This window comes from Manis pentadactyla, chromosome 7, assembly GCF_030020395.1.
Source record: "Manis pentadactyla isolate mManPen7 chromosome 7, mManPen7.hap1, whole genome shotgun sequence".
In the NCBI taxonomy this organism is placed as follows: domain Eukaryota; kingdom Metazoa; phylum Chordata; class Mammalia; order Pholidota; family Manidae; genus Manis; species Manis pentadactyla.
In genome coordinates, this window is record NC_080025.1 from 121,957,347 (window position 1) to 122,245,704 (window position 288,358).

Consider the following 288,358-nt stretch of genomic DNA (forward strand, 5'->3'; position numbering starts at 1 on the left):
TGATCACTGCACAAATATTATAAATATAGGTGAGCCAAAGTAAAAAAAAAAGGAAATGGTTATTACATGAATTCCTACCACACTGGTATATATAACCAAAAATCATATCTGTTTATATTTATGTATGCATACTTTTTATTCTTTACAAAAATGGGTTTTCTCATTAGTAATAATTTTGAATAACTTCACAGATCAACAAATATGTTTTAAGAACATTGTTTTTAAGAATATCCAAAAAATGAAACACAGTTACTAACTCTACCCAAATTACTGGACATTTATAGCCTTTAATGATTTTGGAAGATACCATTAATTATTTCCTCAGAGCAACACTTTAAAAGAGGTATTTCTAAGTTGATAAACATATCTTTAAAGATACTTGGTGTATATTTTTTAATTACCAGAAAGTTTGTCTACATGTTGTCCAATTACCAGAAAGGATATATCAATAATATTGCTTCCATCAATAGAAAGGATTACCTGTGTTTTTCTTTTTGTACTCTCAACGCAATTGTTGTTATCAATTTTTAAAATATGACAATTTGGAAAGTTAAAAACCCCTTGAATTGCTTCCTTTCTGTAGAGTTGTTCCTTACCTGAATAATTTATAACAGTTGAAAAGTTTATTAAATTTTCACTTTAGGTTTTAATGTTAATCCTTGAATCCATCAACTTTTTAGGTCATATTACACTTTGTAAGTATCATTGAGGTTTAAGCTAATTTCTCTGCTCCCGCATCTCAATATCCTATTTTATTTTTAAAACCTTTGTATAACTGAAATAAGTGTTCATTAACTTATGAGGAATTGTATATTAATCTGTTTTGACTTGGTCAAAAGCTAAAAGATAGTTCTCTTAATAAATGGCACTCAAAAAATAATAAATCCATGAACAGAGGAATTGAATTAGTTATAAAGCTTATCTACTTAAGACTTAATGAACCATGTATATTAACTAATTTGATTACAAGACATGTTAGTTAGCGATAATGACTTAAAATAATATTTAATCCAAGCATCGCATTTGAATTCTAATAGGAGATTTATGGAGTCTAAATATTTTAAAAGAGTGAAAAGGTTATGCAAATAAAGAACATTTTGAGAACCTGTATGTTCTCCACAGGTCCAATGTCATCAGCAGTCATTCACGGAGCTTACCTGGAGATGACAATTCAGTAAGGAATTGCCTGCACTTCAAATAGAGAGGATGAAAACAAACATGAGTGAAAGCGATGTAAAGTCCTATAGATCATGAAATATAAAAATAAGCTGATATTTCAAAGAATTCAAAATGCAAGGGAGTCACCTTAAGCTCTTGCAATTCCTGAAAGCTTATTGCAAAGCTATGATTCAAATAGTTCGTAGGAATTGGATCCTAAGTTTTAGCTTCACAATACACAATCTTGAGTAATTTAAAGCTCTTTGCCCATTTGCCAAGTACATATAGAAGAGATGATATAAGCGATAAACAACATTGGAAAATACTCTAGACTTCTTAAGAAAAAAATCACTCTGAAACATTCTGATTTTCTTTTGCTATTTATCTTACAGTTCTGTCTTGTTGGAAACAGAAGAATTACACATACTAATGTTGAATATATAAAACATATCCTGATACTAGTTGAAAGAGAGAACTCTGTCTGTAGTGTCAAGAGCTCTGATTTATTTCTTAGAGGGATTAGAGTTGTCTAATGAAGCAACCTCAGAACTTAATAAAAGTGGCAAGAAGCCAGGGATGGTCTGAGAGTGACATGGGTTCACTGGAGACAGGTGTCCATGCAACACAGGGAATGAAACCCATTTCTCAATTAGGGAAGAATCTGTAGGAGCTAAGTACATGTTCAAGAGGGAAGTCAGCAGCTTACCTGAATAGGTCCTTCATCATATATCCCCCTCAACAACAGCAATTTGGCATCAATCCACAGACAAAGTACCTTTGTGGGAGCTACCGGATCCAGCTCAATATGCCAAAGAACATGGGACGAGACTCGCCCACTGCGTGTTGGGCGATAGGCATGCTGACCTCGGTCCTATCTGGGCATGCAAAGTACCCAGCTCCAGCCCGTCTTGGCTGTGGTCTGGGAACCTCTAGAGAACATGGTCTTAGACAATCATCCAAGGATAGGAGAGCCTTTGTGGAAGTTCAAGTTTCCAGTGGAGAAGTTCCAGCACAGCACTGCAGCAAAAGAAGAAAAAAGAAAAAAAAAATGAGTTTGGATGCAATAGAGATAGTAAATGAACAGTTGGACTTTACCTGTGTCCCTGTTCCCCAAAAGTAGCACAGCTCAGTGTCAAGTGAAAACCTATTGGCTTGTGATTTCCCCCATGTGGGAAGTGAGCACGTGAGTGAGGACCAAGCTCCCCACTGTGCAGGAAGTTGCCAAGGAAGCCCATTTCTCTCTCCCACTGTACAGAGTACTGAGTTGCAAGCTGCATGACTAGAGAAAAGAGGTTGAAAGAAGGACAGACGTGACTCTCTGAGTGCATTAAAGGGATGGATGCAAAACCTACTAACACTGCATCACAGGCTCCATCAAGAACCCTACCCGGGAGACAGAGTGAGCACCTCACCCATGGATCCCCCAACTGGCTCATAAGCACCCTTGGTGCTCATTAAAGAAATTGAGGTTTACACTATATTTACTATTTGTCTGCATTGTTTGAAGAAACATATTTATAGGACACATATCACTGTGATATTTGCTGGTTGCCATTATTCCCAGTAAACAGAGCTCAGAAACTAAGTTAGTTCCTAAATTTCTAATTTGACCACTATGGACTCATTGAGCACTAATGCTTAATGAACACTTGTAATAGGTAAACCATTTGCCAGGTTTTATGGGAATCTAAATCCTCTGCCTTCAAATTGTTACTTAAATTAGGAAACTAAAACTAAGTTGAAGATAAACCAAAATCATGTATTATTAAACCCAATGTTCAAAATAAATCCTCTGATAGGCTATGTGAAAACACACCCTAAATTATTCTTATTTAACAGATTAGACCTTTCTTTAACCTTTCATTTTAGCTTCAAAATATACTAAGAAATACACATGCAAGAAACCCCTTTCTTACACTTTTTTGACATCAGAGATTCTCTCTCCATGCTTTACTGGCCTAAAGATGGATTAAAAGATTTCCTCTAAAGTGCTTTGATTTGGAGTAACTCATCGATTGTTTCCTTCCTGACATTATGTTGTGAAATTAGATTGGGACACGTTTTTCCCTGAAGGGCTCTACATCCACAAATGTTTCCGATTCCATGAAATCATTCAGTGTCTGAAGGGCCATTGTGTGGAGAAGAGTGTCTGACTATTCCCTATCGCCATGAATAGCAGAATGAGAGAACATGAGCTTAAATTGAAAGAGAAGAAGGGATTCGGCGTGCCTATGGGGAAGGTGTCATCATTTAAACCTTTCTGCCTTAGAGCAGGACGGGCTCCCTGGAGTCAAGACGAGCCAGGGCAGTGTTCGAAGGCCTTCGACTGACCTATGTCATCTCATTGGCTCTTTGCACCAGTCTTGTGAAACCGAACTGCTATTATTCCTGCTTTACAGACAGGGAAAAGTTAGGATACAAACTCAGGCAAAAAAAAAAAAAAAAGAGAGAGATTGAGAGAGAGAGAGAGAGAGAGAGAGAGAAATCCACGCTCTCAACCATTCCCTTAGTTGCCCCTTATTTAAGTTAACCTACCCCTTTTTCTGTCATGTTTAGCTTTTCTAGTCTTTCCTCCAGAGCCCATCTTCCCATTCTTGCTGATTGACACTGCCTCTCCAAAGCCTATATACTGAATCATATAGCTTTAATTATATCTCTCATCATATTTTAGAAGTATTACCCATTTCATCTTTTCAGGAGAGATACATGTACGGAGAGTTTATCTGTACTGTTTCCTAACAAAGTAGAAAACTTTTACATTGCTACCCAGCAGCAAACTTTCCTAGTGATGTTTTACATGACATTCTAAGCTTACTCATGAACATTTATGTGTCTGTTAAACATAAGTAATCAATTACAAAGTGTTTCAAAGAAATCTTGGTAATAAAATCATCTGTTAGTACAAGATAAATGATCATGTTTAAATTCTCTGTAAAAGAAATGGTCCATTCTCGTTTTGCAAAAATTTTTTGAAAACTCTCACACCACATAAAACTAAGGCTTAGATGAACTTAGTTAGCTGAACTTAATTTCTCATTAGGAAAAGACCATGGTGTGCTTTCTCCCAATATGCACCCTCGTCTCCTGCTATCATTTAGTTGTGCTCTGCATTATTTTCCCTGCTACCTACCATCTGCCATCGGGCTATGATCTCATCAAGTATCCAAACTCAGCTGGGTGGAGTCATCTAATGGCCTCCATCCTAACAGCATCTAACAGTGCAGAAGTGATGGTGGTGGTGAATTATAGCTACTTTGCACAGAATCATTTCTGCTAAGGCATTTTTTGTTATCTTGATATGATAGGTAACATCTAAAACGGCTTTTCTGTCTAATAAGTTCTCTTATTATTCTATGGGTATCTTGGTCTGATTCTGAAACATTTAGGCTTTAAAGAAACTTTGTGCAAGATTATGTGGCCAGGTAAAACTCTGAATAGCTTCAAGTGACTCTGGACAAAGCAGAGCATGCTGAGAAAACATCAATTCCCAGGTGTTCTCTATACATTTTATATATTTGTTACAATGTAATCATCCACTACCTTCATCCGAAACACTAAAACTGCTTCAAAAAAATGGAGGTATTGGTCCTCTTCTAGATCTATTTAATCAAAATAATCCTAGGCACTATGGATGGAAATCTACATTTTAAATAAGCACTACAGGTTAATGTTATATACTTGTGTTTGAGAACCAATGTTTATTATTTGGACAGTAGCTACTACCTACAGAAGCAATGATACCAGAGGGGAATTGTGGGCAAGGATGCTCTTCAGACCCTTTCTAAGTAAATGAGTTTCTGTCTTAAGTTACTGTGGTTTATGCCAGGCACAGAAAATGAAATAGATACAGCTCCAGGGATGCAGTCACGGATCGGCTCCCTGCATAAAGTAAATTTACGTGGCATTAGTGTAAGGTATGCCATCTGCTATTGGTGCAAAATTCAGCCAAATTGGGATGTTCCATATTGGATAGTCTCATTAGTGTGAGCTACCCCAGTAGGAAGTGGGGTCCTAGACCTTAGTCTAAAAAATCTTGGGTGAAGATGGCTCCTTGTTCTGGATCTTCATGTAGCTTGATGCAACCCAGCCCTGGAGGTGATGCACCTCTGAACAGAGCAGGAATATAGCTGCTGAGATGGGTCCCCATAGTTCTTTACTTTCTAGGGCAACCTTACAGTAACTCAATATCATCTAATTTGGCTTGTCTTTTCCTTGCAACCTCAGAAAGCTTAGCAAAGAATTAGTACAAAAAAATCATTTAAAAATTGCTATTCAGTACCAGCAAAAGGAGAGAGATTATCAGTAATAGAAACAAAGCAATTTTCATTTTATTAAAAACACCCAAGCTTCTAATGACTAGTTGTGCTTATGGCTTCACTTTCCTTATAGTAAAAGAGGAAAACTGAAAAACTGGTAGCCTGATTTGTATGTAGAAATAGTCTTGAAAATCAGCACTTGGACATCTTTCACTGAACATGCTTACTGAACAGTTTTTTTAAATTTTAATTTTTTTTTCCTGGAGGCTGCACATAGGTCTGGGGCTTAGGTGCCAATTAGTTGATTGTGATTCAGTGAAAGCGTAAGTTTGAAGGGATGAGGAAAGTAAGTGAAATTAATAAACAAATAAACTCAAACTATGTTTTCAGATTGAAAATAGGAATAACAATGTAGAAGGAAAAAGTCCAATAAATATAAGCTTCACTTCAATTAGAAGTCTCTAAGACTTTGTTTAATCACACAGTCCTCAAAGGGTAAGAGACAAAGCACTGCTTCAAATTTTCTCTCTCCCAAAGCTAAGATTGCATGATATATGTGATTTTCACATTTAATTTGGGGATTTATATGTATAGGCTTTTTAAGACTCTGTTAATGTGAATGCACCTTGCTATTGAATTAGAATCTGGAAAATTATGTTTCATAATTGAGGTTACTGAGTACATAGCATAATTTAGCACCAAAGCCATGATAAAATTTATTGTTAAATATTCACTAATCCAAAATACATGATCAAGTGCAGTACTGCACACTTGGAATACAGTTAGAATGAAAGCTTGTGAGACTGACAATGCAAATCACAGTGAAGCAACGCACTGTTTTTCTCAGTCTTCAGTTCTCTTTCTATTCCTCCTTTCTTTATCACTAATGAGCACTTGTGGTTTTGAAACTATTATTGCCCCATCGATCATTTCTTCCCAGGCCCTGTGAGGTGGTCTTGTGGGGAAATGTCACTGATTGTGGTACCTGATCTTTTTCACTTGCCCATCTCCCAATATCATAATCCTAAACCAGCTATTGTTCTCCAAGGGCATACCATGCTTCACCCATGCCCATGCCCATGCCCTGGCCCCACACCCATGTTTCTCTTTCCCTCTCATTGTGCCACCTTTCCCATTACCTCCAGTCCCACTATATTCAGATGTGTGGAGGTATGTCCTGTGCTCAGTGCGTACCCACTCTGAATGCTTTCATTTTCTGTTTGTTTCCTCTAGATGAACTAGAATATCCCTGCAGCCTTTCTCTACTGTTTCCAAATTTTGTGGTTCTCTATTGTGGCTTCCATTATTTCCATTTTACTGAATTAGTTCAAATTAAAAATCAACCAGAGATATCCAAATCAAAGAGCCTGTTGTCACCCCTCTTTTCTCCATATTTGATAGTACTATAGACCTGCCCACTGTGACACATTATTCTTGCGTCTCCATTTCTCTATTTATTTGCTCCTAAGGCTTCTTCTTTGATGGCTACTTTTCCATGACCCCCTTTAGTCTGATTATGACACTTTCTGGAGAACCTACAATTTCTTTGGGATACTAATTGCCTATAAGAGCTCCTTACATCTTATATTTACAGACACCAAACCTCATTACATATCTGGTATCTCTATTCATTTCTGAAATTGTCATTTATACCCTCCAGTAAAATTTCACTTCTCCACCCTAAATTAGGTTGGAAAAGCCATTTTCTCACTCTCATTGTCTATGCTTCCCATGCTTCCTGCTTGTTCTCCGATTGTAAAGCTCCTGGATTTTATTCAGCCCTTTGCCTCTTTCACAACTCTTTTCTGCTAATTTAACTTAATCCATCAATTCCTTTGTGCTCGATTCCCACATTCCTTGCCTAGGCCCTAGTTATTTATTGCTTGGATTCATTCAATAAAAACCTATGCATATTTGTTAGGAACTGTTCTAAGCATTAAAAATAAAGAGATGAACATGCTGTAGTCTCTACTACCAAGGAGTTGTCAACATAGTGGGGAAAGATAGTAGAATTTTAAACATTTTTTTGTGAAAACCATTCTATTTAAAATAGTCAGCAACATCTCTAGGTGGAGATTGTAAGTCTAATTGGGACAGCTTTTACTTTTTCTGGAAAGAATAATTCCAGGAGTCTGTCTCGACTGTACTGATATAAGTCGTCACTCATTGCTCCAGGGATAAGCGACAATGGCAGTTTAAAGAAGTCACCCTTCATACTCTCCTGATTTCAGAGACCAGGTCATTAGAGAGGAGGCAGGGAAATGTGATTAGGAACCAGTATGTCTTCTGGGAATAAGAATATCAAGATACCAATCCTGTATTTTGGTTGTTCAACATTATTAGAACTTCTCTGATTGATTGTATGATTCTAATTGAGGTTTTCTCACAAGAAAGGTCATAGAGAGCCCTGCCATCTTGGTTTACCTGGGACTGAATAGTTTCTCAGGATGCAGGATGTTCAGTGCTAAAACTGAGAAAGTTTAGGGCAAACTGGAATGACCTGGTACCTCTCTCATGGGATGCTCACCTGAGGGAAGGGCAAGTCCTGGACTACAGATCCAAGTTCTTGCTGAGAACCTACAGACTCAACTCTTTTCAGGGGTCCAAGGCAGATAACACAAATATGTACAGCTGCTGGTTATAAGATGCAAGGCATATTTGCTGTGTTAGTTTCTTAGGGCTGCCTCAACAAAGTACCACAGGCTAGGTGGCTTACACAGCATACATTTATTGTATCACAGTTTTGGAGGCTAGAAGTCCAAAATCAAGGTGTCAGCAGTGCTGGCCTCTTCTGTGGGCTGAAGGAATGACCTGTTCCAAACCTGTCTCCCTTGTTGGCAGATGGCTACCTTCTCCCTAGGCTTCTTCACATTGTCTTCCTTGTATGCATAACTCTGTGTCCAAATTTCCCCTCTTACGAGAATGCCACTCATATTGCATGGGGGCCCAACCTATTGACCTTGACTTAACCTTGGTTGCTTCTATAAATACACTATCTCCAAGTAAGATCACATTCTGAGGTACGGGGAGTTAAGATTTCACCATATGAATTGATGGGGGAGGAGGAGAAATAATATTAAAGAGTGATGGCAAATCAAAACCATTCTGCATGTGGTGTGACCAACAGTGTTTTACTACTGGCCTAAACTGCTACTGAGGAAGGCTGATTCTAGCCCAGTAGTGGCTGAAGCCAGAAGTACTCCTGGACCAAGTTACCTTGGTGCAGTGGTATACTTTGAAAATAATGATTGAGTCAGTAAGCACAGTCTTTAGTTGTAGTTTGGGAGCCCAAGCCTCCCTGCAGAATAATAATAACACTACTCTGGGTGTTGGACGCATATGCTTCACTACACTGGTGGGCCAGGATGTGTAAACCATGCAAGATGAGTTGATTGTTTTCAATTTTCTAAATGTTCCTTCCAAAATTTTGATATCCAGCTGACCATTTTCATTGCCCATGAAACAGTGCAGATCCACACTTTGGGACATCTTTTTTCCAGGCAAATTGAAAAATTAGGAGTGCTGTCCTAGATTCTGCCTACTGGGAGAATTCCTTTTGCCCTTGTCCTTCAGAGTTACCCATGAGGTGGGGCTGTAGTGTTGCAACTCTTCACTTTTGGGTGGTGCCAGAATACTGTACAAAATCATCTGAATATTTTCTTCATCATTTAACTGGTCATCCCAAATTTCCCATGAAATAAATGGTGTGGGCTGAGAGAAAGGAGAAGATGTAGCTCTAGTGGGAGCAAAGGGAATCTGAGCCCTTATGCTGTTATTTGTGCCTTGGACCTGCCCCTTTCTGATCTCATTAATGCTTCCTTTTCCTTATGAGGGAAAGTTGCTGTAACCATTCAACTCTATGGCTTGGGAGTCAGACAACTCCCATCTCAGAAAATACGGCACTTGAGGGCCAGAGTTTGAGCTCTGTCTCTGTTTACCCTCACTGGAAGGGCATAAGCTCTTTTTCAAAAGGGAAATAGTTATCTGCAGATGACAGCACAGCTTTGCCCTAAAATCTGAAAGGTCTGTGATATATTTTCCCTATAGAGTCTAGCCAGAGACTCCATACAGCATCCCTATCCACCCAGGCATTTCAAACATTGCTGAATCGGTCAAGTGACTTCAGTGCAGACCAACGTGCACAGCAGCCTGGAACACTGCAGAGCTCTTCCACACCAGGCCCACTCAAAACTAGCAGCCTGTTAGGTTTTTCAGTAAGTAGTTTGGGTCAGTACACCCAAATCGAGTACATGATGTCTCTAAATGCAAAGAGGCCACTAAGCCTCTTTCTTAGTAGCTGGAGAGGCCTTAAACCATGGAAGGTCTATTTCAACATGCTCCAGACCCACGGGACTCCTAGAAATTTCACTGAGGGGTCAGACCCCCAAACTTTCATGGTGTTTATTTCTACCCTCTGACCCACGAGTGGATACCGAGGTTTCTACTTCCTGTTTACCAGGAAGGTCCAACCACTGTGATAACTGCTGTATTAGCCCAGTATGCGGAGAAACTAACTATGACAGAAGAATGGAGAGTTGAAAGCAAACTACTCTTGGTGGTTTCTAGCAAGTATAGAGAAAGAGATATTCAGCAGTTCAATAGCTGCACAGTGGGTACCAGGGATTATGTTGATTTATTCTAGTCAAGAAACCATTTTTAGAAAAGCCACTGCAACCAGAGTTACTATCTGATTAATTTTATGATAATTCAGTGCAGTTCCAGAAGCTACCATTTCGTGCTTCTTAGCTATACTTCCTGCCTCATTCCATGGGTTAGAGAACTACTTTCTGGCAAACGTTAACTATGTCTATTCTAACTCTGCTTTGTAGATTGGAAAAATTACTAGTGTGGATAGGAGACTTACAGGAGTCACTCTGAGACAGACATGAGCCAAAACTTTATTAATTACCTGACTTCTGTAAGTGTCTACCCTGGCTGGTAGACAAGAGGTGGGGTTTTGTCTCCAAAATTAGTTTTACTTTATAGTCAGCGTCCAATGATTCTCTCCAATCTGGCTATTTCTCTTTCCGCAGTGCACAGTCACTTTGGTAAATATCCATAGCCCCTTTGGAGAAGGCTTGACGTTTTGCCCCTTTGGAGAAGGAAGACGTTTTGCAAGGTAAATTTTTGGCAACATAAGAGAGTCTCTTCTCAAGGAAATCCAACATATCTTCATTAAAATGCTGTGTATCTGAAAAATGGCTCAATTTTAGGGATTGACTGAGGGACCAAGACTCTCTGTTGAGGTGATCTGAGTTAGATTTCATTCACCATTATTCCATTTTTAGAGCTCTTCCAATTATTCAAATATAGTACAACTTTTGTAGGCTGCCCTAATACTTCAAGCCTAGGTCATCATAATCAATTAGCAAGTGCCAAAGATCATTGCTGGTTAAATCAGTCTATTTCCAATTACGGTGACTATACCTTTTCTAACTCGGACAGTTAAGACATGGAACTTGGCTCTTAGTACACCAAAATTACATCATCCACATTGAATTCAGAGAATCTGTTTTGATAGCAGCAGCTCCCCCTGTTACTCTTGGCCTTTAGAGAACAACTATGACAGAGGCCTTCAAGGATGCTGGCGCTCCTCTCCCTACTTCTCAAAGCCTTTCTGAAGGTTGTGTCCTTCTGGCCTTCCTTGGGGACACAATTAGAAGATGGCAGACGAGGTTACACATTATAAAGACACAGCAGCATTTCAATATCCTTAAATATTTGATACATTTCTCTATAAAATACCAGGGTAATTCTTGCTTTTCAACACCAGTCAGCATAAATGACTTGATTCCAGATTTCATTTAAGCAGTCAAACCCATAGAGCCAATCCAAGCCACTTTAGTTAACAAGTAAATTCAAAATTTCTCATGAATCCATAAAATTTGGATCAGTCAATAAATTGGCCTCAGCCAATATTGCGTTCCTTCTACCTGATTCCAAAAACTTAGAATCTATTATGATAAATATCCCTCAGGTTTTAGTTAATGTACATTGGCTGAATCTTGCAATATTGGACATGCTACTTCCTTCCAGGTCATATTTTGTGCTCAGCACCTTGGGTTTTAATATAATTATAGGTCAGGAATAATGAGAAAAAGGAAGATTAAGATTTGCTGTAAGACAGTTCTCTTGGAAAGATCATTTCAGGTTCTTTAGGCAAGAGGAGTCTAACTTCCTTAGATGGCAAGAATAAGCTGCTTTTACTGACAAAGGAGGCACAGCAGAATTTGGAGGGGCAAGGGCCTCAGCTTCTCTGGAACTTACCCAGATGTTCTCATTAAATTTTTCAGAGTTTTCACTCTTTTCCACTCAATTGTATAACCTTAACAGAAGACAATCTGTGGCTGTGAATTCCATGTACCCTGTAGGTTAGCCACCTGCAGGATGGAACTTGGGGTTTGTTTTTACAAATCTTAACCATTTAGCTATAATACCTAAAAAAGCTTTCTGGTTCATTCCCTAGACCTTGAGCTGTGAATTTAAAGCTCTGAACTCATCATTTTCTTTTCCCAATTTTTTTTAGAAATAACCAACCAACCCCACAGTCCTTATACTTTTTATTCTCACTAAAAACCTGGTTTTCTATAGGCGCTTGACTCCAGATAACAAAAGGTGATTTTATGGCTCACCCCCATGGTTGGGAATCCAGCACAAACTACATGGCCAAGAATGAGTGGGGAATGAATTCTCTCACGGCAACCAGGACACTGTTGGTAGGAGAGGGTAGGAATGAGAACATGATCTCCAGCCACTGTTGAAGAGAATAGTTGATTGTGTGTCTCTTTAAGGTTGAATATAAAATGTAATGTAATATTGCCATTATTTGTAAGATACTTCTCTGAGAGCAAGAGTAGAATGCAGCAGGTCAGAGGCTAGGACCTGAGAAAGAGTAGAAGAGAATATTAGGAGAACATGTGCATGAGACGTGGAAGAGACCACCAAGGAGAGGAAACTGCAGCAGAACTAGGCTGCCAATGAAGACGGAGCTCAGCTTGCTCTGCAGTTTTGTGTAGAGTTACACCTAATAACAGGTAAGCTAATTTCCTCATGTCCAGGGTAGCACTCATTTTTAAGTATGGATAGATACAGTTCTTTACATTTTTAATCTAAGATTTGAAAGAAACGTGGTGTTAGGTCACAGATGTTTGAACGAGAACATGTTCTGTCCTGATGTATAAGTGAATTTCTATGTTCAGATACCATTTGAGTAATAAGTCATAATATTACTGTTATATTAACCATTGAACCTATTTTCATTGTCATATTGGAATGGCATCTGTTGGGGAGGAGAATCTCACTCGACTTTCTGCTTATCACACATCATAATCATTTTCAAGATTTTGGAAGTTTAAAATATATTTTCCCAGTGGTGGTATCATGATGATATGATTTAAGATCCTTATATCTAGGGCAGATTTCATGGATTTCCCATAAGTCAGCTTAAATGAGTTGGGGGGCTTTATACAAAATGTCCTAACCAAGCTTCCTGCCACTCCCCAAACCTTGCACATTTGCTATGAAGTCTCAGAATAGAGCTTTTTCTTGATTCTTGTATAGACTTAAATTGGATGAGCTGGATAGCTGAAGCATCTGGCTTTAACTTCTGTTTTTCTGAAGTTTTACCAGAGGGATTTTTATAATGATTCTGTTTAACCTCATTTTCATTTGTCAGTGTCAGCCTCTTCTGTGGGAGTATTAAGTTTACCTTCTGTGACCTGCTGGTTGTTTAGAGGAGCTAAAAATATAAAAATATCTCCTAGGCTTTGGTGTCAATTGACAGCTTCAAGAAATCAACCCTATACATATGCTCTTAAATGTGTAAAATCCCATCCTGCTTAACTACCAGATTCATCCAGAAAAATTCGGTTACATTGTACAGTTTTGAAAAGCAGCAGCTCTAATATATTGCCATTTCAAACTGCCTTTGCAGTTTGATGCTGTATTTTTATATTGTAGACAACTTTGAAGGTACTTGAACTCTAGGTCAAAGGGTTCATTTTAATTTACTATGGAATGGAACAGTAAGATACTATAAAATGCTGTAATGATAAAACAACACTTAATGTCATTTAATCTTTTCTGTATTGAGAAACCCCTTGGATCTTTAAGTAGACTGCTGTGTGTCCTTTAGTATCCATCTTCATAGGTAGTAATGGAATTTTCAGTGGATCATATGACCCACCAACCAGCTTCCTTTATATTTAAATGCAGCCATATGAATTAATCTTTACCAAGATACAGCACGTGAAGCATAAGAATTAATCTTTACCAAGATACACCATGTAAAGGCAAGGAGCTTTCCCTCTTTCAGCGTCTTGCTTTGTTCTGCTACACAGATGTAGGCAGGGTGGTGAGGTGTCTTTGAACTTGTAGTTGCTCCAGCGATGCAAAAAGAGCAACAAGAAAAATGGTTATTTCCTGGGCTGCTAGCAGTGTAATGATTACAGGAGAAAGAAAGAAACTTCTATCTGAGCCATTTTAAATTTGAGTACTAGTAATAGCAGCTGAACCTATATCGTAACTAACTCAGTATTGTTTTACATGTGTAAATAACTATTCTTTAACAGAGAATGTCCCCTGTGAAGAACAATATAAAGTAGAATACAATACCTTTAGTATAAAGAAGATAACCTCTGATGATATTACCTCTTTCTGCATGTTATTTGTGGCAGTGATAACCACAGTAATGCTGAATTTATGTTGGATAATTTCCCCATATGCTGTTTCTCAAAATTCATTCATTTTTGTACTACTTTCATAATATTTGCTATGTCCATGTCCTCTTTTAATATTGTTTAACATTTTCTTTAAGTCGACTTTTATAACTAATGTTAATAGAAATTAACATGATTTAGAGTAACTAGAAAGCATTTATAAAAGTAAATACATTGAAAGGAACAAAATAGCAGCAGACTCAGACTCCCAGAAGGGACCAGTGGTTACCAAAGGGGAATGGTGGGGGAGGGCGGGTGGGGAGGGAGGGAGAAGGGGATTGTGGGGTATCATGATTAGTGCACATGGTGTGTGTGGGGTCACGGGGAAGACAGTGTAGCTCAGAGAAGACAAATAGGGACTCTGTGGCATCTTACTACACTGATGGACAGTGACTGCAATGGGGTATGGGGGGGGACTTAATAATAAGGGAGAATGTAATAACCACATTGTTTTCCTTGTGAAACCTTCATAAAAGTGTATATCAATGATACCTTAATAAAAAAAATAGTAATACATTGAAAACAGTAAAAAATTAAAGTATAGCAAAAATACTATTGCCTGCCAAATGTGCTGGACCTGAGACCTGATCTCTATTGATTTAAAGAGATCAGTTGGATTTAGAGGTATGTTTAAGACACACTAGCCAGACATCGAGACTTTTCTTTGGTGTAATCAATGGAAAGATAATTGGAAAAAGAAAATCTTTATCCCTGTGTGATTCAATTTTATATAATGCTACATGAAACTTAAAAATCATTCAAGAGCACCCATCTTCCACTTCAGAAAATGCTGCTTTTTGATTCTGTTTTTCATAAATAAATAAGAGAGAGTGAGGTAGGGCAGGGCCATGGGACAAGCATCATGATTAACTTTTCCTGACTGATTAGAAAAATGCCAAGATATAAACAGTATCATAAGAACAGGAGGGATTACATCTTAATGTTAAGATTCCATTTTAAAAAGCAGGGATTTAGGAGGTAAGATTCCTAACATATTCTTTGGTAATCAGACAACAACCTATTGTAAGGCAGGACAAGAAGTCCTAACTGATATATTCCCAGTGTTTGAGAGTAACCACCATGCTGGAGAAGAACAGGATCAATAAATTCCTTGTGTTAAGTTTGTCTTACAGAATATCTAGAGGACTGACTGTGGATGGTGACATAAGGTCTCTCACTGGAGTGAGACAGCATGAGACCCCACGTCCAGCCTATGAACCGACCCCCACAACCTTCACCCATTCTTGAAAGCCTCAAAAGACAGAATCCTAAGCCCTTGAGTGTGTCTCCTCTCTGAGGTTGCCATACTCCCTTTGAGTGCATACTTTTTGTCTTAAATAAAGACTTCTCTCTGCTAAAATTATTGCATTTTGTCTCTGCCTTCTTCCAGTGGTGAGCGTGTTTGTTACTTTCCAACTTGATTCTGTTTTCTAGACTAAAGCTCAAGTCTTCACTCTCTCTGTCCTACTTCAGACAAGTAGGGAGGGGCTGCTGTGATCTCTGATTTAGGCTTGCAATTTCCTGTCACGTGGGTGACCCAGACAGAACTGCAGCTCATGGTCATGCAGTTTAGTAGCCTGCCTGAAAATCTCCTTTCTTTGCCTTTGGGAAGTTCTTAGAACATAATCTCCTTCTATCCAGTGCTCTGCGGCTCCCCCAGATCCTGAGGTGGTTGGGGCTTCATTCCTATACTTTGCAGATATAGACACTGGATGCCAGGTGACTCAGGCTTCAGGAGTTGGCAAGGGATCTGCCCTATGCCAAGCAGGAGTCCACTGAGCTTCCCTTTCCTCCCTCTGTCCTTCCCTGCTCTCTGCTGCTTGCAAAGTAGCTGCCATTCCCTGCTTCTCTCGCTGTAATGAACTCCTCCTTACCCACATTTGTAGGACCTGCTCGAGAATTCTTTCTCTTTCAGCATCAAGAACCATCCTCCATCCAGGTTAAGGTTTCACCTAGTGCACAGGGAGAAACCTCCCCAGACACAGCTGCCTGGCAACAATAGTAATGATCAGAAAAAATGCTGGGTGTTGGAGAGTCATGTGTATTTCAATACATGGTATAGTTTCACTCTGTCCCTATATAATTCCTCAGTCTGAAAATGGATGGGAAGAAAGTCAACTAACTACCTAAACACTAGCAGCCCTGGCTACTTGTTACAGTGTCTCATGATTTTGCTTTTCAAATCGACATGAATCAATTTTTTTTAAAGAAATAACTTCATTTTACCAATATGTGATCCCAAAAGTAAAATCACGATTTTGTTGTGGTATAAGCCCGAATGAACACTAGGAGGAAATTGCTTAAGCTGGAATGTACATTTAACCTGGGACATGATGATAATAAGCATCATTAAAGAACAAGATGAAAAGAGAGTGAGTCATTCTATAAGCAAATAAAGATTTGTTTAATCTGAATGGTTTTTGATTACAGAACAATTATTCCAAACCTTTGAAGTTCTTTCCAAACCTCAGGCTGCTAATATGTTGGTTTACCATCCCTATGAACTGGGTTATGTTGGAATTACATTTCTCAGAATCTCCTCTCCTTTAAGGTTTTAGGTTAGAGTTGGATAAAAAAGGACCTTTCATCGGGTTTGCAAGGCAAAAATGAAGCAGCAGTCATTTCCTTCTGTGTTAGTGTCCTGAGGCTGCTCTAACAAATTACCAAACTTAGTGGCTTAAAACAGCAGGAATTTATTCTTGCACAGTTCTAGAGGCCAGAAGTCTGAAATCAGTTTTATGGAGCTGAAATCAAGGTGTCAGCAGGACTGTACTCTTCTCTGGAGGCTCTAGGGAAAAGCTGTTCCTTGCTTCTCCCAGCTCCTGGTGGCTGCTGGCATTCATTCACCTGTGGCACTGTCACTCCAGCCTCTGCCCACGTGGTTACATTGTCTCGTCTTCTCTGTGTGTCAGATCTCCTTAGCCTCTCTCTTATACCGACATTTGTGACTAGATTTAGAGCCCATGTGGATTACTCAAGATGATCTCCCCATGTCAGATCCTTAATGTGACCACATCTGAAAAGACCCTGTTTCCTTATCAGATAATATTTGCAGGTTCCAGGGATTAAGCCCCAATATGCTTGGATGGCCTTTATTCAGCTTACTGTACTCTCTCACTGTAATTCAATCTTTCTTCTCTGTAATTAACAGATTTTCAGCCATGTGAATTCTGCTCCTTGTTGATTCTAAGTTATTGATTTGTTCTGAAATGATGTGTTTTTTTCTCAGTTTACTACTTTAGCCATTTGTATAGTTGCTTTATCATGTTCTCCTTAAATTTATGTTTTATTAAGTTGCTATTCACATTTTATTTTTCTACGGCTCAAAGCACTTTTGGGGGATTTTCTGTGCCTTGAACAATGTTCTCTTCTCTATAGCGTTCTTTATCTGTCTTTGCATACTGTGTTCTCATCCCTCACCTCCTCTTCTTCTCTAATATGTCTGCTTGTTTTTTCTTTGTTGTTGTTGTTTTTTGCCTTTTTTCCTCAGTTTACTCATGTTTAGTGTGGCAGTTTTATTGAGACATTCTCACTGTTTGATGTAAAGTGACCGGATTCTTTTTGGCAGCCCTAACACTTTACGTAAGGCTGGTTTACCTTCTGTGAGAAGACTGGGGACCGCATTTTATCCACCTTTCTGAAATGCAAAGTATGTATAAGAACAGGAACTTGGGCAGCCCTCTTCATACGACTTGTATGCTGAGGTGTTGTTTAATATTTTGTTAATGGCCCACTCCAATCTTCCTAGGGTCTACATTATTTAGTTAAAGGCATGTTGTATTTCTAAGAGACAATGATTTCAGACTCTGCATTGTTCCCCTCTTCTGGAATTAACCCCTGGATGATGGCAATCCTTAACATATTCTGCCTCTACTGAGCTTCTAAGAACCCGAGGTAAATTATACTGGTTTCTACTCTCAAGGCTTTTCTCCTGCAGCCTTTCTCTCCACACTCACAGTATTAGTGAGAATTTTTAGGATTTTGATTCACTTTTTCTCTGAGTAATAGTTCTTGGGAGTTAGGAGCCATAGACAAAAGCCCCAGAATTTTCTTTCTCTCTTTGATTGCAATAGATTTGTCATTTTTGATTGTTGACATAATTTGCATTTGAGGATAGGAGATTTTGCAATCCAGTTTTGCTTTGCACTATTAAAAAGACTTGACAACACATTTGAAATAGTATGATCAATCTGGAACTGATTTAGAAGGAAACAATGGAGATAATAAAGTAATTCAAAACTTTGGCAGTTAAGAAACACTTAGAAATTTGTCATTTAAAATGGAACAGAAGATATTTACTTACAGAAGGCTCAGACACAATCAGCAATTATTAAAAGCCTTCTTGTAAAGGAATGAATGGTTTTAGTGTGTGTGATCCCAGAGACAGGAGAAATATCAGTGGGTTGAAATCACAGAGGAACTGATTTTAGTTTGATAACAGCAAAGAAACTTCAGAGATAAAAGCATGCTTACCTCTGGGTCTTAGCTCTTATTTTTCACCTTCTTCAAACTTCTTTCCCCTGTGATGTCTTTGGAAGGCACTGCATTATTCTTACCCATCCATAGGGATTTCCCAGATCTTCCTATTACTATTTTCATCTTTCCAACATCTGTTTTCCTACTGTACTGTGCGTTTGTGACTATTTGTTTTTGTTTCTCGCTTAAAATATTAGATATAGATTTAGGGTTTTGAACAAAAAGTAGATTATCAGTAAGTTTGACTGAATTAGAGACTATATTTTTAAAATAAATTTACTCTTTATGAATCAATGAATGAGTGCTCTAACACTGTGGTCCTAATAGAAATTAAATTTACTGATAGGCTTTTCTTTGTATCCTGGTATATTTTATTTTATGTATTTTTTACATGATTATATTCCCACTTATTAAAAATTTATTCTTTAGAAATTTCACAAGATAATTGGACATACAGCAGTCATGCATTCTGTAGGATATGATCATCAAATTAAAAAAATAGTAAAGCCTTATAGCTTGTATAACACTGAGTACAAATAACTGTTTGGCAGTATAGTAGCCCTTAGTTTTTGGTTTTTCCAATAGATTGCAAATATCTTTCCTTAAACTTAGAGGATTTTACCATTTACTGTAAGAGAATATCACAGAATGAAACCAATTTAAATGCTTTTCTGTCCCACTACCAACCTTCATAATTAATGAAGTCGTTCATTATTTATATAAATATGCTGAAACTATTTGTCTGAACTAGCAGCTACATATTAAATTAAATTATTAATAGTTTTGAGCAGGCAGTATTTAAGAATTTATATATTCAATATAAGTGTTACTAATATATTTTTTTAAACTATGTACTTAGCCACGATTCTAATTTAGGTATGCCATTTGATAATATCAGATCAAAAGTCTTTATAATGGATTGTTGTACTTTTGCTTTAACCACTGAAAGCATGGAATATGTATTTTAACAATCCAACATACACTTTCCTGTTTTGTTTTATATTCATCACTAATCCTGTTCCCTGCCCTCCTCATGAGCACCTCTCTTATTTTTCTCTGTTGATCCCCCCATGTTTGGGCTTGGTCACTCTTTAGTGCTAAAGCTTGGGCCCAACTGCTCCCTAAGATAACTGGATATTATTTGTGGAAATCCCTTCCACCTCTTCTTTCTTTTTCATCTGCTTTTGCAGAAAAGAGACACAGAATCGAAATGATCCCCAAATGTTCTGCTATGTTTCTGTGAAATCTCTTTCATCTTATTTAAAAACAATATTCCATCTTGTTCTTTACTTTGCAGATCTCTTGCTATTAGGTAAAGAAAAATAGGAAATAGAGGAGGGAAGATAAAGAAGAAAAGAAAAGAAGTAGATGGAATTTTAAAAAGTGGAGGAATCAATATGGACATTTGGAAGGAAGAGAAGAAAAATTTGGAATGGGGTTATAAGGAAAAGACAAAAGTTGTGTTTAAAGTGAGATCCAAGAGCTCTGACAAAACACAGGTGGGAGAATCAGAATGTCAGCTGGTAATGAACTTCCCCATCACATCCCCATTCTTTGCAGATTTTCTTTTAGTATCTTAATCTCTATCACATTTAGTTTTCCATTTCTCTGACTTCCTTTAATTTATTTTATAAAACTAAAACATTTTAGACAGCTGGGAGCCAAGATGGCGGCGTGAGTAGAGCAGCGGAAATCTCCCAAAACAACATATATCTATGAAAATATAACAAAGACAACCATTCCTAGAATAAAGACCAGAGGACACAGGACAATATCCAGACCACATCCGCACCTGAGAGAACCCAGCGCCTCGCGAAGGGGGTAAGATACAAGCCCCGGCCCCGCGGGAGCCGAGCGCCCCTCCCCCCAGCTCCCGGCGGGAGAAGAGCAGGCAGAGCGGGAGGGAGACGGAGCCCAGGACTGCTGAACACCCAGCCCCCGCCATCCGGGCCAGAGCGCAGGGCCCTCGATACTGGGAAAACAGGGCAGCAAGAACAGTGAGCAGGCACTGGAGGCTGGGCGACAGAGGACATAAGAAAAGCGCGCGACCATTTTTTTTTTTTTTTTCTGTTTTGTTTTGGCGAGCGCTTTTGGGAAGTCTTAAAGGGATAGGGACCCCAATACTAGGGAAACAGGGCAGCAAGACTGGTGAGCAGATGGGTGAGGCTGGCGCCGGAGAATAAAGAAAAACGAGCGGCCATTTATTATTATTATATTTTATTTTTTTAATTTTACAAATTTTTTTTTTTTTTTGCTGTTTTGTTTTGGCAAGTGCTTTCTGGAAGTCTTAAAGGGATAGGGACCCCAATACTAGGGAAACAGGGCAGCAAGACTGGTGAGCAGATGGGTGAGGCTGGCGCCGGAGAATAAAGAAAAACGAGCGGCCATTTATTATTATTATATTTTATTTTTTTAATTTTACAAATTTTTTTTTTTTTTTGCTGTTTTGTTTTGGCAAGTGCTTTCTGGAAGTCTTAAAGGGATAGGGACCCCAATACTAGGGAAACAGGGCAGCAAGACTGGTGATCAGATGCCTGAGGCTGGCGCTGGAGAGTAAAGAAAAACGAGCGCCCATTTTTTATTTATTTTTTTAATTTTTTTAATTTTACAAATTTTTTTTTTTTTTGTGGTCGTTGTTTTGTTTTGGCGGCTGCTTTTTGGAAGTCTTAAAGGGGCAGGGTGGGACACTTAATCTAGAGGTAGGGAATCCGGGGATCTCTGGGCACCCTAACCCCTGGGCTGCAGGGAGCTCAGAGGCCCCTTATGGAGATAAATAGCCTCCAGGCCGTTCCCCCTCCAACGGGAATCCACCATTTTGGAGCAGCAGCCCGAGCCAGGCCAAGCCCACAGCAACAGCAGAGATAAACACCATAGCAGCTGGGCAGGAAGCAGAAGCCCTATCTGCGTGCAGCTGCCCAGCACAAGCCACTAGAGGTCGCTGTTCTCCCAGGAGAGGAGGGCCACAAACCAACAAGAAGGGAAGTTCTTCCAGCCATCACTCGTGCCAGCTCTGCAAACTATTCCTATCACCATGAAAAGGCAAAGCTACAGGCAGACAAAGCTCACAGAGACAACACCAGAGAAGGAGACAGATCTAACCAGTCTTCCTGACAAAGAATTCAAAATAAGAATCATAAACATGCTGACAGAGATGCAGAGAAATACGCAAGAGATATGGGATGAAGTCCGGAGGGAGATCACAGATGCCAGAAAGGAGATCGCAGAAATGAAACAAACTCTGGAAGGGTTTATAAGCAGAATGGATAGGATGCAAGAGGCCACTGATGGAATTGAAACCAGAGAACAGGAACGCATAGAAGCTGACATAGAGAGAGATAAAAGGATCTCCAGGAATGAAACAATGTTAAGAGAACTGTGTGACCAATCCAAAAGGAACAATATCCATATTATAGGGGTACTAGAAGAAGAAGAGAGAGGAAAAGGGATGGAAAGTATCTTGGAAGAAATAATTGCTGAAAACTTCCCCACACTGGGGGAGGAAATAATCGAACAGACTATGGAAATACACAGAACCCCCAACAGAAAGGATCCAAGGAGGACAACACCAAGACATATAATAATTAAAATGGCAAAGATCAAGGACAAGCAAAGAGTTTTAAAGTCAGCTAGAGAGAAAAAGGTCACCTATAAAGGAAAACCCATCAGGCTAACATCAGACTTCTCGACAGACACCTTACAGGCCAGAAGAGAATGGCATGATATATTAAATGCAATGAAACAGAAGGGCCTTGAACCAGCACGACTATCATTCAAATATGATGGTGGGATTAAACAATTCCCAGACAAACAAAAGCTGAGGGAATTTGCTTCCCACAAACCACCTCTACAGGACATCTTACAGGGACTGCTCTAGATGGGAGCACTCCTAGAAAGAGCACAGAACAAAACACCCAACATATGAAGAATTGAGGAGGAGGAATAAGAAGGGAGAGAAGAAAAGAATCTCCAGACAGTGTATATAACAGCTCAATAAGTGAGCTAAGTTAGGCAGTAAGATACTAAAGAGGCTAACCTTGAACCTTTGGTAACCACGAATTTAAAGCATGCAATGGCAATAAGTATATATCTTTCAATAGTCACCCTAAATGTTAATGGACTGAATGCAACAATCAAAAGACACAGAGTAATAGAATAGATTAAAAAGCAAGACCCATCTATATGCTGCTTACAAGAAACTCACCTCAAACCCAAAGACATGTACAGACTTAAAGTCAAGGGATGGAAAAACATATTTCAGGCAAACAACAGCGAGAAGAAAGCAGGGGTTGCAGTACTAATATCAGACAAAATAGACTTCAAAACAAAGAAAGTAACAAGAGATAAAGAAGGACACTACATAATGATAAAGGGCTCAGTCCAACAAGAGGATATAACCATTCTAAATATACATGCACTCAACACAGGACCCCCAGCATATGTGAAACAAATACTAACAGAACTAAAGGGGGAAATAGACTGCAATGCATTCATTCTAGGAGACTTCAACACACCACTCACCCCAAAGGATAGATCCAACGGGCAGAAAATAAGTAAGGACATGGAAGCACTGAACAACACAGTAGAGCAGATGGACCTAATAGACATCTATAGAATTCTACATCCAAAAGCAACAGAGTATACATTCTTCTCAAGTGCACATGGAACATTCTCCAGAATAGACCACATACTAGGCCACAAAAAGAGCCTCAGTAAATTCCAAAAGATTGAAATCCTACCAACCAACTTTTCAGACCACAAAGGCATAAAACTAGAAATAAACTGTACAAAGAAAGCAAAAAGGCTCACAAACACATGGAGGCTTAACAACACGCTCCTAAATAATCAATGGATCAATGACCAAATCAAAATGGAGATCCAGCAATATATGGAAACAAACGACAAGAACACTAAGCCCCAACTTCTGTGGGACACAGCAAAAGCAGTCTTAAGAGGAAAGTATATAGCAATCCAAGCATATTTAAAAAAGGAAGAACAATCCCAAATGAATGGTCTAATGTCACAACTATCGAAATTGGAAAAAGAAGAACAAATGAGGCCTAAGGTCAGCAGAAGGAGGGACATAATAAAGATCAGAGAAGAAATAAATAAAATTGAGAAGAATAAAACAATAGCAAAAATCAATGAAACCAAGAGCTGGTTCTTCCAGAAAATAAACAAAATAGATAAGCCTCTAGCCAGACTTATTAAGAGGAAAAGAGAGTCAACACAAATCAACAGTATCAGAAACGAGAAAGGAAAAATCACGACGGACCCCACGGAAATGCAAAGAATTATTGGAGAATACTATGAAAACCTATATGCTAACAAGCTGGGAAACCTAGGAGAAATGGACAACTTCCTAGAAAAATATAACCTTCCAAGATTGACCCAGGAAGAAACAGATAATCTAAACAGACCAATTACCAGCAACAAAATTGAAACGGTAATCAAAAATATACCAAAGAACAAAACCCCCGGGCCAGATGGATTTACCTCGGAATTCTATCAGACATACAGGAAGACATAATACCCATTCTCCTTAGAGTTTTCCAAAAAATAGAGGAGGAGGGGATACTCCCAAACTCATTCTATGAAGCTAACATCACCCAAATACCAAAACCAGGCAAAGACCCCACCAAAAAAGAAAACTATAGACGAATATCTCTGATGAACATAGATGCAAAAATACTCAACAAAATATTAGCAAACAGAATTCAAAAATACATCAAAAGGATCATACACCATGACCAAGTGGGATTCATCCCAGGGATGCAAGGACGGTACAACATTTGAAAGTCCAACAACATCATCCACCACATCAACAAAAAGAAAGACAAAAACCACATGATCATCTCCATAGATGCTGAAAAAGCATTTGACAAAGTTCAACATCCATTCATGATAAAATCTCTCAGCAAAATGGGAATAGAGGGCAAGTACGTCAACATAATAAAGGCCATCTATGAAAAACCCAGAGCCAACATCATATTGAACAGTGAGAAGCTGAAAGCTTTTCCTCTGAGATCAGGAACTAGACAGGGATGCCCACTCTCCCTACTGTTATTTAACATAGTACTGGAGGTCCTAGCCACGGCAATCAGACAAAACAAAAAAATAAAAGGAATCCAGATTGGTAAAGAAGAAGTTAAACTGTCACTATTTGCAGATGACATGATACTGTACATAAAAAACCCTAAAGATTCCACCCCAAAACTACTAGAACTGATACGGGAATACAGCAAAGTTGCAGGATACAAAATCAACACACGGAAATCTGTGGCTTTCCTATACACCAACAATGAACCAACAGAAAGAGAAATCAGGAAAACAACTCCATTCACATTGCATCAAAAAAAATAAAATACCTAGGAATAAACCTAACCAAAGAAGTGAAAGACTTATACTCTGAAAACTACAAGTCACTCTTAAGAGAAATTAAAGGGGACACTAACAGATGGAAACTCATCCCATGCTCGTGGCTAGGAAGAATTAATATCGTCAAAATGGCCATCCTGCCCAAAGCAATATACAGATTTGATGCAGTCCCTATGAAACTACCAGCAACATTCTTCAATGAACTGGAACAAATAATTCAAAAATTCATATGGAAACACCAAAGACCCCGAATAGCCAAAGCAATCCTGAGAAAGAAGAATAAAGTAGGGGGGATCTCACTCCCCAACTTCAAGCTCTACTATAAAGTCATAGTAATCAAGACAATTTGGTACTGGCACAAGAACAGAGCCACAGACCAATGGAACAGACTAGACAATCCAGACATTAACCCAGACATATATGGTCAATTAATATTTGATAAAGGAGCCATGGACATACAATGGTGAAATGACAGTCTTTTCAACAGATGGTGCTGGCAAAACTGGACAGCTACATGTAGAAGAATGAAACTGGACCATTGTCTAACCCCATATGCAAAAGTAAACTCAAAATGGATCAAAGACCTGAATGTAAGTCATGAAACCATTAAACTCTTGGAAGAAAACATAGGCAAAAACCTCTTAGACATAAACATGAGTGACCTCTTCTTGAACATATCTCCCCGGGCAAGGAAAACAACAGCAAAAATGAACAAGTGGAACTATATTAAGCTGAAAAGCTTCTGTACAGCAAAAGACACCATCAATAGAACAAAAAGGAACCCTATAGTATAGGAGAATATATTTGTAAATGACAGATCCGATAAAGGCTTGACATCCAAAATATATAAAGAGCTCACACGCCTCAACAAACAAAAAACAAATAACCCAATTAAAAAATGGGCAGAGGAACTGAACAGACAGTTCTCCAAAAAAGAAATACAGATGGCCAACAGACACATGAAAAGATGATCCACATTGCAAATTAAAACTACAATGAGGTATCACCTCACACCAGTAAGGATGGCTGCCATCCAAAAGACAAACAATAACAAATGTTGGCGACGCTGTGGAGAAAGGGGAACCCTCCTACACTGCTGGTGGGAATGTAAACTAGTTCAACCATTGTGGAAAGCAGTATGGAGGTACATCAAAATGCTCAAAACAGACTTACCATTTGACCCAGGAATTGTACTCCTAGGAATTTACCCTAAGAATGCAGCAATCAAGTTTGAGAAAGACCAATGCACCCCTATGTTTATTGCAGCACTATTTACAATAGCCAAGAATTGGAAGCAACCTAAATGTCCATCAATAGATGAATGGATAAAGAAGAGGTGGTACATATACACAATGGAATACTACTCAGCCATAAGAAAAGGGCAAATCCTACCATTTGCAGCAACATGGATGGAACTGGAGGGTATTATGCTCAGCGAAACAAGCCAAGTGGAAAAAGAGAAATACCAAATGATTTCACTCATCTGTGGAATATAAGAACAAAGGAAAAACTGAAGGAACAAAACAGCAGCAGAATCACAGAACTCAAGAATGGACTAACAGGTACCAAAGGGAAAGGGACTGGGGAGGATGGGTGGGTAGGGAGGGATAAGAGGTGGGAGAAGAAGTGGGGTATTAAGATTAGCATGCATGGGGGGGTTGGAAAAAGGGGAGGGCTGTACAACACAGAGAAGGCAAGTAGTGATTCTACAACATTTTGCTATGCTGATGGATAGTGACTGTAAAGGGGTTTATAGGGGGGACCTGGTATAGGGGAGAGCCTAGTAAACATAATATTCATCATGTAAGTGTAGATTAATGACACCAAAAAAAAAAAAAAAGGCAGTTCCTGTGTGGAGACCTCCAATGAGTTCTACACAAGGGTATAAAGGGCATATAAAAGTGCAGGCAAAGGGTCTGTTTGTGTTTATAGAGAGGATCAAAGCCTAATTTGGCTACCCCGAAAATGAACTAAGATACGATATGAAAAAGAACTTCCAACATCAGCACTCTCTGGAAGACTCATGCCAGAAGATGATCGTTAAAAAACCCCAACAAAGATCCATGCACTGCTACAGCTGTAGATGCACTAATCCCACCAGTTCCTGGACTTGCCATGGGAATGAAGAAGGAGATATCTAAGCTGGCCTGTGCATACAGTAAAACAACAAATTTGACTGGATCTATACTGTTGGAACTCAACCAAGAATTAGGAGAAGTGCAAATTGTAGCGCTCCAAAATGTTACAACTACAGACTATTTACTGTTAAAAGAACATATGGGATGTGAACAGTCCCCAGGAATGGGTTGTTTTAGTTTGTCTGATTTCTCTTAGACTGTTGAAGTTCAGTTGGACAATATCCACCATATCATAGATAAGTTTTCACAAATGCCTAAGGTGCCTAACTGGTTTTCTTGGTTTCACTGGAGATGGCTGGTAATTACAGGTATGCTTTGGTTATGTAACTATACTCCTATTATGTTAATGTGTGTGTGCAATTTAATTAGTAGTTTAAAACCTATACATGCTGAAGTTACTCTACAAGAAGATATGTCAAAGAAATAATCAATCTTCCCATGTTTTCTTCCACCTGCTGCTTCTATAGCTTTTCTTCTTCCTACCTAATTACAACCCTTAAATAGAATTCGTGCCTCATATCAAACTTACCGAGTATCATAATTCTTCCAAGTGTTAAAGACTCCTCAAGACAAATGCTGGGCATAGAAGCCACAGGGCATAAATATGCAAGGAAGTAAAAAGCTAACCTTTTCAAACAATAAGGCTTCTCTCTCACTTACCAACTTTACATTTCCCTGTATGGCCCCGGAAGAAGACTGGTTAGCCAGAGACGGGTAAGATTCCTCAAGGGAGGAACAACCTAAGACAGGCACAGTCGCAGGGGGGCCATCAGGTGAGAAATTGGGGATTAGCAGAGGTGAGGCTTAGAACCTCACCCCCCCTGTTCTGAGAGAAATCTTCTGCATATGTGGATGTTTTATTGCCCTGGTCTAGCTTGGATTAACACATAGTCTACAGGCACACACCTGATCATCTACATTTGCTCTCTTACAACACTAAACTATGTTTTCTACCTTTATCTTGTATCTACCTACCACTTCAGCATTTTATTAAAAATAATAATAATAAAGAGAGAAATGTGGTATCCACATATAAATCAAGTATAAAAATCAAATGAGTATTCATATTTGAACTGACTGTTTATAGTTCATAATGCATCAGCAAAACCGAATGTTTCTGTGATGACTGCCCTTGTACTGCTCACCATGTAACTTATTCAATATGTAAGAATTTGTTCTCCATGTAAGAACTTGTTCGTTATGCTTCAGAAGATTGGAGACTGATGAAAATTAGTCTTGGGGTGGATTAATGATTGTGCATTGAGCATTGACTCCCCTATACAGAATTTTATTGTTGTTAACAACCATTTGATCAATAAATATGAGAGATGCCCTCACAACAACAAAAAAAAGTACACACTTCCAATTGTAAAATAAATAAGTAACCGGGATGTAATGTATAGCATAAGGAATATAGTCAAAATATGGTAACAACTTGGTATGGTGATAGCTGGTACCTAGAATTATCATGTATAGAAATGTTGAATCACTGTGTTGTATACCTGAAACTAATGTAATGTAATACTGTGTGTCAACTACCCTTCAATAAAAAATAATTATCTACAAAAAAATAAATAAATAAAAAATAAACTAAAACATTTTAATACCTTTTGACAAACAAAAAATCAAAAGAAAAACAACCCAGATTGTCATCCTCCAAAAGTTCTCTAAATGCAAGAATGTGTCCCAAGTCTCCCTTGCTGGCCCTGTGCCCATACCATATACTACACCATGCACATGCACTGTGTCCACAAACTCAGGGAGATAGAATATAAACTTAATTTTCTTTTCAGTCTTTTTATTTTCTTTGCTACCTTCAAAGACTCAACTACAGATAATTATTGCTCACAGCTTTATAAAACAGAATTTAATATTCTCTGTTTGATGTAAGCAGACATCAGTTTTCCTCCCTCTTAATAGTAAATTAAACATGTTTTGCTTAATATGTCAGTATTTCTCAAAATTTCTTTGTGGATCAGAGTTGGTTAATCCAGTTTAAATCTTTCCTCTCCTTCCTTCCTTTTTTCCCTTGGACCATTTTTCCCTGGCACAGTAGAGAGCTTCCTAGTCCCTTAGCACAAAGGAAGCAGCTTTTATTTCCTGAGGGAGAGGCTGCAGCAACTTCTAGTGTTTGTACACCTTACACTGTATAATACAAGCTGTGCTCCATGCAAATACAAGGACCTTTCCAGGCTCTTGTGTTGTTTATTCAAACAATTGACTGGAATAGATTTTCAGATGGGAGTGAGTACTGGATTCATGGCCTTCCCTTAGCTAATAATCATTTTTTCTCTCCTACTCCCATCGCTCCCCCCTTGTATTTGGGAAAAGAGGACTAGGGAGACTCTTTTCCACTAAGAATGCAAATATTGGAAATAATGAATAAAGTGTCTATGTGACATGTTAATAATTACTTACATGTGTAGGTCTGAGGCAAAATTTTGGGGGGATGAATCCCAACAGTGGAGTGTGGCACACTGGCAATGTTAGGAAATGCTACTGTGTTATAATATTACTGCTACAATGTGAAAAAAGCAAATTCTAGCTAGAATAATTTCAGAGCAGAAGCTAATCCCAGTTTTTGAAAATAAAATATTTGTTTTAATGAAAGGCAAATCCTTATCTGCCCTTCCCTCCCTTCCTTCCCTGTCTCTACTATGTTTTATTTGTAAATTAGCCTTCCTTCAAAAGAGCTAACACTCGACAAAATCTTTCTCATATGGTTTGTCTCCTTAAATGATCAATTCTGTAGGACCCTTAGTTTCCTGGAGCTTTTATGTATTTCACGCAAATTGACGTGTAACCTGGGCAACGGTGTAGACAGCCCTGGCTGTGTGTGCTATTATATGGTGAATGGCACCACTCAATGTCACAGCTTCCCATAAAAAGAGCTTACAGGGAATGGGACCAGAGACCAATCAACATTTCTGTGCCCAACATCAACCCCCAGACTGTGAGGACAATAGCCTGGGAAAGTAGATTGTGAGTGAACACAACTATGTGAATGACTATTTAACCTGCTAGTCAAGTCATGAACATTGGGGTTCTGAGTTTGTATCTCCTGATGGGAGAGGGAGAAGACATTAGTAGGCAGAACCAGTAGCCTTGGTGTGAGCATAAGATAGGAACAAAAAGTTAGGGAGAAACACAGAGACTTTTTAGCAATCAAAGAACGCTGAAACATACAGGTCAATTTATATTTCAGAGAAACTTTGTGTTCAGGAAGAACCAAGAACCTAAAGTGAATTGACAATTGTAGAGAAACTGATTGTGTTTTCACATTATGTGTGGAAGCAGGAAAGAGATAAAAATATTCACAGACCTGAAAGAGAATGAGAAAGAGCTAGGGGCCTGGGAGAGGCTGGGAATTCACCATGTTCACAGGAACTTTCCTTTTCTTCTGTTTTTTCTCTATCTCTCCAAGTTCTCTTTTTTTCCTTTCTGGCTATGTAAGCAATATATACTCATTGTTGAAAATTTGGAAAATGGAGATATGTAGAGTAAGGAAAATAAAAATCACCTGCAATTACCATTCAGATATCCAATAATGTGAACATACTGGTGCATTTTCTTATTAATCTTTTTTCTTTGGCTTGTATATTTTGAGAGGAAGTTTTAGTTTTTCTCTCAGTTATACATGGATAAAGCTTTAAGGAACAAGTGTTCTTTAGCGTTTGTTAGGAAAAATGACACTTTCACATTTTAATGGATTCTTTTCATATTACTCCCATTACTCTGAGTAACATGCTTATTTTGCCTTCTGCTTTTCTTCCAGTTTTTGGCATTACTTCTTGACTTGAGAGAGATGAAGATCTGGCTATTGCTAAAGTATAGTAATATCATGACTTCTGCGCAATCTTAAAATGAACGTCAGACTTAGTGGTTTAAAACAACAACTCAGTTTGGGTTTGGCGGTTCCTGCAGGAGCAGAGACTTCCAGGCTTCCTGGACACAGTCTCATCCCACTGTTGGTCTAACAGTCAGTGTAGGTCCCAGGCTGGCCCAGATTCAAAGGGGTGCAGAAATGGACTGTTATTGGGAGGAGCAGCAATGTGGCCAAGGGCATGGCCACAGAGCTGTGATTTATTAGGGGGAGTTTTCACCACAAGGCCCTATTTAATTTTGTTCCCACCAAGTTATATTTCCTGTGTTCTTGTTTCTCTGTCTTTCCTATTAAAACTTTCCTCAAATATCTGAAGATCCTTCAAATATCTGGAGATGCTGTTCCTTAATATTAAAGGATATGGTACTAAAAGGCTGATGGGAAGCTCTGAGGACAGGGTGGGGTGTGTGTGTGGAATGTGGGGCCCACTGCTGGGGGATCTGGGTCGATGTTTGACTGGGGAACCCTAATAGTCAGATTCCCCAGGGAAGCGTTCCTAATCTCCTGCCTGGAAGGCATGAACCTGGCTGCTGGGGTTCTGCCTCCCGGGTCCTGACAGAAGGCTCTTTTCAGTGTGGTGCCCCTTCTCAGTGGGCAGGGCCCCTGGGTCCAGGTACTGTCCGTTCAACCCTCTCTAGAGAATTAATCATCCAGTTTTGTCAGGGCAGACAGAAGAACTGTGGATTCCTTTGCTGTTTTCAGCAAACTTCAGCAAAATCTCTTGTTCTTATTTTACTTCCACCCCAAGTTCTGGAGGTGCCTGGTGCCTTCGTTTCTTTTATGGGTTGCATGGTGTACATGGGTTTGCCTCTTGGCTTCCTAGTTTGGGAGTTCACTTTCCCAGTGACACTGAACCTGGTTACCAAACATCTGCTTTCCAGCTTAGAAAATCTTGTTTTTGCTGTTTCCTCTCCCTTCCTCTTTGTCTGTACAGGATGACACCCCACACCTTCACACCTCCTTTATCATCATTTAGTGACTCTGTGTCCATTCAGTTGCAACCAGAAATCTCTCTGCCTCATGCATACCACACACATATATTATACATTCATTCATTATGTATGTTTACTTTTTTCAATGTGTTCCTTCACGGACCAGGCCACATGAAGTGCTGGCAGTTATAAGGACCATGTTAGAAACTGTAGTGCTGCTATGCCTGTGACTTCCACTGAGGAAGTGTTAGGTAATCTGACAACACATTTGTGCCACCACCCTGGCCATACCTGTTTGAAGTGGGAGTAAGCATGTGACCCAAAGGGTGACTGCCATTTTTCTAAGAGAGTTGGCATTAGTTACATACACAGAAAGGGAAAGAAGCCTATTAGTAAAAACAAGAGCATTAAATTTAGAGATTAGCTGAATAAAGATCACATCAGAACACTGGAGCAGGGAACAGAAATGTCTGCTGCTGAGTAGAAAAAAAAACTGGGTCACTAGAATTGCCTTGTACTAACATCCCAGTGCTCTGTGAGGCCTGTTTATGGGATAGTTAATACTGCTTACTATTTAATTTACTTCCTTATACATTCATCCAATAAATCCAGGTTGATTAGCATAAGCTGATCATAGTTCTTTCCCTTGTGCAATCTGAATAGAGCTGGGTCCCTATAACCCTGGCAATGTCAAAGACACTGCCCTGATCAGTGCAATGATAATGATAATAATCCTGGAAGAGGGTCTGGAAAGATCAGTCTTGTCCTACATGGGTTAGGATGAGGGCCCCCTGTTAAGGATATAAAATAGAAAAAATAGCATCTTGATTGAAAACTGGAAGATATTGTTTCTAATTCTAGTTTCCTCACCAATGACTTAAATTCCTGAAACAAGTCACCTACTTTCTATTCCTATTTTTTTTCTTCATCTGCTAATTAAGGAATTCATACCAAAGGACTCAAAGATCTCTCCTGGCTCTCAAATTCTGTATCAACATACCCATGTCGTCAGATTCTTTCAAGATCATGACAGCAGAGACTTATATACAGCTTCCTTTCTCTTGCAATTACTTCAGTCCATTGCAAAAGTCCAAAACCACACTTTCTTCATTCCTTTAAATATTTTCCCTATTTCTCTGTTACCATCATTCACACTTCTTCGTGTGCAAACATTTGAATAGTGAGTAGGAAAAGTCCAGGCAACATTGTGTCTGTGGAAAAAGAGAGGATGTGTAGTGTGAGGTGTAGCATGTGTCAGTGTGAATGCGTGGGGTGTGTGTGTGCACATATGTTGGATACAGAGATTAGGGGACAGGAATAGTGAAGACAGGAAGTGAAGGTATGATGTTCGGGTGTTATTTAGGAATGTCTTTGGTTTTTACCTTCAAAAAGAACTTTATTCCTCTGGGACTTAGTAATTTTTCAGTATGAAATAAAAATGAAGCTGATGCTAAGGTTCTGATATTGGGTCTAGAAAGTTATAGAAATTTGGTATAAAGTAAATTTTGTAAACATAAAAGTACATTTATCTGTCTCTTACTTAATAATGTTAAAAGAATAAGGTCAAAAGACATTAAGCCAAAAGGCTACTGGTAGAGATTTCAATGGGGAATATTTTAATTTGTTCCCAGAACTTCAAAAGTCATAGTCATTCTCTAAATAAGCTAAAAGTAAAAGAAACACTTAATTATGAGTAGAGTTTCTGAAAAATGCAATTAGAGTTAAGTTTTTTAAAGATAATACAAAACATTCTGAATAAAAGTAGAGTTTTGTTTATCCCTCTAGCTACATGCATTTTAAAACTACATCATCTCCTCAAAAAACAATTAAAAAATAGAACTACCATATGACCCAGCAATTCCATTTCTGGGTATATAACCAAAGGAAATGCACTCAGAATCTCAAAGAAATATCAACACTCCTCTGTTCATTATAGCATTATTCAAAATAGCGAAGACATAGAAACAACCTAAGTGTTCATCAACAGATGAATGGATAAGGAAAATGTGGCATATACATACAATGGAATATTACTCAGCCTTAAAAAGGAAGGAATTCTGCCATTTGTGACAACACAGATGGACCTGGAGGGCATTATGCTAAGTGAAATAAGCCAGACACAGAAAGACAAATATCGTATGATCTTATTCATATTTGGAACATAAAATAACTAAATTCACAGAAGAAGAGACCAGAAAAATGTTTGCCAGGACTTGGGGGGAGAGGGACATGGAGAAGGTGATGGTCAAAGGGTACAAAGTTTCAGTTATGCAAGATAAAGAAGTTCTGGTAATCTACTACACAGCAGTGCCTAAAGCTATAAATAATGTACTGTATACTTAAAATTTGCTCAGAGGATAGATCTTATGTGTCCTTATCACACAGAAACAATGACTGTAATGACAAAGGCAGCTGGAGGAAACTTTGACAGGTCATAGACAGGCTTATGGCCTTGCTGATGGTGGTTTCATGGGTGTATACTTACCTTAAAACTCATCCTATTGTTTACATTAAATATGTATAGGTTTTTACTTGCCAATCATACCTCAAAAAAGTGGCTTAAAAATAAAATAAAATATTTAGTATTTGGCTTTTTCCAGAAAAGATTTGCTGACACCTGCTTTAGGGCATTCACTTTTCAACTTCAGTGTTTGTCTAAATGATTTGGAATACTCTAAAAATGTAGCTTCCTGGGTTCCACCCCTTGAAACATGAATTCAGTAAGTCTGTGGAGGCCTACGAATGATCATTTTAAACTTTTACTTCAAATAATTCTGACCCAGATAACCTTGTGCCAGACATTAAGAAATACTGCCTAAGGGTCAACAATAAAAGCTCAAGAGGTAGTTTGTAGGCAGATTCAAAGATCTCTCTGCAGTATTATGTCCCTTTCCCCCCAAATTAAAACCAACTCAATGCCTCTTGTATTTCCTACAAAACACAAAGTTCTCCTCATTAGAAACTCTCCCTTTTGTGTAAAAGTAATACATTTCAGTTGAAGTATAGCACCCTGGACAGTTCACAAAGAGGCTCTCTCAAATAGGTTCAGTTTGAGATATATTCTTAAGAGGTTTGAAGTAATGATTTTAGTTTATGTTGGTTATGTGTTTATGAATAAATTTTTATTTGTTCCTGCTCATATAATTTTATATGCGTTAGAATAATTCATTTAAAAAGGTTACCTCTTGTCCTTGAATATTTCTAAAGGAAATTATTCATGCAAAAATAAGTAAAATATTTTGCTTAGTTTGCTACCAGCTTCTCACTAAAATTTAATATAAAGTGAATTCAATATTGAGTTTCTTCCATTTATACCTTCAGAAAGGAAATTATAGTTTAACAAGCACACAGCAGCTCCTTGTATTTAATACTTTAGTGTTAAGGATCAGGCTTATCATACCTTGATCTTCAGAAATGATTAGCTAGGAATACAGAAATGCTGTTCAGGGCAAGAAATTGTGAAGAGAACATGTTCTAAGGCTGTGTTTCCCCAATAATTCTGATCCAACGCTTCCCATAGGCTTGATATAAAAGTGAACATTCTGAAGACACTCTCCTGGAGATTTGTTAATCTGAAATGGTTCCCAGGAAAGTGTATTTTTAATAAGAAGACAGATGATTCTTACGATAAGAAAAGTTTACAGAACACTGTTACGAGGTTACAAATTACTAGCCAGTGGTAATTATTATAGGCTTCAGCACTCAAGCTCCGATTACAGAAAAAGAAGATAGGCTGTGTTCTTCAGGCATCACACTTAGATGCTCCTGATTTCTTCTTCACATGGATGTCTGTTTCTGGTAAGAAACTAGAGATGCCTGATCAGAATCTGTCACATCACTTCAGCTCTTTAGCTCTTTGGTGCTTATCACCTTTGGCTTAGATGTATTGAGTTGTTAGGTGGGGCATTTCTGTTTTATAACTATCCATCTTTTAACCTCCGTGCAAAAAAAGGATAGGTCCGACCTCCCCAACTCTGCCCATTTTATATATCCTCATCCTGTGACTACTAAATTTGTGTGGTGTTGGAGTAAAGAATCTCTTGTATAATATACTTCTCTCTATAGGCACATATAAAGAAAAAATTACTTGTTTGGTGGTTGGTTGGAACAGTGAATGATTTTCTAACTGAGGATGGGGAAGACTACCTATGGTGTTTTTAATCAGAATCAGGAAAGGGATATACAGTTTGAAAACATTCTTAATATTATAATTTTTTATTTGTATACTTGTGGAGAAAATGGAAATTTCTGACCAGGATTTCTGCCTGGTCTCAGTATCTCCCATTGTATATATAGAAGAGCCTGTTAGCACATATATGGGATGTTTACTGGGGACAGAGTGGCTGGTCAGTCATGGGGGCACCGGCCTAGGGGAGGGGTGGAGAGGAAACACCGTCTGTCCTCCCCTCAGTTCCTGGGACATAATTGGTTGGGGTATCCCTCAGTTACCACAGAGGCCTGCCCACGGAATTCCTCTCAATGCTAGGGGTGGGAAGTCGAGAGCTGGGAGAGCAGGCAGAGAGCAGTGAAAGCGTGGGTGCAGACAGCTTGGAGAGTGGACAGGAAAGCCTGGAGGGAGAACTAGGAGATAACGGTGGCTAGCAGACGGAAGCTCTGGAGCCCTGGTGCTAGCAGACGATTAAGCCCATGGGGAATGCGATGGAGCAGCGCTGGACCCACCTGCTTGTACACGGCTGGGTATTGCAGTGAGAATAAACGTGTTACAAAGCCTTTTTAAGCCCCCAACTTGTCCTTGTCTTTATTTTGTCTCATCAAATTCATAGAGAAGTTGCCTGGAGTGGGGAGCCCCTTTCTCCTGGAGCAACAATAATGAAAGAAAAACAATTATTTCTATGCTTTTCATTTCAGCTGAAATAAAAGTGCAATTGTTATTTTTTCATTGGTGGGGATATGCAGAAGACATAACAGTTTTTAACTAGACAGTCTCCTCTGGAAGGAATATAAAGAGTGAAATTTTAATTTTAACAACACAGGACATGGGGTAAAGATTTTATCTACGATATATGGCTTCTAATATACTCCCTCCAATGTTCAGATTCTGCGATTTTTCAAACATTCAGAATGTCTTGTTTTGAAATATTATTATTCTAATCACTTTTCTCCATTTCATTCCTCCCACATACATGTCTGATTATAGTATATATAGAGTTAAGGAGAAAAAAACCCCTGGAGTTATGTTCACTCCTAGGATGAAGGAATCTGGAAAGAACAAGCTTCCTTCTATTAATAAGAGCTAGATAAATGACAAATCATGACTTTTCTTGGGCCCATTAGAGACCTCAGGACACAAGACAACTGAACAATCTGACACTCACGGAGGGACAACCTCATCCAAGGGGAGAAGGGGTGTGTGGAATGAATCACCTAAGGTAGAACAAGGTAGGAAGAGATGTCAGCCCCCATACCTACAGCCTGACAGAAGATGGCATCCTGATTCTAGATACAAACATTATTTACCTCAACCTTTACTATTCTACATGAGATATCTGTCATTCAACCAAAAATTATGAAACATATAAGAAAAATAAAATCACTCTCAAGAGACAAATGACCCAAATGTGGGAAGTATTAGACAGCGAAGGTAATTGTTCTTTAAAAATAAACTGATTTTAAAATAGTTTTAGATTTACACAAGAGTTACGAAGATAGAATGAGGGGTGCTAATACCCATTTTCCCTGATTGTTAATTAGGATCCGTAGGATTTGTATATATAGTACATTGGTCACAACTAAGGATCTAACAATACATTGCTAATAACTAACCTCTGATGTTTATTCAGATCTTATTAGTTTTCCCTTTGGTCCCTTTTCTGTTCCAGGATCTTACCCAAGATATACTGCATTTAGTTACCATGCTGTCTTAGCCTCCAGTGGTTTGGTAAACTGGACACTTTTGAGGAGTATTGGCCAGATATATTGTTGAACGTTCCCCAATTTAGGTTTACCTGGTGTTTTTCTTCTGGTTAGACTGGGTTTTTAGGAAGAAGACCACTGAGGCACAGTGTCATTCTCATTACATCATACCAAGGGCGCATGTTATTAACATGATATAACACCGATGAGGTTAACTTTTATCATCTGGCCTAGGGAATATTTGCTAGGGTTCAATCTGTTCAGCCTTTCACTTGTTGTTAGGATGCAGTGGTGACTTTCATGCTCCTTAAATATAGAACAGAAAACTGGAAGTCCCTCTTGTGTTATTCTAAAAAAAAAATTGATTTCCTCTGTATTTAAAATTGATTTGCTTAGGGTTTTGTAAAGTAGTCTCATAATTTTTTTTAAAAAGTTTTGTTTTAATTGTTATATCTCTTTTGTCATTTAGAATTTTGCATAACTTTGCTTTTCCCCTGCTTCTGGACTAATTAGCTAGTGACCTGCCTATTGTGTTAAATTTTCACTATCACTTTTGGATTTTATTAGTTTAACTCTTTCTGTTTTCAAATTGATTAATTTTTGCTTTTATCTTTAGTAATTCCCTCTTTTCTTCTTTGTATAGCTTTTTGAATAGGTTGCTTAATTAGTTAATTTTAATTTTGTATTTGTATTTCTACAGGTGTTTAACACTGAAACTGGAGACGATTAAGCCCATGCTGGGGAACAGGAGCGAGCAGCGCTGGACCTTTAGTTATATTTTACAGATGTTTAGTTATATTTTATAGATATTGTATGTCATATTTTCATACTTGCTATTGTCAATAAAATTTGAAATCTTGACTTGTGTTTTTTCTAGATCCAAGAATTGTGTTTTATTAACATGTTTTTTAAATTTTTATGTGAAAGGGCTCTTTTAAAAGTTTTTTATTATTAAGGTCTAGGTTTATTGCATTGTGTCAAATAGTACTGTTAGTATTATTTCCACTTTCCATTAATATTGGAGTTAGGATTAAACTCCAATTTATGGAGTTTCCTAGCCCTCCTCAAAACTGTATGCTGCCCCAAAACTCATAGTCTCTGTCCTCAAAGCATCTAGAATAATTTTCATTGTCTGCAGCTAAGAACAGTGACATAGACAATGAGAGTAATAATCCTAACTACTGGCAGGACTGTTTTCATATAACATCTCCATGAGGTTTCCACATCATAGGTTCTGGTTCTGTTCCTTAGCTCTGTGGGCCCAGAGACCCATTCCTGTCAGTTGTCTAGGGTGGTCAGGTTGAGAAACTGACTCACGCTGCTGAGACTGACACTGAGACAAGCAGGACTGAGCTGGGTATAAATGCTAATTAATTGATCAAGATGTCATTTAATTTCTTCCTATATTCAAGCTACCTGATCTTAAGCCTGGGTGACGAAAACTGGGACTGAGTATGAATATGCCAGAAATGAACCCTGCAGATGCCAATATATACCAAGTGACAAAAACATGGCGATAACATCAGAGCCTCCAAGTGAATGGGTCTTTGCAGTCTCCCTTCTGCTTCCCAGGGGATGCTCTGAGGATGGTGGCAACGGGGACAGGTAATGCCAAATCCTAATGATGAGTGACTGAGCAAAGCAGAGCAAAAACTGGAGGGATTTCTAAGACCTTGAGACAAATCTCTCAGATAACAGCCTGAAGGACTTACCAACAGGAGTGACTGACCAAATACAACCCTACCAGGAGCAGACCTGGACAAACATAATGAAGTTCAAATTTGCTGATGTTTATTTTGAGACCTGTTTTACTTCTCTCCCCATGTAATACGTTACAATCTGGATTCTGTCTAGACCTAAATCCTGAGGTTCCATTAGAGGATGTTTTACCCAACCATTTTGTAGTTAATTCTTAGGTTATTACATTTAGAGCAGAAGTAAGGAGGAGAGTTGATTTCTTGTATTACCCTTCAGAAGACAATCTTATAAGTTCTTGAAGTGGGCCCCATTCAAACCATCAGGCACTGACAACACTAATCTGTCAATATTCTCTAGAAATATCTACCTACACACTCTATCTTTAGACTTTAAGAATGAAGACTTGTGAAACTTATCTTTCTTCTAATTTAAAACTTAAATTTTGAGATCTCTTTCCCTCTGCAAACACAAGTGATTATTTTTAGTTATTTTCACTGTATCTTGACTGTGTTTCATTTACTTACTTAGGGAATATTTTAAGAAAAATATCTTTAAAAATATATCATTTAGGTTCAAATTTAAAGAAAAAATTACGGTAAAGAATTGATCTCTTATTGAACCAATGTAACCTGCCATGTTTCATATATCTTATCTAAAAAATTTAGTTATATAATTACATATTAGTTGTATATTAGTTATATATATATATAGTTGAAGAAACTTGGTGCTGCTTTATAGGTTACATAACTCTATCCTTGCCACTAAACTGGCAAAAAATCTATTGACACCTAAGATCAATTTTGTAAGTTTTGCTAAAAATAGAACAAATAATACTAAAGAAATGTTGTTTTGGGACATGGCTAATAGGTAGTGAATGAGTCTCAAGGATTCTGTTTAAAGCTCTTTTAGACAGTCCAAAGAAGATGCATTTTTTTCCCTTCCTATTAGGAAGCATTTTGAAATTATAAGTAGTTATGGGAATAAGTTATTTTGTACTGGTTATAAGTAGATACTCCTGTAGGCTTATACAAAATAGTTCCTGAAACTCTTTTCTTTAATATGTGTTTCTGGAATAAAAGTAAATCTGGATAATTTTAAAAAATTGGTTTATAATTGCAGTTATATCATGATTGCTTTCTTGCTACACTACCCATGCCATTATCCTTGGAATCCTTCTTTATATTTTCTTGCTCTTTATCTTTAGCAATACCAATTTTGGAAAGAACTTGCCATAATTTACAACAGAAATATAAGAACAATAAGGACCATTAATACAAGAATAATAACACCATTAACAAAATATAAACACAATACCAGAATGGGAAGGAAAGCAGAACTCAATGTCATGAGTTCCTAGATATAGAAAGTTACTGTGACTAAGCTGCAAATCTAAGGTTACTCCATCTGGATTCAGGTAGAGGGACTTGTGATGATTGTGGTGGCAAGAAAACCAAGGATCATCAGTGGTAGAGCAGAGCCTGACCTTTGCTTTAGCTCCTTCTGAGAAAGGAATTTATCTTAGGGTTTTTTGTTTTGTTTTGTTTTTGTTTTTTAATAAGGGGAATGTAATACATCATACCTGACAAGCAACCTCAGAGAAAATGTAGAGAGATTCCCCAGCTTACTGACTTGTATGTCCCATGTAACAAATTTATTTGAATAGGCCAAGCTCAGAAGAAACAAGTTTTTCTCTAACCTCTGCCTTCAGACGTATTTCAGAAATCATCCTTTCTCACCTCTTGGTGGCATTAGAGAGCCTACAGGCTTCTAAGGCTCATCTAATTTTCAGGTTTTGAGGAAGATAAATTAAAACACCAGTCTCACATCTAATTATAATCTTCATCTCCTCCCCATCTCAGGGCTGATGTAGAGGTTGGAGGCCAGCAGGGAAGAAAGTGGGGATTCAGTGATTTACTCCCTCTACTACCTCCTTTCCCTTCCTCTTGCTCTTATAAGACCATAGAGTTGTGGGCCTGGGAGAAATAAATTAAAGTCCACTTGCCTGGCTCTATGGTGATCTGGCCTCCACTGGGGAAGGAGACCAAATTCAGGCTGCTTTCTGCTCTTCAAGAACTTGAATGATTCCTCCTTCATCACTTCTTGGAAAGGGAGAGACACTTACCTGCTCAACTCTTCTCAGGCCTTGCCTCATTGAGGAACACGCCTAGCCTGTCTCTACCTAGTTCTCTTAAAACAGAAATGATCAAGGCTGATGTAAGAAGTCTCACCGTGGGTAACAGAACTCATATGCAAAAATCTCTTGGAGAAGAGCCCTCATTTCCCAGGAGGAACACAGGTGGCTAAGGCTGCCATTCCATCTATGTTATTATGAATAGTGTATAGTAGGTTGACAGTAAATAGTTATGGAGTAAATGAGATCTGCAGCAATTCCAAATTCCAGAATTCAGTGTTGTTACTTATCATCTATCCCACAGTCATCATCACCATTTAACAGTAACTGAATTTCTTGGGTGTAGAAAACTGTCCTGTAAAGAATGACATCAGCATCATGGAGACATAACATGTCCTTCCTTTTTGTCCCTTTAGCAACTCAGATTTGATATTCATAAACAAGTATCTCTCTGGTAGTAGTGAAAACAAGCACAATATGCCAAGGGACTTGGGGGGTATCTTGCCCACCTGTGCATCAGGTAACAGGCAAATAAACATCCTAATGGCTGTGACACCAGCAAGAGCCTCTTAACTGGTGTCAGCCCCTCTTGCTGTGGTCTAGGAACACCAGGAGAACACCAGCTGGGGTAGACATTTGCTAATGAGAGAGCCTTTCTGGAAGTCCAGGTTCTTGAGGAGAAGCTCCAGCACTCCATTGGAAGAGAACAAAATGGGTGTGGATGCATCGCAGTGGAACTCTACCAGCAGCAGTCTGTACCCAAAGAAGGCATAGCTGAGAGCTGGAGGAGGCTGGCAACCTCTCCCCAGGGAGGAGAGGGACCATGGTGAGTGAGTGCTGCTTTCCCCAATTGTGTGGGATGCTGTTGAAAAAAACCAAACAAACATTTCTCTTACATGGCATCCAGAATATTAATGTGAGACCTTCATGACCAGGGGCCAGGGTAGGAGTGGTAGATTGAGAAAGAGGCAGATAAAAGGACAGTAGAGGGATGTGGTTACTATCAGGAAGCCTGCTGGGAAAATCTCACCTGATGATCCCCAGAACTGGCCCACAGGTACACCCGATACTCAATGTACCAAACCCACACACCCCCTAACTCCATGGCTGGCTCTTTGTGCTTGGTTCCAAGAGTGCTGGTGCACCCAACAGGGAGCACACACAGATACTGGACCAGGGAGGAACCACAATCTTGAGCTGTAGCACTGCCCTCTAGGAAACAAAATGGAAGTTTCCAGTAGCTGGCCTGATGCATTTTAAAAGCAAGAGAAGACATACAAGCTTCAGAATTCTTCGATGAGAAAGAGCAAAAAGTATAAAGCAGGTGTATCCTTATAAAGCCCGAGAAAGCATCAGAATATACATGAGGACTAAGGAAAGTATTGATCACTTATAGGCAGCTAGTAAAGACTGAAGGAGGTGACAGCAGCTTCAGATGTGAAAACAGCAACGCGAACTTCCAAAGAACATGAGGAGTCAGGGAAACATAACATCACCAAAAGATGACAATGATCCTTCAATAACAAAATCCAATTACAAGATTGTGATTCATCCAATAAGGAATTCAAAATAGCTATTTTGAGGAAACTTAGTGAGATATAAATAACCCACAAAAGATAATTCAGTGAAATCAGGAAGTGATACAAAACCAAGATGAGAAAATTAACAGAGATGGAGAACCAAACAAAAATTCTGGAGCTAAAGAATTCAATGAATGAAATGAGAAAGTGCAATAGAGAGCATCAACAAAAGATAAGAAGACAGAACCCGTGAGTTTGAGGACAGGAACATTGAAGTAACCCGGGAAGGGGTTGGGGGGGGCGGATAAAAGGAAAAAAATAATGAAAGAGTGAAGAAATTCTAAGTGATTTTTGAGATATCATCAAAAGAACAAATATCATTTGAATCGTAGAAGGAGAAGAAAGGGAGAATTAGGCAGAGAACTTATTTGAAGAAATAATGGCCAAGAACTTCCCAAATCTGGAGAGAGATTTTTATATTCAGTTCCTAAAACTCATGGATCACTCCATTATTTCAATTCAAAATTATCTTTTCCATATATATTACAATGAAACTGTCAAAAATCAATGAGCAAATCTTGAAAGCAGGAATAGAGTAATGATTGTTACCTGCAAAGGATCCCCCACTAGGCTATCAGCAGATATCTCAGCAGAGATGTTGCAGGCCACAGAGAGTGAGAAGATACATTCAAGTGCTGGAGAAAAAAGGTTGCTAGCCAAGTATACTCTATCCAGAAGGTTATTCTTCAGAAATGAAGGTCATAAAGACTTCCCCAAACAAAAGCTGAGAGAGTTCATTGCCACTAGACTTGCCTACAGGAAATGATAAAAGGAGTTCTTCAAGCAAAAAAGAAAGGATGTTAATTAGCACCATGAAAACATATGAAAATATGTAATACACTGGTAAAGGTAAATATATAGTAAGTTGCAGAAAAGTCTAATTCTGCAATTGATGGTGTGTTAACCACATAAAAGGTTAAAATATAAGAGTATTAAAAACAACTATAGCTCCTATCATTTGTTAATGAATACAAATGAATGATAAAAAATATCATTTGTTAATGAATAATGAAAAAGGGGCAAATCATGATATTAAAAACATAAAAGGGAAGAAGAATAATAAGAGACAAATAGTAAGAAGAGACAATGAAGTTTATAATATGATGATAAAGGCATTGACTCAACAAGAAGATATAACATATGCATACCCAACTTTGGAGCACTTAAATATAGTAAGCAAATACATTATATCTGAAGGGAGAAATAGACAAAACAATAATAGAAGGCAGCTTCAACACTTCACTTTTAACAATGGACAGAAAATTTTCAGAGAAAATTCATAAGGAAATGTTGGGCTTGAACCATAATTTTGATCAAATGAACCTAACATGTAGAACATTCCATTCAACAGCAGCAGAATATACAATCTTCTCAAGTGTACAGAGAACATCCTCCAGGATAGATCATATGATACACCACAGAACAAGTGTTAGCAAATTGAATAAGGTTGAAATCATACCAGGTATCTTTTCTTATCACAATGCTATGAAATTAGAAATCTACTACAACAGGACACTTGGAAAACTTACAAGCATGTGAACACTAAACAGCACAAGCCTGACCAACCAATGGGTCAAAGACAAAATCAAAAGAGAAATAAAAAAATCTCAAAACAAATGAAAATGAAAACAATATACCAAAACCTATGGGATACTGTAATAACAGTCCACAGAGGAAAGTTTGTAGTAATAAATTAATATGTTAAGATATACAAAAGATGTCAAAAAAACAGCCTACTTTTATACCTCAAGGAACTAGGAAAAGAATAATATGCTAAGACCAAAGGAAGCAGAAGAAAGAAAATAAGTAATATCAGAGTGGAAAGAAATGAAACAGAGATCAGGAAAACAATAGAAAAGATAGGTGAAATTAATATTTTTTTAATTTGATATTTGAAATCAATGTTTTTTTGGAAATACAAACTTGGCAAACTATCACACAGGGTACTGTGCAGAGTACTGCTGCTTACTGGTATTAGTTGTGTCACTGCAAACTCCCAGGTGCCCAGGGGTCTTGCCCCTGTGCTCAGTCAGCCTCTAGGCCCAGCACCTTACCTTTAAAGCCTTAATCAATGTAGGGCCACTCAACATTAGTGAAGTGGAACAATATAGACTCTAGCACAGACGACAGCTTCCCAGGCACAGAACCAGGACTTCTCATCAAATGGGATGCTTATAACAGAGATGAGGAGGGTCAGGAAGCAAGAGGGGAAGAAGTTGAGGAAGATGGTGTGAGACATCAGGGCAGGGGACTGAGCTCTCATGCTGGAGGTGCAGTGGCCAGCACTGTGGGGTAGCATTTACCGCAAGTGCTGGGACAGTGAGGCCAACTGCGAGACAGTGAAGGCCAGCAATGGGAGGAAAGGAGTGGCCACTGCAGTCATTTGCTGATACATAGCAAAACCGGCTGGAATATCTTCAGTCGTTCAATCACAGTCCTGTTTGTAGAGAAATACCCCGTAATGATGAACTGAACTACGATGTGATTCCTAATAGCTGAAGGGATGATTCACACACAAGAAATCAACAGAAAAGTCAGCAATGGCCAGGGAGTCAACCTCAAAATTCTTTACCTGAGCCAGAAAAGAGAAGGTGGGTGAAAGAAGAGACTGACACAGTAGGAGGCAGTAAACTAGCTGGTTAACCAGCAAGTAAGAGTTTTAGTAAGTTCCCACATCATTGATAAGCACCAAATACATAGTTAGGGTTGAAATAGGAGCAAAAATTGTACAGCATCAATGCCCACCAAAGGCAGAAGTCCAGGCTGGTGAGAATCACACCCACAGGTGACAGCCATTTGACCTGCACCCACTCTCTGCCCAGCACTGCGGCAATTAACCTGCTCTGCACAATTGTTCCCAAGGACTCAAGCTCATGGGTGATAATGAAGAGGCCATGTGAGTTGGATAGGCATCACCCTTCTTCTCCAAAGTATCTTGGGCTCAGCATCTCTGCAACAATTCCCAGGCAGAGAACAGTCTGCAGGTCCTACCACTGTCTCACACAAGAAAATACCCTGGATGAACGTTTGCCCTGGTTCATTGTTGACTGCCGTTTTCCCATCTGCAGGATTTCTTTATGCTTTGCTAGCTGGTTTGTTATCAGGCCTGGATGCAGGGAGATGTTTGAATGTGACTTCCTGCTCCTGAGGTGATTTGATTATTTCCATAAAAGGCATACCTATTTCATAACCATGATATTTATTTCCTCTTTATCTGACTGAGGTATCTAGTTTATTTCTCCATCTACTTCAAATGATACCTTCACTCTTTTAACCAAACATCTGAACTGCAGGAAGGATTAATTCTTTCCTGTCCATTCATGTCTAGGGTAATATTTCTATTTTGCTAATTGAATGCCGTAACAATGTGAACATCAGAAACCCTGTTTCCTCACCTTTCATAGCTGCTGGGGGAAGATGCTACAACCGAAGTGTGGGTGCAATTATTTAAAATAATACAGAAAAGTCTTTACTCTGAGATACCACCTACAAAATTGCTGAAACTCTAGACCTTCAAGTATCCTCATTTAATGCAGGCCACTTTCATAACTGTCTGTTGAATTCCTGGACTCAGGGAAATCACTGCATGCTCTCCATTGTGCCCTACAACCAAGGTGTAGCATTCTTAGCTGCTGTTATACCAGTTCCAATGCCCTGAGCATAGCCTTTATGTATCTTTGGAAATTGTTCACCTTCCACTAACATCACTGTTGTTTTTTTTCTCTCCTTTCATGATTAGGCTTTTTTTGGTCACTGCTCATATTGCTCAAGATGAATTAGAAGAGGGTCCTCTTCAAATAATTTTTAAAAATTAGGCCTACCAAATAGGGACACCTAGAAGCTTGCTCTCTTCATTTATTTATTTACTGTCATTAAGCTTCACCTTCTTTGACCAGCTGGTGGAGACCAATGGAGTCACTGATGGTGGTAACTTTAAATGCCTCCAACCCTGATGTAATCTGGTTTTGTAAAATTACAACCCATTAGTTGTTTCTGGAAGTATCTCCTGTGAGTTCATAAGCAAGTCTGATCCTAGTGGATGCTGGATGGTCTGACCTGTCAGGCACCTGCTGAGGATCCTGTACTTTCTAGCTGCTTCCCTCTCCAGCAGCACACTGTGGCCTCTGCCACACCGTTTCCCATGCTATGTGCCTGCTGCTTTAAGCCCCATACCTGCGTGTTGTGAGCTTGAGCTGAGCAGCCAGCAGTCTGTGGTGAAGCAGAGCTGTATTCACACTCTGAGCTGTTCAAGGGGAATGGAACATTGACTCCTTGCTCTTCTATCCTTTGTAATTTCACCACAGGCATATTTGATTTGCTGTTGCCCAAACAACTACAATAGTACCCTTATGAAGCAGAGCCTTTTTCTATCTTAATTCTAGGACCACAATTCTGCATATCTAATGTCGCTGGCATGGCAGTCAACGTGGTGGTGTGTAGTGCCTTGGAACATAAGGTTGGTAATTGAAAGGCTCAGAGCAAAATGACCACTGTATGCATGAAACTTGTAAATTTGTAGATGGTGGGCACTGTTTTGGACAAGGGACAAACTACACATTATTTCTAAGTATCTAGGAATTAATTCATAGCTATATAGGCAGACTAGAGAATGAATTCAGGAAATGTGTTCAGGAAAACAGTATCAGATAGACACCAAATATTTAATTAATGGCTTAAAAAATGAGAGGAGAGTTCCAACAATTACTAATTGATGAAAGAGACAAAGTGAAAGTTATTGAAGCTATCTGTGATAAGCACCAAGTATGTATGGACTTTAATCATTCAAAGAAGAGAAAACAAAAGTAATCAGACACGAAGCTTAGAATTCTGTAAGCAGGAAACCACTGAATTCAGGATGCTAATGTAAACCATAGTTTAAAAATATTACACTATGAAACAATATTAGAATACATCTTCTTTGCATTCTCAATGAAATGTAAAACCCAGGAAATTAAAAAGTGATACAACAAAACAGTAGCTTGCAATTAAAAGGTGAATTGGTTGAGATGTATCCAGACATAAGAATTTATTCATTCTTTTGCATGTGTATATACAGTTTTCCTAATACCATTTGTTGAAGAGACTATGTCTCCCTCTTCTTTGTCAAAAATCAGTTAACTGTGCATACTTGGGTTTATTCCCTGGCTCTCTATTCTCTTCCACTGGCCTGTGTTTATCTTTATGTCAATACCATACCGTTTTAATTACTGCAGCTTTGTAATATATTTTGGAACCAGAGTATGTGATTCCTTCCATTTTAATTTTTTCTCAAGATTGTTTTGGCCCTTCTGATTATTTCATGGTTCCAAATGAATTTTAGGATTGTTTTTCTATTTTTGTAAAAAAATTATTTCTAAGTATTTTATCCTTCTTGATGCTACTGCAAATGGGATTGTTTTCTTAATTTCCTTTTAGATGCTAGGATGACTATTTAAAAAAAAAACTAAAGGTAACAAGTTTTGGAAAGGCTGTAGAGAAATTAGAATACTGTTGGTGGGAATGTAAAATGACATAGCAACTATTAAAAATAGAACGAAGATTCCTCCAAAGAATAAAAATAGAACTGCCATATGATCCAGCAATCGCAATATATACTTTTGGGTATATTCCCCCCAAAATTGAAATCAGGATCTCAAAGAGAAATCTGCACTCTCATGTTCATTGCCAAGAACTGAAAACAACCCAAATGTCCATCAGATGAATGGCTAAAGAAAATATGGTATATTATATACATATAATTATTCAGCCTTAAAAAAGAAGAAAATCCTGTTACTTGTGACAACCTGAATTAACCTGAAGCATGTTATCCTAAGTTTATTTTACTATTTAGTCACAGTAGGATGAATACTGCCTGATTTCAATTAAGAGATATTCAAAACAGTCAAACTCACTGAAGCAAAGACTATAACAGTGGTTGCAGAGGCTGGATAGTGGGGCAAATAGGGTGATGTTATTCTATGTGCATAAAGTTTCAGTTATACTGGAAGAGTAAGTTCTTATGATATTGTGCATTCAAAATTTGTTAAAAGGACACATCCCATGTTAAGTGTTCTTATCACAAAAACAAAACAAAACAAACAACCAAAGGGACACAAGGAAACTCTGGGAGGTGGTGCATATGGCTATTACCTCGATTGTGGTGATGGTATTCCAGAATTTGCATGTGTCTAAACTCATCAAATTGTACATATGAAATATGTATAGTTCTTTGTATATCAATTATACCTCTATAAAGCTGTAAAAATTTTAAAGATATAAATAAAATCAGTAACTGAGCCCAAAGTCTCATCCTTAATACTCTGATTGAATTGTCTGGGATGTAGCCTGGGTATCAGGATTTAAAAAAAATCACCTCACCTATTTCTAAAGGACAACTCAATTTTAGACCCATTGCTTTAGAGCAACCTCTGTGGAGGAGATATGTGCATGTGTGGTAAGAATAACAAAACTGCCATATGGATTTTTACTTTGAAAACCATCTGTAGGGCAGAGTGAACTGTTAATTGCACAAGACTTTAGGAGTTGAAAAAATGACAGAAGTGTCCCATTCTCCAGGAAATATTTCTGGTCAGTTCATCCTATGAAGATAGCCCTCCTTAAATAAATTTTTTCCCTCAGTGCATTCACACAATATGAGTTTTGCTGGAGCTTTCTTAGTTTCCAAATTTGTAAATATGCATAAGGTTCCTCTTTCACCCAAAATTCTGGTGTATTGGTTATGTCAGAAAAGCCACAGCTTCTCTGTGACTATAAATGAAATGTTTAATGCTACATACATCAATATTTTCAAAGCATTCACCAATTTTAGTATTTTAGTAATCTAATAGCATTAGAGCCTATACATTATACAAAATGTAGGACTATGGCTTCTAAACAAAGCACTTTCTGAAAATCCTATGAAGATTCATATCCTATATACCTCTTTTAGCTGCCCTGTGCCATATAAATCCAGAGATAATTCAGCTTTGGAGGGACCTCAAACCTCTTGCTCCTGCACTTAGTAGGGAAAACTTGTTTTCAGCCTGTGACTCAGTCTCATTTTTCCGGGTATGTATCTGTGCTGTGGAGGAAAACTGTATCCATCTTTAAAGACAGTGGGAAAAATGATTTCATCCTCACTGCAAAATTAAGAGCTGCCTTTGTTTATCTCCCTTCTCCTTCACAACTCCCTTTCCTAAAAAATGGAATTCCTTCCCCCACAGGCTTGTTGTGGAGTTTTGTGCCTTTAACTGTTTTTAAAGTAACTCCAGGTTTGTCAAAACACAGTGGATTAAGATATTTCACAATTAGCCAAACACATTGTCTTCCTTGTGTTACTAGAATTCAGTAACAATCAGAACTGATCTTCATGTGGCAACACTTCCAAATGGACAGCATTTTAAAAGACTATCTAATAATAACTAATGTGGTCCATGCAAAGGGTTAGGGAGCATTCTCTCTCTTCTTCTTAATTCTGCCACCAACCTGTGTGTGGCTTGAAGCAAGTTATTTCTTTTTGTTTGCTATCTCATTCTTTAAATAAAAATCATAGCATTAATTTTGTGTAGTGTAGTTAAACTATAATTTAATACTAAAATGATGTCAGCCAAAAGCCTCAGGCAAAATTCTGATCAAAAGGAGTTAAACACCACCACACCATCATCAACAAAATTACTGTGATTCAGGTGACGTATGTATCTCCACTGGGCACTGCCTCTGTTTCATCATTCTCACCAGGCGCTTTCCCTAGTGCCGCAGGGCTTTGAACACTCAAGGTGCAGAGCTTCTGATTGTCAGTGGTAATGTGGAGGACAGTAACTCCCCCCCCCCCACTCCTGTTACATTCAATTAGAGGGGTTCCAAAGCCAAACCCATGCTCCAGAGCCTCAGAGATGTCTCATTCACTTAGAGTCTCTCCCTGGGGCCCAGTGGAAGTCCTTGAGGCCGGAAGGGCTGAGGGCAGGACGATAAACACTCCCTTCAGACACTCCTCTCTTGCAGTGCATAAAGCCATAGTTCCCATGGATTAACGGCATCATTATTGCCTGGAAAATAGTTAAATATACAAATTATTGGAATCCAGACCTACTGAATCAGACCTATTGAATCAGAAATTCTGGGAATGGGACCTGACAATCTCAATTTTAACAAACCTTCTAGGTGATCGCGATGTTTGATGAGGTTTGAGGTCATTGGTTTAAACACATTACGTGTGGTTCCTTCTAGCCCTGCGATGACTCAGGTCCTTGTACACACAGACTACCCGGGGGCCACTCCTCAAGATGCTCCTGTTATAAATAATTTGTCTGATTCCAATGGAAGACACAACTTTGGCCCAATCTGAGACTCTGTCAACATATAGAAGATGTGAGGTTTTTGTTTTTGTGTTCTATGATGTTCCACTGTGAAATTTTCCTTGTTCTAATTTTGGGGTACTATAATATTTCTCAGAAGTCCAGTACCTTAGAGAGAGGTTTTGGAATAAACATTTACTTAATGATACATGGTAGAGGAGAATGAGAGATAGATGGGCTACTGAAGATCAGGAGAAAGCTTCACTTGGTTTCCTTCTGAATCTTTCACACCTCCTGGTCTTTTTCCCATTTCTGAATTCAGAGTTTTTCATAGGCTGCCTGAACCTTCTTTGCCTCTGCAAAGAAGTGTTTGCCAGGACTATGTCCCGGAACTTTAGAAGCAATCATTTCTCAAGGGTAAAGATGTAAAACCCATGCCATTATCCTGCTAGGACTACCTTCCACCCCCCAAACCTTCATACCCAAACACACAAAGAACAGAAGACTAAAAGCTATTGAATTCCCTAGGTTCAAAGACAAAAAGGGCATTGATAGTATAAACTGCTTTTAATCAAGTCATACCTGATAATGTTTGTCACATATTTTCCCAAAATTTCTAATGCTGGAAATATCAGGTGAATGTCCCTGTGTCTGACCCAGTGTCTTTAAATCAAGTCGCTCCATCCATTACAGGACTTAAAGTCAATAAAAAGCTTAACTCCAACAATTTGACAGGGAAATGTGCATGAAGCAGAAGTTTATTGATAGGTTTAGAACTCCCTATATGAACATATCCAGGCAAACAATAATGAGAAAACTATAAAACACATATACAGGAGACCCAATTTTCAAAAAAATTGTTTTTATATAAGGTTTAAATTCTAAGATTAACCATAGGTTTCATATAAAGCAATGTTGTTAGAAGCAAAGAGGATCCTGTTCCTATTAATTCAATTTCACAAACTACCAAAGGAAACAAACACAATTTAGCAGATTGTAGTCTAATTCATAAGTGAGAAAATTTCTGGTAGAAAGATAAAACTTTCCTCCAAAATATAACTGTGTTCATTCATTCAGAAGATATTTATTAAGCATCTATTATAAGACAACCTCTCTTCTGGACTCTAGGGAGGGGAAAGAGAAGGAGTTTGGATATATGAAATTTGAAATGCTAATTTTAGACATTGTTTTAAGATAATGAGTGGGCAATTGAGTATAAAAATCTAGAGTTCAAAGATAAAGTTTGGGGTAAAAATATAAATGTGGGAGTCCTTGGCAAATAAAAATGTTATTTAAAAAATATGGGACTGCATCACTGTTTGCAAATGACATAATAGTATATATAGAAAACCCTAAAGACTCCACAGAAAAATTACTAGAATTAATAAATGAATTCAGTAAAGTCACAGGATACAAAATAATATACAGAAATCCTTACCATTTCTATGCAAAATTAATGAACTGACAGAAAGAGAAATTAAAAAATCAATCCCATTTACAATTACATCAAAAAGAATAAAATACCTAGGAATAAATTTAACCAAGGAGGTAAAGGACTTGTACTCTGAAAACTATAAAACATTGATGAAAGAAATTGAAGAGGACACAAATAAATGGAAAGCTTTTCCATGCTTGTGGATAGGAAGAATTAATAATGCTAAAATAGCCATCATGCCCAAAGCAATAACAAGTTCAATGCAATCCCTATTAAAATATCAATGGCATTTTTCAATGAACTAAAGTAAATAATCCTAAAATTTGTATGGAGCCACACACATACACAAAAACAAATGGTCCAAGAAATCTTGAGAAAGAACAAATCAGGAGGTCACAATTCCTGATTTTAAGCTATACTACAAAACTAAAGTAATCAAAAAAGTATGGTACCTGACACAAGAATAGACACATAAATCAATGGAACAGAACAGACAGCCCAGAAATAAACCCACACCTATATGGTCAGTTAATATATGACAACAGAGGCAAGAATACACAATGGGAAAAAGTCTCTTCAATAGATGATGTTGGGAAAACTGGACAGCTACATGTAAAAGAATGAAACTGGATTGCTGTCTGATGCCATACATAAAAGTAAACTAAAAATGGATTAAATAACCTAAATATAATACCTGAAAACATAAAACTCCTAGAAGAAGACATAGGCAGTAAACTCTTGAAGATTAGCATTAGTAACTTTTTTCTAGATATGTCTCTGTAGGCAAGAGAAACAAAAGCAAAAATAAATGTGGTATACATCAAACTAAAAAGCTTCTGCACAGCAAAGGAAACCATCAACAAAATGAAAGGCAACCTATTGAATGGGAGAATATACTTGCAAATGATGTATCTGATGAGGGCCCAATATGTAAAATATATAAGAACTCATACAACTCAACACTAAAAAGTCCCAAATAATCTTACTTAAAAATGAGCACAGGACTTGGATGGCCATATTTCCAAAGAGGACATACAGATGGCCAAAGAGACAGTTGAAAAGATGCTCAGCATCACTACTCATCAGGGAAATGCAAATCAAAGCCACAATATCTCCTCATGCTAGTCAGAATGGCTAATATCAACAAGACAAGAAATAACAATTGTTGGTGAGGACATAAGGAAAAGGGAGCCCTCATACACTGCTGGTGGGATTGTAAATTGGTGCAGCCATTATACAAAGCAGTATGGAGGTTTCTCAGAAAACTAAAAATAGAGATACCATACAACCCAGCAATCCCACTTCTAGGAATTTACCTGAAGAAAAAAAAATCACTAATCTGAAAAGACATATGTATTCCTGTGTTTATTGTAGCATTATTTACAATAGCCAAAATATGGAAACAACATAAATGTCCACTGATAAACAGATAAAAAAGATGTGGTACATATATACAATAGAATATTAATATTTTCAGCCAGAAAAAAAAAGAAATCTTGCCATTTGAGCCAAAATGGATGGACCTAGAAGGTACTCTGCTAAGTGAAACAAGTCAAACAGAGAAACACTATTACCATATGATTTCACTATATGTGAAATCTAAAAAACAAAACAAAACTGAAATAGGCTCACAAAGACAGAGAAGAGACTGGTGGTTGCCACAGGGGAAGCGAGAAAGGGATGGTGAAATAGGTGAAGGGAAGAAATTAGTGAGAATGTTGACATCTTGATTTGGATGATGGTTACATGAGTGCCCGCATATGCCAAAAGCCATCAGGCTGTGCACTCAGATTTGAGCATTTTACGGTATGTACCTAAATATAAAAAAATAGGACCACATGATACCACCTGGTGAATACGTGTAGGTAAGGAAGAGCTCCAAGGACTGGGCTCTGGAGCATTCTGGTCTTTAAGGATCATGCTGATAAGGAATTGCCCAAGAAGAACAAGAAGGCAGAATGAGTGAGGTGGGAGATGAGAGTGTTTCAGAGAGGGTTGTTACAAATTGTGTGAAATCTAGTGCATTGCTGAAGTAAGGTGACCACTGACAATTGACCACTGGATTTTAGCAACATGAAGGTTGTTGGTAACCATGTGTTATAGGCTAAACTGTGGCTCCCTAAAATTCATGATGAAGTTCGAAGCCCAGCACCTCAGAATGTAACTGTATTTGGAGATAAAGTCTTTAAAGAGATAATGAGATAAAAATGAGGCCATTGTAGTGGGTCCTAATCCCACATGACTGGTGTTTTTATAAACAGAGGAATTTGTGATACAGATGTGTCATGCACAGAGGGAACCCACCAAAGGATGGCCATCTACAAGCCTGGGAGAGAGGCCCTAGAAGAATCCATCCCTGCACACACCTTGATCTCAGACCTGTAGCCTCTCGAGCCGTGAGAAAATAAATTCCTGTTGTTTAGGTCACCTCATCTGTAGCGCTCTATTATGGCAGCTCTAGCAGACTAACACACCAGGTTAAGGGCTGTTTTGATAGAATTGTGGGGAAAAATTGTCTGATTGGTGCTAGAGAGAATCTAAGGAGAGGATCTAGAAACAAGTATTAATGCACAGGGAATCAGATACATTGACTAGCACCTAGAAGGGGATGAGGGTCATAATATCTTTATAGATAAGTAACAGCATGTTTATATATATGGGAATGACCTGGCAAAGGAGGGGAAATCGTTGATGCAGAAAGTGAGAGAGAACAAGACGAGCAGGAGCTTCATCTTTGGGAGGTAAGAGGTGGTGGCACCTTAGTCAGGTGCAGGAGGGGGCCTTTGCTGGACGCTGGATGTTTTCTCCACAGTGGCAGGAGGGAAGAAACACATGCATTGTGACAACATGTGTAAGTTCCTTCATATTGTGCCTATTTTTTTTTCAGTGAAATAGGAAGCAAGGTCTCATGAGTGAAAATGAGGAAGGGATGGAGTTGTTTACTTTTGAAGACAGAGGTGAGTTTGTACCCTGGGTATTTATGAGTCAGAGACACCTAGGGGTTGTGCCTCGCTGAACTCTAGAGGGCAGCATGTACATAGATTAGTCAGCAGGTTGCTCTGGCGACCAGGGCTGTGAAAATGTGCAGCTCAGCTTCCTGGCTGCTGGGAGCAGAATTGACTGACGGCCCCAGCATCTAGCCTTCTAGATCCACCACCTCATTTGCAGTAACAGCCATGTTTCCCCTGGGCTGCTCTCACTTAGTGACTGCAAACGGCGGGGTTAGGAGGAGGAGGAAGGCAGACCCATTCCTGGGAGCCTGCCGGACTCCTCAGCTGTAGGACTGGCTTGAGGACACTCTTCATCCTGGCCAGAACCTTCTTAAAACTGCACTGCAGTCTAAGAATCTTCCTACCTCATCCTCTTTCCTCACTCCACCTCTTTCTAGAGGTCTAGTCTTATCTCATCTGGATTCTATCTCTGTCTTCTCCAGCTTCACCCTCTGGCTGCTTCACAGGCATTTCTGCAATAAATCTCTGGCACAGTGACTGCTATTTTGGTGTCTGCTTCTTGGAAGTCTGAACTAATATAAGTGGTGCCAGGAGTAGTCTGAGGAACAGGTGATATAGGTAGGGTTTGGGGACCAGCTCATTCTTATCTAAGAAGGCAAAAAGAACTAGATGAGTGTTACTTGGGGGACACAAATGTCCCTTGTACAATATGGTACCCAGTTTCTAAAGATTTCACCAGTGGTGACTTGGGAAAACATCTCAGTGGAGTGAACTGTCCTTGCTGTTGTGATGATTTAGTTATTTGAAATATAGGAAGGGAACAATACCTCAAAGACAGTGGAGTTGGCTGGTTATTGCTCGCTATGACTAAGCTGCCCTGACACCCTGCATAGGGATAAGAAGAATCCTACGGTCACTGACAAGCAGTTACAGGCTATGCATGAAAGCCAGAGGCATCTTTGGTAGATTAGCATGAGACCTTTATCTCTTACAGTGGAAGAGCAAAGAGTAGATAACAGAGCAGTAAATTGAAGATTTGATAATGTTGCAGAGACCCTTAGCCATTTAAATGTTCAGCCAAGGCAGATCTACTAGTTGGGAAAATGAGCTACTTAAATGTGAGGTGGAGGATATCTGAACGCTCCTGGGGATTTTGGCTGTATGGACACTACGGAACACTCAGACCTTTCAGAGGTATCCTGCCATTCCCTGTAAGCGTTAGTACGTACCCCGTTTTGGGAACATTTCCAGCTTGGGAGATTTTTTTTTAATAGAATATAGGTTGTTTGCCTTGGAAAGGGGGAATAGGAAATAGGAGAAGTTAAAGATATTTTGGTCAGACAGTATATGTAATAAAGAAAAGTAGATAGACCTTTTACACAGCAGCAAATACTTTATTTTAGAATCACTTAACTTTGCTTCATTAAGTTATTCAGTTAATCCAATAGGAAGTTTTCCATAATTGCATTATATTTTTATATTTTTCTCGGGAACCAATAAGCAAATTAGAAGTGAGCCCCTGTTACTGATGGAACAACCTTGGATGGGGGGTGATGGTGGGTGGGACCAACACGGTGCAGGTCCTTACTCTGATGCTGAAACAGGAGAAGGAACAAGATTATAAAAACCTTGAGTTCTACTCAAAGACCTGTATATTATCCCTGTTTCAACAAAAATCTGAGGGCAACTCCAATTTTTGGTTATCACTGCCCACCCTTTGTTGCTATGAAAATGTTACTGGCTCTCACCATTAATGATACCCCACTGCAAGAGGAGCAATTAGCCTTATGCCCTCCTGTCCCCAAGCCTGCAGGAGGAACCCCTGGCTGAGAAAGGAATCTCCCATAAGACCACAAGTGACAGATAAGAGGATATGGGGGCTAGGGCCTGTCCCTCCTACGTTGTTTTTAGCAAAAGGAGTTGGCCTTGGTTGCAGGAGTCTGGGTCTGATGAGCATTCAGTTTAACTGGACTGGGATAAATGCCTCAATGCCCTATTCCTTTAGCTAATTTGAGCCTCCTGGAAGAACTTTATGGTGTACGTTACATTCCAATTTATCATCTTTGAATCTTCTACATCAACAACACAACAAACCTGCTCTTCCTGCAGTCATCTCGATTGCACCAAACAGCAGCTCCGACTTTGCAGTAGCTCATGAGGACAGTAAGAAGTCACTGCTGACTTCTTTCTTTCATATCCCACATCCCATCCACTAACAAATATGGATATCCAAAATTCACCCAGAAACCTATCTCTTCTGCTGCTGCTGTTCTGGAGAAAGCTTCCACAGTCTCTAACTCAAGAACACTGCACCTAGCCCTTCCACCATCCATCTGACTTCATTGTTGCCATTCACTGTTCTCAACACAGTGTCCAGAGTGATTCTTTTAAAATGGGAGTCCAATCATGCCATTCCTCTGCACAGAACCTTCCAGTGGCCTTCCCTATTCTAATGGTGTACAGGGCCCTGCAAGAGCTTCCTTCTCCAATCCCATGATTTCTCAGACCATACAGACTCCAACTTCAAGATCTCTTAGGATCTTTTGTTATTTCCGGTCCCACTTCACTGCATCTCACAGATACTTAGTTTATTGTCTCAACTCTTGATCTTTGCTCAACTATCACCTTCATAAGGAAGCCTTCTATTGTCCCTTCTTTAAGAATAACTTTTCTCCCTCCCTACTCTTACCTCACCTGTCCTATTCTTTCCTCCTTCCATTTTTCTTATGGCACTTACTCTCAACTAATATACCATATATTACATCATACTGAGTTATTTACTTGGTGCCTGCTCTCTGTAGCGGCATATAAGCATCATGATGGCAGAAACTTTGTTTTGTGCACCACTATATTCCCAGCACCCACAACACTGTCAGGATCATAATAAGATCTCAGTAAATATTTTCTTGAATGATGTATTGAATTTTGTTGATGCTACTTTAAGGTCTTCTAAAGCTATTCCCAACTTCTTGAAAATATTTGCTCATTACCACAAAGGAGACCAGATGAATGGCTGCTGTTAAATGACTGGAAATTCACCCATGTTGGGAAAATAATTCAACATGAGTGCTATAATGGTACTGAAACCACTGGGGTCTCTTGATGGAGAAATCCAGCATCTGCATTACCACAGTGAAAAGTCACCATTTGCGGCACTTTGACCTTGTGTCTGCGGTTGATGCTGATTCATTCATGATTTCATGGAGCAGTAGTTCAAGATTCCATTTAACCAAAGGGATGCATGTATAAACAGTATCATGGAAGTAAAATATAGTTGTGGTGAGAAAAATGAAAGGAGTACTTGATAAAAATGTCAGTTGGGTATAATGACTCTGTGATTATGAAATATGATAATAAACAATATGCTGCTTTGAATATTCTCAAAGACTTATTTGTACAGGATGTCCTCCCTTTCTTCTTCAGATGCCAAAATAGCACATGTTTTCAAATGACCTTCTCATGCAATGGCCTGACTACAGAACGTTAATCGGAGGAAAGGGCTCCTCACCTCTCATCTCCCCCACACACCCTGACCCTGTTTCCAGGACCCTGTGTCTTCACCCGTCTTGTTCCTTTTATGTTAGCTGCTTCCCTTCCCCTTGTGACTTCACCAGTAGCTCTTTTCTAAGACTCTTGCTCCCACCCTCACTTGCCCCTCTGTAGCGATGTTCTTCGATGACTTCTCTGTGCCTAACCTCCTAACCTAACTAGACTAATGTCTAGTTCCTGAGCCACTTCTTGGATGGGCTCCAGCATTTTTCCTGTCCTTCCTTTTCCTTTATATAACTTCACTCCTCAATTCCTCAAATAACAATGGTGCCTAACCAGGTCTTTGTAGAGGAGATCAGTTATTGTTTCTCTATCTTTCCATATAGCTCAGGAAAATGGATTTTTCTCTCTTAGCTAAGGTTCTGCTCTTCTTCTGTCTCCTCATCTGACCTTGACCCCCTTCCCTTGGGGTGACTTTCACATTTTGTCCTCTCTCTTACAAATGTTATCTTTTACCCATCACCGCAGGTTTTTTATACCCTCAAACACTCTCAATATTCTCATTTGATAAGGTCAAAGCAAACAAAAACCGAACAATCAAAACCAAAATTGCACTAAAATCCTGCTAATCCTTTATTCGACCTCTGGTCTTTTAATGTAGAACTCAAGGGTGTTTGAGTGACCCAACATTTCTGTTTTCAATTTCTGCTCACACTTTATTTCTTCCTCCACCATTTGCCTGAAACCACTCTCCAGTACATCACCCGTGACTTTCTTCTAGCCTTTTTTTATTCTGCTCCTAATTATTGAGCGAGCAACTACTTCATGCGAGGAGCTATATTAGTTAGTGGAGAGGGAGGGTAAGACAGTGATCACACTCACCCAAGGTTGTTTCGAAGTAGAAAGGTCAGGTTATTTACTGAATGCTGGCTAGAAAATGAGTAGACAAGGGTGACTGAGTGTAAGAAGCAGAGGGTGAAGGAAACAAGAATTGTATATTAAAGTAGCACAAGAGGCCAATGCTAATTACAGTAAGTGAAGAGTGCTGGAGCACAGTGAGGACAGAATTCCCTGGTCGGATCGACTGCATTTGTCTTGGTTTCATCACTTAATATTTCTGTGCCCTTGGTCAAATTACTTATGTCCTTATATTTTTTTTTCTAGAAAATGGGAATAGAATTATAACCACCTGAAAAGGTTGGCTGGAGGGTTTAAAAAAATCCATTAAAGAATTTAGCTCATTGCCTAACACTTAGTATGTTCAATAAATGTCAGTTATCTTATCAAATTAGCTTCTGACAATACAGATGATGTTATGAGAGATGAGAAGGAGAAGAGATTAAATTTAATTTGGCAAACATTCCTTAAAGATGAAGGAATATTTGAAATAGTTTTTTTTTTGGTGCTGCAGCACTTATTTTAATATGATTTAGTCTGTAGTATCCATTGTTCACTGCATTTCTTATATTCTTTGTGCTATAATTTTTTACAAGTTTGATAGAGACTGCTAGTTGCTCTTAATATCCATTCCCCTCTTCTTCTGTAGTAACAGAATCTTGATTTTTAGCTGGTCACCTTGCAGCCATTTAAGAGACTACTTTCCCAGACTCCTTTGCGATTACAGGTGACCGTATAACTAAATTTGACCAAAGGGATGTAAGTGCAGTGCATATGATGAGTGTAGTTTCAAGGAGTCTCCCCTTCCTCTATTCTGTTGCCTAGAATGTGGATATGGGAGCTGGAACTCTAGCAACCATCATAAATCAACCTGCTAAAGATTCTGAGGCAGCAAGGAACAAGAAGCCTGGGTCCCTAATGACCATGGTGCTGCCATCCCTCCAGGAACTGCCTGTTCTTAGAGTCTTTTTATGAGAGAAATAAATTTCTATTTTATTTAAAACATTGTTACTTTTCTTGCTACTGTTACATGCAGCTGTGCAGAATCCCAACAGGCTGCTTTTCAATTAATTAACTTCTTTTGATTATTTGCTTCATTTTTCTCTATTTTACTTCTATTATTTAAATTTTTCCAAAATTTACTCACAAAGAGCAGCAGGCACTCCAAATGACTTGAATTATGTTTCTTTTAAAGTTTCAGATGGACATATGTACATATAATTCAACATTTGTCTACACTACAAAGTGATCACTAGCCCTAATCTAGTTCACCTTCATCACCATATATTTGACCCCCTTCACCCATTCCACTCACCCCAAACCCCCTTCAAACACTAGTTTGGTAACCACTAGTCTATTTTGAAATATATTTTTATTTTTAAAATGTGTTCTCTTTGTGTTGTAATATTCTATTAATTTGGTGGCATGGCATCATTGTTTTCTATTTTTACATTAATCTGTTCATTACACAGGTAATAAAACAAACAATCAGGTAAATAAGCCAACAAATAATAGTCCAGGATAATTAATCATAGATTGAAGAGAACTATGAAGGAATAATGCCATCAAAAGAGGTTAAGAAATGTTGCTTTCCTCCAACAGTAACTTGAGAAGTGCCAGTTATTTTGGCATGGTCTTTGTCATGAGAGGCGAGAAATATTGAAAAAGTAGTGTTTGTGTTCAGATGCTTCAATCACAATGTAGGAAGTCTGCCTCAGTTAGCAGCAATTGTAGTGTGTAAGTAAGAGGCCAAGACAGATGGAACATAGTAATCAAGATTTAATAAGTATGGGTCACAAAGGCAACGCATGTCATTGAGGCTGAATTCAGAAGATGAACAACACAGACCTGTAACCATGGAAACACAATGGGCCAAGGATAATTCTAAACCCCTGATCAGTTTTTTTTAGTATTAAATGCTACTTGGAAGAGAAGGAAAATGAAGTGCTGAGAATACCCAGATGTACACTTCACAAACCTTTTTAAAGCCAAATAAGTAGAGAGATATTGATGCTTTCATGACTAAAACTTAGGCTCATATGCCAATACTTGTCTCATCAGACCCAGGAACGTGTCCTTACAGGGGAAATCACAGGATTAGCAAAGTTTTCTTTCTTCTGTTGGGATGAAAGAAAGAAAATCAAAATTTCTAAAGACACATGATCAGGTATGTGAAGTAATTGATAGAAACAAAATAATGTGGACATTTATAGACCATTTAGTCTCTAACACTATTCCACTGCAAAGAGAAGGGTCTTCATGTTACTAAATTTCAACTTCTTTCCATTTCATTCTGTCAACAACCATTTACTGGTGTCTTTTATGTGCACAGGACTGCAGGTAGCAATTACAACTTGCCTGGGACTTGGTTCTGATGGGAAATATTTTGCAGAGTGAGGTAGCACATGAAGATAGCTTTTGTAGAGTAAAATGCATCTCATAGAAGTCTTGGTTCCCAAACTTAACACTCTGCATAAGGAAAATCTCTCAGATCCTCATTCACAATATATTTATTCTTATTTTACACTCCACAGTTATATTTGAATCTCTGGCTACCAAGCACCTAAGTATATTAAAGCAAAATCTAAGAAAGTCACAAAGTCACTACAATGGACACTTTTGACTCTGGCAAGAAGATGTTCTCAATAATCGTGTACTACTGAGTACATGAATGATGAATAGCAACAAGAAAAGAAATTTAAAACCATTTTTAAGAAGGATGATGAAAATAAGAATTTGTAGTTTAGCTTTAGAAATTGCCCTGTTCAACTCATCAACCATGAAAGTTTCATACTATATAGGAGTGAACTATAATTTAACAGAAATACCATTTATTGAATTTTTACTATGTGCTAGTTAGGGTAGGTATTTTGAATACATCTATTATCTCATTTAATCTTTGAAACAACCATGTGCTACAGATATTATTATTGCCTGTATTTTATAGATGAGGAAAGTCTCAGATATTTTTCTTAATTTTCAATTCATCAGCAGGCTTTGGGGGACTGAATTGTGATTCAAACTCTGGCCTCTGGGACTGCAGAGCCCATGACTTTTAAATATTGTTATAAAGATATTTAATCATTTCACTGTCCTATGCTGCATCTCAAAAGAGAAATAATATTTTAAACTACATTTCTTTTTATCTAGAAGGGAAGTGAGCTAATCAAGTTATATTTGCAATAGCTAGATTTATTGAAAGTTTAGCAAGAACTGAACTGGAATTATATGCATTATTTCATTTACTAGCTCAGCTAGAGCAGGGAACACTATTAGAATTCCCATTCAACTACCAAAGAAACTAAGTTTCAGTTACGTTTCCTTTGTCCACAGTCACTCAACTTTTAAATAGCAGAGTAGAATTGGAATTCAGAACCAGGTATCCCGATTTCCAGAGCATGGTGTCTCTGGCTGGCTGGAGAAAGTTGGGCGCTCTGCTTCCTGTCATCAGACTGTCATCAGACTGTCATCTTGGTCTCTCCCAGACTTCTCCAGTTCCCTCTTAATTCTTTCTCACGGATATTTCATGTAAGCCTTGTGCATTTAATTCCATCTTGAAGTCTGCTTTTCAGAAAACCTGGACTAACATATTGATCTGCTATCTGCTCAAAAATTTGAGAAAGGATAACTCACTGGTAATGGGTGGAATGTCATTTGGAATGGCCTGAGTAGGTATTGAAAGGCATAATTGACAAGCCCTTTAACAGAACTCCAGAAGCTTCCATCTCATTGTTTATTTTAAAAATCAATTAAATTCTATTCAGAATAGAGTGTCACTCCTCTTTTTGACAAAGTCCTAAAAGAAGTCGGCGTGGGGCACTGCAGGGTACCGACTTCTTCCAAAGCAGAATCTGCTCTGCAGAGAGGTTGGTGCAGGTGTCTGGGTGCTACACTCATTGCCTGTGAAATTGAGGCTGGACACTGAAGCAGGTACAGTCCCCACATCCTTCTGTGTCCTGGGGAGAGCCTGGGAAGTACTGTTGGTGTTTCCCCACTCAGTTATTTGGTGTGACCTTTACAAATACTTTTCATACTTCTGTTATTTCTCAGAAACACCTCAGGCTTCTTATTTTTCTGATTGCTTAATTTTGATATTATTATTATTATTATTATTAATTCCTTAAGATTTCTACTTATGTAAAATTTAGACTATTTTTCCTGTGTGCCTACTTTATTAAACTTTTAAAATATATTAATATTGTTATTGGTTATCTTGCTGTCAAATCTCAGTTTGTAGAACCGCTGTATTTCTAAAAGCACATTGTTTAAAAATAAAGTCATACAATTTACACACACATAAAAGAATTCTGTGGCATATCTTTGCAATACCCCAGAAATTTTATTACATAAGGAGATGAGTGCTCAATTAGCCAGAAAGCTTGAGAAGTAATCAAAACAACCTATTCCTCAATTATACCTGTTAATAAATATTTGTGTATTTAATCCTTCTTTGTACCAAGATCTTAGAAATACACTGCAAACATACAATACTCTTTTTTACAGTACCTCAGAGAACCTGATTTTAGTTAAGTGGGAGACATTCAAGATTTTTCCTTAAGTCATTTAATAGGTCAGCACCAGAGATTCAGCAATAAATTTGCAAGTTAATTTTCCTGGAAGTAGAATGCATGATATCATTTGACCTATAATCTAGATCCACAGGTGTTATAGCTGTAACGATCTTGGAGGTCATTTGCCATGGAGTGAAAGGATTGCTTCTGTGGTAACCCTCACACTTTTCAGGGTTCAACCACAAGAAATAGTACATTAAAGACTACTTTAAAGCAGAATTAACTGAGAACACTCTTTCATTGATTGTTTTAACACTCTAGTCACTTTTTAGCATTTCATATTTTCATATTTGCAGGTCTAAGAAGGGAGAATCACTAGTATCATGATAATAATAGAATAATATTTACTGGGGGTCATCCCAAAGTCCTGTGCCATGACTTTTGAGTCCTTACACAAGTCATTTAGACCTCTGGGCTTCAGTTTTCTCAGTCCCCGATGGAGGGCAGGAGAGGGCGGTTGGTAGGCTTCAAATGTCTAAGTGACTCCTCCAATGTCTTAGAGAGAAGACAGCTGGGATTTCAACCAGCTATTTTTTGATATAGGAAATTTCCAAAAAATAGATGCCAAGATTAGAGAGGAAGGAGGTCAATCTCTCACATGAGGACTTGGGAAAATTTATTTGAGAGAAGAATGAAAGGTGAGCAACCTATTTTAAAATATGGACAGAGCCATCATGGAGCTATTACCCAGTCAGCTAGGGTGAAAGGATCTGGAGAACATAACCAAACGCCAGACAGAGTTCCCTACGCAGACAGGGCAAACAGTGTAGGTGCTCTGACGCTGAAGGGAAGAAAGTATTGGTTCCACAGAGGATGGGACAACCCAAACTAACAGTGGAATGGGCTGCCCTGTACAAGGTAGAAGGCCCCTGGCAGTGGTATTTAAGAGGAACCCACACGATCTGATATGTTGTAGAAAGATTTATGGATGGAGTGACAGACTAGGCTATAATACTTTTCTAATCTTAGAGCCTATTTTTCAATGATCAGAACAACAGAATTTTATGAATGAAGATAAACAGACTTAGTTAAAATTTATTTTGTTTTATTTTTATCTTGAGTGCATAGAAAGACAATTTGGGGAGTAGAATCAGATGGCCTTGTTTTAGCTAGTTTCAAATCCTCCTAAATGTGTGACTTTGATCAAGTCTCCTGAAGTCTCTAAATTTCCTCCTCTGTAATATCTTCAAACTATGCAATTCTTAAGTGTGTTGTGAAGTCAAATTAGAAAATATACAATACGGGGGGGCACGGGGAAGGCAGTATAGCACAGAGTAAACAAGTAGTGACTCTATAGCAGCTTACTACGCTGATGGACAGTGACTGTAATGGGGTATGTGGTGGGGACCTGATAATGGGGGGAATCTAGTAACCACAATGTTGCTCATGTAATTGTATATTAATGATACCAAAATAAAAAAAGATTAAAATTTTTTTAGAAAATATTCCCCCAGTATTTAAAACATATCATCTGGTTCAGCAAAGAAGTCTCTCACTTCATTGGCAAATGATTAAATTCTGATAAATGTCTTTGTTGTTTTGTTTTATTAGTATAAATGAAAATATTCAATGAACATTCATTTCAGAACTGCACTCATTTGTCAGCAAAGTGAGGAACTTATTTTCTGAACCAGAAAGCAATCAAGCATTTATTCCTTGTCTGATTTTGTCAAATCATGGTTGAAATGTAACCACAGGTTGGCAATAAACACAAAAGTTCAGCAAAAATCAGTGAAAGCATTCTATGAGAATCAATTGGCTATATGGAATTTCCAATAAAAAGTATTATATATTGCATTATTATTTGTAAATTGTGTGTTACATATCATATCAGTAAAATTTATAACAACAAAAAAGAAAATATACAATAAGAAACCTACATGTGAAACCCCTTTGCATTGCTGAAAGTGCTAGATAATCTTTTGCTTCATGTTATCATTCTTATTATAACTTATTCTACTGATCATATAAGAAGACTTTTCTCCATTGTCATCATCACAACAAAAGGATTATTCATTCCTATTTTACAGTTTAAACATGAGGTTAACTGCATATTAAATTATTAGTCATTGCTAAACCCAGAATAGGACACAAATTTTCTTCTCAGCGTAGAAATTAAGATGCTCTTTTCAGGTAAAGGAGACATCGCTCTAAGCTTCTGCATTGCAACTCACCGTGCTTGAAATTGGTGTTCAAGGTTCCTGATGACTGATGTGTAATTTGATCAGCAAATGGGTGAAGTTGAAGGATAACAGAGAGAAGTAATGGGGCTGAAACTAAGGGGTAATTCACAGGGAAAAAGGGAGAGAGTGTTTGCAAATTGCACAAGATAGGCTGGCTCCTGAGTAATCCTCATGAGTTCAACCACTTGATGAGCAATTATGGGATTGGAGATCATTTAATTTGACAGATTCTATCAGACTTTCAGCTGTCTTTCTATACATCTCTTGGAAAGGTCATATTTTCAATTTCCTCAGTGGGCGAAGGAAAAATTGCCTTTCATTAACTTCAGACATTTCTCTCTTTTTGTGAAGGACTTGAAGTTCAAGAAACAAAGTAAAAGACACATCCTGCATTTCTAGGCTGTTGGAAGTAACAGAAAATAAAAGGCAGGAGGAACAGATAAATCCAGAAAAGATGATACAAGCCCTACCAGAAGCAGAAAAAAAAAATCTGAAAAGTTACCTGAACTGCCTAGAGTATTTACCACTTGGAAAATGCAATCGTCATTATTAAGAAACTAAAGAAAGCCATAGGGTGTGAAGCACCCAGTTGACCCCTGAGATGTGGTCAGCTCAGAGAAGTCTGTGGTGTATTCACTCTAAGCAGGCAGAAAAAGCACAAATACAGGGAAAGGCTCTATTTCCTAAACAATTGTGATTCTTGGTTGATGAATTTGCCTTTGTAAGTAATGAGAACAACACAAGAAATGAGAACAACTCTCACAATGGAAGCTAATGAAAATAAAATTCTTAAAGGTATCATGTGGGATTATTTTCATAACATTGTCATAGCACATTTTTCACTCAGCATTAATTTAAAAGGTAAATGGGATAGTATTTGAAAAGGAAATGCATGAATCACGAAAGGAGGAATGTTGGAAGAAGTAGGATGATTGGTGTGTATGTTTTTAAAACAGGGATGTCAAAAGTTGAGCTATATATGTAATAATCAAGATCATAATAAATGATTTAATATTTAATGGGCAGTTGCTTAGACAAAAGGAATATCAATTGGCTTTTGGGGAAGAAATGCATTATTTAGCAAATTTTGTCATGGTACGAACACTTGGCAGAATGCCAGGGTAAAAACCAAGAAAACTAACTTACAAGGCATGTTTACCAGCAATCAAACACCACCAGCGGACAAAAGGAAAGAATGGATCACCGGGAAAAGACTGTGTCTGTATGAAGTCATCTTTTTCCCCCCTAGAATTAAAAGGCACCTCTTGAGCAACACTTCTTTATTCTAGATCTTTTAACTTTGTCTGGCCTTTTTGCACTGATGCTGGCAAACTGTTTAAGTAAATTATCAGCTGGAAAGGTATTCTAATTTTGGGGTAGCACAGCAATTTGGCTGTAACCATAGACATGGAGGTTAACACGGCTGACGTGACAAACTGAAAAGAACCCACTTCCGGGCTGTGAGGACGGTAACGCATTCCAACTCTCTTTCCTTTTCCCTCCTTCAACTGAAATTTGTACTTGTAAAAACTCGATATGTTTATATACATTGGTTAATCAATGATTCTACTTTCTTTTGTCATGCAGAGCTATATAATAAGGAGACCACAACTAGTGCAAATTTTGTGATTCAAATAATATTTGGAAACTATTTTCAATGGCTTATTATTTTGCTCAATGGACGTATTCATGCTCACAAAATCTAGAAATGAATTTGGGTACAGTCCAGGAAGAGAACAAACGCGTGACTAGCTGATTCAGATGTAAATGAAGGCCCACTTTTTACATCAAGGTGCCTTCCTGCACACACAAAGCACAGCTCCTCTGCGGGTCCCTTTCTCTAGTCCCCTGCTCTCTCTTCCTCCAGGCTCTCCTCCAAGACTTCTGTCACCCCTATGGGGTCCAGCTTCACTCTGGAGGCAAGTTTCAGTATCTCTGAGGATGTCTCTGGCTGCCAGTCTTTGTGGCGAGACAGTGAGAGGTTCTCAACTATCCCTCAAAGCAAGAGGTTTCTTTCTCCCAGTCCTTTCAGAATGGCCCATCCACAATATACACATTCAATTGTGTCTTCTGGTAACATGTTATTAAACAAAGTCTCTGCTTTACCAAAAGTCCCTCCCATCACAGTAAGTGGCTTTATGGGAATAAAGGAGTTAGAAGCAGCAGACCGAGGACCCACCCCTGACACCCCTTGCCCCAAAGCATATTTGATTAGCATCCGTTTGAAGTACCTCTGTGATGTCACCCTAATATTGCATCTTGAATTGTTGAGGCAAATTGTAGATTTTTTTTTCAAGTTGCTATCAACTTGGAAATAAACTGCTGTAATTTCCTGTACCTTCTAAAGGATGAAGAAAACTGGGCCTACATAATATAAAGAACATCCTGTCAATTCAGTTAAAAACCAGACAGTCTTGTTCTTTATTATCATGGCAAAACCTCTAATCTTATGAAAGTTGGCTTCTAGTTTTATTTTCCCTGCTTACTCTCTCTGTTTTTCCGCTGCTTTTTAAAAGTAACTGAGAAAGCATTACTTCCCTACTATTTCATTGGGTTGCTCTGAGGAGCAAATGAGATAATGTATGTGAAAGTCTTCGAAAAGTGCAAAAAATGGTATAATTTTGGAGCAGCATGTTCACAAAATAAATGTTCAAGTGATTAACCCCCTTTTTAATCTATGCAGTTTGAATGCCAGGAATGGTTAGTAATGAAGCTAATATTTAATCTCCCCTTTTTCCGTTCTAGCAGAACTTTGATTTTGTTGAAATAGTTGAGACTGGGAAAAGACAGAGGCAGCCCCTGTCTAGTCAGAACAGGATAAGGGGCCTCCGGAAAGAACAAAAGCAGGAAACTTACTGAGGGCCTCAGGAATATACAGGAACAGGATGCCTACAGGGGGGGTGCCTTTGTGGTTTTTTTTGTTTTATTTCTTTTGCTAGCAGTAAGGGTCGCATGAGCATGCCAAATTTGGAAATACAGACAATTTTCAATTAAGATTGGTCAAAACAAGAAACAGCATTCCAGGGGGTAACAATAGAAATTAGACAATTCAGTTAAGTCTGAGATATATACCCGAAAAACAGCCCAGACACAGGCACTCCTGCCACCTCCAAGCATGTGCTGGGAGTTCTGTACTATCGCTTTCTCTCAATAAAAAGCCTTTTTTTCCTGCTGGCCTACTGTGAGCGTTGGTGAAGTTCACTCTATGAACAAGAACCCTGGTGTCACAGTCACATGCCCAGCTGAAAAATCCCATTCCAGGCTCCTTTGCAGATTAAGGCAGCCATATGTCAGTTTTGATCACCCAGGTATGGATAGAAGTTTTTGGATAAGATCTCTGAGAAATTCAACAGAACGACTAAACTCAACTGGCATGTGTACTTTGTCTTCTTCTCTTGCTCCTTCTTCCTTCATGGAGTGTGGATGTTATGGCAAGAACTACAGCAGCCATTCTACGACCTTGTGACGACTTTAACACTGGAGAACACCAGAAAGCACAGTACGGTGGAAAAGCCTAAGGTACCTGGGTCATTGGTCAGATTCTATAACTGACACATCAACTCCTGGACTATCCAGCTCCAGACTGGTTATGCCACGTGGTGAAAAATCTCTATCTTGTTTAATTGACTTTTTCACATATTTGTTATTCATAATCAGGGAAGTTCCTAATGGGAACAGGATAATCATAGTATCTATTGTTTCTACAACTTAATTTCAAGTACACATATCTCCAACATTAATATTTGATATTCCCACTGACATCTCATATGTATCTTATATGTCCTGCTGGCATTTGACATGCAAGGACTCTAATGTTTAACTCATCCTTCTCATGAAAGTTCTTTATCATTTATTCTTAAACTCAGTGAAAGACATCATTATTCTCTTTGTCAATGAAGCCCAATGTGGTTGCTATCCTTTTACCCCCTTGGAGATAATAATTGTCCTTTCTTTTTATCAATTCTCTTGGCCTTTAAAATTTCTTCATCTTTTATAAAGTTCCTAGTGATCCTTCTAAGCTGCATATAATTCACTAGCTTAAAAGTCTTAAATAGCTCCTTACTACCTACTGGAGTGTGTTTCTACTTTTTGCCTTATAATGGTACACATAGAAAATTATATATATCTTGGAGTAAATGAATAAGATTCCTTATCCAGAGGGCCCCATCTGGGAGCTTTTATTATGCTCTCAGATACCCCAGAGCTAAACTGTTTATAGAATGTGTACCTGGAACAGATTTAACCTATCAGTTGGACATGTTGCACTGTCTGGGAAACTTTGGCTTAGAAGATACAAAGTCAAAATACCTTCCCATGTCATACAAAGCTCTCCTAGGATAGTCTTTGCCTTCCATTCCAACCTGACCTCAAGCTGCATTCCTTTTCTGTGCCTTTACCTACCCTCTCCAATCCATGGTTTTGTATATATAAATATATGTGATGTTTGATATATATCATATATATGTGATGTATTATGTATATGTGTACATATATACATCCATATGTATATGTACATATATATGTGTATGTGTATCTATATTTATGTCTATATGTATGTTTATCTCTATCTCTCTGCCTATTCTGAATTTTTTTTCATGTAATGTGTCAAACATTTTGTCCTTCTGGCCTCTGCTTCCTCATATCCACCCCACCTCCAATGCACGTTGGACATCAACTCCTCTTTTCAAACTCAATTTAAGTGTTGTCTACATTATGATGTCTTTCTTTCTCCCTCAGATATAATTGATCTTCTCCTTTGTATATCCATTGGTTCTTTTAACATTTCTGTAACACTTCACTGCCTTTTTTATTAACATATTGTTCTCCTTGTATGAGGCTATAGAGTAATAGAAATCATGGTCATGTAACATTCATTGTTGTGCCCAGTATCTATGTGCAACAGTGTCTGACTCATGAAAGGTATTCAATAAGTGTTTGTCATATTTGTTGTTTGTTGACTTAAAAAATAAAATATTTTGGACAACTCTCCAGAAAAATTATTAGACCATATTTATAGATATTCTGCCAGAAAATTTCCAAATTTATCCTGCTGAAGAACTTAGTGCTAGTTAGTAATACAAGCCCAAGAACTTGTCCCCCAAATTCTTCCTCTGACAATTGTACTCTATGGACTGTGGCTAATTTTAAAGGCAAATGCTACATTTGAAATAGTTTTTGAATAATTTTGGCTTTACCACTCTGGTTATAGATATAGCCTTAAAATATAAGGATTTAAACCACTTGGCTCTTGCATAAGAAAACAGATGTTCAGCTTGCTTGAAGATATATATGTCCCTGGTATTTGGTACTTGTTGAACATCATGAACTTTACTATTGAAACTTTGTAAAAATAATTTATCAATGCTTTAAAGTGTTCAGCCCATCCCAAGACCAACAACTCTGGAATAAGTGTAAAAGCAAGAAAAATTTCTTAAGCCACAGAAACACACCTGCACAAGTTAGTTAATTATCATAGACTAGGTGGGAGTAAGTAACTTTCTTTTCCCACTCCCTGCTTCCATATTTAAAAAGAATTTCCAATGAACTGCCTATATTCTAGGCGCTACTTCTCATTAACACAAGGATGTTTACCTCCCTAAAGGACATGCAGGTTTACCATATCAAGGTACAAATATCTTCCATAGATCTGCTATTCTCATAACTGACTTGCCACTAATGCAATTTATTGCTGGAGAGAAATTGACTGTAACCATAAAAATCTAAGGTGCACCTTCCTTTAATCCTGCTATTCCACTTGATGTGTGAAATACTGTATGAACAAGGATAGTACTAAAGCATGGCTTGTACAAGCAAGTCAGAAAATAACTACATGTCCTTCAATGGAGAACTGATTAAATTCATTATGGCATATCCATTTTTACATGGACTGATGTGGAAATAAAAAAAATAAGACAGGTACAAAAGAATTTGCATAGTATGCTGCCATTTATATAAAAAGCAGGATATATATGTACAGTTTATATAATATTTCTCTAGAAAGATATACAAGAAATGGCTAAAAGTAATTAGCCTAGTAACTAGGGAAGACAAAAGAGATAGAGATTTACCTTGCACTGTTTATATATTTTACCATTTGAATATCATACTGAGTGCATTCATTACATATCAAACAAACAAACAAACAAACAGGAATGTATTTCAAAAAAACATATTCTTATTTCAAAAAGAATGAAATTCATTTTTCAATGATAAGGTATCAACTGGTTAGTTCTGCTAAACTATATAGAGATTTTATGGTAAGAGGTTAAGACCACAAAATTTACTTTGAATAGTAACTAATCAGGGGTCTGTACTCTTCTATAAGCAGGATATACATATTTTTTAAAAACTCAAAATTTTTATAGTTTTATCAATTCTATAAACTTGGAATATAGTAGACAGCCTTACATATTTATTTGTATGTATATATAGGTTTCCGTCCCACACTAGATGGTAAGTATCTTCAGATCAGTGAGTTTATTTTTATTTTTTTAATACATCAAAACACGGTTCCTTAATGTATGGTGAGAGGTCAAAAATGTATTTATTGATTGTACAAGAAAGAGATTAGTAATGGGGCTTAGCATCTTTATAATCTCTTCCTCTAGCTGTGGGGGATCAAAATGTAGCAATTTATTGAAGTGCCTGCAAATAAAATTTAGCATGTGCCACCTTCTTCAGCAATCGGGTGATTTGAGAGAGTTATTAGCTATTAACTGGATTTATTGAGTGTACTCCTCAAACAGGCCTCTAGATATATTCATTAAACTATGAAATAAAGATGGAATTGTGGCTGTTAACATTTATAATGAAAATCATCTAGAGGTAATTCATAAAAGCAGGGGGCAGATATCATCACAACCCTAGTGCTGCTCATCTAGTTTAGGAAGAGGAATGGGCTTAATGGTCCTCTTACGTCAGTGTGCTTATCTTTCCTAACATCCTGTCATTGCTCTTCATCCTGAATAGCTTTTTTTTTCATGATTCACTGGAAATTTTGAAAGGTCTCAATAAATGCTTTTTGAAGGAATGAAAGTGTAGGGGCTACCCTTCTTTGTGACTTCAAGTTCAAACAAGCCCTTTGGGGCAGACCCTAAAAGGACTGATCTGCATGAGTTGTTTTGCATGAGACCTTTCGTTTGTGACAATAGAAGGGGAAGGCTTCAGGGCCACATGGGCTCAGGTAGGAAGGAAAAGAAGAGGAGGAAGTGGAGGGGACAGTGGGCAGTGAGTCTCCAGCCAAAAGGCCTATGGCAGAAAGGATGCCTGCAAAAGAAGAATGAAAGAGCAGCTCGCAGCACTGCGAGCATGTTATCATCCGGTGGTACTGCTGGTCCTTCCTCGGGAAGACTTCAAGGGGAAGAAACATGCTGGGGCAGCAGTGATGTACAGACTTAGAATTGTTTGAGAACATATGTGATCCATGGGGATCCCAGCACTAACTGATGGGAATCTATGTGGCAGGAGTTTTAGTTGATGGGAGGACAAAATTGAAATGAGCTATTATCATTACTCTATCAAGAATAGGCTAGGCATTTATAAATAAATATAGACAAGGCATATGCAAACATATGCATGAATTTGGAAAAGAAACACCACTATGGGCATATATTCATAACATGCCAATTAACTTTCCTGAATTAAAATATATGAGACTGCTATTTTGGCATGAAATTAGGATAGGCATACTGTTGTTCAAACAAGTATTGTAGCTCATGATGAATAAATAACATCTTCGTAACTAAACTTCATGGTGTTTTCCTGTTCAGAGTGTTTTTGTGTCCACGGGAACAGATGTAGGATGAGATCCTCAGTTTTTCTGAGTTCCTCTATTAAAAAATGCTAACCCTAGAACAGACACACACACACACACACACATGCATATATGTGTGTGTATTCCTTCACTTACAAAATGGGAACAGGTAACATTTCTGATCTATGCTGAGTTAAGTAAAATCCTTTTCACAATGTGAAAGAAGTTGCTTTCAAAGGGATGCTGTCTTTTTTATATTTTTCTTACTTAAGGATCAGGCATTCAATGTTTGCTTGAATCATCAAAAAATTTATTTCAGATGGTAACTGACATTTTCTGATATTAAAAAAAATAAATCCTTGAGTTGACAGACATCCAACAGTATGGGGAAAGGCATGAGCTGACAGTTTCTTCCTCGCTCAGGCTTTTAATTACAGAATCAGCATGCAAGCTTCAGCAGTCCCCAGGAGTCAGTAGCTAACATTGACTGGCAGGCAATCCTTTGCCAGACAGGTAACAGGAAGAAGTATGGCTATTACTGGGTTTCCAAGGGAGCGTGGAGAGTATATGTCTGTTCTAAAACCAGAAGTCTTGATTTCATATAGAAAAAAAAAAAAAAGACTACTGTTTCCTCTATGTAGCTTTATCAGAAAATGAATTTTTCCCATAATTAAAATTTTATGATAATCAAGGCTTAGGATTTATTCACTGCTATATTTAAGCTACATCTTTTAATGTATATTATTCTCCTGTCCTATTAAGTATAGATTTCTGAACAAAATATAAACTTCTCTTATGTAACCAAGTGATAAATTTCAATTGTTTCAGTTTTACTGTGAACACAGTGAGACCCTATTTTTCTAGCTCTGGGTCTTTTATCAGCTGTTCTTTCTCAGCATTAGCTTCTAGCACAACAGTTCCATTGATCTTTCTAGAAGTTGTTTTCTGTAATCTAGGGACAAAGACGAACGAGTTTATTAAATTAAAATAATTCCCCATCATTGTAAATCAGTGGGCTTTTATGTGGGGCTCAGAAGAAGAGTTCTTTTCCTGTAGACTCAAGCATTTTATTATTGCCATTTTTCTAATCAACTCCCAACATATTTACAGAGTATCTATTATTGTGCCAGGCATGGGCAGGGGTGCCAGAAGTGTGTCCTTTGGATGAACAAAATGCTACTGAACTCAGTTTCTTTGGGAAACAGGGAGGGGTTTCAGTATTTCTGCCCTGGCCTTTTTGCATCTCCAAGCAGTTAGTAACTCCTGCTTTTTAAGATATTCTATCTTCTGCATGTAGATGATCAGACATAACCTCTCCAGACTTTCGACTGTAGAATCAGAAGCACAGCGCTCTGTGGCATGTCACCTTTTAGAGCCCTCAGACTCTCCTGGGTAAAGTCCTGTGTCGACAGAACACAGAGCTCTGGTCCAGGTCTGCACAGAAGGAAGTTTACCTCAGTGTCACATCTAAAGTGAGATGGCTCATTCTTGGTTTTTCTGTTAAATTTGTTTCCCCCATATGTTTGCTCAAAAGTAAAAGCCCACATGAATTTGGGTAAACCAAATTTAAGAAAGTACATAGAAATAGCAAATATATGAAAGGAGATAAGGGAGCTTTTTACCACTGGCTAGCCTTAAATCCTGCATAGAATAAAAAGATATAAACTAAGGTGCAAACAGACTCCTGGTCCTATAGCTTCCTTGATGCTTAAATTTTCCCTTTTAGAGAAAATCAGTGGTTCAAATCTTGGCTATTTTTAGAAGTCCCACTCTAGTCTAATTAAATTCAAATCTCTAGCCTCCTCCACTATTAGTTCAAAAAAATAATTAAACCTTCCCAAATGACTCTAATGTGTGGCACATGTTTTGGTTGATGGTTGATTTGAAGGACACAGTGAGTAGACACTGCTTTTACAAAGTTCCATTCCAAACAAGCATCTGATATTACAGCTAAATCTCATTTCTGAGACAATTTCGCTTACACAGAAAGTTGGGACAAATATGATTAAAACAACCTTTGGAAAATTTGTAAATCAAGGGCAATATGCTTTCCTCCAAGTTGGCTAATCACCACAGACTATAAGATATAAAATGTGTCATGTTTTGAGATTTCAATAATGGCTATCAATCACAGCCTTATATTTTACTATGGAAATATTACCACTTAAATGCCATTTGTGAATGATAATATTTTGGAAGTCCATCCATATCTAATCTAAGAGTAGAAATAGTTCATAATCTAATGAGTTATATATCAAACTGAAAAAGCTTTTGCTAAAAATAATTTGGAACAGAAAAGAAAAGATACTGTGCAAGATGTGTGCTCTGGAAAGAAAAGTAGGTGAGCTAGTTTCCACCTTTTTTGATTTTTTCTTTACAAAGTCTTCATTTAATAAAAAGGGTAATTTGTAAAAAAAAAAAAAAACTCAGGAAATAAGAAAGTTACATTAGTTTCTTTTGACTAATATGAAAACTTCAAGTGAAGTGTGAGAACTTTCCCCTCCAGGATGCCTGGAGCCCCTTAAAAAATAAAATTTCAAAACTACTGGAACTGAGAGAAAAAACATCACTTTCTAGGTTCTTTAGAGAAATCTATAGTGGATCTTTAAATTGAAAGCAAAATCATGTATGAAGCATCAGAATTCTTTTCAGGGTAACTCATTCACTTTCTGTTCAAGCTTTTGAAACTGTTCTGGGTAAAATTAAAGTAGCTTCATACATTAACAATGGCAACAAACTACTGAGCTCATCCCAGATTTTGCATGTGAATGTCTTAGAATCGCTCAGATTTCAAGGAAGAGATGTGCCAGGTTAGCTCAGCAATGAGGCCTTATCTACAGGCACGTGGGGAGGACTAGGATCTCAGGATACCATCACAGCCAGCTGAGTGGCTCCCCGGATGCCAGTGCTTCAACTGGTCATCATCTGTCAGACAGAAAAGGGGCACAGTGAAGCCCTTCACTTGCCTGTGGGCGTGGAGCTGGGAGTCTCAGAGCCTGTCCTCACAGCCACTGCACTACGCTGCCTGTTTGCAAGACTCAGAGGACCAGAATAAGGCAATACCAGGGCCTACAGAAGCCTGGAAAGCCCAAGTCATGATCTGAACTTTGTGATCTATTTAGGAGCTGGGGACAACTATAAAACTTTAGAATTTAATTTTGTATCTTTGGACTTAACTTTTTATTTGCTGTATTCAATTTCCTGAAATTATTAACTGCAAAAATAAAAAAAGAAGAGAAAACAGTTACTTTGTAAACATGCTGTTATAACACACAGTTGAATGAGGAGAAATATTACAAATCAGGCCCATCTGGGGTGGTCTTGAGGAAGAGGGAGCAATTGGCTTTTCCATTTTGCCCCAAAGCTAAGTCTGAAGAGCCTTTCACCTGACTCAAGATGGCCAAAATCTAAACTTTGCTTCACACTTTCAAGTTGAGGGATTCCAAGCACACTGCCTTTTTCTTTTTCATCTTTTTTAAAAGAAAACCAGTACAAGTAGGAGGTTGTTTCTCCTCCCAATGCAAGAACTTGTTGCAAAAGGATAACTTACAGATTTGTCTGAAGAGCTCTCCTGCAAAGGAAGTAAGTAAATGGGAGAGGCAGATCAGGCCTTACATGGAGTTCTGTGGATGGAGGGAAAAGGATCAATTTTTGATCAGCTGTGTCCAAGAGCAGAAATTTAAAGAGAAAGAGACATAGCTGTGTATGTGTAGTTTTCTCATGTATCACATTGTTGAGTCCCCGACGACCCAGTTGTATTATGATCATATTAAGATTTAAGACCTATTACTTGGCTTGCCTACCTGAAACTGCATTGGTACCCTCTATCATCACATTTTCTGGGATGCTTGACTTATGGTTTTAAAAGGATGGAAGGCAAACTCTAGAATAATCTTAGAGTAAGAGAGATTATAGAAGCTAGTCTGAAATAGTAATTACAACTACTTTGAGAATGCAGTATCTGGAATTTGATATATTAGACAGAGAACTGACATGGAAATCCACCCTCTTGTAATCATCGGAAGTTTGTCGCACTTTCTAAAAGTTAAAAACTCATTTACAAAATATCGTGAATGGTTTATTCCCTTGAATAATCATCAAAACCTCTTCTTAGAACTTCACTGTCAGTCTCATATTTGTTCTGATTATCATTGCTCCTCTTCTTTTCAAATGAATACTTGAATCTCTTTTGAAATGTAATAGTCTCTTCTGGTTAAAGGCTCACCTTCTACTGTGGATCCTAAAGTGATTCCTGTATGTAGTGGGGTACATATAGGAGAATCTTGTTGAGCTGTAAACTGATATGTCCACAAATGAGAGCTGGCAGTCCTTGGTCTCTGGAGCTGGCGATCTCATTTCTTCCTGAGTATACAAGTAAGCCATATTTCAAATTTTCTAGTCTATTTCCCCTACCAGCTGAATTAGATTAGGCAGTGGTGTGTGAGATACCAAGAATGGAAGAGCCTTAAAAAACTCTACCTCAAACCTGCAGGCTGGAAATGAGTTTCATCTTTCCTCCTCAGACACACAATTTATTTAGGAATTAGAGCCCTTCCTGAAAGGGGAGCAGAGGTCTCTGACACTCATAATCAGACTGGAACCTCATAGTAGCTGAGAACAGGTCCCATGGCTGCCAAGATCAAGGCGGTTTGGATAACACTGCTATAAACTGTTAGTCACCCAGAATGTCACAATTATCACTGAGTTGGGTATGAGGCAGGAGGACATTGTTTCATAGTTAGAAAATGCACTGAATTCTAACAAGGCTTGCAGACCTGGGGAACTAAGAAGAGGCTTAGGTTAATGGGATAATCAGCAGTATCCAGCAATAGGAAACTTTATGTCCACTTCAATTTTGGGGAGAATGCTCATCAGTCATAGAGGATAGAGTAATGAGTATATTTACCGGGTTTACATGTTGAAATCATACCTGCATGTAGATAGAAAGGTCTGAATATGCCCTACCTCTGTGTTTAGGCTTAGGAGAAATCGACAGGTGTCCAATCAGCCAGGTGTTGTGAAGGGCAGTTTAGTGAAACTGAAACATCTGCGTTAAGCCAATGCAGATCTAAAAGACAACCAGGAGTTCTTACCAAACTTAGGTATTCCTCAGAACCCTGAATTCTTGCTACTAGTGAAGCTATTAATGAAGTATAAAAATGAAACTGTGATGCTTCAGACAAAACAGACATTATGACCAGAGCTTCAGCGTAAACTTGGGGGCCCCGAAGTGAAGTAGGCCTGAGCCAGGCTGCCGAAGACAGACCTCAGTCAGCAAGTGCTGGGTGAGCAGAGAGGTAGATCCTTATTCTGAGTCAGCAACCCCTAACTATCCAGGCATCGGAGTCATACCGTGCACCCAACTGATAGTAGCGTGCAGTCATGAGGTTAAAAAGGTAAATATGCTATAAATCACTCTTGGAAGGAAGTAAGACTCATGGAGCAGTGGAAAAAGAGAATTCAATTCTGATGGTGTTGTGTTGGGCTTTTGGATAGTTACCAGTTTTCTAGTTTCAATGTTTGCTCATTTTCATGCCAGTTCTAAATTCTTACATGTATATATACATTCAAATATAGACTATATATGCATATATTCACACCAGTGTGTGTTGTGAATCTGAACTGTAATAAACTGTATATCTAAAGTACAGGTAGTTCTCAAGGTAATAGAGGATAATTTACTTATTCATTTTTTTCAACAAATATCCACTGAGCACTTACAGTGATTCAGATATGGTCCTGGGTGCCAGGAATATAAGTCAGACAAAGTTCTTCCCTGCATGGACTCTATATTCAAGTTTGGGGAGACACAAAATAAGCAAAGAAATGATAAAGGAAATAATTCCAGGTAATAACTGCTATGACAAAATTAAAACATTGCAATACAGTGAATTGTGAGCTGGAAATATTTAGATATATATTATGCAACCCAATATATATAACAAAGTATACAAACATTTATTACAGTGTAGATTTACAACACACATAAGTGTGAATATATGTATATACAGTCTGTATGTGAATGTGTATGTACATGCGAGTATTGCAATATAATGAAAATAAGCTGGAAGGTTAGGCAACACCTAAAAGAGCATGATTTCAGTTGAAATCTATGAAATGTCCAACCATACAACTCTCTGGAGAAGACAGATGCACAAAATGTCTGAGGCAGCAACGAGCTTGGCCCTTTTAGTGAACTGAGGGAAGGCTCTGCAGAGAAGGAAATGAATGAGAAAGTTGAGTAGCTGAAAAGTCAAATCCCTCAAATTTTGTAAACCATTATAAGGAGGAAGGATTCTATTCTCACAACCATTAGAACTACTGGAGAGTTTTAAGCAGGAGAGGGATATCATTTATGTTTTAACAAGTAAGTTCTTCTAGTTTTTGCACAGAAATATTCCTCAGGGTAGAAACAGTCGAATCAGGCTGAGAGCCTTTGAAGTCTCAGACCCACCACATTAGAGGGTCTTGGGAAACACTTGGGGTATTCTACACATATGCCAAACAGAAGGTGAGAGCAAGTCTATTCCAATTCAAGGTGATCAGGCTATAACCGAGCTGTCTATTCACAAGAAGATAACAGAATCTACAATGTAACATCTCTGAAGCCCAGTATACGATAAAAAATTATTAGGCATGCATAAACAAACAGGAAAACATGACTCATATTAGAGAAAAAAAAGTTCGACACAACCAACCCACTCCAAGAGAGCCCGTATGCTGGATTTCACAGAGAGATTTTAAAGTGAGATTACAAAAGACTTATGGAAAACATGTTCAAATAACTAAAGAAAAATATTTTCTTTATAAAGGAATAAGAAATCTCAACAGGGAAATGGAATCTTAAGAAACTTAGCAAATTCTAGAACTGATAAGTAAGCCATTGAAATGAAAAATCTACTGAGGACTTAACAGACATCTGAGAGTGGAAGAATGAGTTGTTGATCTTAGATATATCAGCAGATATTTTCCAGTGAGGGGAATATCAGAAAAAGAGTAGAGAAGAATGAACTTGCAGAAACATGTGGGACAATATCAAAGAGTCAATCATACATGTTACTGAAATCCCAGGATAGGAAAATAATGAGAATGGGTAGATGAAATTATGTGAAGACAATGACTGAAAGTCTTCAAACTTGATGAAAACCTAAAGTTCCAAGAAACCCAGTGACCTCAAGTAGGATATTAGTCTGGCTACTGATTCAGCAGTTAATATTCTGAGTGCTTATTCATTTTATATTTATTGAATACTTGCTGTGTTGGGCAGCAGGGAGTATACATCTGAATATGGCACAGTCTCTGCCATATTTAAAATCCACTATGTTAACCACTAGCCACGTGCTACTGACACTTGGGCTGTGGATAGTATAATGTGATGAAATGATGATATTTTGGATGAAATAAAAATACATGTTTGAAATTAACTTCACCTGTATCTTTTTCTTTAAAGTGTGTTAATAGAAAATTAAAAATTATACATGTAGCTCATCCTGTATTTGTATTAAGACAACCCTGATACAGATCACAGTCTAGTTGGCAAAATAGAGCCCGTGATAGCAGTGATGAAGGAGCTAGGTCTCAGATCAGATATGCTGGGACTAGACACTTTTTATTAGTATCACCTTCACTTGGTATAGTTTTGCTTGGTTCTTTTGAACTTGTTTTAATTTGTGTTTCCAGAGAGGATCCAGAAACACACTGGATATCAGAAAATATCTGTCATTAATAATTAACAACAGATAATTCTGAACTCAACATAAAACACTTGGGATTTTAAAATGATCGGATTGGACTACTTCGATGCTCTGATCTCATGATCCACAAGGTGAAAGGCGGTATGACTTGGTCTGTTTATTTCACATGGTTTTTTTGAATATATAATGAGGAACATTAAAAATGCTTTGAACACTTAAGTGTTGTGTACAATGGAACCTACTTAACATACCATTTGAAATAGAGTAGACTTTAAAAATTTTTGTGCTTTACTCTTTGAACACCTTTTGAAAATTTATATGATAGACATTAAAGGAAAACATTTTTACCTGTATTCATTAAAAACTCTGTCCAATAAGACACTTTTAAAATGGAGTTAGGGCTCATAGGTATTACTTATTAAACTATTAAATGAAAGAGAAACTATTAAAGAGAAAATACAGAAGTGATTTGTTCATTCATTTGAGCATATGTTATATGCCAAACAGCACATTAGACACTGGAACACAACAGATTACACAATCTGTGCGATTCTTGCCCTCAAGGAATTAATTGTCTTGTGCATGGTTATTTCCTTTGAGTTGGGTTTTTCCCTCCAAATGCTCTTCTAAAATTTGGTCTTTGATTTTATAGGTTTTAATTTTAAAAAGTGAATAGCATTAAGTTCTCTTTTCAGGAACTTCCTCTTTAGTCACTATAACTCTCCTTCCTCAGATGCAGCTGTGCGTTTACAAGTCAGAAGGCCTGAAGGGCAGTGGGACTTGAGAAGCTAGCAGGTGGTGAGATCATGCACTGGAATAGGGTTCCTAAAATCTATTAGAAATGATGGGGGCTACAAGTTTCATACTGACCATTTGCATAATGACTAAGATTTCCTGGAGCTAGTAGTTTGCCAAACTGTAAGATACTCAGGAAATCACCACTGCAGGTCTTGCTGTCCCTGGCAAGATCAACAAGGTCATACTTTCACTGACAAACTTGATATGAATAATTTTGCTGGGAATATTTTGTTCAAACAGATTTTCTGCTTCTATTTCCACAGCATGCCTTGGCCTGAACACTGTCTATTTCTGCAATATACATATTTATAAAGGACATTGTAAATCTGTGCTGTAATACCTAGAACTATAAAGGGCATCTTAGCAGGTACACAAAGGTGGGAAAAGTCTATAATGAAAGTGCCTAAATATGATTACAGTCTGAGTTGCTCTAGGAATCAAAGTGTTATATACAAGACTTATATGTAAAGTTGTGGGGAGAAGTGAGCAAAGGCATCTTTCTCTTATGTTTCTCGATTTCCACCAAAATGACCAAGGGAATATAAAATAGTGTTAAAACCTATTACTAGATGTTAGAAACTAGGATAAGGTGTCACAATATGGCAGAAACACCAAAGAAAGTCTGTTTATAAATACTAAATCTTTTTGGTTAGTCTGAGAAATAGCGGCATCAATGGAAAGAAAATAAAGGAGACTTTGTAAGAATCTACCCACACTTACTGAGAAATAAACCCTATTCAGACTCTAATCAACGAGTATTCAACAATAATATTTGAAAACAAAAGTATCAATGGCCGAAGTTTAATTATATCAAGCAAGAAGCTTGAGTATTGGTAATACCAAACAGAAAGTTAACATTGTCTAAGGAATAGATCAACAAATGAAGAAAAATTCTGTCGTATAGCTGCACAATGGAATATTATTCAATAATAAAAAGGGACATACTACTGATACATGCTGCTACATGGACGAAAAAGCAAAAACATTATGTGAAGTAAAAGAAGCCAGATGCAAATGACTACATATTGCATGATTCCATTTACATGAAAGATTAAAAAAAGCAAATTTAGAGAGACAAAGAGCGAATTAGGGTTTCTGAGGAATGGCATTAGAAATGAAGATTGACGGACTTGTCAAAGTGATCTTTCTGGGGTGGTAGAAATACTTTAAAACTGGATAATTTTATAAATGAACTAAAACTCATTTAATTTCACAGTTAAAACAGGTGAACTTAGGACGGAACGAATATGGCGGCATGAGTTGAGCAGCGGAAATCTCCCAAAACCACATATATTTTTGAAAATACAACAAAGAAAACTCTTCCTAAAAGAGAGACCAGAAGACAGACAACAGCCAGACCACATCCACAGCTGTGAGAACCCAGCGCCTTGCGAAGGGGGTAAGATACAAGCCCCGGCCCAGCGGGGCCTGAGTGCCCCACAACCCAGCTCCTGGCGGGAGGAGAGGAGTCGGAGTGGGGAGAGAGAGGGATCCCAGGACTGCTAAATACCCAGCCCCAGCCACCCGCACCAGAGCGCAGACAAAGTGCGTGCGTGGGGTGTTGGAGACTAGGGAAAAAGGACAGTAAGACCTGTGAGTGGGTCCTGGCAGATGTTGCACCCAGGACAAAGAAAAGCGAGTGCTTTTTGGAAGTCTTAAAGGGACAGGGACCCCAAAACCGGATGGAAGCATCCTGGGACACTTAGTTCAGCAGCAGGGAATCTGGGGATCCCTGGGAACTCTAACCCCCTGGGCAGCAGGGACCACGGAGGCCCCTCATGGAGATAAATAGCCTCCCAGCTGTTCCCCCTCCAACACGGTTCCACCATATCGGAACAGCTGCCCGAGCCAGGCCACGCCCACAGCAACAGAGGAGATAAGCTCCATAGCAGCCGGGCAAGAATCAGAGGCCCTGTCTGCGCGCAGCTGTCCAGCACAAGCCACTAGAGGTCGCTGTTCTCCCAGGAAAGGAGGGCCACAAACCAACAAGAAGGGAAGTTCTTCCAGCCATCACTCGTGCCAGCTCTGCAAACTATTCCTATCACCATGAAAAGGAAAAGCTACAGGCAGACAAAGATCACAGAGACAACACCAGAGAAGGAGACAGACCTAACCAGTCTTCCTGACAAAGAATTCAAAATGAGAATCATAAACATGCTGACAGAGATGCAGAGAAATAAGCAAGAGAAATGGGATGAAGTCCGGAGGGAGATCACAGATGCCAGAAAGGAGATCACAGAAATGAAACAAACTCTGGAAGGGTTTATAAGCAGAATGGATAGAATGCAAGAGGCCATTGATGGAATTGAAACCAGAGAACAGGAACGCATAGAAGCTGACATAGAGAGAGATAAAAGGATCTCCAGGAATGAAACAATGTTAAGAGAACTGTGTGACCAATCCAAAAGGAACAATATCCATATTATAGGGGTACTAGAAGAAGAAGAGAGAGGAAAAGGGATGGAAAGTATCTTGGAAGAAATAATTGCTGAAAACTTCCCCAAACTGGGGGAAGAAATAATCGAACAGACCACGGAAATACACAGAACCCCCAACAGAAAGGATCCAAGAAGGACAACACCAAGACACATAATAATTAAAATGGCAAAGATCAAGGACAAGGAAAGAGTGTTAAAGGCAGCTAGAGAGAAAAAGGTCACCTATAAAGGAAAACCCATCAGGCTAACATCAGACTTCTTGAGAGACACCTTACAGGCCAGAAGAGAATGGCATGATATATTAAATGCAATGAAATAGAAGGGCCTTGAACCAAGGATACTGTATCCAGCACGACTATCATTCAAATATGATGGTGGGATTAAACAATTCCCAGACAAACAAAAGCTGAGGGAATTTGCTTCCCACAAACCACCTCTACAGGACATCTTACAGGGAGGGACTGCTCTAGATGGGAGCACTCCTAAGACTAAACAGATGTCACCAGAGAACATAAAATCACAGCAAAGAAAGCAGACCAACCAAATACTAACTAAAGGCAAAAAATAAAATCAACTACCCACTAAAAGCACTTAAAGGAAACACGAAAGAGAACAGAATAAAACAACCAACATATAAAGAATGGAGGAGGAGGAATAAGAAGGGAGAGAAGAAAAGAATCTCCAGACAGTGTATATAGCAGCTCAATAAGTGAGCTAAGTTAGGCAGTAAGGTACTAAAGAAGCTAACCTTGAACCTTTGGTAACCACGAATCTAAAGCCTGCAATAGCAATAAGTACATATCTTTCAATAGTCACCCTAAATGTAAATGGACTGAATGCACCAATCAAAAGACACAGAGTAATAGAATGGATAAAAAAGCAAGACCCATCTATATGCTGCTTACAAGAGACTCACCTCAAACCCAAAGACATGCACAGACTAAAAGTCAAGGGATGGAAAAACATATTTCAGGCAAACAACAGAGAGAAGAAAGCAGGGTTTGCAGTACTAGTATCAGACAAAATAGACTTCAAAACAAAGAAAGTAACAAAAGATAAAGAAGGACATTACATAATGATGAAGGGCTCAGTCCAACAAGAGGATATAACCATTCTAAATATATATGCACCCAACACAGGAGCACAAGCACATGTGAAACAAATACTAACAGAACTAAAAGAGAAAATAGAATGCAATGCAATCATTTTAGGAGACTTCAACACACCACTTACCCCAAAGGATAGATCCACTGGGCAGAAAATAAGTAAGGACACGGAGGCACCGAACAAAACAGTAGAACAGATGGACCTAATAGACATCTATAGAACTCTACATCCAAAATAAACAGGATACACATTCTTCTTAAGTGCACATGGAACATGCTCCAGAATAGACCACATACTAGCTCACAAAAAGAGCCCCAGTAAATTCCAAAAGATTGAAATTCTACGAAGCAACTTTTCAGACCACAAAGGTATAAAACTAGAAATAAATTCTACAAAGAAAACAAAAAGGCTCACAAACACATGGAGGCTTAACAACATGCTCCTAAATAATCAATGGATCAATGAACAAATTAAAATAGAGATCAAGGAATATATGGAAATAAATGACAACAACAACACAAAGCCCCAACTTCTGTGGGACACATCAAAAGCAGTCGTAATAGGAAAGTATATAGCAATCCAGGCACACTTAAAGAAGCAAGAACAATCCCAAATGAATAGTCTAACATCACAATTATCGAAACTGGAAAAAGAAGAACAAATCAGGCCTAAAGTCAGCAGAAGGAGGGACATAATAAAGATCAGAGAAGAAATAAACAAAATTGAGAAGAATAAAGTAATAGAAAAAATCAATGAAACCAAGAGCTGGTTCTTTGAGAAAATAAACAAAATAGATAAGCCTCTAGCCAAACTTATTAAGAGAAAAAGAGACTCAACACACATCAACAGAATCAGAAATGAGAATGGAAAAATAACGACAGACTCCACAGAAATACAAAGAATTATTAAAGACTACTATGAAAATCTATATGCCAACAAGCTGGAAAACCTAGAAAAAATGGACAACTTCCTAGAAAAATATAACCTTCCAAGACTGACCAAGGAAGAAACACAAAAGTTAAACAAACCAATTAAGAGCAAAGATATTAAAACGGTAATCAAAAAACTACCCAAGAAAAAAAACCCCGGGCCAGACAGATTTACCTCAGAATTTTATCAGACACACTGAGAAGACATAATACCCATTCTCCTTAAAGTTTTCCAAAAAATAGAAGAGGAGGGAATACTCCCAAACTCATTCTATGAAGTCAACATCACCCTAATACCAAAACCAGGCAAAGACCCCACCAAAAAAGAAAACTACAGACCAATATCCCTGATGAACGTAGATGCAAAAATACTCAATAAAATATTAGCAAACCGAATTCAAAAATATATCAAAAGGATCATACACCATGACCAAGTGGGATTCATCCCAGGGATGCAAGGATGGTACAACATTCAAAAGTCCATCAACATGATCCACCACATCAACAAAAAGAAAGACAAAAACCACATGATCATCTCCATAGATGCTGAAAAAGCATTTGACAAAGTTCAACATCCATTCATGATAAAAACTCTCAGCAAAATGGGAATAGAGGGCAAGTACCTCAACATAATAAAGGCCACATATGACATACCCACAGCTGACATCATACTGAACAGCGAGAAGCTGAAAGCTTTTCCTCTGAGATTGGGAACTAGACAGGGATGCCCACTCTCCCCACTGTTATTTAACATAGTACTGGAGGTCCTAGCCATGGCAATTAGACAAAACAAGGAAATACAAGGAATCCAGATTGGTAAAGAAGAAGTTAACTGTCACTATTTGCAGATGACATGATACTGTACATAAAAAACCCTAAAGACTTCACTCCAAAACTACCAGAACTGGTATTGGAATACAGCAAAGTTGCAGGATACAAAATTAACACACAGAAATCTGTGGCTTTCCTATACACTAACAATGAACCAATAGAAAGAGAAATCAGGAAAACAACTCCATTCACAATTGCATCAAAAAGAATAAAATACCTAGGAATAAACCTAACCAAAGAAGTGAAAGACCTATACCCTGAAAACTACAAGACACTCTTAAGAGAAATTAAAGGAGACACTAACAAATGGAAACTCATCCCACGCTCTCGGCTAGGAAGAATTAATATCATCAAAATGGCCATCCTGTCCAAAGCAATATACAGATTTGATGCAATCCCTATCAAATCACCAGCAGCATTCTTCAACGAACTGGAACAAATAGTTCAAATATTCATATGGAAACACCAAAGACCCCGAATAGCCAAAGCAATCCTGAGAAGAAAGAATAAAGTGGGGGGGATCTCACTCCCCAACTTCAAGCTCTACTATAAAGCCATAGTAATCAAGACAATTTGGTACTGGCACAAGAACAGAGCCACAGACAAGTGGAACAGATTAGAGACTCCAGACATTAACCCAAACATATATGGTCAATTAATATTTGATAATGGAGCCATGGACATACAATGGGAAAATGACAGTCTATTCAACAGATGGTGCTGGCAAAACTGGACAGGTACATGTAAGAGAATGAAACTGGACCACTGTCTAACCCCATTCACAAAAGTAAACTCAAAATGGATCAAAGACCTGAATGTAAGTCATGAAAACATTAAACTCTTGGAAAAAAAACATAGGCAAAAACCTCTTAGACATAAGCATGAGTGACCTCTTCTTGAACATATCTCCCTGGGCAAGGAAAACAAAAGCAAAAATCAACAAGTGGGACTATATTAAGCTGAAAAGCTTCTGTACAGCAAAAGACACCATCAATAAAACAAAAAGGTACCCTACAGTATGGGAGAATATATTTGTAAATGACAGATCCGATAAAGGCTTGCCATCCAAAATATATAAAGAGCTCACCCACCTCAACAAACAAAAAACAAATAATCCAATTAAAAAATGGGCAGAGGAACTGAACAGACAGTTCTCCAAAAAAGAAATTCAAATGGCCAACAGACACATGAAAAGATGCTCCATATTGCTAGTCATTAGAGAAATGCCAATTAAAACCACAATGAGATATCATCTCACACCAGTAAGGATGGCTACCAACCAAAAGACAAACAACAACAAATGTTGGCAAGGTTGTGGAGAAAGGGGAACCCTCCTACACTGCTGGTGGGAATGCGAATTAGTTCAACCATTGTGGCAAGCAGTATGGAGGTTCCTCAAAATCCTCAAAATAGTCTTACATTTGACCCAGGAATTCCACTCATAGGAATTTACCCTAAGAATGCAGCACTCCAGTTTGAAAAAGACAGATGCACCCCTATGTTTATCGCAGCACTATTTACAATAGCCAAGAATTGGAAGCAACCTAAGTGTCCATCAGTAGATGAATGGATAAAGAAGATGTGGCACATATACACAATGGAACATTATTCAGCCATAAGAAGAAAACAAATCCTACCATTTGCAGCAACATGGATGGAGCTAGAGGGTATTAGGCTCAGTGAAATAAAGCAAGCGGAGAAAGAGAAATATCAAATGATTTCACTCATATGTGGAGTATAAGAACAAAAGAAAACTGAAGGAACAAAACAGCAGCAGAATCACAGAACTCAAGAATGGACTAACAGGTACCAAAGGGAAAGGGACTGGGGAGGATGAGTGGGTAGGGAGGGATAAAGTGGGGGAGAAGAAAGGGGGTATTATGATTAGCATGCATAATGTGGGGGATGGGAGAAAGGGGAGGGCTGTGCAACACAGAGAAGACAAGTAGTGATTCTATAACATTTTGCTATGCTGATGGACAGTGACTGCAGTGGGGTTTGTGGGGGGGACTTGGTAAAGGGGAGAGCCTAGTAAACATAATATTCATCACGTAATTGTAGATTAATGATAACAAAAAAAAAAGAGAAAGAAAAGGGGGATTACTCCCTGACAGGATAAAACTAACTGCAAATCAATGATTAATGCATGCTTTACATATCCTTAATTTTGATCTTTCAAAGGGTGTCAGATGATCAGCTATAGAAGTATATTTTTCTGATAATATTCCTTTCTCTTAGAAAAAAAATCAGTTCCTGTGTGCTGATCTCCAATAAGTTCTTCACTATGGTATAAAGGTGGTATCAAAGTGTGGGCAAAGGGTTTGTTTGTGTTTATACAGAGGATCAAAGCCTAATTTGGCTACACAGAAAACGAAAATAAGATACAATATGAAGAAGAACTTCCAACATCAACATCCTGTGGAAGAGTCATTCCAGAAGATGAACATCAAAAAATTTCAGCAAAGATCCTGGCGCTGTTGCAGTTGTAGCTGCACTCATCCCACCGGTTCCTGGACTTGCCATTGGAATGAAGAAGGAGATATCTAAGCTGGCCTGTGCATACTGTAAAACAACAAGTTTGACTGGATCTATACTGTTGAAACTCAACCAAGAATTAGAAGTGCAAGTTGCAGCGTTCCAAAATCGTGTGACTATAGACTATCTACTGTTAAAAGAACACATGGGATGTGAACAGTTCCCAGAAATGTGTTGTTTTAATCTGTCTGATTTTTTTCAAACTATTCAAATTCAGTTAGACAATATCCATCATATCATAAGTTTTCACAAATGCCTAGGGTACCTAACTGGTTTTCTTGGTTTCACTGGAGATGGCTGGTAATTGTAGGTCTGCTTTTGTTATGTAGCTGTATTCCTATTATGTTAATGTATGTGTGCAATTTAATTAGTAGTTTAAAACCTATACATGCTTATGTTACTCTACAAGAAGATATGTCAAAGAAATAATTAATCTTCCCACGTTTTCTTCCGTCTGCTACTTCTATAGCTTTTCTTCTTCCTTCATAATTACAACCCTTTAGTAGAATTAGTGCCTCATATCGAAAATTACCAAGTATCATAATTCTAACAAGTGGTAAAGATACCTCAAGACAAATGCTGGGCATAGAAGCCACAGGGCATAAATATGCAAAGAAGTAAAAAGCTAACCTTTTCAAACAATATGGCTTCTCTCTCACTTACCAACTTTACATTTCCCTGTATGGCCCCGGAAGATGACTGGTTAGCCAGAGACGGGTAAGATTCCTCAAGGGAGGAACAACCTAAGACAGGCACAGTCGCAGGGGGGCCATCAGAAGAGAAATTGGGGACCAACAGAGGGGAGACTTAGAACCTCTCCCCCACTGTTTTGAGAGAAATCTTCTGCATCCGTGGATGTTTTGTTGCCCTTGTCTAGCTTGGATTAATACTTAGTCTATAGGCACAGACCTGATCATCTACATTTGCCCTCTCACAGCACTAAATTATGTTTTCTACCTTTATCTTGCATCTACCTACCACTTCAGCATTTTATTAATAATAATAATAATAATAAGGGAGAAATGTGGGATTCACATATAAATCAAGTATAAAAATCAAACGAATAATCATATCTGACTTGATTGTTTATAGTTCATGAAGCGTGATCAAAACCGAAAGTTTCTGTGATATGACTGCCCTTGCACTGTTCACCAAGTAAGAACTTATTCACTATGTAAGACTTTGTTCACCATGTAAGAACTTGTTTGTTATGCTTCAGAAGATTGGAGACTGAGATATAGGCTTGGGGTTGATTAATGACTGTGCATTGAGTCCCCTATACAGAATTTTATTGTTGTTAACCATTTGATCAATAAATATGAGAGATGCCCTCTCAAAAAAAAAAAGTACTTAATAAAATGCTATATACATATTTAAAAAAAAAGGAGACAACATAGTGCAGGAGTCAAGGGCTTAGACCCTGGAACAGACACCTGGGCTTCAGTGGGGCTTTTTCACATACTAACTGTGAGATTTGGGGCAAGTTAATGTGACCTCTCTGTGCTTCTGTGCCCCATGTTGTAAAGGAAGATGATGATAACAACATCAATCTCACTGAAGTTTTTATGGGATTAAATAATATATGCTAAAGTGAAAAAAAAAACAGGTGAACTTTATGGTCTATATAGCTCTATAAAGTTTTTAACTAAATAAGAATGCTAATATAAAAAACAATTCCTAATAAGAAGCATAGCTTAAAAACTCAAACAAATATCAGTTGGGTCTTAATTAACAGAGTTCAGATGGATAACAGAGGATAAGAGATGCTAGCAAGCATACATATTTTATACTGAAGGATAGAGCTAAGTTCTGTTCTTATGATTAGCTTTTTTAAAAAAATAGGTAACAGCTGTTGACATTTAAACAGTGTTTTAAGTATATAAGTAATGTTTGACAGTCTGTTAGTGTATGTAATTTAATTATACCTTACACATGAGGCTGTACCCACTGCCCCAATTTCAGTCACCTTTGCTATTGTCCCCACTTTGGTGTATATCTTTCTAAGTCTATTTTTTTTGGACATTTACATATGTAGCCATACAATATATGATCGGTCTGGTTATTTTGTTATTATAAAATTTGTATATCAAGATAATGTGTGATTCATTAAATGAGTTTAGAAACCTTCCTTTTTTATCAAGTCTGTGCAAGGATTTATAAAAGAAGGAAAATAAGTATTCCTTAAAAGCACAAAGTCACCCAAAACATTCTTCTAGTCCAAAGACTTAAAAATTTCCCCCATCCATCATTTTTCCCAAATTCTTTCCTTTATTTGGGTTTTCCCCTTCATCTTCCATCAACCATGAATGCCGAGAGGGTAGACTAGGGCAGGAAGCCAGAGTTTTGCCCTGTCATACTGCTGGGACCACACTGCTTGGGCCTAAGGGAAGGGTGTAGATGAGGGCTTCCCAGTTATGGTCAGTTAAACTTCACAGGACTTTGGTCTGGACCTGCTTTACCTTTGAGCACTAGGTATGATGGGCAACAGGGAACTGCGCACCTACCACTGATTACCCGTCTTGGCTAGTTTCCTCCAATAAATGCTATGCTGGGTCTTGTATGTATACTGCAGGGTCATAGTACTCCTTTGCTATTTAGATGCATATTAAGATATATTTATCAATTTTTTTTGTAGAAGGCTTTATAATAATGAATAATTATTGGTATTATAAATGTCCAACAATTAATTATTGATTAAATGAGTTACATAAGATAAAATATGACAAAATAATTAAGAACCATGTTCTGGAAAAAAAGCTGTATTTTACTAATTCTATAATCCATATCCCTTTTGACAAATCCTCCCTCCCTCCCTCCCTTCATTCCTTCCTTCCTTCTGCCTAATTTTGTTGTTAATAAGTCATTTTTTTCCACATGAAGTAGGGGTTATGTTATTTCAAAGAACTGATAACAATATCTCATCTCTATTTCATGATTTTATCTGGTATCTAAAATTTTCAGTGGTTTCTCCCATTTAAGATTTTGGTCACACAGACTGAATAAGACTGCAAATGATTAAATGCTAACCAAAAGACCCCCAAATACATGCCCTGCAGAGGTGAAGTTGAAGACCATTTAAGATGGCCATTATCTTAATTATTATGACAATATTAAGACTTGAATTAAGCATATATGAGGAAAATCAGTTTTTAAAATAGTGCAGTCTGTGTCCATCTAATTCAATTGAGTAGCCAAACATGCATTAAAGGAAGAGAATTTCTTTCAAGAAAATACATGGGATGTGGGAGAAATGGGAAGATATCAGTCAAAGGGTACAAATTTTCAGTTATGTGATAAATAAGTTCTGGTGATCAAAGGTGCAACATGATGACTATGGTTAGCAATACCATTTCATATATTCAAAAGTTGCTAAGAGAGATCATAAATGTTCACACACAAATAAGATAGCTATGTGAGGTGATGGAAGTATTATTAATATTATTGCAGTAATCATTTCACAATATATGCATACATCAAATCATCACATTGTATACTTTAAAGTATAAGTGGAAAAAGAAAAAAGAAAACAAACAGGAATGTTAAGAAACCACATCCCTTTTAAACAATAGCAGTTCTATGAGTGGTTGGCTCTCAGCAACTCATAGAAAAGTAGCAATTAGGGCAATATTCTAGTCCAGAAGTTGGGCGATTTTTGATGGCTGCTGGTAGAGGCAAAAATGCTATTGGGAATAATTTGTGCCAATTTAAGTGATGAACCCTAGCAGAGGCCTTGTGGGTGAGTGTTAGGAAATGTAGATCCAATTTTTGGGAAGTGAGATTCTTTCTAACTTATACTTGCTCGCAGTAAGATAATTAAGTATCCACCTCCTCTCAAATACAGACTGTATCTACATCTACACACAGAACAATTCATCCTGAAGAAAACCTGAGATCTGAGTAGATATCTTCTGCATAAGGGATAACAAGACCACATGAAAGACAGCAGGAGAGATGGAGACATAACAGAGAGAGCCCCACTCTCAGGGCAGCCCAGCCTTGGTGCCAGAAAAAAAGTTAGGAGGTAGAGGGTTTAAAACTTATACCACAGCTATAATAGAAGGATGTTGATTTTCAGAACTCAAGCACCAACCAAAAAGCAGGAACTACCTACTGGAACTCTCTTCAGAACCAGAGGTGCTGGTGAGCTCCATTTTTTCAACTCCCATGCACACTGATAGCACAGATGGGTGCAGGATGAATGCCATTGTTTTAAGTCTCCTCCGCATATTGTTAGTGTGAATGGGAATAGCATAAGTTGCATTGTTTACTTTACCCCTGCATATTGCTAGCAGAGATAGGAGCAAGATCAGGGTGAATACTCCAATTCCAGATGTAACAGAGGTGCCTCCCAGTCCCTACACACATCCAAACATACCAGTCATAGGTCCAGACGGCACTAGTGCAATGCTCACATGGATACACTCTGCCTGCTCTCCTTCTGTCAGCTGCCCCATTTGTAAGGCCTTGGCCCAGTGCCAACCTGGGAGAACTCTGGACTGCACCTACTCACTTCCAGATACCCCATTAGCATGGCCTTGGCTGACACCCACCTGGAAGACCCTTGGACCATGCCCCTCCACCCCCAGTCACCTAGATAGCAAGGCCCTGGCTTGTTGCCTACTGGGGATCTCTGTGGACTGCACCCCTTTGGCACTGGCTATCCTGCCAGTGTGGTCCTGGTTGGCAACCACAAAGGAGACCCCCCTGCCCATACCCTGCACCAGAATACCCCAGCTCATGTCCACCCAGCCTCCAGCTAGCCAGCCAAGACCAGCAGACACATACAGTCTACCAAGGGGATTTTTCTTAAGAGGCCACACCTTCAAAACTGGGGGAGGCAGCCTTTTTACCTAACCTACAGAAACAACCACAGAAAGTCAAACAAAATAAGAAGGCAGAGCTAAAAAGAACATAAAAAACTTCAGAAAAAGAACTGAATGAAAGAGTTAAGCAATCTACCTAATGAAGAGTTTAAAGTAATGGTTATAAAGAATAACCATTTTGAGAGAAGAATGGATGAACTTAGTGAGAACCTCAAAAAAGAGAAAATATAAAAAAGAACCAAACAGAGATGAATAATACAATAAATGAAATGAAAAATACACTAAAGGGAATCAATAGCAGATTAGAGGATGCAGAAAAATGGATCCACAATTTGGAAGACAAAATAATGGAAAGTACTCAAGATGAAGAGCAGAAAGAAAAAGAATGAAAATAAATGAGGATAGGTTAAGAGAATTTTAGGACAACATCAAATGTCCTAATATCACATTATAGGAGTCCCAAAGTGAGCAGAGAGAAAGGGGTAAAAACTTATTTGAAAAAGTAATAGCTGAAAACTTCCCTAACCTACGGAAGGAAAGAGACATGCAGGTCCAGGAAGCACAGAGAGATACAAATAAGATGAACCCAAGGAGGTCCATACTAAAACACATAATAATAAAATGTCAAAAGATCAAAGAAAAACAAAGAAACTTAAAAGCAGCAAGAGAAAAACAAAGAGTTACCTATAAAGGAAACCTCATTAGGTTATTAGCTGATTTTTCAGCAGAAACTCTACAGGTCAGAAGGGAATGGCATTATATATTCAAAGTGTGAAAAGAGAAAGACCTACAACTAATACCTAGCAAGATTATCATTCAGAATTGAAGGAGTGATAGAGATTCTCAGACAAACACAAGTTAAAGGAATTTACCACTATTAAATCCTCCTTACAAGAAATATTAAAGAGACTTCTTTAAGAGGAAAAGAAAAGGCTGTAACTAGAAGCAAGAAAAAGGCTGTAACTAGAAGCAAGAAAAGTTTCACTGGTAAAAGCAAACAGATAGCAAAAACAATAGACTAATAACTTAAAAGCTAGTATGAAAGTTAAAAGACAAAAGTGGCAAAATCAACTACTTCCAAAAATTGGTTAAGGGAATCATTAAATAAAAGTGTTTAAGAAGACATCATATATACAAAAAATGGAGGAAGGGGAGTTAAAAATGTAGTGCTGTTAGAATGCATTAAAAAATAAGTAACTGACAACTTAATAAAGATGGCTATATGTGTAAGACAACATATATAAACATGGTAACAACACACCAAAAACCTATAATAGCTAAACAAAAAATAAAGAAAAAGGAATCCAACTATACACTAAAGAAAGTCATTATACACAAAGGAAGAGAGCAAGAGAAGAAGAATCAGAGAACTAAGAAAACAACTAGAAAATGTTTAACAAAGTAGCAATAAGTACATACCTATCAATAATTACTTTAAATGTAAATGGACTAAATGCTTCAATCAAAAGACATAGGGTGACCAAATGGATAATAAAACAAGACCCATCTATATGCTGCCAACAAAAGACTCACTTCAGACCTAAAGACATACACAAACTGAAACAGAATGGATGGAAAAAGATATCCATACAAATGATTTGAAAAAAAAAAAGCTGGAGTAGCAGTACTTATATCAGATAAATAGACTTTAAATCAAAGACTGTAACAAGAGACAAAGAAGGATATTATATAATGATTAAGGCCTCAATCCAACAAGAAGATTTTAGAATTGCAGATATTTACACACCCAACAGAGGAGTACCTAAATACACAGAGCAAATATTAGAAGACATGAAGGAAGAAATGGATAGTAATCTAATAACAATAGGGAACTTTTAACACCACATTTGTTTCACTTATCATACAGACATAAAATCAATAAGGAAACAGTGGCTTTGAATGCCACATGGACCAAATGGACCTAATAGATATATGCAGAATATTATATCCAAAACACCAGAATACTTAGTCTTTTCAAGTGCACACATAAAATTCTCAGGATAGATCATGTTAGGATACAAAACAAGTCAATAAATTTAGGAAGACTGATCATACTGAGCCTTTTTTCCAAACACAACAGTATGAAAATGGAAATCAGTTATGGGGAAGAAAACTGGACAAAACACAAACATGTGGAGGCTAAACAACATGCTATGAAACAACTAATGGGTCAAGAAAGAAATTAAAGAGTAAGCCAAAAAATAAAAATAAAAATAAAAAAAAGACTTTGAGAATGACAAAAATAGAAACACAACAATATGAAAGCTTTGGGATGCAGCAAAAGAAGTTCCAATAGAGAAGTTTATAGCATTGAAGTCCTATCTCAAGAATAAGAAAAATCTCAAAAAAGCAATCTAACCCTACACTTAAAGGAGCTAGAAAATGAAGAATAAAGCCTAAAGTCAGTAGAAGGAAGGAAATAATAAATATCACACCAGAAATAAATGAAGTGAGAGATTTAAAAAAACACTACAAATTATCAATAAAACTAAGAGCTGTGTTTTTGAAAAGGTAAACAAAATTGATAAACCTTTAGCTAGACTTATTAAGGAAAAAAGAGCAAGGACTCAAATAAATAGAGTCAGAAATGAAAGAGGAGAAGTTACAACTGATATCACAGAAATACACAATTATAAGAGATCACTACAAAAAATTATATGCCAACAAATTGGACCACCTACGAGAAATGGAAAAATTCCTAGAAACATATACTTTTCCAATGAACCAGAAAGAAATATAAGACATTAATAGACTTGATTACTAGTAACAAAATTAAAGTGGTAATTTATAAACTCTCTACAAACAAATTTCCAGTACCAGACTGGCTTCACGGGAAAATTCTACCAAACATTTAAAGAGTTAACACCTATCCTTCTCAAACTATTCCAAACAAATAAAAAGGAAGTAAGTTACCAAATTCATTCTAAAAGGCCAGCATCACCTTGATACCAAAACCAATGACACTACAAGAAAAGAAAATTATAGGACAATATCTTTGATGAATATAGATGCAAAAATCCTCAACAAAATATTAGCTAACCTAAATAAAAAATACACTAAAAGAATCATCACAACCAAGTGGGATTTATTTCAGGGATGCAAGGATGGCTCACTATCCATAAGTCAATCAGTATGATGCATCACATTTAGACACACGCACAAAAGGATAAAACCATATGGTCATTTCAATGGATGCTGAAAAGGACTTTGACAAAATTCAGCATCCCTTCATGATAAAATGTCTAAACAAAATGGGTACAGAGGGAACACGCCTTAACATAATAAAGGCCATTATGACAAACCCACATACACTCAATGGTGAAAAGCTAAAAGCTTTCCCTCTAAGATAAGGAACAAGACAAGAAGGCTCACTCTCACTATTTTATTCAAAATAGCACTAGAACTCCTAGCCATAGCAATAAGACAAGAAAAATAAATAAAAACCATCCAAATTGATAAGTTAGAAGTAAAACTGTTGCTATTTAAAGAGAATGTAATACTACATATAAAATCTTAAAAGACTCCATCAAATAACTACTAGAATTAAAAAATTCAGTAGAGTCACATGATACAAAATCAATATACAGAAATCTGTTGAGTTTCTGTATACAAACAATAAACTAATTGAAAGAGAAATTAATAAATCCATCCCATTTACAATTGCATCAAGAAGAATAAAATACCTAGAAATAAACTTAACCAAGGAAGTAAAAGACCTGTACTCTGAAAACTATACATATTGATGAAGAAAATTGAAGACACAAATAAATGTAAAGTTATTCTATGTTCACGGATAAGAAGAATTAATACTGTTAAAACGGTCATCCTGCCCAAAGCAATCTACAGATTCAATGCAGTCCCTATCAAAAATACCAAAGGCATTTTTCACTACTAGAGTAAATAATCCTAAAATTTGTATGGAACCACATATACCTGACTAATCCAAGCAATCTTGAGAAGGAAGAACAAATCTGGGGGTATCAAGCTCCCTGATTTCAAACTATACAACAAAGCTACAGAAATCAAAACAGTATGGTACTGGCATAAGAACAGATACACAGACCAATAGAAAGGACAGAGAACCCAGAAATAAGCCCACACCTATATGGTCAATTAATACATGACAAAGGAGGCAAGAATATGCAATGAGGAAAAGACAGACTCTTCAATATATGGTGCTGGGAAAACTGGACAGCTACATTGGAAGGAATGAAACTGAATCCCCGTCTTATGACATACACAAAAATAAATTAAAAATGGATTAAAGACCTAAATATAAGAACTGAATCCATAAAACTTCTAAAAGAAACATAGGAAATATACTCTTATCATTAGCATAGTAATTTTTTCTGGGTATGTCTCCCCAGGCAAAGGAACAAAAGTAAAAATAAACAGTGGGACTACATCAAATTGAAAAGCTTCTCAGAGCAAAGGAAACCATCAACAAAATGAGATGGTAACCTACTAAATGGGAGAATATACTTGCAAATGATATATCTCAGGGGCTAATATCCAAAATATATAAGAACTCATACAACTTAACACCAAAATAGTAATAATAATAATAATCTGATTAAAAAATGGGAAAAGGACCTGAAAAGACATTTTTCCAAAGAAGACATACAGACGGTCAACAGACACACATGGAAAGATGCTCAATATCATTAAATATCAGAAAAATGCAAAGTAAAACCACAGTTATACATCATCTCACACCAGTCAGAATGGCTAATATCAATAAAACAAGAAATAACAATTGTTGATAAGGACATGGAGTAAAGGGAATTCTTCTACACTGTTGGTGGGATTGCAAATTGGTGTAGCCACTACAGAAAGCAGTATGGAGGTTTCTCAGAGAACTAAACATAGAAATACCATATGATCTAACAATTCCACACTTCTGAGAATCTACCTGAAAAAAAAAAACAAAAGCACTAATCTGAAAAGATACATGTGCTCCTGTTTATCATGGCATAATTTACAATAACCAAAATATATGTAAATGACCTAAATGCCCATCAATAAGTGAATAGATAAAAACAGGTGGTACATGTATACAAGGGAATATTACTCAGTCAGGAAAAAAATGAAATCTTGTTATTTGCAACAACATGGATGGAGGGTATTATGCTACCTGAAATAAGTCAGACAGAGAAAAAAATACTGTATCATTTCACATATATGTAGAATCTAAAAAACCAAACAAATAAACAAAAAAAAACCACCCTGAAATAAACTCAGAAACATAAAGAACAGACTGGTGGTTGCCATAGAGGAGGGGCTGGGAGGATGGTTGAAATAGGTGTAGGGGGAAATATTGTGATAATGTTTGGTATTTTGATACACATGTCAAAAATCTTCAAGCTGTACACTAAGATTTTATTGCATGTATCTCTCTAAAAAATTTGAAAACAAAACAGACAAAAAAAGGAACTAGAAAAGAAGAAAAAATAAATGCACAGATTTACACATAGAAAATTGTTCTTTAAGTAGCAAGTTCTTTTATTAGTTGGGACAGGTGTTTCAATTGTAGGGATGAGAGTTGATTTCCATTCAGAAGCAATTCACCTCAGTTTCCATTAACTAACTTAGAGCCTTGTCCATAATGCAGTTAATTTTACTTATGTGATGCCTTCTGGCTTCTGGTTGACTTAAAAAACACAAGTCAAACTCATGTTTTAAGAACCAGATATTAAAGAAGCTTCTCAACTTCCAAAAAAGAAAACGTGCCAGGTGTGTACTGGTGGTGGTGAGTGTGAGTTGGAAATGAAAAACAAAGGTCTTGAGTTTTCATAATAAATCCATTCTGTGACGTATTGCAAGGGTGAGAAAGTAGCAATTCCATCACTGCATACCATTAAAAAGAATAAAAATTTCTAAGGAGTTCTCCTCTATGGGCATAAGGCAAGTGGTCAGAAACTAACTATGCTTTCCTCGGGTCATTTGAACCACATGGTGATGGCCAGAAACTAACTATGCTTTCCTTGGGTCATTTGAACCACATGGTAACTTGATTCCATTTTAAGATGAATTTTGTGCTTTAATCACAATATTAAGACTGTGGAAAACCATACTGATATCATGGAGTTTTCAACACATTCTTGGGTGGAGATGTGACTTAGAGGAAAAACTTCTCCCAGGGAGGTCATTCTGTGGCTAAACATTGGATGGTGTTAAAATAGGTTCATTTTCAATCTGATTTTGTTTTGTAGAACAAATGAACCCATGCCCAAGACGACTTTAACATTTCCCTCAGGCTTTCTGACCTCAGAAAGGCTTCCTCCTGACTCCCCTTTCCTCAGAGCACTTGCTTTAAAAAACATGTAAATGCTTTCTCTGCCCCTTTGAGAGATAAAAATTTTAGAAGTCTCCTATCAGTTTACAACCCAGGGAAGTCTTTCTCCAGGACTTGGGAGTCATCCCTTTGAAATGTAATCATTGAGATAAGGACCCTCTGTCCCTGTTCTAAGTCCTCTGGGTACCTTTTAGCAAACACAGATGGCAGGATTATAGAGGAAAACATTTTCAAACTCAGGTATAACTCAATGGTGTTGATAATTTGTTCGGTTTTGTTTTGTTGTTTTCTTTCAGAGACTGCTGACAGGAGTAGGGAAGAGTATTTATATCCCACATATCCTACTGATTGTTGGAGAGAAGGCGAAAGAGAGAGAAAGCTAATTTGTGACACCCTCATTCTTGCATACTTTGAATAATTCAGTCCAGACCCATTGGGATTTCTGAAAGCAAAAATCAGGGACCACAGCTAAGACAGCCACAAACCAGGGGGAGCCCCCTGCCCTGATGTTAATTGCTTCTGACTTAAGGCAGTGAGCCTAAGGAGTGTTATTTTTGAAAACATCTTTGGACTTAGAGAAACCTTTGTTCCTATTTGTATGTATCCAGTGGCTGTCCATCATGAGCTGAGCTCCTTGAAAGATTTTGAAAACGAAATTAAAGATTTGTGGAAATGTTAAATATATCCTTAGTAACACATTTTTTCCTTGAGATTTTTTGGTATTATTTGTCTTATAAGTCATTTTAACATGATTAAACTAAAGAAAAAGGAGTTTGTGGTGGTGATAGTGGCAGTGGTGTGGGTAGAGACATAGAGTTCAGAATAACACAAAGAAAAAATAAAGGTGGTACAACTGTAATCACCAGACATGACCTAATTGAGTTGTCCTACACTCTTAGGAATGAAGACACAATTTAATAGCTTTATTTGAATGTTGAAGGTTAATTTCACAGATAATTACTAAATTGCCTAATATCTCTAAAGCTCTAAGTAAAGTTCTTGAGTTAAACTCTGTTCAAGTGAGACTTTCTTGGTGATGAAATACTTTGAGCATCTCGGAAGGATGGAGAAAGGCTAGGAGGTGGGTCTGGAGGGAATGAGATATGAGAGACTTTTGTGTATGACAAAAACAAACTTTGATGCCCAGAGAAAAATAAAGTTTTCTCTAAATCAGTAACAAAGCAGAACCAGACAGACGTTGATCTTGTGAAGAACTTGTAGATGTCAAAGTCTACAACCATTTTGAAGTACCTCTGCTTAAGTTCAATAAGAAGCTTTCTTTGTTGATCTGGTTTGAAGCATTTGCTTCACATTTTGGATGTTCCTGTGGTTCCAAGACCTTACACTATTTGGTAGATTAAACCTGATCCCTTGCACCACATCAGTGCCCAAAGTCTTTCACATATATCCATTGTCTTGGAGAAAGATCTTCCCTTGGAGTCCCACTGGAATGAGAAATGAGTATTTCCCCTGCAGCTTATCTTTGCCAGAAGGTGAATATGGAAGGTTGAGGTGTAAAGGCATCCTTCCTCTGGTCCTTCTCAAGCTACTTCTGCTTGGTTCTTTTAAAAAAGGCTGACCTTTTTCTTCCTAATGCAGAATCTCCAATTCTATTGTGAAGTCCAAGCATGTCATGAACGTTCATGTCCAGCAGCACATGGGAGCCCCTTGGGCTCAGATTGCTACGAAGGGAATTCTCCAGCTTCTGAGGAATCCGGTAAGGGCTTATTGGAGCCATAAGAATTCTTCTATGTTGTTAACCCATCAATGTTTAGATTCATATCTAACAAACATCAAAAATACTGTTTTTAAAACATTTTATTTATGGATAGTACCTTATATCTCTACAGCCCTTAATTATTTAGAAAATATTTTCACAAACATTACTTTGATCTGATTTCATTGCTACCATGCACCCATCCATTTATCTTTATTCAATCAACAATTTTCGGTAATTATTACATGTCAAGTATAACCACTTGAGTTACATATTTATAAATTCATTCTTGGACTGAGGAAATTGAGGGTAAGGAAGACTAAATGACTAGGTTAGCATAACACAGAGAAGAATTTTTAGATCCAGGGCATGCATTCAGAAAGTAAGACAAATCTGGTACCCTTCTCATCACTTTTAGATTTGGAAAGAGGGTTTACTCTGGCAGTGCAAATGCCTAAAACCCAGTGCCTATTGCTACTAAGTTAAGTTTGAGCTTTAAAGTGTTTTTTTCTTTTGTTTTGTTTTTTTGCCTTGAGAAGTAAATCAACCTTCCATGTAGGTGGAAAGATTAGCTCCAGATCCAGGGAAATGTGGTAATATCTGTTTCATCATTTCCAGAAGGACAGAAAGTAGAAAAAAGAACTAAGGTACATAATGTCAATTGTATCACCTTATGATACACTTATGGATCTAAAATTGTATAGCCACCCTTCCTTGATTTGTATGTGCTCTGGAATATTAGCTTCAAATAAAACTTGTGCTGTTATTTGTTATGGGAGTTCCCCTGAGAGACTCACAGTGCTCAAAACCTAGTCATTGTCCTAATTTTATAAGTAAATGACATACAGAATTTAAATGATTTAGGCAATGTCAGACTAATGTGACACAGAAGAGTTGTGTCTATGTACATAAACTGATTTAAAAACATTTGAATTCAAAGTATCAGCAGCAGTGGCAGTGTTGCTACAACTTTATTATATTAATTCTTTATTATGTTATATTAATTTTGATTAAATTTATTATTCTTTTAGAGAATACAGCCATGTTCCATTAGGCTATAGTTGCAATCAATTTTCTTCCAGTATTTATGTAATGGCAGCAAAGAAGTATTGTCACATATATTAGTGAGGATAAACTAGGTTATGCTATGTTAAAGCATTAGTCATGGATTCCAGTCCATGACCATGTATTAATAAACCTTAATACAATAAAGGTTTATTTCTCTATTATGTTACATGTTGAAAACCAGGCAGAGGCAGGCTGTTCTCCACAGAGTTCCTGGAGGATTCTGGTTAAGAGAGGCATTGACATTTCAACATAAGGTTCAGGGTTTGCTGCAGTAGGAGGAAGGAGACACTGGAGAACTGCACAGGGTTGTTTCTACTGCCTCCGCCTAAAAGTGACAAAGGTCATTTCCATTCACGTGTCTCTGGTCAAGACTAGTCACATTGGCCTGCTTCACTGCAAGAAGTCCCAGGAAGTTTAGTTTCCCATACACCCAAAGAAGGAAAGGAGAATTAGATATATAGTATTTGTCTCAGTATGTTTGTAATACTTAGAGCACATAGATAGGACATGACAGAAGAGAAGATTAAAAAGGTGTGTAAACCAATACTCTGAATAAAAGAAAACACAATCAGCTACTCAACACTGTGTATAATTCTGCTTAGTTCAAAGTATGTGTTTATTGGTCCACCTTTCTACATATTGTTGATACATATACAATTTCTTTACAAGACATTTCTCCAGAGAAACAGAAACAATAGGATGTGTGTGTATCTATACTATATCTTATATTATGTTTTATATATGGATATATGTAAATATATAGACAGATATTTTATAGATAGATACATTATATACATAGATATAGATAGATATTTTATAGATAGATAGATAGATAGATAGATAGATAGATAGATAGATAGATAGATAGATAGGTATTTATTTTAGGGAATTGGCTTATGTGATCATTGACACTAGCAAATCAAAATCTGCATGTGGATGGACAAGCTGAAGATCCACAAGGAGCCATTGCTACACAGGCCATCTGCTGCAGAATTCCCTCTTACTAGAAGGGGGTCAGTCTTTTGTTCTATTAAGGACTTCACCTGATTGCATGAGGCCCATCCACATTATGGATGGTAATCTGCTTTATTCACTTAAATACTGACTTAAAAGTTACTGATTTAAATGTTAATCTCACCCCAAAACAATGATTATCACAGAATTATTCAGAGTAATGTTTGGCCACGGATCTGGATATCATAGCCCAGGCTGATGCATAAAATTAACCATTACACATACTCACTCCAGTATAATCTCATCAGTTATGAGAGCAAGGAACATGGACTTGCCCTTATGACCTGTGCCCTAAGCATGAATTATTCTTTTATAGCCACATACAGATTTATGAATTCTTTAAGAATCAATGCGTTTACAAAAATAAATTCTAAATGGATTAAAGACCAGAATTAAGATTTGAAACTGTAAAACTCCTAAAGGAAAACATAGGCAATAAACTATTGGATAGCGGCCTTAGCAAATTTTTTCTAGATATGTCTCTCCAAGCAAGGGAACAAAGTAAAAATAAACAAGTGAGGCTGCATTACACTAAAAGCTTCTGCACAGCAAAAGAAACCATCAACAAAACAAAAAGGCAACGGATTACATTGGAGAACAGATTTGCAAAGGAGATGTCCAACAAGGGGCTAATATCCAGAATATATAAAGAACTCATACAACTTAACACCAAAAAAACAATACAATCAAAAAACAGGCAGAGGACCTGAATAGACATTTTTCCAAAGATGTACAGATGGCCAACAGACACATGGAAAGGTGCTCAATATCACTAATCATCAGGGAAATGTAAATCAAAACCACAGTAAGATATTACCTTCCACCAGTCAGAATGGCCACTGTCTAAAAGACAAGAAATAATATGTTGGTGAGGACATGGAGAAATTGGAACACTCTACACTGTTGGGGGGAATGTAAATTAGTGCAACTGCTGTGAAAAACAGTATGGATGTTCTTCAAAATATTAAAAATAGAAATACCATTCAACCCAGTAACTCCACTTCTGTGTATTTACCTGAAGAAAACAAAAACACTAATTTGAAAAGATAGATGCACCCCTATGTTTACTGCAGCATTATTTACAATATCCAATATGTGAAATCAACTTTTGTCCATCAATAGATGAATGGATAAAAAATACATACACACACACACACACACACACACACAGGAATATTGCTCAGCCACAGAAAAGAATGAAATCTTGCCATTTGCAACAACATGGATGGACCTAGAGGGCATTAAGCTAAGTGAAATGAGCCAGGCAAAGAGAGACAAATATTGTGTGATTTTACTTACATGTGGAATCTATAAAAACAGAATATGAATAAACAAACAAAAAATTAGTAAAACAGATACATAAATACAGAAAATAAACTGGTGGTTGCCTTAGGGCAGAGGAGTGGGGGAGATGGGAGAAATAGGTTAAGGGGTAAAAAGGTACAAAATTCCTATTATAACATAAATCATTCACTGGGATGAAAATTATAGCATAGTGAATATATACAGTCAATAATATTGCAATAAATTTGTATAGTGACAGATGGTAACTGCATTTATTTTGTTGAGAATTTTATGATGTGTACAATTGTCAAATCACTCTGTTGTACACCTGAAAGAAATACAATACTGTATGGCAACAATTTTTCAATAAAAAGGTAATTTAAAAAATTAAGCCAAAAATGAATAAATGTAGTTAGTAATAATCCCTTCAGAATTATGACAAATAGTTTGCTTTCTAACATTAAACTTATGAATGAAGTCTAAAACCTAATGGCATTACTTACCCTGATTAGTATAGGTAAATTCCTTTACACTATTAGTTTTTGGAGGCATTTTAATCCCTAAACCATTGCAATCTTTTATAAAAGTTTTCCTTAGATTTTCCTTCAACTATGAAATATTTCTATCCACCTAAACAAAATCTTAAAATGTGTATTAAAATTAGATTCATTTATATGCTAAGAAGTAGGTACTTATATTTAATAGCATGTTGAAAACCTGGAAGTGCATTGTTGCCTGAAAAAAAAAGTCATGCAGGTTTTATAAACAGTAGAAAGGAAGAAACTATCAATTATCACATAATAGTTGAAATAGAGGACTTCATAAAATAGGTTTTTCAATAGTTTCCCTTTTGTAAAAACACTGGGGAAGCACTTAATCTGTGTCTGTGAATTAATCAAACTAGCGTAATCATATTGTCACCTATTTGTAGAGCACTGGATCAGAATTAACACGATAATGTTGGCAAATTGCTTTGAGAATCTCAGATAAAGGGCACTGAATAAGCAAGTAGTTAGCTAAGTACTGATTACAATGTGCCCACAATGTGCAAACATACACACATACATGTATTTATGTGCCATAGTCACTTTAACATGTTCCTGTGTTTTCTGGAGCAGGGTTTCTAAATCTTGGCACTATTGACATTTTGGGTCAGAAAACATGTTGTAGGGCTGTCCTGTGAATTCTAGGATGTTTAGCAGCATCCCTGCTCTCTACCTACTAAATGCCAGTGGCACCTCTCACTTCAGTTGTAACGACCAAAAATTGTCGCCAGACATTGCCAAATGTCCTCTGGAGGGCAAAATCAACTCTGGTCTAGAACCACTGATTTAACAGCTAAGACAGAACAATGTGAGCTAGTTAGACTATAAGAAAATTTACAAATTAGGCTAAAAGGGAGCTTTCAAATTAAAAAGAGAATGAAAGTTTTTTTAAGGGATAGTTTAAAAAGATACATTTTTTAAATTGGAAACTTGATAACCTGACCCAAAAATATTTACACCGGAGGAAAAGGAGGACAAGAATAAGATAATTTTGAAAAAAATTGGTAGGGAAATTGCCCTTGTGATTTGTTATTATATTAGTTAAGGCAGGGTTCTACTGGAACAGGAATAAACTACCTAGAAACATACACAAACACAAGACATCCTAATATTTATGGGATTTGGGGCAAGGGTACAAATGGAAACCCATAATCCATATGTTTACATATTTAATCAAGCAAGCAAACAACTAAATGAAAGTTTTTACCTTTGTACCTTGACATATACACATTTAGAATGATCTAGAAGGCAAGGGTTGAATGTATAATTCTCGGATTCCTGGAATTCTATGCCAGAATATGGTGGCTCAGGAAAAGCAGGCCTCTGACTGCAGCTCTTGAGCCTTAGCCCAACTTGTTCTCTTCCCATTCCCAAAGGTCTCATGCACACATACGTGTGGACACCAGAATCCTAGTCGTGTAGCCAAGCTCTTCCCACAAATTCCCCAAGACACTCGGCCAGCCCTCCTGCTTATTGGTGGTATGGTCTGCTCTTGGGGAAGTATAATGTGCAGACCCTAAAAACAGGCTCAGAGTTGTTTGGACAGAAGATCCTGGGATCCAGGGTATTTATCACTAGCTGAGAATCTAGGTTTAAAACTGGGACTTGGGGGCTGGGTGCATATATCCTTTGCCTTGCCGCTCCTCTCACCATTGGAAGGGATATGGCTGGAGGGGGAACCCGAGAGGACCCTTTGAAGCATGGGTCCTAAGATAGAGGATCCCCTTCTTGGAGTCTATGGGTACCATTGCACAAACATGTATGGAAGTATTTATATATGATGGAGTCTTTCAAACTAGTGGGGGAACAGGAGCATTCAACAAATAGTACTGGGATAATTAGTTATTCATGCAGAAAAAAATAAAATTGTATCTTTTTTTTACAGCAGCACAAAATAAATTCAAGCTATGTATTAAATACAAAAATATAAAAAGCAAGCCTTTAAAGTGTTTTTTAATATATGAGAATAACTAGGACCTCAGGGAGAGTATCATGTTAGGTCACAGGGGAAAGTCAGACAGATACAACACAAAATTATCACCACAGGTTCAGAATTGATACCCTGGTGAGAAATTTAAAGGAATATTTAGTTACTCTCTAAACATTCCCTAGAATACTGTTTAGAGTCTCAATTCAAAGAACTCTTAATTTGTTTTAATGAAAAATGTAATTGTTTTTGCCACCCTACTGAGGCAGGATTGACTGTCTCCCTCCCTTCCAAATTAGTTCAAATGTCAGACTGATAAGTCACACAGTACCAGGAGTGTATGGTAAGTTGTATTACCTGCATAATGAAGATTTCTGGGGATTGCAAGGCAGGTACCCAGGCAGATAAAAAAAAAAACTAGAGATGCAGTCTAATCATGAGCAAAGCATCATACAAATCCCAACAGAGTGACATTTTTACAAAATACCTGACCAGCACTCCTCAAAACTGTCAGGATCATCAAAACAGACCCTGACAAACTGTCAGCATAGAGGAGCCGCAAGAGATAACAACCACTTAATGCAACGTGGTCTTATCCTGGAACAGGAAAGGACATTTGGTAAAGACTAAGGAAAGTGTACTTTAGTTGATAATAATGTACCAGAACTGGTTCATTAATTCTAACAAATATACCATACTAATTAAGGGGGAAATTGGGTACAACACATGGAAACTCTAAATTTTATATTATATTTGCAATTTTCTGTAAATCTGAACTTATTCCAAAAATAATGTTTACTTAAAAACCTAAGTAAACCTTTATTTTTAAAAACCGGGACCAAAGGTTTATGAAAGAGAATATGGTACCCACACAGGGATTATTCTTATAAGGGAATTTGGCATGTAGAAAAGGTGGCTTTACAAATCAATGTGGAAATGTTAGACATCTCAAGTTATATTATTGGGGCAATAGATTTATTCACAATTAAAAATTATAAATAGATTCCTACTCTCAGTATTTATAAAAATACATTTCTAATAGATGAAAAACAAACATGAAAAACAAAACACATATTTTAAAAGAAATTACAGGGAATAACTTTATAATAATGGAATAGGGAAGAAGGTTTTTCTTAAATAAGGTATGTATACAATAACACATAAAGGAAACAGATTTGATGAAAATTAATGAGGACTTAAAGATAATTTAACGAGGGTTTAAATCTAAAAATTTCAGTGTGATGAAAACCCAAAATAAACAAAGGGAAAAAAGAGTCATTCACCAGAACATATATGAACTCAAACACATGTCAAAGGATTACAAGCAAGGGTAAAAAAAATTCTACAGATTAATAAATAGGAGCCAAAAATTTCAATAGAAATACAAACGGGGAAAACATATGAATAGACAATTCATGGAAGAAGAAATTTAAAATATCCATTCTCATTAATCACAGGAATGGCAACTTAAATTATCAAATACTAATTATCCATCTGTCAGATTGGCTAAGATCATAAGAAAATTACAAATATCAAACTGTTGCAAAGAACAGGGTAAAAGAAAATTATCAATAATTTTGGTAGAAGTGGAAATCGGTGCAGCCACTTTTGAAGATCACTTGGCAATACGTACTGAAGATGAAGATGTGGACATAGCACTAGGTATCAACTGCACGAAAATTCTCACAAGGAGTCATGAATGTGGCTTTTCATTACAGTATCATTACAAATGATCTCAATGTACATCAGTGGAGGAAATGCAAATACTTTATGGCATATTTTTACAAAGAAATTTCTAAAGTCATTATAAATGAATTAAATATGTATTATTACAATATATTTTGAATGTGTACTGTTAAAGGAAATATATAAATTGAAAAAGAACATGAACAAACGACAAGCCAATTTTGAATCATGTTATCTAGTTGTGATGACAGATCCCTAACATTTTTAAGTTATCAAAGCTTTTGTTGATTTGACTTAAGGAACAGAAAAGGCAAAAAGTTTTATTAAGTAATTATTGATAATTTACAACAACTTTTGTCCCAGCGACTAAAATTAGTAAAATTTTACTTTTACTGACCTTGGCAAAAGTTCATACCAGTTTGGTAAAATTGAGAAAATGACAAAATTTAGAATTCAACTTTTATTCAAAGTCTACTTGATAGGAATATTCCTTACGTTTATAGAGACTGTATTATCAGAAAAACTGTATTTGTCAAACAACATTGACTTGAAGACAAGGAATGTTTTGTTTCGTTTTCATTTTTGTCATCTCTGTCCTCCGCATAGTTCCTAGAGCAGAGGAATCATTCCACCATCGCTCAAGGGAAGAACGAGCAGGGCACCTTGGTCACCACAGGACAGACGCCTGCCAGCTCGCTGTCACTCCCGGTGGCTAGTACACAATGTTCTTGGGCAGAGCAGCAGTATTAGGTCCATGTACTGAACTCTTTGATATGCTTGTCAATCTGCTTAATTAAAAAAAATATTCTACTTGCTTTGAAATATAAAATTTCAAAACATATTTTGTTATAATAGCCATCCTTTTCTGTAATTATTTATCTTCTGTAAATCAGATTAATATTATCTATAATTATAATTATAGATAATATATATGAGTGGTTCTCAAGTGGGGTAACTTATCCCCCCAGGGGACATTTGACAAAGTTCAGAGATATCTTTGGTTGTCACAAACAGAGGACTGGCATCTAGAGGGTAGAGGCCAGGGATGCTGCTAAACAACAATGCAGGTTAGCGCCTCACAAAGAAAAGTTATCTAGATTAAAATGTCAATAGTGCTGTTGCTGGGGAACCCTGATTTATATGGAAGGGAGAAGGAAAGACATTCAAAGATGAATGAGCAAGCTAGTTCTTCAAAGTGAGCTAACATGTACCAGAAACCTGAATCTTCTAGAATAAGAGATTCCAGTGCATGCTAAAGGTCTGCACACTTGTTTATTTGTTTTACTTTTTCCCTTAGTAACAGTTGGTGGAATGACCCCTGTCCTCTTCACCAAGTTTTAAAGGACTGAAACTGGACAAACATATAACTCTGTATTGATTAGAAAGGAGTTTTTTGCTCAAAGTTTTTTTGAGCAAACCTAAAGAATTTAAGAGTTAAAACCTTGCATCCCTTGGCCCTGCAACCTACAGAGACATCATGCAGTTAAAAAAGAAAGTACAGAGTGTATATACAGATCAGAATTTATCAAACAGTAAACTAAGATTGGTGCATTTTATTGTATGTATCTCAATTTAAAAAATGTTAAGTAAGTACAAGTATATAGCAACATTAAGAAATAATCCTCTATTGGAGATCTCAGTTTGTCGGAAAACACAAAAAGCCTGCCTCCATAGGCTGTCTGAGGACTGTACGTATACCTTGCTCTCATCTATTTGAACATAAACAAAAATTATTAAATAAGCATGTAAAGGCAGTGAGTACAACTTTAGTGAATAGAACACCAAATGAATGGAGGAGGAAAAATTTTTTTTAAAAATTTGTGAGGATCGTTTATAATCTACAGTGAATGGCAAGACTCTAAGTGCATTAAAAACCAAATTATAAATTATGTTTGGCTGACTGCATGTTTTTCCACAGCCTATGCAAATAATAACTGAAATTATGTTAATCTAATATGGCATGGCAATCTTAGCTTAATCTTACCCATAAGGGCAAGAGGACAATGCTGAAAAGTTGTTTATCACTAACCCTGCTGACACTGAATCTGAACTAAATTTTTCTACCTTTAACAAATTGTGAGACAAGCATAAAATATATCTCACCGTAGGAAGAAGGCTAAAAATATTGTTATGACTCCTGTGAAATAGAATATACACATCCAAAATATGTAAGTAAATGTATATTCCCTAGAACATGCCTCCTGCTTAATAAACACTCAATAAGCATGAGCTATTATTTTTTACTATTGGTAGGTCCCAATACAGCTTTGAATCTAATAAGTATTTTGTGAGTAACCAAATGAAGGAAGCATAAGTGCACTAATCTTAGTCCTGAAGTCCTCATGTTGCTGATTCTGAATATTAGGACAAAATATCAGGGGGAAAACCCCTCTACTTAAAAGAAGAATATATTCTTCTGAGACACCGAAAACAGCAATTGTCCGTCTATGCACCCAGTAAATGTTCTTCAAGCAACCTCCTTTCAGAGTCAGAAAAATGACAAGCAATCTTAATAGAAACAGAGATCTGAGTAAGAAAAATCAGTGACATTTTCCAGTAAGAACAGAAGGGATGACAGTTTTTAGTCATGTTGAAAGAAGTGAAAAGAGGCATGTACTGTTTTCAGGGGATCATTGCACATTGTATGGAATTCCACAGAAAGAATTAGCTCAGGTGAAAAGCATTTGTTTTGCTGATGAAAATATCAATAACATAAAACCAACATGGGACCTATAAGAATAAAACTGCAGAATTTTATTAAAGCATATAAAATGAGATCTGAATAAATATAGTACAGAAGAAAATGCATAATGAATATAACCAAATCATTTGATAGCATTAAATTTTGAGAGCATAAAGATGTTACTGGCAAGTAAGACAGAGAACATATGTAACATATACAACAACATAATATACCCAAAAGGATCATGTTGAAAACTTTATGCCAGTGATTCTGAAGACTAAGGTGAAAGTCACTCGTAACAAAATTTTTAAAAATTGAGTTGATTTATAACATCAAAGGAGAATCAATATTTAAAATCTATTTGCTAACCAAAAATTGAGTTGCATAGCAGGATGGACAGAAGGACAGATATGTTATAAAGCAAGTAGAATAAGTGTTAGTGGTAGAATGTAGGTGGCAAGAGAGAGGTAATTAAGTAATTACTAAAATCTTCCAACTTTGCTGTTTATTTGAAAATTTTCATAATAAAATTCTGGGGGAAAATTCTAGATATTTATCTAGTCAATTTCTCTTAACCTCGGAAGAAAGACAATCCATATCTAATATAAATGATTTCAGAGAATAGAAAAGGTGGGAAAGAAATTCAACTCATATAATAATAGTATAACCTTGATAATAAACTTGGACAAAGACAAAAAAAGAAAGAAAAATTATATCCTAAATTTTATACATGAACATTGCTGCAAAACATAAGAGACTAATTTTATGACAGTGGGGGCAGGGATGTGTTTCTTAAATAAGTTGCATAGCATATATCCATAAAGGGCAAAACAAAAAATACAAATGCTAAGGGGAAAATGCATATATTTTACTATATTAAAATTAGCAATTTGGTTCAAAGATAATCCACCATAAAAAAAAAAACCACCTGTCAACCAGTAGGATTATTATCTAAAGTAAAGAATTACTATAAGTCAATCAAAAGAAACAGTAGAAATTTAGGGAAAATATATTTATAGACAATTCAAAGATGAAGTTCCAAAGACTAAAAACTATATGAAAAAATGCTGAACCTCACAACAAATTAGGGAAATGTTAAAGCAATATAAAAAAATTAAATGAGAATGGCAAGAATGGAAATGTCTAACAATCAATGTTGACAAGCATGTGGACCAATGGGAAATTTAAACTTTGCTTTTGGGAATATAAATGAATGCAAACACCACTGGAAGTAACTGGGTGATACCCAGGAAAACTGGGGGTGTCCATAATTCAGAACTGAGCAATTTCAATTACATTAGCCTCCTCTAGGGAAACTCATGTGTGCAATGAGCCGTGTACAAGGAGTTTACTAGAAAACAAATAGTGTCCAGAACCACAGAATAATGAGTTACATAAGACCTTTAAAACACTCTAAACACAGAGCTATAAATCGCTTATACATAGAAATGTAGAAAAAGTATGAAATCACAGACAGATGGGAATGATACACACTAAACTGAGGCTGGTGATGAACTTGGGCAGCAGCAATGAGTTAGGGGGCTTCAGGGGTTATCTGGTATAGTTTCTTCTGAGACATTTTACAAATTTGTTTTTATTTTTTTTTTAATTTGCATGGTGGATCCATGGGATAGTGGAGACACTGGTGTTGTTACTATTTTCCATACTTTGCTATATGTTTGAAGTATTTCACAATTAAAAATTAAAATAGATAAAAAGAATTGATAAACATGGAATATATTCCAAAACTATGATGTCCATGCTTTAGATAACTAAGTCTAGCCAGGCAGATACCAGAAACCTGAACTGCAGCTGGGGCATGTACCCTCCTCTCTGCCCTCCCCCCACCCCAACTTGCCTCCCTGGCCCTCGTCTATCCCGAGTCATACAAGACTTCCTGAATGATGTTTTGTCACATTGTTCGAAGGGCTTTTATTAGTGTTCTAAGAAACAGCTCAGGAGCTTAGCTATTACACCAGTGTCATTAAGGACGGGATCTCCTATATTACCAAAGTAAAAAGGCATATGAATATATGGAAAGTATCTTAAAGGTACTGTAAGACTTTTAACTTCAACTGATTTCCCCACATTTACTTTCCCTACATTCTTTCTTCATCTATTTTTTTTAAAAAATCTCTTTGATTGTAATATCTATATTTCAATTGAAATCCTTCTTGGAAGGAAGTATAGGGTAAAAGTTTAAAAATAAACATATTAAGAGAAATTATCAAGAGGATACAAAGAAGAAGCTGAATCCCTAATCCTCTTCCATAAAAGCAGCGATCCATATAGGCAAAAATACATGTTATAAACAATAATAAAATAGTAAGGGCTATTTAAAAATGTTTCCTAAAAACTAAATACATTTATTGTATCTTGTAATCCTAATAGTTAAGTACTACTATTCCGGCGTTTTAGAGAGGGAAACTGGGCATTAGAGAGTTAATACCGGGCCAACATAATGCATCTAAAAAATGACAATATTCAAGACCGCGCATTTCTCACCCCAAAACTAGGCTCTTAACTCTTATTTTTTACTTTCCTGATCTTAAGTTAGAAAGCAGTATTCTGACAAATAACCTAAATGCAGAGGCATCTTTATAATATTTAGATAACTTTGTACAAACAACTTCCCGCCGTACTCTTAATAACTCTCTCTTCCCCTTATTTCCCATTCCCCAGGCTTTCGCTTTCACAACTTGACACAAACATTCAAAACAACTTGGTCATACCTTCTTTCAAATCAATTGATCAATGAGCTTTTCAAACCGAAGAAATTTATTAACTTATATTTATCCAAAAAGTGAAAATGTGGACAAAGTGGTCTTTTCCAGAAGACCATTGTTCACTTTGACGTTTTTCCTTAAGAAGTGAGAGGAATATTTATACAATTTACAATGATGATACATTTTTGTGAACTCATTACAAGGCTTAAAATAATGCTTTGTACATTGGGCTGAATCAGCCTACAACTAATTCTAACCTCTCAAAGTGGGGGAAATAGCTGATTTTCCAACTCTTCCAAAAATTCTTGTGCATACTCTTATAGGAATTCGGAACAATACTTGAGAGAGAGAGAGAGAGAGAGAGAGAGAGGGCACTGTTAAATCGTCATTTGTTATATATTTTTCAAAGGGAATAAAAAAGGGATTAGAAAATGTCACCAAGAAATTTTTAAAGAATCTCCTAATTCTCAAGCTGACATTTCTTCATGGAGAAAAGTTAGAAGATATGCAGGCGATGATTGCTTTGATAGTTCAGATATTGTTGCTTTGCCTCTTTGGAGGCACTTAATCAGACTAATAAAAATGAGCAATGTGAAAATTCCTTGATAACATGCAATCATGGTGTGATGCATCTTTCAGTTCACACAGACATTCTGAGTGCTTTGAAAGGTACTACATCAGCCATTCAGAAAGTAAGAATGAAAAAGGTGGATTGTGAAGAATAAAAATAGGAAGAGAAAAATGAGGCTCAGTATTGTTCCTGCATGTACAAAGTATTGTATCCATCTCTTAGGTTCACCAAAGTTCAGATGTAGCTGGAAAGTGGTATCCATACCTCTAAGAGCCAATCTGTCAACAGTATCTTCCATCCCAACCTCCCCATGCTACCTTTTTTACCATAATTTACTGTTTGTAGTGGGAGGCCTAGGATGATGTAAGAAATAAATTACTCCTATAAAACTCTTACCACCTCAGGAATGCAAAACAGCCTTGACACTGAAGAGGTGCTCAAAGCATGCCTGGCCAACTTGTGTGGCTAGACACACCTTCAGAATTCCACTGGACCCAAAAACTTAAAATTAAGGACCCAACTCAGTGCAAAGGAAAGTTTGTTATTTTTTAATGCTGAGCAATATTTAATGCTATGAGTGTATTACAATTTGCTTAACCATTCATACTCCGAAGGACATCTCAGTTTTTTCCCAATTTTTGACATTTGCTAATAAGCAGCTGTAAACCATGAGCGTATATTTTCATTTCTCTGTGATAAATGCCCAGGATTATAATTGCTGTGTCATATGGTAGTTTCATGTTCAGTTTTTGCAAGACTGCCAAACTATTTTCCAGACTGCCTGTACAACTTACATTCCCAACAGCACTGTTGGAGTGACTGAGTTTCTCCACATCCTCACCAGCATTTGGTGTTGTCATTATTCTTAATTTTAGCCATTCTGGCATGGGTGTAGAATTGTGAGTTTAATTTGTATTTACTTAATGAATAGTTATGTTGAACATCTAAGTGTTTATTTAACATTTGTATATTCTCCTCTGTGAAATGTATCTTCATATCTTCTACCCATTTTCTAATTGGATTGTTTGCTTACTGAACTTAAAAAGTTCTTTGTGTATTATCAATATTAGTGTCTGTGGTTTACAAATATTTCCTCTCATTCTGTAGTCTTTTTTCCATCCTCTTAAAGAGGTCATTTGCTGAGCAGAGTTTAAAGTTTTGAAGTCTAATTTATTAACTTTTTATGGACTATGCTTTTGGTGTCAAATATAAGAACTGTTTGCTAAGTCCTAGATTCTGAAGATTTTCTTCTTTATTTTTGTCTAAAAGTTTTATAATTTTATGTCTTACATTTAAGCATTTAAATACATGATCCATTTTAAGTTAATTTTTGTATAAGGTATGAAACATAGGCCTTTTTAAAAAACATCTGTGGATGTCTACCTCTCCAGCACCATTTGTTTAAAAGGCTATTTTTCCTCCATTGAGTTGCTTTAGTACCTTTGTATAGTTTTGCTTCTTTTTTTACATTCTTTAGTCAAGTGACTATATGAAGATAAAGAAAATAGATGCAGAAGATGGAATGTAAATAGAGGCCAATGAGACTTCTGTCTCCATGGGAATATTGAAGTTCTTTAAAACCTTTATACCTCTGCCTTTAAGAAAAATGAGGAAGTAAATACAAGTAAAACTAGCCTTCAGAAATATCTTAATGAGAAAGCTGGCTTCAATCCAAGTATAAATTATTTAGCACATTAAAACTCACATATACTCCTGACTACAGACAATAACAAGATAATGTCAAATTCCAGTTTTGATGAAGGATTCTTTCCATGTTTAAATTCAAAGGAGGACCCATGGGTAGGTTCTGTATGGAGGAGGATAAGGGCATCCCAGCAACCCACTGGATTCCCTGCGGACAGGACTGCTCACTCCCACTGGACCCCCAACTCTGTCCAGAAACAATTACTTTCCTAGCTGAGATGGAAATAAAAAGTTTATGGAGAGGAATGTTACAGACTGTAGTCAAAAATGACGTCCCAGACCATGAGGAATGGTCTGTCATTATTATTAGTCATTTAATATTTGTTAGATCAATCCCCCAAAAAGCCCTATGGCTGTGAAGATAAAATATTCCTGTCAGACCACAGCTTCTGTCAGAAACCTGCCTCCTCAGGTTGAACTTTCTTTTGGGTTGAATTATTCTCTAAACAATTTTTCTAAGATATTAAACCTCCTAATTTTGTAATTATTTTTACATATAAACAAAAAAGTATGAGTCACATTTGTCCCAATATACTCTCAAATATAGCCATAAAATTTTGAATTTTGAATTAACAATTTAAAAAATATATCAAACAATTTAGGACATGTGTATTAGGCAGCCATCATAGTATTGAAGTTGGAGAAAAAATAGAAAGGATGTTCTTACACATATTTTGTATGTTTTGGACTCACTTCATCTCATAGAAATATTAAACTTTAAACTAGAAATGCATGTCTGACCATTCTCCTCAGCTTCACATTTGGATTTTTCAAGTGCCCATTAGCTATTTATTTCTTCTTGATTCTCTTAAAAATGCTGAATAAATCTCAAGTTCAATAAATTCAAAATTCTGTTCATGAAGTAACCCTCTCTAGTTCCCCATGCCACCGTAAACCCTCTTCAACAAGTATCTACTGTCTTGTTTAAGAGCTGTATTATATACCATGATTAATATTGGAGACTGCAGAACCTTCTTGGGTTAATAACTCAAGTTGTTCTGATTCCAAACTTACTGGAAAAGAAAATAAAGGATTATAATTAAATTAGACTCTTCTAGAGACTTCTGGCTATTTTTTTGTAAGAAGATGGAGCATTAGAATGGGATTTATACTTCTGCCTGAAACAACTAAAACACAGGAAAAATTACATGAAATAACATTTTTCAGTCATTGGGCTGCAGGCAACAAAGGACAGAGATCGCTGAAAAAGAGGAAATAGCTGAATCCTAAAATTGCTCCAACTTACAACATGGGGAGCGATTCCAGGTAGCAGTTCAAAAAGGGGAGTTTAGGCTGATCTTGGTGATCAACTGAGTTGAACAGAGCTGGGAGTCTGAGGAGGAGAGATGGCTATAGTTTGCAGGGCAGAACACCAGAGAAGAAATATATGCACAGAAATCCTGTCCACTAGTCTACTGAGCACTGATCAACACAAGTTTGTCAGGAAAGTAGATGAGGGTAGAGAAAAATCTACTCAAAATTATTAGATGGGACAATTTCAAGAGCTCCCACAGGGCTGGGAATAATTCAACCCAACAGCCTGAATGGAAAAACCCAAAATTAATGGAGCATCAAATACAGAAGGGTATTACCTTACTGGCAGGGTAAAAGTATCCCTAGACTAAAGGTTGTTTTGATCTCATCCAACAGATTTAAGAATAAGCATCAAAATGATCAAGCTATTTCCAAATAACTGTACCACAGTATGACACTCAAGAATATTTATAGGAATAAAATTATATTTAGCAAACAAAGTAAAATCATCAATGTTTCACCTTCAATTGAAAAACATTATGAGGCAGGAAAATATAATTCTTAAAAGAGAAAAATCAAGCTATATGAATAGAGGCAGAAATGGCATAGATAATGGAATTTGTAGATAAGAGCATAAAAATTGCTAAAACTATATATTACATATGTTCAAAAATGTAGAGATAAAAATAAGTATGCTAAATAGCAATAGGAAAAATATAAAAGACTCAAAACAAATTTCTAGGTTGAAAATTAAGTGAGAAGAAAAAACCTGCTTAATGAAATTAACAGATGATTTAGACACTGCAGAAGAAAGAATTAGTGAACCAAAGAATGTAGCAATAGAAACTATACAGGATGAAATATGGAGAGAAACCCCATGCCCTACCTCCCCCAGAAATTCCTTATACTTTGGAACAATTTCAATGACAAAATATATGTATAATTTTAGTCTTTGAAGAAAAAGGAGGTAGAGAGAGAATATTTTAAGGGATAATGGATAGAGGGTTTCCAAATTTCATTTTCAAAAATTCCCATAAATACACTGAACTTAATGAACCCCAACCACATAGGAACATAAAACTGCATCAAGTTACCTTATAATTAAACTGCATAAAATCAGTAATAAAAGAAAATCTTGGAAGCAGCCAGAAGGAAAAAACACACATTACAAACAGAAGAACAAAGTTAGGAATGAAAGTACATCTTATCAAAAATAATATAAACTAGAAGAATATAGAACATCTGTAAATTTCTAGAGAAAAACACTGTCAATCCAGAATTCTATTCCCAGTGAAAATATCTGTCAAAAGTGAAGGCAAACAGAGATTTTTTTTCAGGCTTACAAAAGCTGAAAGAATGAAAATTATACCAGGTAGAAATCAAAATAACAAGCCTATGCAAAAGGAATGAAGAATGTGGGAAATATGAAATACTTGTAGATGTTTTGTCATTTAATCCTTAAAAAGATTACTACTTAAATAAAAATAGTAGCAAGGCATTTGGGAATTTATGATATATGTAGAAATAAAATATGATAGCAATAACACAAGGGTGTAAGGCAGTTTACATATATGAGTTCTTGTAAGTCTTATAATATATATGAAGTGATATAATATTACTTAAAGTTGATAATTTAACATGTATATTATAAACCCTCAAGCATCCACAAAAACTATACAAAACAAGTCAACAAATGAAATAACATGAAAATACAAAATAGTTAATCTAAAAGAAAGCAGTACAAAGGGAAAACAAAACATAGAACAAAACAAATAGCAAGATGGTATGGTAGGTTTAAATGCAATCACATCAATAATCACATTAAGTATAAATGGTCTAAACACCTAAATTAAAAGTCAGAATCTGTCATAACTGGCTAAAACATAAGAAAAATCCAAATATATTTTGCCTATTGGAAACCCACTTTAAATATAAAGATATGTGTAGGTTGAAAGTAAAAGGATGGGAAAAGACATCTCATATGTAACTCATTTTGAAAAAGTTGTACTACTTACATTAATATCAATATACTTCAGTGAAGAATATCAACAATGATAAAAAGAGAACTATACGGTGATAAAGGTATAAAGAGTATGTAGCAACCTTAAATGTTTAAACACCAACCAAATAACAGAGCTTTGAAAAACATAAAGTAAAACCTGATAAAAATGCAAGAAGAACTGACAAATCCCCAATTATAGGCAAAGATTTCAAAATTCCTCTCTTAGTAATTGATAGCAAAAGTAGAAAGAAAATCAGTAAGGATATAGAATAATTAAAAAGGTATTAATCAACTTGACCCATTTGATACGTTAGAGAAGTCCCCTCAGTGACAGTGGAATAAATCTTCTTTTCAAGGGCACATGGAATATTTACCAAGATAAACCATATTCTTTCATAAACAAATCTCAATAAATTTAAAAGGATTCAAGTTCTACAGAATATTCAAGACAACTGAAGAGACGAGAATGCCTCCTAACTCATTCTCTGAGGTCAGTATTAACCTGATAGTAAAACCTGACAAAAAAAGAAGAGAAGCTACAGACAAATTTCCCTTCTTAAAATGAGGCAAAAATTATTCATAAAATTTTAGTAAAGAAAACCTAATAATATATATAAAAATATAGCATATCATGCTCAAAGTTTGTTTAATTCAATGTAAGTTAGCCTAGTAAAAAAGACTAAAAAAGAAAATAAGATCATCTCAAAAGATACAGCAAAGGCATTTGATAAACTTAAACATCCATTACTGATATAAATTCTCAACAAACTAGCAATAGAAGAATTTCTATGATCTGATAAAGAGGCTCTGAAAATTTTACAGCTAATATTCATAGTTAATAGTAAAAAAATTTATTTGCCACTAAGAGAAGAAAAAAACAAGGACACCTTAAGACAGAATAACAAATAAATGTATCCAGGTTGGAAAGGAAGCTATATTACTGACTTTATTCACAGAAGATATTATTATGTAGATAATCCTATGACATTTTCAAAAAAGCAACTAAAATTAATAAGTAAGCTTAGCAAGGGTATAGGATACAAAATGAATTCATAAAAATGTATTTCTAAATCCTAGCAACTAGCGATTAGAAATTGAAACTAAAAAACAAGAACACTTACATTAGCATCAAAAAATATAATGCAGTAGCATCAAAAATATGAAATATTTAGGAATAAATAGGTTTAAAGATGAGAAAGACTGAACACTGGAAATTATATAACTTTGCTCAGATAAATTGAAGACTGCCTAAATAAATAGAGAGATACAGTGTATTCCTGGGTCAGGAGACCAAAAAATTTTAAGACGTCAATTCTTCCCAACTTAATTTATCCATTATGGGTAGAGTTCATTGGGTTCCTGTTCTAGTCTCAAAAAAAACTATGTCTGGAAGTATGAGGGAAGGAAGGAGTCTGGAAGCTAGCCTGGAAACACCATTTAACAAAGAAAATTGTTTGAGGAAGTGGAGTATTTCTTCAAACTAGAAGCAGATGTCACGGCAGTCATGTTAGGATGAACCAAATGTCCTGTCTCCAGAACATCTCTTCTATTCTGTCCTAACTTTGCCACCAAAATTTTCCCCTGCTATCTTTCAGGATGACTTGCAGTTGGTATGTCATCTTCAAGCTTTACTTGAAAAATGTATTCGTAGGCCACAGAATATGGAATAGATGTAGAAAGTATTTGTAATTTCTTTATGTGGTTGCACTGTAAGAGGCCACTATTCTTAAAGACTCTAAAAAAATGCAGTATCTGACTCTTCTAAGGAGTCCAAGCATATTTACAGCTCTTAAAAAAGACAATGTGTCAAGAAAGAAAGGTGCATTAAATCAAAAAGGACAAAATGAAGCAATTAGAATAAATAAGGAAGAAGAATAATGGAAATGCTGCCTGTTACACATGGACACAAGAGCACATCAATTTTCTTTGAATGAAGGAGAGACTACGTGACATTTCTGATATTTTGGTAATCTTCAGTACATACTTTTTACAGAACAATAACCACAAAGGCATAGTGTCTGACTCAGTGGCCCAGCTGTAGACTTGCTGCTGCGGGGAGGTCAGAGAGTAGCCTCAGCGCAGCGGGTGTATGGAACTACAGCTGTCTGGATTCATCAACAATCCTGCAGACAATGCTCCAGGGACTGTTGACAACATGGGGGGTCCTGAACTATCTAAAAATCCCTGAAGTGAAAACTAATGATGAGAATGACTTAACAGAGTGAGAGGCTCATTCGATACCAACATGCCACATTATTCCAATAAGTTATTGAACTGGTTTTTAGTATTGTAAACCATCTCTAAATTTTCCTCTATTTTCTTTGTGTACTAAATTCTGTAAATGGAGATCCATTTTTACACACACTTTATTGTTTTACTTCCAGTGTTCTATCTTAACCAAGGAATAATTGAGAAAAAGCTAAATGATTCTCTGGAAATCTCTGCTTAGATGTTATGAACCAAGAGTAACCTTTCTAACTTAAAATCTTAGATTTCAATAAGAATATGGCTAAGAGTCTTATGAAGGATTTGACTAGTAATTGTGTGTGGGCAATGACTTCTGTGTGATGTGCTAAGAAATAAAACTAATATAACAGTAATAAGAAGCCTACATTATATTTAGTTTTATTATGACCAGTCACTGTTCTAAGTGTTTTAAGTGTATTAACTCATTTAATCCTCATAACTCTATGACAATATTCTTCTGCCACTGGTGGCTCATTATAAGATTCTGATTAAACACGTGTTTACCTTTATCATTCTAGGTTGTATATTTCTGAACTTCCCCTTCAGAATTCCATTTCTTTGTCTATCTCTGATTCATTTTTTGGCATGTGTCTTCAAGCTTCATACTTCATTTTCCGGTTTGTATAGTGTGCTATTTAGCCTATTCATTAAGCTTTTAATTTAAATTATTATATTCTTCACATCTAAAATGTCTTTTTGATACTTTTTCAGATCTATCTGTACACTTTTTAAAGTTTCTCATTCCTTGTTATATTTGACTTCTATTGTTGCCATACCAAGCTACCATATTAGTGGTTCCAATTTAATGGCTTAAAACAATACTCATTATTATATTAAAGTTCTGTAGATGAACAGACTTGTCCAAAACCAGTCTCACAGGACGACAATCAAGGCATCTGCAGGACAGCATTCTTTATTGGCGGCTCTTAATGAGAATCTACTTCTGGGCTTATCATGTTGTTGGCAGAAGTCAGTTCCACATGCCTGTAGGTCTGAGTCCTCTGTTTCCTTGTTTGTTTCAGCCAGGGGTCATTCACAGCTCTGCGAGGCTGCCTGCATTCCCTTGACCTGCGATTCCTTTCATCTTCAAAGCCGCTAACAGTGATCCAGTCCTTTTCATGCTTCAAATCTCTCTGACTTCCCGTTCTGTCTTTCCTTGCCTACCTGACTCTTCCGCTTTCTCTTTTGCTTTTAAGGGCTCCTATGATCACATTAGATACCTGGATAATCCAAGAGAATCTCCCTAATTTAGGGTCAGCTAGCTCATAACCTTAATTACATCTGCAAAAACCCTTCACAGCAGTATCTGCATCAGGGTTTTCTTGAATAACCAGGAGACAGAAATCTTAGGAGTACATTTTTATAACTCTGCCTATCACATTTACTAAATTTCCAATGCCCTCTTTTATATTTCAAACATTATGCTTCCTCATTTTATATTTGGTATTTGATAATTAGAATCTGTTGTTTTTGTCCTTTGGATTCCATTTCTTTTGTTTATGCTGGCTCTTGCACAACATGCTTTGTATCTCGAGAGAATGTGCAAGTTTTGATTATAATCTCACATGGAGCTTTAACCTTAGGAATTCTAAGGTTAAATTCTGAGCCCTGTTGGAAGAAGGTATTCCTTCTTTTGCCAGATACTTGAGAAATACTACAACCCCAGGATTGTTTTAAAGTAAAGTTTCAGATTAAGGTTTTCTGCTCACACACTGATATTGAGACTTCAGGTCCCTAACCTACGTGGTTTCAAAATTTGAAATATGAATATTCCCCTGATGGGTCCCTCTATAGAATGGGTTTTTTGCTAGTTTACATTTTCATTAAGAATATAATCCTTTGAGATACTAACTGTGTAGTTTTCCATTCAACCCCTAACTTGCTTGGGTTTTAGCTTTGTCTCCCATTCCCTGTTCCCTGTGTATCTATTAAAAGAAAACTGCAAGATCTCTAGGGATTAGCAGTTGCCACTCTCAGTTCTTGTTAAGTCTCTGGGTTTTGCTAGTACCTCATCATCTTTCACTTTGGATGACTTCCATTATTTTCTTGCTGACCCAGTAATGTATGTTATATAATATTTTTTATTTGACCCCAAGATCTTCCCCCTACCCATTTTCCAGTATCTATATCACTATACCGTAAGTAAGAAAAGCCCTTTTACTTATTTTTAAACCCTATGTCTTTTTCTTCCTAGACAAATGAAGATCCCCATATTTGGAAAAACATTTTAATTTCTGTTTTAGTTATATGCTATTTTTACTGTTTACTCCTGGACTGGCCTAGTCTCATCTCTACAGTGAGGAACTGCGTTTTTGATATTATTAGCATTCCAAAAACTTACCTAGTAAATTTTTACTTTGACTAAAGTGCATCATTGTGGAATAATGTGGCTGATGATGTCCCAGAGTAACAATTTTAACTATCTTCCTTTTTAGATTATATTAGAATAATAAACTGACCCAATTTGTTTGGGTTTATTCTTTCATTCTTAGTGCAACCCTCCCCCTTCTAAAAATAAAAACATTTAGTTTGGTAAAGCCCACATAGTCAAGCAAAGTTAATAGTTATTCATTAACTAAAACAATAAAACAGTGGAACACAAATGTCACCACAAAGATCCTTATCAAATATTTAACCATGGCAGATATATAACAATAATTTAATAATAATCTTTTGCATGTAATAATATGTAGTACACATGTTAATTCACAATGTGCCATGATCTTGTGTTATCAGTTTTTTCCTAATGAGGTTAACTAGTAACATTGGTTGAAGCGTACTTCCCTACCGCCCAGGCTGAAAAGGAAAACAAAGCCTTGGATACCAAGTAAGGTGAAAACAGAGCATACGCTTAAGGAAGGAAGTCCGAATGCTAGAGATGCTGACATGTCCAGGGGCAGCGGTGTGGGTGAAGGACAACACCCGTCTGGGGAGCCTTCCAAGCACTTGCCTGAACAGACAGTAAATAGGCACTTAGTGAAATTGCTACTATTATCTAGACAAGATCCAATTCTAAGTAAGATACTTGGATTTAAAGTGACAAAGATTTCTAGTTAACCTTTAAGTAAGGATCAAGATAATAACAAAAATACTATCTACCATAGTGTGGGAGGACAAATTTGTTTGATCATCTATTTAGGCTGCCTTTTGGAAACTTTCAAAGACAGTATGCAACTCTCAAACTAAAAGATCTTGAAGACTTTGACGTTAAGTGAGACAAATGTGAAATGGATGAGTTAAATCATTTTTGATATGTCAACTAAACATCAAAATGTAGAAAGAGAACTATACGGTTCACTAAAACAAATTTTGACTAAATATTATTTTCCCTGTTCTCAGCTGGCAGCTGTTGGAAGTAATTCATTAAAATGACTCAAGCTGAAATGCTTATATTACTCTCTTGAGAGCAAAAATTATTCATTATAATTTGAAAAGTTATTTCATTTTTTTATAATGAAAATGTAGTCATCATATAATTTCTCTCAAAGAAAGAAGCTATAGGAGAATTGGAATACTGTTGCCACCGGTGTATGTCAGATTTACATGCATCATAAATGATAAATAGAAAATGACATTTCATAAAACAATGAGTTCCTCCATCCATGTCAAAAAAGACTCTGTCCCCAACTAAATACAATCCAGGTCAAGTAGAAATCAATCCTTATCTATGAGTTTTCTTAGAATATTCAGCTATAATTTTGTAACTACTAATTTACTTTCAACTTTTTACTTACAAATTCAAAGACAAGAAAAAAGCAGAAATGTAATATGTACTATGGATCATAAATAAATGTATAACATACAATAGGGAAAGAAACAAGTGAAGAGAGGGGACAAAGAAGATATATATCAAGCAGCAATGTTATATTCTAAGACTAAATGAGTAGATTTTTTAAAAAAATGATAAATTTCGCATTGACTAATAAACAGACAGGTAATGAACAGGGACAATCTATCATATATAACTTTTTAGAAAAATGTTTTCCTTCTGAAAAATCTTTCTTACTATATTTGCTTTTCAAGAATGACTTTATAAATAATGTCACTTGCAAATAAACCAAACCAGGTCTGATGACTTCTATGAAGATTAACAAAGGTGTTTTCTTAATCTTGTCTTCCATTTTATTTTTAGCCTGGGAATTGCTGTGTTTTAATTTCCCCATCTTTTCCTAACTGTGCACACTACTTTTTTATTTTATCTTTTTTCTCCTTTAGCCTAATTTTGGAATGCTAATAACTTATTCTTTTTCATATCCTGAGTGCTAGGAGACTATTCTCTTCGGATTTTTGTTTGAAGGTTCAGATCTTTTTCTTCTTTCTTTTTAAATTTCTCAATAGATAATTTATTTCTCTCTTTTGTAAATAAGTCAGCAGATATAATTTTTATTTTCCTCCTGATAACTTCATTTCAGTATTGATTTAATGGAGTTATGTGACTTCTTTCTATGTCTCTATATCCAGTGATAACTCATTTAAATTTCTGAATCTCCTTTTTTTACATGTGACATTATGTATCTCTGAAATAAGATAAATATTTAAGTAAAATGATTATACACATACACAGTTTACAGTGATTATCTTTCTTTTATAACTGTACTGTGCTAATAGTACAAATCATAGCAAGTGTTACCCCCACAGCTCTACAAAACACATTTCTCGGTGCACTGGATCAGAAAGGTATGAATTACATTAATCTAACCATAGGGTCAAGTAGAAATCAATCCTTATCTATGAGTTTTCTTAGTATATTCAGCTATAATTTTGTAACTACTAATTCACTTTCAATTTTTGTACTTATATGTATATGTCAACAATAACATGACTGCGAATTTCTTTAAATAAGGGGAATGTACATTTCATTTAAACTTTCTTCTGCACCACCAGATGACCACAGCTTGATTTTTCACCAAATTCCCTTGAACAACACTCGAGAAATGATTTATCCACATATGTAATTAACTTGTATATTTTATTTTCTATTTCTAGCTTGATGGGAAGTTTCTGAAATAATAAATTGATGCTTGAAATATTACACTGAACCCAAATTGTAAAATTAAGCAAACCACCTAATCTCTTTGACGGTCATATTATAAATAACTCTTATGATGAATCAGGATGCATATGGACAATGATCAAAATCTCAGCCATGGGCTTCTCGAGGAAGGCACACAGACACTCACTGGTTGCATCTCAGACGACATGTGGATTCACAGTAATGACAGCTGGAACTACAGTGGCTACACCAGGACTGACAGCTTTCCAGAGCCACATTTTAAACTGAATTCTTAATGGTTCTCAAAACTTACCAGAGAGTAGTCAGAACACTGGTGCTTGTGATGGCATGGTCTCATTACTAATCAGAGGAGCCCATGAAGGGTAAGTATGGAGGTCAAACATGGTCACAATCCAGGTGGACATGCCAAGCATCACCACTGCAACACCCACAATATTAACGCCAAGTCCAGCTTTAACCTTGGACAGGAAAGAGCATAAATGTCAGTCTCTCAAAGAAAGAAGCTATAGGAGAATTGGAATACTGTTGCCACAGGTGTATGTCAGATTTACATGCATCATAAATGATTAGTATAAAATGGTATTTCATAAAACGTGTTCTTCCATCCATGTCAAAAAAGACTCTGTCCCCAGCTAAATGCCATTTAGTTGGAGATTGTCTGAGAAGTTCCCCTTAGGAATATATGGAAACCATTCTGATTTGAGAAAAATTCCTTTGAAAAACATGTTATTTCGTGTTAAATCAGAATTTGTGTTTTGTGGTTTTATGTTTCAGTTGATAAGGTTCAGGTCATTATATGATAACAGATCCACCATAGTCACTCAATATGATTATTAGTTTACCCTTCATTATTCTCTTATTGAGTTTTAATAATGCCACTTCTATTCATCTTACTTAGAGTTTCCATTTTTCTGGCTCTTACATCGTCATTCTGGCATCCATTAAAAATCCCAGAGCTGCTTTCTATCCATTAAAAGAGGACAGCAAACTTCTGCCCATGAACTGTTTTCATAGGTAATGTTTGATGGGACCAGAGAGCATACACCCCACAGAACCTCAAATATTTACTATCCAGCTCTTTACAAAAGAAGGTTGCTTATCTCTGCATTCCCCAAGTACTAAAACATGGAGCCTCAAAGCAAAAGGGGGAGACCTACCAATAAATCTTATAGACACCCCCTTTCTGTCCATGCAAGCCACCTATTTATTTCAGAATCCTGTTTTTATTTTTTTCAGTTACATACATAGGACATTAGTTATGTTATATTATGCACTTTCTCTTTAACAAAAGGATATTATATCACTTCTGCATAGAAGCATTTCTGGAATTTTTGTGTAGCAGGGGCTTGGGGACAGCAGTCTGAGTGGAAGGAAGGGATCTGAGACTTACCCTGGAACTGCATCTGCCTAGCAAGCTCACTGAATTTACTTTGGTTATATTCTTGTTTGGTTTGGTTTAGAAGTTGGCAATCAAAATCAGAGGAAGACTGGAGTATTCTAAGCTAGTTCCCGACTAACACTACTTCTGATTTTGACAAAAATGTGCACATTTTGTTATTTAAATGTTTCATTATTACTTGCCGTGCTTTCATATGAGGTGCCACTATTAGAATCAAAACAAGAAAGATGATTTTTCTTCAATCAGGCACTGAGCCTGATGTCTTATTCAGAGCAAATGTCAGTTACATAAATATTCTGGATAGCAAACACCAGTGCCTGATTCATGAATTTCATTAAGCTTATTTCTTCCTTTTTCGTAGGCCAAGGTAGATCCTGATCTTGACATACAAGTTTAAGGCATTGTGTTGAGCACATTCTATGCCCTTTTCTTTCTTCCAGGACATTGATAACACATTCACTATCTCTGTATTTTCTGACTATAAATTCTAATGGCATGCCTGCTTCTGGTTATCACTTTTAAAAACAACTCTATGACCAGTCATGCACTCACCTTCAGAAGCACATGCTTTTTCTGGCAGTTGATTAGTGTGTAAAAGAAGAGATAACCCAAGACATCACAAAAAAACATCTGTTGGGCCTCATAATATTCTTTTAGCTCACTTACCATGTCAAAAACTTTTAGATGGCCATATGAAAAAACAATAGCATTGGGTGGATTTGCTACTGGCAGGAGGAATGCAAATGAAGTACACAATGTAGAAGGTATCAAAATATAAAGAGGGTTCACATGAATGGCTTCAGCCTGTTGGAAAAGATAAAAAGGAGTCTAAGTAAAAATTTTAGGGAGGTACCAAGCATCAGAATGAGCAAAATTCTTACAATAAACTTTCCAGAAGCAGGTTGAAACCTAAAGACATAAAATTATACATACAAATGCAATTATAATTTGAATAATATTTTTCAGAAAATGTTCCTCTTGCTGTTTATATGGTTATTGGTGCCCATTTAAGCATTTTAGCTCAGTTCATTTAGAATATAAAGTATAATTTATTCTAGAAACTAAATAAAAAAAACTTCCATTTATTATTTATCTTGTGCTAAGTGCTATGCTAAGTGTTTTATGTCTATGTTAATATGTGTTCATATATACTATATATAAAAAATATACTATATAAAAAAATAAATTTCATATATATATATATATATATAAAAAACCTAACTTTCACAATGACCTTATGAGATGACTGCTACAGACCCAAATAAGAGATGAAGAAACAGATCGAGAAAGGCTCAAGTAACTTGTCTGAAAGCACAGCTTGCCAACAATACAGCTTAGGGAGGGTCATAGGCCCCTCTGGCTCCAAAGCCTCTCATCATTCCATTCACTTTACTGCCTTCATGACATCTATAATTTAAAATTTGCTTAAGAATCGTCACAGAAGAAGAGCTACTGCTATTCCTAATTCATCACATAATTTTCTAACTGCTCCATGTTGAGAAATAAAAAGCAGAAAGAACCAAGATGATATTTTACCAATACAAACTGTCTATATTTCTTTTCTAATTTGAAGCAGCAGCTCAAGAATGCCAACGTATGTCATTTGAGCTGGTAGCAGAACAATTCCAGAAGGACAATCCTTCTTAATGTGAAGTGCTTTCCTTTCACCAAACTCATCTGTCCCAAGAAGAAAAACAGTTTACTCAAAGCTATTTCTTAGAATTGCTAGGTAGGTGGGGAGAAGAAGGGAAGACAGTCTTTCCCTTTCTCACCTTGCAAATTATCTTCTTATTTATCTTTTAAAATTCTTCCCTGGGCCGTAGAGAATTGTGTCTCAGATACTTAAGCTTAAAGCCTGAAGTGTAAGCCTGGCTTTTCATTCACTTGCAAAGTTTATATGAAGCACTTCTCAGAAATTCAGGAATAATCATCTGGAGGAAGCGTCAATGCTAGAGGTCTAAATACGAAAGTTGATAGAAAGCACTGAATCCCAAAGTCTTACAGCTGGAAAGTATCTAAGTGGACCCTCCCAGTCATGTGCAAATGAAAAATCTGGGCAGAGACGAGGTAAGTGGTTCACTTAAGACAATACTGCTTGAACAGTTTGAAGAGTTCCTCTGAGTTGAGGTCTCCTAAAAAAGTATGAATGCAAATAAGACCACCCTGTAAGTTATTTCCAGGAGCACCAATCAGGCCAAAAATGACTCCACAAAATAGAACACTAAGTATGCAAAGTAGAACATTATGCTTTTGATGAAGAGTGTAAACGGGATAAATAAGATACTCACCAATGGAGCTAATATTGGGAGAAGAAGAGTAATGGTCGCTGGATTGCTGGCTACCTCTGTTAAAGAAGTAACGAGCAGAGAAGATATCAAAATTATTACCCATACTGGTAATGAACCTAGAGGAGATAATTTATTTGCTATCCACTTAGATAGTCCTGACTCCTAAAAAAAAAAAAATTGCGATATTTGTTATTCATCAACAATTCACTTTGATCAGACACAATTTAAATGTATAAAGAGCATTATTTGCTCTAAGAACTCAGTTTCAAAAATATAATTTTAATCATATTTTTCTGTGGTGTGGTGGATCTAGGTGGCTTCGATGTGGAAAAGCTCTCAATTATTCTTGTTTTTAATTACAAGCCGGCTTTAGAAAGTTTGAATCATCTTTTCATAGTTTTCCAATTAAATTTTAATTTTATCTAATTAATATATGTGGCTTTTTAAATAAGTTACTTAGAAATATAGGGCTTTAAGAAAAGAGTAGCCTTTCTGGCTAGGACCTCTAGTACAATGTTAAATAACAGTGGGGAGAGTGGGCATCCCTGTCTAGTTCCCGATCTCAGCGGAAATGCTTTCAGCTTCTCGCTATTCAATATAATGTTGGCTGTGGGTTTTTCATAGATGGCCTTTATTATGTTGAGGTACTTGCCCTCTATTCCCATTTTGCTGAGAGTTTTTATCATGAATGGATGTTGAACTTTGTCAAATGCTTTTTCAGCATCTATGGAGATGATCATGTGGTTTTTGTCTTTCTTTTTGTTGATGTGGTGAATGATATTGATGGACTTTCGAATGTTGTGCCATCCTTGCATCCCTGGGATGAATCCCACTTGGTCATGGTGTACGATGGTTTTGATGTATTTTTGAATTCGGTTTGCTAAAATTTTGTTGAGTATTTTTGCGTCTACGTTCATCAGGGATATTGGTCTATAGTTTTCTTTTTTGGTGGTGTCTTTGCCTGGTTTTGGTATTAGGGTGATGTTAGCTTCATAGAATGAGTTTGGGAGTATCCCCTCCTCTTCTATTTCTTGGAAAACTTTAAGGAGAATGGGTATTATGTCTTCCCTGTATGTCTGATAAAATTCCGAGGTAAATCCATCTGGCCCGGGGGTTTTGTTCTTTGGTAGTTTTTTGATTACCGCTTCAATTTCGTTGCTGGTAATTGGTCTGTTTAGATTTTCTGTTTCTTTTTGGGTCAGTCTTGGAAGGTTGTATTTTTCTAGGAAGTTGTCCATTTCTCCTAGGTTTCCCAGCTTGTTAGCATATAGGTTTTCATAGTAGTCTCTAATAATTCTTTGTATTTCTGCGGGATTTGTTGTGATTTTTCCTTTCTCATTTCTGATACTGTTGATTTGTGTTGACTCTCTTTTCCTCTTAATAAGTCTGGCTAGAGGCTTATCTATTTTGTTTATTTTCTCGAAGAACCAGCTCTTGGTTTCATTGATTTTTGCTATTGTTTTATTCTTCTCAATTTTATTTATTTCTTCTCTGATCTTTATTATGTCCCTCCTTCTGCTGACCTTAGGCCTCATTTGTTCTTCTTTTTCCAATTTTGATAATTGTGACATTAGACCGTTCATTTGGGATTGCTCTTCCTTTTTTAAATATGCTTGGAGTGCTATATACTTTCCTCTTAAGACTGCTTTTGCTGCGTCCCACAGAAGTTGGGGCTTAGTGTTGTTGTTGTCATTTGTTTCCATATATTGCTGGATCTCCATTTTGATTTGGTCATTGATCCATTGATTATTTAGGAGCGTGTTGTTTAGCCTCCATGTGTTTGTGAGCCTTTTTGCTTTCTTTGAACAGTTTATTTCTAGTTTAATGCCTTTGTGGTCTGAAAAGTTGGTTGGTAGGATTTCAATCTTTTGGAATTTACTGAGGCTCTTTTTGTGTCCTAGTATGTGGTCTATTCTGGAGAATGTTCCATGTGCACTTGAGAAGAACGTGTATCCTGTTGCTTTTGGATGTAGAGTTCTGTAGATGTCTATTAGGTCCATCTGTTCTAGTGTGTTGTTCAGTGCCTCTGTGTCCTTACTTATTTTCTGTCTGGTGGATCTGTCCTTTGGAGTGAGTGGTGTGTTGAAGTCTCCTAGAATGAATGCATTGCATTCTATTTCCTCCTTTAGTTCTGTTAATATTTGTTTCAGGTATGTTGGTGCTCCTGTATTGGGTGCATATATATTTATAATGGTTATATCCTCTTGATGGACTGAGCCCTTTATCATTATGTAATGTCCTTCTTTGTCTTTTTTTACTTTCTTTATTTTGAAGTCTGTTTTGTCTGATACCAGAATTGCAACACCTGCTTTCTTCTCTCTGTTGTTTGCTTGAAATATCTTTTTCCATCCCTTGACTTTAAGTCTGTGCGCGTCTTTGGGTTTGAGGTGAGTCTCTTGTAAGCAGCATATGGATGGATCTTGCTTTTTTATCCATTCTATTACTCTGTGTCTTTTGATTGGTGCATTCAGTCCATTTACATTTAGGGTGATTATTGAAAGGTATGAATTTATTGCCATTGCAGGCTTTAAGTTTGTGGTTACCAAAGGTTTAGGGTTAGCTTCTTTACTGTCTTACTGTCTAACTTAACTCGCTTGTTGAGCTATTATAAACACAATCTGATGATTCTTTATTTCTCTCCCTTCTTATTCCTCCTCCTCCCTTCTTCATATGTTGGGTGTTTTGTTGTGTGCTCTTTTTAGGAGTGCTCCCATCTAGAGCAGTCCCTGTAGGATGCCCTGTAGAGGTGGTTTGTGGGAGGCAAATTCCCTCAACTTTTGCTTGTCTGGGAATTGTTTAATCCCTCCTTCATATTTAAATGATATTCGTGCTGGATACAGTAGTCTTGGTTCGAGGCCCTTCTGTTTCATTGCATTAAGTATATCATGCCATTCTCTTCTGGCCTGTAGGGTTTCTGTTGAGAAGTCTGATGATAGCCTGATGGGTTTTCCTTTGTAGGTAACCTTTTTTTTCTCTCTGGCTGCTTGTAATACTTTGTCCTTGTCTTTGATCTTTGCCATTTTAATTATTATGTGTCTTGGTGTTGCCCTCCTTGGATCCCTTGTCATGGGAGTTCTGTGTACCTCTGTGGTCTGAGAGGCCATTTCTTCCCCTAGTTTGGGGAAATTTTCAGCAATTATTTCTTCAAAGACATTTTCTATCCCCTTTTCTCTCTCTACTTCTTCTGGAATGCCTATGATTCTTAAATTATTTCTTTTATATTGATCACTCAGCTCTCTTAAAATTCTTTCATTCCTGGAGATCCTTTTATCTCTCTCTGCATCAGCTTCTCTGCGTTCCTGTTCTCTGTTTTCTAGTCCATTAATGGTCTCTTGCATCTCGTCCATTCTGTTTTGAAGTCCTTCCAGAGCTTGTTTTATTTCTGAATTCTCCTTCCTTAGTTCTTGCATATTTCTCTGCAAGTCCATCAGCATGGTTATGACTTTTGTTTTGAATTCTTTTTCAGGTAGACTGGCTAAATCTATCTCCCCAGATTCCTTTTCAGGGGAAGATGTAGCAGATGCCGAAGCTGTCTGGGTTAGTCTTGTCTGAATCATATTTTTTTGCCTTTTCATGTTGACAGGTGCTATTGACTGTCAGCTGGGAGGGCCAAAATTTTCACTTACTACTGGCCTTTCTTTACTGGGGCAACTGCGACCCCTAGTGGCTTGTGTTGGGTAATTGCGTGTAGAGTGGGTCTTTGTGTCTTGCCTGGCCGGAAGGGAGAAATTTCCCTTTCTGTGGGCGGAATTTGTCTCAGGCTGCTTCTCTGCTTTCGCAGCGCCCGGTGGGGTGATGGATGGGGGGGCTGCTTGACTGTTTGCCTCCGTGAGGGGTCTCAGAGCTGTTGCCCAGGGGGTTAGTGCACCCGGTTTTCCCTGTAATTTCCAGCTGCTGTACTGTGACCTGGGTTGTTTCCGTCAAGCTGTTAAGTCCCTGTCCCTTTAAGACTTTCAAAAAAGCCCCCGCTTTTCTTTGTCACAGGGGCATCAGCTTCAGCACCCGCTCTGAGGTCTACCCCCTGTTCTCCCAGTATCCAGGGCCCCCTGGGCATATACTGTGTCTGCGCTCTGGCCCGGATGGCTGGGGCTGGGTGTTCGGCAGTCCTGGGCTCCGTCTCCCTCCCGCTCTGCCTATTCTTCTCCCGCCGGGAGCTGGGGGGAGGGGCGCTCGGGTCCCGCAGGGCCGGGGCTTGTATCTTACCCCTTTCACCAGTCGCTGGGTTCTCGCTGGTGTAGCTGCAGTCTGGCCACTGTCCTGCGTCTTCTGGTCTCTCTTTTAGGGCTAGTTGTGTTTGTTGTATTTTCAAAAGTATATATGTTTTTGGGAGGAGATTCCCACTGTCCTACTCACGCCGCCATGTTGGCTCCGCCTCTATATTTTCAAGAGTAGCCTTTCTGATCCACCTCTTTCCACTGCTAAATTGTGTTCCCCAGAGGCAACAACTGTAAACCATGTTAGTTATTTATAGCTATGTTTAGGTACTTAACAGCTATTTTCAAAGTTTTACTTTTTCCTAGTTTTCAAATGTAGACATTATTTACTAATTTTCTAATATGCTACATGAGGTTTCAGCTTTCTTTTGCCTTCTGCTGTGCATATCTTTCCCATCCCTGCATTTCCTTACACTCATAGGTCAACATTTTTGGTTAAATCGATATTTCAGGTTTGCCATTATGATTATATGTCTAGTGTTCAAACTTGAGCCACTTAATGTACTGTGATTATATTTATTTTTTTGTCTTACTGTTCTTTTGTTGGTTTGTTTTTCCAGGAAATAAGTGCCTCATTCTTTTGTTTTTGCTTGGTTTTCAAGTACCTGTCTTCAGCACACTCTCCAGTAAAATTGGAAAACTCCCCTTGAGTAAGTAGACAAACATATTAGGTAGTTGTTCTTGTTCATTTTCCCTCCTGGCGTGTTCCCTCCTTCTGCTCCGTCTGGACTAGCTGATCTTTAGATCTGCTCTACTGCTGCTGGGTCCTGCCTTTGCTAGCTTACTGTGATTTCCCGTTGACTCCCTTGTGTGTAGGAATCCTTTCTTGTTTGCTCCTTTGTGTTGGTAGAGCACGTTCTGTATAGCTTCCTGAGAATAGGTAGATAAGAAGTAATTTTTTTTAGTCTCTGCATGCCTGAAAATCTGTTTATTTTCTAACACTGTTTTGATAGTTTAGCTTTGTAAAATTCTAGACTTGAAATAATTAGCATTCAGCAGTTTTAAGCCATTTCTCCATTTCCTATGCTTCTAGATCCTTTAGAAGGCAGTTGACATTCTGATCTTGGATTCCTCATTTATAGTACTGAAACACTGGCTGCACTCAGATAAGTTAGGTATGCCATTCTATTTTTCTCCCCCAAGTGGAAGAAAAGTTCGTTCATTTGTGAGAAGATTTCAATGAGCTATTATTGCATGTGTGAATCTTTATGCCCAGTAACAAACTAAGACTGGCATCAGAAAAGCTCTAATTACCAGCAGTACACTCTCACATCAAAAGTTGGCAAAAACATCCCCACATGTGGATACCAGATAGCCCAGAGAGTCTGTATGTTGGTTGAGGTTTTGACTTATATTTTTGTTTATTTTTTGTATTTGACTTTTAGATGGGAAAAGACTATCTATTTTTTAAACCACACTGGCACAAATTCATCCTAAAATAAAACTACATATATTTTACAAATGGATTTTATCTATGTTTGGTTAGATGCAGCTGAGAAAGATTATACCACACATTGTGCCCCGTCTCTGGATGCCACTGGGCTTTTATCATCACACCCAGGGTTCCAAACTTTGACACTGAAGTGCTTTGGTTTTGGGTACTCAGTAGCTCTCTGTGTCCAGAATCTCAAGAGTTCTGGGAAATTTGGGTGTTTCTTTTTGTTGTTTTTGTTTTTGTTTTTTTCAGATATATTCTTCTATTTCTATTTCTTTTCTTCTTTTTCTCTTTCTGAAGCTCCTATTATTTGGCTGTTGAACATTTCAGATTGGTCCTTGAATTTTCTTATCTTTTTTTTATATTGATCTTCTCCTCATCTTTTTGTTCTATTTCCTGGGATATGTTCAAACGTCAGCTTCTAACCCTGCTACTGCATTAAAAATTTTTGTTATAATATTTCTTATCTTCAGTGGTTCTTTCTTATTTCTATTGCTTTAAAAAAAATAACAGTTTTATCTCATGTCTTTAATGTTCTATCATCTCTTTCAGACATTAATGACAAATTTTTTAACCTTTGCTTCATGCATTTCCCTTGCTTTTTCTGTGTTCCTTTTCCCTGTTTGTTTTTTACTTTTGTTACTGCTTATTGTATCAGAGACTTTCCCAACTGTTTGGTGACCCTGGAATCCTACGCATGTTTGAAAGGGAGGCAATAAAATGATGATCAGAAACTCTTTGTGCCTGGACAAGGGTCACTGAAAGAGGACTCCACTGTAGGTGATGGAGCTATGAGTCAGTGTTTCATTGATTCAATTTTGTTACAGAGTAAATCAAAATTTACCAGTGATGAAAGAGAGAAGTTGCCTATTTATTCAGGACTGGAGAGAATATGTGAGAGGTGCACTGCTCCTTATATACTTTTTAAAACATCTTCCAGTTTCAGCCATCATTTTTCCCCCCAGCTTTCAGTTAATCTGCTGCTTCCAATTTCTAAGCTCTTCCAGGATCCTACAGATGAATCAGTTTCTTGCTGGCTCTTCCTTTGGTAGGTCCATAGATTTCATTTTTTCTACTGTACAAAGTCAATTACCTCTCAAATAGCCTCTACCTTCTAAACCTTATCAATAGTTCTTTCATGTTGTTGTTCCTGCTGGAAATTCTTTATGTTTATAGATTCACACTTTTTTTGTTCTGCTATTATCATTTTAGTGATGATCTGGGGAAAGAAGTGTTACATCCTCCATGTTTAACATAGGAGAACAAATCTGAGGAATGTATAAAAAATGGAAAGGAAGAGTTAGTCACTGATGATAATTTGAAAGTGACTACTAGCTCATGGGAGTTCAATCATGTTCAAACAAATCAAGGGGCCTTTAAGGGAACTGCAAGGAGGTGAATGCTTTAGTTGCTGTGCTCTCATAGCTCCCAGATAGAAGGGTTATCTAGTCCTGGACATCTGTCAAACTAGGCACAACTTTGAACAAACTTTCTAAAAAATTAACTATCTCTAAATTTTAGTAAAATCAGTTTCTAGGGGCATAGTTGTCCACAGCCAGATCTTTGAATCTCATGGCTTCAAGCTGACAATTCAGGACTAGGGTTACTCCGGGTACTCCATAGAAATCTGATTCTATGTACTAGGATTTCCATAGCAAACTAGACCTCCCTCCTTGGTTTCCCTAAATCTTCCAGTGAGAGAGCCTACCGCATCAGACAAAGTCCACATCTTTCCATTTCCCTGGAGTTTTCACTTCTAGGGTTTGGCCAGTGCTTTTCAAATCATTTTAATAATCTAGGGTCCGATCCAGATAGATATTCTGGGGCAGAGAGATGAACAAATTCCACATCAATGTCAGAGTTGCTCATTCTGATTTCCTTACAATTCAAATTAGCAGATATAGGAATGGAAGTTATTTATTCTGAGAAACCAGCTCTCATTACTGCTGAAATAGTAGAAAACTGTATTTGTTTTATATTTCTTCAGTTTAAATTTGAGCAGTTGATGAGGTGAGCCAAATCTAGACCTAAAACGATGTTATGAGTGGCACTCAGAACTGAGATGATTTCTAAGACTTTCATCTATTATTAAATCCTATTATTGAAAAACTCAGTATCCAAATAGTATATAGAAAAACTGACAATAAAGTGAGAAGCAAAAAAAAGTCTCTTATAATTTATCAAGGACAGAATAAAGCTGATAATTACTTGTCTGGATGAGTATAAAAAAATTTAAATTCTCAGGAACTGGAAGGCTGGACACAACCTTCTCCAACCATCCTTTTTACTTTGGTGACTGCTAAGTGGAACAGCCATGATCTTTGAGTGTTTCACAGAAGGCTATGAAGCCCTCAAACTAGAAGTTCTTAATCAGTCAGGTTAAAGGAATTCATGGGCTTTTTGGAGAAGCTGCTTTTCCTCCAGCAACCCTACGATGACCAGGGCAATTTCAAGGGGCAAAGATTTCCTCAGACTTCTCCATTATGTCAACTGGAGAGATGATAGGCCATGAAAAGTGTCAACTTTATTCCTCATGGCAGTTTTATTTCTCCCTAAAATTAGGTATAATATAGTATTACTCATGGTTATATGAAATTCTCTCTGAATTTAACTCAGTTGACATGTATTTAGTCTCTTTATTGTACTTGATATGTAATAAATAATGTTGTAAAGTACTATTGTTTTTCATTCCCCTGCTTTAGCAACATTAGGACCATGATACACTGAAGAGAGGTATGAAAGCTACTCAAATTCATCATGAAATAAAGTAAAGGTATAGGGAAGACAAATGTTTTACTAGGAGTCACTGTACATCTGATTTTTATGTCAGTGTTTTCTTACTAAGCTAGTCTTCTAGTACTATTTCATGGACTAAGAATTCTAATCTTTTTTGCTTTGTTTATTTTGACATGCTGGGACATCATATAAAATGAAGCTTTATGCTTGCAGCCTACACACATTCTTGAACCCTGAACACACCTCATCTGTGTGGCATTCTTACTGAAATCTCCACCATTAAAATGGTAGGATGAAATTGAATATGCCGAAAGCTTGAATGTCTCTGTGTTCTCCCGAGCAGTTTACCCAGTTGCTAACTATCTTAGAGTCAGAGTGTTACCTCACAGCCATCTGCCAGGGCAAACCCTCCACCGACAAGAATGGCTATATCCCAGGGCATGAATGACTGGAACTCTTTCCAAGTGATCAGTGGAGAGTAATCAAAGGCAACTGCAAAACAAAAGTCCTACAGTTACACACTGCTGGAAATAGGACAGTATAATAGGTTTTCTTTCACTATCTTAAATAGCCATCTCACAAGACATTTTTAATACCCTTATATTGTTTTTACATAAGGAACTTGATCTGGACCTTGCGTAATTTCTACCTAGCTTAGGTGGAACTTTCCTTATAGAATCAATTTAGGTAAAGAATAACATTGTCATTTATAATGTTATTCATTCATTCATCTCACTCACATCTTTGCCTACTTTAAGGAACACAAAGCTTTGAACTATACTATTCTTCACTATGAGAAATATATGTAATATGCTTTGGTTCTAATAGCATTAGTATAGCATTATAATTATTATTTGCTGATATTTATTTGAGTCTTTCATTATCTTTTCAAATCATATGGAGGGTCATGATACGCCTATTAGGATTTCAGTTTAAAATAATTCAAAGTTCAGATTAAATTAATTATCATTCACAAGACCCTTAAAATGCTCATAAAGCATTATCATAAAGATTTCTCTTGATATTTGGGTCCTGATGACTCCATTGACTCATTGAAAAGTAAGGTCATTCATGAACACATTATCTCTACTTAACAGTTGTGTGTAACAGGCAACATTCTACACGGTGAAGTTCTAAAGCTATTAATAAGCATCCTTCCTATCTCCTTCTCCTAAATCTAAACCAAATCAACCCTCACTGTTGATAAAAATTTTGCTATTTCTTACTGAAATGGAGTAACATGTATCCTGTTAAAATACAACCATCATGTAATATTTAACACATTACTTTTTAACTTATGCCATTTTAAAACCTAAGGTAAATGAGTTTATCAGGGAGAATGGGAGTTGAAAAGTGAGAAGAGAGAGAATGGTGGACAGGGGAGGCTCTGTCTGAGAGGGGGATTCAGGTTTGGAGCCAGGGAAGTTCAGACCAGCATTGCTTCTTCAACACTTGTCACTGCCAAGCCTTAGGGTTTTGATCACAATGGTCAGAATCCTCAGGGTCTCATAGGTTTCACTGCTCTGTTATACAACCTCTCCTGGTTAACTCACTTGGAGATGTTCTAATCTCAAGTGAGGAATGAAAGGCATATATTTTTATGCTATGCTGGTTACAATATCATATCCTAGAAATCTGACTATTACTCATATTTATCCATTTCTGACTTAGTGTCAGGTAGGTCAACCCAACTGTATGAATCCCAGCGCCATCCCAGAATAGAAAAAGAAAAGCAGGTGGAAGATAGGTAGGGATGGAGGGAGGGATGAAGAAAAGGAAAGGAAAAGAAAGAAAAAACCGTCAACAAAACCCCACAACTCTATTAGGCTGTTTCCAAAATTTTAAACCATTTGTCCCTCATTGACAACACAGGTATTTGACAACTACCCAAAACATTCTGTGTTAGTATAAAGCATAGACACAGATACATCCTATGTATCCTATGTTTAAGAAGCATGTGGATGTCAGGAGGAGGAGTATGCTTACAGAAACATGGGTGCTTCTCTGTCCATGTGTTACAAAGACTTGGGAATGTTCCCACTGAATACCTTTTCTTTCAATTCTGACATTAGGTTATAGTAATGCGTGGGGTTGATCTGCATTTTCTCCAGGACTACTATGCAGCTGTAAATGCTGTTTCCCTTGAAACTCTTCACTTTTGTAGATTCTCAGCATTTATTAGCAAGCGCTCATGAAGTATGACTTCCAAGTTCTTGTTCCTATGTTTGCCAGTAGTAAGATTAATTCTGATTATGACAAGGGAAGTGGGATTATTTCAGACCAAGGAGTACCACTCATAGCAGAATACTGACTACAGCACATAAGGAAATCTACTTCTCACCTCTGTAAAGATGATCTTTCTTGTAGGGCGAGGACGTGTGCTGGCTGGATAGGGTTGCAGTGTACAAACAGGGCACACTAAGCCAGAAGTGTGTCAGCATGACTAGTCCTTCTGCTCTAAGTGCTAACTGAAACCAGTAGAACTTCCTATTTTTTGGTCTTCTGTCAAATTCACTTAGAATTATAAATAATACTCAACCAATTTCTCCTGTAGGTGTTGTTTTAGTCAATCTCTTAGCTGGGATAAGAAAGAATAGGAGTCCTACAAGTAAGGCAACAGTTGAATCTGTAGCAAAACCAGGATACCTGAAAAAAGACAAATGTGTACATTTGAAGATGGCATCAAGAATTTGCTTGAACTAAACAACTCAGTATGCTAACAGCATACAAGTGGTAGTGGTGGTATAGATTATTTATTATGGATAATCTGCTTTAAAATCCATGAATTTCCAATGAAATTATATAATTTAATGGAGTTGAAAATATCAGACCACATTTCCATTGCTTCCATATATGCCTCCTTATTTTCAAAACTGAATACAGATGCTGACATAGTAAGTCAATGCAGCAAATTCCCTTTTATGTAAAGCTTACAGATCTGGTAAATGATTTTTTTCTTTGAATTATTTCTTTTAGCTATAGTGGCAGAGAACTGAGGTTGAAACAATTGTCAGACCAGGCGAAGCCCTGTATGATTGATTTATAACGTTCTATCATTAAGCTGGGGCAAGGCATGGGTGTTTCTAGAGTCCTCAAAACTCCTTTATAAATTGTGAAAAGGAATGGATTTGTTTTTCTAATATTTAACATCTCCTACTGTGATTATAGGCCCAAGCTATGTCATACAAATGAAATCAACCCATTTAATGCTTTGTACCCTTTGAAACTCAATCAAGAATATTAATTATTAGAATGGTTTATGAGATGCTCATTAATGATCACTGTACAAATTAAGAGTGATTCAGGAACAGACAGGGTCTTAGAATCACCAGGCCATTCCAGCAAGTAAGACAGCTTCCCAGAAGCCTCAAGAATTAAAAAGCACCTGGAAACCATGATGAAACAGGCACAGATAATTAGAAGTCAGCTTTAAGAGTCAGCAATATTAACTAGTGGATTTTTGTAATCTGAGGAGCAATTGTACAACCTAGACATTGTTTTTCCCCCTTGTAACTCAGCAATGTGCACATATTACAGAAGCTCTCCACTCCTATGATTTACTTGAACAAATCTAATCATCAAGGAAATGCATTATTTTATTCAATCTGATGACTTTATAAAGCAGTCTGTTTTCCCTAAATATACATTTTCTTTATTTCATTGTTGAGTAAAATGTTACCTTGGTGTAATTTATTCAACAAACTGATCCAAAATTTGTTTTTTTATTTCTCTCATTTCAGTTATCATTTCTGGTTGGATTTTTGCCGAGTTAGGTCAGGCATCATGTATTCTGATTTTGTTTTGTAAGAGAAGACACACTGAATTCAGTCCAGGTTCAAACAGATGGAATGAAAACATTAGGTGGTAGCTATAAATATTTATATGTCATTCTAGATTTGGAAATTCTAAATGACTGAAACCTCTACATTACAAATACATTCTACAGAATATATGTTAAATAAAATAAAGCCATAAATACCAAAATAATTTCAGAGGACTTTAACAACTATTATTAGTTTATTTTGAACTAAGTTGTATCAGTATTGCAAAATATTAAGCTTATACAAGTGTTACTTGCCTTGGTAATTTATAAATCAAATTTCTAATTAGATTTATATCTTCAAATCCCTTCCTCTCTCAAAACTTTGCTCTTTTCCACTGTTTTTTTCTCAGAATTTAGGTAACATAAGCTCTTGCCCATAGTAAATAAACTCTGTTTTCCTGCTACAAACAAAACATCTCTTCAATTACATTTTCCTCCTGTTAAGGAATAGAAATTAGAAACTGATTATATTGGATTTCCTATTGGGATTTCCACCTGGTTTCTATTAGCTATTGTCTAATTTCATTTGGTTTTACACACTGGTATTTAAAGAAGACTTCCTATTTAGGATAATAGGGCTGGGAGTTTAAAAAGGAGGAAGAATTATTTTTTTATGTTGATCTAGGTCCTATTACAAAACTACAAAGTCCTAATCAAACTACTAAACAATAGTTTGCTTTGAATAATTGGATGCTGCCTTTTGTTTAGACTTCTCAACATGAAAAATTTTAGTCCTAAAGGAAACAAAACATTCACAGAGCTGAAGCTGATCTTTGAAACATGCTACCATATTGCATCGCTCTTCTTGTGTACTCACTAGGACTGTGCACACACACTCTATACCTTTAAAAAACTATTGTAATGCCCAGAAATATAACCAGAAAGTTCTGATCCAAGAAGAGAGGAACTTCTTTATTCCATCAGGGCAGAAAACATTTGACCCAAACAATTCTGGTTCCTGTCCCCCAAAGATGTGGACTCTTGCTGGGGGATGTGATACAGGAAATCTAAATCAGAGATCTGCTTAATTTAGGAACGAGAGTACTTCAGAGAAAGCTAAACTGGGAACACAAATCTCAAAGCCAAAGTATTTATACTGACATGTAGGATGGTCCTTAATTTAGAAAATTATGCCATAATCTTTCCCCTTGCTTCACATGACTCAGCAATGACAGATGGTATATTAGACACTGTGAGATAAAACGAACACTGACCCAGATTCTAACAATAGTTTGTGAAATCAGTCTTATTACTCATTCAGGAATTCTTAATCTAAAAAGTGGGGGTAGGAATAGATTCCTAGTGAGCTATTGCAAAAAAGGGACTTAGAGGAAAAGACAAGATACTGAACCAAATAAATAAACCGGCACAGAATTAAAAAAATAAATTGACAGAAACAATCACCAAATATAAATTCACACCAGGTTATTAAGAAGCACTGAGTGACATTTATTTCACATAATAAACATTTATACTACACTTCCTATAGGGGGAAGGGTAGTACTACTCTAAGTGCCGTTACTAGTCCCATTTTACAGATGAAGAAGCTGAGAGACAAGTGTCTTGCCCAAAGTAAGTGGAAGAGCCGGGGATGGAAGCCAGGCAGTGAGCGGGGATGGAAGCCAGGCAGTGAGCGGGCATGGAAGCCAGGCAGTGAGCGGCGATGGAAGCCAGGCAGTGAGCGGGCATGGAAGCCAGGCAGTGAGCGGGCATGGAAGCCAGGCAGTGAGCGGGCATGGAAGCCAGGCAGTGAGCGGGGATGGAAGCCAGGCAGTGAGCGGCGATGGAAGCCAGGCAGTGAGCGGGCATGGAAGCCAGGCAGTGAGCGGGCATGGAAGCCAGGCAGTGAGCGGGGATGGAAGCCAGGCAGTGAGCGGGGATGGAAGCCAGGCAGTGAGCGGCGATGGAAGCCAGGCAGTGAGCGGGGATGGAAGCCAGGCAGTGAGCGGGGATGGAAGCCGGGCAGTGAGCCGGGGATGGAAGCCGGGCAGTGAGCGGGGATGGAAGCCGGGCAGTGAGCGGGGATGGAAGCCGGGCAGTGAGCGGGGATGGAAGCCGGGCAGTGAGCGGGGATGGAAGCCGGGCAGTGAGCGGGGATGGAAGCCGGGCAGTGAGCGGCGATGGAAGCCAGGCAGTGAGCGGGCATGGAAGCCAGGCAGTGAGCGGGCATGGAAGCCAGGCAGTGAGCGGGGATGGAACCCAGGCAGTACCAGCCTCAAAATCTATACTCCTGACCAGCACGGAACATGGCTTTCCTGCAGACTGGATTTCTAATTTTGCAAGGATGGCCTTGTCTGAAGGAGCCTGATGTTAAATTGCAGGAGGTATTGTTATGTTGCCCGTGGCCTTCCTGGACTTTATGCCCTACTGTTTTTTTCTAAAAAGATTAGAAATAAAAATTTGATTTGTCATGGAATGGAAGAAAAAAAAAAACCTGATACAATCTTTCAGAGCTATAGAAACCACTTAAGAGAAAAGCAAGGTTTAAAAAAAGAGGGGTTGACAAACATAACATGTAACACTTACTCTGAGAAAAGCACAGACCAACCAGAAACAAACCCAGGATCTCGGCTGAACCACAGCAGGGCCATTACGATGAAGAGGACCAAGGTCACAACTTCCTGGTACCTGTGCGAAAATTCCAAGCCTTCCATTGATTTTCTCAGTCTGGACATTTGTAGAACGTCCCTGAGCTACTGTCAGAAGTAATCTTAGCAGAACACTTAACATTGTAAAAACCAGACATGTCAATAATTTGAGAGAATCCACTCAGTTAGAAAAGGGCTCTGTTCCTCTTGGAACCTTTTAGCTTCTTGTCACACTACCTGGTAAATTTTAGTTCGGCAAAGTATAGATTTTGTCACATTGAGTTATATTCAAAAAGGTTAGAATACTCAGGGGCCTTATTAAGCATCATGAATATGTAACAGACAATTATGTGCATATTTGCCTTTAAACAAATATTTGAGCATAAGCAGCAGATATCTGTTTGTATGTGTGTGTTCCCATGTGTGCATGTGTGCATGTGTGTGTGTACCTTACCTTATTGGCCCAAGTTTTTGGTATTCTTGTTTAATCACCTCAGCACACACTCTCTGTTCGACTGTTTTGGTCTTGCCACATTTGAACATTTCCTTAAAACTGAAAAGAATAATTAAGCCTGTTAAGCAAAGGAGTCTCCCTTTGTAGAAGATATTTGTGTGAAAGTTTTATAAAATACAAATCTCCCTCCTAGTAACAGAAATCCCTGCTTTTCGTTCCTACCTCTATCTCCTGCTTTGGATGTCCTCTCCCCTCTCCTCTGTTTTTGCCTGGTTTGTTCAATTTCCAATGATTAATTTTCATTCCTTATTTTCCACAGCATCTTCCACTGATATCTTTCTTTTCCAAGTCCTCTTGCATCATTAGAATTTTACCATATGCCACTCATCTCTAATTTAACACTTTATTATATACGTGATTGTTACATATTTTAGCTTATTTATTGTATATCTTGTTAACTGTTACACACGTGTAAGTTTTATCTAATTAGTTAGAAAATGAGTTATTTGCGGGCAGAGGCAGTGTCAAATTGTCTGCCTTGGCCCAGCATCTCTAAACACTGGTATACATATATGAAAAATTGACTCATCAACTCAATGGGACTTTTGTCAAATTTATGAGATAGTTGATTGTCAGATCCATCATTTTCACAAAATAAACTGAACTTGAGTCACAACACTAGGTCAAAGAAGTCACACGGACATGGACCTGAACAGAGTCCAAACTAGGTCTGTTCTCACAACTGCCAGCTCTATTATGTCTTTTTTTTTCTTTAAGTTCCTTCACCCTTTATGTCCTGATACATCCACTACAGATAATTTACCCCACTTATTTCCAATAGTAGCTACCAGTCTCTATTTCTTTTAGCTGCTGATTTTAGTGAGGCCTTTTCCCTGTGACTAATATTTCTGATCTGAAGTCAAGGGTCTTCAAAACTTTGAAGAGATTTTAGTGAAGTTACTGCTCTAGACCTAGATTTAAAAATAAAAAAATGCTCCCGAGGAATAAACAGTGGGAAAATGGCTAGATTCTCATGGATTCTCTCTTGAAATGTCTATGAGTAGCTCAGTCAGATTACATTATGTGTAGGTATAAAAGCACTTCTAATTGTATGTCCAAAGAAACTGAAATCTTGATCTTGAAGAGATACCTGCCTTCACATGTTTATTGCAGCCTTATTCACAGTAGCCAAGTCACAGAAACTGTATCTACAGCTGTTTGTATCTCAATCATACCTACAAATAAAGCAGCTTAAAAAGGAAATGAAAGAAAGCACAGGCATTTTTTTTCTCAATAGGAAGACTGAGGTGGTGTGAAGGTGGACCCATTTTATACATTTATTTTTTCTGTAACTGTGCTATTCAAACTTGTTTGAGCTCCTATTCCCTTTGAAGGAGTGAGTTCCTTAGGTCATCCATTCTACACACTCACAATGACTCTCCTGCATATACTCCTGACTCATGAACAAAATGAGATGGATGTTATTGTGTTTAACAACAGTGAGGGAATTTTTTTTTTATAATTTCACTTAATTACTGACTAGTCCCAGTCTCAAAATCTTACCCCTTGTCACAGTATAAATACTACTATTGTAAGAAACTAACCCATGGATGACTTTGGGAATCATCTGTAGGATAGAAAAGTAGAGTGAAAGAGATGAGTCTCCTTAGAAACTGCTTTTCGCCAAGTAGACTGCATGTGCATTTTGACACTTTGGTTTGGGAAAATAAATAGTCAAGTCAAAAGACAAATTGGCTTTGTTACAAATGGAGGTTAATGCCGCCACACAGGAACTGCTGGCGCATATGACAGTGCACCAATCTCCCCATTTAATAGGTTCGTTGGTGCAGATAGAGGACCTTCTCTTCCCAAGTATGTTGGGGTCATTTATAATGGGTGAGTTAACTGTGTTAACAGCCAACACACTAATCAGAACGTATGGTGGCCTGCCAGGGGAATGGCTGATAATTTCTGTTTGTCATTCTAAAAACCTCCAGAGGTGAAGGTCCTCCAGACTGAACAGGCTGTCTGAAAGGGACGCTGACGAATCAGCTGGATCATGAAGCTGTGTAGTGTCTAACCACCAGTGGACAGCAAAGTGACTGTTTAAAAATGCTGCTGATCATGATTTATGGACTTTGCCTAATGTATGCACTTCACAGGATTTTTGTCCTTATAGAGAACTCATTTCAATACATCTGCCCTTTATCTTTCTAAGTTCTCCTTTTTACGTGATGGGCATTTCAAAATAATGACAATGGTCATGTACATATTTTATAAGGTCATTATATGTAGCAACAAAGAATGAAACAGCCGTGGGTTTCTGTGATGGGATGCTTTCTCCGTTGGCTAGGGCTCCTGCCCCTGCATCCTGCATTGCTACCTGTACAACTGAGCAGACCCCCAGAGGCTTGGGGCTCCAGGAAGGGGCATTTAGTATGCAGCCTGCCTCTCCCCACTGAGGCCCACCTGCTGAAGGCACTGACATCCCACACATTTGCTTCAGCAGGAGGACTGCCACATGCTGCTCTCACAATCTGGACAAATAGATTTAAAAAAAATTATCAGTACCATCTCCTCACTACTAACAAAATGTGGCAGTTCTGCCAAAAAAAAAAAAAAACAGGAAGAGGAATGGAAATGGAAGAGTATCAGTCTTTATATTTCAAGACTTGGAAAATTTGGGCACGGGCATGGAAAAACACCTGGGTACAGTGCTTTGCTTTTCAAAGGAAGTACAAATAGCTGGTTTTGGTCTCACCTGCTTGGTGGATAACATGCTATTTTATTCATGGGTCTTTGAAATTATTTAAATAAAACCCTGTAACAATGAATTTTGAATTGTTTTGTTTTTCGGGAATAAATCCTCAAGGTTTGATTTACAACTTTCTGCTCTTTCCTTTTGGAGTATACTTATCAGTGTTGAATATTTAATACTGCATTTTAGATTTTGCTGTGGAGCCCTCCATAATTTTATATGCAGGCTATTATTTAAGTCATGTAACTCTTTGGTACTTATGAACCAACTTCAATCCCAGCCAAGGTAATAGTCAGCTTGTATTTGAAATTTTAGCAGCTCTTTGTTGATAAGTATTTCTTACCTTGACTTCTGTGTGTTCAACTTGGGCCCATATGAATTAGAATTACAGCTTTGGAAGTGATCTTCCCAATCTTCCATTTAAACTCTAGTACTTTACAGTTGAAGACACTGAGACTGAGAATGGATCAGGATTCGTAAAGATTACTCATCTGGCTTGTGCAAAGCCACAGCTTTGTCCCTGGTCTCCTGATCGCCAATCCAATATTTTTTTCCACAGAGCACACTCTCAGATATTTATTTTATTTTTCCAAGGACATACCAATTTTGGTGCTAGAATGAAGCAAGAAGCCTTGCATGCTACAGTTTAAAGTAACTCAATGACCTGAGGACATCCCCACATTAAACCAAGAGGAGAGGCAAATCATCTTAAAATTCTACTGTGACAAATCTGGCTGGGCTCTCTTTACAGTGAGCTCCTATGCTCTTCTGGCCTGTGAATACCTTACTGGCTTAGTATTCAAAGGCAGCTAAGGTAGATTTTCTTTCTACAAAATCTCTTCCATAGCCAACATTGTTTAGATAATGTTCTAGTTTATCGTATGTGTTTGTTTGTGTCAGTTTTGTGAGGAAGACAACATGCATGAATTACGTGCAAGAGCACAGGGCGAGAAGCTGAGAACTCAGAACCTAGACACCTTTTTTTATCTGATAAACCTGGAGAATGACTTACTTGAACCCGAGGAAAAGCCACTGCAACCAGATCCAGGACAAGAGTAGGATAATGACAGCGGCCGGGAAGGACATCAAAAACCATGATCCAAAGTTGATGCAATGGCAATTAGGGTAGCGTCTGTGTAAAGATAAGGAAAAGCGTTCGAGGAAGGGGAACAACTGGAATCTTTCCTGACGGTTATCAGAAAGCCGCAGTTCATGTCTTTCCTTTGCAACTCCCAGCCCAGAAGGCAGATGTGGGACATATTCCCACAATTGCATAAATATGCAAGCTAAACCTTGGATCTCCTCAAGGCAGATAAAAGTCATCTTCAAGTGATGTTACTGCATCAAGAAAAAAGTTAACGCATTTGCTAATGATAACTCTAGACAGACAAAGCAGCAACTTTGGGTTGGTTTCACTCCGTATCTCCTGACTTGATTCTGTAACTGCACAAGTACTGTTGCTTCCTGCAAAAGCCAGGGTGGGTATGTTACGGTTTTTGTTCTCTTTATCCAATTTGTAAGGAAGTCCTCGTGAAGAGCCTAGTACAGTACCTGATGCTCATGAGATGCACAAGAAACGGGTGTGCATGGGTGTGCATGCTTTGATGTTAGTACTCAAATCACTAGTGTATGAATAAGGAAAGACAAGCAGACTTGGGAACAGACTAAATGGAACTAAACATTACCATTTCACATTGGCAGGTGGCATCCCAGGCACCTATTAAGGGACTCTGGGCCAGTCCGTATCGTCTCTCCAAGCTCTTTTTCCCGCTGTTTCTCCTGCCCCCACAAACTGCAACCATCTTAGCAGGCATATGCTGGCCCTTTCTTCCTAGGACTCCACAGTGCTGTGTGGCTCAGTCAAATGGAATACATATGGAATGGACTAGATAAAAAGAAGTCAAAGTTCTGTGGAAAACAGTAACTTTCATTTCTCCTAGTTATTTTTGGCTTTTTAGCTCACCTAATCACAAAACAATAGCAACAAAAGTGAATCAGATACAAGCACAGTTCCTCTGGTAACATCACAATCATTGTTTCAAAAAGTAGTTGAAATTCCACATAACTTCCCATAGAGTTACCTATTTTATAACTGTGGGGAAAAAAAGACCCAGGAAATTTGAGAAAGAGTCGTAAATTTTTTCTTGATGTAGTAACGCAGAGTTGGTAATCTGGAAAGTACAGAAAATGTAAAGAAGCAATAAAAACACCATTAACATATTTGTACTACTTTTGAAATCACAAAATATAGAGGACTTTACATAAATAATAGACGTTTAGTTCTTGTTCTGTTTAGATCATATCTTGTAGTTTGACATTTAAAAAAACACGTAAATAAATGAAGTATTTCATGCTATGTGCATCAATGTAAGCTAACTTTATTTTATTTCATAGTGTTCCTTCTTCTATTTTAGGATGGTTCCTAAGTAATGCAAAGATTTTAAAAAAATAATCAGTTTTCAAAACTCTAGATTTCTAATGTTCTTTATGATTTCTTTGAGCTTATAAAAAGTTGCTGATCTCCCTGCCTACAGTCATCATTAGCAACTTGAGAATGATTTTTATCTACCTTGAAGAGATCCAAGGCTTAGCTTACATATTTATGCAATTAGAAAGTGACCACTGATAAATAAGAAATGCCTCACAATACATAGAACTGATTAATGAAAAATGCCTTATCATGTCCATAAGGTTCCACTGAGGACTGCTTACTTAAAAATAATGTTGTCCTCAGGTGGAAAATAAATTATGGCAGAAAAGGCTTACACTTACACCCATGAATGTATTAGATTTGGATTACAGGTTAATGATCTATGCTATTCTGTTCAGCCTACTGATATTTAGAAACGCAACTTGGATTAGGTTCAAGATAGTGACCCAAACCCAAGTTCATTTTTCACTATCTGTGTCTCATACCTTGAAATCAGGCTGCTTTGTTCTCCCCACTGCAGAGAATCCTATAAGATTTGTTTGATTGAAGGGGAGTTTTTCAGAATTTTTGCTTGGAGGATTAGTTCATTTAGAAAAATGAAGCCTGAAGAAGCTAAACTCTGTGTTTTTCTTTTGTTTTTGTTTGTTTCTTCAGTAGTAAGGAAGTAAACACTACAGGAATGTGACCTCCCTGATCATAACCTTACATTTATACCTATCGCGAACATTCGGAACAATAGCAGAGTGAATGGCCTACTCTAAGGGATTAGATTCACTGTGGTGTTTTTCTCCAAATTTCCTCATACCCTATAGTGAAGTGACTGCAAGTATCTGCCTAAAGCAAACATAGATTTCTTCCATATGAACTATGCTAAGTATGTTTAACTCTGATAGAGCCCTTTTCTTTGAATCAACACTATGTTTTTGGGTATCTACTTATGCCAGGTACTCTTCTAGCTATTGGACATACAGTGGTGAATTAAGTGGTGAATTCCAAGCTTCTATAAATTTTACATTTAAATGAGGAACACAAGCAATAAACAAGTAAGCATATAATGAACCAGAAAATAAAACAGAATAATATAATAAAAAGTAATTAGGAGGAAGGAGAAATTTTACATAGTATGGTCAAGAAAGATATTTGAAAGTGAGACCTAAATGGCAAGAAGGAACCATTCATGTAAACAACTGGGAAAGAGCATTCCAGACAGAGGAAAGAGCAAGTACAAAGGCCCTGAGGTAGGAATGTGTTTGAGGATCAGATGAAAGCCAGTGTGGCTGAGGGCAGAGAGCTAAATTTAGGATGGTATTAAGTCCAAGAAATAGTCAATAGGGGTCAGATCACATATAACCTTGTAGGCTCTCAGGAGAAATTTGGATTTTAGTACAAATGCAATTAGGAGTCATTGCAACATACTAAGTGGCATGATCTAATTTAAAGTCTAAGTAAATTTGTGATTTACATAAAATGTGTTGGCTGGGTGGATTCTCAAGACTGAAGGCAGCAAGAGTGGAAGCCAGGTTGTGGTAGGTAAAGTTTGAAGATGATGCCCCAGGATTCCTGCTTGTGTTCTACAAGGAATGTGCCTTGCATAATCCTCTCCCCTTCTGTGGATTATACTTGTGAACATGATGAGATTTCATTCCTGTGATTAAGTTCTTTTATGGCAAAAGTAAAAGGTGTTTGCAGAGGTAATCAGGGTCCCCATCAATTGACTTTGATTTAATCAAAAGGGAGAGTCTCTTGAATGGGATTAACTTAGTCAGGTGGGCCCATACAAAAAAGACTTTGTTGCTGGCCTAAAGAAGGAAGGTTCCATCATGCCACAGGAAGGGGCCATACCGCAAGGATCCAGCATTAGTTACCTCTCAATGCTGAGAGTGACCCTATGCCAACAGTCAGCAATGAGATGGGCACCTCAGTGATCAAACCTCAGGCAGCTGAATTCTGTCAACAACCCGAGTGAGCTTGGAACAGGACCCTGAACTTCTGTAGAGATTACAGCCCCAATTTACACCTTGATTTCAGCTTGGTAAGAAAATGAGCAAGGTACTCAGCTAACCTGTGCCTAGACTTCTGACCCACAGAAATTATGAGATTATAAATTCATGCAGTGTTAAGCCACTAAATTGATGGTGATTTTTGACACAGCAATAGAAGACAAGTACATAGGGAAATCTGTTAGAAGATAAAGGAAGATTTTCAGAGGGGTAAGGTAGAGTAGCATAGGGAGTATAGGACACATTTTAGCTTAATTTAGATTGATATCAGTGAAGATGAATGTTTTAAATATATTTGGGACAAAATGCAGGAAATAGGGAAAAGGGGCCACTTATTGAAATGAAGTCTGAGGGAAGAACAGGTTTGGCAGAAAGGAAAGGGAGTGGTAGATCAAGAAAGCTGCTGTGGGCATGTTAATTTGAGATTTCCCTTAGCTTTCCAAGTAGTTGTGTTGATAGGCAGTTAAATAATTGTGTATGGGACTGAAAGGACAGGATGGATTAGAGATATAAATTGGCAGGTACCAACACATAGGCGATATTATAAACCATGGATGTGGGTGTGATAATTTTGGAGGTAAGTTGAGATAAGAGGAACAGAGAATCACCCTGGAGCACTCTAAGTTTTAGAGGTCAGGCAGAGGTTTAGAAATGAGCAGATGAGCTAAGGACATTAAATTCTAACAAAAATCCTGTAAGAAAAGCATTACATTTCCATTCTACACAGGAAGACACTGAATCTCAGACAGGTAGCAGACTTCTCAAGGTCCCACTGTGCAGTCAAGCTGGACCTTTAACCCAGGAGGAGTGTTTAAAATGCAACTTCTTTTCATTAATGCATAGTGTCCTCAACTCCAGCTCCCAAGCAAAAATGGAAAATTCCACATACACTGCAAAATATCCATAAGAAGGAGTACAAACTTGATGCTATAAGAACATCTTGGCACATTATAGAAATGATTACCCCATAACAGAGACATGCTTTGCCCTAAAACATGTATGTGTGTCTATATTGAAACTTAGAAAGATAGTGTTGTTGTTCTTCTGCTCAACTACAAAATGATGAATAACTTTAATACTAATGAAATACATAGAAACTGTATTAAAAGAATGGATGTAGTTGTGGAAATGTACAGCCTTGAAACAGACTTTGGCTATTAAGAGCACTATAGGCTGGTGTTCACACTCATTATAGTCCTTTTGATTAATGATTGCTTTATTTCTGAATCAAAGCCACTTTTCAGTTTTGTATTTGTGTACTTCCAGAGGTTTCTTTTTCAAATATTAACTACTTGTTATTCAGAGCGAAGCTCAGGTTTCTAACAGCAATACTAAAAGTAGAAGTGGCAGAAATAATGGCCAGCATCGCTAAGAATCTCCTGTGCCAGGACCTCTGTTAAAAGTGACGTACACATCAGGCCACTTAATGCTCATAGCAATGTCATAATTCTACTATTGCCCCCATTTAACAGGAAGAAACTGATATTCATAGAGTTTAAGCTAATAAATGGCAAGATTAGAATTTGAACCAAGGTCTGAGGCCAAACTGCAATATCCAAATCCTTGGTATCTGCCAGAGAAATTATTTTCAGGAAATATAATTGTTCATGTCTCCAGGGGAAAATCACGGTAACTTTTGAAGGTAGCTATTGCTAGCTAACGAGTTTACCTTCTCCCCCTGAAATTAGCCAAGAAGAGGGGTTAGAGAGGTGAGCTTTGAATTTAAGCCAGTCATTCTTTTACCATTTCTTGGTTTGTGAATTTACAGTAGTTATTATTTAACACATAATTAGTAACAGTGACTATGCTAATCATTGACAATACAACTTCCTTCCAAGCTCTTTGTACATCTGCCCACATATTTCACAGCAGACACCCACAAGTGGAAGTTATATACTTTGATAACCAGCAGCTATGAAATTACTTGTGATAATCCTCCATTCCTAATTTGGTAGATTGTTTTTTGTATTAACTAATAGCTGTTGTAATTGTTAAATGATCTGGATCTATAAAAACTACTCTGTTATGAATACAGTAATTGTCCCTAATAATATTTCCCCTTATACTTTATTTTAAGATTATTTATTTATGTAAATGATTCCCAAGAACAATAAGCATTTCATTTATGTCTTGGAACAGTTCATCTAACCAATGTTTATTGGTCACTTATCTGTGCTCTTTGTGAGCTAAAAGAAGAATAAGTCAATGGTTCATTCAGCCTTTACAAACTTGCAATCATCAGGGAGTGTGGTTGTACATGTGTATGGTTAAGACAAGTTTATAGAAATGTGAATATAGTTTATGATAAAAGAGGGAGATGGCAGTTTAGGAGTAACTGAACAGTTTCACATGATATGTCCTCACAAGTAGAAAAAGAAATTGATAGAGTTGGAGAGTCTTTCAGGAATCAGAGTAGGAAGAAATGGATTAATTACAGGGTGGTATTTATTAACAATAGTGTTAGGAGAGGAAGAGATTGGGTGATGACTAAAAGAGTATTTCAGTGGAGCGGAATGGAATAAGGGTTAGGTAGAGAGCATTGATCAAGCAGGATTTACTTAACAGAGAAACCAATAAGAAAATAGTGAATCTGTAAGATTGTTAATTGGAGGGAGGTGGAACAAAGAATATTTCCAAAATGCCCTATTTCAAGGATCAGTCCACACTAAGGGTGAATTAATCACAGGGGAGTTAGAATTTAGATACCACATGTTCTAGATTCAAAGATTAAGAATACAAGAAATGTCATACTTGATAGTTGAGTTTGACAACTAGCTCAGTCTTGTTAGTGTTATTCTGAAAATCACCTTCCAAGCTACACATCAGCTCATGACAACAAAGGAATGGTTCAGTCTAACTAGCCACACACTTAGCTTTGCAATGATTTCAAGTAATATTTAGGATGTATGCATGTTTACATTTTATAAAAAGAAAATGCAACACGTGAATGTGAATACTTATGCAGTCATGTCTTGTTACTGGCAGAAAATTTGCTTTTTCAGAATTTTGTCCACTTGTCACCATCACATGTGGTCCGTGAAGCAGTGAGGCTGCAGAGCAGAAAGGGCCCCGGGACTCGGGCCCTCTGCCTCCACCTCGCCGCAGTGCCTCCACTGCCTAGTGCTCCTGTCACTTCAACTCAGAGCCTCGGGTTCCTCATCAGTGAAAGGAAACATGGCTGTACACATGGTCCTAGTTCGTCTCCATTTGTTTTCTTCATTCCTCTCATTGTCATTCAGGAGGAGACGGCATTCTTTTCAAGACTAGCATTTCTACTCCTTTTTTTCTAATTCCGTTCTGCTTCTATCCAACTCTAGCCAATCAATATTCTCTCTCATTTTTTGTGCCCAGACTTCACATGCCTCTTTTACCATGTCCTTTTCCTGAGTGTAAAACAAAACTGACATCGCTCTTCTCCTAGGGGAACACCCGGCCTCGGGTCATGACATTCTAGTTCTCCTCTTCTCTTTGTCAAACTTGAAAGAATCATTTAAACTAGCTCTCTTCCCCTCCCTACTACTCACTCATGTCTTAACTGTCTTCAGTCTGAATTCTGCCTCACCCCCTTCTATTCTGCTGAATCTGACCGCTTAGAGGACACTGATAAGAACAAAAAACCTGTTCTCAACCGTTATCCTACCTGACCCTCCTGCCACACTGCATGCTCCCGACTCAGCCTCTGTTCTGAAAATGGTCTCCTTTGCCTTTCAAAAAACCACATGCTCCAGGTTCTCTACCTACCTTGATTAACTTCTCTCATCTTTCTTGTCAATATTTTCTAAGAGTCTCTTCGTGTCTTGATATTTTTAACTTTTTTCTCCCTATGTGACCATTTCCACACTCACGATTTTAATTTCTATGTTTATATATATATGGCCTCCAAATGTATAACCAACTTGAACCACTTTGCAAATGCCTGCTGAGAGTCTTCTTATGGATAGGCACTTAGCAGGCCATTTCAATATACCCAAAATCAAATGTTTTAACTTCTCCAATGAACCTGCCGTTTTTTTTTTCTAGAAGTTTATGTACTACCTATACAGCTATATAGGCAAAAAAATCCCACATTTGCCCTACCTTTCCTTACCCTTAAATCCTCACACTTAATTACCCACCACCTTCTGACTCTACAGCGTCCTGAGTCTCAGTCCTCCTATCACTTCACAACTAGCCTGGCTCTGCCTTTCATTATTTGTAATATACTCCCAATGGGTCTCCTGTCCTCAGATGCTTAGAATACTGATCTGTGCAGTTATTTTAAACTGAGCAAAAACATGCACAGACTATTCCACTGCTTCCCTGAAAAATCTATTACTGGCTTTTTGTGCTTTGGTTTTGTGAATTATTTACGTTTATTTTCTCCATTATCATGGGGTTTAGCTCTTTTAAGATCGGGCCATGTTGTAGGGCCGCGCTGTCTCTAATGACCGAGGGGTGCTGCATGTAGCTACAGCCCTCGTTTTTGTTTTACCTCCTGTACAGGAGGTAATTTTTTAGGGAAACAGCCTTTGGGATGTGACTGAACTTGGCTTAGTTCTCAATCTACTAAGCTGAACCTCAACTTTATCAACTCTAATAATAAAAAAAATAAGAAGAACCAACATTTATTGAGCTTATGCTCTGTGCTAGGCATTTTTTACAGTGCCATTTATTATAAGTAAAACTCTAAACAACTCTCTAAGAAAGAGATCTTATTATTATCCTAATTTTTCTGACAAGGTAGAAAACTTAAGAGATTAAGTAATAAGTCCAAGGGTCACCTAGTTTGTAAATGGAAGAGCTAAGATTTGAGCACAGACATTTTCGCCCCAGAGCCTATGCTTTTATGCCCCATTATATACCACCTCCACAGCAAGAACATACAGGGTAAGTGTGCACTATAATGCATGCAGATTATCTAGAAAGGGCTTAATACATGTCATTTTATTTTCTCCCTATCTGCCAAAAAAACAAATGTTATTATGTTTAAAAATTTTTAATGTTTTTCATGTATGTACATTTTGTCTAGACAACCAGATGGAATAATCTTCCTGGCAGATTTTATTTTTGCATTCTCCAAAAGAATTCAAAACAGTCCTTCATGTAAAGATGCTCCACATCACTTATCATCAGGGAAATGTAAATCAAAACCACAATAAGATATAACCTCACACCATTTAGAATGGCCACTATTCAAAAGATAAGGAATAACAAGTGTTAGCAAAGATGTGGAGAAAGGGCGAAGATGTGTACACTGTTGGTGGGAACGTAAACTGGTGCAGCCACTGTGGAAAGCAGTATGGAGGTTCCTCAAAAAGCTAAAAATAGAAATACCATATGACCCAGTAATTCCACTCCTAGGAATTTACCCTAAGAAAACAAGATCCCTGATTCAAAAGATATATGCACTCCTATGTTTATCACTGCATTATCTATGATAGCCAAGATATGGAAGCAACATAAGTGTCCATCAGTACATGAATGGATAAAGAAGATGTGGTATATACACACAATGGAATATTATTCAACCATAAAAATAAAGAAATCCTGCCATTTGTGACAACATGGATGGACCTAGAGGGTATTATACTAAGTGAAATAAGCCAGGCAGGAAAGACAACTACAATATGATTTCACTTATTTGTGGAATCTGAAAACAAAACAAAGCAAAGTGAATAAAATAGCACTAGACTCACAGACACTGAGAAATGGCTGGTGATTACCATGGGGGAAGGTTGGGGTGGGTGGTTGGGAAGAAGGAAGGGGATAAAGGGGCACAAAAAATATCAATCATAATATAAGTTGGTCATGGGGATTGTAGCACAACATGGAGAATATAGCCAATGATTCTGTAATATCTTCCTATGTTGACAGATAGTTGCTACACTAGTTGGAGTGAGGATTTAATAATATGGGTAACAGCTGAACCACTGTGTTGTATACCTGAAACCAATATAAGATTGTGTATCAAATATACTTCTATTAAAAAGAAAAAATAATTAAAAACAGTGTTTTGCACATCGTCAATCCTCAATAAATATTTGTAGATTGACTGACTGAATGAAGGTCTGTTTTTATTTACACTGAATGAAATTTAGCTTTCTCAGAATTCATTGTTATTTTGTTTGTATAAAAAGAGGACAAGAGATATTTTATATACGTATAAACATACATAAATATATTTTGCATATATAGGTTATAGATAAATAGATAAAGGCTTTGAAATATGTTACCCAATCTCTACTTCCCATTGTTTATTTGTAAGATGGAACCTTTCCCTAAATGTCAATCGTAGGAAATCATTGACTCTCAGGTTTCATGCATTCTTTGGTGCTGGGCAAGACCCCAAATGCAATTGTACAAAATGATCATTGGTATTGCTCAAAAAGCTGGTAAGCACTGTCAAGAGGACAAAATGGTATTATTACTGTAGTAGACTTGGAAATAAAGGTCAACTTCTCTCCAGCTCCATCTGGACAAAGAATATATAAATCTTTTCTTCTGTAGTTTTAAGTTTCTGGAATTGTTCTGATGAAATTGAAAGCATTTTGTTCCATTGCTACGTTAGGATACTGTTATATTATTTAGGAATGATATTTAAGAAAAAGTTATTAAATATTTACTGTGTTTAACACTATCCATTATATTTGTTCATGGAAGGTTGTTTTACCCCTTCTATTCCAGTATTTTCCATCAAGAAGGAATACTTAGAGGTTTTTTTTTCCAGTTTGCATGTAATTCCTAGTGTTAAAACAACCTTTTGGAGAAAAAACCCCACCAAATTTCAAAGTACATTTTAAGCATTTTCTAAATTTAAAAACTATTTTGGCCAAATTCCCATGAATAGAATTAGAGGCACTTAGGGAAAATAGTTATTGGAACATTTTGCTCAAAGTGCTACAATGCTCTCAATGTGTCATTGCAAATTGATTAATGCATTCAAAGAGTCAAAGGAATAGTTGAATAAAAGAAAGAGAATTTGGTTTATACGTTATGCAAGAACTCACAAACCAAGGACAAACTCAGTATGGACTACTTCAACATTCAGTTATATCCAACTTTGTGGGAATAGTGGAAACCAGCCATTCTCTAATACCAATAAGGATACAACAATAAAAAAATGGTCTAAATTTTAGAAACAGAAATTTACTAAGAGGACTGGAATGTGGAATCTCTTTCCTTGGGGAATTTATGAGAAAGGGTCTTAGGGTAGTTTTTAGAAAGGAATCAAGTACCATTTCCTGTCTTGAATTAGGGGATATATTGGATACATCCTCTCTGACACTGTGAATTTCAAAAGTCTCCCACTTATAAGCCACATCTCTTCCCAAGATTCCTTTCTAAATCAGGTGTTAGAGTATATATGATGGATATGTAATCATAGAAACAATAAATATGCATGGATGTCTGTATTATATTCTCCTTAAACTGCTGTAAGAGTATTTACCTTTGTACAAAAGTTCTTTCTAGAATTGGAGAGTGACAGTTTTTGAGTGTTGGATTTCTTGGAAAAGTTATGCATGCACAACATTTTGCAAGTAATTTCCAAAAGTTTGTAGAGTCTGTAAGTCTGGTTTTTAGAGTATAGCTTTCCTGAATTTGAACCCTAATTTTCCAGTGAAAAGGACCTAAATCCTATTCCAGGTATTCACAATGCTGCCCACCTTCCCAGAATTCTGACAATTATCTGTCTAATTATACTCAAAAATACTTCGGGTGTATTATTGACTTGAGTTCTCACAAAAAAGCATGGACTTTCAAACTGCTGTTTCAATAGTTCTTAGATAGTAGCAAGTATTTTTACACAGTTTACCTCATTTAATTCTCCCAATAATCATATAAACTGTGACTATTTTAGATATGAAAAAATTAAGTCTTGGGAGAGTAATGTACTTTTTTATTATTCAATTTTACAAAGTAAGTTGTGAAATTTTGAATTCTGGAAACTGTGGAATTTTAACCCAAGTGATCTGAGTGTACCCAAAAGTTCCCATTTTCTGCAATGGATAGACATCATAATTCCAAACTTATACCTAGAGTCATATATCTGCTACTTCATTACTGCTATTTCTTTTAATTGCCCAGTTCTTCAAATCTTTTTGAATTCCAAAGCCAAGCCATCTGTAATTAGCACCTTTTTTCACTACTCATCATTTAAGTTCAAATGCCAGTCCCCAAACCCTACATAAATTGTCCTATGCAAATACTGTAATCCCTTTCCATGTCAGTTAACCATCATTTGCAGTAATATTGGTAACTAAATATGTCTTCTCTGTTTGATCAGAGTGGTCAGCTAGGAGTTATCTCTTCTGAGCTGACCTGGGGACTCTGTAAGCACCTGTTAATTCAGCATGTCTTTTAACTCTTAGAAGGGAAGGTCTCTTGACCTAGAGATCATGATGGGGAATAAAGCAGAGTTAATGCATTGTAGCATCTCTGTCCTCAGATTCTCTGAATCAGGTAAGAATAATTCTCATATGTTTGTGTTTAAAATTATTAAATCACCACTCCAATAACTTTACTTACATATTGAAATGCTCAGCAAAGATAAGATTGGTGGAAGTCCCAGTGATCGTTGTCAGCCCACCAATGGTAGAAGAGTAAGCAACGCTCAAGCACACAAGTTTACACATCATGTGATCCTTCTTTGTTCGATACTTGGCTCCTGCGCCTGAGTTCTGTTCAACAAGAAAATATGCTATGAGAACAGCTTTATTTGAGTTCCTAAGAGGCAGTAGTAGCATTTTTTATGGACTGAATGTATTGCTTCTACCACTAAATTCACATGCTGAAGTCCTAACCACTAGCGTGATGGGGCCTTTAGAAGGCATTTAGGGCTAGGTGAGATGATCATGAGGTTAGATGAGATCATGATCATGATTTAGTGATCTTAAAGGAGTGGACCACAGAGTCTGGTTTCCACCAGTGAGAACAGAGCGATAAGGCAGCCATCTGCAAGCCAAGGAGGTCTTGCCATCAGCAGAATTGTTACAGTAAAAATGTTTAATCTGAAACCACTGTATTATTTTACAAATATAATTTTGCTCACTTGCTCATCCTTCTTTCTTACTCCTGGACTACCTCTTTCCTCTTTTCTTTCCTCCTTACCATTCCTCCAAATCTTTCCACTGTTTTTCTACTGAACTGGTGGTGCGTAGTCCCGGAGTCCTGCAAACTTTTTGTGGGTGTTTCCCTGCACTGGTGCTTTAACTGATTTCTTTAGATATTGAATGTTTTCAACTGCATATACCTCAGCATTAAGAGATGGAGTTAGAGTTTCGCCTTGCTTTCCATTATCTGTCCCAGAATATTAAGCCTCTATCCCCATGAAAATAAATACATTTTTTTCTTTAAATATCTATTTTTCTTTCCATTCTTTTGAATATGATATTCTGATTTCCTGGTCACCCACGGCTATCATTTAGGATAACATTTGCATCTGGCGCACAGCGTTCCTATCCTCCAGTCCCGTCAGCATCTGGACATCTGGATAACTATAACATCTTCATTAATAACCCTTCAAATATCCTTGCCTAACATATTTTTTACCTCATATAGAGAATTTCAACTCTGCTCTACCTTAGTCATCCTCTCCTACAGTCCCACCCTGGCAGCAGCACATTCTGGACTGGCTCCGTCTGAAAAATCATCATTTCAAATGTGTTTTATTTAACAAAAGGGCTTTCTAGGGTACAAGGCAACAATAACTTCATTTCTTCTCTCACCCATGGCCCGTATAAACACACTCTGTTGGTCTGATTTGTGGTGTCCCTGGATTGAAATCGGGGGCAGAATCTATAACTTTTCTGGTCACTTCATTTAATAACCTTTTGATCATGTTTAGTTAAAAAAAAAAAAAGACCTCATTTCAGTAGTTTAAACGAGAGCCCTCCATTTAATAACAATCAGCGTTATTGAAAGTGACACCTTCTCTTCTCCCCTAGGTCAGGCCTGCTTAAAAGCCCTTGGTTTTGTGGGTTTGGTTTTTTTCTTGCTTCTAGCTCCAATTCTTCCCACCACTTGCTTGTCAAAGTTCCTAAATCCTCTATATTTGGAGTAGAAGGGGATGGATGGCCAGGATCAGGAGAGGGGTGGTAAGGATTAGGAGAGGTCTTATTTGACTGGTATAATTAAGACAGGACATTAGTAATCTAGGCTGGATGGGTGTTCAAAATGACTCCATCTAGTGGGCAATTTATGAATTCTTAAAAGATTCCTATCACCCAAATAAGAACATCAGATCGCTATTTCTTCTGTGCAGGAAATGCGTCTCTTCTTGGTTGTTTATGACAGACTTGCGGTTGCTACATGTGGTGGTCCGTCCAGTTTCTTTATGCTGACAGTCAACTTGCCCTGCCAAGCAGCTCTCTTGGGGAAAGCTGGTTTCCAAATGAAACAGATACCACTCGTTCCACATGTTTGCCACGCCTCTGCCAGTCGTCGGTGGAAGTACAGGTGAAACTCCACTAGGTAAGGAGGTTCAGCTGTGGCTTTTCAAGTTCTTCACAAGTGTGTCACACACTAGTCCACTGATCTCTTAAGTCTTGGTCACAGATTCCCAAGTTCTCCAAGTGGTGGTTTCTCAGTATCTATTTCATCATTTTGAGGTCAACAGGAGGCTCCTCCCTTCTGTCCCCCTTGATGGTACACGTTAGAGAGAGTTTGGGAAAATATTTCAACTTTCTCCAAAGTTGAACTTCCCAAGATAGACTCTCTCTACCTTTATATAACAAACCCTAAATTCTCCTTCTGGTCTCTTTGAATGGTGCTTATTTAACAAAAGTTCAATGTTGGAAGAGCCCAGTCATTCACTCTCTGTGTCATGTCTGCCCCTGAACAGCCAAGTATTGTTGGTGAAAATTACCCACAGCAGAGGTGATTGGGTTCCCCACATTCATGATCACACCTTTCAACTCCTGCATCCTTGCCACCCCTCTACTCTACTCTATTTCTCTAACTAAACTACTCAACCTGTATTCACAAGAAAATTAAACCCTACCCCACTCTTTTTTACACCTCCCTTTCAATGCTCCCTTCACTCTTCATCAGTAGCTTCAGCTCCTCTTCCACAGGGAAGCTGGAAGCTAGCAGACAGAAGTCACACTATCAAATGTAGAAACCTACTTGCATCTGCCCCACCTTTTCCTCATTCTTGACATAGTACACAATTGAGTAAAGGTCTTTGTCCCAACTTCTTGTTTCTAGACCACAATCCCTCAGGCCTTCTTAGAAATCCTAAACAATAGGCTTTAATGAAATTTTCCTACCAACATATAATCATTTTCAAGTCACCTTTACAGACAAAAAAAAGGCCTTAACATTGCTCTCAGTTAAACTACTGCCCTAACGAATCTCCATTTTCACAGCCAAACTACTCAAAAGTAGTCTACTGACTCCATTTCTTTAACCACTCCAATCTTATTTCATCTCCTTAGCCCTCACAAAATGTACTTGCTCTAATTATCAGTAACCTCTATATTAATAAACCTAGTGAATACTTTCTGGTCTCAATTTTGTAGACCTCTCAGCAGCACCTAAAAGAATTCATCACTTTTTCCTGTTGGAAAACTCTTCTTCGAGCTTCTGTGATATCTCACCCTTTGGGTTCTTCTTCTATATCTCTGCCTGTTCCTCTGTCTCCCCTGCCACGTCATTTTCCCTTATCCTTCCTTAATACTGAAATTGCCTGAAACTCTGCCATGGGCACTTATGTCTTCTCAGTGTACTATTTCTCCTTAGAAAATCTCATGTATTTTCATCTATTTGATGAACATAGATATACCAGACTACTACAAACTTCTATCTTTAGCCCAGACTTCTTTTAGACTATATATCCAATTGCCTGTTCAACAAAATTTTAATGTCTTAAATAAACCTCTGATCCCCAAATCTTCAAAACCAAATTCATTATTTCCTTCCCGAAACCTAGTGCTTCTTCAGGATCACCTATATAAGCTAACAGTATTGCCACCACAAATATTTGTACCATGCTTGGTATGTAATAAGCACTGTTATAAATTAAAATCAAATAAATGGTTTAATGCATGTTATTCTAACAACACAATGAGGTTAGTACTGTTATTATTCCACTTTACACATGGACACATGAGACAGAGAGAAGTTACGTGGCTTGCCCAAGGTCACAGAACTGGGAAATGGCAGACTTGGATTTTGAAGCCATGTAGGCTTGCTTTAGAGTTCATACCCTCAGACACCCTACTCTATTGCTTGACTGCCTTGAAAACTCTTCCTTAACCCACCAAATCTTGTCAGTGTTATTTACCTGAATATATCTGAATTCCATTAGACTTTCCCCATCTCCACTGTTATTACCTTGATGTAAGCAACGTTGTCTCTGATTTAGGTTACTGTAAGAACCTCCTATGGGTCTCTGTGCACCAAGTCTTGTCTGTTTCAGACCTGGCCTACACTGCAGACTTAAAAAAAAGTTAGATGTGTTTAAGAAATACACAAACAGAAGAACTGCCCTGTTCCATAGAGATAAGCATGCTGTCTGTAACATGAGCACTGAAAGACCTTTTTGAGAAATCATGAAATGGAAAACATTTCTACTCATGAAAAGCCATCATGGATGTGGGAATGGCATATAACATGGCAGGGCCTGGTGCACTGGATTGTAATTTGCTTTTACTTTCAAATAGACTCAAAGGTGAGATCCCAGGGTCACCTACTCTAAACCCAAAATAAATTAATTTACAAATTTACTTCCTACATGGAAATTACTGGTATTTTCCATATGACAATGTTTCCATAAAACCTGAAAAACAAATGGTATGCAAAAATAAAATAGCAAAATAAGTTTAAATATTCTTATACTAATACAAAGTGACAGCTGTAATTTAGGGCTTACATATTAACCATTTTACTGTAGGCAAGACTTCAAATGCAAACCAGAAAGTGATGCATCCTTTGGCTATTATTAAAATGATAATAAGAATGGAAACGTAAAGATGTAATGTGTATATAATTTCATTGCCAGGTTAATATTTCAAAACTACAAAGATAAAATTTGTTTTCATATAAAAGCTTAACTTCAAATATCTGCATATATATGTACATATATATACACATATGCATACATATATATGTACATACACACAACACAATGGTTAAAATGCATTGGCAGATATAAAATTTAAAAATCAAAATAGGAAAATAGTAATATATTTGTCATGCTTTTTCCCTTATAGATTTCCCTCACTTTTTACCTAAGTAAAGACCCTTGAAACAAACATTAATGCTACTGCACATAGGTGATGTTATGCAAATACCATTGTCAATTTAGGAGCACATTAAAAATTCAAGGTAAATCAATATTCTGTAGTAAACTGTAACATTAATACATCATGATACATGTTAAGAGTTAAATGGAGGTACTGAGAGGTGGGATGGGGAATCCTACCTGTGCTATCTAGCCAGTAAACAGGAGCCCCATGCAGTCAGCTTGCTTGTTAATTTTGCTCAGGGCACATGATTGCTGGGCTGAACCAGTCAAAGAGGAGAGACTCTAGTAAGGGGTAAAGATTAAGGACCAGAGAGACAGTAGTCAAACGCAATGGGCAGAATAGAGCTTTTAAGAAAACCTGAGATGAACCATTAACTGAGCCAACTACTGGCACAGAACTACAAGAATAAGGAAAGGGCGGTCCTCCACAGATTAGTCTTCTGCCCAAGACAACCAAGAGTTTGACCCTAGCCCAGGTGGGATGTGGAATAAACTGCTTGTGGTAGAAAGTAAAACCCACAATCTGAGGCCACATGTTTGCAGATGTCAGGACAACAAAAGAAGCACATTTCTCCATAAGTGGATGAGAAATGTGTGTGGTGGGAAGTAATGGTGGTGGTGGCGTGGTGTACTTTTTCCTTAGAGTCTGGAAGAGAACACAGGAATTTCAAAGCAAAGAAGGGAGGGCAAAGCTTCTAGGGGGTGAGGCTGGAGACAGTCAGGGATGAAGTGGTCAGAGAAAACCTCCTGTGCCGAGGGGACTGAGGACACTGTCATGGGTACACTGTGAATGGGAAAGTGCATGTTTTTTAATATTTCATGACAGAAGACCTATGTGAAGTTAAATATACAGAAAAACGTAGTCTTTAAAAGTAAAAAAATGTATCCACATTTGTATGGGTTTAGAAATAGACGGAAATGAAGTATGTCAAAACATTAACAATGGGATTGGGGGGGTATCTGTTATCTTCTTGGTTCTTTTTGTAACTTCCAAGATCATAAAAAAGGTTTTTTACCATAAACAATAAATAAAAGAATAATATACCATTTAGAACAGGCAAGTATTTAGATATTATCTAGTATAAAGACCTCATTTTTCAGAAGAGCCACATGAGTCTCAAAAGTGACATAGCTGGTCACTGCAGATTTCAGATTTGAATCCATGCATCTGAGTTTCCTCTCAATGATTTCCTTGTACCATCCTACTTTCCAGAACACTTTTGGCTTATGTGGGTTTTTAAACCTACACCTAACATTTACATTTAATTATATTTCATATTGCTTTTACCACAGCAAATTATAGCCCGTTGTTTTTATTCAATTCCAATTTTGTCTACAATATTTCACAAAAACATATGAAATCTAAGACCTTGTGAGTATGCCCTCCACAAATTCCTCTAAGTGGCTGAAAAATTTTGTCTAGGACATGACAAAATGCAGAATGGTATGACATCACACTGGAGTTGCTCGAGGGACGTTTTAGAACAGAAATCTTACAGGTCCGGATACAACTCAGTATTGCCACCCGGTGGTACTGATTGCAAATTCTCAATTCTAACCTTGCGTACTTAAAGTACATACATGAATCAGCACAGGCTAAACCAGTTTTCTCTATGGGGTTGTACAAAATAACTCACTAGGGTGAGTGTGGTATGAAAACATTAATGTTTCTTTTTATATTTAAAAAAATTATGCAAGTATAATTGCATAAAATATTAGTTCCTGCTAGCCATTTTCTGCTTGCCAAAGACAGCCACTTTAAAATCTAGCTCTTTTCAGGTATTTATTTGAATTTACCTCAATAATATTCACATTATACTATCTACTGATTTCTCAGTTGTAAGTATTACAACTAAACTTCCACTATGTTGGATGATGAGAAGTTAACTTTCTTTCACAACCTCTTCAACTGAATATACTCATACTTTTCTCCATCATCCTCCCTTTATGCCTATATCATAATTTTGCTTAGAGTACAGTTCATTGTTCAGAATATTGTCTAGAGAACTATTAACCAGCTGAGTGATATGATATTTGTTACTTTTCCTGTTTTGTCTTCTTCCTTAGCCCTTCTTACTTGCTTAGGTTTTGAAATACTTACCAATAAGCATCCCCCAAAATTCCATGTTTAAATCTTCCCTCAGAACAGTCAAACAATACTTAGTCTATGTCAAGTATTCTACCAATTTCATGTTTTAAAGAGGTCTTATCCAGGGACTTCCTGTGTGTTCTAAATCTAGTAGTTTTTTTTCTCTAGACCTGCAAAAAGCTATCTAGACTTTAGTGTACCCTCTCACTTTATTGATAGTTCAAGTAGACATCTATGCATAGATTGAAAATAGATGTTACTCCAAATTTTGAAGGCATTTTTTCCTATTGTCTCTGAGTTTCCAGTGTTGCTGTAGAGAAGTCCTCACCCATTCATTTCTTAATCTTTTTAATGAATCAGTTTTTTCCCTTTTCTGAAAACTTTTAGGGTCTTTTCTTTATCCACAGTATTCTGAAATTTCAATGCCTTCCCTGCATGGGTCTGTTTCATTTCTTGGTCTAGCATCAGTGGGACTTTCAGTCATAAAAGTTATATTCTTCCATTATGGAAATTTTCTTGAATTTTTTATGTAGTTTTCTATTAAACTCTATTCTTTCTATTAAACTCTATTCTTTCTATTTTCTCTATTCTTTCTATTAAACTACTATTATTTTATCTTGTTTCTATTTTTTTCTACTAAATTTTCCATTTATACTTTATATCTTTCTATCTTTATAGTAGATCTATATATTCTATCTTTATATTATATATCTATCTTAAATACTTATTTTCTATTTTATTATTTTCCTTTTTTCCCCTCTTTTAAAAATGCCATTCATAGATAAATTTCTAAATACAACCTACCAAGACTGAATCATAATGAAATAGAAAATCTGAGCAGACCAATTACTACTAAGGGGATTTAATCAATAATCAACAACCTCCCAAAAAACAAAAGTCCAGCACCAGACAGCTTCACTGGTGAATTTTACCAAACATTCAAAGAAGAATTACTGCCAATCATTCTCAAACTCTTCCAAAAAGTTGAAGAAGAGGGAACTCTATCAGACTCATTTTATGAGGCCAGCATTACCCTGATAGCAAAACCAGACAAGGATGTTACAAGAAAAAAATTACAAGCCAATATCCCTAATGAACATAGATGTAAAACCCTCAATAAATATTAGCAAATTGAATTCAATAATACATTAAAAGGATCACACACCATGATCAAGTAGGATTTATTCCAGGGATGTAAGCATGGTTCAATATCTGCAAAACAATCAATGTGAAATAACATATTAACAAAATGATAAAAATCATGTGATTATCCCATTAGATGCAGAAAGAGCATTTGACAAAATTCAACATCCATTTATGATAAAAACTCAATCAAGTGGGCATAGAGGGAACATACTTCAACATAATATAAGCCATATATGACAAGCCCCCAACTAACATCATACTCAATGGCAAAAAGCTGAAAGATCTTTTTCTAAGATGAAGGTCAAGATAAGGATGCCCACTTTCACCACTTCTACTCAACAGAGTATAGGAAATCCCAGCCACAGCAATAAAGCAAGAAAAGGAAATGAAAGGCACCCAAATTGGAAAGGAAAAAGTAAAACTGTCACTATTTATAGATGACATGATATTACAAATAAAAAAACCTAAAAACTCCCTCAAAATGTTAGACTAATAAATAAATTCAATAAAGTTACAGGTTATGAAAATCAATATGCAAAAACCATGTGTTTCTACACACTAATAACCAACTATCAGAAAGAGAAATTAAGAAAACAACCCCATTTACAATTGCATCAAAAAGAATAAAATACCTAGGAAAAAACTGAGTCAAGGATGTGAAAGACCTGTATATTGAAAACCATAAGACATTAATGAACAAAATTAAAGAAGACACAAATAAATGGAAAGATATTCCATGTTCATGGATTGGAAGAACCCAGGTTAAAATGTCCCTAGTTCCCAAAGCATCCTATAGATTCAATGTAATCCCTATAAAAAGTTTAGTGGCATTTTTCACAGAAGAAGACAAACAATCTAACAATTGTATGAAACCACACACACACAAAAATAGCCAAAGCAATTTTAAGAAAGAAAAACAAGCCTAGAAGAATCATGTTCCCTGATTTCAAACAGTATTATAAATCTACAGTAATTAAACAGTATGACATTGGCATAGAAACAGATACCATAGATCAACACAACAGAATAGAAAACCCCAAAATAAATCCATGCATATATGGTCAAATAATTTATGACAAAGGATCCAAGAACAAACAATGGGGAAAGGACAGTATCGTCAGTAAATGGTGCTAGAAAAACCAGAGAACCACATGCAAAAAAATGAAACTAGACTACTACCTTATACCATACATACAAATTAACTAAAAATAGATTGAAGCCTTGAATATATACCTGAAACCATAAAGTTTCTAGAAGAAAACATAGGTGCAAGTTTCTTCACATAGGACTGGGTGATGATTTTTTAAATCTGACAGCAAAAATAAATGAGACTACATCATATTGAAAAGTTTCTGCACAGCACAGGAAAGCATCAACAAAATGAAAAGGCAACCTATTAAATGGTGGAAAATATTTTTCAATCATATATCTGATAGGAACTAATACCCCAAGTATATAAATAACTCATACAACTCAATAACATAAACAAAAATTTACAAATGGGCAGAAGATCTGAGTAGACATTTTTTCAAAGGGGACATACAAGTGGCACATGAAAAGATGCTCAACATCACTGATTATCAGCGAAATGTAAATCAAAACCACGTGAGATATTACCTCACACCTATTAGAACGGCTGTTATCAAAAAGACAAGAAATAACAAGTGTTGGTGAGGGTGCGGAGAAAAGGGAATCCTTGTGAACTGTTGGTGGGAATGTAAACTGCTGCCGCTGCTATGAAAAAAAATATGCAGTTTCCTCCAAAAACAAAAAATAGAACTACCATGTCACCCAGCAACTCTACTTTTGGGTATTTATCTGAAGAAAATGAAGACACTAACTTGTAAAGATATACGCATTCCCATGTTCATCACAGCATTATCTACCATAGCCAGGATATTGTAACAACCTAAGTATCCATCAGTGGATGAACAGAATGTATGTATTCCATTCTATATACACATATATATATTTCTAATGGAATATTACTCAGCCATACAAAAGAGTGAAATATTGCTATCTGTGACAACATGAATGGACCTCAAGGGAATCATGGTAAGTGAAATAAGTCAAAGAAAGATATCATATGACCTTTCTTATATATGGAATCTAAAAAAAAAAAAAGAGAGACAAAAACCAAAGTCATATATACAGACAACAGATGAGTGGTTATCATAGGCAGGGTTGGAGGGTAGGAGTAATGGATGAAGGGAGTACAGATTTGTTAAAAACTAAAAATTAAAAAAAGAAAGGTGTGAAAGAGCATATATTGTATGCTATATTTGTGTAAGAAAGGAGCAAAAATAAAACAAGAAACATATATGTTGTGAAAAAAAGAAATGCCATAATATTTCATGAATGCAGTTTGTTTATCTCTCTGAATAGAGGTAATCTGAACTTGTATGGTTACTGTCTCCTGCCAACTTTGTTTTCTTTTCTGTTTGTTTGGAACTCTGTCTTTCATGCCTGAGGCTTTTTAAAGATGTCCTGGAATTTTTTGTTGTTTGCTTATATTTAAGAAAATTAAAACCTGGTTGGCAGCTCTGTACATGTACTTTGGGATTTGTTGTTGACTGTGGGCCTCACGATAGTGTCATCTGACTGGGACTTGTGCTGGAGAAACCCTAGGCTATGTGTTTTCATCTTTTCTTTTAAGCTGATTGCATTCCTAAAGGAAGAACTTCATTGTCTCCTGCCTGCTGACTCCAGGAGAGCATAAGCCTGGCTACTGAGAACAGTGGGATAGAAGGCAGTTTTCACCAGTCAGCAAATAAATTGGCATTCAGTGCCCCTATTTTCATTGTAAAACCCTCCTCTGACCCTGAACAATGTCTGGTTCTCGTTATCCTCTGCTATAGAATGTCTAAAGATTACACTTCTGTTTGTTGAAGGAGAAGCAGCTGCATCCATGTGGAGTTGGGGAAGAAATCTGAGGATTTACCAGTATTATAAGCAACTTTTTTATTTACTGCCACTTTCAACATTTAAAATTTTTTGAGAGCTGTTGCTGTGTAAACTGAATTGTTTGTTGCCTTTCCTAACCCACTGATAAGGGTTCCACTTTTGTGGGACAACAAAGTTATTTCCCACCTGTCCTTTTACTTTCTCGCTTCCAAGATTTTTTGTTGTCATCTCCTCTCTTGACATTTATGTAATTGTTTTATGACTTTAAAGGTCTGTTTGTTCTTGTTTTCATGGAGATTCAGGTCAGAGTGAAGGTAAATGGGCCCACTCAATCTGCCATCTTATTAAAGATGCAATATTTTTACCCTAAAAAAATAAGTAAATGTATCTTCCCTAATAATCACTGTACACATTGGCCTTGGTGCCTGTGTGGCCCATGCATTGGTGGATGATGTAGGTAAAATGTGAGGGTAGAGTAAAAATTCCAAAGTGATTGACAGAGGGGCTGGTCTCCTTTGTTCGCTCTCAGCCTATTCAGTTTACATGTGCTTGGTTAAGTGGTTAACAGATTATCCTTTCTAGTTTTAATTAAATCAGCCCTCCCATAATGTGCATATGGCTTTAAAGGATTTTTGGAAATGGTTTCTGTAAAGAAACCTCAGAAAGAGGATAATACCTAAGTGAACAGCAGGAAAATGGAAGAGGAGGTTCTTCTGCTACAGGAACAAACTCTTCATGAGGAACTGGTAAAAGTCTAATCAGTAATAACCTGAGCAACTCAGAGAAGTTGGTAACAAAATCGAAGTTATGAGTAAGACTCCTTGAAATAGGATTTATATGCATTGTAGCCAATAAAGAATTACATTGTTACAAATTGGGATATTAGTTTATATAATAATAGTATGATGAATATAAAAAAATTTGAAATTTAGCACTCCAGACATGAACACTCTTCATAAAAATTCTGCTTTTTCAGGAATACTGAAAGTCATAATTAAATCCAGGATATATCTTACAAAATGCTACTATCCTAAATGGTAAGTATTTAGAAACTTCCTTTGTAATTTCTTCATGAAGAGCATAAAATAAGAGTCTATATGCTATTGGGAAAAATCTTATACTTTTATAGTATAAAAATGACTGAAATACAAAGAGTATAGCAGATTTTTCTATCTAGCTGCATGACAAATCGAATTTCCTGTTAAATATAGTGCTATTTACAACATTTTAAAGCACCTTTAAAAATGTGTCACTAAACTGATAAAAAAGTAGGAAATCTGCCTTGATGTCAAAGAAAGTAGAAGTAAGAATCTTGAGTGACTAGGCAGCTTTTTGACGTGAGGACTGCAGTTTATTCTTCTGCAGGGATTGCTGGGATGGCAGATAATGCCTAAGGCTCACCCTGTGTGAGGAATTGCATAGGAAAATGCTCACAAAGCTGGTAATCTTTGCAGAAGCAGCAAGGAAATCTCATGCTGAATTAAGGGAAAACAATGTACACTGAAAACTCCCAGCCATAAGCATTTTTAGCCTATACCGGTGTTACCTGTGTAAAAAGAAATATAGTAATATAATTCAAAACTCTTCCATGCAGCTGCAACCCAGGACTTATAGAATTCTCAGAGAATTTCAAGGAAAATTAGCATTTCAATATTTAAAATCACAAAGCCCATAAGAAAATAAAGCAACAAAAATGAGAACCAGCAGAAAACAAAAAGAGGCCAAAGAGAGAGATCCATAGGACTTTAGACACTAGAGTTATCAGACACAGAATATAAGTAAGTTTATTTATGAAATTAACAGAACTAGAGAAGGGTTAGAAAATATGAGTAAGAAGAGAGTATAAAACTTACCAAGCAAATCATAAAAAGAGGCAAATGGAATTTATAGTTATTAAAATTTAAATAACTGAATTAAAAAACTAAGTGGATGAGTTGAACAACAAAACAGACACAGCTGAAGGGAGAATTAATGAACTGGAAGATAGATCTGAAGTTATTTGAATTGTAGTCCAGCAAGATACAGACATGGAAAATAAAAAGAGATGTTTAGAAGTGTGGAAGACAGACTGAGAAAGTTTAACATATGTTCTACTGGGGACCCAGAGAAAATAACAGCTGAGAATTCTCACAATTGTTGGAAAAGACCAATATACAGATTCAACCTACATACACACACACACACACACACACACACACACACACACACACACACACACATGCACGCATCTTTAAAGTAACCAAAGGGAAAAGACTGCCAATAGGAATGGTAATTTGACTGGCAGCTATCTAATTCTCAACAGCAAAGAAGTCAAAGGCAGTAGAAGTACATCTCAATGTGCAAAGAAAAAATAATGGTCACCCTAGAGTTCTACAACCACAAAAATATATTTCAGGAATTATAAAGACTTTTATATCAAACACAAGTGAGAATCCACCTCCAAAAACACTCTCTGAAGTACATTCAAAAGATATATTCAGGCAGAAGGAGCATGATCCCAGATGCAAGTTTTGAGAATAAATAATATTAAGTGAAGACATAAATATGTACATAATCCTGCAAAATATTGATCTAAAAATATTATTATATAATTTATAGGAGAATAATAGGCTAGAACTAAAAAACTGGAAAATAGTAGCATGTAAACATGAAGGGATCATCTAGCTGAAACGTCCTAAGGTCTTTAACTTGTTCAGGAGGAAGGAAATAAATTGATTATATTTAGATTTTTATAAATCAAGCATAAATGGTGTGTGGTCTGAATTGTTTCCCCCCAAAGTCATATGCTGAAATCCTTACATGCAATTTGAGTATATCTGGAGATAGGGATTTTAAGGAAGTAGGGTTAAATGAGGTCACAAAGGTTAGACCTTCATCTGATAGGACTGGTGTCCTTCGAAGAAGAGGAAGAGTGATTTTCTTTTTCTGCTTGTGCACAGTAGAAAAGCCAAGTGAAGACACAATGAGAAGTCAAGCCATCGACAAGCCAAGAAGAAAGGTCTCACTAGAAACTAACCCTACTGATTTCCTGACCTTGGACTTTGTATCTGTTAAGGTTTGGGCCATGGCCTACAGTGGCAGGAGAACTTGGTGAATCAAGGAAGACCTCTGTTTTTTAGGTATGAAGTATAGGATTATGACCCTTAGGTATGTCTACTTCTTTATAGTTCATGGAATATGAGGGACTACTGGATGTCCATCAATTTCAAAACCAACATATAATCATCACTAGCAGCAGCAGCAGAAATAATGGCAAAGTGATCATCATTAATATATATATATATATATATATATATATATATATATATATATCAGAACATCGCAGTTTTATTAATGAGAATTTTGGGGTTGATAAATTTTTAGTTCTAAACCCTGATTTTCTTTTCACTAAAAGGGTAATTAATCCCCTGACAAGCTAGAGCAATCCTGAGAAAGAAGAACAAATCTGGCAGTATAACTTCTGATTTCAAACTATAATACAAAACTATAATAATCAAAATAATATGTTATTCATCGATCTAGGATTCTATAACTACAAAGAGATTTTAATTAAATTTAGAAAAATCCTTAATTTTTTACTAAATGATGATTCAAATGTATAAAGTTGGAATATAAAATTAAAATTATATTAATTTTAATTATTTTTAGTAGGAACATAGCAGAATGGTACAAATTACCAAAAAGAATCTAAACCCTTATTTTTTTCCTGTTCTTTGAAATTTATTTTAAACATTCCCCCTCAAAGGGAGTAATATTTGAATATTTTTCGACTTGTAGTTCAAATACAAAGCCAAACACACAGGATTTGTTTTAATTCAACAAAATTCCCCACTGGCTCCAAAAAGAAAATAGAAGACCAAAACATTGTGAATATAAATATTCCTTCCATTTTATATCTAACTTAAGTAGATGTGGAACATAAAAAGGCCTTGTTCGCCTCTCCCAAACTCAGATCTTAATCTTTATTGCTGAAATCGTACCCAAATTATCTTACCTTCCCCACTGAAAACTTTTTCCTCCCTCTGTGTTCCCAGTCTCAAGCAGTGGTGTCACATCTACCTTTACCGAGTTTCCTATAATAAGGCATCTTCTACATTTTGGTTTCTCTCATCCCCATATTCTTATTAACCAGGAAGTCCAGTTAGGACTATATCCTCTGCCTTTCACACTGTTGACACAATGAGGTTCTTAATGCCAGAACTTAACCATACTGCCTGCCCCCAGTTTCCAAGCTTTCTATTTCCCCTAAGAGAAACTCTAAACTCTTCTTTGCCTGGCAAAAACAGCTATTTTTAACCTGGCCCAACCCATCCAGAGATTTAACTTACCACAACTCATCCTTAGCACCTATACTGGAGAAGTTACCCGAAAAAGCCCTGCTTTTTACCTATTGGGGTTTTGGAAAACATTGCACTCTCTTATTAGAATGCCTCTTCCTTTCTTATTCAATTAATTAAGATAAATATCTATGGAATGCTTATCCTGTGCCAGGCAATGTAATGTGCTGGGGGATTAAATGGTGAACAAAGTAGACATGCTGCCTACGTGCATAGAGTGTGTACTCTTCTAATTGCACACACTGCCTTCCTTCCAGACTCATAAATCTCTTCACCTCATACTCCCTTCCTGCAACTTGCTGATTGAATTAGTTGCTTTGCTTCTGGAAGACTAGGCCTCTGTTGCCCTTGCTGGGGTATTTTATGTCCCACTTGTTTTTTTTTTTTTAATAATTATTTTTTATTGAAGGGTAGTTGATGCACAGTATTACATTACATTAGTTTCAAGTGTACAACACAGTGGTAGAACATTTATATACATAATTCGAGGTTCCAGCTATCACCCTACCAAGCTGTTACAATATCTTGACTATATTCCTTATGCTATACATTACATCCCGGTTATTTATTTATTTTACAATTGGAAGTCTGTCCTTTTTTTTTTTTTTTTTTTTTTTTTTGTGAGGGCATCTCTCATATTTATTGATCAAATGGTTGTTAACGACAATAAAATTCTGTATAGGGGAGTCAATGCTCAATGCACAATCATTAATCCACCCCAAGCCTAATTTTCGTCAGTCTCCAATCTTCTGAGGCATAACAAACAAGTTCTTACATGTAGAACAAATTCTTACATATTGAATAAGTTACATAGTGAACAGTACAAGGGCAGTCATCACAGAAACTTTTGGTTTTGCTCATGCATTATGAACTATAAACAGTCAGTTCAAATATGAATACTCATTTGGTTTTTATACTTGATTTATATGTGGATACCACATTTCTCTCTTTATTATTATTATTTTTAATAAAATGCTGAAGTGGTAGGTAGATACAAGATAAAGGTAGAAAACATAGTTTAGTGTTGTAAGAGAGCAAATGTAGATGATCAGGTGTGTGCCTGTAGACTATGTGTTAATCCGAGCTAGACCAGGGCAATAAAACATCCATGTATGCAGAAGATTTCTCTCAGAACAGGGGGGGTGAGGTTCTAAGCCTCACCTCTGTTGATCCCCAATTTCTCACCTGATGGCCCCCCTGCGACTGTGCCTGTCTTAGGTTGTTCCTCCCTTGAGGAATCTTACCCGTCTCTGGCTAACCAGTCATCTTCCGGGGCCATACAGGGAAATGTAGAGTTGGTAAGTGAGAGAGAAGCCTTATTGTTTGAAAAGGTTAGCTTTTTACTTCTTTGCATATTTATGCCCTGTGGCTTCTATGCCCAACATTTGTCTTGAGGTATCTTTACCACTTGGAGGAGTTATGATACTCGGTAAATTTGATAAGAGGCACGAATTCTATTTAAGGGTTGTAATTAGGAAGGAAGAAGAAAAGCTATAGAAGTAGCAGGCGGAAGAAAACATGGGAAGATTGATTATTTCTTTGACATATCTTCTTGTAGAGTAACTTCAGCGTATATAGGTTTTAAGCTGCTACTTAAATTGCGCACACACATTAACATAATAGGAGTATAGTTACATAACCAAAGCATATCTGTAATTACCAGCAATCTCCAGTGAAACCAAGAAAACCATTAAGGCACCTTAGGCATTTGTGAAAACTTATCTATGATATGGTGGATATTGTCCAACTGAACTTGAACAGTCTGAGAGAAATCAGACAAATTAAAACAACCCATTCCTGGGGACTGTTCACATGCCATATGTTCTTTTAACAGTAAATAGTCTGTAGTTGTAAGAGTTTGGAGCGCTACAATTTGAACTTCTCGAAATTCTTGGTTGAGTTCCAACAGTATAGATCCAGTCAAATTTGTTGTTTCACTGTATGCACAGGCCAGCTTAGATATCTCCTTCCTCATTCCCATGGCAAGTCCAGGAACTGGTGGGATGAGTGCATCTACAGCTGTAGCAGTGCGTGGATCTTTGTTGGGGTTTTTTGATGATCATCTTCTGGCATGAGTCTTCCAGAGAGTGCAGATGTTGGAAGTTCTTTTTCATATCGTATCTTAGTTCATTTTCGCGGTAGCCCAATTAGGCTTTGATCCTCTGTATAAACACAAACAGACCCTTTGCCTACACTTTTTTATGCCCTTTATACCCTTGTGTAGAACTCGTTGGAGGTTACCACACAGGAACTGCCCTTTTTTTTTTTTTTTGCTTTGTTTTTGGTATCACTAATCTACAGTTACATGACGAATATTATGTTTACTAGGCTCTCCCCTATACCAGGTCTCCCCTATAAACCCCTTTACAGTCACTGTCCATCAGCATAGCAAAATGTTGTAGAATCACTACTTGCCTTCTCTGTGTTATACAGCCCTCCCTTTTCTCCTACCCCCCCATGTATGTTAATCTTAATACCCCCCTACTTCTCCCACCCTTATCCCTCCCTACCCACCCATCCTCCCCAGTCCCTTTCCCTTTGGTACCTGTTAGTCCATTCTTGAGTTCTGTGATTCTGCTGCTGTTTTGTTCCTTCAGTTTTTCCTTTGTTCTTATATTCCACAGATAAGTGAAATCATTTGGTATTTCTCTTTCTCCGCTTGGCTTGTTTCACTGAGCATAATACCCTCCAGCTCCATCCATGTTGCTGCAAATGATTGGATTTGCCCTTTTCTTATGGCTGAGTAGTATTCCATTGTGTATATGTACCACATCTTCTTTATCCATTCATCTATTGATGGACATTTAGGTTGCTTTCAATTCTTGGCTATTGTAAATAGTGCTGCAATAAACATAGTGGTGCATCTGTCTTTCTCAAACTTGATTGCTGCGTTCTTAGGGTAAATTCCTAGGAGTGCAATTCCTGGGTCAAATGGTAAGTCTGTTTTGAGCATTTTGATATACCTCCATACTGCTTTCCACAATGGTTGAACTAACTTACATTCCCACCAGCAGTGTAGGAGGGTTCCCCTTTCTCCACAGCCTCGCCAACAGTTGTTGTTTTTTGTCTTTTGGATGGCAGCCATCCTTACTGGTGTGAGGTGATACCTCATTGTAGTTTTAATTTGCATTTCTCTGATAATTAGTGATGTGGAGCATCTTTTCATGTGTCTGTTGGCCATCTGTATTTCTTTTTGGGAGAACTGTCTGTTCAGTTCCTCTGCCCATTTTTTAATTGGGTTATTTGTTTTTTGTTTGTTGAGGCGTGTGAGCTCTTTATATATTCTGGACATCAAGCCTTTATCGGATGTGTCATTTTCAAATATATTCTCCCATACTGTAGGGATCCTTCTTGTTCTATTGATGGTGTCTTTTGCTGTACAGAAGCTTTTCAGCTTAATATAGTCCCACTTACTCATTTTTGCTGTTGTTTTCCTTGCCCGGGGAGATATGTTCAAGAAGAGGTCACTCATGTTTATGTCTAAGAGGTTTTCGCCTCTGTTTTCTTCCAAGAGTTTAATGGTTTCATGGCTTACATTCAGGTCTTTGATCCATTTTGAGTTTACTTTTGTATATGGGGTTAGACAATGGTCCAGTTTCATTCTCCTACATGTAGCTGTCCAGTTTTGCCAGCACCACCTGTTGAAGAGAGTGTCATTTCGCCATTGTATGTCCATGGCTCCTTTATCAAATATTAAATGACCATATATGTCTGGGCTAATGTCTGGATTCTCTAGTCTGTTCCATTGGTCTGTGGCTCTGCTCTTGTGCCAGTACCAAATTGTCTTGATTACTATGGCTTTATAGTAGAGCTTGAAGTTGGGGAGTGAGATCCCCCCTACTTTATTCTTCTTTCTCAGGATTGCTTTCACTATTCAGGGTCTTTGGTGGTTCCATATGAATTTTTGAATTATTTGTTCCAGTTCATGGAAGAATGTTGCTGGTAGTTTCATAGGGATTGCATCAAATCTGTATATTGCTTTGGGCAGGATGGCCATTTTAACGATATTAATTCTTCCTAGCCACGAGCATGGGATGAGTTTCCATCTGTTAGTGTCCCCTTTAATTTCTCTTAAGAGTGACTTGTAGTTTTCAGAGTATAAGTCTTTCACTTCTTTGGTTAGGTTTATTCCTAGGTATTTTATTTTTTTGGATGCAATTGTGAATGGAGTTGTTTTCCTGATTTCTCTTTCTGTTGGTTCGTTGTTAGTATATAGGAAAGCCACAGATTTCTGTGTGTTGATTTTGTATCCTGCAACTTTGCTGTATTCCGATATCAGTTCTAGTAGTTTTGAGGTGGAGTCTTTAGGGTTTTTTATGTACAGTATCATGTCATCTGCAAATAGTGACAGTTTAACTTCTTCTTTACCAATCTGGATTCCTTGTATTTCTTTATTTTGTCTGATTGCCGTGGCTAGGACCTCCAGTACTATGTTAAATAACAGTGGGGAGAGTGGGCATCCCTGTCTAGTTCCCGATCTCAGCGGAAATGCTTTCAGCTTCTCGCTGTTCAATATAATGTTGGCTGTGGGTTTATCATAGATGGCCTTTATTATGTTGAGGTACTTGCCCTCTATTCACATTTTGCTGAGAGTTTTTAACATGAATGGATGTTGAACTTTGTCAAATGCTTTTTCAGCATCTATGGAGATGATCATGTGGTTTTTGTCTTTCTTTTAGTTGATGTGGTGGATGATGTTGATGGACTTTCGAATGTTGTACCATCCTTGCATCCCTGGGATGCATCCCACTTGGTCATGGTGTATGATCCTTTTGATGTATTTTTGAATTCGGTTTGCTAATATTTTGTTGAGTATTTTTGCATCTACGTTCATCAGGGATATTGGTCTGTAGTTTTCTTTTTTGGTGGGGTCTTTGCCTGGTTTTGGTATTAGGGTGATGTTAGCTTCATAGAATGAGTTTGGGAGTATCCCCTCCTCCTCTATTTTTTGGAAAACTTTAAGGAGAATGGGTATTATGTCTTCCCTGTATGTCTGATAAAATTCTGAGGTAAATCCATCTGGCCCGGGGGTTTTGTTCTTTGGTAGTTTTTTGATTACCGCTTCAATTTCGTTGCTGGTAATTGGTCTGTTTAGATTTTCTGTTTCTTCCTGGGTCAATCTTGGAAGGTTATATTTTTCTAGGAAGTCGTCCATTTCTCCTAGGTTTCCCAGCTTGTTAGCATATAGGTTTTCATAGTATTCTCCAATAATTCTTTGCATTTCCGTGGGGTCCGTCGTGATTTTTCCTTTCTCGTTTCTGATACTGTTGATTTGTGTTGACTCTCTTTTCTTCTTAATAAGTCTGGCTAGAGGCTTATCGATTTTGTTTATTTTCTCGAAGAACCAGCTCTTGGTTTCATTGATTTTTGCTATTGTTTTATTCTTCTCAATTTTATTTATTTCTTCTCTGATCTTTATTATGTCCCTCCTTCTGCTGACCTTAGGCCTCATCTGTTCTTCTTTTTCCAATTTCGATAATTGTGACATTAGACCATTCATTTTGGATTGCTCTTCCTTTTTTAAATATGCTTGGATTGCTATATACTTTCCTCTTAAGACTGCTTTTGCTGTGTCCCACAGAAGTTGGGGCTTAGTGTTGTTGTTGTCATTTGTTTCCATATATTGCTGGATCTCCATTTTGATTTGGTCATTGATCCATTGATTATTTAGGAGCGTGTTGTTAAGCCTCCATGTGTTTGTGAGCCTCTTTGCTTTCTTTGTACAGTTTATTTCTAGTTTTATGCCTTTGTGGTCTGAAAAGTTGGTTGGTAGGATTTCAATCTTTTGGAATTTTCTGAGGCTCTTTTTGTGGCCTAGTATGTGGTCTATTCTGGAGAATGTTCCATGTGCACTTGAGAAGAATGTATATCCCGCTGCTTTTGGATGTAGAGTTCTATAGATGTCTATTAGGTCCATTTGCTCTACTGTGTTGTTCAGTGCTTCCGTGTCCTTACTTATTTTCTGCCCAGTGGATCTATCCTTTGGGGTGAGTGGTGTGTTGAAGTCTCCTAGAATGAATGCATTGCAGTCTATATCCCCCTTTAGTTCTGTTAGTATTTGTTTCACATATGCTGGTGCTCCTGTGTTGGGTGCATATATATTTAGAATGGTTATATCATCTTGTTTGACTGAGCCCTTTATCATTATGTAGTGTCCTTCTTTATCTCTTGTTACTTTCTTTGTTTTGAAGTCTATTTTGTCTGATATTAGTACTGCAACCCCTGCTTTCTTCTCACTGTTGTTTGCTTGAAATATGTTTTTCCATCCTTTGACTTTTAGTCTGTACATGTCTTTGGGTTTGAGGTGAGTTTCTTGTAAGCAGCATATAGATGGGTCTTGCTTTTTTATCCATTCTGTTACTCTGTGTCTTTTGATTGGTGCATTCAACCCATTAACATTTAGGGTGACTATTGAAAGATATGTACTTATTGCCATTGCAGGCTTTAAATTCGTGGTTACCAAAGGTTCAAGGTTAGCCTCTTTAGTATCTTACTGCCTAACTTAGCTCGCTTATTGAGCTGTTATATACACTATCTGGAGATTCTTTTCTTCTCTCCCTTCTTGTTCCTCCTCCTCGATTCTTCATATGTTGGGTGTTTTGTGCTGTGGTCTTTCTAGGAGTGCTCCCATCTAGAGCAGTCCCTGTAAGATGTTCTGTAGAGGTGGTTTGTGGAAAGCAAATTCCCTCAGCTTTTGTTTGTCTGGGAATTGTTTAATCCCACCGTCATATTTGAATGATAGTCGTGCTGGATACAGTATCCTTGGTTCAAGGCCCTTCTGTTTCATTGTATTAAATATATCATGCCATTCTCTTCTGGCCTGTAGGGTTTCTGTTGAGAAATCTGACGTTAGCCTGATGGGTTTCCCTTTATAGGTGACCTTTTTCTCTCTAGCTGCCTTTAACACTCTTTCCTTGTCCTTGATCTTTGCCATTTTAATTATTATGTGTCTTGGTGTTCCCCTTCTTGGATCCTTTCTGTTGGGGGTTCTGTGTATTTCCGTGGTCTGTTTGATTACTTCCTCCCCCAGTGTGGGGAAGTTTTCAGCAATTATTTCTTCTAAGATACTTTCCATCTCTTTTCCTCTCTCTTCTTCTTCTGGGACCCCTATAATACGGATATTGTTCCTTCTAGATTGGTCACACAGTTCTCTTAATATTGTTTCATTCCTGGAGATCCTTTTGTCTCTCTCTATGTCAGCTTCTATGCGTTCCTGTTCTCTGATTTCAATTCCATCAATGGCCTCTTGCATTCTATCCATTCTGCTTATAAACCCTTCCAGAGTTTGTTTCATTTCTGCGATCTCCTTTCTGGCATCTGTGATCTCCTTCCGGACTTCATCCCATTTCTCTTGCGTATTTCTCTGCATCTCTGTCAGCATGTTTATGATTCTTATTTTGAATTCTTTTTCAGGGAGACTGGTTAGGTCTGTCTCCTTCTCTGGTGTTGTCTCTGTGATCTTTGTCTGCCTGTAGCTTTGCCTTTTCATGGTGATAGGAATAGTCTGCAGAACTGGGACGAGTGACGGCTGGAAGGACTTCCTTTCTTGTTGGTTTGTGGCCCTCCTCTCCTGGGAGAACAGCGGCCTCTAGTGGCTTGTGCTGCGCAGCTGCGCGCAGACAGGGTTTCTGCTTCCTGCCCGGCTGCTAAGGAGTTAATCTCTGCTGTTGCTGTGGGCGTGGCCTGGCTCAGGCAGCTACTCCAAAATGTTGGAGTCGCGTTGGAGCAGGAGCTGCTGGGAGGCTATTTATCTCCGTAATGGGCCTCCCTGCTCCCTGCAGTCCAGGGGTTAGGTTGCCCAGAGATCCCGGATTCCCTACCTCTGGATTAAGTGACCCGCCCTGCCCCTTTAAGACTTCCAAAAAGCACCCGCCAAAACAAAACAACGCCCACCAAAAAAAAAGAAAAATAAAATTTTTTTTTAATTAAAAAAAAAAAAAAGAAAAGGTGGTCGTTCGTTTTTCTTTATTCTGCGGTGCCAGCCTCAGGCCTCTGCTCACCGGTCTTTCTGCCCTGTTTCCCTAGTATTGGGGTCCCTATCCCTTTAAAACTCCCAAAAAGCGCTCGCCAAAACAAAACAGCAAAAAAGCAAAAAAAAAAAAGGTTGCGCGCTTTTCTTATGCCCTCAGTCGCCCAGCCTCCAGTGCCTGCTCACTGTTCTTGCTGCCCTGTTTTCCTAGTATCGAGCGCCCTGCACTCTGGCCCGAATGGCTGGGGCTGGGTGTTCGGCAGCCCTGGGCTCCGTCTCCCTCCCGCTCTGCCTGCTCTTCTCCCGCCGGGAGCTGGGGGGAGGGGCGCTCGGCTCCCGCGGGGCCGGGGCTTGTATCTTACCCCCTTCGCGAGGCGCTGGGTTCTCTCAGGTGCGGATGTGGTCTGGATATTGTCCTGTGTCCTCTGGTCTTTATTCTGGGAAGGGTTGTCTTTGTTATATTTTCATAGATATATGTTGTTTTGGGAGGAGATTTCCGTTGCTCTACTCACGCCGCCATCTTCTGCCCCCTATGTCCCACTTGTTTTAAGTCCATCTTCCCCACTATGCCTAGGTTGGATTATAGGAAGTATTGACAGTGTTGGATGTCAAATTAATTTGAAGGACTTGACCCCAAATTTAGGCATCATGCCAGAACACTGGATTTTCAAAGATGAGCACAAGAAATTTACTGAATGCAAGTATATTCTTTCTGTTTAGGCTTACCAATTTTCTTGACAGTTTTTAAACCCCATTTCTAATGTGGTCTTCTGTAATATACCTGGCATACCATTGATTTTCTATGTTTAAAAAAAATTACTTCTATCCCTAAAGATGATAATGTTTTCATAAATATACATTCAATTCTCAGCTTTAAAACCTTAAATGTATACTGTACCTAATGGCTTTAAACTTATCTTGGTATTCATTTTCTCTTTACATAGAAATTGCTTTTTCCTTGAGGATTTCTGTAAATAACAAGAGGGTTTTCTTTTTCCTGTTGAATTGCACGCTAATGCATTATAGTCTGAGGAAGGAGCATATGCCCCACTCTCCCATTCCTAATGCCATGGTTACTGTAGGACTATTTCTAGGCAGGATTGTTTTTCAGTGGTCTTGAGATATGTTGCTCCCAATACAACCTAGTATGCTATTTTTATATTGATTTATTCTGGGGAAATGAATTCTATGGGATAGTTTACAAAATCTCTTTCCTTCTTTTAATAGCTAGATTGGCTATAACAACTCCTCCATCTGTATGTGACAGTAGCAACTTAGGAATTCTGCATTGAATTTTTAGTGGCAGTGGAGACACTGAAGATAACTAGATGGCATTTACATGAATAGGTGCTGCCCTAAGTTCATAACCTGAAAGAAATAAAGATGCTCCTAATGAAAATCAGGCTATCAGGCTAACAAGATTTTATTAAGAAAATGAAACAATATTCTGAGACTGGAATTATATTTCTTTAAACTACGTATGCTAAGTGCCATCACCATGAACCTAGTAAAAGGAGAAAATAATGATGCCAATTTTCAGAGCCTATAATGTTTCATATCAGGATGTTGATTTCAGTCTATCCATGAAGGCCTATTAAACCATTTACTGTGCTTTGACTCAGGCAAGCAAAGTAATTTATAGACAAGGATGCAAGTAACAGATTTTAAAATGCATACATATCTAACTGCAGATCTAATATAATTTCAAGTATAATTATTTAGAAAGAATCAAATTTAATATACCTTTTCCAGCTCCATCTTGCTTGAAATTTTCCCTGCACCATTACTGTATCTGAAAAATAAAGTGGCCCAGGTTATAATTTTATTAAAATGTAACTTGGAAAATCTGAATCAAAATGTCAATATTCTTTACCCCGGAACTGGTTTCTCTTTCCTCTCATTTGTTTCCTGTCCATTAACACTTTCTGCAAAACAGTAAATAAGAGAAAGATAATTTAAATAAAGGGTTATTAGTGTATTTATGTGTAATATGGTGTGTATGTGTGTGAAGATGGAAGCATGACTAGAAACTGAAAATAAATTCACATATACTGACAAAATATTCATCTTGATAAAGTATTCTGTGAACACAAATATTCTCCCAATATTTTTTTTTCACTGTGTCAGAGCAGTTTATCAGAGCCAGAAATAACCACAGTAAAATGTATTACTGTTTCCTAAGAGAATGTAAGAATTAAGGATTCCCAATGTTAAGTAGGAAAGTCATTTCAGTATGAAAGGGTAACTTGGGAGTCTACTGATAAAGACATGAGAGAGAGAGAACAGGAGAGGAGAGGAGAGGGTAAGTTCCATCAGACTGGCTGGAGGAGAGAAAGGGCATTCTTCCTCTTTTGCCAGAGAATGTAACCATTAATTTAAGGTAAATATTTGGGTTATGCTAATCCCTTGTGTGAATATTGGAAAATATAGAAGGAAGGTTAAAGTCACATGATGTATGTGTGGATAGTTAATTCAAAACATAAGGTAGAATTCTTGAGTGAGTGCCTTTTGCCCAAATAACTTGACCCCACTGCTGCCATATCAACCTGTGATGACATCAATTTCCAGTCCATGGTTGGTTGATCCCCTGAAATAAGTCATCTGAGTGGCCTCGACCTCTGCTTCCGCACTGATGATCTGCTGTGCCACAGCCTCCGCGATGGGCATCACCATGGCAGCAGTTGAGGTGTTGCTAAGCCACATAGATAAGAAGGCGGTACTGATCATGAAACCCAGTGTCAGCCTGAAATGAGAAAGCCTTTAGTATGAGCTTTGGTCACCAGCTTAACTAGCTCCATATTATTTAACTGTAAAGGATGCTGTTTGTGAATTGAGAATTCAGTTTTTCAAAATATAGAAGGTTAAGTTACCTGGCTATAACCTGCCTGGCTCATAGCCAGGTAGAAAGCAAAGGGTCACACATGAAGAGCAGAGTTCTTAGGAGATTTATTTACCTGGAAACCGTAAGAATCTTTTCTCCCAAAACAGAAAAATGATTAAATATATAACCAAACTACAAGTAGGTAGATGGTATAACTGCTTATAATATTATGTCAATATTTGAATGTCCTTTACAGATGATACCACCTTCAAATACTAGTAAGATGATGTGAAATCAACCTTTGAATTTAAGGAACCCCTATTATTGATCTTTTGCTCATATCTCTGTTTATTAGTATGTGTGCCAAGGAGGTACAAGGATAAGGAAAGAAACTAATATTTATAAATCTGGTTTTTACTTCTTCGCTACTCTGATTGAACATATATGGTTAAAACCACTAGCTAAAGTGAGGTTTCAGAACTTCTGTAGATACTATTCTTTATGATATTCCCATCTGTGGTCAAGAACTGAATATATTGTATTGTTTTCTTTATACACAGAGTAGTTTTCCCTTAAAAATAACATACCTAAGACTATAGGGTTTTAAATTATGTATATATGCTTTCAAAGTCACACTTGGAAAAAAATATGATCTCTTTTGAGTAGGAGGTCCCAGAAAATCAGTCAGAAATACAACTTTCCATATAGAGCTATTCATGAAATTCCGATGCCCTTTAATGACAGATGTACAAGAGTACAAGAAATATTCCACATTATAAGTTGCAACTTCAGGTAAGACGAATATTTTCCATGTGCAAAACAAAATAAGACTTTTTAGAAGTACATTTAAGAAATGATTCTTAATAAAAAAAACTAGAAATCATTTTAAGGCATTGGCAATAAATGAAATCATGCAATTATAAAAGGCTGGGATCAGATAAAGCTTTTGTCTAGTGAAAATGCCTTAAATTGAAAGCTGTTTAGTGCTGTAATGGACAGGACTCTTGCTCCACGGGCAGCATACTATCCCATCCACTGGGGTCAGTGAGAAGATGGTCAAGGAAGAGAGACACTTTTTGATAGCACCAAAGAGGCACGCAGCCCCATTTCATTTTAAGAGTAAAATGCTTTTCATACATAAATATAAAAATTTTAAGAATTATATTTTAAAAATTTGTCTCATCTGAGTTTAATTTTTTTTATATTTAACAAAACAATTTGCTACATAAATGATAAACAGATGTGGTTATACCCTAGAATGAATTGTGCAACACTATTCAATACAATTGTTTAATTTTCAAAGGAGTTAAGAAGGAAAAACCTAAGGCTTTAAAGCATAATGCCATTATGTGAATCATTATGACACTGAAAATATTTTTTTTTAGCGTACATTTATGTTCTGAACAAGAGCTGGAATTAAAATAAAATCACCAATTAGTCTAATGGAAAAAAGCACTCATTTCAGAGGGGAAAATCAGTCAAATGAGTAATTTTGCATTCTATAGAAGAAACTTCTTAACTGATTCTCCCACTTCGCAGTTCATTTAAAAATAAAAAACTCTCACCTTGGAATTTTTCTGTACACATTTGTATTTTGTCAGTAATGTCTTTGTCATTAGTTCTTAATGTCCTCCCTCATGATCAAGGATGCTCTTGAGCAAGTCTTGAATGTGTAATCAGCCAAATAAACAGGACGGGACTGAAATCTACTCTGAAGTCTATCAATCTTGGCTACGGAGCTTCAAGGCTGCTCAGCTTTGACTCCTCGGATGTATAAAAGGTGAGAGAGTTGTGTGCACTTATCCCCATCTCCCTGTAATTAGACCTGCAGTGAAAGGAAAGGTTTTTTCCCCTCCTCCAACTCAAGTACAGTTCATATTACTTCCCTATGTCTAAAAAAAAAGTCATGAATTATCCTGTGATACGAATGACTGCCTGGCTATGGATTACTTATTTGGTTATTTGCTCTGCACACAAATGATCTATTCAGATTGTGAACTTGGAACAGTAAAGTGGTACCTACCATGCTGGGTTCATCCCCACCATCATCACCATTCTCAGAGCAATCCTTTTGTGCAAATTCCATTTTTCTATTGATGTTGCTAAACAGATGACTCCAATTAGCAGTAGGTGAAAATCTTTGAAATAAACAGATGCCACCTAAAATTACAATTAAACCCATGATCATTTACATTGGTGGGGGGAAAATAACATTGCACAAGGCATTATTTCTCTGCTCTTAACTTTGACTTCAACTACATCATTTTTCTGTTTTCTTGAGAGAACTTTTGATGTGTCTGAATACAAATTTAAATATATTTTATATTGTTACCCAAAAGTAGTAGTGCTAAGGGAAAATATATAGAAGAAAAGAGTACCTAGGGCGTCAGGTTTTTAAACAGCTGAGTAACACCAAGCACCTTCTATGCCTTGATTTCTCTTTCTATAAACTGGGGTTAATTGGTTTATGCTCCTATCCTAGAATGGCACTGACTGTGGTTTGGGAAAGTCTTTAGTTGAGTCTCCAACTTGTCAATATCTTCGTTATGACCCATTATGCCATAACCACTATGCCATGCCATCACGGTTTGAATGGTTTTACCTTCAAAATAGTTCCTTGCAAAATAAATATCCTTGAATAGGGCCAACATTTTAAGTCACTTTTGGCTAACACCACTCAGAGATTAGTACAGAGTACAGATAATTTGGGCATCAGTATTTACCAAAGAATGCTCTGAAGTATGTTAGGTAAATAATCCTCTACTAAAAAAAGAAACTGTGGTCAAATTAGTTCAGAAAACAGTTTTGAAATGCTAGCATTTTCTATTGGCCTCCTCAAAACCTTTGAAAACTAACCTATATGTCAGTCTCAGAGTATGATCCTGTATACTACATATTTTTTTCAAACATCTAATCATAGAATCCTTGTTTTTCAATTTTTAGGTGGAGTGTCTCATGAGACTGCTAGTCAAGAAATCTGACTTTAGGAAATGCTTAGCTAACTTAATCACAAGCCTGTGCTGAAAAGAGAATGATAAGAGAAAATACCCCTTTTAAAAAATTCAAATAAGGTCTAGTAGGAGAAATGCAAGAGTTGGAAGAAAGCTGTTCTAATATGAAATCATCAAGGAATAAGTAACTTTTATGATGATTTTGCTATTTAAATTGTATCTGCATTTTAAAAATAGATAACTAAGCTTGGCTTGTTTCAAAAAAAAAGTAGAAAAACTGAAAATTACCCTCGAAATTAAAAGTGGACAAGTGCACATCTTCTTTATCCCTTATGAAAAGTTAACTTACGTTTTTAGAAGTTTTTACCTTCTACATTTTGTAGCAATTCTATAATAGATGATAATCATATCAATTTCCTTATTATTTCATTGATTAATTACTCTAACACTGGATACCTACCATGCACCAAGCGATGCATGTGTAAATGCCTGACATGTTTTTCTCTCTTCATACCTCTTCAATTCTCAAATATCAAGTTTTTAAATATATCCTACTATTTTTCTGTATCACATAACCCTGCTTTTTTTCTTTGTAGTGCATCACATTGTGTAAATACTGTTTGTTTACTTGCTTGTTGCATGTCTTCTCTATTATAATGCACATTCAGTGATGACCAGGTATCTGCTTTGCTGGCCGTTACATATGTGGCACTCAGCACAGGGCTGGTACAGAGTCGGAGCTCAGTGAATAGTACTGGATGAGTGAGGGAAGGAGGACGGCAGCAGATGAATAAGTTCTTCTCCTTGAGCTCCTAAATCCCAAGTGTCTATACTCTGAAACTCCTGTCCTCCTAAGTCTCTCAACCATGCTCTCATTATAAGTATTCTTTCAATTTATTAATTTACTTGTACTTTCAGATATGTGAAACATTTTTTTTTCTTTCTTGTTCTATCCCAGCCTTTCTGAATTTTTCTTTATGGCCTACTTCAAAATTCACTTTTCCCCTGCCCTTTTCTCAAGTGCTGGTATTCTACAGGGTTCTGCCTGCAGTCTTCTTGTTTTATACACCCAATGGTTGAATCTATGGATTCAGTTTCTAACTCTATGATACTAAAATAACATCTTGCACAAAATAGGCATTTAATATATAGTTTTTGAATGAATGTTGAAGACACAAAAATCTTTATATCCAGACAGGTACGTACCCTGAGTCCCAAACTGGTATATCCAATTGGATATTTCCATTTGGAATTTGAATTTCTCACAAACATCTAAAAACTCAACATATCCTCTTTTGTGGTGAATGAACTTTCCATATACTTAGGCACCAAGCCAGAAACTTGAGGGTCAGCTATGATTCCTTTTTCACTTTCAATATGTGTGTATTTATCATCAAGTTCTATTATTTCTAGTTTTTTCATATCTTTTAAATTGTCCACTTTTCTCTTTTCGAACATTATCACCTTAATTAAGTAGCGTAGAATTTCTCACATGGTTGCTGTATAATTTTTTCTAATCCACCCTTATCATTGTCAGTCACTTTTCTAAAGTGTAAATCTGATCACATCGCCCTTCCTATAATCCTTTAAGAGATCCCATGTCTTTTCAGACCAAATCCATCTTCTCAATATGCCTCATAAGACATACTGGTTACATATGGGTTACGTTTAGGGATTGGGTCACAGTTAGGTGTGGGTAAAGGGCAGCATGAGGGTGAGTGGTTAGGGTGAGGGGCCAGGGTTAGGGTTAAGGTTAGGTCTTGGACGAGGTATGTGGGGAGGATAGGGTTACAGTTAGAGTTACAGTCCAGATTTAATCTTGGAGTAAGTGCGAGATTGTGGTTTAGGGTTATGGTGTGCTGTGGATGACGATGAGAGGCGGTGGGTGGGGGTACAGGTAGGGTTAGGATTAGGGTTAGGTGTAGGGTTAGGTTTAGGATGAAGTGATGGTGTGGGTTAGAGTTAGGATATAGGTTTAGGCTGAGGGTTAGCGTGATAGTTTTGGTTCCGTGTGAGTGAAGGTGAGGGTTAGGGGCTAGATTTATGATTATGATTAGTGTTAGGGTTATCATTAGGGATAGGAGGAGGATGTGATTATGGCGAGAGTTAGGTTTAGAGCTCCATGTTAGGTTTTGGGTTATGTGGGTGAAGGTGACGATGATGGTGAGGGGTTCAAAGGGTCAGGGTTAGGGTTAGGTGTAGGGTTCAAGGTAGGGTGAGGATAGGGTTAAAGTTAGATTTAGGGTTTGTTTTCAGTGTGAGTTTTTGCGTTATGTTTAGGATTTGGGTTATGATTAGGTGTGGGTGAATGTGAGTATGAGGTTGAGGGTTTAGGGTTAGGGGCCACAGTTAGGGTTAGGATTAGGTCTTGGGTGAGATATACGGAAAGACAGGGTTATGGTTAGAGTTAGGATCCAGATTTAATGTTAGGATAACTGCTATATCGAGGTTTAGGGTTATAGTTACATGTGGGTGATGATGAGGGTGAGGGTGAAGGGGTAAGGGTTTTGGCAGGGTTAGGATTAGGTATAGGGTTATGTTTAGGATGAAGTGATGGTGTGCCTTAGAGTTAAGAGTGTGGGTTTAGGCTGAGGGTTAGCATGATAGTTAAGTTAATGGTTACAGCTCAGTGTGAGTGAAGGTGAGGGTGCGAGTAAAGAGGCCAGATTTATGGATAGGGTTAGGGTTGAGTTTGGGATTAGGGGTTATGGTTAGGGTTGTGGTTAGGAGTTAGGGGTTAGGTTTGGAGGTGGTGTAGGGGTAGGGCTAGGATTAGGGGTTGGCGTTAGGTGTTATGGGTTAGGATTAGGAGTTAGGGGTTAGGGTTTAGAGGTTAGGGTTGGGGTTGGGGTTGGGGTTAGATATCTTCATTTAGATTTCATTTAGACCATCATATGGTCCCATCTCCCCTCTCTAGCTAGTCTTCCAGTGCTGCATTAACTTCTCCATATGTGTGCAATTCCCTGGAAAAAGAAATGCTTTAACATCTGTTTGTTATTTAACTTGCAGTGACCATCTTCTCTCACCCTATTGCTCTAATCTTCCTTCATAGGCGAACTCAGATGTTAACTCTTCCAAGATGCCTTTCATGACCACCCTAAACTTGGTTGGGCCATACCTCCATATAGGAAATCTTAATCTATATGGTGACCGTTTGTTTACTTAATTATCTCCTTCATTAGACTAGGGTATTTTCAAGAAAGAGATGTGTCTTACTAATCATTATATTTATGGACTTAGCACATGTCTGGCATTATTGGCACTTAGAAAATATTGAAGTAGTAAATCCCTAGCCTGAAAGGAACTTATGGGTTATTAGATGAGGAAAACCAAGTTAGCCAAGACTGCAATAAGTTAGCATTGGTGCACGAGAGCTATCTCTTTAAGGTATAGTTGATACAAAAAAAGTAAGTGACTACATTTTCCTAGGGAAATTGAAAAAGTCTTCATATGGGACCTGGTACTTGAGTTGATTATTGAAAAATGAATAGACATTTGAGTTTCCTCTGCCCTTATCTCTTTCAAAATTTTGTTCATGGAAATAGGCCCCACTGACTCTATTTCCAGACACTCTAGAATTCAATGGAAGAATAAATGCAGAATTACTAAAAAAATACAAAGGAACACATAGAAGTAAGACACTATTAATAAGTGATTAAACACAGCATGAAGTCCAGGACTGTGAAATATTCTTGTTCTAATCTCTTTAGATTATATCAGCAGCTGGCAGACTGTCTTCAAAGGGTCAGGTAGTAAATACTTTAGACTCTGTGACCTTTGTTCCCTATTGCAACTACTCAACTTGTCTTTGTAGTATAATATGCACATTAATGAAGTATGGCTGTGTGTGTTTCCAATAAAACTATTTTAAAAACTGGTTATCAGGCTGAATTTGGCACTTAGACTCATAGTTTGCTGATCCCTTAATAGGCTATGCAAACAGATAGCCTTTAGCCCAATTGTCTAAATGAAATTAGTTGTGAAACCTAAGGAGGAATTTTCACATTCTTTGTTTTCCACTGTATAACCTATTCTTTGATTTCCATCAGAGTTTGTAGAACATTAGGCACAAGCAGATGTGTTTATTGCCTACTTGTATATACAGTAATAAAATAAGATGCTACTAGTTTGTAAATGAGATTGATATAAATATTTTCAAAGTAAAATTGGTCTGTCAAATAAAATTCCTAATGAAATTTGAAATCTATTTGCAAGATTCAGGTAGTTATATTTCTGTCTCAAAATTGGATTTCATAAAAAAACATGGTCTTTTACAATCAGAGAACCTGGGTTCTCTCTTAGCAATGTAATTTACCAGTTTAGCAACCCTTCTATAAGTCCATATACTTTCTTACAGAATTTAAATAATATTTCACATCAAGTTGTAAATTAAATGAGATTTTTTAAGTATTTTGCCCATTATGTGTTTAACTATAGAGCCTATATTTTGTTGCTATTTTTAAAAAAAATATTTATTTACATCGTGTTGCTCAATCCAATGGTTAATTTCCAGTTGTTACATTAATTGACCTGTTAGGAGATTTGATACATTTGATCATTGCCTCATGCATAAAACACTTTCTTCACCTGTATTCCAGGATCTCCTATCCTGCTGGCCTCCCTCCTACCTCATTAGTCTATTCTTCTCATTCTTATTTACTAGTACTTTCTCTTTGTACCAATCTCTTAATATTGTAGTCTCAAATCTGTTTTTTCAGCTCAGCTCTGTTTATGAACTCTGGATTAATTCATATCTCATATCCTACTCAACATCTTCATTTAGATTTCAAATAATTATTCCAAACTTAATGTCTAACACTGAGCTCCAGGTGTTAGCCTCTCTCCTGCAACAAACCTACTGTGCCCCATTTCATATGTGCCCCAAACATAGTTTTCCCCATTTTAATTGAGGGCAACTCTACTGGTCCAGCTGCCAGGTCAAAAAACTGTGAGGCATCCTTGACTCCTTTCTTTCATCATATGCCATATGAAATGATTAAGGAAATTTTGTTGGTTAATCTTAAAAATATATCAATAATATATTTCATATCTATATTACTATCCCTGATCTGAATTACCTTGGCTTCTAATTGGATTACTGCAATGACCTACTATCTGTCTCCTTTTTCCTACCTTGTTTCTCAACCCAGCAGCCCAAATTATCTTTTTATTTTCATTGAAATATAATTTATATACAATATTACTTCAACATATTGAAATAGTTTATATACAATATTGTTTCAATGTATTGAAACAGTATTGTTACAGATGCACAACTTAGTGATTCATTATATATATTATTAAATGCTCACCATGATGTGTAATTATCATCTGTCACCATACAAAGATATTACAATATTATGAACTATATTCCCAATGCTATACTGCCATTGCTGTGACCAAATTATTTTGCAATTTGAAGCTTCTTCTTCTTTATCCTCTTCACCTATTTCACTTGTGCCTCCACACCATGGTAAATGACTATACATTCTCTTTGCTAATAAGACTGTTTGGGTTATATTTCCTTGTTCATTTGTTTTGTTTTTCCGATTGCTCATACAAGGGAAATCATATGGTATTCATTTTTCTCTGGTTTATTTCACTTAGCATAATTCCCTCTAGGTCCATCCAGGTTGTCACAAATGGCAAGATTTCATTCTTTTATCTGGCTGAAGAATACCACATCTTCTTTATTCATCTATTGATAGAAACTCCAGTTGCTTCCATATCTTGGCTATTGTAAATAATGCTGCAGTAAACCGAGGTACATACGTCTTCTCAAATTAATGATTTCATTTTCATCAGGTAGATTCCCAGAAGTGGAATTGCTGAGTTGTGTGTTATGTTTAGTTTTAGTTTTTTTTGAGAAACCTCCATAATGTTGTCTTTAATGGCTGCACCAATTTGAAATCTCACCAGCAGTGTAAAGGGGTTCCCTTTTCTCCATATACTTGCCAACACTCGTTATTTCTTATCTTGTTGATATTAGCCATTCTGACTGGTGTGATGTGATATATCATCATGATTTTGATTTGCATTTCCCTGATGATTAGTGATGTTGAGCATCTTTTCATGTGCCTGTTGGCCAACTGTATGTTTTCTCTGGAAAAATTTCTATTTAGTAGTTTCTCTGTCTATTTTTTAAATGGATTATTTGCTTGTTTGGTGTTGAGTTATATGAGTTCTTTATATATTTTGGATATTAGCCCCTTATAAGATAAATCATTTGCAAATATATTCTTCCATACAGTAGGTTGCCCTTTTATTTTGCTGATGGTTTCCTTTGCTGTGCAGAAGCTTTTTAGTTTGATGTAGTCCCATTTGTTTATTTCTGCTTTTGTTCCCTTGCCTGGAGAGACATATTTAGAAAAAAATTACTAATACTGATATCTAAGAGTTTGCTGCCTATGTTCTTCTAGGAGTTTGATGGCTTTAGGTCTTACATTTAGGACTTTAATTCATTTTTAAATTATTTTTGTGTATGATGTAAGGCAGTTATCCAACTTTCTTTTGCCTATAGCTGTCCAGTTTTCCCCATACCATTTTCTGAAGAGGCTATCTTTTCTTCATTCTATTCTTGCCTACTTTGTCATATATTAATTGACCATATAAGTTTAGGTTTACTGTGTGCTCCCTGTGCTGTTCCACTGGTTCATATATCTGTTCTTGTGCCATTACCATACTGTTTTGACTACTGTAGCTTTGTAATATAGTTTGAAATCAGGTAGCAAGATACCTCTAGCTTTATTCTTCTTTCTTAATATTGCTTTGACTATTTGGGGTCTTTTGTGGTTCCATACAAATTTTGGGGTTCTTTTCACTAGCTCAGTGAAAAATACCATTGGTATCCTGATAGGGATCGCACTGAATTTGTACATTGCTTTAGGAAGGATGGCCATTTTAACAACATTAATTCTTATCCATGAGCATGGAATATCTTTCCATTTATTTGTGTCTTCTTCAATTTCTTTCATCTATGTTTTAGAGTCTTCAGAGTACAGTTCTTTCATCTACTTGGTTAGATTTATTCCTGGGTATTTTATTCTTTTTGATACAATTATAAATGGGATTGATTTCTTAATTTATCTTTATGTTAGTTCATTGTTTATATATATAAATAAAATATATTTATATACATTAGTTTTGTATCCTGTGACTTCACTGAATTGACTTAATTCTAGTCAAGTTTTGATGAAGTCTTTAGGATTTTCTATATATAGTATCATGTCATTGCAAATAGTGACAGTTTTACTTCTTCCTTACCAATTTGGATGCCTTTTATTTCTTTTTCTTGTCTGATTGCTCTGGTTAGGACTTCTAGGACTATGTTGAATAAAGTGGTAAAGTAGGCATCCTTGTTGTATTCCTGATATTAGAGAAAAATTTTTCAGCTTTTTGCCATTATGATGTTAGCTGTGGATTTATTATATACAACCTTTATTATGTTGAGATATGTGCCCTTTATACCCACTTTGTTGAGAGTTTTTATCATGAATGTATGCTGAACTTTGTCAAATGTTTTTACAGCATCTTTTGAGATGATCATATGGTTTTTATCCTTCCTTTTGTTAATGTGGTGATCACATTGATTGATTTATGGATAATGAACCATCCTTGCATCCCTGGGATAAATCCTACTTGACTGTGGTAAATTATCTTTTTAATGTATTTTTGAATTTGGTTTGCTAGTGTTTTGTTGAGGATTTTTGCATATATGTTCATTAGAGATATTGAGCTATAAATTTTTCTTTGTAGTGTCCTTGTCTGATGTTGGTAGTAGAGCAATACTAGCCTCATAGAATGAATTTAGAAGCTTTCTCACCTTTTCAGTTTTTTTGGAAGACTTTGAATAGAGGAGGTGTTAATTCTTCTTCAAATGTTTAGTGGAATACACATGTGAAACTATCTATGAATTTTGCTTGTTTGGAGTTTTTTTATTACTGATTTGATTTCATTACTAGTAATTGGTCTGTTCAAATTTTCTATTACTTCCTGATTCAGTCTTGAAAGATTGTTATGTCTACGAATTTATCCATTTTTTTCTAAGTTGTCCAATTTGTTGGTATATAATTTTTTAATACTCTCTTATAATTGTTTGTTTTTCTGTGATGTTGATTGTAACTTCTCCTCTTTCATTTCTCATTTTATTTGAGTCCTCTTTTTTTCTTGATGAGTCTAGCTAGTGGTTTTTCAGCTTTATGTTTTCAAAGAATCAGCTTGTAGTTTCATGGATTTTTTTTGAACCAAGTTATCCTTTTAAAATAAAAATCAAATCGATCATGTCACACTTTACTCAAAACTCTCTAGGGTCTTGCTTCATTGAGACTTAAACTTAGAGTGGCTACACTGTCCCTGGATAGTCTAGTCCCTCCATACATTATCTCCCTGATACCATCTTCTCTCACTCTCCCTTTCACTCTCAGACATATATCTGCCTTAAGGTCTTTACTTTTTCCCCTTAGCAATGGTTGTTCCTGATATCTGAATGACTAACTCCCTCATCTCCTGCAAATCTTTGTCCGGCTATTGACATCTTATTGAAATGTACTCTGATGATCCTATTTAAAACTTTAAGCCTCTCCTAATCTTCATTATCCTGTTGCATCTTTTTTTATAGAACCAATTACCCTCTAATTCACTATGTACCTTATCTACCTGTATTTAAACATGTATTGTTTATTGCCTCTTTTCTCCTAGGAGAACACGGACTTTTTGCTTGTGTTTATTCACTGATATATTCTCAAGTGCTTGGCAGACTGCTAGCACATAAATGTTTATTGAATCACTGAGTGAATATGTAATATAACATCTATATATACATGTATATATCTTCACATTTATATATGTAAAAGGTATATATAAGCATGTTTTCTTTTTTAACTTCTAATTATTTCTTCATTGAAATACAGTTGATATACAATCTTTTATTAGTTTCAAGTATACAACCTAATACTTTGCTGGTTACTCAGATTATTAAATCCTCACCCCAATTAGTGTAGTTACTTTCTGTCAACATAGGAAGATGTTATAAAATCATTGCCTATATTCTCCATGCTATACTATCATCCCCTTGACCAACTTATATTAAGATTGAGAATTTTTGTGCCCTCTCATGCCTCTCACCCACTTTAACCCTCCCCCATGGTAATCACCAGCCACTTCTCAGTGTCTGTGAGTCTATTGCTATTTTGTTCATTTTGTTTTATTTTGTTTTTAGATTCTACAAATAAGTGATATCATATGGTATTTGTTTTTCCCTACCCAGCTTATTTCACTGAGCATAATATCCTCTAGGTCCATCTATGTTGTTGCAAATGGCAAGATTTCTTTCTTTTTTATGGCTAATATTCCATTGCATATATACCACATCTTCTTTATCCATTCATCTATTGATGGACATTTTGGTTGCTTCCATATCTTAGCTATTATAAATAATCATATTTCAATGATAATAATAATGATATTAATACTACCTATTTTGGAATTTCTAATTGGGCACTCTAAATGTTCAGCATTTCAGATTTTTATCCAATAGATATGAGATAAATTCAATATTATTGATATTTTTCAATACAACAATATGCTTAGTAAGGTATAGATATTTAGCATTGGCTTAAGAAATAGGTAAAGTAAGGTTAAAACTATAGTGGCAAAAGAGAGAGCTGTTTAGGGCTCTGAACCTAGATGAGGATATTAAAACACATTATTCTCCTCAATGACAAAGTTAAGATTCCAAAATGCTACTGTAGGTTGGAATGATAGTTTAACACATTTAACTGTGAATATTAAAACTTGTAAGAATACTTGATACCTATTAAGTATCTCTGTTTCACATATATTATTTGATTTGATCATTACAACAACCCTTGGATTGTGCAGCATTATCATTCCCTATTTAGATGAGGGGAAAAGTTATTAAGGGACATGATCAGGATCTTACAAGTAATTAGTGGTGAATGTCAGATATTAAGCTTAGGTATTCTGACTAAATCTCTAGCCCTTTCCCTATGCCTTTGGGACATTTCCAAGTAAAACTTCAGCGGCCATTTCTGGAAAGAGGACCACAAGACTAAAGAACAATTTTCTCCACTAAAAGTCCTAAGGACTTTGATTAATTGCAAGTCCCCATAAAGCTTAACAGATGAAGAGAGTCACAAAATTTAAAACACATTTAGTCTGAAATACCAGAGATGGGATGATAGACTCACTTAGCTTTGCAACAGTCACATTGTTTATATAGGGATCTATTCACTTTTGTCAGTGTGCAAATAATAATAATATTAACTAACATATATTGTGTGCTTACTATGTGACAGACATTACATTTATTAACATTTTATTTGCTGTTTAATCCTTTATGTCACACTGACAAACTAGAGGTAGTTACAGGAAGAGAAGGGAAGATGGTGGTGATGATGGAGATAGGAGTGCTGAGGTTGAAGAGAGCTGAACTGGAATCAATAAACACTGAAGTGGGAAGACTTAAGGACTAAAACTTAAGGAGGAAATGATATTTATTTTCAAATCCAAGAAACACTATCATGAGGTTTATTTGTAGAACCTTAGCTGTTTAGAAGAAAGTTTAAAGAGACAAAGTGAGTTTCACACTTGAGCTCAATAAACCTGAGTTGCTGAAGTGTTCAAATTACTCAAAAATGGTTGGATTTCCTTGTGGGTTATTCTAGAACCACACACAGAAAGCCTTTCTGCACTCCCTGAGTGATCTCAGCTTTAAGAGATATTGTGGCGGGGAATCCTTGCCTGGAATGGGATGACCCAGAACTCCCTTCCAAGCCTAAGATGCTATGGCTGTTAAATTTAGTCTCAGGCTGACGCTTCTGGGGATAAATAACTCCCAGACAGGTACCAGTAGCCTGAGTAATGCAATGGCTGTTGGCACCTGGAATTTTGCTGCTTCTAGTCAGGCCTCCACATCCTCAAAAGAGGAAGAGATATTTCTTTGGCAGCTTCCACAAAGTCATGCCTTCCTATCTCCCTCTAGCCTGCTTGCTATCGAGATGCCCCTACTCCAGTTAATCTTGTTTGTATCTCAGCCTCTTTCAAAAAGGCAATTTAGTCAATTTTATTGTTATTAAATCATAAGAGACAAATATGTGACTGTTAATTATCTCTGGAGGGAGGACCACCCAAGCCAGCAGGACAGGGATTAATCATTCGACACTTTATTTTTTTGCCAACCCCTTCTTTTAATATTTCTTTTATTGAGGGCCAAACAGCATGTTGGGGCATTTGAGAAACTTTTTAAATTATAGACCCCAGATTCTGTGGGGTGGCAGAGCTTCAGCCTGGGGGTGAGAGGAGTTAAAGTACAGCCCTGGCTATACGCTCTTCCTAATCCATAGTGCTGATAAAGAAAAGAGTCAAGATAATGAGGGAGGGGGAAATACAGAAAGAAAAGCAACAGAAAGGATCTGACCAGGAAAATGAAGGACTTGGACTCCAAAATGGGGAAGAACAACATGAAAATAAGGAAGGGAACAGCTTCTCCCACAAAAAAGAGCGATGTCACCAGTTAGCTAAAACGAAAAATCTCCACCCACATTACAGTACAGCTGAAACTCAAGATAGTAATATTGGCCGCAGGCAGAAAAGAGATGTCCAAAGGTGATAAATGACATGGACTAGCATCTTGAGTTTGACATCTTACCTGAGAATGTTTCAGCTACGGTTTAGGCAGCTGTATGCTGAGTGGCTAGAGACTGAATGGAGATAGATATTCTGGTTTCAATGCATTTCATGCTTTTAATGGGAAACTGAATCCATTTTCTACAGACGGTTACCCTTAGATTGTATAAAGGTAAGAAACATCTCAGTATGAATAAACTCCTCTCAGCAAGAACAAAATAGAAATACACATGAAAGTTAATTTGGCTTTATCTTTTGAAATGGCAAGTTTCTGGAGAAGAAAATAGGGAAGGTTTTTCTTCATTAGAAACAAAAAATTGCTTTTCCAACATTGTGTGAGACTGAATTCTGCTGAATAGAAAAAGCTTATGCAGGATGTGAAATAGATGGCCCTTTTGCTGGGAGGGAGGCACCAGGCATAGAAGTCAGCCTGGGAAGATGGACACACATTTCTCCTATTGACATGCATGACTCAAGAAGCAGTAGCCTGTGTTTTGTTTTTATCCACCTGACGATGGACACACATGTAGGATTCTAAAGGAGAGAAACAATTAGAAGTTTGGAGGACTTATGTGGAAGCCATAACAACAGGATTATTGCTCCCTTTAAATACAACTTTTCTCAATGGAAATACCAGTGTAAAATAAGGAACCTAATTTTGACAAACATTTGTAAGAGGACTTACCTCCTTAGAAGGCATGATCCCAAGCAATGGGAACATTAAGCCAGGTAGCAAAGCTGTTACTGACAGAGGTAAAGCTTCTGTAAGCCAAAATGTGGCCACGACAAAGAGTGTGTAGGCACATTCTGCTTCCTGGAAAGAACAAAGGAAAAATGCAAGATTAAATGATGAGGCTGGGAATTTGTTGTTCACATAATGAGATTTGCTGACGGAGCTGCGTCACAGAGAAAGTAAGAAGAAACTCTGGAGCCCTCTGCACTTTTGAGTTGGGCAGTAAACAGTAATTTCTTAAGGATTCCAAGAGCCAAAACTGAATACACATGAAAACCAAAGACAAAAACATCCTCATCATCAAGTTTCCTTCAACTTTCCTTCAAAACTAATAACAGCATATAGTCACTTTTCTGTGCTCATATCAGGTGTATGGATGTTTGTGTTCACCTTTATTTGGCCTATAAGATGAACTTCCAGCTCTGCTGGAGTACAGAAAGAGCCAAGTCATTGCCTTCTCCCTGGGGCAAGTCATACCTGCCTTTTAATTGCATTCCTTGGTGCCTGGGTGGGTAGGACCCAAGCACGCTGATCTTCCTTTCCTTCTAATAAAAGGGAGAAATTAACCTCAAAGGAAATGTCTTGCGGCATGGATGAGACTAAATCAACTCCTAAGTAACATGGACCTGGAGGTGAAGAGTATTTTGCCTTGCTTTTTAAGAAAGACAGGTCAGCTCCTGGGGAGACACAAGGAGGCTCAACAGGAGTGAGACTCTTAGTAGAATCTGTTGCTTTGCTAGGTATAAAAGGGTTGGTTTCTGTTTTAGAGCACTGTCAAGAAATGGTTAAGATTCCAGGTTCAAGATGGTGGCATAGGAAGATCTTTAACTCACCTCCTCCCACAGACACAATAAATCTATCGCTACATAGGAAATAAATCTCTCTGTAAAAGACCTGAAAGTTTCCTGACCAGTTCTGCCATAACAAAGGATCAAAGGGCCACAATGAGATAGGTAGGAAAGGCAGAGATGTGATCTTGCCATAAACCCCACCCCTGGCATGGTGATGCACAGTTGGGAAGGATCACACAAATAGAGAGCTTCTCCTGAGGACTGAGGGGTTTGTGCCCCACATCAACACCCTTGGGACCTATACCAGAGAGAGCCCTGCAAATGTCTGGCTCTGAGAAACTAATGGGGTTTATGTCAAGAAGAACCAGAGGGCTGTAGGGAGTGGAGATTCTACTCTTAAAGGAATTGCATTTAGACTCATTTACCCTGGGACCCAAAGTAAAAGCAGCAGTTTAAAAACTGCCTATACCAACATGAAGGAGATTCATTTGCTAATCTTAAAGCATCTTCCAGAGGGGCAGGAACCTGTTAGGACTCTCTCCAGGGACAGAGGTACTGGCAAGCACTATTTTTGCATTCTCCCTCTACCTTGGTAGTGCTGTAGCTGGCAGATGCCATTTTTATACTTTCACTCTAACTTGCCAGCAGTGGATTTGCCCCATGCCCACTCCACCCCCACAGCCCTGCCAGAGCTAGGGATGTGTACAGCCCATAAGGGGCTGCCCCTTGCATGCTTGGCTCTGGTGGTCAGGAAGGACTGTTTCTGGGTCCCATATGTCTGAAAAAAATAGAGAGACAGGCCTTGGCACAAAAGATCACAAAGAGACAAAGCAATATTGAGAGAGAAGAACAAAGGTGGAGACATCAAGTCCCTGATTTTAAACTTATTACAAACCCATGGTAATTAAGAGTATGGTATGTGCATAACACAGGCACATAGATCAATATAACAGAACAGAGAGCCCAGATATAAACCCACATATGAGGAAAGGACAGTATCCTCAATAGCCACCATAACAAAGAGTAAAACTGGGCCACTATCTTATACCATACACACAAATTAACTCAAATGGGTTAAAAACTTGAATGTAAGACCAGAAACCAAAATGTCACAGAAGAAAACGTGGGCAGTAAGCTACTTGACATGGGTCTTGGTGATTTGGTGTGTTTTGGGCTCTAACTCCAGAGTCAAGGTAACAAAAGCAAACATAAATAAATGGAACCACATCAAACTAAAAAGCTTCTGCCCAGTGAAGGAAACCATCCACAAGATAAAAAGGCAACCTGCTGAATGGAAGAAGATATTTGCAAATCATTCATCCAATAAAGGATCACTATCCAAAATATAAAGAACTCATACATACAACTCAAGAACATAAAAACGATCAATCTAATTAAAAATGGGCAGAGGATCTGAATAAACAATTTTCCAGAGACATACAGATGTCTAACAAACACATGGACTGAGCATCTTTCAACATCACTAATCATCAGAGAAATGCAAGTCAGCTCCATGATGAGATTTGACCTTACACCTGTCATAACGGCTTTTATCAAAAGGAAAAGAAATAAAAAGCATTGGTGAAGTTCTGGAGAAAAGAGAACCCTCTTGCTCTGTTGATGGGAATATAAACTGGTGTACCCACTATGGAAAATAGTATGATGGTTCCTCAAAAAGTTAAAAATAGAACTACCATATGATTCAGCAATTCTACTTTTGGATATTTATCTGAAGAAAACAAAAACTAATTGAAAAGATATATGCACCCCTATGTTCACTGCAGCATTATTTACAATAGCCAAAATATGGAAGGAACCTAAGTGCCCATCAATAGATGAATGGATAAAGATGTGGTATATTCAATGCAATACTAGTCACCCATTAAAAAAAATAAAATGAAATCTTGCCATTTGCAATAACATGGAAGTAACTTGAGGGTATTGTGCTAAGGGAAATAAGTCAGACAGAGAAAGATAAATGCTGTATGATTTCACTTATATGTGGAATCCAAAAAACAAATGAACAAACAAAACAAAACTCATAGATACAGAAAGCAGATTGGTGGTTACCAGGGGGGAGGGAGGTTGAAAGATGGGCAAAATGGGTGAAAGGGATCAAGAGATACAAACTTCCAGTTATAAAATAAGTCATCATGATGTAATGTACAGAATGGTGACTATAGTCAATATTGTATTGCAAATTTCAAAGGTCACATTTAAAAAATTGTAACTTTGTATGATTGATCATTCAATTATGTAGACAATTTCAAATCATTATATTGTATATCTGAAACTAACACAATGTTGTATATTAATTATATTTCAACTAGAAAAGGTAGAAATTTATCATTATATATGACATGATTTTGAAATGAAATCACCTGGAATGTATTAAATGATCAATAAAGGCTAACATCTATTATATAACTTTGTTTTGTTCTCACTCTGCTTAATCTCTGCAAATACTTAGTTGCATTTGAAAAATTCACAAAAACTGCTGTCTAGGTCCAATAAGGTCTTCTATTTAAGGTTTTGCAGAGCAAAATTTTCTAGTTCTGCTGCCCTGTGATTCACCTACCTCAAGGTGAGCTCTCTGGGCTTAGTATTTATTTACTCATCCAGCATTTTTGTACTTACAGTGGGTTTGTAAGAAATCTTAATAAGCCAGGATTATGTCATATCTTCATTGTGTTATCTTTTTAAAGGAGAAAGAATAAAAGTGTTTTGATGTTGACAGTTTTTCACAAACTCTGACTCTATCATCTTGACAAACAATAATATGAAACAAAGTTCAGCCTTGACTGAATTTCCCTAATTGGCTACAGAGAGAATTTGTGAATACCACCTTAATTGAAAATGCCAGTGCAGGAGAAAGACCAGGTCTGCATTTTCTCCTAGTGAGAACACATGGATAACCCAAAACTCCTCATGCTTTTTTTCTATCACATTTGCAAGAACCTAGATTTCAAAAATAAAATGGATCCTCTTACTATTTTGCTCTCTAACCACGACCAACCAGTCTCTTGATTCTATCTGTCCCCTGTCATTTTACCTCTCAAGTCTGTCCCTCAGCCTACACCCCAGTTTCTCCACTACAGGCAAGGCTACTTCAAAACCAGCTCATCTTCCAAGAATCCACTTTGATTTTGTATAAAAATACAAAATACACTTGTATAAAAGCCAAATTAAGAGACTAGCCACCCTGACAATTTTCTGGAACACCAATCTATAAGGAATTGCTAAAAAATCAGAAGAATAAATAGAAAATATGGTGCTAATTCTGTCCACCATATATAACCTCTGCCATAAGTGTTGAAATCTCATTTCAACATGGATCTACTATAGCTAGACAGTCATAGCCTGCTCAGATGGGGTAACTTTCGACACAGGATAAAAAGCAAAATTTCAAGTATTAAATTATTAGCTTGCCTTGACAACTTTCACATTTTTAACTGGCCTAGACCTGATTTAAAATATTTACTGAGTCAGTGATTTTCAGTTGCTTGTTGAAAATAATCCCAAATCCTCATTTTTCCACTCAAGACCACCTTCACTCTAAATAAGACTTACTCCAGTACTTCCTGACATCAACTCTCTACTTCTAAAGAGTTTATCTGCATACCTTCTTGATATTTGGGTTCTGATCCTTCTTTTCGTCATGCATCCTCTTTCTGAGCTCTAATCCACACGTTCAGCCAGGGAGTCAAACCAATAAGCCCCCAGATCTTCTAAGTGACAGCATCTACCTGCCTGTGACCATATTCTGGACTCTTGCATCCTTTGCCCTAGTTTGACTATTTAGATGGAGCAGCTGCAAGCTGATGCCAAGTCTATCAAGAAAATACAATTATTTGACAGACAATGGTATCCACGTCATGGTTTACAAAGCAGCAGATTTTATATTAAAAATAAAACCTGAATTTGTGGCTTCTCTTTAAAACTAAGGAATGTGGTAAGATTTAGGTCATATTCTTCCATATCAGTAGTTCTCCAGACTCGAGGAGAGCGTGCTCCTTAGTGACTAACCACCGCTTTTCAACCCCACACAGACTGCTTCACCACATGACTCACACTCATGCTTGGCTGTGGTCAGCATTTGAGTAAAATCTGTTGGTAATAAGAATGATGCTTACCTGCCCTGCCTTGCACATCTTGCTTCACCATTCCGGAAGCAGCATTTGAAGTTGCTCATTTGAATTTCTCTATCTACCCTGTGGGGTCCATGGACCAGCAGCATCTGTGTGATCTAGGAGCTTGTGAGAAAGGGAGACGCTTGGAACCTCCTCCAGACATACTGAATCAGGATCATTTTCAAGTCTCCAGGTGTTTCTTACATAGATTTAAGTTTGAGAAGCACTGGGTCACTCCCTTTTCCAGACCTTCCCTTTTATCTGTAACTCTGGGTCTGACTTGGAAAGCAGAAATGCTTCCAGGTAGTATCCTGCCCAAGTTTACACCCTAGACTCACAGCCTATTCTCAGAAGTTGTCCTCCTTCATTGTGAGGTTCAAATTTATGTCTTGTCTGTGGCACTTCCCCCAAACACTTACATACTGTTCATAATTTTGCATGAGTCTCAGAAGATTATAATTGCAGCTGACTAAGGAACCATATATGCATTGTCCTTAATAACTGCCTCCCCAGAATTTGTGGGAAATGCCCCATTATTCCATATTTTAAAGTTCAAAATCTAGGAAAGCAGGAAAACAGAATGATCCTCCTCTGAGTAGGTAGGATAGCCATCTGTTCCAGTTTTCTCTAAGTAGTGCTGGTTTACACCTGTATACAGGTGTCCCTTCTGATTAGCAACCCTTTTCATGTTCAAAAGTGTCCCCATTAGGCTATTATACAGCCATCCTATTGACGGATCCATTTTAGGAATACCTACCTCTTCCAATTCCTCTTTGCTATTATATGATCTTTCTTGATTAGGCTTGGAGTCATGGGCAGGAAAATGTTCTTTCCCATCAACAATCCTTAGACAGTCAACAGAAGGTTGATCCAGGCATGATATCAAGTATTTTATTTTAAGAATTTCTATTAATATATAGGCTATTTGTTTTTTTAATCATAGATCTTGTTAAGGAGAAAGGAACAAAAATGAAAGAAAACATTTCATTGTTTCTATTATTCATATATATTCAAAAAAACTAAGGGTGAGTAATTTTGGTGCAGTTTCTTCTGATGAAGAAAACTCGGAAGTTGTCTAATTGTGCTGCAGCTCAAAAGGCCCTCTGGGTATTTAATTTATAGAACCACCTCTGAGACAGAGGAAAAAAATTGCTTCATTTTGTTACTGGAAATTCTTAGAGTGATCCATTAGCTCTAGCTATACCATCTCTGTCTCCTGCTGATCTCTTTGATATTTTTCTCTTTCCTCTCTTTCTGCACCTTCTTAGCAAACCCTGAAACATAACCACCCCACCATACACCACAATCACCACTACTATTACCACAAGCAAACAATGATAAAACAACAATAAAAGGCCCACCGTCAAGTTGGTTCGGTTGTGGGTGAATGGTTTTCCCCTCTTTTAATCCTTCTTAAACCTAGCGAAAGGTATGAGTACATCTGATATCTTTATTAAGATTGGCTCTGCAGCCATAACAAGTGAAAATTTGAATCAATTCTGTTCTAGAGATAGCAAGGCATTTTAGTATTACAAATTCTTGAATTGAATGAGAGCCACACAAATAATGTCTACTTTTTTGCGAGGGAAAAATAGAGAAAGGAAAAAGACTCAAAATTATAATGAAGATAATCTTACACAAAGTTTTTAAAAATCATGATTCCTTCTCAAAATACCATGTGAAATAAGGGGGAGGAAGTCCAGGGGACTTCGTCAAATAAAAAAAACTTCAAAACCTCAAAAGATAAAAGATTTCTTGTTCAAAAATCTATATACTCCCTACCATTTCTAAAAGTTACATGAGTTCAGCCAACAAAACATATCCAACCAGAGAGGAGCTGTGCAGAGTACAGATGTGAATCCCATTCGATAGTATGAAGTGTAATATCACTTATCCATGAATTCCTGCTGCATGTGTGTACCCTGAGACGCCTGGCTCATTTAGGGCTGTCTCCTCTGTTTCTATTGTATGTAGCTTCTACCGTACTCCCAGAGACATGAAGTTTTTACATGCGGACTGATTATCAATATGGAGAGGCAATTCCTCTTCTAGGAAAGTAAAAAAAAATTGAAGTGTTAGAAGCCTTCTTAGCACTGTATAAGAACATAAAGAAAAATAATATAATAAGCACACTTGTACACTTTATAATATTTTTTAAATGTTGATATTTTGCTGCATTTACTTGAATTTTAAAATAAATAGTAACATTCCACATGCAGTTCAAGACTTACATGTACCACTCTTTCATTTCTTTCTGTCAATCTCCAAAGTCAACCACTGTCTAGAATGTAGTTTGTATATTTCCTATCCATGTTTTCATGATTTTACTACATGAAAACATTATACATTAATAAACAATGTGAAGTTTAAATGTTTGCTACATATCACTTTTCAGCTTGCTTTGTCACTCGTGAAAAATGCTTTTTTACTCTATCATTTTACTTGTGAGTTTCAAATGCATTAATGTTTATACATATAAACCTACTGCTAATTCATTTAAAATGGATATAGCATTTTTTAATGAATTATATTACTATTCATTTGCTTGTTTTTCTATTGATGGTTATTTGGGATTCTTTTCCCCCAAATTTTCATTAATATAAAGCTATGAACATCTTTATACCTAGCTCCATGTAGACATAGGAAAGATTTTCTAAGCTAATGCATAAAAGTAGTAGGGAAATTTTAGGGCAGAGGGGTACTTTTGAACTTCACTGGGTAATGCCCAATTGCTATACAAGATGGTTGTTACCTGTTTATATTAGTAGCAATAATGTGGGGAAGTTTCCGTTCACCAACCATTGGTATATTGGACTAATATATTTATTTGACAATCTGATGGTATGAAAAGTTCTTCTTAATTTAATTTGCATGTGCTTGAATACCACTGAAGTAATTTTTCATGGTTAGTGAACATAATTGTTTCTCTCCTGCAAATTACCTTATTTATAATCTCTTTCCATTTTTTTCTTGTGTTGTTTGGATTTTTTCGTCATGAATTTGTAGAGTTACCTTTAGATTCTTATAATTTCTTTATAAGTTATGTGTTTGCAAATCTGTTTCTTAGTCTCTGGGTCATCTGTGAAATTCACTTAGTCATTTTTTTTGGTTGACAAGAAGATTTTAATTTTAATGCAGTTATTTTAAAATCTTTTTTTTTATGTTGTGTGTTTTTACTACCTTGTTTGATAAATTTTTCCTGTATTACATATTCCCATTTTTTTTCTAAAGGTTAAAATATTTCTTTTTAAGTGAAAGGCCTTAGTTTATTTGTGTAGGAAACTGATACCTTATTTTTCCTAAATGAACAGCCAAAGTGCCCTGGCCTTTTCTATTGGATAGTCCATCTTCATTCCACTAATTTGTTCTATATGTTTCCTGTGCCAAATTTCTACAAATGAAGACGCAGATATTTCTGGGCTCTTAATTTTTGTCCTTCAATCTCCTCCTCCAACTACCACTTTTTAAAAATCAATTCCTGCAAAATTAAGCTTTTAAAATTATCATTGCTTTTCAATAAGTTTTACAATCTGTATCTCAAGTCCCTCCCCTAACATTTTTATCTAACTTAATATTTTAGGCTTTTACTCTTCTTTTTGAATTTTATATTTAATTCAAACACAGAATTTATAGTGTAAGAAATGGCCTTAAAATATTTCAGTCTATGAACCTTTCCATTCATTTAGGTGTGCTTAAATTCCTTCTATAATGTTTTGTTGTTTTCTCCACAGGGTATTGTATATCTTTGTTGGATATCTTAGTTATTGTTGAGAATGAGGAATTAATCTCATTGTAGAGGATTTTTTCATTTCTGTTTGGTAGCTTTAAAAATTCTTTTCATCTTTGATGATCTAAAGCTTAATTCATGATGTTTCTAAATATGGATTAGTTTTTAATTAAATTGTTTCATACGCAGAAATACATATTCAGTCTCTGACGACTCATCTGATTTTTTAATTCTGGAGAATTCAACCTTTATTACTTTGAATATAATCTCTCCTCTATTCTCTCTTTTTCAAGAATATCTTGAAAAAAAAGAATGCCTTTTATGTCTGTGTGGGGAATTCTAAATTCATCCTTCAAATTATTCCTTCACTTAAAACATACTTCTTTATCATTCTGCCTGATATTTTAGATGAATTCCCAGTATTCTTTCTCAGTTGACTGATTATGTCTTCCAATATACACAGTAAAGTTTATTTCATCTGTTGAGGTTTTTTTTTAAATTTCAGAAACCATGTTTTCCATTTCCAGGATTTCTAACTAGTTATTTTTTATATTCACCTGTTTTTGTCCCTATTTATTTTTTAATAGCTTTTTTTGTATGTCAGTATAATTGATACACAAAAACCCATGTATATTTAATGTATACAATTTGCAGAGTTTCAGACATGTTTTTCCTACACAGTGAAACCCACAACAATTAAGGTAATAAACATATACATCACATCCAAAAGTTTTCTAGTACCCCCTTGTGTGTTGTTTTGTTTTGTTGATTTTTATTTTTTATTTGTGTGTGGTAAGTACACTTAACATGACATCTACCTTCTTCACAAATTTTCAGTGTACAATTGTTAAATACAGGCACTATGTTGTACAGCAGTTTTCTGGAACTTACTCATTTTGTATAATTGTAACTTCATTCCAACCGAACAAGCCTCCATTTGTCCTTCCACCCAGCCCCTGGCAACCACCATTCTGTTCACTTCTATGAGTTTGACTACTTTAGATAACTCATTAAAATAGAATCAGGCAGAATTTGACCTTCAAAGACTGGCTTACTTCTCTTAGTATAATGTCCCCTATCTTCATCCATGTTATCACATATGGCAGGATTTCTTTCTTTTTTTAAGGCTGAATATTTCATAGCATGTATATACCACATGTTTCTTATCCATTCATTCAACAATGGACATTTAGGTTGTTTCCATATCTTGGTTATTATGAATAAAGCTTCAATTTCTTTGAGATTTTGGTTTCAATTTTTTGCATATATACCCCAAAGTGGGATTGTTGGATCATATGATAGTCCTATTTTTAATTTCTTGAGGGAGCCCCCCCCATACCATTTTCCATAGTGACTGCACTATTTTACCTTCCCACCAAAGTATCAAAGGGTCCAATTTCTCTGTCTTCTCCAGCACTTATCTATTTTTTTCTTTCATCAGGGATTTGCATTTCCCTGATGACTAGGGACATTGAGCACCTTTTTCTATACCTCTTGGTTATTTATATGTCTTCTTTGGAGAAATGTCCATTCAAGTCATTTGTCTATTGCATAATTCTTGACATTTCACAAATCAGTTGACTGTATTTGTATGGTATTTATTTCCAGGCTCTCTATTCTGTTCCTTAGGTCTGTATGTCTGTCTTTATACCAGTATGACACTGTTTTAATTGTTGGAGATTTGTAAAATATTTTGAAATCACTAAGTATGATGCCTCAAATTTGATCTTTTTGCTCAAAGTGCTTGGCTACTCAAGATTTTGTGTGGTTCCATATGAATTTTCATATTGTTTTACCTATTTCTGTGAAAATTACCATTGGGATTGTGATGGAGATAGCATTGAACCTATAGATCACTTTGGGTAGGGTGTACATTTTAATAATATTAAGTCTTCCAATCCATAGACATGGGATGTCTTCCCTCTTAATTTTTTCTCCTTTAATATTCCTTTCACCAGCATTTTATAGTTATAGTTTTCAGTGTAGATGGCAAAACTCTTTGGTTAAGTTTATTCCTAAGTATTTTATTCTTTTTGATGCTATTGTAAATGGAGTTGTTTTCTTAATTTTCTTGTCTAGTAGTTTGTTGTTAGCATATAGAAACACATCTAATTTTTTTATGTTGATTTTGTATCCTGCTACTGTACTGAATTTATAGTGCAAACAGGTTTTTGGGGAACCTTTAGTGTTTTCTACATATAAGATCATGTTATCTGCAAACAGGGATAATTTTGCTTCCTTTCTAATTCAAATGACTTTTATTTCTTTTTCTTGCCTAATTGCTTTGGACAGGATGTCCAATACTGTCTTGAAGAGAAGTGAAGAGAGGGGGCATCATTGTCTTCCTGATGTCAGAAGAAAGCTTTCAGTTTTTCATCATTGAATATGATGTTATCTGTGGGCTCATCATAAACATCCTTTATTATATTGAGGTACGTTACTTCTTTACCAAATTTGATGAAAGTTATCATAAAGGATATCAAATTTTGTCAAATTGTGTATCTGCATCTATTGAGGTGATTATGTGATTTTTTCTATCTTTCATTTTGTTAATGTGATGTATTAAATTAATTGGTTCATGTATTTTGAATCATCTTTGCCTCCCACAGATAAATCCCACTTGGTCATGTTATATAATCCTTTTAGTGTGCTAATGAATTTTGTTTGCTAATATTTTATTGAGGTTTTTACATTTATTTTCATTAGGGATGTAGACTTGTAATTTTCTGTGATTGTAGTATCTTTGTCTGGCTTTGGTATCAGGGTAACAATGACCTTATAAAATCAGTTTGGAAATATTTCTTTCTCTTCAATTTTTGGAAGAGTTTGAAAAGGAATGGCATTAATTCTTTTTTAAATATGTTGTAGAATTCACCAGTGAGGACGTCTAACCCTAGGATTTTTTTGTTGGGAGATTTCTGATTGATCAAGCTCCTTACTCATTATTAGTCTCTTCAGGTTTTCTACTTCTTTATGATTCAGTTTTGATAAGTTGTATGTTTCTATGAATATCCACTTCTAGGTCATATAAATTTATTGGTGAACATTGTATATAATTTTATTTTAAAAATAATTTATTTTTCATTTTGTGGATTGTTTCTCTTTCCTCACCTGCTGATTTCCCTTATTTTTATTTTATTTGGAGTGCTTTTATCTTTGCACCAATCTCATTGTTAGTCATTCTTAATTGCATGCTGAAATTTTATTTTCAGATTTATCCTGAGTGGTAGTTGATTAATTTTTGTGTTTTTTTCTTCTACACTCATTATTCCTTATCTAGCTTTACAGTTGCCTCTAGCCAGTCCCTAGCTCCCAGTCCAGAATGTGCTTAACTTGGCACCCTGGGGTCCTGTCCTGCTAGGACAAGGCAAGTCCAGTCATCTAGCTTCATCTGGTAGCTTGTATCAGGTCTTGGCTGGGCAGCTGGGCAGTGTCTGCTTCTTATGAATACCGCCACAGACTGTGGTCAGCCTAGATTTTTTTGTTTCTTTCACGGCTGCAAGAAAACTACTCTCTGTCCCTGATTTTGTGTCATTGACTCCAAGATGATATGGGAATACTTTTGACCGCAGGTTCAGAAATGACCACAGGTTTACTCCCCTAGTTTTCTTTTCTGACCCATTCTTATCTACAGAAATATCTATTTGCTTTGTGTTTAGAATGGGTAAAGGCATTGGATTTTTAAATTTATATATATATATATATAAATGTATTTAATAGGTGAAGACATCTGCCAAATAAACATCTATTTTTCTGACTTACGAATAAGGATTAGGATAGGAAAATAACATTTATGAATGCCTACTATGTGCCAGATGTAATACTTGGTGCTCCACATGACTCATTTTATTTAGTTAAGGAAGGTATTGTAATTCCATGTTCAACTGAGTACCAATGGTCATATTGCTAGTATGTAGTAGAGTTGGGATTCAATCCAAGTAAAAACTCCATGGCAGCAAATATTTTTCATTTACTACCCTATTCTCAGCATCTAAAACACTACCTGGCATGATGTAAGCACTCATTAATATTTGTTGAATGAGTGAAGATTTTATTCTCTGTGTTCTTTCTACAGTTGTCTCTATAAAATACTCAGTAACTATCCTAGGCATAAAATTCTTTAGTACAGAAACCCTTTTTCTTTGACTCGTTCTCTTTTCTATTTTGTTCCTACCTGCCTGGCACTGAATTATCCTGAGCCTCACCCCAGTGGATGACCGTCATTAGATTTATCCCAGAGGCATCATCTCTCTTGCCAATAGACTAGAATTGGAATTAAAACTTTGAACTGCATAGGCTGCTTCCTCATAGCTGACATGTTCCAACTTCCCTGGAACCTATTTAACAATATCAGAGTCATATCTTGTTTTAACCACCTCAGCTAAATGCAGCCAGAGCACTTGCTGCAGAGGCAGAAAAGGCAAATGAAGCTGTGACTAGGCATTTGGATGATGGCTGCCCCCAAAGTCCTGACTGTCAAATTGTCCTGGGAAGTGTGGCTGATTATATTTAAAAATCACCTTGGTTCCCTTTTAAATTATAGCTCCAGATGGAATTGAAATATAAACTAGGCTTTAAATATATTCTTTCATCCTCTTTTTAATGACACTGACTGATATTAAGGAGTAATTTGGCTGATGAATTAGTATGAATGTGGGTATGATCTCTCAGCACAGCTTGAAAAAAATTGGACCAATCACAGGCCTCACTCACTGCAATTGATTTTCTAAAGGAATGCAAAGCAATTAAGAAAGGAGAAAAATCATGCATTTTAAATCCGTGTGCTAAAAGAAAAACATTATTAATATTTGACAGGGCCTGTACAAGGCTTTACATGGTTTGGGATACACATACCCCAACTGGTGCAGAGATTTTTCAAAATTCAATCCACATTATTTACAAAGCTTAAATGATTTGAAAGATTCTCATCTTGGAAGATGGAGAATAAGAGGGAGCTGAACTATGAAATAAAGGACAAAAACTAGCATTTCTTGTTAGTTTTTAGCCCAAATGGATAGCAGGGAAAGGCAATTGGTAGCTCCACTATGCCAATTAATGGGGGATTTTTAACTCCTTTTCATTTATCCTCTGCAACTAATTAGCAATGGAGATGTACTATCTTCACACCCCTTGCACACAGTGCAACTGGAAATAGCCAGAGTTCATGTACTTCTCCAACCTGACTATGCATTACAGTGTGATCAAAATGTAGTCTGTGGATTAATTGCTTCAGAATCAGGAGGAGTTTGGTGAGTGTACAGCTTCCTGGTCTTCACATTCAGAGGTTGTAGTTTTAACAAGCACCTCAGGTGAATCTGGGGCAGTTAATCCACTGAGAGCATTTAAAACTCTTGTTTAAGTCTTGTTCATTTTACAGATGAGGAAGTGGGCCAGGGGTAGCTTTATGGAATCCTTTAGGGAGTTTTTCAGAATATGCTGGATAAGGCAGGGCAGCCAAAACTATGCTGTGGCAAAACTCCCTAAACCTCAGCAACTTAAAACAACCAAAGTTTATTTCTTGCTCACATTATTTGTCCATCATGGGTCATGGTTACTCTGCAATCCAGGCAGAGGGAGGCCTCATCTCAACACATGCTCTTGTAATCACAAACCCAGAAAAAATGGAGTAAGGCAAACCATACACCAGCTTTGAAAGCTCTGATATAAATACCATTAAAGAATCATTATCATTAGTGGGCTTGGGAATCAGACAGGCTTGTGTTGAAATCCTCCCACTTCCTTTACAAACTATGTGACTTTGGGAAATTGCTTAACCTCTTTGAGTTTGCTCATCTGTAAAATAGGGATAATACTGACTTTTCTAATGGTTGTTATGAGGCTTACAATGGACATTCACATATATTATTAGGTATAAAAATGTATCATGGATGATGATAAGAAAAGAAGAGCTTGCAAAAGAAGAGCTTGGTGGAAGAGACACCCTCCTGTTATACCCATATTCTTTTCTGTCTTTTTGTCATTCTTTTTACTCTCTTTGAAGTTCCTTCCTCTCATCATCTTCTCTGTCCTGCATGCCATCCCATCCTTCCTACAAGGCCCAGATTAAGTCCCCACATCCTTCTGCCATGAGGGATTATCGATTTATCCATTCAGCAGAGTTAGCAATTATCTACTATGTGACAGGTGCTCTATTTGGTATGGAGGAGAGAAATTAAATAATACGTTCCATGTGCCTGAGGTATTTACAGTCTACAGGGGGAGACAAAGATCAAAGTACAGTGGAATACACAGTATAACAGAGGTCGACGAGTCCATGAAGCAATGAGAGCCTCAAGGATGGTTCTCAGATTGTCACAGCCTGAGCTGCCTTTCCCAAGAACAAGGCAAGAGAAAAGGATATCCCAGGGAGAGGACAACATGTGCAAGTAAGAGAGACAAGAATAGTCATAGTGCGGGGAAGAGTCCTCAAGGGAGGAACAACCTAAGACAGGCACAGTCGCAGGGGGACCATCAGGTGAGAAATTGGGGATCAACAGAGGTGAGGCTTAGAACCTCACCCCCCCCCTGTTTTGAGAGAAATCTTCTGCATCCATGGATGTTTTATTGCCCCTGTCTAGCTTGGATTAATACTTAGTCTATAGGCACAGATCTGATCATCTACATTTGCCCTCTTACAGCACTAAATTATGTTTTCTACCTTTATCTTGCATCTTCCTACCACTTCAGCATTTTATTTAAAATAATAATAATAATAATAATAATAATAATAAGGGAGAAATTTGGGATTCACATATAAATAAAGTATAAAAATCAAACGAATAATCATATCTGACTTGATTGTTTATAGTTCATGAAGCGTGATCAAAACCGAAAGTTTCTGTAATATGACTGCCCTTGCACTGTTCACCATGTAAGAACTTATTCACTATGTAAGAATTTGTTCACCATGTAAGAACTTGTCCATTATGCTTCAGAAGATTGGAGACTGTTGAGAATTAGGCTTGGGGTTGATTAATGATTGTACATTGAGTCCCCTATACAGAACAACCATTTGATCAATAAATATGAGAGATGCCCTCTCAAAAAAAAAAATTAAAAAAAAGAATAGTCATAGTGTTCCAGGGAGTGCAAGAAGTGAAATATTGCTAATGTGGAAAATGGGAATGTGGGCAATAGATATTGGGGACTTTGGAGAGGGTTGTTAGGATAAATAAATGGCAAAAATCTTAAAGATCCATCAGTGTATACATGTTTTGTTTAGATAGTTTGCCTCTGTAAGCGAAGGGAAATCCTTGAAGAAGTTGACCAGGGGTTCAATAGGACCAGGTTGTCATTTACAAAACAGTACTCTGGCAGGAAACTGGGGGAAAGAGTGTGAAAATGGCCTATGAAAAAGAGAGATGATGACAGCCTCAAGGAAAGCAGCATCAGCAGGAATGGAGATGGAGAAACAGATGGGATGGGGGTAAAGCAACATGGGGTAAGTAATGGGGGCTTAGGAGTATCTGAAGCATCTGGGATGACGCACAGGTTTCAGGCCTGGAAATGGAGTGACGGGTAACAGATTCTTTGAGATAAAGAAAAGAGAAGCAGCAGCAGGTTGTGGGCCAGTGGAACTGTGTATGGTTTCGGGCTGGAGGGGCTTGAGGATGATGAATTCCTAGCAGTTTATTCACCTTTTAATTATACATCTATAACACAAATGATTTTTTTAAATACATTGGCCTGTATTTATACACAACCTTATTTTGTGATTAATGTTTGCCATAGTGTATATTGGCTTTCCAGGAATTGTGCAAGCTACTTGAAAGCAGAAACATTTCTTTCAACTTCTGCCTATATTCCACAGTTTACTCAGCATGCTTTGAGCTTAGCAAGTTCTCATAGGATATTCATGTGGTAAAAATATATCAAATTTGGATTTCTGGTTTTGTTTATCTGCCGCATTACTCTTAGCATGATTTCTATTTTTTTTCTTGATTTCCATCATTTTGATGCTCTTCTGTGTCTAGAATATTCACTTTCCCAGAGTGTATGGCATTTCCCCCTTCTCTTAAATCCTTATAGATTTTAAACCAACATTTAAAACAGTATCAATTGTTTCTATTCATATATTTGATTATTTGACTCAGCCATTTAACAGTTCTTTAAGTTTTCTTGGAATTCCTACCCTTTCTTTTCTGTGACATGGAGTCTTAAATTTTTTTCCACTTATTTCCATTTTCTTTGTCAGACTTCCCTCCTTGCAGACTTCCCTCCTTTAACCCCTAAAAGTGTATATGTCTTCACAAGTACCATATATCTTCCATCGGTTTATTTCTTTTTTAGATTTAACATCATGAGTCTCACATTATGTAGCACTTATTTATTGTAAGTTCTATCATAACTTCAAAATCATGATGCATCAGATGAATATATTGTGAAGGAAACAGAGCAGCACATGACAGCTGCCGAAATAGAACCGGCCCTCGGTGCTGTATTTCCTCCCCCGCTAACTGGTGCCCTTCCAGCTCACTAATGCCCTGTACTGGTGACTCTCCCCTTCTCTTCTCTCTTCAAGTCTCTCTCTTGGTGTAAAATTTTTTCTAGAGAAATACTGGTATATCTGAGAGAAAACTGAAGTCTGGTCTTGGTTTTACAACCAGTCTAAGTAAGAAATTCTGCTCAATATCCATGTGCTGTCTCCTTGTCTCCTTACCTCCAAAAGGGGTCCTAATTAGGCATGACCTAGAGTTAACCTACACGGAGTGAGATATACCTGGAGGAAATGCACTCTATATGCTGACAATATTATTGTTCGATTTTCTCCACTTACTACTCTTCAGACAAACCTGTCCTTCTTTTTATCTTTTTGTTTCATTAATAGAAGTACAAAGAAAAGTCCAAGAACTGGAAAAATAAGTAAGGAAATGGTACAGAATACCAAGAAGTGTAAAAATTAACAAGATACTAGAAACAGTAAAAGAACAAAGTTGCACAGAGAACACCACCAGAACTATGGCATGTAGCTTAAGCCACTTAAAAAAAATTTTATCTGGGGATATTTAAGAAATTTCCTCTCTAAAATGAGAACACCTCAGTGTAATTGTTAATTTCATTCAGATACTTACATAAATAACAATTATATTTCAGGCTTGTTTTATTGATCACTCACTACTAACTGGAGAAAGACTAAGACTACCTTTGTGTTCATGAGACAATTAAAAGACAGCATGTCTGATACCTTAGTGTAAAGCAGTAAGAAAATAGGATTTCTTTCATAAAGTGACACACCAATGTGCTAGGAGTACACTTACTACCAATGTAGAAACTATAAAGATGCAGATATTCAGTTGTATTTGGGATCACTGGCTCTAGAGTCAGACAGATGTTGATAGGAAACATCAAATCACAAACTGGCCACATTTTGGTAAGCCATCACCACATGTGTTTCTGTCTGTGTTTCTAACCTGCAAAACTGGACTAATCATAACACCTAACTCATAAAGATTAAATTTGAGTTTCTGTTTGACTTATGCCCATGGGCTTCTGGAGTAAGACATATTCTCCTTTGCTATAAAATATTTCCATGAGAACACTGAGAAACACAGATACTCAGATGCCAACCTAACGCCATGCCTCCTGGTGAATGTTTGGGCACAGGTACGAACAGAAGGGGCCCACAGCTAAGACGACAGCTACTTGGGTTCTTATAGGTCTGTTCCTGGGTACAGCCACTGCGATTTTCTACATTAAAGACACTGAGTAGCATGAGGCCAACTGAGGACATTGCTAGGACACAATTTCCTTCTGTGGTTTGATCTGTCTAAAGTAATATCACAAAGAGAAATGACTGTGTTTTTGACAAATGATTACCAAGTCACTCTTATGTCACCCTTCAAAATAGATGGTAAATCTTCAAAAGTACAAGATATAGGAAAGTCTGAAAGCCACCATTAAAGTATGAATTCTGAGTTCTGACAGAACCCAAGTTCAAATACAGTTTATACATATACATAGCTTTTGTTGGGTCCCATATCTTTGAGCATCAATTTCCTCAAAGTAATATGAGAATGATAAAACATATGTGATTGTCTTATTGGTTTGTAATGAAGGCTAAGTAAGATAATTTGGATGAAGCAGTTAGCAGAATGCCTGGGACAGAAGCCTGCTTTGCAAAGTGAATCCCCTCTCCTTGCCTTTGAATATTACATTGCAAAACCACTGAAGGTCTCTCACTGATACCACATTTTTTGAATTGAGATGGAATTCAGGTCAGGGTAAGGCCAGTCTATAGAAACAACTCAATAACCAGTAGGAGAATGAAAAAAATTCAGTCAGTAATTCACTATTTGTTGGTTCCATATCATGTAGATTCATTGTGCTTTTATAAAGTAAACTAGACCTTTTTGTTTTGCTTGAATTCTTTAATTATTCTATTACCATGTGTTTAGAAGCATAGGGTTCTCCAGTTTGGTAACCTGAAAGTTACAATAAATTGATTTGCATCCATGTTAGAATAAGCCTCTACTTAAATTTTATAACTTCCAAGGGTCCATATTCTCTGAAGTAAAAAAAGCTCTACATTCATTTTAAGCAACAGTGAAAATAACATTCTTTGAGTTTAATTAGCAGTTGATTGAATAATTAAATGTGCATTTAAAAGCCCAAAATGAAATCATGTTATTGTACTAGGAAAAAAAATCCTCCCATTAACACTGAATGAGTTTTAACAAATGAGATAGTTAAAGAGAAAGGAAAGAGGAACACAGTTTTTCAAATATAACTTGATGCCAGGCCTCTGGTTTCCCACAGATGTAATGTACTCTTTTCATAGCACCTTGGAAAGAAAGAAATACTGCATTTCTTACTTTCCAATGAATGAATCATGCACTGAAACCATTGTTTTTTTTATTTACTTGTTTTCGCTTTCAAAGAGTTTATATTCACTTTCTCTGAAAATTATGGAAGATAAAGTGTTATGTGTGTATATATTGAAGAAGGACAGATGATATGCAGTCATGGCCTAAGTTTGTCTTGACTAGTTTAATTTCTTATTTTTTCTGCTATAATAAGGACTTACACTGAGACTATATAACCTAGAAATATGGAAATATAACAGGGGTCCAGGTATGTCTCAGCCAGCTCTGGGGGACTTGTAAAGAGAAGGCCATCTAAGTAGAGTAACATTTTTTTGAAGCAGGGGGTGCATTCAGATTAGAGTCCTGTGTCTATGGCTCAAATTTGTCATCTAGTCGTTGCCAGGGACTCATATAGGGGTCCGCACAAGTACCTGGAGAGGAGGGGCAGGGAGAAGGGTGGAGAGTCACAGAATTTGAAAAAAAAAAAAAATCAGCCAAGTCAAAAACGATCCATGCCTTCTATTTTTCAAGAAATTCTGTTAAGCTTTGGCAGTTGGGAACAATGTTTGAGCAAAAGGGGTGGGGGACTTCTTCCCTGCCTCCACAGGGCACTGTGAGATCTCAGCACAAGGGGAGGCCCAGCCTGGGCGGCTACAGCCGGGTGGCTGCCCCCCGAGGGAGGTGCTGTGGGGCTACAGGTGGCAGAGGTCAGTCCCTTCGCCAGCTTTGCAGGTACAGAAGGCCTTGGGAGAGTCCACAAGGCCTTTTCATCTTAGCTTACATGTATTTCCTTCAGAGATTCCCAGACCAGAGGCAGACTTCTGAGGGACAGTGGGGGACCCACTATATTACAATTATTATGATTCCATTTTTAACACAGACTAGTATAACCTTGATTAATACTTGTCAGAGAAAAACCTCAGAAAGGTTCTCTTCTCCTCTGAGGAAAGGCAGCATGCGGTGATGAGAACCGCATCAGCTGTGGGGCAACGCATGTGGAGAGCCTCTCACTGCCCCGCTTATGGTGTACGCCAGACATCGCTCCAAGGAAGCGCTTAGTGAGTGTTCATTCACTTAATCCCTGCAACCCTGTCATGACCCCAATCTTACATACGAGAAAATAGCATCACAGAGAGGTTAAGGAATTTGCCCAGGCCACAGAGCTCATATGTGCCAAACCTGGGGCCTAAAGCAGAGGGACTGGCTCTAGGGACTGTCCTCTTACCACCAAGTGCCACTCATCATGCCTGGCATAGAAAAGGTGTTTACTAAATGTTTGTTGATTTTAGCAGATGATTGAAAATGCACTGGATTTATTATTCTGGATTTAGTGGACTGACCACACTTAAAAGCAAACAGAAAATTGCTCACAGGTATACCAAAATGAAATAAAATCTCAAATGATCAGAACATAGTACTATAATTTATTTGATTTTCTGATTAACTAAGGAAAATTACTTCAGGCTTTCAATGTCTTCTTACCCCATGGGAAAACTAAATTTCCAGGAGGTTCCATGGCCCACACCAAACCACAGAGCTGACAAGTAAATTATCTGTGCTGGACCCTGGGGCTCCTGATTGGTTTTCTAGCTCTTTCCCCTAGTATTACACTGCTGCCTGGTCTCAGGGGATGGGATTGTGCTAATCCAGGATGCTCCCCGGAGATTAATAACTAGAACAACAAGATCTCAGGGGCTGTGTTTCTTTTGTTCTTCTTTTCATCTAGTTGCCAGCAGAGAATAATTCTGACTGAATATACCACTTAAGTATCCTAATTAGTCATATTGAAAGTGAACCAACATTAACCATTACAAAGGAGAAAAATGGACAGAAAAACACAATGTGTGACTATCCTGACTTCAAACCCAAATTGTCACCACCTATTCAGCTCTGAGCAACAATAAAGGGTAATTTAATAAGTCAGAAATCCACCAGCCTATTTTCCAGCTTCGCTTACCTTGGTGCGGAGGATGATTGGCAATGGCAGTAAAATTAAAAAAGTGAAAACTACAAGGAGAAACCGACGATAAACTAAAATATAACTGAAAAGTTTCATTGTCCTGAATAGGTGCCTTCAATAGTGTTCTCAAAATAGGCAGATGTTAAATAACCAACCTGGATTAATATTTCTCTAGCCCATCATCTTCATTTACTGCCCCAGACTGACCAACCTGAGTTAAAATTAAATCTTGTTTTTATTGTTTTACTATCACAATTAACATGGAGAGATAAGCCCAAGAGGTTTTTTGTGTGTGTGTGAGAAATCAAAGACCATTTGCTGGCATGGCTTTTGAAAGGTAAAACTGTTCTTTCCCTATTTCTTTGTTCATATTGATTGGAATATGGACTGACCAAGTCTAGGAGAAGCAAATCATGAGGCTGGTTGAGTTTTACCACAATGAGGCCCCTCTGCCCTTTTGATGTTCCCCGACTTTCTGGCTTCACATTTTGGTAGTGTCTTGAACAGGTTTCTACTGGAAGCCTCCAGGGCCCTTTCTAAGGAAGCACATTTTCAGTGTGTGAATTGAAATAGCAACTCCAGTAAGTAGGAATTTCAGTGGATGGCACTGTGAAGGGGAAAGTTTTTGGTACAGGTGGATTTTTCTGGAACTTCTCAGATAATGTAATGAGGCAATCTTCTACACTGACTACGTGAAGTCTGGTTCAGAGAAGAGCTCCTGACCTTTCTCACTCATTCGCTGCACTCATTCAAAAGATATCACTGCTTCCAATATTGAGTAGCATTTTTCTCCCCAATACCACATTTAGTAGCACAATGATTCCTTCCCTGTTTGAAAACCAAGCTCTGTATTTCTTAGACCCTATTCTTGCCTCTTTTGTGATAGGAAACTGAAAGTTACCATAAAGTCTATATAACCCTCCACTCTATGACTTTTTCAGGACTTAGTTTATATTACTGTGCAATTCTGACTAGATAATTATCAGGGAATCTGCACAGAGATGAGTCATTAGGGCCATCTAAGGGGTGAGAGAGAGAGTGTGTGTGTGTGTGTGTACATGCACCTGTGAAGATGGAGACTGTTCCATAGTGACACGGAGGGTGGATTTGGAACCCCTCAGGGCTAGGGACTCTGGTTTGTTTCTCATTATGTTGTAAATTAATCATCCAAAACCTCAAATAAACAACTGTTGTGCACCCACACCTAGATATAAACAAAACATTCCTTTCTATAATTTATAATCAATTTCTCTCAGCCCAAATAACTTCAGTTTTATGTAACTATGGGTAGTGTTTATACCTTATTTCTAATTCCATACTAATGGAACTCTGCTTTCTTTTCCTGTTGAGGAAGATAATTCTTTCACCAACACTCCCTGTATTGTTAATGGAGATGAGGAGCATTATTTTTTCCTTTTAAAAGTCTATATTTCTAAGGATATATCACAGACGTGAGTCAGGAAAATCAGCATAGTAAACGGAAATGAAAAGTCTCCAAACCAGGAAGGCATATTACATCTTGAATCTCTAGGTGAAAGAAAGAGAGTAATTCTAAATAGCTTTAATTGATAGTGAGCAGTAATAAAAAACACAAAAATAATAAATAACATTAAAAACAGAGTTACTCAAAGAAGTTTCAATACTTAGTTTTTTCCAATGTAACATTCTGTAAAGTTCATTGCATACTTTCTTTTCTTTTTTTTGCTATTTTTTGAAGAAACCATTTCTGTTCTCAGATTTCCTTAGGCCACCTGGTGAGACCATTTGAGTCTCACTTCTCATCTTTGAGGATTTTACTTTGGGAGATGACACCAAAAATGAAAAAGATATGTGTGTGACATTTAACAGAAATGAGGGACTATATTTGCTGGGAACAGTGGCACTCAAACCAGACAGAGGCTGAAGGAAAAATGGGACGGTTGTCAATTCCTTCTTTCTGTGCTCTGTTTTTTATATTCTGATGCTGATTTCTCACAGATGAAGGCTTGCAGGACCCTACTACTGTGGCCTATGGCTCTACTTAACTCGACCTTCTGTGGGTACCCCTTATTAAACAATGTTTCCTCCTTTTCTTTACATCCAGCCAATCTCCTGTTCTTTAGTGGTTTTCTCTTCACAACCACAGAAAAGGTCTGACAAAGTAATTCACACTAAACGTGAATGACTGATAGAGGCTGCATACCTCTGCAAGAGTGACCAGGGAATGAGGCCCTAACGGGAGACTTTGAGCCCTTTGGAAACATATCTTAGGGTGTCCTTCAAATCACATGACATTGTAACCCAGTTCCACAGTCATCAAATTTCAGCACTTCTTTGTACAGAAAAACAAAAATCTGTCTTCTAAAGTAGTAATTGTGCTGTGTTTAATCTACCCAGCCTAAAATGAATCACACCATTGGGTAATCATGGATTAGTCCATTTAAAATATGTTCTTTACAAATATAAAAATATTACAAATACTTTTCATTCATTCACAGTTGTCTACTATGTGCCAAGGAGTTTACATTCACTGCCTCATTTAATCTTCAAAACACAATATGAGGTATTGAATGTGTTGTTTTAATTATTTCTCTTTTACAGATTTTGCAACTAAATTTCAACAAGGCCAAGTAAAATGTCCCAGCTACTAACTGGTATAAGAATATTTAAATCCAGTTCATTCTGGCTCCTAAGGCAATATTTTTTTGTTTTTTGTACTAGTCATGTCGCCATAATGACTTGGCACAAAACCATCAAATTTACAATTTGTATATAGGCACATCATTCAGTTGGTTTAGGGACTGTAGCTCTACCACTTGCTTTTTTTAATGAGCCTTATGATTGGACATAATTTATGTGAAACTCAGGGTCAGATATAAAGAGAAAGATTCCTTCTTTATACATTCTGATTACCTCCATGAAGAAGTTGGATTGTCTGGGATGCTGAAGTGTGGACAGTCACCGTGAGGGGAGAAGGAAACCAGCTTTATGTGGCCATCCCACATGCCTCCGCAGGCTTCTCTTCTGGGTGTCTCTTTATCATGCCACATTTACTCCCAAATTTGTGTTTTTCTTCAGGCCTCTCCCTCTTCCAAGAATGTGTTTGCCTTCTCTTTCTTTAAATCCCAGCCATCCTTGAAGTTTGACCTTGTAAATTTATCTCAGATTTGCTGTTTTCTAGAAATCTGTCCTTCTAATTCCTGACTTTCCCTGTGCCCGCCAAGGGGGCTCCCCAGGCCCCTTGCCTCCAGAGGGTCTGGAGTGCTTGCCCCGATGCACATTCCCCGCCCTCAAGCCGAAACGGAGCATCATGTTCAGTTGGCTCCCTGTGTAGTTTTCACGTACACTGAAATTTAAGAATCATCAACTTAGTATCTGCAAGATGCATTTTGGCTGTGAGCAGCCTGACTTACATTAATTACTATTTTAATAGTGCATGTAAATCTTAAATATTCAATAAGATTACTAACTTTGAGCATATCCATTTACTTCCCTTATGTCCCTAGCAAAGTGCCAAGGACAAATGAAACTTGTCCTCTAAACCTACCTATAAATAGAGATAAATGGGAACTCGGTGCTTACATAGGGTGGTTTACAAGAGCAAGTCTTCAGTAGAGTGTTTAGGTTTGCAAAGAGATATGGCTTGTCCAATGTGTCCAATGCGGGAATATTTGCTCCATTGCATATGTGCCCATAAATACTTACAGAAAGTGTATGTATTTGGTATACATTCTGACTAGTAAAAATAAGTCAGAATGCTTTTATTGGTGGTGAAAGAAGCCAGGTGCATTTGTATATGAAATACTGTGTTTGCTTCAAATATGGGTTCTTATTTTCAATCTTAGAATTTTTAGAGTTCAAAGTGCAAGCCAGTTTTAGTAAATTGTTATTGTTGAGACTATGGGAACAAGGAATATAAGTCAGATTTTCTCCTCAAAGTCATTGTTTCTAAGCCTTGACTAATTTAATCATGAAACTCCCTTATGGTGCATCCCCTTTTATAAATTCTGGCTACCTTCATAAATCCCACAGCTTCACTGCACTGTGAAGGAGCTCTGAGCTGTGTCTCCTTTTTAGATACTATGGAAACTAAGATCATTTTTTTCCTCTCCTAACTGCCATCTAGTAGTCATTTACATTGGCACTTTTTAATATTTTCAATTATGTTATGCTCACATTTCTATTTCTTAAGAAGATGAATTCACTTGATGAAAGCAAAATGTATAGATAACATACTGAGTAGAATTTTCAGGCCCACATCAATTAACAGTATCAGTTTTTCTTTTCATTTCCTAAAATAAAAAAGTCATTATGTAGGGAAGGATAAGCTACCTTAGAGATTCCAGATTCATGCACAAGTCCTAAATCTGTAAATTGGTACCATTTATTATTAACCATGACTTCAATAATCATTCCTCCAATACCATGAAGTACATGACTGATTGAACAGATGAAGCTTGAACTGTGTCCTGTGAGGTGAGGACCTGACCTCCCGTGAACTGAGAAGTGAAGCAAATTCCAAAAGTGAAGAATCTACTTCTAGCAAAAAACAGCAGCTTCCAGAATACCTTAGCACTCCAGCCCAGACATGACTGCTCACACCCTGGACCAGGCGGGGAGGAATGTGTTCTCTTGGTCAAGCCTGACTGTGCCTTTATCTTGGGCCCTTTGGGAGATGAAAGGGCAGAGAGTGTCAGGGGTGGAAAGAGGATGAGGGCGATGTTGGGAGAGAGGGAAGAGGAGATCAGACATTCTGGAAGACTCAGCACAGCACAGGAAGTGGGTTAAAGCTACCCCAAATGTCTTGAACTCTGTTTATTCCTGCTCCCTGCCTGTCCCCTTCCCAGCCACCTTATCTATTAGTTATATTTCAGTGGTGTTGTTATCCTTGTGAGAACTTTTAGGGTATTCAGAGGTAAACCCAGGACCTTGGATGTAGCATGTATTGTTTGCACCTGGATGGGAGGGTGCACCAGAGTGTAAGGTGCCCTGAGAGGATTGCTGTGATTCTAGGGCTCCCAGAAATGGACGCTGAGGAGCAGAAGTGGATCAAACAGAACTACCATACGATCCCAAGTGTTCACTCTCTTGTAAAGTCAGGAAGATTTTATACAGCTCAAATTAGGCAGCAAGAAACTGACTTTGGCTAGAGCTCAAGAGATGACTTTAAAGAAACTAGTGCAGTAAAAATTTCCCCTGGTGATCTCAGTTTTGCTATGAATTCATTGCTATTAATTGGCTGCTTATAGCCAAATGTGTCCATTTTTCTCTCTCAGGAAAAAAAAAGGCATTTCTCCCATCATCTTTACCACCAAAAATATTGTCCATTTGAGTGTGGAACATCTCCTGACACTGATGATGATGAAAAGATGAAGTATTAACATAGTTTCTAGTGGTAACTTCATTTTAAGTGTAGTAAGTAGCATTGACACACTCCAGATTACTGTTAAACTGACCCATCTTTCTCAGAAGTTATTTTTTATCTAAGTGTAGAATATTTCACAATATGTCATTAACATGACTACGGAAGTTAGCCAGGCTGCCTGCCCTCTTGCAGTAATTATCCTACAGCACCCACTGCTCTTCACTACTTATTTTCTTTTATTATTTGGGTTTGGTGGCTCTCAGTTCAAAATGGTTGCTTACAGAGGAAATTCATTGTTTAGGAGAAGGAAATGTGAGCTTTGTGACTATTTATGACCTTTTAAAGAAACATACTAACATTTATTCTCATCAGTTATTATGCTTACATTTTTGTCCATTTTCTTTACCATAGATTCAAAGAGGTACATTTTCAGAATAGTACTTTTTTCAATTTATGTGATTGTACAGTTAAACCACATCAATTGATAAATGGTGAGGACACAGCTTAATTTCTATTTTTAGCCCAGATTAACATGATATAAAATGATAGTGATGAAGAGTAGTTTGAACACTGGGATGTTTAAAAGAAGTGAGGCTAATAAAATGGACCCTTCTAGTGAGTGAACTGATGTGAATTAGATACTGTGCCTTCACAAGTGAGCTTGCTGTCAAGTGCACATACCAAAGACTGCCCAGTGACTTAGTAGAGCCCGAGACAAATGCTATGGGAAGGCAATTAATTCTGATCCTCTGTTATTTTTCATAACAATCTCCATTTTCATAGTCCCTAAAATAACTAATTATAAATTCTCATGGCGAGTGTCCCCACCTAATGTGGCTTTCTCTACCTTTGGAGAATCACAGTATCTCTGGTTTGGAAAATTGTTCTAGACACCAATGAAATATTGGTGCCAAAAAGCCCATTCTTTCTCAGTCCATTTTTGAATACATCCATCATTCCATATTTAAATATGCCCTCACCTCTCTGATGGATTTTTGTCCCCTGACACAGAGCCAAAATTTGTCTTCTTATAGTTTCCATCTCTGCTTTAATTCTGTTTTTTTGAGATCATAGGGTACGGGAATGTCAAGCTGCTCTTCCACATGACAACTTTTATATATATGAAGTCTTCCCTTACCCATTTGCTTCAACTATTCCTCATGTCTCAAATTTTAAGTCTCTTCATTATCCTGGGCACTCATATTAGATTAAGAACATCAGCTAGCTTTTTTTCTGTGTTATTGGCCTGATATCTGATTAATGTGCTATTGTAGTCACTGTTTGGCAGAGAGGAGCAGGCCTGGACTATCGTCTGCCTGCTTCTGGATGTAGATCTTAGAGTAATGCAGGCTGCACTGAAGGTTTTTTGCATTGCCCTACTACATTGCTGAAGTGTTTTGAGCATACTATCCAATAAACATTTAAACTATATTCTATGTGCTATAGCTAAGAAATATCTATCCTGTCATCCTAATAAGTATGGAAAAATTTCCTTTTTAATTTACATCTTGTTAGATTTTTACATTTAAACTGTGATGATTTGTCATTCATTATATGCACGTTATACACATATTTAACAATCGTGCCTTCCATATTTTTATCTAAAATCACTGATAATATATTCAACAGGTTTCCTTGTCCAAATACCTTCCTTCCAGTTGACACTTTTGCATAAGAAAGCAGCTTTTAGATACTATCATTAACTCAGGTCTAGTGAACTATCTCTTTTTTAGTAGTTCATTCTACAGTCTGGCCCAAGATTGACATCTCACTCACTGACGTGCAATTAACAGCAATGATTTTTGCCTTGTTGACAATCAAGAGGGCATGTTTCTGTCTCTGTCTTTGCACCCAAATCCACATTTCCTATAAAAATGTTGTATCTACCTTCCTAGAAAGTTGGATTACACATCTGATTATGTCTATCCTTCCATTCCTTGGCTAGCATAAATACCTAAAAGGACATAAATAGTATTTTCTAGGGTTAAGTTACTTTCAACTTCACTAACCAATTCTTCCTCTATACTTTGAAATAGACATTTGTCTGGATAAGAAGTGTTAATAATTATACTTATTGTAGCATTGATTTCCCCAAAGAGAGATCATCCACTAATAATTACTCAAAAGTTAGAAATTTTCATACTTTCTATTTAGAAAGGAATGTTATCAGTATTAAATATATGCAAATGCACATTTGTGACTCATAAACAGACACCCAGAAAGTCACATGTGGAGTTGGTGTGAACCTAATAGTACTGGAAACCACTAGCGTATTTTCTCCTGGCCACTCTTCCCTCTTTTCTCTTATAAGGATATTATCTCCTGGGCAGACTCAGGATCAGCCACTCAGAGACCTCAGCAGGAGCTGCTGAGGAAAGAGAACGCCTGGACCAGGAAGGACCAAAGCTGAGTGGTTGGACTCCAGACTCCCCCCTTCAGGGAGGGAGGCATCACCTGAAATTACAAAGGCCCAGGGAAGGAGAAATCATATTCCTGATGGCTAGTATTTTGTATTTGTCGTATCACTGATTTCCAACAACAATCTAATTTTTATCAGTGAGGCTCTGAGAGGTTAGAGTAGCTTGCTTGAGGTCCCTCTAATGAAGTCGAGACCCAGATCTGTGATTCTCAAGTCGGTGCTCTTTCTTCCCAGCTCACTATCGGTTCTGGCTTCATGTGGAGACCATAACTGGATGCCAATCGGTGAAGAAGGCACAGACCACAAGGCGTACAAGGTCAGAATGTCTAAAGACAGAGGGCCTCGGTCACTTCCGAGCTTGCTGCTTCTGGCCAGATTGTGGGAAACAGGGTGCAGCCACTGGGAGGAGGTGTCTGCGTTGCATCCTGGCCAATTGCATTCGGGTAAAGTAGCTGTCTTTCCCAAGTGAGTAATTTGTTGTTGGATTAAGAGCTGAGAGTGAGGTAGAGACGCATTAATTTAGGAAAATTGGCAGAGACCGGTGCGGTGGTAGCTGGGTGGCCGTAAGGTGCCTGGTGGTGGAGGCTTGAAGAGCCAGCATCTCAGGTGCATTGCTAAGTTGACAAATTGGACCAATTTTTCCAGGACTGAGAGTTTCCTGGGACATGGGACTTGATGACATGCAGCATCAAGAAAGCTCCTAGCCCCCATCAACCAGAGATGTGATCATTTTATTAACTCTGTCCTTTCATCCCCTCCCCTCATTCCATCTATCGGTGAAGCCTTTTGCAATGCTTTCAAATCTCTCACCTCTCCCATCTCCATGACCACTGTTTGCTCGACTCTTGCCATCTCTGACTATTACTGGCCTCCTAACTGGCCCCTGTCTCTGTCCCTGACATCTTCCACAAAGACGCATCCTCCACTATGCCACCAAAGAGACCTTCCCAAATTAATCTGACCACATTGTTGTCCTGTTCAGACATTTCAATGGCTCTCCACTCTGGGGAAAAAAAAAGTTTAATATCCATACACAATTATAAAAACCCTACAGGCTATATTATAAATGCAAGTCCATGTTCTCAGCCTCATCTTTCTTCACTGCCTGCTTCACATCTGATACTTTTCTATAAAGCAGTTCTCCAGCAAATTATCTGCAATCTTCTCCCTCCAAAATTCTCATATTCTCTTACATCTCCAAGTCTCCCCATTGGATTTTCATTCTCTTTGGAGCATTATTTTGAGCTTTAGGAAGGTACATAATTTGTCTTCCAATGGCCAATCTAATCTCTCTCAACTTCAGGATTCCCTCCATATCTAAAACATTCAAGGCAGTGGTCTGCTATTCCCCTATCCCATGCTTTCATAAAAAAGAGTATTGCTTGATTTTCACCTGTGACTGTGGCACCCTTGTGGTCTGACAGCCTCATGGCAACTCTTTTCATCTTAACACTATGCCCAGGCGCAGTTGGCTTAGCTAATGTATCATATGATAACTGATAGATTGACTCTTTCACATTGGGAGAGGCACTGCAGTTCATTCAGTAGATAGTTTCTCTAAATATTTATTGCACTTGCATAGTTACAAGTTTGAAAGTTCCTTCTATTTTAAACTCTTTCCAGACCTTGGCTATAGCCTCCTACCACCTTTACTTCACTGTGAGCATCCCCCAAGTAAATACATTTACCTTTATAGGCTTTACTATTGTCCGTTTAAAAATCAAGGATTTATGTTACATGATTCTCACATCTTTTCTAGTTCTTACATTCTATATTTCTAGGACTGACTTATAATCAAATAATTTCTTTTCAGTACATATATTAAATTTTCCTTTAAAAAATGTAGACTTTCAAAAATTTCTAGAAAAATCTAGGTATTTCTAACCAGTGAGGTTATGCTTACCCTAAAAATGAAAAAATTCTAAAAAACATAAGAGAAGCCATCTAAAATCAATCCAAACAAGCAGTCCAGAGGTTTGCTACCTAAAACAGTTTTTTAACAAAACCTACTGCCATAGGGAACCTCAAGAAATCCAGTTTACATAGTGTAAGGGAAACTTTAACATGATTTTACACAGAATCATTTATCTTCTCATAGATTCAGAAGCTCTCTGTCACCACTCATCCTGGAAGACATTCTGTAGACATTAAACTGTTTCTTAGGATTGACTTCACTGACACGTTTTCACTAATTATCTGCCAGCCAGTGCTTGGCCTGGGAATGTGCAATTTGAAATTGGGTGAAAGGCACAATTAGCAGAGACTAACTTGGAAGCAAGGAAAACTGGGGCAAAAGAAAAACTACTGTCATGAGGGTGCCAAGACAATTCAATGGGAAAAGAAGAATCTTTTCAATAAATAGTGTCAGGACAACTGGATATCCACATAAGAAAAAATGAAGTTGTATCCCTGCCTCATACTATATATAAAAATTAACTCAAAATGAGTCAAATAACTAAATATAAGGGCTGAAACTATAAAATCCTTAGAAGACACAGGTTTAAATATTTGTGACCTTGGATTATTTATTTGTTTGTTTTCATTGGCTTTAATCTAGTCAATTTTTTATTGAGATATTATGGACTTATATTAGTCTTGGTATACAACACCTAAAATTTGTATATATTGAGAAATGATCATCACAGTAATTTTAGTTAACATCCATCACCACACATAGTTACAAATTATTTTTTCTTGTGATAAAAACTTTTAAGATCTACTCTCTTAGCAACTTTCAAGGGTACCATACAATATTATTAACTATAGCCACCATAGTGTACATTACATCACCATGACCTATTTATTTTATAATTGAAAGTTTGTACCTTTTGATCACCTTTACCTATTTTGCCCACCCTGCTCACCCCCTTGGCACTGGGTTTTTTTTAGATAGGATACCAAAAACACAGGTAACTAAAGAAAAGCTAGACAAAGTGGGCTTTATCAGAATTAAAAACTTCTGTTTACAAAGACACCATCAAGAAAGTTAAAAGTGAAAAGACAAAGAGGTATAAACTTCCAGTTAGAAAATAAATAATTCATGAGGATGAAAAGCACAGCATAGGGAATAAAAAAAACAAACGAAAAGTTTGAGTGAAGTGAAGAGATAACCCACAGAATGGGAGAAAATATTTGCAAATCATATATCTAACAAGGGTCTAGTATCTAGAATATGTATTTTTAAAAAATATTACAACTCAACAATAAAAAAGACCCCAAATTTTTAGAAAATGAGCAAGGGATTTAAATAGAGCTTTATGTAAAGAAGATCTATAAATGGTCAATATACACATGAGAAGATGTTCAAAATCATTGGCCACCAAAGAAATGCAAATCAAAATCATAATAGAATATTACTGTATACCCACTTGGGTGGCTATAATAAAAACAGGACAGACAATAACAAATGTTGGCAGATATAGAGAAATTTAACCCTATACGTGGATGGTGGGAATACAAAATTGTATAGCTGCTTTGAAAAACAGTTTGGAAGTTCCTCAAAAAGTTAAACACAGAGTTACCATATGACCTAGCAATTTCACATTTAGGTATATATCTAAGAGAAATGAAAACACCTGTCTAAACGCAAAAACTTGTACATGAATTTTCACAACAGCATTTTTCTTAAGATCTTTGGAAAGTGGAAACAGCCCACAGGTACATTAAATGATAAGTGGGTAAACAAAAGGTGGTCTATCCATATAATCGGATATTATTATAGCATAAAAAGGAATGCAATTCTGATACATGCTACAACATCGATAAACCTTGAAAATCTTATGGTAAGCAAAAGAAGTCAGATGCAAAAGGCCACATATTTCATGGTAACATGATGAAGTATCCAGGATAGACAAATCCATAGCAACAGAAAGTAGATTGGCAGGGGTTGGGAAAAATGGAGAAAGAGGAGTAACTGCTAATAGAGATGGGCTTTCCTTTTTGATTACGAAAATATTCTGGAATTAGTGGTGACAGTTACACAACATTGTGACTATACCGAAAACCACTGAATTGTGTACTTTAAGAGTGAACATTATAGCATGTGAAGCATATCTCAATTTAAGAAAAGGTAACACTACTCAAAATTACATAAAAAATACGGAATTATTTGAAAAGTACAAAGCATTTTATCAGCAGTTCTCAATTTAGTCTCAGAACTCTATACTCTTACCTAAAAATTGTTTTCTCATGCCCTATTAGAAAATAAAGTAGGAAAAATTTAAATTTTAGCAATTTGCTTAAAACTAAAATGAATGACCCTATTATAGGCTAACATAAATATATTAAGGAACATAAATTTACTTTCAAAAAATTATGAGACTAATAGTATATGGTTTTATATTTTTTGAAAATTTCTTTAGAGACTATATTGGATTCTACATTCCATCTGTTGCTATATCACCTGTCATGTTGCCTCTGGAAAACCTCACTGCATACTTGTGAGATAATGAGAAAGGAAAAAGTAAATAATCTCTTTGTTTCATTCTACAAGTAGTTTTGACCTTGCAGACCCTCTGAAAGGGTATTAGGGAACCTACAGGCATCCCTGAACCACATTTTGAGAAGCGCTGAACTAAACAAATATGAGATGAACTACTGTTAATAGAAAGTAGTTTATCTCCTAAGGATAATAGGTAGTTAGAGGTATCTATGAAACCCGGTGTTGATGAAAAGAAATCTTCATACTGTAAGAAAAGTGTAGTTGCTAAATTCTTGCACATGGACTGTTCTGTGTTGTGATGATCACAAACACAAATATCAATACGGATTGAGGTAGCCAAGAATAGGGTAAATGCATATTTTATTGTCCAAACCTGCATACTTTTGAGAATAAAAGAGATACTGTTAAGAATTACTCTGGGATCCCAGGCAAACTGCATCATGTGGTTCCCTTAGCCAGGGCAGAAACTGAGAGTTAAACTGAGTCTAAAAATAAAAATTTGGGATACCTGGGAGGTCTAGGAACAGTGTTCTGGTTGGAGGGAATGACATGGTGACAGGAATGGAAGTGGCCCTGAGGAGATCATTTCATAGTATAGAGGGCTTTTAGAAATCCCGAGAGCCCACAGAATCTTCAGATTAACTGGGACTTTTGCTAAGAATTTTACACATTTGAGGTAATCTATCTTTTGAGTGTCAAAAATTAATTTTAAGTGACAAAATTATCTCTATTAGAGAAGGATCTTATCTATACAATCTCGGTAGATTTGCCAGTTCACAGGCTACAAGAGCTTAATCTTGTTAAGAGAATAAAATGCATCTGTGGTAAAAGTAACTGGGAAATTCATACCTCCTTCACTTAGGAGGACCACTGGATGAAAGCACTTTAATCAAGAAGATTGTCCTTCCCTGGTTCACAAATAAAGCAGCCCTTAAGTGGGGACTGCAAACCCAAATGCCTTCAGATATAAGACTGTCAGAAATCAGAGAAGAGAGCAAGCTGAGGACTTAGCAAAAGAGCGGTTAGTTGGTGTTGTACAGATGATCCTCCGAAACCTGACAAAGGTAGAGCCAATCTGATGAGAGTAACCATTTTAAAAGAAAACTGCTGGGCTGCCTTCCAAGGGAAGGGAGGAGGGGCTACTCCCCCTGCCTCAGCCGGCTGGCTGGGGACACAAGGACCTCCAAGGAGGTTCCCTGAGCCCACGGAGACTCAGCAGAAGCAGCACAGCTGTGGATTTACCTGCTCCCCACCGCACACAGCCCCCTTTCCTGATCCCTGATGAAAACCAGCCTAACGGGTGGGGGCGGAAGCTTTGGAGAGCAGCTGCCTCAATGCCCCCCTCCGCTCTGTATGTAGCCCCTTAATAAGACTCATTTACTCGAGTTGGACCTGGTCAACTCATTCCTTTGGCCTGTCGGTTCCCTCACAATTTGCTAGAAGGAGTTTCATTTACATCCCCCTGGGAAATTCTCATGACAGTGGGTCACATCCAGGAGGCAGCCATGCTTAGGACCAGCTTGTAGGCATGAGACACTACAGGTCCCAGGTTATAGTTCTGTTTTTTCAAAAAAACTCAGAAACGTATCTTTTATGTGAAATGGCCTGTTGCTTAAATGTTGGCAACTGATTCAATATGACAACAGTGGGAATGGAAAAGAGGAATCAAAATTAAACATGTGAACTTTTAGGAGGTGAATCCATTAGACTAGAAGACAAATTGGATAAAGTGTCTGAGAAATAAAGGGTCATTGGTAGCCTGCTTGAAGGGACAGGGAGAATGCTAATCTTACCTAGCACTGGGAAAATAGAAGGGCAACTATAACAAAGGTTGTAAAGTGAAAAGAGGTTATGATATATTTTGATATGTATATGTCTACTTTGAGTGCTCTAGAAATTCACTTATATTTCATTTTCTAATAATATTGACCTAATAAGATAATCGTGTATTTATAAAACCCTTGGTTGTGTTCAAGGAATTGAGATGCTCACTGAAACACAAAACTACTTGACTTCTATTCTCTGAGATGAATATGTATTAGAGTTTTTCAAATTTAGGATACAGATAGAGAGAAATATTAAAGGGTTGACATTTTCAGCAAGTCATCAGATGTTCTTTTCCTGGTATTTAGTTTTGTCTAATTAGTGGTTTACTTATTGAAATAACCAGTCTGGACTACAAGGAAGAGAATAAGAAGGATGAATTGCTTTGTCCCACATCTACCATGATTCTTTTTCCTCTCAGGCAACCATTATGTGAATTCCTTGGGGGTGTCACTGTGGGATGTGTGGCTCTGATCTGACCCTACCAGCAAAATGGCAGCCAGTGAACATGCTCTTGGCTCCTTGTGGAGGCAACTTTGGCAGGCACAACTTCCCTCCTGGCCAGATACGTAGGGAGAGTGAGGCCCTAGAGCTGTGAAAAGACCTCCCTGTGCATTGGCTGCTTCTTCAGAGCTCCCGCAGGTCCCTTGGAACTTTTGTTGAACAAGTCAAAATTCTTTCCTTTTCACCAGTGGAATTTGGGCAGTGAGAAGCCTCTTTTCTTTACCTTTATTTATTCCTAGATAATGTAGGCACTCATTTCCTCTTGGAAGCAGTTACTGAGTAAATAAGGTCTCTCCAGCTCTGAACAAAGATCTGTCTTCATAGATTCCTTTCATCTACGCAGTTCTGCCTAGCTACTGTTACATGGCCTGAAAAAACTTCCCTCCCTCTTTTGATTCCATTGTACTTATAAAAACAAATAACAAACCACAAAGTGCTCCTGACATATTTGTACCTTCATAAAACCTAGACAAGTGATTCTAGATTTATCAGAATGATCTTTACTTAGCTGCATATGATATATACAATATAATAAACAAAATATTAGCAGTGATGTGATAGAATGAGGCTCAGGTTTGGAGTCAGCAGTCTTGGGTTATGATCTCAGTTCTGCAGATTGACTTTAAGCTATGTGAACTTGGGCAAGTCAGTTAGCATCTTTAAACATTATCTAAGCGACAGGACTGTCTTGAGGCCATGAGATATTTGTGGAAATACTTTGTTAACTGCTAAGAGCTGTACAAACGGATGTCACACTGATGTAGCACAGGAACAGAAAGGATGTAGTGCACTCAGGACCCAGCATGGCCTACAGGTCCTGAGTAATCTGGACATTGTGATGAGACTCCTCCCTCACTCTCCATCACCACCCCTAACTCACTGTGCTTTGGCACCTCCTGGCCATGCATTCCACATGGGGCTTTTCACAGGTATTCTCTCTGCATTCTATTTCCATTTCTACTGACCACCACAGGCTGATACAACCTAAATATCACTTCTTCAGATAAACCTTCCCGGGCCCCCAGAATTAGCTAGGTTTATCCCAACTAGACCCTCATAGGGACTGTGCTTCTGCTTTTTATCATCTCTCATAACTGTAATATAACAATAATTTCTACAGTTAATGGTGTAATGCCAGTAAAATTTCTGTAAGAGCAGGAGGGATTTCTGTCTCATTATGGAGACCTAGCTCTTAGGGTTTGGGACAGTGCCTAAGATATAGATAGCACTCAATAAGTATTTGTTGCATGAAGGAATGACTAAACCCAACATGCGTTTTCACACTTTCATGCTTATGCATATACTGATGCATCTGGCTGGGAGAACTTTCTCTCCTCTTCAAGTAGATATTCCTTCTTCACTGAGTGAATCAGTTCAGGGCTCCCCTCCTTTAGACATTCATTTTAAGGCCTAAGTAACTCCTAAATGCTCCCTTAGTACCTTGTATTTACTTCAATTACAGATGCTACTAGATTTACCTGTGTGTTGTTAAAAAAAATAGTACTGATGTCCAGACATTACCTCAGACTGACTAAACCAGTATCTCTCTTTCAGAGCCCAGCATCATCATTTGTGGGAAGGTCTCCCTGGCATCATTATGAAGCCAGGGTTGACAACCACTGATTATTATACTATATTCTTATTATCTGTTGATATGCCTACCTCTGCCAGGAGGCTGAGACGTTTTGATATAACACTTTGTCTTCTCTTTCATTGTTCTATTCTCTGGATGTAGCAGAGAACCAAGTATTTCAGTGAGTACCTAAAAAATGCTTTGAACGAATGGTTAGATGAATGTATATCATAGGAATAGAAGTTAGTACATGTCAACACCAGACCACTTTTATATCAGATGGGGTGGTAAGGGAATGCTTTAATAAAGACAATGACTTCTAAGTATTACACCAAGGCATTCTCTAATGAAAGAGAAAAATCTATAATAAATAATATTTGACAAAATTCAAGATGCTTTTCCCCCTTGTGGATAATACAATATTTCAGTCATATCACAGAGAGCTTTTCAAAAGCATTTGGTTGGCTAAGAGAGAGAAATTGGATTGAGAACTACTATGAATTGAAACCAACACATGTACAAGTTTCACACACAAAAGGCAAACATATGCCAGTAGAATAATCATTGTATTTTCTTTTTAGCCCTAAATATAGAACAGCTAAACAGGATAATATTTGGAGAAAGAAAATGAATAAAGTTATGTTTTTCTAAAACTTGATTGCCAAGAACATACTGATTTAATCAGTAGAGGCTTCATCCATAATTTTGCATATATTGGTAGTTCTTTTCCTTTTCAACCTCTGAGTAGTATTCAATTTATGGATATGCCCCAGTTTGTTAATCCAGCCATCAGTTGATAGACATTTGGATTGTTGCCAGTCTTTGGCTATTCTAGATAAATGTTGTGAACACTTGCATATGTGCCTTTTGTAGATATATGTTTTCATTTCTTTTGAGTAAATTCTTAGGCATGGGATTGCTGTGTCATTTGTAAAGCATATGACAAAAAAACCACCAGCCTGTTTTCCAATGTAGCTCAATCATCTTGCATGCCTATCAGCACAGTGTAAATTCTACTTTTTCCACATCCTTGTCAACACTTGGGATTATCAGTTTTTAAAATTTAATCACTCTGGTTAGTATTTGATGGTATCTCAATATGGCTTAAATTTGCATTTCTTTATTGAATAATGATGTTGATATTTTTTCATATGCTTATTAGCTATTCAAATATATATTCCTTGGAAAAGTTTGAGTTTGTCTTTGGACTATTTTTAAAAATTCAGGATGTTTGGTCCTCCTACTATTCCTATTATTATTATTACTGGGTTGTAAGTGTTCTTTATATATTCTCAATACAAGTCCTTTACTGGATATGTGTTGTCTTTCAAATCACACTGCATATATTGGTCTTACTTATATTAAGGTTACATTTTCTGTTATTTCAAATTCCTTATGGGAATTCTGCCTTACATGGAAAAATAAGGAGAGACATGGGTGGAGTCTCTCCAATTAAAATCAATGATGCTCTGATGAAAAATGTAAGTAAACAAGGCAGAGAGGTCATCTAATCACTGTGCATGTAAACCTGAATTTCTAGAATCTTTTACCTAGTGACTGGACAGAGCCTGTAAAAGCATCCATCTCTTTTCTTACACTGTCTCTTGCCTTTTCTTAGAGTGATTTTCTGTCAAGAGTCTTGGCATATTGGTCATTCTTTCAACCTGAGTTTTCATTGCTGTAATATACCTCTGCTCTACTTAGGAAGGAGATGGGTTATAAAGAACATAATAAACATACCCACGTACTGTTATTATAGTTTATTACTTATTGAGAGCCAACTATGTTGTTTTGACGTGATTTAGCAATAGGAGATTCTGAACATCACCAACGATCACCTATCACTCAAATTTCAGCTCCTGGATTGTCTAGTAAAAGACTTCATCCATAACAGGTATTCATTAAATCAAAGTAAGGGTGTCACTGGATCAAATTTTGGTGGGAATCCTTCCAATATGCCTTTGCTATGTACTGTCCCTAAATACTATGAGCATGGATAGTTCTTGCTCTCTGAGGATGTCTACTGGTAAACTAGCAGAACCTCAGATTCAGACAGATTGTGCCTAGGCCACTGAAGCAAGGGCTTTCACAAAAAGAACTTAAATTTCTCCTTGTGGAATTCAGCCACCATTCCATGGATCTGATGCAACAAGCTCAGAACTCTCCTTCAGATCCAGATATATATATACAGCCACCTGCTTGAGATTTTTCTTAGCTTTCCCTCATCTAAACTCATAATTTTTCTACACACCATCCTTCATCCACTTGTACAGGCAAAATCTAGTTTTCCTTGGTATCTTCCTCTTCTTCACCCTATATCCAACCCACTACCAGGTCTTTCTGGTTCTAGCTCCTAAATATCTTTTGTCTTGTTTTGTTTTTCCTTTTCCTCTCTGCCTTATCAATACCACCCTAGTTTAAGCTACCATCACCTTTTGCCTCCTAATTCAGTCTTACTGCCTTCCAATCCTTTCTCCATGTTGTTGCAAATCTGATGCATCACTGCCCTCTCTCCCTCTTCATTGGCTTTGAATTGCTCTTAAAGACACAGCTGCCTAATGGCCTGCAGATCTTTGTTCTCTCTTCCCCCCAGCTCCCTCACACACTGTGGACCCACCACTCACTGTGCATCAGTAGCTCTGGCCTTTAGTTCTTTACAGTCAACAGAAGTCCACCCCAAGCACAGTATCCACATACACTCTTTCTTTTGCCTGGAATGATGTTCCTTCCCTTCTGTGTCAAGTTATTTCCTGTTTATCCCTCAATCTCAATTCATATCCTCAGGAAAGCCTTCCCTGACCTTGCAATTCACATATGTCTGTGAGCTCATCCTATTAATGTCTATCATGTACTCACATTTAAATTTTATAAGGACCTTCTCTTTTCCCCCAATACCTAGCATAAAGTATGTTCTCAATAAATAGGTGTTAAATCAACAAATGAGTAAGTTTTCCTCTCACCGAGCCTTCAGTCCACTTAGAATGTGCAAGTCTTTCTTCAGAGAGCTTCTCCTGCTCTATCTTCTCCCAATTCTTATATACTTTAACAGCCCCAGCTCAAGTCAAGTCACCCCGGTTTAGACTGCAAACCCCTTGAAAAGAATCTTGCCTTTTTCATCTTTTTAATTTCTACAGTGTTTATGTAGGACACTTTTAATGAATGGAGGGAGGGTGTAAATGAATGCATGACCTTCCTTGTCTTGTCATTTTCTGTTACTCCGACTCTTGAGTTCCTGAATTTCTTGGCCATCTGATTGATGTAAAGCTTTTGCTATCTAATATTATTTTAATTTCTTGAATAGTACCGTCAGTAGCCTGTTTGACTCAGCTTCAAGCTCCACACCTTAATTTGCGTGAATTCCCAGCACAGTGCCATGCAAAACAGATCCCCTAGCCCTTACAGTCCTCCACAGCGCTGATTTTCTGCTCTGGACATGCTCCTCCCCATTCCTCCTCGCAGGTGTCATGCCCCTTCCTGTCTCACCACTGTTGGTGCTATACCACTGTCGGAATGCCCTCCCTCTTCTCTCCTACCATTTAGAATCTACATATAGTTTTAAAGTCTATGTAATTCATCCTGCTGTGGCAGTATACTGCAGCAATGTGTGTTCTGGTTTGGTCCAGGCAAACCTGCATTAAGTATGGATTCTGGCATTACTGACTCTGGGACTATGATTGAAATACAGGTTTAAGACACGCTATCCTCATTTATAAAATGGGAATAATAAGAGTATATAGTTTTCCCTTGGTAAGTAGAAATATAAAAAGGGTTGTTGTGAGGATTAAATCAGAGAAAGCACACAAAGTGCTTTGCATATGGTGAGCACTTAATGTTCAGTAAATGCTAGCCATTGTTGTTATAATGGTAGTAATTGATAACAATAATTTAAAAAACCTTTGGCTATTTAGCCCACACTGATCTCTCCTTTCTCTGACTTTCTATTGCACTGAAAGACAGCTCCACCCAGCTAGGCCTTCATTGTTCCCTTATTATGTCATACGTGTAGGTTTTGCCTCCTCAGTTCAATTGTAGGCTCCTAGAAGGCACCTAACACAAAGCCAATCTCATAGTAGGGAAGCTGTATAAACTTGCTGATTGGTTGACGGTTTCGCCTTCAGGCTGCTGAAATGAAACCTAGTAATGTCACCCAGGGAAACAATTCAGATTAGAAGTGGGCTTTTTCTGAAATCTCTGAAATCTAATTAATGGAAAATGGTCTGTGCTGTAGCTCTAGACACAGTGCAAGAGGAGAACAATTAATGTTCTTGTTGGAATCACAATGGAAACCATTTCTTATAGCAAATGTCCTAAACTGGGTTGCAGAGCATGGCATGTGATGTTCTCCCTATAAATTTGAGAGTAGTAAGCTTGCAATATCTATTCTGCTTTTGCAGACATTCATTTGTCTTCAGACTGGAACTTCCTTTTCTGAAAGCACAGATTTGTTGGCTGTCAACACCTGTGATGAAACTCTTTCATCATTCTGATGATGATAATTAAGAACATTCACCACATCCCACACCAAGCAGAGAATGATCATAAAGTACCCAGAAAATATTGAGGAGTATAAATATACAAAAATCGCTTCATACATTTGTTCTTTGATTATAAATGCTCCCACTGTTTACCTTTTAGTACATACAATTGAACACATAGAATTTGGCATTAAAGGGATGAATGGGTCATCCAAAGAAGTTCTGGGGAAGTGAATTATGGCAACAGCAGAAACGAAGGAAGCACATTTCCCAAAGGATTTTGTGACTGCTCTGGAGAGTTTTACTCTCCTTTTCAAACAACCACTTATTTAAATTCTCCTTTTCCAATCACCACTACACCCACCAGCATCTACTGTCTCCTGCTTGTTCTGCTGCCCTGTCCTGCTAGAACCATTTTTGTCTTCCAGATGTTTTCAACAACCCATTCAGAGTTTTCCTCCGTATCTTTCCAAACTTACCTTGGCATCTCCAAATTGCATGCTAATCTCACACCCTAAATTTCAACATGTATTATGTCCCTCAGTAGCATTTGTTGAACATTGAATAAGCATTTACTATGTTCCTGATACTGTTCTAAATACTTACATACATTACCTCATCTAATCCTCCAATACATCTATGAAGTAATTGTTTTGCTTCCTTATACAGAATGAATTTGTTCATCATCAAGCCACATCAGCCATTTGCCAGCCCAGATAAATAAACATTGAATCCTAACATGGCAGGATCTATTTTATCCCCAAGTGTCTTAAATCAGCTTGGGCTGTGATAACAGAATACCATAAACGTGTGACTTAAGCAACAATCACTTACTTCTCACAGTTCTGGAGGCTGGAAAGTTCAAGATCAGTGTGCCAGCATGTTGGGGTCCTGGTGAGAGTGCTCTTTTTAGCTGACAGATGGCCACCTTCTTGCTGTGTCCTCACATGGTGGAGAAAAGGATCATTTTTGTCTATTATTATGAGGACACTAATTCCATTCACGAAGGTCCACCCTCATGACCTAATTACCTCCCAAGTGGCCCATCTCCAAATACGACCACATTATAGTTCAGGGCTTCAACATATGAACTTGGGGGGACCATGAACATTCAGTCCATGCACCCAGCATCCTCAATTTGATGCTCCCTCAATTTGAGCTGCCTACTTTTTCTTAATACCTGAACTACTTAACCTAGTTTCTTAATATCTGAACATCTATTGGTACTCAGTGAGTATGCCTTTCAGTCCTCTTATCCTCCAATCTTGTCCTCTTTGCTGATTCCACCAGCTCAGTTTGGATGACACATGACTCCATGACTGACTCCTTCGATGCTGTGCTCACCACTGTTCACACTACTCTGGATATGCTGGCATTCAAATCCCTAATAGTACATCCCTAGCCTTGCCTGCTCCCACATTCCAAGCCTGGAGCTATTGTAAAATCACGTGTCAGCTGGACAAGCCTAGACCCCAATACAGAATAATATATATATTTGCTCAGCTCTCATCAGCCTCAGCTGGGCACTCGCTGCTGTTTGCAATTCATTTATCCAGCTTTTATTGATTTGTTGGTACCCTCCTTGCCCCTGGCTACACACAAACTTGCAAGTAGTGAGGTTTTAAGAAAAATATGTTTGAACTGATAAAAGAAACTACTTGAATTTAGTACTACTTCTAATTTAAGGTATAATTTATTAATCACAAAAGTGAATAGCATAGCTTCATTGCAGAGATAGGAAGCATATCATCTCCTCTGTTTACAGACAATGTTTTATATTTTATATAACTTTCCTTAACTACTTGCAATAACTCTGGTTCCACAGATGGAAAAAACACTGGGAAATAAGCAATTCAATTATTTTTGTCTCATTAATTAGCCCATGCTACCTCTATTTCATGTGCTTATGCCAAGCTTAGTAACCCAATTTTTGTAGTAGTAAAACTTCTTGATAACAGAAGTAGTTAAGAAAATGGCCTTGGACTCAAAATGATTCTGTTGAGCACTGAGTTCCACACAACTATGTGTAATGGCCTTGGACAAGCTACTTACTACACTGTGCTTCCACTTCTTACTAAAAAAATCTATCGAATGTGATAAGAGTATTTACCCTGTAAGGTTATTATAAACAATTAAATGACCTAATGCATGCAAAGTGCTTGGTGTATTATTTAAAGAACATAGTAATCACAAAATAAACACTACTAGTGAAATTGCTGCTGTTATCCTTATCATTGCCACGTCTGTAATGTTTACCTAACAAATACAACTCAAATTCGAATAGAAATGATTCATTTTTCTCAGATTGAGGCACTCCATGAGTAGACAGAATTTTTTTAACCAAATCGGTACACTTTTGAGATTTAAAGAGGATTCATGAACATGAATGCTGGGATAGCAAGCATAAACTGAATGTGTTCTCTGAAACCAGAATGTATGGTCATGGGAAATAATATCCTCAGGGAACAGTTTACTATAGCTCTACTTTTGGCCCTGTGTGTTCCTTTTCCAAATTAGTTTTAAAGACATAAGCACTTACCAGTTGGTTAGACCTTAACATTGCCTATATTATCCAATATAAATTACAATGTCAAATTATTAACTCTAAAATCAGTACTGTTACTGTCATTTATTCATTGGTGTTCATGTCATGGGCACTTCATACATGTTTGTTTATAAGTGAAAACCTTGCCTAATGTCTCTAGAAAATCAAAAGGTGAATTCCCTAACTAGTATCAGGAAGGCCCAGACTTCTGCCATTATTCATACACAATGCTAGTATCTATGTATTGTCTGGAAACTACATATATGTACATATCTGTATCTATATGTTATCTTTATATTTCTCCTGTTTTTGTTGTTGTTGTTTGTTTTCGGTCTTTCTGGCCTTTCTTTTTAGAATAAGTGTCCCCTTTATGTTAGAGGACAGATCCTGAACAAAGGGATTGACATGGGCTCTCCAGTTAGAGTAAAAACATAAGATGGGTTGCCACCAAATAGAGTCTTATCATTCTATGTCTTTATTCTAACCTCCTTTCCTCTCATTCCCATCTAATTACTTTAAGTAAAAATCATGGAGGGGGCTTAATAGATGTTTGTTAACAGACACCACTATGTTGGCATTGAAAAAAATTTAGGTTACGAGCAATAAAAAATATAATCTAAATCATACTGTCTTGTTTTCTACAGAATCATTTGCATTCCTGTCGCATCAAATGAATAGAGCAATGAATTCTGTGAGTCTCCATATACAATTTTCCTAAAGGGTTATTCAGTTACAATGCCAAAAGTGAAAGGAAAACAAATGATTTTTTTCTCTTACAATGGGGCACTTCAGAAAGTGCCAAAGGCCATTTTGTTTTAACTAGTAAATTTTGAAAAATGCTGTTCCTCTCCCCACATCTTCATCCTGTCCTGATTCCAGCCTCACCGCCATCAAAACACAAAAAAAGAGTCAGTGAGTAGCAGCCTTTGTTTCAACCCCTGATTCTTATCCTTACTTTTACTGCTCAAGTAGGGGGGAGTGGGTCATTTTCCTCCCCATAACTAGTGTTGCTCTTGGGACTAGTTAAAGCTTCTTTGGGGCAAGAGAGGGAAATCAGAGATGGATGACTTGTGCTTTCTTATTACCTTCTTGCAAAAATAGATTCAACTTCTGCTCCAGTATATAGTATTGCCATCAAAAACAAAATGTAGGTTTTCAAAATTTTTAAATTAATACAAGATTTTTTTTCCCTGTGTAGATAAAACTACCTATCCAACTGATGAAAAGCCCTATTCCTAGTGTTTTTTTCACTTATAGAAGAGTTTAAATTATGGTCCCCATCAACAACCTCTCTTCATCGTTCCACTACAGCCAAGCGCAGAGCCTCCAAGGATTACGGCTGGGGTTCAGGCCACTCTAAACAAAGCCATCTTCACTCTTGGAGACGAAGTTCATAACTCACTGTATTCATGGTAGAACTCCAAACTTGAATGCCTCAATGCTGTAATGGTTTATAAAGAATAAAATATCCAGGCAAGGTGTACTGAGACCAAACAAAAAAACCAGGAGAAGTAAACACAAATAAATGAACCAGATAGTCACCCACATTTCTTTCTGTTTTGAGCATTATAAATTCTCTCTCTTACATGTGATTTCTTGAGGAGAGTGGAACCCCTCCTCTTTACCTTGCTACAACTAACTCTTCATATAGATACGACAGACAGTAAGGTTTAGGTAAGTGCATAGCCACATGAGATGAGACCTCACACCCCCAAGACAGCCCGTAAGCAGAACTCCATGCATGTGCCCATCCTAGCCCGATCACTTCCAGTTCATCTTGCTGGTTTATGCTAAAATGTTGTCTCCTCTGGAAAGCCTTCCCTAACACTCCAAAAAAGATATGGGACTCTTAGTTCCTTCAAAACATGGCCTCCTTCCCTTGCTTGTACTTGTAAAAGCAGGGCTCTTACAGCTCAGGCATCTCAGATGTGCTCTGGTCAGGGACCCCAAAGTACAGGTGTGGCTCTCTTTTCTCTCAGTGCCCACTTGGTTTTCTTGTTCTCTCCTTTGGATTTACAGATACCCTGGCATATAAGGAGTGTTAGGGGGATCAGGTTATCTAATAAGAAGAGTAAGCATATACTAAAGGCACAAACAAAGGAAGGTCACATGGAAGAGGCAGGAGAGAGAGAAGTTCAGCTTTAATTCAATGATCTAGAATTTTGTAATCAAAACATCTGATAATTTCATATCAGTGTATATATAAGTTTGAATCGTGAAAAAAATACTTTTAGAATTATATAAAAGAGATGCATCAAAATCTTGTTATTGTTTGGGGTCTTTCAAGATCTCAGTCTGGCCTTCAGGTGGGTGTGCACACGGGAGAGTTGGACGGAGGCCCAGCCAGCCAAGTCTCCGGCAAGGGTGGGCACGGCTCCCACTGGCCAGGCTCTGGTGAGGCGCTGGTGCAGCAGCCTCAGGAGGGGAACCTACTGGCGCAGGTCTTGGTGTATATGATGGGCCATTTTCTCCTGAGTAAAGCAGACAAGGACTGAGCACCAGCACCCCAACCCCCTTCCCACCCCATCCCCCTGAATACACACACACAGGGCTCTGAACTCTTGAGTATGCTTCCCATGGTGGTTTTTTTCCTAAGTCCACTCACTCAATTCTAGAATGTTCTCAGATAACTTCTCAGGAATCATCCTAGGCCTTTATTGAGTATCGTCCCCTCAGTTTACCCTTTCACCCTTTTCCCCTTTACCCTTTTATTCTTGTCCCATGGTCTTGTCTTCTTTATCCTTCCAAACCCTGCCCCCACTCCTTCATTCATTTACAAGAGACGAGGCAGTACAATGACTGTTGCATAATTAAGGAATATTTTGGAAGAGGTTATTTGGTGGCACTTTTTCAGTTAAATTTCTGCTGTTAATAAACCAGAATGAAAAGTGGAGAAAGGTTATTGACCTTTTTTTGACTATTTTTTTCCTGATCCTCCTTTCCTCTTTGCACTCTGGTAAGTACACTTCAATGATGAGTTAACTGAACAATTTAGTCTTTACCATATTATGTGCAAAATTCATTAATTCAATATTTACTTGATGAAATCACTTGAGTACCTTCTTACTCTCATAGAACTTACAGTCTGTAGACCAAGATGACAAACAAGTGAAAAAAACACTTAATATGTATTTGTAAATCATGGTACTATTATAGCAGGTATCAATTGTGATCAAATGAGCCTGAAATGTCATATTAATTTGTTTTCTTCAAACAAAATAAACCTACCCCTGAATCCCCAATCTATCAGGCTGGCAGGAAATTCAATCTCAGATACTTTATGACATACGTCCTCCTTCCTAAGGTTGCAACTAAATTCCCAAGGAAACACTTAAGTGCCTGGAATTTGGGGAGGAACCTGCAATCTTCAGGCTGGCCTGGCTGGGACTGGATTGCTGAGGTCACTGAGCCCACAGGATCCTGGATGGGAAGGCAGCCTGAGGCCTCAGGCTTCACTTGAACCTCAGAACTCAGCTGAGGCAATGAGCCTAGTAAAAGGGACCAACATTTCTAGAGACACAATACTGAGCCCTGCTCACTGGAACTCTGAACCTTCCCTGAAATACTGCCAGGAAACTGGAACAGGACCACCACCTGTAGATTCACACTCCTCTGCCCCTTTCCCAGGGTTTGGGAATGTTTTTCTACCATGTAACCCCCAGCCTCTCAGTCATGAGCCTTTCTTCTGTCCCCTCTGGAATACCCAGTACAATTTCCTCTTTAAAACTGAGCTTTCCAAAAAACCTCACAGAGAAAAATAAAGGCAAGAAAACACAATAGCTCTCACTATTTTGATTCCTCTATACCAGCAAAAAGAAACTTGGTGCTTCCATTTCTTAGTTGGGTGATGGTGACACTTTCCTGAAACTCCTGCGTCGCAGTTTCTTGAACTGTAAAATGGGAATAAATAACTTAATAGCTCCTCCTGATATACAAAAACAAACAGGGCTGCACAGAAAGATGGTAACAAGGTGGAGCCTCTGATATAACAAGTCAGACAAGGCCTACCTGGAGGCTAAGCGGGAGGTGAAGAAGCCAGCCACAGCAGGAGCAGGGCTAAGAAGAGCTCCTGGCAGGGAGGGTCCCCTGTGAACGGCCTGGAGGTGAACCAGATCTCTCAGGCTTCTGGACTGAAAGACCAGCTTTTAGTTGAAAGAAGCTTGTTAGTTGATGCAGAGTGTTATAAATCTAAGTTGGAGAGATAATAATAGGGAATCTTTCCACATGCCAATCACCCCTTGTATCCTCACGTAATATATACCTCATATAATCCTCACAACCAGCTTCGATTAAGAACCTTGTATGTACCTAGCACAAAGACATAACTCCTGCCCTCAAGATGTTGATGTTCTAAAGAAGAGACATAAGCAAATAAACGGTAACAACGTTGTATTGAAGATGAATGACATAAGCACAAGGAGTAACTAGAACATAGAAAAAAGACACTTAGTCCAGACTGCGGGGGAGATCACGGAGGCTTTCTGGAGGTGACGCATCTGGGTGGAATTGTAAGGAGGGTGCCAGGCCAAGAGGCCAAGGCTTCACCTTCAGTAGGAGTCACGTGTATGAGGGAACCAGGGATGAGAGCTCCTTGTCCACTCAGAGAAAGCTCAAGTTCCTCACGAGAACCAATAGTACCGCCCCTTAGGACGGGGCTCATCGACTGGTACCGCACGGCCTCCCAGCCGGTCTGCCGTGGTTGGAGTCCTGGTGCTTTCATTTCTTGGTTGGGTCGTAATGACATGTAAACTCCTCTGTCTCAGTTTCTTCAACTGTAAAATGGGAATAGTAATAGTGCCTCCTAAGTTAATTGCTATGAGGATGAAATGAGTGAATCAGAGTAAAGAACTGGCACACAAATATATCATATTGACTTGCATTTCCCATGCTTAAAAAGTCACCAGCAGATCCCAAAACATTTTTTCAATTTTATTTCTTTTTAAACTATCATACTCCATTATTATTCTGCACCATATTACCACAGTTGTTAAGTCACTCTCAAGGCAAGAGGAAGTGGAATACCCTACATTTCCCCTTTTTTTTAGGAAGGCAAGAGGGAGATGCTTCCCCATGGATACTGGAATGCTTCTTCATAAGTTCAGTTGTCTTCTTTACTCCTTGATCACTATAATAGATTTTAATGTCTATGACAGTTGGAGCTCAATAATATTTGTTGGACAAGACAAATGAACAAGCAAACAGGTTCAATAAATACCAACTTGTATTCTGAGAAAAACAGTAACAAACTATTGCTCTTAGCTAGCACCCTTACAAATCATACCTGCAATTTACTGGAATAAACAATTCATGACTTGTATGGCTAGGTAATCAAAACAAGGTTTTTTTTTTTAAAACGTAATACATGAGTATCCATTTCTGCATCACTGCACAGATTTAAAAATCTTCCTTCAGCCTATAGTACTACTCCAGCTTGAAGCCAACCCTTTCAGAACCTAGTCATACTTCGTCTTGTCAAGACCTTGCTTGGATTTCTTGCCTGTGTGATGTGTTTATTATTTCCACCCCATGGAAAATCACCAGTGAGACTCAGCAATGTTCCAGCCTTCAGTCTAAACTCCCCTCTTGAGTCCCCCCTGTGTGAGTTCGGCCATGAGAAGAGACCACTTCCCACAGGTCCTGTAAGGTGTAGCACCCTGACTCCCCCGGCATTGGTTACTGTGAGATTTTTTCCTTTTTGTTTCTTATGCTAACCTCTTTTTCTAACCCTAAGAAAATAAAAGAAACAGTTTAACTAAAAAAGGCATTATACTCACGCCTATATGTGCTTTCCATCATATACATACCGTGGTTTGCAGTATCTCAAGGAAAAGACCCTTGAGTACCCAGTACATGCTCTAGGTAGAGTTGCCCAGTGGGCAAAGTTTGCTTTTGACACTCCCTCACTTATTTCTACAGCTCTCCCTCATGTCCTGAGGCATCACAAGCCCTAACTCTAGGTACTCGGGGTTCCTTTCCACAATGTCCAGCACAGGTTTGCAGTTCCCCACTCCCCAGCCTGCTCTTTACGTCCTTATGCTATTACTCATCTATTCATTCATTCATTTATCCATTCATTCTTAAATATTTACTGAGCATCTAGAAAGTGCAAGACACTGCCTTAGATGCTCTGGATACAACAGTAGGCAAGACAAACACTCCCTTCCTAGTGGAACTGCATTTGGTAAGGGAGACATACACAAGGCAAGTGGATAAAATACAAACTGTGGTGATGCTATGTAGGAAACAAACAGGGTGATGAGAGGAAAAATAACGAGGAGAAGGCTACAGGATGGTGGTCAGTAGACATTTCTGAAATCTAGATGGTGGGGAGAAAGCCATGAAAGAACAGAGAAAATATGTCCCCTGGATATAAAAACACAGACAAAGGTTTCATACAAGTAAAAGCTTAGCAAATTTAGGGGCTGGAGAGCTGAAAGTCTGAAGGGGCAGAGCCACACTGTGAAAAGGGAATGAGATAAGGGAGGAGGTCAGATAGTGCATGACCTATAGGTCTTTGTAAGGAGGTCAGATTTAGGGTCCCATTCTGAACTATCTATTAATTTTAATGAGTAATCTCGTTCTACAAGGATTGAAGAGCTTTGAATTTGGAGTCAAAAAGGCTGGGTTCAAATACTGGCTCTGATGCTAACTCTGATATCTTCTTTCAAAATTTGGAACATAATATATAGCCCAGTGGCTTGAAGTAAGAATTAAGTGAGATAATGTATGTTTAGCACCTTTAACCAGTAAGTGTCCAATGAATGGTTGTTATTATTGTATTAGTTAGCTATTATTGCATAACCACCCAGAAACATATTAACTTAATACAAAGGACACATGTATACAGGTCAGCTGAAGCTTGCTGAGCTCTGGTCTTCTCTATATGTCATTCTGGGGCTCAGGCTGAAGGGACGGCAGCTTCCTGGAGGAAGTATGGTATGGTAATGGCAGAAACACAAGAGATTAAAGCCAATAATGCAATCACATCTCAAATCTGCTAATATCCCTCTGGCCAAAGCAAGGCACACAATGAGCCCAAAGTCAAAGGCCAGGTTACACATAAGTAATCTACTCACCCTGAGCCCCAAGCAAGTCACATGCTGAGCTCTGCATATAAATATTTGAATAGTTTAATCTACCACAATTACTGTGGCCAATAATAACCTAATGTGTTACCTTACTCAGGAATGCTTACATTCTCATGAGAGCATTATTAACACAGAAACAAATGAATGGAATCTACAGCAAATAATTGTTACTGAGTAAGGAATGGTTTCTTATTCAATAACTGACCACACCCCCAATCTATTTGTTTTATACATTTGGAAATTAGTACTTTATTGCAATTGTGCTGGAAGTTCACTCTTATATTTTCCTTTTAAAATCATTATTATAGAACCACTGAGGTTGAAAATCATGTTACTGATTGATCCTGATGATCGATCCTAAATCACCATTTTTCAGAAGTGATTTATTGTTCATAGGCCAACGGAAACAAAGTACTGAAGTAGCAGCATCAGTTTAATTGTCTTTAGGAACCAAGTAGAGAGCTGAAATGGTCAAGAAGCCTGTGCACAATCTTTCCTCTCTATAACGTCAAGCCAACTAACTACTCCAACTCATTTTACAGAAGAGGAAATGAAAGGATGGAGAACTGTACACGTAAGTAATAATGCTTTGGAGCTGGAACACTCTCCCACTCTCCATGGGGGGTGAGGTACTAAAATACATTATAGCCCAATTCCTGATGAAGTCAAATCCAGCCAAACTGCCTTATACTTGTGCCACGATGGCTCAGGGAGAAGCATCCTGCATGCCAAAAATCCAGTCTGAGCGCACTTTCCGTGGCTCTCCGCATAGACGGCCAGAGCCTCGGAATCAGAGAGCTGAAAGGGTGTCTGGAGACCAAACAATTACCCCACCCATACTGTGCTTACTTTTACAAAAACAAAACAAATAGGACCTAAAGTGAACAAAATTGCCAAAGATCATCTCTGAGTTTTCATTCACAGGCCTTTGAGGAACTGTTTGTCCCAGAGATGGAAATTAACTTAATTTTTATAAGGTACTAAGCCGGAATCACTTTATGTTTGATCTCAGTAAAGATGCTATTCATTTTCATTTATTCTTCAACCATAAGAGTGAGGAGAAAAATCAGCATCATGCTGTTTAATTTCTAATTATATTCAAGGAAAGAACTTGCCTACTTAAAAATCTCCCTGACTCTCTCTCCTCCTCACACCCTCTTCCTCTATAAGCTCTATTCCAGAAATATTCTAAAAATACAAAACAAAACTTCTTTTTTGCTCAGAAGACAAAAACAAACCAAAAAGGTCATCTTTGTGAAATCTGATGTTTAGTAACTATTATCCATGAGAACTAATTGATACTTCCTGTTTTGGTCCATTTGCCATATTTTGCTCTCTTAATACTTCCAGATCAGAAAATATACACTTGAGTTGTTATGTTAACCTGGAAACTACATAAATAAGGCCAAGGTTAATTTTATGAGTATAATCAATTAATGGATGTATGTGTGTGCGTGTGTGTGTGTGTTTAGTACAGGTATGTGGTGGGGGGAGGGGAGGGGCACTGAGGGAGGGGGAGGCAGGCAGTCCAGCCGGAAGTGAAGGCATGAAGCTGCAGAAATCAGCCATCACCAAATGAAGCAGCTGATGAGCCATCCCAAGGAGTTGGAACTTTCTCCTGAGGACGCTGTGAAGCCATTGTGTAAGGAATCTGGGAAATTCCATGACATAACGGAATGTTCGTGTCATAGGAAGGCACTATGAATTTAACTAAGATGTTTGTTCTGACCTTAAACAGATGGTTCATGGGATAGAAGGGCCTTGAGGGAACTCTTGGGGAGAGAGTCTCCTGGACAGAAGGAGGCAGCTGGGGACAATCACTCTCGAGTCCAGGACCACATCCCTGCCGGGCTGAGGCTGTGAGACCTCACACCAACGTTAATGCCTCAGATCGTCTGTTCTCCCACTTAGGAAATACGTGCAACGACCTCTTTTCATCCTGGTCGGGAATGTTAAATGAGACAATGGACGGATGTACAGAACAACGTTTTGTCACTGATCAGCTAGGTCAGTGACAAGCTAATCCAGCAATAAATTCTATCGCCTTACTTTTAAACTATTTTCAGAGTCTGACCCTTTTCACCGCTCCCACAGCCCTCATGCTGGTCTGGCCACCTTCACTTCCAACTGGGTTACTGCAGTGCCTTCCTAGTAGGGCTTCCTTCTTTCCTCCCCATGCCCACTGACAGCTCCCTTTAGTCTGATCTCTGGAGAGTGGCTGGAGAGGCCCTTTCCGTACAGCAGTCAGATCTTGTCACTCCTTCACTGAAACCTCTCCAATGGCTTCCCATTTTCACTCAGAATCAAAACCAAAGTCTTTAAATTGGTTTAAATACTCTATGTGTTCTGCCCACCTCCCACTCCCTACTTTGCTGGCCTCATCCCTTCATGGGTCTTCTTGTTGTTCATAAACAGTCTGAATATATGCCTGCCTCTGGGACCTTGCGCTTGCTGTTCCCTCTGCCTGAAATTCTCTTTCCACAGATGCTGTCTTTGCTCTTTCCCTCTCTCCATCCTCACCGGACACCTTAACAGTGAGGCTTCATCAGATTACTTTATATGAAGTCCAGGACTTCTTTTACACAATTAAGCAGTGCAATTAATTCTTAAGTGTCCATTATAATGCTAGCTTAAAGTTGTCTTTCAGATCTCATATCTGGAAAAGTAGCTGTTAGGAAGTGCTCATGTACACCAACTTACATCTCTAAGTTCCTTTCTAGCTCTATTCTTTTGATATTACCTTTAGTGTATCTTCCGTACATAGTGCAGTGCTATATTCTCAGAATTTCCTCATGCAAAGGACTGTTGTTTCTGCTGCGTGCCTCACCTGGCAGCCCCAGCCTATCCTAGACTCATCCCAGATAAATGTATTGAGATATCCAGTTATCTGTACGCTACTCTGCTCTTCTTATGAAACTAATGAAGGTCAATCAGGCAGGAGAGAAGCAGTCTCCACATAATAATAATAGTAATAACAATAATAATACATCCCACACACCTCATGCTCTTTTACACTTATCACCACCTGATACACTGTATATTTACTGGTTTAATTGCTCACCTTCCTCCCCTAGGATTGTAAGCCAGGAAAGGAACTTCATGTTTTGTTCATTGCTATAAACCCAAGTGCCTGGAACAGTACACAGAATAGACACCTAATAAACATTTCTTAAAATATTTTTAAATAACACATATTATTTATGAATGGAAAATCTTAGGAAGCCAACACAACACTAAGTGGATTTTCAAATCTGTATATATATATATATATATATCCTACCCCTTTAAAAGTACCTGTCCCTTCTTCTGTTTCATCCTCTCTTTGGAGTTGTGCTGAAGATTAACCTTCAAAGCATAATTAAAGCAGACAAACACACAGCTTCACACATGCCAAAATCACAGACCCAGAACATGATTATCACTTTGACCTTCCTGTCACAGGTCACAAAAGTACCACAGAAACTGTGGTAAGCATTTTATATGGAAGCTCTCATAGCATCTCCAGTAAAAAGAGTATGTAACTTCCCCACGGCTCCACAGAGGATCAGTCTGACCCCACATCTGCTTTTAACTGGGATACCACCTGCCTTAGTCTCCCTCATGCTTGAGATCTCTTTTTGGAAACATAGCATTTATTTTTATGCTGGTATAATACATGTCATCCTGTTACTTATGTAAAGACTCAATAGCAACCAGGGCCTGCCTCTGCAGGTATGTGGCTTATCTAGATTTGTGTGAAGCTGGAAGGTTTAACTGTGCACACTACATTTAGCCAGGAGACAGAAAATTAATAATTTGGGGATTCAGTAAAACTGTACCCAAAATATGGTTTTAACTAATAAACTCTCATACTAGGATTTTGTTTGTCAGCCACCCTGTAGTGGGAGGAAAGATACAGGCTTTCCATAAACTGAAGAGAAGACAGAGAAGCAACTCTGTTAGGAAAGAAAGAAAGCCCTTAAACCAGAAATTTGAGGAGAATGGGAAGGGCAGAGGCCCAAGGCAGGAGAGGCAGATGTGGCACTATGGTGGGAGGGAAGGATGGGGAGGGAGTTTGGAGGCTCTCCTGTAACAGAGGAAATCTGTGTTAATGGCTGGGGATGAGGAGCAGTGAAGGAACGCCAAGTAGCTCAGAGGCCCAGGAAGTTCCTACTTACATAGTCTGGTGGGTATTTGGACGATGCCATTAGTTGAACTGAAGCAGATCCTGTTTAGTGAGTCCAAGTTTATTGATGCCAACCAGTTACCTAAAGATTAATCATCTGGTTGTAAGTGCATCATGCTCAACTACCATCCTACAAGTTTTGGTTTTACTCACATGAATATTATTAAAGTATCTTTCAAATGTTAGCTGCAGTCTAGATACCCTTTGCCTACTCATCCCTCTTAGGTACATATCATCTATAATTGAAGATAAAGTTACTTTATAACAATATAATATAATGTCATTAAATATAATGTAGTGTGATGTAATATATAAACAATATAAAATAATCCTTGCTGTTGTTGATAATCAGGAGCCTAATCAGCCACTATGAACACTTACTATGTGCCAGACATGTTGTCTAACTTCTGCCTTATAACAAACATATGAGCTGGGTAACACTGAAATAAGGCTTTAAATTGTTAAATACCTTGGCCAGTTCACATGTAAGTGGCTGAGCTAAGATTAAACTCATGTTATTTGATTTCAGAGCCCAAGTCCCTAACAATAAGTTATCTTGTTTTTCTTTTTGCTTTCTTTACTATTTTTTACTGAGAATTATTAGAGAGTTTTTGACACTTACAACTATTTTGCATGTAATTTCTACTAACTATACTTGCTTTATTATGTGTGTAGACAAAACATCATTTTTAAATACATGAAAAGCAAATTTATTCCTTTAATTCAGTCAAAGGAATTAGAATTATATAGGTTAGCAGATTGGCATAATATGATCTTTTTACCACTCCTCTATAATTATGTTTACTTTTTTTCTTATTTCTTGTGATTGAAATTTTCACACTTAAATATTTATCTTGATACACATAATTAAATTCAGAACAAATCAAGTTTAAATGGCTAAATCTTGGCAGCACTAAATTTAATGCATGAATTACAGTGACGGACGAAGATGGCATATAATTCTTGAATATGACTATTGAAACTCTACTCTCTATTGCCTGAGTCCACCATACTAATTCAATTTATTTAAAAAGAAAAAACTCTTTGATTTGGAAAGACACAGCAGAAAATTGATGAGCCTGAATCTGGCATTTTGTTTCTCAAGTGAATATGATAATGGTGGTATCATTAGGCAAAATAATAATGTGACAGTTTGATATGATGAAGGAACACTTCTGCCCCAGAGAATTTAAATGTCGAGCACCTGGATTTCCAGATGTTTACCAATTTCAGCCACACAAAACCCTCTGCTAGACTGTGCTCTCTAAAAATAACTTTGAAAGGGGTTGGGTAGTTATAGAGCAGAGACCAAAACACATAATCATTGCTGCTGGTGGTGGAAGTAAGTCTTTGGTCCAGATGTTAAAATCAATCTGTATTTACCTAATTAGCATATCATAATGTAGGTTACATACTTCAGAAAGACTGAGAAAATGGAATTCAGTTGTGATCTACATCTCCAGATAGTTTAAAACTATTTCTTATGAAGGATACTTTCATCTCCTGTGAATATCAGTTTCTTGTAATGTAAACAGTCTTGGTGGTGTGTGAGTGCACGGGTGTATGTTGGCTGGGCATGTCTTTCTGTTGGGAGTGGGAGTGGATTTTTCTCACCAGTTAGAAACAGTCCTAGCTTCCTCCTATTGTCCCATGATTACTGGTTTACAGAAACCCTGGTTATTGTATGGAAGCCAAGTTCCTGGGTGGCCAGTGTTTGTTCACTCACTTACTTGATTAATAGGTGTTTCGGCACCTGGTAGAACAGGTAAGCAATTACTAAGCTTCCTCTTTCATTGTCCTTCTAAGGTATTGCCTTCTTTTTAGTTAAGAAACAGAGTGAATGACCTGGCAGGCTTGACCTATTGAGAAAACAGCTTTGTTCAGCTGATGGTGAATTGTTTTTATCCAGTTCCTCAAAGCAATGACATGGTTGCACACCTACTTATAACAGTAAGCCTCATTTAGTGGCAACTTCCTTGTGCCCTTTACAGAATGAACTCCTCATCCAGAGAGTTTTAAATTCCAGTTCTTTAAGATTCATGTAAGTTTGGAGAAAAGTGCCGAAGTAACCTTGCTGCACGGCAGATGACACATCACTGGTCACGCAGCAGTGTTTCCATCCTGGCTGCATTTCAGGATCACAAGGGGAACTTCAGTAACAATCATACCCTGGTCCCTTCTCCAGAGATTCTTCTGCTTAATTGGTCTGGGGTATGGCCCAAGACCCAACAGTTTTCAGAGTGGCCCTTGTGATTCTAATGTGTAGCCACGTTTGAGCTCTTCCAGTCGAGAGGCTTAGAGGCCACTCAGTCAACAGGCTCTCGTTGTCTGAATCACCTTCCAGCCATTGGTTGTTATTTTTCCACATGTATACAGGCTTACTTCACTGACATAATTTCTTCTTTAAAATTCTCAGAATAGCAAAGCACTCTGTGAATGTCAATTTGTTGAAGAGTACTAGTGTAGGGGGAAAGATTTGACTTTTGTTTACATTAAAAAATCAATCTGAGCTTATTTGAAAAAGATTTAGAAAAAAACATTCAAGTTGTCTTTCTTGTGACTACTCTCTATTACTATCATCTAGATAGGGGTTTAAAAAAATCAGCAATTCTTTACTTTTTGACTAATGGATACAGTATTTTTAATGTGGAAAAATGAGAAATCCTACTATTTGGTTTAGTTAGCATTCTTATTATTACTGATATGAGCAAGGAGTGAGTTACTGGCCTCAGTGATCCTTCTGGAGGCTGGGCCTTAAACCCTGATGGGGAATGAAGTGTAAAGATTAAACAGGGAATTAGACATCAGATAGAATTCAACAAATTTCATCATAAAAAATAAAGACTTTATGGCTATTTAAAAAACCAGACTTGCTCTGAGGTAGTCCTATAAAAATATATATATATTTGAATGGTAAATGTTAGTATTTGCTAGAAAATGTTACTTTTATTTGGAAACCTTAGCATCTGGCTTGCCCACATGCTCAGGTCAAAGAATCTTGTATCATGATCTCAGTATCTGGATCCTTTCCTGATTCGTGTAATTAGAAACTTTCAGAGACTGATAATCAACATTGTAGTATATTTTGCTTAACCAAATGATGTATTTGTTTTTCAGATTTTGTTAGATTTGAGATGGCATCATTTAAGTCTCTGAGCCCAAGATAAGTTCAATCAAAAACTGGATAGTCTACAAGTCAAGATTCATATGTAAACATACCTGCGAGGCTTCCAGGTTTTTCTAGAAGGGCCCATGGGTCATAGGTGTACACAGAGGGGTGTAGGGCAGGTAGGAATTGTCTGAGCAGCCACTCGAGTCAGAGCTCCAGTAGAGATGAACAAGGGGATGGCCTTCCCCAGCTTTGTTGGGAGACTCAATTTTAAGCTTCTGACCCTGGGTAAGGTGATCAGTCTTCATTTAAATGTTGCCAAGATTCTCCACACTTTATATAAACTCTCTATGGCATTTAGGGCCTTTTCCTTGTATTAATGTGATTTATGTCAAGTTAGAGCGCCCCTATTACACTGAATAACTTGAATATTTGCCCAACATAATATCATAACCCTTTCCTCTAAGATCTGAATAAAATGTTCGAACATGCCTCCAAAGTACATCCTGACTCCACGTCCTTCTCTCCAGTTCCACAGCTCCCAGCGTAGCTGAAGCCACTACTCCTGCCTGGACTGTTTCCTTCCTCCTTAATGGTCTCTCACCCACTCCTGCTGCCCTCCAACCCCACCCAAATTATTTTTCACATACTAGTCAGGTGATCTTTGCTCTAATCATGTTTCCCCCCTTAATTCTCCTCTTAGAATAAAACCCAACCTCTTTATTGTAGACCTGCCTACCTCTCCAGCTTGACCTCTACTCTCCTCTTTCACCTCTCGACCATGCAGGCTTTTCAGTGTCTCAGACCCTCCAGTCCTCACTTCAAGCCTACTGATTTAAAAATACAATACCGTGCTCTCCCTGTAAGTCAGATGCCGAAATAAACCCACAGAAATCATTATTTATTAGCCTCGCACTTATCTCACAGGATCCTAGTGAATATTAAATATATACTGCAATACTGACAGATGTTGTATTCATATCATGTTGGATCCTCTGAAAAACCAAGCACATTTAAATATATATGTATAGAGAGAGAGAGAGAGAAAGAGGGAGAGGAAACACTCAGAATATATTTTCTGAATTCAATTAAATATAATTTTAAGTCTACATTTTAACAAGTTTAGTTTTAAACAGATTATAAGCACCATTGGGGGTGGCTGGTAGAAACTTATAAACAGCTAGCAGAAAGACATGATAAGGAGAAAAAAGACCCAAGAACTTAAAACAAACAAACAAACAAACAAACAAACATGGGCCAGGCTCATCTAGTACAGTGGCCAACAGCCTTTCCTACATCAATGGCCCCAAGAGCTCATCTGTATTATTGCAGCCCCAAACCTTTGTGTTCCTATGTTCCACAATTATTAAGAAAATTAAATTGTGATCAGTGTATTCTGCTCAATGGAGTAGAGAAATGCAAAATATCTCTCCACCTGAAAACTTAAAACTGTCAATCAAAATATTACACTTTAATTACCTAGACCATTTACTTGTGTGCAACATCTAATAGATTTTTTTACAGCTGCTGTAACAAATTGCCTCAAATTTAGTCGTGCAAAATTATTGTCTTAAAATTTTCTAGGTTAGCAGTCTGACACGTGTTTAACTGAGCTAAAATCAAGGTGGCAACAGGAAGTTCTAGAAGAGAATCCATTTCCCAGCCTTTTCCAGCTTCTAGAGGCCACCCGCATTCTTAGGTTATTGTTCCCATTTCTTCAACTTTAAAGACAGCAATAGCCGGGCTAGTCCTCTTCATTAGCACTACTCTGATCTTTTCTGCCTGCTCTTCCACTTTTAAGTCCCCTTGTGTTTACAGCGGCCCCCCTGGATGATTCAGGATAAACTCCCTATTTTAAGGGACTAGCAGCTAATTTAGCAGCCTTAATTCCATCTGCAGTCTTAATTCCCTTTTGCCATGTATCTTTAACAAATTCACAACCCCCAGGGGGTAGGATGGTGGTGTCTGTGGGGCAGGGAGGTAGGATATTGTCCTGCAGACATAGGTGTTAAGTAATGTTTGGATGTTAAAACAATCCATAAGAAAAAAAATTATTTGAGACATGATCAGCAAAATAAAAAGAGAGCAAAATAATATCCACCTCACAGGGTTATTATAAAAATTAAATGAGGAAACATGAGTGAAAAACTTTTTGGAAACTCTAAATTCCCCTTACAGTTAAGTACATGTAATGAGTCTACACAGATGTGAAGCAACCTCTGGAGTCCACACTGGCCAGCATTTTAGACTTGTCAAAATGCCTTCTCTGCTCTTGTGGTAGGCTTACGGTGAGAGGTTTACAGCTATGTGACTATTGTGTCTAGTGCCTATTCAGACAGTGCCCCTGCTACTACCCCTCCGTTGGGAGGAGGAAACAAATGCTGGGGGCAGGGTGGACTCCCAGAGAGATTCTCCTGAATGAAGGCCTCCCCATTGATGGGTCCACACCCAGTGCATTCCCAGAGGCCTGCCCGCCCAGCATAACATACAAAGGCTGCACCTCAGCTTCCAGAGTGAGACTGCTAGTAGTTTGTGCTGAAAGTCAGGTCCCCACTCCACAGTGGTAGACATGTGCTATGAAGGTGCCACAGTGCTTCTCTCTTCAACCCCAGTGCACTCCCCATATCGGATCTCCATTTATGATTCTATGTGTTCTGTGGCGAAGAGGACAAAAATGCTGGAAAATATTGCAAGTTACGATAAGTCATGGTGGTGCCCTCCCTCACCGCCATCTCAGCAGCCCGCCTGTCTCGGGCCCTCTGCAGCCCTCCAGTAGTTTCTGATGGAAACTTTGCTCCTCCCCTGTTCCTCCTCCTCTCTTCTTTTCAATTCTGTCTTACGTACGGAATTCTTTTATGTCAGATGCTCTGCTAGGAAACAAAGAAGATATCTCATATCACGGCACTCACTTTCACATCAGTGGATTTCTATCACCCACTATAGGAGCCTGGCAACTGCTGTGCCACTCATGGAGCAGTCAGGGATGCTGGCCTATTGGCCACAGAGCAAACCAGAGACGACTCATTGAAGAAGCCTGGTCACATCCGGGACAGTCTTCTCCTTGTGCACCCAAGTCTGAACTACACTTCAGGCCCATTTTTATCCACAGTTTTATACTTTTTTACAGACATAAAGAACAGAACATAAAGAATACAAGTGACAAATTACTTGTCCAACAGTCACTGAGGCCAGTTTTTATTATTAATTTTAAGGATGTGTTATTTTGAAAATCTTGCCTTTAAGTTCCAGGTCCCATAATCGTTGTCAAATGAGATCAAGTGTGTATTGAGGATATATAATTTCTATATGTGTTTCTGCCTCCAAACTCCTGCTGAGTAGTTTGCTATTAAGGAATGCAGGATCAGTCCTCATCTAGTGAATTGTCTTAAAATGTAAAACAGCTAACACTTCCACTCTAAAAGCTTTTCTCTGCATAAAGGCAGCAAATTACAAACCCCATAATGATGACTTGCGGGCAGATGTATGTGTGCATTTACGTTCATACATATGCATTATACACCTTACTGAACACTGGAAAAATAAGAAAACACATTTAACAGACATGACTTCCTTAACCCCACCTTCTCTGAGGAGGGCAAATGAATGCATTGCAGCTTAGTTCATGAGTTCCAGGTGTGTGCTAATATCCTCAGATACATTTCTCGGGCACATCCAAAAAGGTAAGCTTACGTTCCGACTCATGCCCTGTTTACCCTAGCAGCAGGCAACCTAGCAAACTTAAAATTGAGTTTCTCCCCTAGACTCCAACTTCTACATTCCTGTCCCCACTGCAACTGTTCATGTAGAATTAGGTACGAGACTCATTTTTCTTCTGCATCCTCCTGTAAACTACTGTGCTGTGGATTCTGCAGGAGTGACCCAAATCCCTCGGCGCTGCTCAAATACCAGGAATGAAATTCTGTACCTAAGGGAAATTTCTGTGGAGGAGAGTGAGTGTTATTTCCATGTCCTATGGCCACTCAGAAGGAGGCCCGAAGTTTCAAGAGAGGGGAAAGAGGATGGAAAAAATGTAACTTCAACATCTCAGAAGCAGCACGGGGAAGGGAAGAGCTCTGGGCATGAATGGAAAGCCAAAGCGGCCCACTACGAGGTCTTCATTTTACTGAGTCCCAAAGAGAGAATATGAGCGAATCCTAGTTCATATTCTCATTACCATTCAGAGTGGTTTATTTGGTCTTGCTAGGATAGGAAAAAAGAAAAGAAAAGAAAACGCCTTCAATTACTATAGAAAGAACAAAATGTAAACAGCACCACTTCTCTGGTACGAATGATAGGACTTGAGAGGGAAAAAGAAATAAAGATTCAAGCCACTGGCAGGGGGACATGGCTAGGTAAATTCTATGGCACAGAATTTCATTCTCTAAGCCCTGATACCAGCTGTGAGACTAAGAAGCCAATAAGGGTTCTTGGAAAGGGGCAGAGGTCAGTCCCTCCTGAGTCCTCCCACCCTTTCCCTACAGAGCATCCAATCACGCAATTTAAATAGCTCCAAAGTCACTTTTAAGAAACTAATTTCTATGTATGTCTCTTTTTCTGACCTGCCAAGTGCTTCAGAGCTAAGACAGTAAAGAATTTGAAATGTAATCTCCTGCTACTTCCTTACACTCCAGTGAAAAGAATCACTGAGAGATGCTGTCACACACCAGACTGGACAGTGTTTTCCAGGCCCATTCCTTAAAACACTCAAAAAACTTACATTTTACAAAAGGCCAAGCCTACTTGACTTCAACATCTTTGCTCTGGGGCCCTGGGCATGGTGGTGCAGCTGGGAGTCTGGGGTCCCACCTTCATATCTGGTCTCCCTTACTTGCTGTAGGATTCAGGGCTTCACTTTGCTCCTTATTAGAATGAAGAGACTGGACTAAATGATCTTTAAATTCTTTATTTGGTTCAAAATTTTGAAGATTTTATGATGCTTAAGACTTATTTGCCACCAGCCCACTCATGCACACACATAAGTGCACATGCACATGAGGAGTCTCACTTTGATATGGTGTCATTGATTGCAGTTGTCTGTGATTCCAAACAAATACACACCTCCAGGACCACTGGATGGCATGAGGTGATTGGATTAGGAAATGTACCCGCAGTAAAAAGAACAATTTGAGAAAGCTCTCCGAAAAGAGAAGAATGCACCCATAAACCCACTATTCATAAGCACTAGGTGAAAGAGAAAAAACAATCTCCATATTTATGAATACACAAAGGTTCACAGTGAAACAGGTGATTTAAAGTGAAACCTAGATAATAAGAAAGAAGGGACAAGTGGAAGAGTTTGGGGACAAGGGAGAGATTGGATAGGCAGGAAATGAGGCAAATAGGGACTGCACACAGCCGTTTGAAGAGTCAAGAAAACACAAAAAGAGTTGCGTTTGTTACGTTCCTCACTTAGAAGATGATGTTCTTTAATGTGAAAGAAACAACTGTCTTTCACATACTTTCACTGATTGGGAGATGAAAGATAACATTTCTGGTAAAACATTTCTTCCCTGACTATTGCCAAAGCCCGCAACTGAGTTTTATCCTATACGTTCCCTTGTCATTACTTGTTTATCATCTCACCCACCCAACTATGAGCGGCTTGAGGCCAAGGAAGAAGATGTTTACTCATCTCTGTATCTCCATCATTTGGGTTGGTGTGTGGTCAGAGTTGGCGCTAAACAAAGGTGTTTTGAATGAACCAAAAAAAGTAAAATAAAGCATGGGCATATTTGCATCTTTTCTTGGTGAATTCGGTGACTCTGATACAGAAAAATACACAAGGAACAAAATAAGTTACCATTTCAGGGCATCTGTGAGAGGCAATATAAACATCATACATGATAAATTTTCAACTACACCTGCCCACCCAATTTACTTTGATAAAATATATTTTTGCAGAAGCACCCATGCATTTGTGTAACTAAATATTATCAATTCCTTTTGATCACTTTATAGGCTTTGACCAAATAATCTGTGACTTAAACCCTGGACCACCCACCATTATGAACTTACTTAAAATTTCCGAGCCCCAAATGAAAGAATAAAAAAAATCACTGGACAGTCCCATCACATTAATCACTCAAATTGTTTTGTCTCCATTTCCTCACCTGTAAAATGAAAATAACACCTACAGAACAGGCTATCATGAGAAATAAGAGAGAAATATGTATAAAATATGTATTATATTGCCTTGCACATAGAAGATGCTTTATTAATGGTAGCTCTCAGCACTACTGCAAAGTGTAGTAGAGGGATTTGTCCTGAACCAAAGGCTACCGCATCTCTGTTGCTCCTTGTCTCCTTGTGCCTTTTCAGGGAAAACATTTCTTGTTCCCCTTTCTCTGTGGCTATTTAAGTATTAAAGGTTTCATCATGCCTGGTAGAAATGGGATATAGTACTACAGTGTGGCTATCAGAATTTGTAGGCAGTGATCCTCTAGATACCAAACCAAATCAATCACCATTGGCTGGAAAGACAGCACAGCTTATATTACCAGCTGCGTGATTTGAGGCAAGGTACTTAACCTTTCTGTCACTTAAAATTGGAGAGAATAAAAGCACCTATTTCATAAAGTGTTGCTATGATAAAATGAATGAAAACACACACACACACACACACATCTCCTAGAATACTGCCTGCATGTTGTGAGCTCTACACAAATGTTCATTATTATTTCTCAATTTAAACAATAAATACTGAAAACACTAAAGACAAGATACTCAGCACAGTCTGGTTTGCAGTTGATTTATTCCTCCAAACTCTAACCTCAGGAGCCAGAGAGTCAAGCGCAGAGAGAGCCGCTCCTGACTACTGTGCCTTTAGGACCATAGCTGGGCCCTAGGGTTGTTGTCTTGCATGAGACAGTGCATGTCCCCTTAAATGAGTCAGGAATTTTAAGCCTGATATATTTTGTTTTCTTAAAAATGCTTCACTCTGCACCAACCAACTTTTTAATATAGAGAAAGCAAAGGATAGATGATACTTAAAATTTAAGAGCCATGGTAACAAATAACTTTCAAAGAGGAATTTCACTTTAAGAAGAGATGGAAAAGAGAATATTTATATGGAAATAATTTGCTTACTTTCCCACTAACTTTATGAATTCCCACTACCATTCCATATCTCTGCTACTTTCTATTTTTCCATCAAGGTACTGCTTGTTACATCCGAGCTTGTTGCTATGGAGATAACAGAGGTGGCACAGATTCACCAGCATGGACTATTTTCCAAGCAACTAAGCATCTTTTCCTCCCATAAAAGAAATACATGCCTGATTCAGACATCCTTGAGTGTGCATTTTGAGAAATAAAACTAGATCTCACATTTTTCATTTAATAACGAAGATGGCCCATTCAGTGTGGTGAATTTCTTAATAAAATACTAGTTATATTTGGAGAAGCTGGATTTATTGATAAATACTTTTATATTCAGTACAAATCTTACCACTATATTTAATATTATTTTTACAACTCACAAAATTATCCTATATCCTGTATTTTTTGATCCACACAGCCTCCAGTGACATAGGAAGATGCAGTCTTATTTTCCCATCTTATAAATGAGCACATGAAGGGCCAAAGAAACTAATTTGCCCGAGGGAAAATGCAAATATTGGAACTTGCACCAGGTCCTCTTGATAGTTCCTCTCTTCAACTTATTGCCGTCTCCATACCTCAGGGTACAGGGTGGGTTTTTTTTCATATCTAGTAATTAATTACAGTTTTCTGACTCCACCATCTTCTTCCTTCCCTCCCATAACTAACTTTTGCTGATGATCACATGTGCAGTGTTTCAACAGCTGCGTAGGTATCATAATGATCACGTCACATGGATGCAAATGAGGAAATAATAACGGCTGTGGAAGGCAATGTATTTAATTCAAATGTACCTGCAGTATAGTTTCATTATCTGTTTCCACTAAGTACTTTAAGGAAACCAGAAAAGCTTAGTTAAAAAATGAAAAAGATATGTAATAAAAATATAACAATTACTATACTCTCAGCTATATTTATCTTATTCATTGCTTTACCTCCATAGTGCTGGGCTTGAAAAAACACCAAATAAATATTGGTGAGCACTAGATTTGTTGCAGTTAATAAATGCTTCTGACACACACCAAAAACGTATTTATACAGTTTTCCCAATATGTGTTATATGTGCATTTCTACGGCTCTAGACCCTAAAGAAAGAAATGATTTTACATGTTTGGAAGTGACATTCTAAGCAATGTTGGTGTCTGAGGTGGCCTCTTTGGCAGGTTTTGGCTAGCCTGCTTGTTTGGAAATTCGGTAGAAGCCAATGCTTCTTGAGAGACTTTTGAGGAGGGGGATATTTGGTTGTTGCACACTTTCATTTCTCCTTTTGTGCCTCCTCCTTCCTTTCTGTACTTCTCATCTCTGCTCCAGTAATTTCTCCTTCATAAACCTTCAGTATATTGAAAAGCTTCCTGAAAAAGCTGCTTATAGCTAATATCAGACAGTAAAAAACGAGATCAGATATTAACTTAGTTCTAAGGAGGAAATCTAAAAGACATCAAAGTTGTCCTGGACCCATTTAGGGGATCAGAGAGGTGGGCAGAGATTCAAGCCTACAACAAAAATGTCAGAGAAGGAACATTTAAGATAAAAGAACAGGAATGTGAGAGATCAAGGGGAGAGAATATAGTTTTTACATTTAGGCAAAGCTAGTAGATAACTTGTGCTACATATTTTGAATGGCTCTGCTGAATGTTGACAGCATATATCTTTTAAAGTCCAAACTAAAATCAATTTGTTATCAAATTCAGTGTTTGACTTTTTCTTTTCCCTTATTTTTGCCCATGTGCTCCGTATGTTTCCCTCTGATCAGGGAGGTGTGTGTTGGTCGGCTCTTCCAGGATGACCGTCGGTTCGTTATGGAGAGGAGGAGCAGCTTAGGAGCGGAGCTGACACGGGACCCTCTCCTGAGCACCCTCTCTTAAAAGGCTTGCTGAGCTTGCAGGCACATGACTAATGCTTAGTTAACATTACCACATTCCTTCTGTATACTGGCTTTCAGATTTTATGCTTTTCATAATCAGTTCTTATTAGATTATTCTGAAAATCTGTGAGGCCAATACAGCAGGAACTGTATCTTCCTTTAACAGATGAATAAACTAAGGACCTCAAAGGTGACATAATGGCTCAAAACTGCTATTAAGTACCAGAGTCAGGTAAAAATAAAGCATCATTTCTTACATTCTCCTGGGGAAATGGAGATGAGCAAAGCAGAAGCCAGATCTGTTAAGACCAAGATGCCAGTAAAGGCTTAGAAAATGAGCAGACTCTTTAGACTATGATAAGGCCTAAGGACAAAGGAATTAATGTGTTGCCAAAAAGTTAGGCTAATTATTTTTGATTCACTCAATAAATACCTCTATTTAACTTGAACCATACAGACCATTGTACTCATATACAGAGGAATACAGTGGTGTTAGCATATGGCTCCTACCAAGGAGGTTATGTATATGTTTCAGAAGTAGACTGAAATGTAAGAGGGCCAAGCTGTGTTTTAGAGGCCTTGGAAAATAGTCTGTGAGGCTCAAGGCCACCTACCTAGGGAAATTCATGGTAAGTGTATAAAAGAAACCACGAGACACAGGTTCCAAGTTCAAAAAGATCTTTTGTTTCTTTGAACAGATTCTGCTTGGTTCTGGAGTTCTTCTGTCCCTCAAAAAGAAAATTTAAATAATTTTATTTGACCTTAAATGGTGTATGTTGCTATCTTATGTTGCTCACCTCTGGAAGAAGAGACCCCAGACATAAGCAGCTGTTCATGATCTCTGGGGGGATTAGTTCTTTCAGATCTTGGGACCAAAGACCTCATTACTAGAGAATGACATTGCCACATTTTATCTTTAAATCTGACGAAGATCCAACAGTTAGAATTGGTGAAAACGATATTACAAGAGATTAAAATGTAACTATTAGTTTTGTTTTTCTTGTCTTCTTTTTCCTAGTTTCTCAGCTACTGAACATTTTCAACTATTTACGAGATTCTGTTGGACATAAGGCAGAGGCTGAAAAAGAGTCTGTAGGACTGGCAGGTATGCGCGAATCCGTATCTACTACTAGGGAAAAAGAAGGGGAAGCAAAAGCTTAGTAAACATACCTAGCGATACAAGTCATATAAATATTGTAGATGATGTTTAGTACATTTTGTTGACACCTAGAATTTTCCTACAGTCCTTTTTGCAAAATGTAAAATTGCATTTAAAACTAGAGACACCCAGAAGCCTTTACATTAAATTGCTGAAAGCTTGTATGTATCTGGAGAAAGCATAGTTAATTCTGGTAACATGGATTCAAAACAGAAACCAGCCAACCAACCAATCAAATAGAGCATAACTCTTCAAGGAGGATGACGATTTACTGACTATTGTGAAAATCTTTCTAGAGATATAGTTTACTGCATTGGAACAATGGGAAGATGTAGATGTCATCCTAATATAACACTTACTCTTACTTCTATTCTCTTCCACAGACTTTTGGTGCAATTCTCTATTTCCTTCCTCTCTGTTGCAATTTCCATACAGACATAATAGTAACTGGAAAGAAAACTTTTAGAAGCCCCAGCAATGTAATCATTTACACACTCAATCTCATTAAACAGTAGGAAAACCAAGAACAGTTTATGCAGGTAATTCTGTTTCTTGGAATACAAGTGTTTTCTATAAAGGAGCCAAACATCTTCATAGATACTATCTCAGTAATCTTCAACATGGTTCTCAAAAATCCTACTCATGGCAGGTGCACAGACCAACACATGCAAATTTTAGTATCATTCAATATCTGAAGCTATCAAATAAGCATGTTGTACATATTTTGAGACACCCCAATTGCTATTTTCATATTTTTTAAGCTGAACTTCATCTTTACTCTTGGGGGAAATCCCTGCTTTTAATATTTTCATTAGTATGTAAACTTAAATGTTGAGACTTTTTGCTTTCTCTGACTAATAGGAACCTCATCTGGTACTAGAGGGACAACTGCAGACACAAACACATGTGTATTGTATCTAAACATGGTAACAGACATGTTTTAAACCAGAACCACATGCTTTTTTAAAGATTGAGTCAGATTCATGAAATATCAAGAATGGAAGGAACATTGGAAAGCATTAGTGTAATTACATTTCATGGTAAACACAATATAAACAAAGAATTTTTAGAGGAGGAAACTGAGACCCAGTGAATCATAAGAACAAAGATCACATACATTTATGAAAGAAAGAATCTAGAATTTTCTTTATTTTTAAATTAATTTTATATGTATCAGAGTGCTACACAGAGATGGCCTTATATGCCCATTAGAATTATAGGGCTTATAACAACAATGGAATGGCAGCTCCTTGCTAAGCTTTTCTCTACCTCTGCATCCCACTTGCCAGAAAAAAATCCTTTTTTTTATAGGATTTTCAGTTTTTATGCTATTCCTCTATGCACTTCTAAATAATATATTAATTTATATAATACATTTGCAAATTATTGACATTATCTATTTCTTTCTGCATCACAGTCTACTAGTCACCTCACAACTTCCAGTCTCACCTTCTTCCATAGTGGCAGAACTCCCATTTTACATGTGTGTATTGCTATCCAGGTCGGAGATTTCCCGGGCTTTCTTGCAGTTAGGGATAGTCATGTGACCCATCATATGAGGAACTAGAGTATTTTGTGAGCTTTTTGAATACTTTCTGTAATATGCAGACATGGGGGAATTCCACCTTCAGGAATAATGGACTAGGTAATTCACAACAACCAGCCACTAAAAATAATTAGAAAAGATTTAAGAATAAAGCAAGTGGAAGTATTAGAAATGTAATAAGGCAGGAAAAAATATAGGCCCCAGATTCAGAAGAAATAAACCAGAGAAGTGAGTATAGCACGTTAATTTTCCCCATGAGCCTGTTTCCCTCAGGGTATGGCAAGGAACAGATGACGCACCCAAAAATATAATCAGAGTGCACTTACTGATGGACTGTTTACAGAACTGGGGTAATGGTTAAGGAAAAACTATAAGAAAAGGAGGATAAGTTCCCTAGGGTTAGAAACAACTAGGAAGCTGCTAGGACTGAAAGAACAGGATGGGGAGCAATTAATTGCACCTGGTAAAATACCTCTAGCTACAGAAAGATTTAATAATGGGAAACAAGTGAATCTAGTAGAATAAATGGGATATACAGCTTAGGACCCAGCAGGTTCCACAAAGGTGAGAAGCTGAGCAAAATTTTTGACATACTTATTGGGCTAGTGGAATAATGGAGTTCAAGACCATCCAGAGAGGGAGGTCCTAGCAAATCTGGATTAGGCCTGTGGAGAGCTATACTTTAGGCAAAGAGATGAACCAGAAGTAGACCAGCCCTTACAGAAAATTATAGGAAACTGAGCTTCAGATCATCCCAATTCTTTATTGGATTAAAATGATCCAGGATTGCTAGCTGCTTGCCAGAAGCAAAAATAAGTCCTCTCTTAAGATAGCAAGATCCTAGCACTCAAATTCTATTGAAACAGTATGTCTAATATGTTAAAATAAATAAAAGACAAGATTGAAAATCTCAGCAAAAACTAAAGACTATTGAAAAGATCAAAATAAAAATTCTAATGCTACAAAACTGACACTGAAATCTCAATTGATGGATTAAAAAGCTTTAGAACAAATGAGTGAAGCAGAAGGTAGGTCAGAAGACAGTATCAAGAATAGGGAAAAATGACGGAAACAGAAAAAGTGTTAAAAAACTCAGGGCATATACACTAATTTATGTATGATTGGAATGAAGAAGAAGTAAGGAGAGAGGAGGAGGGGGGGAAAAGGCAAGGGATGAGGAGGATGAAGAAGAGAAGGAACGGGGCAGAGGCAACATTTGAAGAGATAATGGCTCATAGTTTCCAAAAGTGATGAAAGATATTAGTGCATAGATTAAAGAATCACTATAAGCCTCAAGCAAGATAAATTCAAACATCAGACCTAGTCATATCACAGAAAAACTGCTTAACACCAAGGACAGATTCCTTCAAAACTGCCACAGCAAGATTTGTAGGTGACTCCTTAGAGGGAACAACGGAAGCTAGAAGAACATAAAATGACATTTTCCAAGTACTTGGAGTGTAGTTACTTATAACTTGGATTGGTTCACAAAAAGGTAACGTTGCATGAAGAATCCAAACATAAAAGAAGGTATACTGTATGTATCCATTTGTAAAAACTGCAAAACTAGGCAAAGCCAATCTATAATGGTAGAGGTGGGAATCATGGTTATCTTTGGAGAGAAGGAGGAAACTTTGGGAACTAGGAGGTGGCATAGGAAGAGTTGCTATGATGCTGGTGATATTTTATTCTTTGACCTGAGCTGTGGCTACCTTTATGATAGTTCCCTTTGTGATAATTTATTGATCTGTACTAATGATGTGATACTTTTCTGTATGAGAGTTTTCATCTCTCCTTCCTCTTTCCTGCTTCCTGGAATGCAGGTATCATGGCTACATCTCCAGGAGCCACTCCGGACCTTGATGATGAAGGCCACACACTAGCATGGCAAAGCAATGATTTGCAAGGTATGTGGGTCACTGGCTACTTAGTGGAAATTCCAAATCAATGTGGGCAATCTGTTTCCCAAATTCATTTACCTGAGGGGAAGTAAGCCTATTGTTTATTTAAGTCTGTCTTTTTTTTTTTTACACATAGCCAAACATTATCCTAACAGACCCAGCTGATACAGTATTCTTGCACAATACCTATTCTTCCTTTCCCCATCTTCATAACTTAGTTACATCTCAATTTTTAACTCAGTACCAGCATTTACACTATCACTGCTATAGAAATAGTGAGAGCAAATACATTTCATTCTCCATGGTTAACTATAGATTGGGGGATTTGTTTTTGCCACGGTGGTGCTTCAGCACGGAACTGTACTTGGCTCTAATTCAGGTGTTCTGTAGAAGAACCATAATTTCAGTGCCTAAAAACTGCTGAATCAGGTTGCAGGCTCCCTAGTGGGAATGACTGAATGGTCCTGGAAGTGAAAAAACAAACAAGCAATAGAACTTTAGGAATTTAAATGTCACAGTGGTCTATATACCAGCTATACTTCAAGCTACCCACTCACTGAAAATTAATTTATCATAAAGTATGGTTGAAGGTAATATACTGGTAATTATAAGGATGAGAATGAGAAAAAGTCTTTTACATCCAAAACCAGAAGATTGTCAAAATAAATCATGCTCTATCAAAATATCACAAGAAAATAGTGAAGACAATCTTGTGGAATATTTAAGAACTTGAAAAGAATGTTTCATAGATGCACTTAAATGAAAAACGAAAATTATAAAACAAATTTTATTAAAAAAAGAATATACTCCTAAAATGTTAACCATGATTATCTCTGAGTTTAATATTATAGTTAATTTTTATTTCCTTATATTTTTATTTTTATTTCCTTATTTCCTATTTTTTATGTTTTCTTTTTTGCTGTGGATTTCTATTTTTTTAATAGTGTAATTGTTTTACATTTGAAATCAGGACATTATGTTATCACAGAGAACTAGGGAAAAATTATAAAGAGAGTCCTCAAGGCAAACATCATCATTTTGGCTTCCTGGCAAAGCAAGGGAGAAGGCTGAAACACTGCTCCTGTATGCCTGCTTGTGTTATTTTATGTAATAATTAGAAAATGCCAAGGAAAAACATAAAAAGTCCCAAAACAAAAGCAATCTGATCATAAATGCCAGGATGAAAATACTAACTTAAAAAAAAAAACTTTCCTATTGAATTTCATGTTGTGACTAGAACAAATAAAACATTGATTGTGTGCCTGGATTTTAAAAGACATAATATAACCTCCCAGACTATTAAAACAGTGTTAATTAAAATTAATTTGCTTAAGTAGATGTGGTAAATATCAGCTGAAAGAAAAAAATAACCTATGTGATAGGTTGAACAGCAATATTTCTAGTTCTAACGAGGCATTTGCACAATTTACTGTGACTATCCACAATAATGTAATTCCCACATTTTACTAAATTACTACTGTGTGAAAAGTATTATGCTAGTCCCTCTGGAAAATGCCAAGCTGTATATCCTCTACCCTAAAGACATTTTAATCTAGTGGGAAAAATGAACATAACTAATCATATGCAAGGCTGTCTGGAAGGTGATAAGAGAAGTGTGAGCAACGTTCTATAGGAGTTAAGAGAAGAATGGGCTTTGTCTTTATTAATTATCTGAAATAGGAAATGAGCTTCTCAAAAACAATGGTGGCTGATGATTCCAAATTGGAAGTTGTAAAACAAACCTAGTGTGGAAATAAAGATTATATAAATTTCCCAAATGTATTTGGAAATGGGAACAGAAATGAACAAAGTAGGGCATACAGACATCTGAAAAGTAATCACTGATCTGAAAAGTAATCATCCAGAGTAGTTAAGTATCCAGTGAGTAGAAACCTAGAGAGCAGCATTGCGGGAAATCTGTGGGCTAAATCTAATGCATCACAGATGAGTCACCACTCAGGGTTACAACCCAAAGGCCCAAAGTCAGAGTGTGCAGTAAGTGAAGGAAATAAAGGGGTCTCCATGAACACACCATGAGAAGGAGATTAACTCTAGTTAAATATCAGCTAGAAAAGAACATTCCACCATTACCTCAGAGAAAAAAGATAATAACCACCTGGAAGGCATCAGAAAGAAAAAATTAAAGGTCTTTATAGAATCAAGAATAGGAAAAAGCAAAACAAAGAACTCCTTGCTTAGGTAATGATCGCTCTTAAGTAAAAAGGAAATGTAAATTGAAAAAGCTGTAATTATGTAAGGAAGTAAGGAAACCAATCAATGGCATTATGCCTACCGACTGAGACAATGACAAAACCATGTGCCACAACATGTTCATTCAAGAGCTGTGGCTTTATTAATTATTGACTAAATTGGATTGCCATTGAGTCTCTCAAATTAAGGATCAGACAAACCAAATCTACTCTCCTGCTGATTGAACTGTTTTTTAAAAAGACATACATTTAATAGCATCATATTAAGTGAAGTGTTGATTTGGAGTCAGGAAACTACCTGAAACAAAGCATGGATTAAGCTGTCTGTTAACCATAGTGTCTAAGAGTATCTGGAATTGTTTGTGGCTGGAAGGTAGCTCTTTTTTTGAGACCACTTCAATGTTCACTTCTCTGTGGTTCTTTTCAATTCACTGTTGTATGGCCACAGACTTCTATCCTTGGCAAACTCCCTTATAAAAGTACTGGTTAGGAGTAACTTGATCTCTTTGGCCAAATTAGGTAGGGAATTCAAGTAATCCATCTTCTTTATTGGGAGACTGGCAAGAAATATAATATGCCTGTTTTGATAACTAGAGTTCAGGACCAGAAGATGTTTGTCCTGCCATCTACTCCTTTTCTCTATATTACACTTCATTATTGTGAATTAATATTAGCTTAACTTTCAAATATTATTTAAGGAGAAACAGTTAAACTGATATTTGAGATTTAAGTATCTTTATGACCATGTCATAATGGCTGTTTTAAAATTAACTATGATTTACTTATTCAAAACAATATATTGTTTACCTAAACAATAGCCATAGGTTTTATATCTTCTAAATGTAAGTGATTACACCAACACGCAATAAAATGTTCTTTATACTTGGGCTGAAACCTGAGCTCATTCTTTCATCAGCAGAAGAGATTTATAGGTTAAACTGTAGGTAGTATCCAGGTTTGAAAAAGTAAATGCACCTGAAATCCCTCCACATACAGTATTAAGCTCTGACCACGAGGACTGGACTAAACCACAAGATGAATTCCAGGAGCATCAGTGTAATTCTACCTAAAGCTGAATTGAGCAGCTTTTTGAGTCCTGGATATCCCAAGTATTACCCAGCATCTACTCAGCTTGGTATACTGAAGTCTTATTTTAGAACAATCTGAGGTACCATCACACTACCTTGGGCTTCTGCTTTGCTGTATTCGTTTTCCTAGTTGTTCATCTCTGAACCTCTGATTCTGCCTCCTCATCTGGAGCACCTCCACATTAGATCCACAGAACATGATCTCCTTAGAGCACTTTCCATAGTCATGAGATGGCTCAGAAGGCATGACAATACTACCAGTTTATAGTGCATCCTTAGCACACCTTTAAGTACTTTGCAAATAATTAAATTAAGGTCAACATAGATGAGAATATAATAATGCTCTGTATTCTAACAACTTAATAATAAGGCAAAAATTTACTTGCAATTTCTATGAAGTCAGAAGGTAAGATTTAATTTTTTAAAAAACAAAGCAAAAAATATGTTCAGGTTTCTTAAACAGACATACAACTTGAATTAGAATGAGGAGTCCTCATGAGATTATAGAATATGCGTAGTTACAACAGATGCTAATTTATTCCCAGATGTCAGATCCTAGGGTACCACTTTGTTGGAAAGAAAACCTTAATGCTGGGAGTCAAGGTTAAAGATTTTGAATAATCACTTGGTTGAAATAATATCATATAAAAAGACTGGACACACCAATAGAATTCTAGAAATAAATTCAGATAGTGAAGTAATGCCAGAGAATATCGGTTTATTATACGCCCCAGTGATCTCACAAGGCCAGTGCCCTGCCTGCTTGGGGGCAGATCTCCTGGACACTGTAGTTTCCATAGCTACCAAAGCTCAGCCTTTTCTTTGGCCCCTAAGATTTCCCTTTTCTCTCAAACACGAGTGTTTTCTCCTTCTCATTTTTGTATTATGCTTGCTGCATTCTGATGCTTCTATAGATTTTGATATCACAAATCTTTATACATTTCCATCATTGCTGCTCTGAGTTTAAAAACATTTTTTTAATCAGCCAGGAGTTTGAATATGTTCCAGCATATCACTTGTTAATAAATACCTATTTTCTATGAAGTAAGAACTCTCAAGGCATCACTACCTCTAAAACTTCAGGCCAGTGCCACTTGTCATTTTAATAACTGATCAGATTAAGAAAGACCACTAAGTTTATTTCAGGCCTTTATCTCAGACTGTGATTAATTCTTAGGTAACACCTGGCCAGGCTGTCATTGTCCTCCAAGAGGTTATCATGGTGGAGCTGCTATTAGGGCCAAGACCAGACCACGTCTACGTCTGACTTCTGGGGATTTGGTGTTTCTAAGCAATTAAAAATATGTCTTTGCTCTTTAAAATATCAAAACAAAAATGTATACATTCATTCACAATACAATACTAAGAAACTGTGCACAAAGGTAAGTCAGACAAAGGCCATGTTTTATGAAGAACTGACCAAGGTAGTTCTCGGTCACCTACTCTATTGTTCACTCTAAGATATAAAATCCTGTGGGCTGTGTACATCAGGCTGCAAAGTGAATTTATTAATATTCTACAGCTACCCAAGCATCAGGAGAGAGGAAAGAGAGCCAATACATATGAATACAAAGTGTTCTGGACACCAACTCCTGGAACCTACAAACAGAAGAGATGGAGGAGGCACAGAAAAATTTCTGGGAAGTTTGTGCTGCTAATGTTGATTTTAAGATAAACACCACAGAAACTCTTTTTCACTTCAATCAATTCCTTCTCCTCTGAAGAGGCACAGATCTTTACTAATATAATCTTTATTTACCAGCTGCTGTATCGGTTTTGCTAATTCCACCCTGTTGAAATGTAATACCAGGAAGAAAAACACCGAGGAAACTTCTACAGTCAGTTAATGGTGTTTTCTTGTAACCAGTATGAAATGCACCATCTGTAAATGTTAGAGGAAGATGAAAATACTTATTTTACCATCAGCGGAAGCTACAAGAAAGCTGGTAATTGTCAGATTAGAGATGACAAGACTAAGTAATAAATACCAGAGTGGAAAATAAGCTCTACTCTGAAAAACATAATTGTGAGCTTTTGTCTTCTTAGTCCTAAAATATTGATCTGTCTTCTTCAGTCTTTGATTTATAGAGGCAAGAGGCAGTGTGCCTATAAAATTTTCCAGTGAGAATTATACTATAACTTTCCATTTATAGTTTAGGGGAATAATTAAAATATGAGTAAGAGTTTATCTTTGATTATTAAGGCCCCATTTTTCTAGTTCTCACATTGATAAAAAAGAAAAGGTGCCTAGAAAGAAAAGGTGCAGAGAAAAACCTTGCTTACTTTACCAAAAGTTTAAGCCATAGGGAATTGTCAACATTCAATCATTTTTCACTTAAAAAATGGAAATTTCCTATAGTTCAACCTAATAGATAAGAACAATCTTTCTAAAAATCTTTGGTTTAAAATGACAAACTTCTCTAAATTCTGATAAGAAAACTTTCCCTCAGTCTGAGAAATTCCCAAATGCTTTTCCAAATGCTTCTCGCTTTCCCAAAGGCTTCTTCCTATTTTCCCATCTGGTGGTAGACCCTCTTTTTTGGTCATGGGTATGTAATTGTGAATAATGTAGATTTTAGCACATCTTTCTTTTCTAGCATGTTATAAGAACTTTATCATAAGTATCCTAGGACCACTCAACCAAACCAAAAGGTCGTATGCTTTGTGTGCTTTGAATACAGCAATTCAAGAGAGACTCTCATGTCAAACCTCATTTGCCAACTCTATGTGAATCTGCAGGAGTGAAAGATAAATCAAAGGGAAAGAAGGTTGAAATATGTACATCACTTGTTCATATTGCATGATGTACATTATGAACATACTCAAATGCACACATAAGATTGTAACAGAGGTGTAGTACTGACCTCTCTTAGACCTACTTGAGTGATTTGAGATATTATTGATATAAAGCAGAATCAGAGGAAATTATTATAATCTCTGTACATATAATACCCATTTGGTAGTAGTAGCATAATAGAAGTTTTATGATTAAGAAAGACCTATGTGTTTTAAACATACTTTTTATTATTTTTAAGGTATGCAAGGCCAATAGATCATAAGATAACCACCATTGAAAAGGTAGATTGTTCAAAGCAAACAAACAAACATGAAATTGACCCATAAATACAACAGACTGTTGATTACTATAGCGGAGGAGGTTGGAGGATGGGTGAATTAGGTGAAGGGGATAAAGAGGTACAACATTCCAATTATAAAATAAATTAACCATAGGAATGGAAGTACAGCATAGAGAATATAACCAATAATACTGTAATAACTTGGTATGATAACAGGGGGTAACTACACTTACAATGTTGAGCATTTAGTAATGTTTCTAATTATTGAGTCACTATGGGGTACTTCTGAAACCAATATAATATTGTATATAAACTATATTCCTAAAAAATAAAATAATAATAATAATAATAAAATGAAAAAATAGATTGATAAGCTCACAGGTTGCGAGAGTCAGGGGCATTACCATGCCATGGGGTTGGGAGATACAGGGGAAGTACTAGGATCAGTCAGGAAGCAGGAGGAGACAAGAAACAAGCCTGTACTCTGGTTTCCCTGTGAAGGAGCAGGTGAGACAGGGGAAGTAGGCTTACCTGCCTGCCTGACCAGTCTGAGTCATTTCAGTTGCTCTGGGGCACAAGGACTGTCCCTAGTTTTCTGATAACTGGTCCTGGTGTGAGTAAGGCAGGTGGATAGTGATATAAAAAAGGTGATGAGGAATCTGAGCTCTGGACTGATTTGTTTGCAGTTGAAAAGTGTGCTGATAAGCAAGTTGTTTACCATCCGTAGGAGTTGGCTAACTCTGAAAGGAGAAGCTCTCCAGGGTCAGGAAGTCCCCAGATGTCAAAGCAACAGAATACAGAAAATCAAATGCTAACACGTTATACTGTCTAGTGGATTCCATAGGTGTCAAGAGTCACGGGTTCCTATCACAGCTCTTAAATCTTAAAAGGTCACTTTTCTAGCCTTTAACTCTTCCATTGGTAAAGCAAACATCTGAGTAGATAAATCTTTGATATATTTAGGCACATATTTAAGATTCTTTGAGTTATGATCACATGAGAAAAGGAGATGCCTTATTATATTTGACAAGAAAATGCTTGCTTGGGACAAGAATTTGGATTACAAATCCCAGGTAAACTTAGTCTAATACAGGAAAATTAGGTTTGAGTACACCTTTTTTTTAGCCAATCTCCAAAGTAGATATGTTGTTACTGCAGCACATGGTCTAAAAAACATAAAAGCTAGAATACCTGCTTATGGCTCAAGGCTTCCTCTAACCACTACACTGCTGAGGTTTGTAAACACTGCCAGGTCCAGACCTCCTTCAGCAGTACCATCTCATTTTGCCTGATTGCAGACATAAACAGCTTCTGTATTTATATTCCTCTTATTCAGCTTTTATGGAGAGTTCACCATAAAACTGGTAACTAATCAATTTATTCATAACTCCCAGTAACCAGAACAGCAATAAAGTGTCTTAAATCAAAATACAAATGTAGGCTTGAAATGGTAAGATGGAACTCAGAATGTTGTTCTCAACCATATGGACAAATGCAACTGTATTTCTGTATCATTCCTGAAATGACATTTCTCAAAGCTCTACCTTGGTGCCTCTGCCACATTAATCTGGTTTTGTGTCCTTCTGAAACATACACATTTCTGATATTTGTAATATTTAAATAATAATCCTTCACCTTTTCTGCTATTAAGTAGAAAATTCTGATTACACAGTAGTCAATATTTTTATGTTTTGCTTGTATATAAGAACATTTTTGAAATGGAAAGTTTCCAGTGGTGTGTGTATGTGTCTGTATCTGTCCATGTCTATATGTGTGTGTGTAGTTCTGTGGGGTGAAATCAGGTCACATAACAGTACAAATAACATGATCATATGTTTGTAAGAATAAATAGATATAATTTAAAAGTCTGAAAAACTAGACAATTGTTAACAGAAATTATCTTTCAGTGGTGAGATTGTGGTGATTTTAATTTTCTTCTTTATATGTTTCTGTATTTTCTGAATTGCTTGTAATGAATACACATATATTCCTTTTATAATGGAGCAAAATGAAGTTATTTCTTTTTGGGAAAACAAGTATTTCCTATATCCTTAAGAGTTTTTTGTGAAAACATTATTGAACGTTACAAAACTTAGGCCAAATGTAAAATGGTCACTTTCTTGTAGATTTAAAGATCACTATAGAGTTTTTGTTTTTCCTCCTTTATTTATGAACTTCTGTCCCTAATTCTGAAAATCTGTGGCATATGGATAATATTGAAGACAATACAACCAGACATTACGATGGAGTCTATAAATAAAGATTGTTCTTGGTCATAGCTCAGTAAAGCAGCCCTATATTCTGAAGGCCACAAGAGGTGAACTAAAAGGAGAGAATTTCAGTAGTAAAAATAATTAAAATAGTTCATCAGCCTCTGCCAAAGTCTCAGTTCAAACACTTTTTTGGCCTCAGTGCCTCAGAGTTCACTCTAGGCAACCAGGTATGATGGTTATATTTAAAAGGCTCATTTGCTCGATTAGAGTACCATAGTAATGAGGTCATGGTACCAAGAACATTCCTTTTACCAGACAATTTTATAAGGAACAACTGTTTTGCAGCCACAGACTGTGCCAGTATACCCAGCCAGGCCTTCTGCAAACCCAAGTTTGTCAAATAGAGAAGCCTGGGAGTTAGCACGTGACTGAGGCAGCGCAGACCCACACCCTGTGCTTTCAAAGTGCCTTACCGTTTGCTCCTCGGGAACAGCCTTAAGTATGAATACTAAGATTTCTAAGGTGGGATGAGAGTATAGATAAATCATTCTAGGCCTTTGAAGTAAACCGTCCAAACCTCTCGGCTCAAATCTAAACTTCTCTGCTCAAAGCAAGGGGAACCTCATGAGGCTCAGCAACCTCTCTCATTTGATATCAAAGGGGCATAACAACTTGTGAATTTGAAGCTTTGATGTCCATCCTAGCTTCAAAGCTCTAGAATTTTAAGATGGTAGGGAACATTTGAAAAGTCAGAGAACAAAATAAGGTCCTCTATAACTAATCAAAGTGGCAGTCACTCTTAGTTTAATGTCTTTGTGCTCGTTCCTATTTGTTATCTCTGTCAGACTTTGCTGTTCCCACTTATTTCCATGAGTTGTTACAAGAGGGTAGGAAAAATTAATTGAATTGGAAACTTCGGCAAGGAACGAATTGTCATGATAGAGTATTTATTTTAAAAGTTTTCTCATTGCCTACGACGCAGCAAACTCCCCAGGGTCTCAATTTGAATTGTGAAGCATGTCAATAACATATATCACAATTATTTTACCAAATATTGCTTAGGGTTAAAATTATTTTCACTAATTAGTTACACATTGACTTAATCAGTCAAAGCTTCATGTCAAAGTCTGAAACATTTTTCAATATACTAATCTCCATAATTCTCCTTTAAGTGTTTCCAAAAAAGTCATGTGGATGACCGTAAAGGAATGCAGTTGGTAGGTGGAGCCACGGCTGCTGCACACGTGTGATGGTTCATAGACCACGGTGCCAGGTTTTACCTATTCAATATTTTTATAGGTTCTAAGATTAAAGGTCACTTAAAGGATAGTCCCTTAGATGTGTCACCTATAGCATTATTTTACCTGGTGGAATGAGTGATACTTGACTCATTTTTGATGAGTTTAATGTGGATAATTAAACTCTAGGTCTCTGCCAAACAATTTATGACACGTTATACCATCATGGGATCAGATATCACCGTAAAGTAAAAAGGTAAATGTTTTAATGAGAATTGTTTGGATGATATACTGGCTGACCAGATTACATAAGATGTCTGAAAGATTACAGCAAATGTAAAAGAAAAGAAAAGAAAAAATGTGTTATTTGATAAAATCATCACTTAAATTATTCATTATTAAATTTTTACTTAAATTATTATTAAATTATTCATTATCAAAATATGCAAAATGGTGAC

At 37.3% G+C, this 288,358-nt stretch overlaps 2 protein-coding genes across 10 annotated transcripts; both read right to left on the reverse strand.

The window, feature by feature from the left end:
- Positions 1-1,651: 1,651 nt before the first annotated feature.
- SLC13A1 (solute carrier family 13 member 1) lies at positions 1,652-227,136 on the reverse strand. Of its 9 annotated transcripts, none has more exons than XM_057504730.1 (17): positions 227,017-227,136; positions 205,562-205,690; positions 192,303-192,439; positions 190,005-190,201; positions 189,332-189,383; positions 189,202-189,250; positions 164,294-164,445; positions 152,370-152,489; positions 148,600-148,698; positions 148,084-148,185; positions 144,274-144,380; positions 142,117-142,226; positions 133,350-133,511; positions 131,728-131,865; positions 129,955-130,120; positions 107,000-107,034; positions 101,891-104,003 (listed from the first exon to the last, which is right to left on the reverse strand). In XM_057504730.1, exons 1-15 carry the CDS (start codon positions 227,113-227,115, stop codon positions 129,965-129,967), a joined length of 1,809 nt encoding a protein of 602 aa, XP_057360713.1. In that variant the 5' UTR covers positions 227,116-227,136; the 3' UTR covers positions 101,891-104,003; positions 107,000-107,034; positions 129,955-129,964. The 9 variants fall into 9 exon arrangements, with proteins under 9 accessions (XP_036761506.2, XP_036761509.2, XP_036761504.2 ...); XM_036905612.2 differs by lacking the exon at positions 101,891-104,003 and adding an exon at positions 105,023-106,862; XM_036905611.2 differs by lacking the exons at positions 101,891-104,003; positions 107,000-107,034 and adding an exon at positions 1,652-2,175.
- On the reverse strand, positions 45,019-47,526 carry TAS2R16 (taste 2 receptor member 16). Its single transcript, XM_057504972.1, is given in 4 exon segments — positions 45,019-45,322; positions 45,325-45,604; positions 45,915-46,124; positions 47,392-47,526. Coding segments are annotated over 4 exon segments (693 nt in total). The 3' UTR covers positions 45,019-45,254.
- Positions 227,137-288,358: the final 61,222 nt, after the last annotated feature.

Bases quoted from the DNA above. Each gene is read 5' to 3' on its own strand.
- SLC13A1 (XM_036905611.2), bottom strand. From the start codon at position 227,115: ATGAAACTTTTCAGTTATATTTTAGTTTATCGTCGGTTTCTCCTTGTA. The intron at 190,202-192,302 runs GTAGGTACCACT...TTCTCATTTCAG, and splicing joins GTGGGGATGAACCCAGCATG to GCTGACACTGGGTTTCATGA. The intron at 148,186-148,599 runs GTAAGGTACACA...ATTTTCGCACAG, and splicing joins CAAAAACTTGGGCCAATAAG to GTACCAGGAAGTTGTGACCT.